Source organism: Mytilus californianus, unplaced genomic scaffold (assembly GCF_021869535.1).
Source record: "Mytilus californianus isolate M0D057914Y unplaced genomic scaffold, xbMytCali1.0.p SCAF_2, whole genome shotgun sequence".
In the NCBI taxonomy this organism is placed as follows: domain Eukaryota; kingdom Metazoa; phylum Mollusca; class Bivalvia; order Mytilida; family Mytilidae; genus Mytilus; species Mytilus californianus.
Genome location: NW_026262668.1, coordinates 63,237,348 through 63,491,191, shown reverse-complemented (window position 1 = coordinate 63,491,191; position 253,844 = coordinate 63,237,348). Strand labels below are relative to the sequence as shown.

The window sequence follows — 253,844 nt, the reverse complement described above, 5'->3', positions numbered from 1 at the left end:
TATATGTCCCCGTACAGCATACAATGTTATGTAGTAAAAGTTTCCTGAATCGCAAATGATCTTTTTCAAACCACTTAAAAATAAATGTAGAACCATATATAAATAGTTTTGTTGAATATATCTAACAGACATTTAATAGATAATTTATATTTTCTACATTTTTTGTTACAACCCAAACATTGCTTTTGCAGCTTTTTCTTGTAAGTATTTTCTTGTATTGACAAATTCTTAAAATATGTTCATTAATAGTTATGCAAAAGACATGGTTTTGTACAATTTATCATCGAAGGACACAGAGAACCAAATTTACAGCAGTTTGTCGCAAAAACTTAAAGTTCTTCCGTCGGATAACCAGACAGAAAGACTAACTTAGTACTTTTTTAATGTTGGTCGGTTTGGAAAGAATGGACGAGTTTCTTTGGTGTGGAATTCAATGACAGAGGTTTCGTCGAGCCGGAGAAGGGGGTTGCATTTAACTTATTATTATTAAAGTTCTATCTGCAATTTTCCAAAAAAATAGTAAATGTTAATGTAGGCGTGTTTTACGATTTCTAAGGATTGATATGCTAACGTTATACAGGTTCTTGTGATTTTATAACAACTAAATTTGTCGACGCTGATAAAAATAAAAAGGATAGATTAACTGATATCAATGAACTGATACGAGTTGATACTTTTATTGAAATTGTTGATAATGTAAGTAATGTTTTGTTAATAATATATTTTACGATACTTATACATATATTAAATGGTTCATCAATATTTAATTTGTACTTCATTTTTCTACTTTGCCAAAGAAATAATTAAATCACAGTCACTAAGATCAGCATATACATGATCGGTAATAATAAATAGATGTTTTACAATTCTTACTAAATAATTTGTACTTAACTTATAAGTATTTCTATATTTTCCATGAAACTCATTTTGCATTTGTTTCATGTCTTATCAAAACGTATGTTGGATCAGCATTATAAACTATGTAATCAGATACTAGTATACAAAAGTGAAGCAAATTGTATGATCTTTTATGATATAATCAGATAGCAAATTGCAATAAATCTTTATGATGTGTTACATAAAGTCCTGCGAGAAACGATACATGAAGAGAGAAATGATACTGGAACTAATTCTGTGCAAATGCGGAAGTCTTGGAGAAAAGTTAAAGATGTTGGATCCATTCATATATATTTTATATATTGAGTTTTCTACTGTTATTGAGAAATTCTTTTTCGCATACATTTCCTCTAAAGACTGAAGGACAAAGTGCATGATATATGATAATAGTAAATTTTTATTTACAGACTTTTAAACATATTTTTTAGCAATAACAAGAAGGAAGATAGAATTAACCAGTGATTAAATAAACAGAGCTAATAACTAGTAGATTAATAATGTTAAAACAAATAACTATATTTCTATAGTCATATTTTCATATGAAGTATTGTTGATAGAATAGAGAATGGAAACGGGGAATGTGACAAAGAGGCAACAACCCAACCAAAGAGCAGAAAACAGACCAAGGCTACCAGTTGTTCTTCAACGCAACGAGAAAATCCAGCACCCGTAGGCGGGATTCAACCGGCCCCTAAACAATAATGTATACTAGTTCAGCGAAATGGACGCCACATTAAACTCCGAAACATACAAATGATACAAAATTTAAAAAAAAAACCACAAGACTATCAAAGACTAGAGGTTCCAGAATAGGGACAGACACAAAATGCGGCTTATATGTGGGATATCGTAAAACTAAATATTAATTTCAATCACCCATGACAATAGGAAACGGGGAGAAATATGTAAAAACTTAAATAGTGTTGTGGGGAAGACACTACCAATCACTGAGTAGACAAAAAAGTAAATGATGAATACTTAGAAAAGTGTATACTAGTATGAATCTGTATGTGAAAAGCTTTCAGGGACAGTTACATCTCGAGGAAAGTATTAAAAAAGGTTTGGTGCAAAACAGAACAAAATGAAAATAATTCAAATTTTCCAGTTTGGAAAAACCTATTGTTTGTACTGAAAGTTTTTAACAATTTTGACTTGTTTCTACGACTAATTTGAATTGCTCCTATTTAATTTTGCCATTAGAGTCCCTATTGATAGTATGGCACAATATGAGATGCCTAATGTGTATTTTTCTTCTTTGATATTGTCTCTTTTGTAGGAGCGAAAGCGTTAATCATTCTGATAGAGCTTCAAAATAGTATAATCGTCTGCATAACGCTGTATTCTTCTACAGAAACACACCGTTATCACGTTTTCGCTGAAACTACATATATATATGTTAAACAATTTGCTACGTTCCCGTATTTTTTAGTTCAAAGTAAGATGTCATCTTTTGCATGTAATTCTCAGTCCGTCTAAGGACAGAGTCGGTATTACCTCCAGTGCGATTGCAATGTAATTGGCTTGATCTGTTTGTTGTCAAATGCTCAGTCCTCAAGATGTGGTGTCCTGGTGTGCTGTCGTAAATTCATGGGAGATGTCCGTTGTTATTCTGCGGTTTACATGTTGTAATGTACTATTATATTATTTATTTATGTATTTCTCCGTGCTGAGTGTTCTTGCGTTTGTTTGAACTGTATTCCTGTCACGTAGTGTTGTCATTTTAGCGATATTTTTAACATTGCCATACCAGCGGGAGGTTTGGCTAGCCATAAAACCAGGTTCAACCCACCATTTTTTCTTAAAATGTCCTGTACCAAGTCAGGAATATGGCAGTTGTTTTCAGACAGTCCGTTTTTATATATGTTGGCGTTTGCTTTTGTTCTAGTTCAGTGTTTCTGTTGTTCCGTTGTTTTCCTCTTATAGTTGATGTGTTTCCCTCGGTTTTAGTTTGTTTCCCGGATTTGTTTTTTCTTAAACGAATTGTCTATTGAACAGCGGTATAGTACTGTTGCCTTTATTTATCTACTCGTACACTTGCCACTTTTATGTTAATTTCTTGATATCATGTCATTGTATATTTGTTTATTAAATCCATTATAGCATGTATGGTGAGAGATTGTCGTTATAACATCGACCTGTCCATTGAAACTAATAGAAGCATTTTATGGTGTTGTCTCCAACCCAAATACTTAACACTTCAGGCGGGATTGTATTTAAATAGTATTCTGATTTGCATTTCCAAAGCATGAGGGGCCAATGGTCTCTATTCTCCCTTCAATTAAGATATTCTTGTCAATTCCAGGATAAATTATTAAACAATCTCGTAAATCAATACTTCCTGCTATGGAACAGTTTCCTCGACTACTCTCAATTTGTGATGGATAGGTTTCTCCTGCCAGTGCAACAAGTCTATCTTTCAATATAATGTCTTTGTTGGCGAATAGTCTGAAATAACTTTTACTTCATACAGGGTTACTTGATAAAATGATATTTCTGTAAACCGTAAAATATTTGTTTCCAATTTTGATGCTGGAGACAAGTTGACATTACCATCAATGATTATCTCGTGTGTTGCATGGATATGTAACAGACAGTTAATTTTACTGTTGTTTAATGTCTTTAACCACAACTGGGTAGATGAACAATCAGCACAAGAGAGATAATTTTTCACCGACAGGGTGCTGTTAAAAATCACGTATAAATATACATTGAATTATCGTTCAGAATTATACGAACATTTTGAAGAATATCAAGCAAATCATTTTCAGATTTTCTAACGTTTTCCTTCCCATGGACTACCAGGTCATGTATGCTATTCGTCCTTTCCATTGCAGTAATATCGTCTCGTTTCGGTTCATTTCTGATTATAAAGAGTGTGACAAATGTATTAATGTTCATATCACTAAGAGTTTAACATCCAGTTTTACACTCAATCTCTACAATTTTCACCACCATTAGGATATTTGAACAATAAACCAAAATTTGATAAGATAAATGTATCCTCAATACACTCAGCACTACAGCCACATTCGAATGAAAAAACTGTCGTATCGACTATGACTATCATTATTTGCTTCTGAGCAATATGTTGGTGTTTTCGATTGATTGATTTGTTTATAGTCTTTTGGTAAAGCATTTCAATTTTCGATGTATCACTAAACATTATTCTTCGATTGTGAATATTTCATTCAAAAACTCTGATGTCATCGGAAGCAGAAATTCTCAAATTGTTTTTAAGGTCATGATGTGAAAACCTTCAAAATGACCATGATTTTCAAAGCTGCAGATCCACATGCTTTAGCTATGTATTCTAATAAACTGAGTATGAATGTTGGGGATTACAACAATCTCTGAGTTGGCCCAATTATATAGGGTTCCTACTTCAAATACACAAGGCATTTAAGATTGTATTTATCTGGTAAAATTGTTATTCCAGATGTTTATGTCGACTTAATTGAAGCCGGTTTAGCTTTCATTCCTCTTGTTATGATAGAACCATAAATAATCACATATTCCTTAATTGTATGACAAGAAAACTGTGGCTTCTTAAAGATAAATCTTTCCATTATCGTTACAGATCTGTCATGACAAAATGTTTGTACCTTCTATGGGGATCATCCTCGATGCTAGTATTTTGCTAAACTTTATGATATCCGCTTTTAAGTTGAACTTATAACTCTTTTTTCAAACAAAGTATTCTTAGTTTTATCTGGTCTATGCTTAGATCTTATTCTGTCGTCTCCCTGACATTTAATGCTGATCTGTAGATTATTATTTGCTTTCGCTTTTACCATTTTTGCCTGAAATTACAATAAAAGGAAATGGCATTTTTAACACAAGATTGGAAGAAAATTATGTTTTTCCAAACAAATCTCAATACTAGTAATAAACTTGCTTTTATTTAATAATATTATCTTTATTTGATTGTTTGTAATAAATCTAATGAAAGTGTTCAATGACATATACTAACTATAACTTCAATTTTAAAATACTGTTACAGAACTGTATGGAATACCTTAAAAAAGCCTTATCGATCAAGTCCATGTGATATTAAACCCATGATGTAGTGGGCAAAATAGTCAGTACAAAGATTGTTGTAGCCAATGCATTCAAATTCGGTGAAAATGGATAATATATATATATATATGCTCACCATGCCCAACTTTTTCACATTTAACCGACTTACACTTCAACCTGGTAATGAAGTGAACAGACTCCAAATCCTTCCTACCATCAAAATGCTCGTGCCAACATTGAATGGTGTTTGCTTGCTTAAAGTGCAGCGGGTAATATTTCATGTATATTCAGGAATACATTAAAGTAAGTTTCTAACAAAAGGATTAATCAGAATAAGAGGAATTTGACTGCCAATGAAAATGAGACTATGTTGGATAGTGGCTGACATTTTGCCTTGCAGCATGCAACTTGTTTGTCCCTCAACAAGAGGAGAGAATAAAACTTTAAAAGCTGGCACGTCCGAAGGACTTGTATAGATTTACCTTTGCCAGGGCCGCTCAAACCCAATAAACCTCTAAGCCTATGAATTAAAAAAATATTAAAATAATTCAAGAACTACATGGAAGAACCATTACTAGATTTCATATTAGTTGTGATTAGATACGGGTATAGACAAGAATATATACTCAGTCATTTACCATTTTGGAAAACAGAATCTCTGACAAATGTAATATTAATAAAATAGAAGATGCAATCCATGTTTTACAGAATGTTTAAAGTTTAATAGATGTAAGACTAACATGTATATTTACGAAATTAGTCAGGAGAATAAGTTTTGTAAACTTGTCACCCTTTTATAGTATACACAATGGTGTCTTAGTCGGAAAATTCTAATCTGTGGAATAAATAGTTCCGACTGAAATGTTATATAATTCAATATTATTATACCGAAATAATATCTATCTTTTTATCTCTTAATATGTTACCATTCATATACATGTACCTTGACTTAATCAGATTATTATATGTATGATCTAACATTTACCCTTTTAGAAAGTCAAGGCTGATATATAAGTACATTTTGTACATGTAAAATTGTATCGTATTTCAATCATTACCGTTGTTTTGTCTTTAGTCCCTTTGTGGGCTCTTGATTGCCTACTAAACTTGTATTCCTGTATCCTAAAATAATATGATGAAAATTGTGTGGTACAAATAAGGCAAGATCTTAATTTGCAGATTTGTCATCATATTTGGAAACAAAATTTGTGTAATGTTTGGTACAGTAACATATAAAAGTAATTCAATTGAGAACAGTAACGAATTACCTGTAACAGATTCATTAACCGATCGTAAGACGTGCAAAACCAGAAGTGGACCTAGAACAGGTGGGTTGAACACTGGAATAATATCAGGCGCAATGTACTGTTGTCAAAACTCTTGATATGGCAAGCTAAGGCAACTGTATGCGATAAGAGAGGCTGTGTCCTAGAATATATTGTAAGTGATGCACCTGTCGTGAGTGTATTGTTGCCAAGCAATTGTGGTCGTCTCAACAATGCTGAAACTCCATAAAATTAAATTAAATAATATTAAAAAATGGGATTTAAAAAAACAACAAAAAACAAAAATTCATACCCATCTAGGAGCCAACTAATAGTCATCAACAATATGTTTGTGTCTAGTTATAAATCGTCCCTATATATTAAAATTGTAAACAGAATCAAAGCGTATGGTCATACTCATTAAAACCATATTGAGAGCAGAGAATAATATTCGTGTATTAGTATTTGATTTTTATAGTTATGTATTTCATTATTATGAATGACGAACATGTATCTGTAACTACTTAATTATACATGTATCTTCTCTTTATGTATTTATTGTTATATACTTTACATTTAAATCAATACTTCTGATTTAAGAATATTTTACTTGCTGTACGTTCCAAAGACTTAGAGCCATTGCATCAAAGCTCCAGCATGCAAGCGCATACGCATTTTTACTGTAAATAATTTTAATAGATAAATGAACACAAAATTTCGAGTAAAATAAATATTAAAATAATTGCAATTTAATTGTTCACGAAAATATCATACCATGTCAATATGCAACTAAAGTGAGCGATGAAAAGTGGCCTATCATGTGCTCCACAATTATCAAGTTACTCGAAATAATATACCGCAAGAAAGGCTAAATTGTACTGAACGAATCGAAACACAATACCACTGTTGTGTTATGATATTGACAAATACCACCAAATATCAATTATTCACTTGAATGGCAAATAATTAAAATCGACAAACGAAATATAAAAGGCATACGTCACAAAATGCTACCTCAATACACATTACGTCATCAACATTAATAAATGAGTCGAATCTTAAACATAGTACACACCAACATGGAATACGTCCCTTGCGATAACTGAATTCAAGTATAATAACTTGAATTATATTGTAATTGGGAACGAGGCTTTGATATTTAACAGTGTGTTCATAGTATCAAATGGTAAAAAGTTGTATTCAAGTTAAACTTATCTTCTTGGTTTCACTTAACTTCTAGTGTAAAATCAATGTTTACAGTCAAAATTACGTTAAATTTCAAAATTCATAGAACTAGATTGCACTTTTATCACAGTGACTAAGTTGTCCTGTGAGAGAAGGTTCTTATTATTCAAAACCATACTGTGCAAGTGTTTTTTTTTTTATTATCTTAAAACGGCAATAAAACAACCATTATGTTGATTTCTTTTTCACAAATATCTTATCCATACTTAATGAATTATATTCCAACGATTATTTATTGCATAAATCGTGCAAATTCGCTAAAGAAATTATCCTGATAATATGCCGGTAATAAGAAAAAATGCCCTGGTTCTGTTCACCTATGTCCTGTTACTGTGCTCTTTTTATTTGAATAAAACGTGACAAATATAAAACATTTGGTGCAGAAAATTTGTATAATGATAAAGACTTCTAGCATGCATTTGGTAGCCGCATTATGTAAGATAATAGATATAAGAAGATGTGATATGAGTGCCAATGAGACAACTCTCCATCCAAGTCAAAATGTATAAAAGTAAACCATCATAGGTCAAAGTACGGCCTTCAACACGGAGTCTTGGCTCACACCGAACAGCAAGCTATAAAGGGCCCCAAAAATTACTATTGTAAAACCATTTAAACGGGAAAACCAACGGTCTAATCTATATAAAAAACGAGAAACACTTATGAACCACATCAACAAACGACAACTACTGAATATTAGATTCCATATAGTACATTTTCGACTTTTTTTTATTAAGAAAATAGACCAAAAATCAAATTTAAATCACTTCACAACCTGAGAATCTCGCTTTTATATGATATTTCAAATATAAAATTATAATTGGCTTCTTGTGATACTTACCTAATAAAATGTCCAAAGTTCAAAAAGGTGTCGGAAATCCGATTGAGTACAATTGTTGCCCAAATCTATTGATTCTGCAACGTTTGATTTGAAATAAAATTAAGTTTTTGTTAAAATCATCAGCACAAACTAGCACACACAAGCGCATAATCAGGACAGGTTTAAACTGTAAAAATTCACCTTTTTAAGACATTGTTATGGTTTTTCCACTCAATGATTATGTTGTGTGGAATCAGACATAGTAAGTGGATTCTGAAGTGTTTTTGTTTTTTTTTTCGTTCGATGTGTTCAACAATTAACACTTTTCTATTACGTTTACTGAAGCAGTAGATATGACCATTTTTATTTGCTAGCTTTTGGACCATGATGAAACCCAATTAAAACATCTACTTTATAATAATCTTTTTATCATTTTTGTCTTTGTTGACATTTTTTAACGATAACCACTAACAATCAGGACTAAATCACCAGCACAGAACATTCCCTAGCAGGACAGCCTAACTTTCCGTGTTTATAACTCTCATCGACCAAACAACTGTCATATCAGTATAAGTAACATTACCGATTGTATGTAAAAAAAAAAAAAAAGAAGAAAGACAATTTACACAACGTTGCCATGCCTGCTTCCAAAATTTATCTGTTCAAAACTGGTACTCAAAAAATAAATTAAAACACCAAATGCTTTACGTACGCCATTTTTGTTAATTTACTTGTAAACAAAACTTTGAAAAGAACCTACTGGTATAAAATTTCTGGATTGCTATCTTGTATGTTTTATTACTAAAATAAATTTCTTACCTTAATTATAATTAAATTTTTATTTCGCAAAATTTTCCGTCTTTGATATTTTGAAGCCTATCGCAGGATGTAACTATAGAAGTTTCAAAAGTTGTTTTGATTTTCTGTTTGAAATTTTCTACCTATAATCTGAAATTAAAACAACATGTCATCCTTGAATTGCTTATTAATTACGCGATCATGTAAAAAAATGAAAATTACGAACAAAAAATATTAATATATAACAAATTTCTAAAATTCTGAAATATCTTACCATATATATATTAATAAAAATCTTACAGTTTAGTTTCAAATGTATCATGTCAACACCTATGTTCAAAATACAATTATACTAATTAATCATCACTCTATACAGCATATTTTATTCTTAGTCGAAGTGCGCAATAGGTTATATTTGACCGAGAACCATATATAACTTGAGATTACCGCACTTGTCTCTTGACATTTACTAAAACATTTGATTTATGGTTTTTATATCATATGAAAGCATAACCATATGTAAAATCAAGTCGTGAAAGATAGAAGAAAACAAACATTAAAATGTACGAACAGTTTTTAAAACTAGGTCAGGTTAAAGAATAGTACAAGGAAAATAAACAGAAAAATGCACGGACACTCTATGATAATACAGTGATAGTTTATTTTTCATGACAATACATTTATGTACATACACGTAGAAATAAGGAGATGTTGTATGATTGCCAATGCATGTTGGTGACAGCTCTTTTGAAGCAAAGGAACCCCAAAGGTTGAGTGGTTTATTGAACTATGGTCATCCCTTGGTGTCTTCTTCCGTTCGGCAGGAAAACCTTTCCAAAGTGGAACATCCGTTTGGATGCGCGCGGTGTGTAAATTTGCAGCCACGTCTGTTCCGAATGGGGAAGTTAACCCTTTCTTTCATAATGACACCTTTTGACGCCACCCCCTTTATTCCATAATGACGCCTTTTGACGCCTCTGTGTAGTACATCAGTTGAAACGCTTTGCCTACGAAAAGTCTGTATCCAATGTAAAAAGGATATTCCTGGGAATATCTGACTCGAATTTCTTAATTTGTTTTCGCAATGCATTTATAGTTTAAACGTGCTGACTTTTTTAAATAGCCGTCGCAATTTTTTCGAAGTTCTTGTTGACAAACAAGTTTCAGAACACTGACATTGTCACGTTAACGACATTTATTGTTGATTATTAATTCCAATTGGTTATTAAATACCTAATATCTAATTTGCACGATACAGTTTGCGAAAAATGAAAAAACTTTATGTAGAAAATCCGAGTGTTCACTCCCGCTTTGGAGTCGTAGAATATTGCAACAAAAGCAAGTTTATTTTTAAACGTTCGAAATATCAGAAATTTAATGAACAACGCGGAGATATGCAGTCGACTCCATACAATTTTTTCTGACCCCATTATGGACAAAATTATAGCAACTTGCAAAATGTAAACATTTGCTTGGGGAATCCCATCATACGACTTCCGGTGAGTAATAAAGTGGGCGGGAATATACAAATTTTAATGACCAGAAAAAATCACATTCAACGTACAATCTTTCAATGTTTTTGCTTATAGAAAGTGAGATTTAAGTTTCAATCATAATTATTTTTTGTGTTTCAATTAAATTAATGAGAATAGCGAATTATTCAAAATTATCCGTAAGTTGTGATTCTAAGCCCCGCCCACCGATCGGATTTACCGTTTTTTACAGTGATGTTTACACAAATAAAAGATGATAAATATTTTTTCCGTGATCTTTATTTGAACAACCATAAAAACATATGGTTCCGTGAACGACTATGCTTAAGAAGTAGCAATCTGACTAAAAAATTACTTTGCGGTTCACTTACAGAGCCTTAACTTTGCGGTTCACTTCCCATTTACAAAATATGTCAGATTGAAAGAATAGACATACGTGCATTTCTCCCTTCACGATTTTCGCTGTTTTCGGGTTTCAGATAATCAAAAATGCGAGATGGAAGTAAAAATATAGTAACTGATTTTATCCAAAGCTAAGTAAATTTAAACAACTCATCAGTACATGTAATGAAGACTTTTCAGCAGAGGAACAAGAGGGATATTAAAATTCTAAAACTTTGATAAAGAACATGTCATGTTCATATTTTGCTATTTTTTTCAACTCGATTTTAGAAGAAAAAGAACGTTTGTTTTCTAAATTCACTAGCTGTTACTGATTAACATGTTGTTAGTCAGGGAGAAAACATCAATATTTATTACTAGTAGTTGTAGTTGGCTTTCAACTAGCATTCAGTAACTGTGATTACTCTTAGATCAATACTGTTTTGTCTTTTTATTTTTTTTATTTGTGCTTCTTGCCCTTCTCATGAGTCAAGCCAATAACTAAGAACATTCATTTTCGGTTTGGATTAATGCGAAGCACTCCTATCTACATTGAGTCAAGCCATTCACAGCAAACTTTTCCATTTTATACCTCTTTTCCAGTTGCATAATTGCTCAAGGTTTTGTTGCTCAGTCTTTAGTTTTCTATGTTGTGTTTTGTGTACTGTTGTTTGTCTTTTTGTCTTTTTCTTTTTTTGTCATGTTGATGTCAGTTTATTTTAACTTATGATTTTTAATGTCCCTTTGGTATCTTTCGCCTCTCTTTCGAGAGTAATGTGCACTCATCATCATAATTAATACAACCACATCATATATGTGCCTATAATTCAGTGGATGTTGTTGGTTGCTGTCTGTCATATTTGATTTTTGTTTATCCTTTTAACATAAATCAGGCTGTTGGTTTTTCTAGTTTGGATTGCTTCACATTTTGTCATGTCGTGACTTTTTTTGCAGACTTCTTTACACAGAATGGGTTTTGCTCACTTTTGAAGACTGTTCTGTTACCAATAGTTTCTTAGGCATAGACCTTTTAATATTTATTATAGGGAGGGGGTGTCATATTTTTTTATGGGAACAAATAATTTTTTTGGACTAACATTATAGTCAAACAATTTTTTATCAACATACATGCAGGAACATTGAATTATTTTGATAACTCAGTGGATTTGTTTTTTCCCTTATGTTCAATAGAAGCAACTTTTTTACTTCTGAAACCAGAATTTTCAAGAAATAATGGCCAACAATCTTATTTGAAAAATACACTCATAAGCCCCCTTTATCACACACATAAAATATGAATGGTCATTGCCTGTCTTACATCTACATCATTTGGACTGTTGAAAAGTTGTCACATTGTCAATCTTACCACATCTTATCATTGTATGCAAAACAGTCTTCAGAAACAACTTTAGAAGACCAGCATTGAGAAAAGGTAAACATTCTAGGATTTATAAGGATCTCCTCCTGAATATGCAAGAAATGTTTGCCACTGGACTTAAAACAAACAACCAATCAATTTTATGACTATCTATTGCAGATTTTGAAATATGTGTATGATTCATGTTTTAAAAATGGAACCTATCCTTTTTTAATCTCACCACTTTTCTTTCAAATCTTCTGTGGACCTAGGAGAAGGAATAAGATGTAAAAAAATACCTAAACCTGAAGGAGGGGTTAACTAATTTTTTTTCAGTTAATGTCTATGATTTTTGGGAGGGGAAGGGGGTTGTCTTTATAGGAATATACCTTAAAGGAAATGATGTTTTCTTTTAAAAATTCAAATTGTGATGAATGGCACAGCAGGATATCAACATAGGAAAAAGTTTAATACCCTTCTAGATTTCAAAAAATCGAGAAACAGGCATATGCATAATCAGCTAGTTAAAAATGTCCATGTCCATTGAACACAACTGAAACCAAATTTATATGGTGTACAAAAATGTGATAAAAGGAAACTAAACCACATGCTAATATTTTCATATTGCCTTTGTAAACTGTGATATTTATCTACTAGTATGCAAAAGGGTCTATGTTAAAAAAATATCACAAACATCATAGATTTTCTCTTAGAAACAAGATCTGATAACTAAACTTATCATGCATTTACTAATTTGTTGGCCTAAGCACCTTCTTTTTAGTCTGTTGCTTAAGGACTATTTGGAAGCTAGGAGCAAACATATGTCAAGTCTTTTTTTAAGAGCAATGTTGTGATATATAGTTTCCTTTAGTTATCATACCAAAATAGTTAACCGTCAACTGTTCATTTACATTATATACAGGATTTCAGTTGGTTGCTATGAACAGAAACTGTTGCTAGGAAAAAATAATGTATAACATAATTTTCCATAATATTTTCCAATATATCAGTCATCTCATTTAACCTGTAAAAAACTAGTTTTTTCAAATTCAATCACAATTCTCTGTGGTTGCTATGAGGAAAAAGTTTGACAATTTTATGAAGAAAATAAAGTTTCCATTCAGATTATTCATAGACAGTCAATTATCTCATTGTTTCCTTAAAAATAAATTGAAATTACAAGATTCAACCCAAAATTTAACAATTTTCATTAAATTTGGATAAATCCTTTACCATGGCCAAAATTTAAAAAAATAATATGGGTAAATTTTAAAGATCTGACTTAGATGTATAACTGACAAAAATTTCAAATGTCTAACTGGTCTATGTAAGGTACAGTTAATATTCCATTAAAATAAGCGCATTTTCAGCATTTTATCGAAAAATCCTATGCGAATCAGGTATGTAAAAAAATCCATGGAGGAAAGGGTTAATGATTCATGTAGGTAGAGTGCCACAGTATCTGCACATAAGGAACCCTTGCAACAACTCTTTAAGGGGTCCGTGGGGTCTGCAAGCCTAAATTTCTGTCCCTACTCATTGTACCCGCATTTTCAAAAAGTCCTGTCCATCATCGACCTCTATTGCAGGACCTACCTTTTGTATTTATTGCTAGTTTGTTCTCGTCCTGAAAATGCATGACATTTTTTACACTGGACGTAAAACAAACAACAATCCATCAATCATTTTGAAGCAACAGTATAATTTTATTCACAACTTGACTACATTCAGGCCTAAAACCTGGCACCTGTCTATTGTTGAAGATCAATGGTGACTTCTGGGGTTTTTGTTTTTGTTTTATTGTGATGTTGGTTTGCTGTCATATTTTCATAAAACTTACAAATCCTTTTTTCGGTTTCATGTTAGAACTAGTATGTTAAGACAACTTGAGACGCAAATATATATCATATGCTAGTACATATTTTTCTCTAATTTTGAAAATGTATCATACAAGGAGACTAATATGTCCATCTTCAAACGTCATACTTGAGAAATTATTATCAGAAACAGTGCTGTTATTACTTCATGTATTATACACAAATATATTGCTATACTGGTAATAACACTTATGGGCCTCCATATTTTTATTATGTCATAAAATCACGCTTTTCTCAAACTGCTGATGACGTCTTTACACTTAATCCGTTGGAAGTGCATTGATTGACATTTGGTCATGAGAAGTAAAAATCAGTTTATACGTCATATTCGGTATTGTCATCATTGAGGAAAAGAGAACGGAATTGTGTCTATGACAAACGGTATGGTCATGGATATGCGACACAGACATCTGTAAAACAGAAAATCCATAACGGTCAACCAACTCGTGATGGCGTCCTTAAAATTTTCGAAAGGATGCAATTATTATTCTGGTATCGGTAAGTAAAACAACATATATTATCTATCAAAATGAAAATGTTCCTCTCTTCATCCTTTAACAAATTAATTAATTATTCTATTAATCTTCAAATTAAAACAAAAATCCTTAAAAAGTGTTGAAATACAGATACAAATATTTGGAGTTCTGTCTGAGCAGCATATATTGTTTATATGTGAAAGTCAATGTTAGTTGCTTATGATGATATTCAACAGAGGACACAGAAGTTAGAAAAATCTTTAGTAGGGTCGACCAAATTTATACATTATAATCAATTCAGATCCTCTTTTACTCTAAAATGTGTACTGAAAAAAGTAAATTACACATACCCTTTAATCGTAATAATTTGTAATGTATAAAAAAAACTTACAAATAATGAAGTGTGCTCAAATGTAAAAAAAATGTTACTATGGTCGCGATTGGTCATTGAAGTATAAATAGAGATTATGATAACACTTTACCTCAGTAGTCAGTGCTTTGCAACTGACATGCATTGTAACATATAATACTTCTTGAATGTTTACGTTGATAGATTTAGATAAAGTTTTAGGAAACTAACATTCAAACTCCTCTGGCAAAGTTGTCCTTAGACAGTTATATTTTAATGTCATTTTACTTTTGGTCATATACTATAGCTCCTTAAGTGTCCTTACATCTTTGGCTTTCAAATTTGGTTTAGAGCGTCAATGATGAAGTTAAATCCTGAAAAGAACTTCGGAAGCCACATTTTTTTAAAGTGTTATTTCACTTTTTTTCTCATCACTCATATCCAAATAATAATCATCATCACATTTCAAACAACAACGGGAGCAACAACAAAAATTTAAGAAAGAGCAGAAATTTTCAGCAACAATTTCTATACTTACTGTGATTATCAATATTAAGTTTACAAACCATTTGCCTTATTCATACTGCAACGCTGTTACAAATTTCATAATTGTATTATTAATGTGTCTTATTTTTAGAACCCTAGGTAATGTACCTTAAAATATCCTTATACATTACGTAATATTTTTTTCATATTTTAATGATTGTAATTGATTTGTGTTAATTCAAGTAGAGTTCTGTATCATTGTGAAACTTTAAGCACTGACTATCCAAGACATCCGGAAATGCACCGGAAAATGATCAGTAATGATTATATAGTCCATTTACACCAATTTAACAACTACTGGAATTAGATTTTGAAAATTTCAACTATAATTATTCAAGATTTATAACAAATGCAAACATGAAATTAATGTGACTTATCAAATTCAAATTTTTATCACCAACTCATTCAACCGATCGTTATAGAGATAAATTGGCTTACACATTACACGTTATTGGTTAATTTGTAATTCGCAGCGTTTGCCCGAAATAACTATATTGAGACGAAAACATTATATTCAAAAATAAAAGAAGAAGGTTTTTGATCAAAATAGACAAAACGTCAATTACTATTATTAAAAATGTTATTGAAGATATTATGACATATACACAGATAATATTCAACACTTAAAATATAAGTTAAAGCATAAAACAGTCTAAGTTTTTACAACACAGATCAAATTCAAATGCCATTAAAATGAAACAATTGTATTGCTTGTACGTATATGATATTTATCGAAAATATCATTTACGTTGAAATGTGATTTCCAAATATCAATAAAATCAATAAGTTCGAGTAAGACATTTTCAATCATATATCTAGGATGTTTTATTACTTTCGAGTGTAATATTAGTATTAACAATTCAGTATCTAGAGACAACACTGAGGGTTTAAATATTTCCAGTTATTAAAGCTTTGACAGATTTATGGTTTAATTTCATATAACATATTATTTGACATTTCTAATCGTATAAAATGATTTTTTTATGATTGTCTAGTGTAGTCTTAGTAATGATTTAGAATTCCATTATCTAGAAACAATACTGACGTTTCATATATTTCGAATTATTTATCGCTTTAACAGAAATATGGCTCTTGCATGTTTTCATAAAATACAAATTAAGGTAGACTTTGTGTAAACTTATTGGTTCTTTGTATAAAATTCTTCAAATTTCTCAATTAAGTATTGCAGTAAGATATTTTAATATAGTTTATATCGGTACTAACATTGGTTTTACTTTTTTGTGGTTTAGTACATAACTTATTATGCATTGTTCGTGTTGTTGCTGATTATTAATATTATCCATTTATTAACACTTATAGTCCAAAATGGAGAGAAACAAACATTTTATGATAGAGTCTAGTTTAAAGTCGCCCATCTGGGTCAATATCGAGAAAAATATCAAGATATGAAGCAGACCTTCTAGTTTCGATAGTATCTTTAATCTCTAGCTCTCTGTGATATATGACTTACAAACACTAACTCAAATTGTGGGTTATTGAGTGATAGGACATCACATTGACTGAGAAGGTAACGTAAGAATTCTGCTTCATTTTATTACCAAAGAAGTCGTCCAGTAGGGTTGTACAACACATTCCCATTGGAATAACGAATAGACTGTCTGTTGAAATAATAAATCACAAAAATCAGATCGACTTCGTCGTTTCATTAAACAGTTTTTCCATAAAAATGGGAGTTGTAGATAGAAATTACTCGAAAAAAATCTTACTTTGTAAAGAACCACACGGATTCAATGAAATACACCGAAAAGATATCATAAAAATGCTTTTTGACAACATATTTGTAAAAACGATCTTCCAATGGAAAAGTAGAGTAGAGCGTAGAAAAATCAAACATTCTTATATAACTGTAAAATTCTAAAGACTAATCGACGATTTTGAAGTACATCTATAAGGTTTTTAAGATTCAGCATGATATTGTCACTACTGGTGGAATATACCTCGTCACAATATTTCTGAAGTCCAACTTTTACTGTAGAATGAATGGTTTGTAGTTTTTTTGAAGTTTAGCTATCTAGTATAAAGACGGGAGATTTCCATTGTACCAAAGGAGTAAAGGATGAATAAGTGAGTTTTATAACTGCTTTCACAGATACAATTATAATTTTAAAGTAAGGCAATTAATTACCAACACTTCTCTCAAAGTGACTGAAATTTAACTAGGATCCATTTTTGGTCTTCCAGTCCCTCTATAAAATGCTCAGCATTAAAACATCAGCATTTAGATTTCTTTCACCTAATTAACAAAGAACCTATTCGGACATGCGCAATTTAAATTTATATTTCAAATAACGACTATGTCAGTTGAAATGTGTTTAACCTTATACCAACTTAAAAATACTGTTACGGTTTATTTATATATATCTTTTAACCCCTAAGAAAAAATAAGTGGTTAATTGTGTTGGTTTGCTATTTTATTGGGGTTTTTTTTAATGACTTTATTTTGTTAACACGACATGTTGAGTAGAATTTACATACACTTCCGGGGCATTTGAGATCATCCCCTGTTTTGGAAGGGTTGATGTTGCTAAAATTTTAGTTTTTTAAGTAGTTTTTCAGATTGTTGTTTTTCTTTTCTTCGTTTTTTGTCTTTTGTCATGGTTGTGCCGGTCCATCTTCGAATTATGAGCTTTTATTCTCTCTTTGGTATCTTCCGCCGCTTTTTCCGTGACTAATGCATTATTTTCCAAGATAACACCATTTATTATTATCAATCATGGCTATTTTCAAACTTAATTTTGAAATATTATTACTGCACAATTTTAAAGATAAAACGAAGGAAGCATATTTCGTTGGTTAATTCTTGTTCTTGTTCTTGTATCGAATTGGTCCTTTTACTCACTTTTGCCTTTTTATAAGTGATATGGAAGACGGAACTTTGAAGAGTAAAATTTGAGTTATTCTGGGGTACCTGTATATGATACTACTTACGTTTTGGAAGAGAACGAAATGTCCAATCGTTATTTTTTTATGCGTGTGTTAAATCTGAGCTTTTAAATGGAGTATAATTTCCTCAACTGGACATTCGACCGACGCTTCAGCTAGATTTGTATGCTTTTAATTATCACCATTTTATGTTTATGTCGCAATAAATTCTTTATACATGGAATTCAAATGATTTTAGCTTTGTAATCAATTTGTTCTTTAATTTTTAATCGGTTTGAAATAAAGGCAACAGTAGAATACCGCTGTTCAATAGTCATAATTCGACTAAGCAAAAACAAATCCGGGTAACAAACTAACACCGAGGGAAACAAATTAACTATAAGAGGAAAACAACTGAACAACAGAAACACTGAACTACAACAAAAACAAACGCCAACATACATAGAAACGGACTGTAGATAACAACTGCCATATTCCTGACTTGGTACAGGACATTTGAGGCGGTTAAAGCCAAACGAATTTCTTTTAGATATAACGTTAAGAAAATTATTAAACCAATGGATGTGGATCATAAGTGTTTCTCGTTTCTCGTTTTTTATATAGATAAGACCGTTGGTTTTCCCGTTTGAATGGTTTTACACTAGTAATTGTTGGGGCCCTTTATAGCTTACTGTTCGGTGTGAGCCAAGGCTCCGTGTTGAAGACCGTTCTGTGACCTATAATGGTTTACTTTTATAAAGGAGTAGGTCCGGTAAGAGCCGATTTTGGCCTTAAATTTCAGGTTTATCCGATGAAATATTTTGTACACTTTTTAAACACTTAAGTGTTAATTTCAGTCGATTCAATTATTTTATGTTAAAGATTTGAACTGATTTAGTCATTTAAGACGCTCAAATGCAAGCTGAAATATGAAAAATCTATCAAATATGCCATAATATGTCACTTTTCAGATGGTTTTAGTCAAAAATGAAGGTGGCCGCACCCGTGTTCACTCTCAACCTTTATATATATAATGTATCATCATGAAATACAACTTACATTTAAATATTAAGAATGAACACAAATGCGGCCACTTCCATTTAAGACGGAAACCGTCTAACATTTAACTGAAATGCTAAAATTATGAAGATTTCAGTAATTAAGCATGACTTTAGGATGCTAGTACCCGATATATGTACATTGTATTGTCAAAAACAGCCGATATTTATGTAGCAGAAGTATTCTACTTTCCAATAAATAGATAAACGTTTACATTTTAACAATTTTGTAAAACTGCTATATTTTGGGGCCAAAAAGGGGTCTTACTGAACCTACTCCTTTTGACTTGGATAGAGAGTTGTCTCATTGGCACTCATACCACATCTTCTTATATCTATATATACTCAACTAGTCCTATATGAACGTTTTTTTACATTTTTTACGAACCTGTAACGTATAATCGACAAAAATATTTCATCCAGTGATTTTTTATCGCACACTTATTAATTTTCGGTTTGTTGCCGAAGTTTACCGGACAACCTTAATAAACATTAAACGCAGAATCATGGGGCACTTAAAAATAAGTGAGTTGTTAGAACGATGTTATTTCTATTTATTGTCCATGCTTTTGCATTTGTGAGTTTAACTTTGCCATTACAGTCAATGATTTTGGTGTATTTATTATTTTTTCAGAATCAATTAACACTATTTACCTTCCAGTGAATGTTTTTTTACATTCTTTTAATTACGGTGTTTCCTTTGAATTTGCGTTTTCTGGTTGCCGAAGTTCTAATGAGAGGTCGTGTGGTTAAATTCACTGCATCCGGAAAAGTTATCGGCGAATAAGAGTACGGGAAGACAATAATTCAACAGCAGTACATTTCTGAAAATTTATGGGAAAACTTAGCAATTCAAGTATATAAAACATACTCATTTTTTTTTTTTTTAATTTGAAGTTTCATTTGACTTTAAATACAAACGAATTAAACGATTGACCATTTACTGTTCAAATTATTATTAACTAGTAATGGGCGGTTCGATTCACAACCCTCTAAAATGAAAGAAACAATGAATAATTTTCATCTATAGAATAAATTGAATTGAACTGAACGTGCTATTAAATACAAATCATTAGGCATTTATGTTTGGTAATATCTTTTCAATATACTTTACTGAGGTTTTGTTTTACTTCTAAAAGAAATAAGCAGTAATAATGACAGTTATGACTGTAAAATGTGTTCATTTGAAATTGAACAATATGCAAAATTCAGTCATAGATCTGGATCACCATCATTCAATAAGTCAGATTCTCGGGACCGACTGTGCAGTGCGTCAGGTCTCTTACGATAGTAGTTTAGACCTAGGTTTAGGATATTTCCCGTTCTGAAAAGAAAATAGTTTGCATTGTTAAGATTGTTCTGTAGATTTACCACACATTTTATACAGATTGTAATAAGAATAACTAATGCAAAAAAGTGGTAAATACTACGGGTAGTTCAATAATAAAACATTTCAATAGCACTAAGTAATTAAAAGGATCGACAGGTGTTTCAATAATAAATTAATAGTTGGTTTGTATATAGATTATGATCCTCTAATAAAAAAGAGGGATATATCAAGGGGCATTCAACTAACATCAATCAAAAAAAGACAGACAACACGACAGCACCATGACCAAAAGTAACACATACATTAGATAATTATATAAACAGCAGACCATAAAACACTGCACATGAAATTGATGATTGGGCTGAAAGCTATTTTCTTAATTTGCATTAAACCATGTTACATTCCACTCCATTTGATCTGGACATATTCTGAATGACAGAAGAGGAAATGTTAGATAGAATCACCTCTTTTTCACCATTTCAGGTGTTGTAATTTGAACTCCTGTCAGTCAGGGATGCTATGTACCTTTATTGTTTATTTTCCTCTCAGTTTTTCATCTAACGGAAGTCACGCTTTTCTAAGTGTTACTTGTAAAACAGTTTGACGTTCATCTTTTTACTTAGTCTGCTGCTCATGAAATTTCCTGAAAAATAAATCAAAGACTCAAATGACATGTTTGCAACGAATGCTTCTTAAACAATGGAGAATGCTCTATTCTGAACATTTAATTATTTGAAATATGAAATGTAGAAATTCCTCAAACAGTTCCATAATAGCAGGTGCATAATTTTAACATAAGTGCAATCTTTCTGTGGAGTTTCAGGGATCTGGGTTAAAAACTGTAGGATGTTCTATTAACAAAAAACTTGTACCCTCTTTCAAAATATGACTTATTTTCAAATCTGGAAAAATGAAATAAAAATCCTCAAACAATTCCATAATAGCAGGTCATAACATCCGCATATGTGCAATCTTGCTGCTGCCCACCAATCCGCCCAACATCTTCATACTACAAGTGAAAACCAAAAATGATGTTCAAGTTTTTAAGCCAAACAGGGCAATACGTGTCCTTGTTGAAACTTGGGTTTCAAGAATTTTACTGTGGATACCTTATGAAAGATCAATCTAGACAAACACGTAATAGCTTTATTTTAAATTATTGATAACTGTATTTTAACAAAATATAAACAGATACTCGAACGAAGTATATACGGTTTTATTTCTAAGGTTTTTTTTGTCAAACCAAATTCGTATCTGCTATGTTCGAAGATCCCTTGATTTTTTAAGTCAACTAATATAACTAATTTAAAAGCTCAAGAAATATGAATGAAAACAGTTTATTTGTATATATATTTTTATGTAAGTTTTCGAAAGCAATAAATTAGCGGTAACTCTAATTTCATTTAAATCGCATACAGAGTTCCAATATGTTTATATATAAACATACCAAATTCCATGCTTCCATGATTCCTTTTTTCTTCCTTACTCTCTCAATACAGTCTCTATATATATCTACAAAATAATGTGTAGAACACAAACTAATCATGACGGTTCTCTTTTGTGGCTTAATCAAATAAATGATACCAGGCTTATAAATTGGTACATCATAAAACAGGAAATTTTAAATACAGAAAATTGTTCATTAATACAAATGACAAGAAACAATCACCAAGGCTTTCTGTCTCATTAACATTTCTAATTCCTGTTTTCTCTTTGATATATCCATCAAATTGAAATACAATTTCTTTTAATTATTTCCTCTCTAATGCTAAAACATCACTGAAAATCATTTCACGAAAATACTTATTTAATGCATTACAAAATTCAAACCAGAGTGGTAATTATGAAAAACCATACTTGCTTTTGTTATTTTCTAAAGTATCATCCTTTAGCTGACTAAGTGTTAACATTGTCAAAGCTAAAAGAGCTAAGATTGTAAAGTTGTTCATGGTTTTGGTCTTTCTGTCAAAATGCCTGCGTTTCCTTTGCTTCAATGCTATTTCTAATTATATTATGAATCTTTAATGATGTTCATTGATTTTAGTATTGAATTGCTTTGTAGGGATAACGTACTGTGTCAGGAAAATACTGGTTGTTCACTTCAAATGTCATGTGTTTATAAATAAAGAAAACTTTCACTGAAGATTTTTCATATTTTTACCCTTTCTCATAAAAATTTAGAAAATAATATTCAAGTTTAAGGCGGAAGTTCTGCACAAATCTATATTGTTCCAGCTTTGTATGCGAAAGAATTGCTTAGGAAACATTTGTCCTATGATAAACGTGTGTCTTTGTTTTGATGCATTTCTAATCAATTAATGACACTTTGGTGACTTTCATGAACTTATCAAGAAATTAGGCATAAATTACTTTCTTTTTGTATCGAGTTTCATGATTAAATGTTTCAATACAAGACAAATTTTTTTCTGAAATAGTAATTTGCATCAAGAAAAAATGGTCACTGAAAATCATTCACATTTTTATCATTCAGAATAAATTTCATTTGAATTTTAGGCGGACGTACTTCACACGTCTGATATTCATAGAATAAACATTTGCCGCATAACAAATGCATCAATGTGTTTCTATGCATTTTTTTTATATTGCATGAGCTTTGGATAACAGCCATTGATTTATGTAAGTAAATATAGTACTATGTAGGCATATATGCTCTATTGTATCATATGACACGATTAAATGAATCAACAAAATACATGTTTTTCACTGACATTGTGATGTGTATTAATAGAAAAAAACGTTACTTGAATTTCTTTTTTATCAATCTTAATCAGAATATATGAATTCTGGTTGACGAACTTCACAAATCTTTTTTTTTCGGCTTGTTAGTATAGTCCAACATTGATTTTGTCAGTTTGTATGGACTTCCCCCCTTTTTGAATTTACCTCGGAGTTCGGTATTGTTGTTAATACTTTTTATATGCGAAAGAAGTGCATAATAACATTTGTCTTAGGAAATTTTTTAGGAAAATATGTTTATCGTTGTATAGAAATGTCAATGTTGCTTCGTCTACGGGAACGTTTAATTGTTCTGTTATACATAATATACACCAATGTCTATGCATAATATACATCTCTTGTGTCACTCTTTGTGCTGGAATCGGTCATTTTACTGTTAAAATAAAGGAGTACAAATAATCTGATGAAATATATATAATGCATGTCAACACAGTTTTTTGTAACTTTAATGTTATCAAAATTTTTTATGAAATTATTAAACCAATGCATGCATGTATATACTAAATTAAGTCATATCTGCACGTTTTTATATTTATTACGAATCTATAACGTGTTATTGACAAACCATATTTCATTCAGTGATTGTTAATCGCAAGCTAATTAACGTTCGCGTTTGTTGTCAAAGTTTACCGGATCGTGGCATTGGTGAACAATCAACACAGAGCATACGGAGCACGTGACAAATAAGAAAATTGATAGAGCCCTGATATTTTCTAAATTTTTCCATGCGTTCCCAATTATTATCTAAACTTTTCCTTAACAGTTGTTAAATAATTAGTTGTATTATATTTGTTCTTTAAGATAGTTATTAAAGGTACCAGGAATCAGTTATTACTATGTTTACCTTCCAGTGCACGTTTGTTTACATTCTTTCATCACGGTTTTCCCCTCACACTTGCGCTGTGCCGTGGCCGAAGTTCTAACGAGAGGTCTCGTAGTTCAGGTCACTGCATACAGGAGAATATCGGCGAATTGGTGGACAGGAAGACAATAATTCAATAGCAGTACATTTATGAAAATTTGATAATATAAATGATTTTCTTTAACAAGAAAGTTCACGTACACTTGTTTTAAAGTAAAATTCAAGTATAAAAACATATTCAACTTTTTTTATATTTGAAGTTTCATATGACTTTAATTTATAAGATTAAAAGTAATTAATCTTTACTGAAATTCACTGTGTTACAGCATTATCTGTGCAGAAAACCATACCTGATTAAATCAAAGATAAAACTACACCTCATTTGATATACATACTCCAAAACATATTGCTTCCAAGATTTTCAACCACAAGAGGGTAATATAGACCTTAACCCTTAGGGATGTAAAATTTAAACCTCCCGATTGCTCATGTGCATCGACCATATACAAATATAGTTCCCCTGGTTATGTTATAACAAGATACCTTAGCCTCGTAAACAATGAACAACTTAGAGAGTTGTTAGACAAAGGACAGATAATCAAATTCTCCAGCCTATCAACTGAATGAATAGTCTTAGGTTACTGATGGATGCAGTTGAGGACTGTGCCAGAAAATGGGTTTAGCGCAAGCAAGATGAACCAAACCTAGACACTTTATTTGAATGGAACTGGAACAAAGCTGTTAGGTAATAAATTTAAAAGCGTATTCAAAATCTACTATGAACAATGACTCACTGGTTTCTGACAATTTCAAGAATCCTGATGTTGAGGATGCTTTATCCTCTCTTCACGACAAATATGTTGTTGTTCAAGCAGACAAGCCTAAAACAATGGTGTTTTATATGCAAAAACCATTATCTGGAATGTCTCACTAATGAACTTCATCAAAGATACCAGGGATTAGTGTCACGAAACCCTATATCAAACTTTGCTTAAGAGAAACTTTACGAATTGGCTTCGCCAGAAGCGAGTTTCGACTACATATAGACTCATCAGTGGTATTCATTGATCTTTAAGTTGCCAACGTGAAGTCTTCTATATACTGAATATATATGGACTTTTCCTTCACGTTCTTCCAATGTAGACCATAAGTCAACGCGTTGGTCACCGATAAGAAACTGGACTATTCTGAAATGAGAAATCACCCAGAAAGTAGGAAATTCCTGTACATTCAATTTCCCTTACTTTGATAGAAAAGCATTATTTTGTTTACATTTAACAAAGCGTCATATCATTTTAAAACTATTGGTTGGAAAAAAATTAATAAAACAATCAGTTATCCAGCTATTAATATTAACATTTGATTCTCGCCACTTTAATGAAATAACAGATTATAAACGTAATTGGGCTTAAAGATATGGTGTAGTACAATACAAACATGAAATATGAATACGTAAATAAAAAGAGTAATGCAATTTGACATTAAAGAACTTCATCATAGTAAAACACATTTGCTATTCTAGTTTCAATAATGCAAGTAAAAATTGTAATATACTTCCATACTTCAAGTAATAAGGTAGACATAAAAAATAAATGCAGATATACAATGAAAGATCTAGCACTAGATAAACGATATTTCTATATTCTATTTTAACAGCTGCGTATAATCAAGCTAAGCTAATATACAAAAAAACATGTAAAAATGAATATCTAATAAACAAGTATTAATAAAATAACAAAATGTTAATAATAGCTGACATTATCTAAATTGTCTATTGTTTTGTCAATTATTAAAGGTAAACAAAAACAACTTCGAAATAAGAATAGAATTCTTAGGCATTGCAAATATCCAATAATTAATCTCTGCCTATTTTTTTAATTCATAACCCTTTCTGCAATCGCATTTATATACTGTAATCAAGTCTCAATTTACATGTATTTGAATTCCTAAACTATTTGTTGCTTAGAGAGTATAACTTACCACATGATTGAGTGATATTTGAATGTGTATCTAAATGAAAAAAGCTAAACTAAAAACATTGGGTTTTTATTATAACGAAAATATTAGTAATTAGCAATATTTTCTCCGATAACGAGACAGGGGTAAGAACTTTTATTTCTTGAATACTTTCATGTATAAATGGAGATGTGGGATATGCGCAAATGGAACAGTCATCGAACGACATGATATACTGTTGGGAAAAGAACAAATAAAAAACGCTTTGCACACACCAGAGGAATAGGGCCAATTTCCACTGAATTTGCTTCACTCACAGGGTTAACATTTAAAAGTTGTTAAATCATACAGCAAATTGAATATTAGAGAGTTTATATCACTTAAAATACTGTTTCACAAATTTACACATTTCCATCAAATCAAAAACTGAGTATTAAAACACTACATGTTGCTGTTGGAGGCCTTTTGATACATAGTGCAAATTTTACATGTTTTGTTCAAATTTTGAATCGTAGAACATTGCTAATGAATTAGTGTGTATCCGACAGACAATACATAGCTTTACTTCAAGCATAATTTTGTTTATGGTTAGCAATGTCCATCTTATACATATTTGGGATATATACTCAAAATTTACAAAAATCTCTAAAGTCGTGGTTTGGGACATTTTTCAGGCGTTTATCATTTTACGACATTTTTGGAAATATGCCAAAATATTGTTAAAACTTATGAGTACACACATTTGGTTGTATTACTATGCATTTACATAAAGATTGGAAAACTGTTTGAAATCGCCCCGGTGTGAAATGAATACAGGAGAAATTTACCCTACTCGTACAGTGTAATTTTCGTTTTATGTACGCAAAACTGTACCTCGCCAGTATAATTTATATAGTATAATGCAAATGTTGAAATTAATAAGACAGCACTTTATACCTATCAGTAAACTTGGCAAAATATAAAGATGTATATCCAAAGTACAGAACAATGAAGGAAAACTAAGTATAATAATAATGTACAAGTATCTCCTTTGAAAAAACATGTGCTAGAAACAACATATAGTTACAAATATAAAAATGATCTATTCAATAACATTTTAACTAAACTATGTAAAAGTTTCAAAGCTATGGACCATGACTGAGTATCGATACCAATGATTTCCATGAAAATCAAATGTGCCACTGCCGGCTAATGCAACTGCATACAATATATCATTAATCAAACATTACTGGTTTATCTTAAACTGACCGTAATTAACTTTTAAAAATGTGACACCGCCGACACCTGAAACAGCACGCGTAAGTTCAGCTTCCAGGACTGACGAGACAAAAACAAAAATACATATAGAGACCAACATAAGATCAACAATATACACGTGTCTAAGCACTATTTCAAACTCACAATGGTATAAATATTTAATAGACCCTTGGCTAATTATTGAAACTATGTAGGACCTGATTTTGTCGAAATTCTGTCATTTTGATATAAACTGATATTCTTAGAAAGTCTAGATGTTTATAAGTTTCAAAAACTGAGATCATACTAGAAGAACCGTGAGCTAAGCTCACAAAATGACACACTTGCCCCACATAAAGTAATAACAAAGTGTATTATTTGGAACACTTTCTTATTGACGTATGATAAACATATTAATTTGATATTTTAGCAATATATTTCTCATAAATGATGATGTATATTAAAAAACGTGTATCGAAAAAAAATTATTTCAAATTGTAAAATTGAAATTGGAGAGGATCGGGATTGTGACCATGTTTCGATACTTGGTAAATGTAATGGTAGACTGCAAAAACGGTGTTCCTGAAAGTGAAGATAATTTATGTATTGCTATTTATTTATAAAAACTTATGGTCCTACATCCTGTTAATAGCATATACTTGAATTTGGTATTGCACAAGGTTGTGCTTTTCTAAGACTTTTAATGACTTTTTTACAATTATCCGTTGGATGTCTACTGATTGATACTTTAGCCTAGGGGACATGATTTATTCATTAATCGTTTTTAGCTTTGAACAAGCTTTCAGTGACTGCGATACTCTCAAATCATTACTTTGTGATTTTGCCTTTCTGTTATTTGTGAGTTTGTTTGTGCTTCGTGTCGATTTGACGAGTCAAGCCATTTCCAACTAATTTTACAATTTTCTCTTATATTGTGTTGTTACCCTACTGTCCAAGGCTAGCGGTTGGGGATGATCGCACACAAACATGTTTAACTCCATATCATTGTAGAAGGCCATTCGGTAACCTATAGTTGATTGAATTCGCTTCATTTGGACTCTGTTGGGTAGTTGTCCCATTGACAATCATGCCACATATCCTTTTTTATATATTTTTAAAACTGTTGCTGTACTGGGTACATGTAAATAGAAAACGAATTATTTAAATTTACCTGATAAATGATATACAACGACATTAACGTCCACTACATCTGACGATTCACTTTGTTGTCCAGATCCCCAAATACCACCGATATATACAAGATGTCCCTTTTCTGCCTTTGGGCTCCAAAACATTATACTGTCTGTTTTATATGCATAAACCAGTCCACCGTATGGATTTAATCCAGACGCCATTGAAGATCCTACAGCATTAAATACCATGCCACTGTTTTTGTTTTTTCCTATCGGAATCCCTACCTACAAAATATTTCTGGGCGCTTATTCTCAAATTTCTCATTTCATTCAACAGTCTGAGTAGTTTGATAGTTATAAGAAATGAATAGAATATATCAATTCTGAGCACTCTTTATATGATATGTGCTCAGTTTGTATCGTGAATTTGTTTTTTGGGTTTTTTTTTATGATATTAACCAAATTTGTAACAGGCAATGTCTTCTGATAATATCGTAAATTGGTATAATTTCCTTTTTGAACATCTAAGGATTATAATTTTGTCAAATATCAATTAATCGGAATAAACGCAAACTCGATCATTAGGTCATCTTTATACACTAATGTAGAAAACATGTGCAGACAAAACTTAAAAAAATACAGACAACTGTATAATTTTATTATAGTTGAAGGACGGACATGGGCAACATATCAATCCCCAGGTACTTAGTGGCATAGGCTTAAACATCCGTTTCATTCTACTCGCAAAATTTTAAAACTGAAGGGAGTAATATTGTTATCCTTTTAAAGCCATGTAATCTATACCATGGTTTCCGACGTTCCATGTCTGCTGTCAAGAGATACATAAATGTGTGGCCTTGTTGGACATTGTTATGCATATCCAAGAAAATCAAGTCCGCAAAGGACAAAATCACTGGCACATAAAATGCTTTTTTCATCCTCAATAAAATTCATTATCAAAAAGTTTGACGATCGCCATTAAGAATTAAGGATTATCTTCAGATGAATGTTTCACAAATAGACATATTTCCCTTGAGCCTAGTTTTTTTGTAGATATAGCTCTTGAAAAATTTCACTATTTGTCAGCTTTGGTCTCTAGACAGCTTAATAAATGAAAAAGGAAAATACTCATCCATTCAGATCACGCTTTTTGGGACTCTGGTTGTCCGAGTCTTATTTGTTTGGTTTGAAATCGTTTCCACTTGTTTGCATTATTGCATTACTATCTTATTCAGTTTGTACATGTGTTCGACGCGTTTTAAGATTTTGCTCTGTCCGAGGCTATTTTTTTTGGTTCAACATCGTTTCATCTTATTTACATTGTTGTATTTTCCTCTTATTTAGAATTGAGAATGGAAATGGGTAATGTGTCAAAGAGACAACAACCCGACCATAGAGCAGATATCAGCCGAAGGCCACCAATGGGTCTTCAATGCAGCCAGAAACTCCCGCACCCGGAGGCGTCTTTCAGCTGGCCCCTAAACAAATATGTATACTAGTTCAGTGATAATGGACGTCATACTAAACTCCAAATTATACACAAGAAGAAACTAAAATTGATACAAGACTAACAAAGGCCAAAGGCTCCTGACTTAGTACAGGCGCACAAATGCGGCGGGGTTAAACATGTTTTTTGAGGCCTCAACCCTCCCCCTATACCTCTAGCCAATGTAGAAAAAACAAACGTACAACAGTACGCACAGTAAAACTTGCATTGTTGTATTTTCCTCTTATTTGCATTGTTGTATTTTCCTCTTATTTGCATTGTTGTATTTTCCTCTTATTCAGTTTTTCCAATGTGTCCGATGCTTAAGAAAAAGTTCTAAGATTACCATATATTTCTATGTGGTTTATACCTTTACTGAAATAAAATAGTTGTTTAGATCTAAAGCTTCTTGAAACTGTAAACATGACGGTGTACTACTGTTTTTCATGACTGTAAAAACTTTCTGGAATGACCGATGAAAATTGTCCATTGTCCATGCAAGGATTTCCACAGTACCGTTGATAGACCAGTCTGTTGATCCTCCCCATCCATCATTTAAGGAAAATGTTCCGTGTTCAGAACCTGTAAATGAATCCGAAAACAAGCTTAATTACACTTGATATACTAGTACTGTCTATGATTACTCAAAACAACTAATACCTTGAAGTGAGAAGGATTGTCATAAAAAATCTAAAATTTTCTACAAGTGCTCTATTTTAAAAAGCTACAAAGGGCTACACTAGGCGAAGCTAGTCAAAACCGCATCGGTAATCAGCGATGAGTTAATCAATGGTATTCAATAGTAAAGTTCTGTTATACTGACAGGTTTACTTACTAGAATTAAAAATCTTATAAGTCAATATTACAATTTTTCTGGACATGCGCTGACATAAAAAAAGGCTTCAACGTCTTGTTTGACCATTATTACAATATTGTTCGTAATGTCAAGATTTTATATCATCAAAATATAAAAATTTCTATTGGTACTAACTGCTCATCTCCATTTGCAGACATTTTTCGTTAATGTTGTGTATGAATCTTCTTCCATGGAAAAACTTCGAAAAGGGAAAATTAAAAATTCTGTCAAATTAATCGACATGTGATTAAGAAAATATCTTGAGGATGAGCTTACTGCTGAAAATCCCTAGTTTATCAAAAAGAAAGAGAAGATACCAGGATGTAATCAAAAAGCATGTCCGATAAAGATAGACAACATCATGGCCAAATAGAAAATTGTAAACATTACACAATAAACTTAACACCAGTTAACATGACAAATAATTATAAACATAAGAGGATTTGGTATGATTGCCAATGAGACAACTCTCCATCAGAGACCAAATGACATAGAAGTTAACAACTATAGGTCACCGTACGGCCTTCAACAATAAGCAAAACCCATACCGCATAGTCAATTATAAAAAGCCCCGAAACGTCAAATGTTAAACAATTCCAACGAGAAAACTAACGAACCTGATTTATGTACAAAACAATGAAGGAAAACAAATATGATATACATCAACGAATTACTGGTTCCTGGCTTGGAACAGGTATATACAGAATGTGGTGAAGCTAAAGAAGTTTCCAAGCTCCCAACCCACCCCTAGCCTGGGACAGTGGTGTAACAGCACAACATGTGACAAACTATAAAAATCAGTTGAAAAGGGCTGTCCATATTTAGAAATAAATGAACTGGTACAAAATTGCATTTAAATCTTGTTTGTCTTCATGCTTTTCGTTTTCTTTGTACAGTTTATATGTATATTGTTTTGTATACAGCATAGCATGCATAGCTCAGTGAGTTAAAATTCTTATTCATTAAGAATTATGCGAAATTCATTACTTAATAAAAATCAGAATTTGTGATGGAATTGCATACAAGATAACTATCTACCAAAGACCAAATGACGAGAACGTAAATAATGAAAGGACGCAACATTCAATTGAACTAAACATTTACCGTATAGTAAGATCTAATCCGTTTTGGGATTCTGGGTCCAGAGCGATTTTTTAATTTGGCCGTCCCAGAATCCCTGATCAAGCCACATTAACTCTATTCGGGAAAATTTTTACCGACTACCTCAACTCGAACCTGTGCATTTAATGCTTATATCACCATTCAGTATATCTTAACCAAGTAAAAATCGAAAGAAGAAATATCTGACATGTGGTTCGAAAATCATTATAATATAAATTTTTCTTTTATTAATCCCGTTTCGACATTTTCTAATTGGTCGATTTAAGAACATACTCATAAAGAGAGAGAATCTGCTAAGTATTGGGCTGGAATGGTTAATATAAATAATCCAATACCTTGTGTTAGCTCAACATAATAATGTTTTTCTTATTGTTATGTTTGATATATCAATTAGTCTTGTACTTACCGGTTGCAACCCACAAGCGTATCTTTTCATGGTCGTACCCATATATAACGCCTCCCATATGACAAGAACATGACTCCAATACGGATCCTATTTTAGAAAATTCAAATAATAGATACGTGTATACATGCCATTTTTGGTCATAGCATACTAGTCATTGTTTTTAACATGAAAAATGTATATCAGTCGGTACTTATTATACGGGAAAAAAGTAGAAGCCACTATACGAAAGACTAATTACTATACAATCAAACTGAAAAGTTAAGATAAAAAAGGTAGATAATCGACTATTCAAAGCATGCATTTTCAGATAGTTTATAATTCTGAATAACAAGTGAGAGGTTTAGCTAGCTATAAAACCAGGTTTAATCCACCATTTTTCACATAGGTGAATGTCTGTATCAAGGAATATGACAGCTGTTTTCCATTAGTTTGATGTGTTTGAGCTTTTGATTTTTCCATTTGATAAGGGACTTTCCGATTTGAATTTTCCTTGGAGTTCGATATTTTTGATATTTTACTTTTTATTGGTTAATAAAGTTGTAGTTTCTAAGAAGGAAATATAAAAACCAACATACCTTGTGCGTCAGATACATATCCATTACCAAGGTGAGTTCTGACTGATACAATATCTGGATAAAAGCCCAGTGAATGGTTAATTTCCTTATAGCTGTTAGCAGCGTCTGTATAAATATTGTTCAGTATTAGAGTTAAAAAGGAAAATGTTATCAAAGTAAGCATTCATCATAATTAAAACTTAGTTTGGCCAAACTTTTGGTTCTAGACCGTATCGGATAAAGTTTAATTCAGAAAGACGTGTTGTAGCCACGGGAATGATATCATACGCCTCTTACTATACCGTGGGTCAGTACCTCTGACATTTGACTTTCAGTACCATCCCCCTTGTAACCAGTGCTTCGATATAAAATTGAGAATGGAAATGGGTAATGTGTCAAAGAGACAACAACCCGACCAAAGAGCAGAAAACAGCCCAAGGCCACCAATGGCCCCTAAACAAAGATGTGTAATAGTTCAGTGAAAATGAACGTAACACTAAACTCCGAAACATATAAATGAACTAAAATTAAAAAAACATACAAGACTAACAAAGGTCAGATGCTCCTGACTTGGGACAGGCGCAAGAATGCAGTGGAGTTAAACATGTTTTGTGAGATCTCAACCCTCCCCCTATACCTCTAGCCAATGTAGAATAAACAAACACACAGCAATACGCACAGTAAAACTCAGTTTAAAAGAAGCCCGAGTCCGATGTCAGAATAGGTAACAGAAAAAACTTGGCAAAATGACAATGATATATAGATTAACAAAGGACTACTAGCAGTAACTGACATGCCAACTCCAGACCTCAATTAAACTGATGGAAAGATTATGTCTTTATCATATGAAAATCAAGCACAATCCCTCCCGTTAGGGGTTTAGTATCATACCATATTAAAGTATATGAGAAGAACATAGCCCGTATCATGCCAACAACTGGTTTTAGAATAAATGTGTTTATTTCCGATGCAAAGACAGTATGAGTGAAACAATATTCTAATTCCATAATATGCCATCTTTAATGACCTGACAACAGTATCGTAACTATATCTCTTCTGAATAAGTCTGTTTAAAGGTATGGTTAGCTTTTGAGGTGAGTGACGACGTTTTTGTGCTTTGTGTAGAATATTACCATAAAAGATTGGATGTGAAATACCTGAACGTATAAGATGTCTGCATGTTGAATTATATTTACGAATGATGTCCTTATACCAATGATAAAATTTAATAAATGTTTTGACTAGTTTGTGATATGGAAAATCCTGAAGTCATCTCTTTTATCGTAAATTTTGGTATTAAGCTTCCCGTTAAAGATATAGATATCAAGATCCAGGAAAGGGCAGTGTTCATTGTTAGTATTAGCTTTATTTAAAGTCAGTTCAGCAGGATAAATCTCTTTATTGTACATACTGAATTCGTCATTATTGAGAGCCAATATATCATCCAAATATCTAAAAGTGTTATTAAATTTTTGTATCAGATGTTGTTTCGATGGGTCTTTGCTGATTGTAGTCATAAATTGTAACTCATAATAATGCATAAACACATCCGCAATAAGTGGTGCACAGTTAGTCCCCATTGGAATTCCGATAAACTGATAATATACGGAATCCCCATAGCAAACAAAAATGTTATCTAGTAAATTTTAAAGTTCAAGTGCAGTTATCGTATCAAAGCAGGTCCAACTGACATAGTTCTTTTGTTTGTTGTTACTAAAATATGACCTAAAAGAGTTTGAACATATATATTCGCTTTCTGACTTTTTAAATGCCCATTTAATTAGGTGTGTGAATTTTTTCTTAATGAGATATGAGGCAAAGTGGTATACAGGGTAGAAAAATCAAAACTTTAAACAGATTCAAAATCACCAATATAAGCATTAGTGGCGAATCCGAGGGGGGGAGGGGGTCCGGGGGTTGGACCCCCCTTTTTTTTTGACGATCAATGCATTTGAATGGGGACATATGGTTGGAACCCCCCCCCCCCCCCCCCCCCCCTTTTAAAAAGGCCTTATTTGAACAATTTATGCATGATTCAAATGATTAGTTTTGTAGAGAAATCCCTCAGGTAATGTTGACATTCGGTAGATTTTCTTCTTTTTTGGATTCTTTTTGTTTTTACGATCTTAAATTTTAAGTTTTAGCTTTCAAAGTTTTGGTCTCGAGCCTTACCGGTGATGTTTTCATCCAGAATGTGTTATCATATATATTATTATAAAATAAAAAAATGTGGTATGATTGCCAATGAGACAACTCTCCACAAGAGGCCAAATGATGAAGAAGTTACCAACTATATGTCACCGTACGGCCATTAATAATGATTCTGAATATCTGCTAATAATTTCAAACATTTACCCCTAAAGTTCTGTCTAAGATAGCAAAACATATTGCATTCCTCTCATTACTCCACATTCTGGTATAAACAGTGGAACTGGGACTACTTATCCTTCGGAGCTCCAGAGTTCGTCCCCGATGATTCAAGGGGTTCCCGTTCCTCGGTCGTTACCCATATATGTTCTATATTACCTATTCCTTCAGCGAATGACACCAGTGTACATTCAAAAATATTGAAAAGTTGGAAACGCCTTAAATAAATTAATTTTATTTCTAATACTCACTATCGACATAAACTGAAAAATTGAGTAGAGGTTTTGGCATGTCTGAGTCTCGCCAAGCTCTGACCTTAACCATTCCTTTCATATATGGTCCTTCTAGTTCTGATGGACCATTGTATAATTTATGTGAACCTTAAAAATGGAAACTCATAGCTGTTACTGTATTTCTATTTTTCTAAATGTAAATTTGAATTATACCAAGTATGTACATTTAATAGAAGTTTTTGTTTTAATGCAGCTGTTACCGTTTCGTTTCTTTATTTCACAAGTAAATTGTTTTAAATTACAACCATGTTGAAAAGTGCCCTCGTAACTACGACTTTTTTAATGAAAAACAGACTTCAGAAATACTAGTCATTTATCAATTATACCTGTATACGCAAGGCCTCCTGTTCCAAAATTGTTGTTCTTCAGCGGGAATGTAAGAAAAATATCAGTTTTATTGTAAATGTACACAGTTCCTCCGTAAGAATTGTTTGCGTCGTCATCTCTATGTGCTGATCCAATACCGGTAAAAATAAAGTCCTTCCCATTTTTCTGTATTTTTATTTGCACATCAACTAACACTGGATATTCTCCAAGATTATGTCTTATGATGAGATTTTTATGTGCCGTATTCTGTGCTTCAATATTGTACCATGGGCTTTCAAAGCTTGGAATTGTAAGAGATGTTGGATTAGTTCCTAAAAAAGACTGAGTCAGCTATACTAAAATGACGTTTTCGCTGTTTTATTTGAAAAAAAATAGTTTTGTTTTGCCTTCGAAATTAGAATTCTTTTCTTGGAACAATGTACTGCAGGAACGTGCACATGAGACACAATGCCATAGTAGGGATAGTGGTCTATCGGGTGCGGGATTTTCTCGCTGTGTTGAAGACTCATTGGTGGCTTTTGGCTGTTTTCTGCTCTTTCGTCGGGTTGTTGTCTCTTTGACATATTCCCCATTTCCATTCTCAATTTTATTAGTTCCAATTATTTGTTTTCCAAACTGGATATTTGAAATACAAGTGCATATTATTTTTCGTTTAATAAACAACTCTTTCTCCTCTTTGAAAAAACTAATAACTATACTTGTTTCCACCTCATACATGTACATAACATAAGAAAAATGTATATGAATAAAATATAGAGACGTGGTGTCCGTCTGATGATGACAGTATTTCCAGTTAAAACGTGTCCCTTATTTTGACAACTATGGGCGTGACTTTAGAATTGTTTGGCGAGTGATGTATAATACATAAAAGGGGACAGCGTAGCAAGAGATGCGTACCATGTGAAGTACATTGTCTCTCTATTTATATCATGTGATTTCGATTTGTTTTCACTCACATTTTTTTCTGTATTATACCTTGACTTGTAAGATTAACTGAACATCAATATACTATCTTTATATCCGACATTCAACCTTTTTCATCAAAGACATTTAAAAGACGGATATCTAATACTTCCTTGTTTGACATTCAAGTTTTCCCTTATTATCTTTTTTTTCGAACTCAAATCTTTTATTGATAACAATTATCAACTGAAATTAGATAACAGGCAAATTTCCTCCTTATTTGGTGTCTGTTGGAAAGTTGTCTCATTGGCATTTATATCACATCTCCTTATTTTAAAAAAAACAATAAACATCAAACACAATAACAAGATTGAACATATAGATATTTACAAACCGTTAGTCAATATTTAAGAAAGTAGTAATAGTTCCTTCTTTAACATAATTGACTACCAATTTCTTCCCTCGTCGAAAATTTTGTAACACCAATTACTTTCCTTTTGGGCTGAGTTGATTATGCAGGTCATCTTTGTTTTTTTTTATTAAAACAGAAGATGGACTCGTTGTTAATAAAGGAAAAGCTAACAATATTAATTTTACACGGATTTGTTTTTTTATTTTGGGAAATATCACTAAATTTGAATACATTCAATACAAGGTCATTATTATCTAAAAAAGCAATGTGGTCATTTTAAAGTAATCATTCGGACAGTTTGCCAGGATTTTTGTTTCTAAATTTGTAAAATACTAGTATTTATAAATTTCATTGAATTTCAACAAGAGAGATCAAAAGGTGCCACATATGAATGCAATTCTTACTTTTACATGTAGCACTCGAATTTATCCATTTTTTTTTATCTTTAATTTTCTTTTCCTCTTGTCCTATATATGCAAGAAGTATTTATATGAAATATATATGAAAAATCGTGTATGAATAGCGAATTTAAACTAAAACTTGAGTCGGAATAAAATTTCCGTCAAAATTGAGAGTGATATTAGGTACTGTGGAATGTTAAGTTAAACAAATCAAACAAAAGTTTTTAATAATAAGATTTCGAATACCATATAGTTTTGTTTTAAAAATATTTTATCATGAGGATTGATTTAAATTTTAGTTTAATTTTCCAGCATCAGATAAAAAAATAATACTCACCATAAACATAAGTCACTAAAAAAAGACAAAAAACCTGAACGACACAGCTATAAAGGTTCATATCTTTTTCCATTGCGAAAGTACCTTTTCTTTAGCATTTAGTTTTCTTTCTACTTTATCTATAGTGGAATGCATTAAATCAATAGATAACGTATGTTTTCATATACAAAATAATATAAGTAATCGGACTATTTAATTTTGATAACTTTTACCATGATCTTACACTTCAAAGTGAAGTAGATTGTCATATCTTTGACAGAAAGATTCCTAATGACCGTAAATGGCGTTCGAAACACTGAAAAAAAGTCATATTATAAAAGTATAATGGGGGCATCTTTTATTGCGTTTCAATCAATAACTTTTTGACAATACTACATTTTAATAGTATCAGAAAACGGTGAAAACATTCCTGAAGACCGATGAAAACGGGGGGAAATACTATATTGCATAGGGAGTATCCCCTTTCGACTTCTATATCTTACGATTCTGAAATCATAAATATTATGTGTTGTGATTTAAGTATAAGATAACACTACATTTAGATAGTACCGGATTTCTGGCGAAACCATTCTTATAGTTTAGAATTTGATAATAGTCCTATTCTGTAATGACTTTTGTGGTGAGCGAGAATCCTTTTGTATCATAAAACTACAACTGCTTCAATACTTTTTTTCTTCTAGAGCACAAATCTTTTAAGCTGGAGTGCGAGAATTTGCATTTTCAGTTCTAGACTTTACATCTTAGCGCTAGAACTAACCTTCGGCGCTAGGCTTTACATTTTCAGTATTGGGCTTTAAAGCGGACAACTCTTTATATTGATGAACCCAACAGGGCTCCATATTCAGTATGCATTGAACCGTAATATTGTGTACTATTCTGTGTTTTGTATAATGTATAATATTTCTTTTTATTCATTAATGCTGTGAATTGTGCGAGTATATCTTCTTATCTTTTTAATCTATGATTTTACACATGTATCGATAAAACTAATATTTGTATAATTGTTAATATCGACAAATTTACTAGGCGTGCTATATATAATTCCCGTCACACTCCATATCCTGATATTACTTCAAAATGGACGTAAAACCAGAAATGTATCCCGGGTATACAAATGAGGCTCATCCAGAATGCTTCAATAAAGAGGCGATGCCACAACAACCGTCGGTAAAGAAACCAGGTCAATTACCGGAATCAATGATCAAACAGTATTTTGAAAAGGTCAGTCATAATGTTAATTATTCTACCTATAAGTACGCAGTTGTCACTGATGTGTTTATTAATAAACCACTGTGGGGTTAAATTGTAGGACAAATACTGTTATTTATATAATTGTACAACACGTACTACTTCAGAACTATTTATGTCGCTCAATTTTAAGTGAAAAAGAAAAATTAAGAACTAACATGTAAAAGAAATTTATTGAGATCGTGGTGAATAAGTTTTTTTTTAGAAAGTCTTCCCTTTAATAGCAAACTGAAAATTGTTTTTGAAAATTATGGCACAAGAGAGATAAACAATGGAAAATCCAATTAATTTACAGTTACCTTCCGTATTCAGGAATTATTGCAATGCATTGCAATAACGTTAATAAGGATATGAATATAAAATAAAGCTCTATGTTTTATATCAGTAAAAAGATAGGACATGCGTTTTTAGACGTGTACAACAACGACATCTAGTTGTTTCACCTTTGTTTCTCGTGTCCAATATTGCTTGACCGTAATTTATAGGATCTAATGTGATATTAAGAAAAAAGGTACATTTGCTTAGAAGATAGCTATAGGATAGCATAACGTATGTTGCTAACAATTCCAAAAAGCTTGTCAAAATAACACAAACATTGGATTTAGATAATGATAGCTAATATATATTTTTTTTAATCCTGTAGATCTAAAAGATTTTTCAGAAAACTAGACGAAAAAATTACTAGTGTGTGAGGCTAGCCGGTGAATAAATTCTATACTATTAAAACAACAATTGAAAAATAAATAACCAATGAATATTAACAAAACAAGATACAAAAAATATTCCTTGAAGAAGTGAAGTATACATAAGTGAGACAGCAACGAAACCACAACACAGACAAAAATAATGATGATGATGAATGTGTGTTTAACGTCCAGGTGCAAACATTATTCGTGTTATATCAGGACGAGAACATGTCATCTGAACCTTGCTTTGTAAAAGACAGATACGCTAAGTCGGATTTTTATTAGTTCACAAGAAACTTGTTATTCTACCTGGACCAATAATTCTTACTATGAGCCTACCTGTCTTTCCTCCGATTTCTGATTTTGCCTGCTTAGCGGAGAAGCAGCAAATACCAATTTTCAATTCTATGATTTTATCCGAATAGGGATCAAACTTTATAAACGGACAATTTAAGAAAAGTGTGTTATAAATCAATCAGGTCAGTACCGAATATTGACTACTGAGTTGATGATACCATCTGGGACTGATGGTACCCTCTGGGACTGATGATACCCTCTGGGACTGATGATACCCTCTGGGACTGGTGGTCCACCCATACCAGTGCTGAAAAAAATGAAAATAACACTTTATAAATTTCATGCGTCCGAAGCGTTTTTCTGGATTTACCTTCATCAGGAACGCTCAAAACCGAATATTTGAGAGCCAATGATGTATAAGAACCGAAAGAGTTGAAGAGCTATATAACGTATGTGGCAAAGATATGTTGTAAACGGCCCTAAACTGGCTTTATTCTGATATAATTGATTGGTATAACCATTATATTATTCTAATCTATAGGGTTATATCATTGTGGAGAATTTTTTCAAACCGAAGGAACTGGAGCCCTGTAAACGTGACATAGAAAAACTGGTGGACGAAGTGGCACAAAAACTATACACGGCTGGTAAAATTAAAGGTCAGTGAGTGAATGTTTAGTCACAGGATAGGCTAACGTTTTTTTTTTTTTATATATCGCTGTACAATATATTTTTGTATGCTAATATTTATAGTATTTTTCAAACTTCTGAATAAAGGTTCTATAGTTAAAAAATAAGATAATTATCCAGACATTGTATCAAAATTTGACCGAGAGTATTTATATGATGTAAGAAGGGAAATTTTCCTATTTGACTAAATACTTGGCTAATTTTGGATAGATTAAAATAGGGAATACGAGTCGCCTAAAACGTGTTTGCTAGTGAATAAAAGTTACAAAATATACTTTCTCTGTTATTATTTTTATTTTTTGGTATTCTATATCATATCTCGGTATAAAGGAAACAAACGGTCATGTGCTGTTACGCTACTGTTCCATGTTAGGGTAGAGGGTTCAGCACCAACAACCACATATAACCTCATCACACTCATTATGTGCCAGTGCCAAGGCATGAGTCTGCTATTCGGTGATATTCGTGTGTATACTTTCTGTCATATTTGTTTTAAGCATAAGCAAGGCTTTCTTTTGATAATTTTTCACACGTTGTCATCCCGGGGCCTTTTCATAGCAACCGTGGCTATACCCATTCTGTGATCGACTAACAGTTGTGTACATCCTCGTACTTTGGTCTCTAATAGATAGTTGTCTCATTGGTAATCATACCAATCTCATGTCATGTCCGTATAGTACGTTTACATTAAAGCAACATTTTATTGAAGTACACAGATACAATATTACATTTTCAAAAATTACGAAAATTCCGAATTAAGGGCCAACATTGTTCTCTCAATTTCTACTATGACGTTGCGCACGATGTTGGTACTACTTAGCGTTACACGACGTTCCTCATAATGAAGCAATTTCGACGATTTCAAAGAACGTTTCACTAAAGCGTTCAAGCTTATAATTAATGAGGTCAATTTACTGTTGTGAATATGGTAACCGATTTCGGTTTGTCTGAAAATGTATAGTTTTACAAATAAAACTCAAAGTGGTCGTACACATATTTATTTTTTTTATGAATATTCATTTATAGTTGTCAGTCTTTCCAGGCGATAATTGATAATTTTACTTTTGGCAGCAGTTCGCATTAATGAATCATACATTAATTTCCAAATTTATACAGATTTCTTTTTAATATAAATTAGATTTTGAACTTATTTTCCCTTTTTATTGCATGTTTATACATACTCCTTTTGTTGCATTTCTTTCCGTTTCCATTTCCTTTCTATATTTTATCATTTCCCGATGCTTTCTTTGTTGCAACATTTCTAGGTAGTTAAACATTTTGGATTCATGTTTTTCTCATTTCCGTATTTTTGTGGCATTATGCATATCCTTTGTTTTGTTATAATTGCCAGCAATGGTTTTTCTCTATTTTATTTTATTAACAAAAAAATTATGCATTTTGATTTTAATGATATAAAACTTGCAGATAGACAACGTTCCTTGAAAAAAAACAAATGTCATGAATGTGCTAAAAAAAAAACTAAGATCCCGATATTTTTTATATCAATCTCATTTGGTCAACATTTGAATTTAAACTTAAACTTTTCCTTTATCATACATTGGTTATATTATAACTTATATTTTTATTTTCATTCGAATTAAACTGGATACAAATAATTATGATATAAAATTGAAAACCCGAGCATTACTGTACATCAATTACGTTTTGCGAACGTTGGGACAAAACGGCTATACTTTTTGAAACAATCTAAAAATCTTGTTGCCTATCGAAAAAATGTTAAACACTATATTGTTGAAAAAGAAAAAGAAAAAAAAATTTACCGCCTAGTTTTATTTTCTATGATCTAACTATGCTTATTTAATATACAGCCGGTAAAAACCTCAAGTGTAAAGAAAATACAGCGTTTTTTTCGTTGGGACAAGATGGCTATACTTTTTGAAGTCATTGCAATAGAAACTATACGCATGGTTTCGACAAAAAAATATCATGAACCAGGAGAAAAATAAAAAAAATTTCAAAATATCATGAATATTTTTCCTCTCAGCTTTTCCAATTACACGGTATAGATGCGCAAACCCGATATATGCTTACCTTGCATATGCTTGGACATTTTTCAGACCGTTTTCAAAAAATAACATTTTCCGGTCTACGGTTTCAGTGATATTGATTTTGCTTTAACAAGCAATTAACAATAACAATAGCAATACTCTTGTGAACTTAAACTTTGACTGTGAAGTTTTACGATGATCAGAAAAAAATACCGTAGAAAAGAAACGGAACTCCGATCTTTTGCACACAAAATGTTACGTTGGACATTACGTTTTTGCGTAAAAATGTGATAATTAGGTGTTATAATTCTTGATATTTAAAATTTCGGTTCCTTTTTTTCTCAATTTTCAAGTCTTATGTAATAAATTCAACCAGAAATCACTATATTTTTATCGAACTGACCAGTCTTACGTATTTATTTTCATGCTAATCTATAGCAAAATGGAATTCGTACCAACATCGTGCGCAACGTCTATCTTAAACAAAATGATGTATACTATTGAATCAAGTGATGATTACCGAGCAGACGTAAATGCAGAGCAATTGAAAACACTTTAACTTAGCTAAAAAATAAATGTAGAGTCCAAACTGGAGAAGACTAGGCCTGCAATGACTATCGTATTTCCCAATTGAATTTTGATATTGTAAAGGAAGCCTTATTGTATGAGTAGTGTTAGAAATGTTAAGGCCAATAATAGAGTAGTCATAAATGATGATTACTGAACTGTCTATCATGAAGTCAGAGTGAGGTGAATAAGGGGATGTCAAGATGTCTACAATTAGATCTACAGCAAGACAAACATGAAAATAAATAACGAAGGGAAGATGAAATATTCTTTTAGGCATAGCAGAATTAACATACCATGTATACTTTTGATAAAAGAGGCAACTACTAATATTTTAACCAGTAGTTATTTGTGTTAGTCGATAGTCTTGGACAGCAAGTCATTTGACATTACAGAGAGCCACCCACGTTTATATTAGGTTTAAAATATCGTTATTGTGTATTTTTCATGGACTACAATTCATTTCTACATGCAATGTTTTATATATTAGAGAATTTTATTCAACTTTGTAAAAGTAGGTGTGAATGTAATATTTCAGGCTTATTTAAAGAATATGGACTTTACGAAAGATTAACAAAGTTAGAGGCAGAATTTCCAGGATCAACAATTCTAATACTGAAACAAGGTTATATGCCAAAGGTACAATAAGGGATTATAATTACTCTTAGTATGAATTAGAATAATTGTATAGTCAACATTCTTTGTTGGAACTTATAATGTTGCTTAGGCAATAATCGGCCTTTGAGACAATGAGATATATTTCTTAATTAAAAGTAAAATGAGAACTAAAATCTATAATCATGTTTATATTGGAAAAAAATATCGTAGATTTATTCATCCCTTGAAAACTCTTCTTATAATATAAGTTATTTGGCCATGACGCGGTTATTGTGTTATTAAAATTGGAAAAGTATAAATAAAAAAAAGCATTGATTCAGTTGAAAAGGCCATGCATATACCACATATAACCTATACAAATTCTTATAACTACAGTTAAAGTAATCAATGATTGTATGGATGAGAGCAAGATCACCTAAAATATGGTAAATACGTTTAAATATTACGTTGATTTTTTAAAATAAAGAATCTTAAACACCAAAAAAAGGGGCTCCATGCGCTAAGCGCTTGTGATTAACAGCACCAGTTCTTAGTTGGCATCTGCATATATTAATATTTTGTTCGAGTGAAATAAAATGCATTAAATTGAATTGCAGGCATTTCAACAGTTATGGTCAAATGAACGTTTGTTAAATGTAGTAGAACAACTTATTGGTCCAGATATTGTAGGCCATCCAGTGTGGAATCTACGCTCCAAAGTACCTAAAAATGAAGCCACTATAGTTCCATGGCACCAAGGTATTTACGGTGTATTCACACGTACATTCCCAATCCCCTCCCCCCCCCCCCCCCCACCAAGGGTGACTGGGGAATAGAAGTATGGTCACCATTGGTCTTCCTCCGACCGGCAGTAAAACCCGTGCTAAAGTGGGGCGTCCGTTTGGCTGTGCGGGATGTACAAATTTGCAGCCACGTCCGGTCAGAATGGGGACGTTAAATCCGATGCCTCGTGTAAAGAGAGTGCCACGCTCTTTGCACGTTAAGAACCCTTGCAACAACTCTTTGAGGGGTCCGTAGGTGACATGTTGCAAGGCTGAATTTCTGTCCCTATCCAATATACCCTCATTACCCGTGGCAGTCTAAATTTCTCCGACCTTAATCCCGGAAGCCCCTATTACAGAACCTACCTATTGTATTTATTGTTAACTTGTTCTCGTCCTGAATATGCATGAAATATTTGCCACTGGACGTTAAGCAACCAACAATCAATCAATCAATCACGTACATTCCATAAAAGATTTCCTTTGCACATGCATGCAGAATGATTGACTGTCTGAAATGCTTATGTGCTGAAAATTTTTTTTTTATACATGTGTGCAATACTACAATGATATTAAGTATATTTGCATTTGTATATACATGCATGTATAATTATGGATGATACATGTAATAGTATAATCCAAGGGCAAGAACTAAACTGTTGAAAACAATTTTGTCATTTGTGTTCACATCGGGTCCTATGTGAATTAGATAATAAATTTCATTTTACAAAGTCTCAACTTATAATGTTAAAACTGTTTTCATAGGTTTTTTTTTTTTAAGGAAATATAACAGTATCACTTTATAAAAGTAAGGTAAGACTAGGTGGTTTTAACAAAATTCGATTGCATTACTGATAATATATATGTATAATATGTATATTTCGTCAACTGTCGGCATTAACCCCACAGAAAAAAATAAAAGAAATCCGACAAAACTAAATGTAGATAAAATGCTAGTCACTTGTAAAAATGAATCAACCTTTATGATCAGAATGGAAATAGTTCTATTATATAGTAAACAAGCGCAAAGTTTACAGATGGATAGTAGAAGTATTGGAACGTTAATGTATCATTCTATATTGAAGATGCGGGATACCTCGACAACGACTCGTACAAAGTTATGCAGCCTACAGCATGGATTCCATTGATAGATGCAAATGAAAAAAATGGATGCTTGCAGGTAAAGTTAGTCTTCGTTCATGATATAGATCTCAGGATCTGTAATAATTTTTTTTAAATTTAAATATTTTAACTCGGGCATTTCATTATTTTTAAATTTCTTTAAAAAAAATAGCCCAGTACTTTTCTCATTTGTTGTAGGATCTGCTCTAAATGAGCTCATGCCAAATGTTTAGAATATGAATAAAAGGGAGGCGTGGGGTATACCTCATTGAGTGCAACATATAGTCTCCACCAATTGACAGCTAAGTGTCTATACAATTTTTTAAGCTCTATATTTCACGAGTCTATGAATGTTTGTCCTTTTATGAATTTTAACAGATTGCATCAAGAGGTCATAAAACTGGTAAAATAGGTCAACATCAATGCTGTTGGGGAGGTACATGGTATGTTATGTTGGAGGAGGAGGAGATGAAAAATAAACTAGGTAATAGAACAAATCAAAGAGGGATGCACAAATGCACTGCAATGTCCGATGATTGTGCAAGTTCAGTACAAACCGTATACAAGGCTGTCAGCACACAAAACCCATGACAATATATCTTGCTAAAAATAAGTGTGTCTGTCTTCACAAGCAGTCATACGGGTTTGATTTTTGAAGGTTAGTCTTCCTCATGTGTTTCAAAGTGGAAACTTATTTACCTTATTATTAAATGTATTTTATTCATTTGTTCTCGTCCTTAACTAACCTAAAGTATTTGCCACTGAACAACATTAGGTAAACATCAATCAATGAATCGATCGTATACCCTTATATTTATATCATGCAAAATTGTACCGTCTACTCAGTACCAAGTCTAACAGTACTGTGCCAGTCAATTACCCTTTGCGTCAATGATAACCATTTGAAAAGATAATTCCACGGGGAAATGACTATATATAGCATATATTGGTATTGCTTTTTGGTGTATACCTTGGACTTTAGTGGACTTTAATTATTCCCGATATTTTTAGTTTGTCTCATTTTTCCATCTATCAGTTTTCATTTGACTATCTCAATGACAAGCTTTTTTTTCTTTTCTAAATTTTCATACAGAGCCCAAATACATATATCTTAAAGGGTTAATTTTTATAAAATTCAAAAGAGACATATTTCAAGATGAAAATGTACATTTACCAAAACAAATTCTCCATTTGTTAATCACATCGCACATGTAAAGCATAATTCGAATAATCATATAGCAATTAAACGTACCAAACAAACCAAACCTGTAATTTAAGCAGCATCTACAAGATCATTTTTATTATTTATAGAAATTGATATAGACAAGGATCTAGAGATATGTCCTGTGCCTTTTGGTGGTATGGTTCTATTCAACAATGTTATTCCACACAGAAGGTATGATAATTACTGTTCGATTTGTGTAGGGCTTTTTTATGCATACACTTGAGGGCTGCGATAGAAAGATGATGTTGATTCGATAATGTTTTATTTTACTTCAATATAAAGAGTGTTTGCATACTATTGACGAAAGGTGATGTTGCGTAAACTCAGACAAAAACCAAACAAATCGTTTTTTTTTTGTTATGGGAATGTGGCGAGAAAAAGCATTATTTTGATGAAAAAAAAGAATATTACATGATCAAAATATTTCTAGATTGAATAATCAGGATTTCACAATAAAGTTGAATCTGTTCTAATCTTTTTAAAAACAGAAAATCGGTGTATAACTTGGCATTAAGGCCTCATAAATAATCCTTGCGTATATTAATTTCAGATCCAGGATTTTGAAAAAGGGGGCCAGGGCCCCAAAGCAAGCAGTGATAAGTGGGACATTTAAAAAGTCTATGCATTAACCATATATGTAGCTCCATAAAGGGACCAGAGCCCCCTGCCCCCCTTTATACCCGCTTCTGGACTATAGAACAGAACGTTAACACGTCTTCTAATTTACCATGAACTAAACTAATTGAATAATTCAATCCTTACTTTTAGAAATAATTGAGTTAGCCTGCTTCATACTGAAACGTTTTTATTTACTACATGAATCTAATTTTCATGAATTAAGAGTTTAAAAATATAATGCTATTATAGTTTGCCAAATGTTTCAAAAGACATACGATGGAGTTTGGATCTTCGATGGCAGAGGCCGACAGAACCATTTGGATTCTACAATTTAAAAGACGGAGTTTTGATGCGGTCGTCAAAGGATCCCAATCTTCAGATTGACTGGGAGACATTTAATAAACTTGATCGACATCAAGAACAACGTAAAGCTATGGATGTGAGTAAACTATCTGACACAAGAACGAGTTTGTTCTTTCTTGACAATTTCTTTGTCGCAATATTCTGTGTACATAAAATATCGTAATCGATTTCATTGTGTTCGCATCTCTTTAGGGGTTAACCTTTAACGGGAATGCTGAGAGCCATAACATTTGAAAAGTGAAAATAATAAGTAAAACATTTTAGTCAATATTTCAAAATATGTCCGTCCTAGTTGTGAGTGATCACGTCAGAGACAATACACTATTGGACGGATAATACTAAAAAAAATAAAGATTTATACTTTCACTGAAAACAGAATGTCTTGAAAAGGATTTATTCAATAATGGTTATTAATGTGCAATGGCAAATATTTCAGGTACATCGAGGACGATCGTTGTAATGAAGATGATGTCTTTGTATATTTTTTTACCTTACCGGAAATGTATATGTTTTATACCGTAATCAGGCAACGTTTGGTTGCCTTGGTAAGATTTAATTCAAACGTTGATCAATTTTAGATGTGGATCGAAACTATAATGCATAGAATAAAAAGTTTTGAAAAATAGAAAGATGTTTTGATTGGTATTACATTTATTGCATATAATCAACTCCCCAAAATACTGAAATCTGGAAGTAAAACATGAATTTATTTTTAAAGCTGGTTACTAGCTTTTCGCGAATTTATTTTCAGGTAACTAAGGCAACAGCATGATAATTTTTTTCAGATAGTTGGCAGTGTATAAATAGATATTCTAGCATATTATGAAATTGTAGAAAGTATCTGTCTAAAGGTTGTTAAATTAAATAGTCTGTCCTGAATATTATAAAATTTGTATGTATAAGAACACAATTAATAAAGAAAACAATTACTTTTAAAAAATCAATGATAAGACACATGTCTTAGATGTGATGCAAATGGTCGAGCCTTGTGAAAGAATAGATGTTTTTTCGTTTGTCCTTTATTAGGAAATAAATATTTGTAGCAGTTGATACATGAGTAAAATATTTTAAAAACATACCTACTGACGTTTCATCAGCTCTTCACCTTTTCTAATTCAAATGTTCACTCCCATTTTATTAATATATCGTAATATCTAATAAAAGACCAAAATTATTAACAGGTTGAACCTGCAGAAGAAAGTGAATTTGATTTGACAATGCCTGGACCATGGATGAAAAAATGGGAAATGGTTCACATGAATATGCATACTGACAGACAAAAGGAATTAGATACAAAAGCATAACAAAGTAATACTCCTAAAAAAAAGCAAGACAGTTATAGGATGCAATGCAGCAATGTAATTCCTAAGCAATATTGTAGATCATCATTCATTACATATAGTTCATTTTATTTGACTTATAATATATTCACTCGTACAAATAAAATTATTTGACTGTGATGGCTTTCAAGATATTAGACCATTACCTGCAGTTTATCCTTTTAAGCTATTTTTAGCAATCGTGGCAATGCTGGTTTGATTAGAGAGTCATTGGACATAAAATTGTAAAGTAGAGTCCGTAAAGAAGGTTCAGATTAAATATGGTCACAGTTGGCCCAGTGGTTGTAGAGAAGAAGATTTTTTAAGTTTATGCAGGACAACGGACGCTAAAAAAATTAAACAACACTTTATAAATTTCATGCGTCCGAAACGCTTTTCTTGATTTACCTTCACCAGGAACACTCAAAGCCGAATATTTGAAGGCCAATGATGTATAAGAACCGAAACAATTGAAGAGCTATATGACCAAAATGGACTTATACATATATATATAGCCAAATCCATCTGAGAGAATGAGTTGAAAACTTAGTTTCTTTATAATTTATAAATTTATAAACGAACAATTGATAAGAGAAAAACCTCACACTAGCCCTTCGGACATGTTAGCTAAAAATGAACAAGAGTAAGACTATCTGCTATGAGAGGGCAAACAGTTTTGATTTATTAGAGACTTAATTTATTCCCTCCATCTATTCATGAGATGACAATTGTATGAGATGACCATTGTATGAGATGACCATTGTATGAGATGACCATTGTATGAGATGACAATTGTATGAGATGACCATTGTATGAGATGACATTTGTTTATAAATGTTATATATAATTCTCTTGATGTACATGTGAAATGTAAATATTAAAGGTTTTTTTATCAATGTTCCATCATCATGATTTAACCAATTCTTCACGGTAAATGCTTCATTGCTGTTGGTTTCGAAATTTATTTTTCTGATCCACGACACGAAGTACAGTAGTTACTGACATCAAAGTGCCCAATAGCACTTCCAGAAAGATTTAAGGTAAAGCTATGCATAGTGTTTTGAAAAGACGAACCCTTAGAATATTTCATTCAATTATGATAATTAATTGTGAATACCAAATGATATAAAGATATATCTTCTTAATAAGCGAACAACACAAAGTAGACTAAGTATGGTATAGCGAAAAGTGAAATAAATTTAGGATGTTTACAACAGAATTTTGCAATAGAGATTAAGTTTACGCCAAAGGGGTTCCTAATATCTTTTTGATAGTCATGGAATAGTTGAAGACCATAATATTATGTTTGTTTCAATATATACATATTGGCATGTCCTCGTGTTTACTATTAGAAAACCTATCAAGAGTTAACTTCAACTAAAACAAGACAGTCAGATCTACTTCTGCTGTTCAGTAAAATAATCTTACTGCTGTGTACAAGCTCTAACGAATCTATTCTGATATGGGAACTCTTACGGTTTTAGATGTCAAAAAGATGACTACATTCATAAATAAAGATTACATAAACTCATCATAGATACCAGGATTAAAATTTTGTGCGCTAGACGCGCGTTTCATCTACAAAGACTCATCAGTGACGCTCGAATCAAAAAAATTGAAACAAAAAAATCGTTAGGGGTTCCACGGAACTCTGTGTCTCGCCTATGATTGCTGTTGTCTGTGTTAAGTGTAATGTTGACTTAATTAAAAAGTGAATCCATTTATCAGTAAAATAAAAAATTCAAAACAAAATCAAACTTTTTCTCTAGATGCTATTTTTTTGGTCTTGAAGATAAGCTTCTGTCCAAGTTTCATAACAATCCATCAAGGTTTACAAATTTATCATGTAAAAAAATTTTAATCCCAGACTGCCAGTAAATGTAAACTGTACACAACTAAGTCCATCTATCAGAGAAATACTGAAAATGAAAATATATTTCAAAAGTTTGCTTCAGATATTATCTCTTAATCATAAAAAGGCTTCTGCCAAAGTTTCATAAAATTCTATGAAGGTTTGACAAAGTAATTGATGTAATTTGAGGGCAGTAATTCTTTTAAGGTGTCAACTGAAGATTTCGATCGTAATACTTATTTGTATGTCTTAATTTGCTTATCATTTTTACTTTTACAGTTTCTTCATCTGTTAAAAATTTCAGGAAACAAAATAAGAATGGAAAAAAAAAATCATAACTCCTTCGAGGAGTCGACTGACTTGATTTTATATCTTGTCCAGCAGATCATGTTTGTTATTAATAGTTGCTCTTCGTCTCATGTCCCTGTCAGAAACTCAAAAATGGGTAAAAAGTCATTCAAGTGCAACAATTCCTACAACGAATTGACTGACGATTTCCGCCATGTTGACTTATTTGTAGATCTTGTCCTTCGTGTCCTTTTTGTCAATCACTGTTTCTATTCATCTCTTATATCCAAAATTGCAATAAAATGTAAAAATCGTCTTAAAAAGAGAAAGAACATTAGACTTAATGTGCATGACAAATCCATCCTTTGTCAACAGAATTGAGACCCTCCCACCTATAGGAGGAAGTGACCATGACATTGTCTTCTGTGAGATAAATTTTGCTTTACCATCACCAAAACAACACCCACATACAGTACTTATGTACAAAAAAGCAAACTGGGAGAACATAATGAAAGAGCTCATAATAACAAACGATTATTTAAAAGTGAACAAAAAAATATGACTGTCGATGATCTGTGGATTACCTTTTAAACCAAAACGACAGAAACCATCAACAAAAACAAACCAATCAAAGAAATAGGAAAAAAATCTAAATTACCATGGGTAAACAAAGACCTAAAAAGACTCATTAGAAAGAAAAAACAAATTTTACAAAAAGAAAAATCATGACTCATCTTACAACAGCAAATACAAAGAGATAAAGACTAAACTCCAAAAAGAAATGAGAAAATAAAATTGAGAATGGAAATGGGGAATGTGTCAAAGAGACAACAACCCGACCATAGAGCAGACAACAGCCGAAGGCTACCAATGGGTCTTCAACACAGCGAGAAACTCCCGCACCCGGAGGCGTCCTTCAGCTGGCATACTGGGCATACATTGAAAATATGATCTTTGACATCGACATAAAAGAACCAGACCAACAATGTTTCATTAAGCATACCAAATAGCTATACTTATACACCAAAATCCAAAGAAATGAGAACACCGGCATTGCATCCTTACGAAGTGAAGGTACCCTTCGTACAAACCTCTCTGAAAAAGCTAACATCCTTAATAAGCAATTCCAATCAGCTTTCACATCAGAAATAAATATAGATATACCAACGAAAGAACCTAGTTCACACCCTAAAATGGAAAAAGTAAACATCGGCCGTGAAGGAGTATATAAACTAATAAAAAATATAAACACCAACAAAGCTACAGGACCAGATACTATTGCTGGCAAAATACTGAAGGAAAACATCGAAATAACTTCAGGTATTCTTACTATCATCTTCAGCAAATCTCTAAAGACAGGCAAAGTACCTTCAGACTGGAACCATGCTAACATTACACTAGTATTTAAAAAAGGAGACAAACATCATCCTGGAAATTACAGACCGATATCACTTACCTGCATCTCGTGCAAATGTCTTGAACATATACTAGCTAGTAACATGATGAAACACCTAGAAACAAATAAAATATTGTATGAACTACAACATGGATTCAGAGCTAAAAGATCATGTGAATCACAAGTAATTTTCTCGTACACCAACTTGCTCAAAACAACGATAAAAACATACAAACTGACCTAGTAATCATGGATTTTGCCAAAGCATTTGATAAAGTGCCACACAAACGCCTACTTTACAAATTACAACACTATGGCATCTCGGATCAGGCAACTCATTGGATCGAATCATTCCTCTCCAACAGAACCCAAACAGTCCTTCTCGAAAACACAACTTCTGAAATAATTCCAGTAACATCATGTGTTTCCTCAGGGCAATATACTAGGACCAATACTCTTTCTCATATATATTAACGACCTACCGGACTATCTAAAACACAGCCAAATAAGACTCTCTGCAGACGACAGCATAATCTATCGGCCTATAACCTGCCAAAATGATTGCATTAAGCTTCAAGAAGACATCGAAGCAGCTATAAAATAGGAGAAAGACTGGCTCATGTAATTCCACACGGACAAATGTAACATCCTTAGAGTGTCAACAAAGAAAAAACAAATACATTTCTATTACAACATGCATGGTCATATCCTAGAACAAGTTCAACCAGCAAAATATCTAGGCATTACACTTTCTTCAGATCTCAAATGGAACATTCAACAATCAGCAGCAAAAGCAAATCAATCATTATCATTCATCAGACGAAATCTAAAAATTAATTCAAAATTAGTAAAGGAAAGAGCCTACCAAACTATAGTTAGACCAAAATTATAATACTGCTGCACAGTTTGGGATCCACACACCTCAGAAAATATATATAAATTGTAACAAGTACAAAGAAGAGCTGCACGATATACTTGCAACAGATATCACAATACCAGCAGTGTATCTGAAATGCAAGAAAATCTAAATTCATTATTGGCAAACCTTACAAGAACGCAGGATAAAAACCAGACTCCAAATGTTCCACAAAGTCATCAACAATAAAATTGTAATACCATCGCAAGATATACTCATAAAAAGCCAGTCAAAAACAAAATCTACCCATCAACAAACATACAGACAATTATGTATCATTGTCATTTTGCTTATTTTCTTTTGTTACCTATTCTGACAATTGTTGAGTTGTTTGACAATTTTTGTCAAAATGGACAAAATTTATATCTTCACGTTCTTAACTTTTTGGTCCATGCAAGATTTTCTCGTTGGGGGTAATAGACAGTACTTGAATTCGATCACTTTGTTATAACTACAGCGTTCAATGAGGTTGGCTGGAAGGTTAATCAGACGCACTGTTTAAACTAGGTATTCTTATGATTATTGTGGCCGAATTTAGGGTGTAATTGGCCTGGTAGTTTCAGAGTAGATTTTTAAACGTTTACTGGTGGCGATAGACTTCGAACAACATATGAATACTTTGTATCTCATAAGACCTTTGATCTGGGTGGGGTAAACATGGATAAAATTCGTCATTTGAGGGAAATAACCTCTATGAGGTCAATTGATAATTTTGATCTTGCGATACTCACTCAGTCGCATTTTTCGCAATAATTTCAGAATTATAACTGTTGTTAGAATCAGTGTGGTAAAGATTTTTTGTTGGTCAAAAACAGATTAATGAGAAGATTTAGTTGATTCTTTAATTGGGCATTTGCATTTGTAGAAATTATCTTGCTGATCATGTTTGCTGTTTACAGTTTCTGTCTAAATATTATAGATTCTAACATACTAGTAGTAAATAAATTCCTAAAAATCGTCACTTTAGAGCAATAAAGCTTATTTTAAAGAAGTTACTTGGTTATGCTTACTTATTTGTAGATCTTATCTTACCGTTTTTTTTTTGTCGAGCCTGCGACTTTTGTCGCAGAAAGCTTGACATAGGGATAGTGATCCGGCGGCGGCGGCGGCGGCGGCGGAGTGAACTAACTTCCTAAAAGCTTATTATTTCCGAAGGTAGAAGACATGGATGCTTCATACTTTGTATATAGATGCCTTATGATATGAAGTTTCCTTCTGTCATATGTCCATTGTCCTTGACCTCATTTTCATGGTTCAGTGACTACTTGAAAAAAAAGTTTTGTTAAGATTTTTTGTAATGTTAATTTCTCTCTTCTTATGAGTAATAGGATAACTATATTGGTATGTGCGTACCTTGCAAGGTCCTCGTGCCTGTCAGACAGTTCACTTGACCTCGACCTCATTTCATGGAGCAGTGAACAAGGTTAAGTTTTCGTTGTCAAGTCCATATCTCAGATACTATAAGCAATATATCTACTATATTTGGTATAATATGGAATGAATGTAAGGTGAACATGGCCAACTGGCAGGTGTCATCTGACCTTGACCTCATTTTCATGGTTCAGTGGTAATATTTTAGTTTTTGTGTTCTGGTCTTTTTTGCTAATACTGTATGCAGTAGGTCAACTATGTTTGGTGAATGGAAATATTTTACGATGTACATGTCAGTCTGGCAGGTTTTATTTGACCTTGACCTCATTTTCATGGTTCGTTACTCAATGTTAAATTTTGTGTTTTGGTCTGTTTTTCTAATAATGTATGCAGTAGGTCAACTATATTTGGTGTATGGAAATATTAAATATGTACATGTCAGTCTGGCAGGTTTTATTTGACCTTGACCTCATTTTCACGATTCACTGCTCAATGTTAGTTTTTGTGTTTTGGTCTGTTTTTCAAATACTCTATGTAATAGGTCAACTATATTTGGTGTATGGTAATATTTTACGATGTACATGTCAGTCTGACAGGTTTTATTTGACCTTGACCTCATTTTTATGGTTCATTGTTCAATGTTAAGTTTTTGTGTTTTTGTCTGTTTTCTAATAATGTATGCAGTAGGTCAACTATATTTGGTGTATGGAAATATTTTACGATGTACATGTCAGTCTGGCAGGTTTTATTTGACATTGACCTCATTTTCACGGTACATTGCTCAATGCTAATTTTTTGTGTTTTAGTCTGTTTTTCTAATGCTGTATGCTATAGGTCAACTATATTTGGTGTATGGAAATATTTTACGATATACATGTCAGTCTGGCAGGTTTTTTTTTACCTAGAACTCATTTTCATAGTTCATGGCTCAATGTTAAGTTTTTGTGTTTTTGGTCTGTTTTTCTTAAACTTTAAGTAGTAGGTCAACTATATTTGGTATATGGAATGATTGTAAGGTGTATGTGTCATATCTGGCAGGTATCATCTGACCTTCACCTCATTTTCATGGTTCATTGGTCAATGTTCAGTTTTCCTGGTTAAAATTGTTTCTTAGATACTATAAGCAATAGGTCAACTATATTTGATGCATGGAATGATTTTAAGGTGTACATGTCTGTCTGGCAGGGTTCATCTGACCTTTCATTTTCATGGTTCATTGGTCAATATAGAATTTCCATGGTTTGGTCTGTTTCTTTTATACTATAAGCAATAGGTCATCTATATTCTGTGTATGGAAATGATTATATTAAAGGTGTACATGTATTTTCGTCTAGGTTTATCTGACCTTGACTTCATTTTCTTGGATCATAAATGTTGTTGTGATACTTGTAGTAAAACTTTATATGTAGGACTATCAACATAAAATCAATGGTCAGTATAGAAGGCGAGACATTTCAGCGTGTGCACTCTTGTTTTTTTTGTTTTTTTTTGCGGGTTAGTTTCTCTATAATAGTTTTCAAGAAAAAAGCTACTCATACGGAGTCGGTAAACAGTTTACGTCATTTTTGCACAGTCAGGTTTTCTTTATTGTTGATCTCAATATGTTAAACAGTTACTTACTATTTACCCTTATGTTATATTTCTAACCATGGTTTACTTAGTTGATTAGCACGAACAAATATGACAAACTCTTTACAAGTTGCCATAAGGATCATTAATTTATGCCCAAGTTTGGCTGAAATTGGATGTGTTTAAAGAGGAGACGTTATCAAGTTCATTACAATAAAATGCTTCACCGAGCGCAGCCTTATACGACCGCAGAGGGTGAACCCTGAACAGTTGGGGCAAGTTTGGACACAATATTCAAGCTTGATACTGTCTGAATTTGGATTGTGATAAAATTTTTGACATAATATAGGTTTCAGACACAAAATAAATGTGGTCAGATCTTAAAAATTTGAAATGGGACATTTAATTTACCTAGTGTGGTCTGATATCCAAAATCTAACAACATGGTTAGATTCAGCATGTAAAACAAGAATGTGTCCACAGTACATGGATGCCCCACTCGCACTATCATTTTCTATGTACTGTGGACCGTGAAATTGGGGTCAAACCTCTAATTTGGCATTAGAAAGATCATATCATAGGGAACATGTGTACTAATTTTCAAGTTGATCAGACTTCAACTTCATCAAAAACTACCTTGACCAAAAACTTTAACCTGAAGCGGGACAGACGGACGAACGTACGAACGCACATACCGAAAAACATAATGGAGCATAAAAACACCAAAAATTTAATTTTAAGTTGAAATCAAACAAACTTTAATTTTGGACTCTTCAAACCTTAATATGGACTAATTTGAAAACAGAGCCGCAATAATTCAGTTTTTGATGAAATCAAACAAAGTTTAATTTTGGACCCTTTGGACCTCAATGTAGACCAATTTAAAAATGGTGCCCAATGTCCAAAACAGTAATACAAGGTTAGAACCCCATAAATTAAAAAAGTGTTGAAGATTATTTTCTTTTCATGAAAAAAGTACAATTTCAGAGAGTTCCATAAACTTAAACACAAGTTAATGTCTGGAAACTAGAAAAATGCTTTTTTGGCCCCTTTTTGGCCCCTAATTTCTAAACGTTTGAGGCAATTACCCCCAAACTCAATCCCAGTCTTCCCTTCGTGATATGGAGCCTTTTGGTACAATTTCAGAGAGATCCATACACTTACACACAAGTTATTGTCCGGAAACTACAAAAATGCTTGTTTTGGCCCCTAATTCCTAAACTGTTAGTACCATAATCCCCAAAATCAATCCAATTGTGGTATTGAACCTTCTGGTAAAATTGGAGATCCATTCACTTAAACTAAAGTTGTTGTCCGGAAACCAAATGTGTCTTCGGACAACTACGACAATGACGCCACCGACGACGACATGAACGGATGCAAATTTTTTGCGGTCGTATTAAAACAGACCTTAGGTGATGGCAATAGCTCACATGGCCCGAAAGACATAAAAAAAGAGAGCTATAAATGGGATTCAAGCTCTACCAACTGGATTATATTGAGGCAAGATAAACTAAGACTGGAACTCTGTGGTGCCTACAAATCTTGTTCATGGTGTGACCTTGAACTTAAACCTCAAGTTATTGTCATGAATATTTGACAATGGTCTATAATGATTCTATGTATCACTGAAGATCTAGTCTACAAACTTTGATCTCGTTCATATTTTGACCATAACCTTAAAATTATAGATTCAAGTTCTCTCCTCTTTACAAAAGTTCCATGAAGATTAAATCAATTATTAGATACTAGTATCTACAATACCATAAATCTTTATTCTAAGTAATGATCGACCTAACCTTTGACCTTAACATTATTTAAGATTCCAACACTATACATGATAGAAGAAGTTTGAAGAAGATTAGATGCCAGACCAGACCTTTGAGATGTCTACAAGTATTGCAGACTTACTGACACACCACAACATTACTTCATCCTTTCCAAAACTTCACTAAGAGGGGATAAATTGAAGAATCAAGCTAGCATGCAAAGTTTACTTCTCTTTGATATTTTGTAACGTTTGTAATTGAATGGTTCATGAATTTTAATATCAAAAGACATTCTTGCTTTCTAAATGATCTAGTATAGTTGTATCATGTATCTTGAGTAATTGGGAGCATTTAAAAGTATCATGTTATCTTGATTAATCAACATCATATAGTTTAATGGGGTATTAAAATTCCACAGTCCACCAGTCTGTACTAGGGGGAGCCACCATTTTGAATTTCAGAATTAATTGGTATGCGATTTCTTCAATAATAAACCAAATAGGCAGATGTCTGACCTGAAATTATCCTTTTTGTCAAATTTTATTTTATTCTGATTCGTACATAAGCCAACAAATGTCTGGTGTTTATGTTAAAGCCAGAATTATGGATGGCATCATCCTTGTTAAGTTCAAAAGACAAGTGGAATTTTCAATTTGTGATTTTTTTCATTAGAATTGAGATATCTGTATTGTATCTTAAGCTTGGCCTACATATAATTTGGTTTTACTGTTGTAAATATCTTTTTACCTAGCTCCTATAAGTGTCAGTAGGTAAACTCAATTTGTGGCAGTAAAACCTGTTTTACGTAGACCAAGCTTTATATACAATACTGTTATCTCCAAAGTTTATGAAGACAGACTTGTTTTTCATAGAATGTCCTATTTTTATTTCATCCATTGCATACTCAGCAGTTTTCATGAAAACAGAATCTAAACATATTTTACAAGATGATATCATACAAAATGTCATACAGCTGAAACAATTGTAAGGTAAATCTTTTTAAAGTTTATTACTAAAACTGGTTGAAAGAGCCAAACATCCATCAAATAATGGCAGTTGCTGACCTGGTCTCAGCCACTAAATAAAGAGCTGCGCCATGAGCGCATGATACGCCCGTTGCCCTTTTTGTTAGTCTTTATGCTTTAAATGATTTTACATGATCAACTAGAAATACTGTTAACATTGTTCAAATAGACCCCCCCCCCCCCACCCCTCAAAAAAAAAAAAAAAAAAAACCAACATGCTTACACAGTGTTACCCATTGACACAAAACATAAATAATTTGGCACTATTTAGGCTAACTTTTAAGTTTAATTTTGTGGCCACAATTGTTGAATGAATAAGAAAATATCAAGTCAATATCTTCAAGCATGACTAAAAACAGTGAGGAAAACTGATTAAATGAATGAATTTTTCAAGTCCAAGGACCATAACTCTGCACAAAATTATCAGACCGAAACAAAATTTCGAACTTGATCTGTGTAACTTGTCATGATTAAACTGTATACCAATTATCAATCAATATCTTCAAGCATGATGAAAAAAAGTGTGGAAAACACTTTAACATTAGATATAATTAATAGTTCTCGAAGATTAGATATGATGTAATACAGTGTATATCTATTTTCAAATTATAATCAAATATAATTAATAGTTCCAAATATTTTTTCTTTTCTTTTGTCACAAACTAATATAGATTTGTAACTTATCTATAAAATGTCAACAATTTTTATCTACACAATGTAATGTAATATATACATTAATAAAAATAGATTATTATCTAAATAAAGGATTTCACTTCATAATTTTTTTTATATATATAGCATTCAGAAAATTAGTTTATACAAAATAACATACAAACCTGCCAAAAAATTCTTCAAATAATTTACAAAAGAATGTCTTTTAAAAAATGAGTTATCTCCCTTTGTACAGAAATATGGTTTAACATAGTACTCTAACATTAGATATGGTCCAGAGTTATGGTCCATAACTCTGGACTATATCATCAGACTGGAACAAAATTCGAACTTGATCTATAACTTGTCATGGGAATACTATATACCAAATATCAAATCGATATCTTCAAGAACGAAGAAAAAAAGTGTGGAAAGCTGATTTGCCGGACTGACGGATGGACAGACGGACAGACAGACGGACAGAGTGCAAACCAAAGTCCCCTTCGACTTCGTCGGTAGGGGACTAATAAAATTCTATAACAGTGGAAAGTGTAAGAAATGGATAGTTTTCTACAATTTTTCAAAGATTAAATTTAAATAACTCTGCAATGTCAAACTGCTCAAAGCTTTTTTAAGTTATTATCTGAAAACTGGAATTTTCCCCTTTTATATGAATAAAGTCCCAATACTCCAAAACATAAAATCAGAAGTTTTTAAAATCATAAACAATTAACCAAAGTTTCATGAAAATTGTTCAAAGCATTTTTGAGTTATAGTCAGAAAACTGGAAAATCACCCATTTTTTTTATAAACAAAATTCCACAACTCTGGTAACATAAAATCTAAAATTTGTAAAAATCAAAAGGGAGCTAACATCAATAGATATAATCATTTCACCAAAGTTTCATGAAACTGTTGAGAGCTTTTTTGAGTTATTGTCCAAAGTGTTGACAACAGACGGAAAGATGGTCAAAGGTATACCATAATACTTCCCATAAACTGGTGTATAAAAAGTAAAGATAGATGTATATAAAAATCATTTATTCTGACATTTTAAAACAAGTTTTCTTCACTGTGCACATATCATCATGACTGGTTAAAAATGAAAATGAAATTTTCCCACATTTTCAGTTTTCTAAAAACATTAAAATACTATAAACAATATTGGATGATAGAATAGCTAAAACAATAAAATATTTTTTTTATGACCCAATTGACTATAAGTGGATGAGATATGATCATAATTCGAACTTTCTATAAAGAAAAATTTGTACAATGTAGTAGGCTGTGGCAGGCATACATAAAGTTTTTCTTGACTGTTGGTCTGTGTTTATCAAGTCCACTTCTCAGAAAATAATAACAAATAGACAACCTATTAAAGAGGTATATCAAAGTTGCTTGACAAATGTCATAAACAACAGTAAATGACAGTAAATGACAATTTAAACGATAAAGACCTGAATTTAAACATTTGATTGGCTCCTATCAAAATTCTGCATTTACGTCCAAATGGTTCTTTGAACATGTTGAAGGCAAAGGATCTGAGACTTATGGAAGAATAAGTAAAATATTTCAAGTTTCTCATTGTCTACTTGTCTTCTTCAGTAATGGACATTTACACAATAACAGGCACTTTGAACTAAAACAACACCAATTTACCAGTTTGACATTCTTTTTAATCTGCTACCTTAAACAAAATCGGATAATAGAAAAATCCTATAGTATCTCTAAGAGTCCTTTGCATTAACAAACCAAAGTTAATGCTGGAAGATTAGGGTTTTTTTCTTCATTTCTTTCATTCAAGTAACCTAACTTCTAAAACTGCTTTACCTGAATAATGTATTGTGATTAGTAATAATCAAATTAAGCCAAAGTCCAGTTTCATCAGAAAGACACAACTTCATAAAGTAATTAGAGTATCTATCATTTTTACAGATTATCTTTAAAGAAAAAATCCCTTATACAAAGCAGCCACTAGACTATAAAAAATTTACATGGACTTGCACCTGATGGTTTTTGTAATAACATAAAAGTCAGATATTTATCAGACCTGGTCGATTGGATCATTTATAGTGTTATCTGAAGATATAAGGATGCACAACCATCAGATTACATACATTCAACAAGACATGTTTTATTTCAATGCAGTTAAAAAAAGACAAGATCTATGCATTTAAGAGATCTCATAAAAAGGCTGTATGGAGATGTTTAATTGCAGTTTTCTTCAATCTAATTACTCATTAAATTTTCATGAACAGTATTTCCTATTAAAAGTTATTTTGATCTCAACTACCCATACCTACATGTGTTAGTACAAAAATATCTCAGTAATTAGCTTTAAAAACCCCAATGCAACTTTTTAGGCTCGAGATACAGATCAAATTCTGATGAACAGTTCAACACAGACTTTTCCCAATCTATAATGGACAAGATGTTTATATTATCACAATCCCTTTATGACTTAACTTGTGTTTAACAAAATATTTCAAATGTCCTACTTCATTAAAAAAACATTCACTGACTGACAAAATGATGACCCAAAGACAGTTTTATTTTCTGGTTTTTTTTTGCACTATTTTCACTTAACACAGAGTCACAATTAAAGAACCTGTCAAAGTTAGGCTATATCTTCAAATATTAAATCATGCATCATAATCCAAGGTATATTTTGGAAAGGTTTTACATATCATGATTCAGTCCTGTCTTTTCAAATAATTAAACAACAAATGATAATGATAATGAGGTCTAAATATAATTTCATCTATCATGTTTTCTTTCTGATGAATGTCTTGAATGTTTATCATGTGAACTTTTATGGTGGTGTTTTCTATCAGGAGATCTTGATTTTCTTCTCCTCTCTCTACTCTGTGACCTAGATCTTGATCTTCGACGAATGACAGGAGACCGTGACCTTCTCTCTTTCTCTCTTCTCTGTCTAGCCTTTTCCCTTTCTAGTTCTCTTGCAAAGTCATCAACTTGTGGGCGTCTTGGAGGAGACCTGGGACGATATATTCTGTGAGGTGAACGACGCCGGTATGGTGGAGACCTAGGTCTTCTAGGAGGTGATCTTCTTGGTGATCTACGTCGTGGAGATCTAGATCTAGACCTGGCTTTTGATGAACGTTTTTTAATATGTGGTGATCTAGATCTAGACCTGGCTTTTGAAGGACGTTTAACAGGTGGTGATCCTCTCCTTGTAGGTGGTGGACTGGAAAAAAATATATTAAAGTCAAGCAAAAGCACTGGTGATCAACCCGGCAGCATTTCAATAATTTAACAATGTTAGACTGATTAAGAATGAGATATGAACTGTCCAAAGGGTATTAAAAATGTATAACCTCTTTCTATATAAAGATAAAGTAGTAAGTACAAAGAAATAACATGTAAAACATATAAAAGCAAAACACTTGGAGATCCTTAGCAATATGCAGTTAAACACGTCTATGTACATTTTTGAAATTGTTATATAGTATTTTCAATTTCATATTTTTTCATTTTTGGCAGAACAACTTCTGAATATGACTTCTCTAAGCCATATCCAATTGATATTCATTAGCAACATTCCATTTTCTTTGTTCTTTCTGTGGTGATATTATTGTATTTATCCCTTGAGATGTTTTGGAATAAATTTTCATCATATCTGCAATTTTTTTTAAGTCATTTTAATTTTTTTTATGTCCCTGTCGTCACCGGAGGGAGCATTAAGTGTTACCCTTGTCCATTCGTACCAAAATTGGTTTCTATTTTCTAACTTTAGTTTGCCTCGAATTTGGGTGGTCACACTCCTACCGTTCTGGAGTTATGCCCCTTTATATATGGAATAAAATGCTTCGCTGGGGCGCAGCTTGATACGACCGCAGAGGTCGAACCCTGAACAGTTGGGGCAAGTATGGACACAACATTCAAGCTTGATACAGCTCTGAATTTGGATTGTTATTAAATATTTGACACAGCATAGGTTTCTGACACAGAAAGAATGTGGTCTAAAAACTTGAATTTTTTTAATTTACCTATTATGGTCCAATGTCCAAAATCAAAATACATGGTTAGATTCAGCATATCAAAGAACCCCATATATTCAATTTTTGTTAAAATCAAACAAAGTTTAATTTTGGACCCCAACTTGGACAAACTTGAAAACTGGGCCCATAATCAAAAATCTAAACACATGTTTAGATTCAGCATATCAAAGAACCCCAAGAATTCAATTTTTGCTAAAATCAAACTATGTTTAATTTTGGACCCTTTGGACCTTAATGTAGACCAATTTAAAAAACGGGACTTAAATTAAAAATCTAAATACACGGTTAGATTTGGAATATCAAAGAACCCCAATAATTCAATTTTTGATGAAATCAAACAAAGTTTAATTTTGGACCCTTTTGACCTCAATATGAACCAATTTGATAGCGGGGCCCACAAATAAAAAATCTAAATTCATGGTTAGATTCAGCATATCAAAGAACCCCATATATTCAATTTTTGTTGAAATCAAAAAAAGTTTAATTTTGGACCCAAACTTGGACCAACTTGAAAACTGGGCCCATAATCAAAAATCTAAACACATGTTTAGATTCAGCATATCAAAGAACCCCAAGAATTCAATTTTTGTTAAAATCAAACTAAGTTTAATTTTGGACCCTTTGGACCTCAATGAAGACCAATTTAAAAAAAACGGGACCCAAATTAAAAATCTAAAAACACGGTTAGATTTGGCATATCAAAGAACCCCAATAATTCAATTTTTGATGAAATCAAACAAAGTTTAATTTTGGACCCCAATTTGGACCAACTTGAAAACTGGGCCCATAATCAAAAATCTAAATACATGTTTAGATTCAGCATATCAAAGAACCCCATATATTCAATTTTTGTTGAAATCAAACAAAGTTTAAATACTGGACCCTATCTTGGACCAACTTGAAAACTGGGCCCATTATCAAAAATCTAAACACATGTTTAGATTCAGCATATCAAAGAACCCCAAGAATTCAATTTTTGTAAAAATCAAACTAAGTTTAATTTTGGACCCTTTGGACCTTAATGTAGACCAATTTAAAAAACGACCCAAAATTAAAAATCTAAATACACGGTTAGATTTGGAATATCAAAGAACCCTAATAATTCAATTTTAGATGAAATCAAACAAAGTTTAATTTTGGACCCTTTTGACCTCAATATGAACCAATTTGATAACGGGGTCCACAAATAAAAAATCTAAATACATGGTTAGATTCAGCATATCAAAGAACCCCATATATTCAATTTTTGTTGAAATCAAACAAAATTTAATTTTGGACCCCAATTTGGACCAACTTGAAAACTGGTCCAAAAATCAAAAATCTAAATACATGTTTAGATTCAGCATATCAAAGAACCTCATTTATTCAATTTTTGCTAAAATCAAACAAAGTTTAATTTTGGACCCTTTGGACCTTAATGTAGACCAATTTGAAAACTGGACCCAAAATTAAAAATCTAAATACACTGTTAGATTCGGCATAACAAATAAATAAATGTGATCAAAGATTTTACAAATCTAATGCGCCATACTGTGCAATTAAAGATTACTTCTTGAAATTTTTCAATATTTGAAATTTGAAAAAAAAAAAATATTTGAAGAATAATTCTTTTTAATTTCTGAAATCTGAAATGAGAAAAAATTGACCCCCCACAATTTCTTTTTATCCCCCCCCTTTTTTCCCCAAAAAAATTCTTTCCCTCAAGATATGGTCAAAATCTGAATTCAAATTTCCAATGGAGTTGGCAACCATAATTACCCATTTAAATTTACCATAGTGCTAACTTAATCTATTTTATAATAGAATTAAAAATATAGTGTCAAATCTTTCATATGGATTTTTTTGTAAAAAAAAAGATGCAACATTTGCAGATATTTTTACTGGTCTTCCTTTATAAATATGCATTTCTTTAAACATAATTTAAAAGCAGTGTAAGGGAAGTAACCAAAACGTTGTATTTGGATTACCTCCCTTACACTGTTTTAAATTATCTTTATTGTTCATTAACCATTACTTTATACATAATTTAAAAGCAGTGTAAGGGAGATAATTTCAATGATGTATTTGATTTATCTCCCTTACACTGCTTTAAATTATGTTTTGTACTAAAGTATTTGTCCATTAACCAGGACAACCTTGTTTTTCCCCCTTTTTTGCCCCTAATTCCTAAACGGTTTGAGCCATAACCCCCCAAAGCAAATCCTAACCATCCCTTTGTGGTATGGAAACTTGTAGTATAATTTCAGAGAGATCCATACACCGTTCCACAGTTATTGTCTGGAAACTAGAAAATGCTTATTTTTGGCCCCTTTTTGGCCCCTAATTCCTTAACTGTTGGTACCATAACCCCCAAAATCAATCCCAACCTTCCTTTTGTGGTATTTAACCTTATGGTCAAATTTCAAAAAGATCCATTCACTTAAACTAAAGTTAGAGTGCGAAAACCAATGTGTATTCGGACGACGACGACGACGCCAACGTCATACCAATATACGACCACAAAATTTTTTTGCGGTCGTATAAAAACTGCTGAATTTTCCGCTTCCGTTCTCTAACTTTAGTTTGCTTCAACCAAATGTTATGAAACTTATACACAATGCTTATTACCACAAAACTCAGATCAAGTTCGAATTTGGGTGGTGTCACTTATATCATTCTGGAGTTATGCCTCATTGTAAAGTTATATGCAAGCTGGGGCATCATCTGTGTCCCATGGACACATTCTCAATTTTATTTACAAAATTATTTTTCAGTGACACTTTTTAAAAATTATTGAATTACCTGGGACGTCTCTGAGCATGTTTTTCAGCTTCTCCAAATGATAATTCACCATCAGGTATATGTTTAGGGGATCCTTTCCTTGAACTGTGTTCTTCTTCCTCCTGTTTGGGTGGGTTTTCCTTTATTTTCTCCATTATACTTTTCTGAACAGGCACAGGAATTCTGGGAAATAGAGTACTGTACCATTCTAGTTTAACTAGACATTGTCGTACCATATGACCAATGGTTATTTTATGTCCGCCTCCAGCCTTAACATCAATTTCCTGTAAAAGACATTGATATGGTCAATACCAGAAAAACATAACAAGTACCTTGGGTTTTGCTCTAGCTACCTGTGGTAAGAATTGAAAGTAAACCAAGCCCTGTATACATTCAATTTCAACAAAACATTTTTTTCCAAAACAGATACTTCCATGAACTCACTGAAAACCATCTTCAATAAATTTCATACTTCAAATTATCACTAAGTGATCATTTTGTTTCCGCCACAAAAGATAATGTTCTAGCTGGTTCCATTGTTTAGCAGTGAGTCAAGGGAACACAAATGGATGTTGGTACTTATTGTCATGAAGCAACATTTTTTAGTTACGGAGAACAAAGCAAAAAAACGTAATTTTATACTTGTTTGAGGATATCTAGCAAAATTATATTCACCTGAAAATTGATTCATAAACAATTTTAGTTTACTACCAATGTTTGATGTTGGTATATTAACACAAATATTCCCTACATTTTTCACTGTTTTGCTGTTAGCTCCAGGTTTTTAACGATATTCTTTTTAGTTTTAGCAATGAGACGTGTGTTGTCAAAATATCACATTATTTGTTATCGACAAATTATGTTCTGTCTTGTTTGTTTGCTTTAAATAGTTGTTTATAACTTACTTTTTTTTTGTTAGAGATAAACATATCATTTAATGCATCATTTATGTACCAGTATATGAACTTTATGAAAAAAAATTAAAATCAATCAACCAAATGAAACTATTACTATACTGTACAAGTTCTAAAAAGATATATATATAAATAACTGTTTTTGGGCTCATATTATAACCTCTAGTTGAGGTCCAGCAGCCTTTCTCTGTCAGAGCTAACCACTTGTTGGCAACTAGAGCAACTCCCCTGAAAACACACTATAATACATTCTACAAAAGAAAAAGTTCTTTTAATATTAAGATAATTGTTAAACCCACTTCACAAACTTTAAAGAGAAAGTTTTAGCCAAATTCATAAGTTTCTTATTTTAACCAGCTGCTAAATATTAGATTGCTTTTATATGATTTTTTCAAAATATTTCAAAATATTCTGTGGCATACATGAAAATTAGTATAGAGTACAATTTCATGGAAATGTCTTGAACACCGTGATACATTATACATACATAATGCATAATTAAATGGCTTTTTTTACTTTTACAGATATTGTTATTAGATGTTATTTCCTTGACCATTCTCCCTATCCCAACTAAAAAAAATGTAATTTAAGTCAAGGATACTGTAATAAAATTCTGAATACATATAAATTTAATCTCAATTTGAATTTTTTTAAACTATATCCACTTCCTCCCAAAATAACCTTGACAATAGAGTAACTCCCTCCACTCCCCCTTTCCCAAAGGAAGAAAAAACTTAAAGTTACAGTATACTCACCACTAAATAATGCTGGACTCTGACATTCCATTTTTATGTTTGTGTGTGTGATTTTAGTGTATGAATGTTAACCTGCAGTTCATTTTGGACTTATATAACTAAATTTCACAAATATTTGTAATTAAGTGAACTGCAAGTAATTGCCTAGTACATTTGTACCTCTGTTTAAAATTACATTTAATTGATCTACGTTTTCACTTTTTTTTTCATCTTCAGTATACCACATTTGTACTCTACAATTTCCCAACACATTGTAATTTTTTAAATACTACATAGAATCACATTCTTAAACAAAACTCTATAAATATTTGTACAACAGAATTGATTTTAGAACTGCAGGATTTTCTTATTGAATGTCTGACATTTTTGTTGGTGTGTTTTGACTCACCTCTTCATCATCTAAATAATCCTCAAACCAATCCCATAGTTCTTTGGGATCTTGTGTATACCTGAGAATAGATTTATAAACTTATTAATGATACTCTTCTTCAATGCTATATCATTGGAATCTCAAAATCAAATTTTTATTCCATATCTACCAGACTTCTGTTTAAAAAGTTTTATTTCTCTTTCTGTACAGTACTGCAGGTAAACATGTATAAATTATATTCATTAATTTCAAAATATACATTTAATTTTGAAAATAAATAACTTATCCTAAGTTAGAGATACCCAAGTACTGTTGACTAAGAATGTAATGCAAACACTTTTAAAGGATGTTCAATATACAGTAAAAAATCTCACAATTTTATGTAAATTATAAATTTTTATTACTGTAAACAGGGAAATTTTCCAGCAGTTTTATTTTCGCTTTATTCGCGGTAAGAGTTGCAACGCGAAAATAAAACGATTGCGAATATTTCAAGGAAATCCAGACACAAACAGGAAGACCATACATGATCGTTTGTCAATAGGATATGTAGATTACTAATTGAAAAGATCGGTTTTAAAGACGACATATTTATACCGCAAATTATAACTTTGCTTTTAAAGAAAAGATAATGTTTATCTCATGTAGCAAAAGGACATTACAGATATTGCTGAATAATCAACTATTGTTGCATTTATGTAAATGACACCTGTCAATTATTTTTAAAATGATTATCTTTTATATCTGTTGCACAGATCAATTAGATCAAAAGATTTACTAATTACCAGTAATTCTGTCAGCATTTAATTCACTCTTAATTAGGTCATATCTCACTGTTTATCGTGAATGTGTTTTTAAAAGCAAACATAATATTTGAAGCAGGCTAATATATTTAAATCTGAACAGACAAAAAGGATTTCTGATTGGTTTTATCTATTGATTTAAATACATGTATTAAAACTGTACATTATCCAAATCATTTCTAAAAAAAATTATGTAGGACACCGATACATCGCGAATTCTAAACGGCGCGAATCTAGGTTTTGTCGGAAAATCACGAAAAAAAGATGGCGCGAAAATTCCAAGATTACAGTACTTCATGGTATTAATGCCTTAATTTGGATGTTTGTCAGGAATCAACAATAGTTGCTTGCATTAATTTCCCCATTTTATAGTACAGGTCCATGTGTTTGATGTGTGCTATGAAAAAGAACCTTTTACCAAAAATTTCAGTCAGGTCTTTTAGTGGCTTATTGTCAGGCAAAATTTATGCTTTAAACCAATATTTACTTTTTCCACCAGAGTTGAAATTATGTCAAACTTTACATTCGAATAACTATCCTGAACCTGCCAGTAAGTTGTGTATAGCATGGAGAATCTATGACAATAAAATCCTAGCTCTGCATATTGAAAGCAAAATCTGAAATTCTAGGGCAAGAATTTGGCTATCTTTGCCTGGTGTGCTGATCCCCAATAAAGGAATAGGCCCTAATCTTTTCATTTCAAGTCTTTAGGCCTATACGGCTTCCTGCAAAGTTTGGGACATGCAAACTCTACATAAGTCACATGTATTGGAGAGAGAAAATTGTTATCCTTATTAATAATTGCTGTCATGCATTAAGCCACCGCATTTCTGTATTTTTTTACTCAAAAATGAATTCTTACCATTTGTATAATATTCTTGGAGACCCTTGGATTTTATATAAGACATTGCGTTTGTAGCCGATCTTACTTACCGTATGTACATAAACCCAAGACCTCTAATATAAGGTGAATCTGAGTGTGCTATCAATCCATTGACTTGTTTTCTGGTTAGTCTCAGGGTGAATAATTTGTATAATAAACAATAAGCACTAGAAACAATTCCTCCTGCTCCAACTCCCCTGACCTAAACATACAACAGAAAATACAATGTATATAATTTCTTTTTTTGTACAAATTTTTCACTTTTACAGTCTTTTTCTCAAAATCGAAGCTTGAATGGTCATTCCTGTGGAATTTGCAATTCCTGCAGAATTTGCAATTTTGAATCATTTCAATTTTAAACCGTTGCATGCAGCAAATCAATTTACTTATTTCATGTCAGGGCCTTTTGAAGCCGACTATACATTTATGGTGTTTTCTCATTGTTTAAGGCGAAACAAATTTGCGGAAATAAATTTTATTAATTGTTCTGCTAGAGTAAAAATTGCACTTTATGGTTTCTTTTCTTTGCTACAATATTCTATTTCTTGTTATACTAGGAAAAATAGTTTATTTTTGAAATATAAAATTAAACATATTGATTTGCTAACTTTTTTTAACTCAGTAAGCAGCAATATCATGTTCCCTTATTTAATTATCTAAACACATACCCCACCACACATGCCTGTTTGTCCTGCAGTTTTCCTGCTGCCCTTCTCCCATGGTTCTAAATGATCAACCTGAAAACAATAAATTTCTTTAATATTATACATAAATGGAGTTGTGGGGTGAATACTATCACCACAAATTACAAGGCAAATTTTCTTAATAACATTAACGCTACCAAATATACTGCACCAGATGCGCAATTTGACAATAAATGTCTCTTCAGAGATGCTCGAGGCCAAACTATATCAAAGTCCAAAATCTATTCCAAAAAATGAAGAGCTTATAAAACAAAAAGAGTAAAAGTATAGCCAAAGCAGGGCAAGGAATCACTGTACATACATGTATTATCAAATCCTTAAATCAAAGACATACATTGTGTCCAAATTACAAGACTGTGTGTCAGACAACCTCTAAAATTACATTTATCTGGTTTAAAATACATACTGTTTGACTAACAATATAATTAACAACAGTTTTGCAATCATTTCTTTAGTCAAGATATTTCTTTGATAACATGCAAGAGCCTGTCTAGCGGGCCAAATTTTGCCTTGCATGTCAGAAGGCCAGATAGATTTCAAGAACTATCACATCATCCTTTCTTACAAAGTCACCTTTACTATGGATAAACTCATCCCAGGTGGTATTGATGGTGGTATAAATATATTACATATTTGGATATGAGGTCTGCAAAGTCTATGACTGGAATAAATTTGTAAGACAGGGAAACTGTGCATTTATAGAGTACTTATACTTGAATTTTACTTATTTCACAAAATATCACAGATAAAATCTTTTCTTGCAATTAAACTGTCACTTTCAGTGACTTTCAGCTAGTAAAGTAGTTTGTTTAGGAGAAACAAATAGAGAACAAAGTGAATCAGTTTGTTTTTATGACATGAGAACAAGTCTTAAAATGAAGACATTCAAAATGCAACATATATGTACATTAAACTAGTGAGAGACTCAACAGATTATAAAAGTGGTTTTTAGCACTGAAGCTAAAGATTCAAGATTGCTTTCATGCAATGTGAACTTAAATTAAACATTGAATTTCAATGGAACACATTTAGAAAATATTTTTAATTTAAGTTATCTTCCTTTGTCTATAAATGTAGTTGAATTTTACCATCTATTTTTTTAAGAACAGATCAATAAGATTCATATGCCATGCACAACTTGTAATTGCTGATAAAATAATTTTAATTCTTGACAAAAGTTTATAGGTATATGCATCAGCATTATTTTATAACTTTAGTATTTGAGTAATATTATTAATCATTGATTGACATGGTCATGGCCGTGATAAAAAAAAATTCACCCAACTGCACTAAAGTTGATTGATATATACTGAGTAAAAAAAGTTAAGCAACAAACTATTTTAATTTAATATTTCATATTTCAAAAACAAACAATACTTCTATTCATAACAATAAACCATAAGGTGCATTTTTTACTCAACAAAAGCTTGGTTATAAAGGATTTTAACTTTGGAAATTTATTATTTAAATTTTTTAGTTAAAATATATGTTGCTGAACTTGCTTTACTCACTATAGCTATCAAGCCAGTTATATACAGGTTTTGTCGGCATTGTCTGCAATCTTTACCAAAAGAAGTTGAGTTATTCATGCATGTCAATATTGACAGACAAGTGCAATATATACTACAGCATATACTTACTCTATAATATATTTCGTCTATAACTTCATGGTACGTCTTCAGTTCATATAAATTTACTTTAAAGTAAGGTGATGACTGTATGTTAGTTAAAATTAATGGATTTAAATTCATTGTCTTTTCATTACCCCATATTGGTAATGGGTTGTTTGGTGCCATAATCACTGATTGTTAACTCTGCAAATCAGGTCATCTAAAAAGATAAAACAAAATGTGCACGAACTAACATTCAAAGAACTTGAAAATTTTAATTTAAACTATCTTCATGATCTTGGCCAGCACTGAACATATCAAAACTGTGTTGATCAAATTCAAAATAAATTGTAATCTAAACTTGTTGAATTGGTCATCTGCAAAAATATTTGTTTACTGATTTTCTTTCTGTTTCAATCATATACACAAGTTCAAGGCATCAGTTTAGAATAAGTTACATTTATCATGTCAAATATATAAAATCCAGGGGTTAGATTGACATAAAGCAAAAAGAGAAATGTCTGCAGGAAGAGGCACAAAAAATAGGTGAGGAGTCTTGGGAGTGCTTAAGACAATCAGCATGCTAAGCATGCTTAGGGCATGATTTGATTAGGAAATGACAGATCATGAAATTTGTGGTTTCAAAAAAGAAGAAATCTAAACAATAGACACATACAAATGTTATGTAGGCATCAGCTTCTAAGATCTTGTCCAGCAATTTTGTTGATATCAATCATGATATCTTTGTGAATTTGTAACAAATGTTTTTTGCTTTATCAGCAAACAAGAACTGAAATCATATAATTTATAATAATTTATTATTGAAGTCTCAATTATAAAAGAGAACAAGTAAATGACATCAAATTTAGATTAATTTTAAACTTATGCTATAAAATGATATCTTGGCTCAACGGATACAACATTTAACAATTTGATGCATCATTGGACTCACAGGTTTGAAAATAATGAGTCCAGGCCTCATGTACTAGCCTTAGTAATAACCATGTTTATAGTTAGTTTCTGTCACAAGGGTTTTTTCCCTTGTATTACCCACGGTAAAATTTAACCATAATTTGGCATAAAGCAGAAATTCAAATTATTTCTGTTCCTTGGTTTCTTTCTGTCCATTTAAACATTCAATGCCAGAAGTTTATACTGATGAGCATAATCTGTGTCAATACATATTTTGATTCAGATAATGCTAGACCAGCAAGCAGCTCCAGTGTTGTAAGAAATAAGGAAATGACAGAAAAATAACAATAACTTTAAGAGCTGAAAATTCACACTTTCTATGTACGTCAAGTAGGGAGGCGTCAGTTTTCTTAATTTCTATCACGAAGTGCGGCATTAGATGTGAGAATGCACCAATCTCAAAGTTCGTCTGCCATAGAAGGTAACAAAACATCCCCCTCCCCCACATGTCAATTGTCATTGCACATATCATTAGGTCAATCGCCACAAAAATGAGACCAGTCAGCGGAGTTAAACTCCTTAAATTGAAATTAATGCATCAACTACATGTCCTTAATATTAATGAGCAAACATCAAAGCTGGAGATGAAATTAGCAAAAACAACATGCAAATTTCATTTAAAGAATTTAAAAAAAAAATCTTGAAGATTTATCAAGAAATGCACTTTGGACACACACAATTAATGTTTATACATTATGAAGAAAATAACATATATATTAATTTGTTATTCCAGTATATCAAATGACAGATTACTATGCTGGCAGGTTGGTCCTTTCATTGAACAATATGTTAATGTAATGAATGGAATACCAGACAATTGAAATTAACAGAATTGTGTGTATATGTGAATTGAGGTACATGTAATATCCACCTATTAAATGGCTATTCCAGACTATATAGAAATCTATTAAATATTAAAAAGAATGCTTTGTAAAGTTACAAAATTAGACACTGCTACCATTTAAATCATTCTCAATTATTTAATTTCAATCCTGTAAAAATGCTGGTGTAAACATGGCCATTTTTTACATTTTTTTAGTCTGGTAAGTCTGTTCCCTTAACTTATGTTAAAAAAAGGAACAGACATTCTGACAAATGAAATAAGTTATCAGACTTAGGTGTAGCCTGTATATAATTTCATTCTTTTAAACATGAACCTAAGTCTAAGATTGAATATATTTAATTGCAATAAAATGATCAAAGGATTGATACTGCAGAATCGATCTTTTTCATCTAACAAAGCCGATCTATAAGTAATTTCACTTTTGGTTTGTCTACGTCAAGGATTTGTAGAGTGAGACTATACAAATCCTTGGTCTACATGTACAAAATGTATGCATAAAGGTCCTATTGATAATTTGATTGTTAGAAATTTTGACACAGTTGCAAGTTCGATTTGATTTGAACATCATTAGAGTATCGAGGAGACTTTCTGAAATTGTTTTGTTTTAAAATAATAAGATGAGACAAAGGACTTTTTGATTGGGCAATACCTATGAAATGTTTGAGGTATAAACTCTCCACAAAGTAACGAGTCAGTTATAAATTTTCACGCTTGTTCGTCGTATTCTGTGGATAAACAGGAAACGATTAAAAAGCGCCATCTGAATCAATCTTGAATAAAGGATAGATTATATACACACGATCCATCTCGTTGTCCTTTTTGTGTTTAATATTGTAAAAACAAAGTGATTAATATTGTAAAAATAAAGTGAGAGTAATCTAATGAAAACATTACTTATAAACTTTTACCATGGCGATTCAAAATGATTGTTGACCGACAATTTGTATAATAATTGAAACGCTAAATAAGATAGTTTTGAATCCTTTCCAGATAAAAGTCGTGTACAATATGCAATCATTTTTTAATTAGTTTGATAACTAGTTGAACAGGGTAAATGCCAAGTTCAACATAAATCATATAAATTGGAGTGGATAAAGTTCAACTTTACAAAATCGTAATTGTACCCTTTCGATGCATTGAATATTTTTACAAAATCCCAATACATCTGAGCCATACAAAAGAATTGGCTTTACCATTTTATTTAACAGTTCTACTTGACATTCGATTGATAAATTATGAATGCGCCCTCTTTTTAAAACCTCATACATTGCTTTTGTTGCCTTCTCTGCTTGCTTTTTAATTGCTTTACTGAAATTGCCGGTCCTGCTTAATAGTATTTCAAAGATAGTTAAATTCATGAGCTATATCTATATATATCTGTCCCATGCATTTAAAGAAAACTTCAAATCTGCACTAGCCCTTCCCCTTGAAAATACCATGACTTTGGTTTTATTAACATTTACCTTTAATCTTCATATATTACAGTACTCTCCAAATTTGTTTAATATTTTTTTGTAAGTCTTCTTTTGATTCTAAGATTGAACGCGTTCGTCCAGCAATCGTATTCAAACCCCATATCTATATTAACGTGCTATTACACATATAAGTATAACGAAATCGGAGATATATATTTTAATTAGTTTGGTTCGTCCAATTTAGTATTTTATTCTGAAGTTAATTTACTAGCTTAATTCTTTAATAAAGGATTTGAAAAATGTGCTAAATGAAGGTCTGGGAAATCTCAATGAGACCATAACATGCATATCTTCTTATATCTATATCCAAATAATGTTCCCTGAAGTCACAAACACATTCTCTCACTTGAAGATCTATTTCCACTACTTATGCAATATTGTATTTATCAAAAATAATATAAATAGAAATTGTATGCATGTAAATTAAAAACGATCCGGGTAAACTTATCAATCATTTAAAAAAACTTATTTTAAAAGGTTACCAATTGCACACTGTTATCATATCTTTGAATATTGTTTTTTATTGGTATAAATATTGATTTTGTTATCAATAAATTAAAATCATACTTAATATAATTGTTATACACATCAAGGTACTATACAATCTGTTGATACCTATATTTTGGCATTGCACAATTGCAAGGTCATGTCTTTTCTGACTGTTAAATGACGTCTTTACACATAATCTATTAGATGTTCGGTGTGTACTGATTGATATTTTAGTCTCAGATAAATTATTTTTTTATTAGTTGTTATTGGATTTGAACTAGCTGTCAGAAACTGCGATTACTCTCAGATCTGTACTTTGTGTCCTTTTTTGTTTCTTAAGGATGTATAAATACCCTGCCACGTCCGGTCTGTGTTTTTGTTAGATGTTTTCTGTTTTGTATCGATCTGATGAGCTAAGCCCTTTTCAACTGATTTTTATTATTTGTTCTTATTTTGTGCTGTAACAAAACTGTCCCAGGTTAGGAGAGGGTTGAGCGCTAACAAACATGTTTAACACCGCCACATACTGTATGTGCCTGTCCCAAGTCAGGAGCCTGTAGTTCAGTGGTTGTAGTTGGTTGATGTCTGTCATATTTGTTTTTCGTAAACTACTGTGTTATTTTTTCTCAATAAAATTGTTTCATATTTTTCTTGTTAGGGCCTTTTATAGCCAACTATACCGTATGGGTTTTTCTCATTGTTGAAGGTCGTACGGTTGCCTACAATTGCTTACAACCACTTCATTTGGACTTTGGTGGATAGTTGTCTCATTGGCAATCATACCACCTCTCTTTATTTTTGTTATAAAGAATAAATGTATTGAAAAATATTGAGGGGATTGAAATTTTTATGTCTTAGGAAGGGTGTCTTGAAAATTTTTCCTCCCTCAACATGTTCAAGGCAGAGACTTGAAAAAAAGAGAAATTCCAATGTTTCCTCCCATGTCAACCAATTTTAATTGGATATTTGACATTTTGCTGTGCCCTTGGATTAGTGTTTAGAGCCAACCAGAGCTGACTGCCTGTTGGTGGGTAATTCCTGTCAGTTGAAGACCATGTGGTAAGCTCTGGATGTCTTTTAGTGTGTTGCATATGGGTGATTTGGTGATGTCTTCATGCCATTGTCCCATTACTTTATATAGACAGCTTATCAGTCAACCTGATCTATCAAAGACGACAAATGATGGCCAAAGCTCTCCTGGCCTTTTGAATAGTCAGGCGAGAAACAAGATATAAACTGACTTGGCTTGGTATATACATGATTATTTAGTGAACTCGTATAAATTCAAGTTAAATTAATATTTTAAAACAACATAAAACTATAAAAGTGTAAAAAAAATGTTTTAATAAATGTTGAAAATATAATTGTGTTTGTGAGTGGCCACGAATAAAGGCATGTTTTCTGGTCTGTTTAAAAAAAGGATGGACTTGGGGTACAAATACCTGCCCCATCCGAGAGACTCAAATGGTTGCTCCCTTAGGAACAATAGAGCTTGAAGATGTTGAGAATGAAGATCAGATACAATTATACTTACATCAGAATTGTACACAACAGTTTTCCATCAGCAAAAGATGCATGCAGGTGATTCTGTTTCACCCGAGGAGATGGATGAGGAAGAAGAGCTTCCTAAAAAAAATTGATAGAAGAAGTAAACGAGCAATTTAAGACATGCCAGAGAAGACCAAGAGTTGAAGCTTTTTTGTTATTAAACATTTTAAATTAAATTATATTATTAAATGATTACCAAGCTTTTAGTTCATGATTATTTGATTACTAAAGAAAATCATTTTCTGATTACCAAATTCGGGGAAAAATGGTGATTATGTGATTAGTGGGACCCCCTATGAGGGCCTCTCTAGTTCATACTCTAAACCGACTAACTTTCATAGAAATAGAGACATATATTTAGATAAAAATAATATAATTTTGTGAAATATATACTATTCATTTCTTATAAGTTATGTGTATTATGTTATATTTTATATTCCATAAAATATTTTAATGTTCAAAGCACAATGATGGTGCATGACATTAATTTGCCATATATGTCATATATATACTTTGTCTACCAACGTGAGGATGAAGGTTGAGACCCTCATCCTAAAATTATATTCTAATTATTTGGTTAGAAAATATTTTAAAAAAAAATGCTTATTTTTATTTATTCAGATATAGTTTAAACCTAGTGCCCTTTACTTCTTTCTGTGCATATTTGAATATGCCACTCTATAACAACTCCTAATTATTAATGTTTTATACTAACAAATTCCTAATTTTGTTGCTTATTTACTTGTTTATTTATTTGCCTGACAGATGGCTGGTTTGCCTGACAGATAACCAGTTTGCCTGACAGATGACTGGTTTGCCTGACAGATGACTGGTTTGCTTGACCTGAGATTACTATTTTGCCTGTCGGTGTTCTTAAAACGGCATTGCTACATTGTAACAGAAACATTCAATATAAAAGAATCTTTGAATAAAATTGAGAATGGAAATGGGGAATGTGTCAAAGAGACAACAACCCGACCATAGAACAGACAACAGCAGAAGGTCACCAACAGGTCTTCAATGCAGCGAGAAATTCCCGCACCCGGAGGCGTCCTTCAGCTGGCCCCTAAACAAATATATATACTAGTTCAGTGATAATGAACGCCATACTAAACTCCAAATTGTACACAAGAAACTAAAATTAAAAATAATACAAGACTAACAAAGGCTAGAGGCTCCTGACTTGGGACAGGCGCAAAAATGCGGCGGGGTTAAACATGTTTATGAGATCTCAACCCTCCCCCTATACCTCTAGCCAATGTAGAAAAGTAAACACATAACAATACGCACATTAAAATTCAGTTCAAGAGAAGTCCGAGTCTGATGTCAGAAGATGTAACCAAAGAAAATAAACAAAATGACAATAATACATAAATAACAACAGACTACTAGCAGTTAACTGACATGCCAGCTCCAGACTTCAATTAAACTGATTGAAAGATTATGTCTTCATCATATGAATATCAGGCACAATCCTTCCCGTTAGGGGTTTAGTATCATACCATCATAACATATATGAGAAGAACATAACCCGTGTCATGCCAACAACTGGTTTTTAAATAAATGTGTTTAGTGCCGATGCAAAGACCCTATAAGTGAATCAATATTAACGCCAAAATATGCAATCTTTAATGACCTGACAACAGTATCGTAACTATATCCCTTCTTGATAAGTCTATTTAAAGGTTTTGTTAGTTTCAGAGGTGAATACTGACATTTTTGTGCTTTATAAAGAATATTTCCATAAAAAATTGGATGTGAAATACCTGAACGTATAAGAAGTCTGCATGTTGAGCTATATTTACGAATGATGTCCTTATACCGATGATAAAATTTAGTAAATGTTTTGACTAGTTTGTGATATCGAAAACCCTGGTGTAATAATTTTTCAGTAATACATAAATTTCTCTCGTTAAAATCTAAAACATTGTTACATACACGAGCGAATCGTACAAGTTGAGATATATAAACACCGTAAGATGGTGACAAGGGAACGTCACCATCTAAAAATGGATAATTAACGATAGGAAATGAAAAATCATCTCTTTTATCATATATTTTAGTATTAAGCTTTCCGTTAATGATATAGATATCAAGATCGAGGAAAGGGCAGTGGTCATTGTTAGTATTAGCTTTATTTAAAGTAAGTTCAACAGGATAAATTTCTTTAGTATACGTACTGAAGTCGTCATTATTGAGAGCCAAAATATCATCCAAATATCTAAAAGTATTATTAAATTTGTGTATCAGATGTTGTTTCGATGGGTCTTTACTGATTTTTGTCATAAATTGTAACTCATAGCAATACAAAAAAAGGTCCGCAATAAGTGGTGCACAGTTAGTCCCCATTGGAATTCCGATAACCTGACGATATACGGAATCTCCAAAGCGAACAAAAATGTTATCTAGTAAAAATTCAAGGGCATATATAGTATCAAAGCATGTCCAATTGACATAGTTTTTTTGTTTATTGCTACTAAAAAATGACCTAAAAGAGTTTGAACATATATATTCACATTCTGACTTTTTAAATGCCCATTTAATTAGGTGTGTGAATTTTTTCTTAATGAGAATGTGAGGCAATGTGGTATATAGGGTAGAAAAATCAAAACTTTGAACAGATTCAAAATCACCAATATATGCATGCAATTTATCAAGTACTTCCAACGAGTTCTTGACACTCCAAAAGTAATTAATTCCACTATTTTCGAAGGCCTTATTTGAACAATTTATTATCAGGTTTTTGATTGTACCAAGTGTACTGGTAAGAAGAATAGACAATTTAGTAGTGGAACAATGGCTTGAAGACGAAATGAATCTATATTTGTAAGGTATTTTGTGTAGCTTCGGAAGCCAATACATAGTTGGGACTTTCATTGTATTTGGTTCTGCTTGTAAAGCGGTAGCTAAAAGTTTATGTTTGTTACAGATGTCGTTTTCTGAAAATGGAGTCAGTTGGAATGTTGGTGAATTGGTGATTTCTTTTTTCAGAACCTCAATGTAAAATTTACGTCAAACAATAATAATATTATTAGCAGCTTTATCGGCCGGGACAAAAACAAATTCCTTGGCTAGTTCTTTTAGTTTATGTTTGATACGAGAAATAGGTTTATTGTGGTTATTGTTAAGAGTAAAATGTTCTTTAAAATGTTGAATACGTATATCAACTATGTTCATTACTGATTTAAAAAAAGAGTCCAAAGATTTTTTGTCAGCTTTTTCCCGTTTTATCCATTTCAAACAGTAAGTATGGAGTGAGTCGTGGATGATATTACGACACTCATTCCAATTAATAATTGACGGGGGACGATATTTAGGTCCTTTACTGAGGAATGATTTTAACTCTCGGTCTTGAACGATGTTAAGATCTCCTGTTATAACATGGGAAATGGGTCCATAAATGTATTCGGAATTACTGCAATTACATGAAGTAGGTGTATTTTCACTGATATTAACATCTTTACACAATTGGCTATAATTAAACACAAATTTCCGGGTAGATTTCTTGTAAATATAACAAATAAGAGGGAGCTCAGTATTATCAAAATATCCCGGAATTTGTTCTTTAACAGAATGGTCGTTAAAAATACCGGCAATATTTACAAAATCAAAACCTTTATTGACATACTTAATTTTAATAAACTGTTTTTTATGATCTTCAGGGCGATCAATTTTAGGAAACAGTTTAGAATAACAATATGCCATTATAATTTGAATGATTTCATACTTAGGACTGCTATATGAAATTGTGTTGCAATCCTCTAAAATTTTATTTAACTTATTAACCGGTAATGAACAGAGCTTTGTTAACAGATAATGTCTGCCGTTGTTTTTTGAAATAGAAATTAGGTCCGAAATATTGGTATGATTGGTCCGAAATTTTCTTTGATTGCGATTTTTTCTACGACCATGAGAACGGTTTTTACGAACAGTTTTAGAAACTATATCCAAAATGTTAACAGAATCGGTTCTTGATATATTACCAATTCCCATGATATTATCATTAAGACCGAGAGGGTAGACTGTCTGTAATTTTTTAATCCAATTTAATTCAATTATTTTCCGCGATCGTACAAACTTTGAATGAGATTCACCAGGCTGCTTATTTACTACTTCTAAAGGTTGAACTGCTAAATATTTAAAAGGATGATTGTGCTTCTTAAGGTGTTGATAAATGATACTTTTGAATTTATTTGGTCTTTTAAAACGATACAGATGTTCTTGAGTGCGTTTAGATAAATATCGTCCAGTTTCACCTACGTACTGAATACCGCATCCCGGTTTGTTTCATGTGAGTAAATAAATTATACTGTTCGTTTTTCAAGTTATATCAGTTTCAAAATTTAAAGAAAATGTGCGACCATTAAACGTGGACCTTACCGTATTGTTGGTGGAAAGACGGGGACATGTAAGTCATTTTTTGGCATGACACTTATCGATAGAAGGGTAACCACGATTTTTATTGTTAAAAATGTTAGCGATGGTAGTATTTTTAGATAAGCGATTTTGAAGATTGAGACGTGTAGATACCCTTTGAACGAGTTTAGTATTTAATATTTTTCCATTTCTAAGCTTCATATTTGTTTTTTGTTTGTGAATTATATTAGAAAGGAGCAAAGACTGGCGTCCAGAATATGAACCAGCATACAATGAATTAAATTATGTAAAAATGATAAATCTGTTCGGCTAAAGATGTCAAACGCTATCTGTATTAATTACCCGAAAAAGAAAGGGTATATTAGGGTAGCGACTGACGTCTGACTAAATAGTAGAATGGGGCTGAATATTGAAATACTACTTTTTGATAAATATTCCTAAAGTAATGAACTAGAGAAGTTCTCGCTCGGACACACACTCCATAATCTAGTATATTATAAGAGCATAAACCTGAAGCACGGGGAGGCATATTTGAAGCATATTTGATAAAATTACCTTTCAATGAATATGGATATGACCGGCTATATCTGTAAGGGTCATTGCACGTTACTAAACAAAAACATGAAAAGAAGAAGCAAAGAAAATTGAAAGACAATACTCGCTTTAATTCTTTCTTCACTTGAGAAGTCATTATTCTCCGCTGGTTCCGACCATTATAAGTTAAATGGTTCGCTACTGACCCCCTACGGATCCATAGAGGGTGAGTAAAATCCATAGGGGGTGAGGCCGAAGGCCGAATCTCCTATGGATTTTATTCACCCTCTATGGTCCGTAGGGGGTCAGTAGTTAACCGTATAACGAATTTATCGCCCGCGAGACTTTTTTCCGCTGTGTTTTGTAGAGAAATAAACCGGCAATTAAACACAACAACATTAATAGATGACGTCACTATTAACAGTAGACGTGACGTCATGAACCCCCTATGAAATTTACTAACCCCCTACGGATCCATAGGGGGTCACCACGTGACGGCGTGGTGCGATAATAGTATATAAAACAAGAGGATGTGGTATGATTGCCAATGAGACAAATCTCCATCAGAGATCAAAATGAAGTAAGCAAATATAAGTCACCTGACGGCCTTCAACAACACGAAAAACCCATACCGCATACTAAGCTATACTGAAAGGCACTGGAATTAAAAATGTAAAACAATTAAAGCGAGAAAAGGAGCGAACTGATTTATGTACAAAACAACAAACGAAAATTAATATGATATACATAAACAAACAACAACCACTGAATAACAGGCTCCCAACTTGGAATATGCACATACAGAATCAAGGTGGCGGGATCAAACATGTTTGCGGGCACCCAACCCTCCTCTAACCTAGGACAGTGATGTAACAGCACAACATCAAAATAAGTAATAAAAACAGTTGCATGAAAAGGGCTTAACTAAGAACGATAAAAGAACAAAAACATGCAATTAACAAAGACACTAAAGTAAAAAATTAACAGATCTTAGAGTACTCGCAGTTACTGAAAGCTAGCCCAAAGCCAATAACAACTTTACAAAAATCATGTATCTAGAACTAAAATATCAATCAGTTCACATCCAACATCCAATGGATTTAGTAAAAGACGTCATTGTATAGTAACAGTCAGAGATAGAATTGAAAATGGAAACGGGGAATGTGTCAAAGAGACAACAACCCGACTAAAGAGCAGAAAACTGCCCAAGGCCACCGATTGGTCTTCAACGCACCTAGAAAATCACGCATCGGAGGCGGGTTTCAGCTGGCCCTTAAAGTAAACAAAATTGTATACTAGTTCAGCGAAATGGAGACTTTATAAAACGATTACTGCTAGTATGCCACAAAAAAAAAAGAGATAACACACAAAATGAAATTGCCATGGATCACAAATAACAATACTAAACGCCTGCATAATAGGTCAAAGAAGTATGCACATTGGCACTCATACCACATCTTCTTATATCTAACAACTCAAAACCAGGGTCTGAAAACACACTTGCTAACATGTCCAAATACATTTGCCCTTGGTCTCTTTTCCATTCTAGTGACTTGAATTATTTATTCCTTCAACTTACTTTTCTGGATAAGAAACAAGGTGGACCTCTTTGAGAAAACTATATGATAAAATGATTACATTATTTGTATTATCACTGTGGCATGGCAGTAAAATCAAAGATATGAAACTTTGAAAGAACTAAACTATAATTCATAAAAAAATGATAACTATAATTACAAGTTTTATGTTGTGATAATTTAAATAATCATATTTATGATATATAGTCTATGGTAATCTAATCCACTTTATATGAATTTTAATTTTATCTCCATTTATATGTTTATGTGTTATGAATGAGAATGCATTGTGTATTATTGTCATTATGTCCCGTCAGGGGCCCTTGATTGGAAAATAAAAAACTTTGAACTTTATATAAACGATTTCCCATAAAATACAGGTTTCAAAAAGGGGCGCGGGGCCTGGCAAGCCAACGCTTTGAGTGATACTTGTAACAAGTCTGTGCATTCATCATAGATGAAGCTCCATGAGGGAAAATCATTCATTCATCAAAATAGCAACAATAATGACTGCTTTCATATTCTAACCAAATCGTATCATTAGTTTCATTTGTCTGACTTAATAATTCCAAAAAAAATTAATAACATTATAGAATCCGCGATACCAGCTCTGTTTCAGCCTATGTTTTAACACCTACAGTGGACTGCACTACAAATGAGACGCACACAAGCAGTATAGGTTCGTGGTATTTTATAAAATCATACATCAACAACTGGCAATTTATCCAAACGATCTTTCTATAATTACATCAGAGTGTTGCAGAACAAGACAACATATATAAACTGTACACATGATGGTTGCGTACAAATGGAAAATAATGCTGAAAAGAGCCATACATAGATACTGGTCAAATATATGGAAAGAGGAATGCCGAGTCAACAAAAACAACGATTAAATACCTGTAAATCCTAGAAAACCCTACTGAAAACTCACACAATATTTGGAAATCAATAAAAAAAAAATAGAACAAGATTCGAAAAGCAGAGGTCAAAAGAAGACTAATAACTGTAACATACATGCTCCAATCTTCTTAAGCAAAATTTAGCAAAAACCAAACCTCTGGAATATGTGAACTCTGCAGCAAAGCCGACTAATATATTAGACATTTCTGCTGGAATTTGAATCTCTGGAAAGTGTGAAACAAAAACACATGAACAAACTTCTATCTATAAGCGTACTGAATGGGAGAGGTGGTAAAGCTAATTGTAAAAAGGACGAGAGGCTTCAAATCATAATGGAGTGTTCAATATTGTCAGCAACTAAACTATCTCATTTAACAGCAGATGATCTTAATGTAGACATAGAAAAACCGGCATTCCCAAAATGTTTGTCATCGGCTGCATAAGAAAAACAGCGATATTAATCAGAGGCTATATTGAAACTGTTGTAACATCTAAGTGCTTTTCTTCGAGACTTTCAACAATGTGACTTTACATTTAAATAGCACCAATATTACTGTATCCTATAGCAATAGTACAACTAATGCCTATGTCTATTTTCATGTTTGGCCTTTTATAGTCGAGTATACGGTATGGTTTTTTCTCATTATTGAAGGCCTTACGGCTGTTGACTAAAGTGCTTCCATCCACTTCATTTGAAATTTGGTTAATAGTTGTCTCATTGGCAATCATATCACATCTCCTTATTGTTATATTAGATACTAACACAATGCATATGCACAATAGGAAAGATCATCGGGACCAAGCAGTCTGCATGGAATGTCAATCTAAAGTAAACGGCTCCCAACTATAAATGATAGCTGCTCACATCTACGCTTGCATTTCATTATATGCTTAGACCTTGGCAGGGGTCACCATTTTCCCCCTTTCACGACATATATTACATTAATATTTTAGATTTGGTTATCTTGTCATAAGCTGATAGTTTAAAGATTATTTAAAGTCTAGTATTCTTAAATTTATAGTTACAACTTTAAATGATGTTAATAGCACACAAATTTAAATATTTGCTTTAAAATTCACAGTTCTCATCCGTTGAATCACACATATTTAAAACTTGTAAATCGTAGTATCCCTTCACACTATGTAAATATCCTTGTAAATATTTGAACATTTAAGTCGGTTAAACCTCTATCGCAAGTGGGAGTGCTCCGATATATAACTGAGGAACATACCTGTACATAACAGAACTCACAGATCTAGGTTACATCGTCACGCGTAAAACTGATTTTTATAAGTCAGATACCTCATTTTGGATCCTTTTTTTTAAATTTTTTTTTTACATCTTTAGTGTTTCTCTTCTATTTGGAATTCGATATTTATAATACTTGCAAAAAGAAGTCTTTCTTATCCTCGCTATTTTCGCTTTCACATTGAAGCGCATGCGCCTATGAATTTGTTCAAGATGGCGGACTTTACAAAAATTTGAGTTTTGACAAATGGAACAAACAAACAATTCTCATATAGATTGACAAATTATGGATTCAACATGTGCTTATGATCCAACCTTGCTAGTGGATTTAGAAGGAAGGTGAACAGATAAACATCCTTTACATCTTGAACTTTTTTGTGATTGGTGATCTCCCTGACACAATGACAATGTCAATGTTTTGTCTTTTGAATAATATGAGACAGATGTTGATCAGGTTTTCGGTACATTAATGTAAAATGATGATTTACAGACAGTGTTTACGTTTTATTTTGGTTTACCGAAATTTTGCAGAATTTTGGCCATTTGACTTACACAATTACAACTAAACTTGGTTTGATTTATGCCCAAATAGTGAAATACACCCAAATTATCTCGAGTTGTTTGTTTATGAAGGAGTTGTAGGGGTAAATGTCGTCAACATGCATGTACATGTACCTATTAACTGATCTGAATTTTGTTGGTCACACTAAGTAAAGCAAGTAAGAGCTCGCCCAAGATTTTTCAATACCCGCCAGAGTCATACAATAACCTGGGAGTTCAGCATATCATCGCCATATGACTTTACCACTAACGTTCCTTGCCATGAAACTTCTGATGTCTTTAACATGTTAAATGCAAGATAAAATTTAACCACTGCTAAACCAAGGCTTCCAAAACGGTCATATATTCTGGACATTTGTATAATGTCCGGTAAAAGTCCGGCTGGGCAAAGCATGAAACGGTCATCTACTTTTTAGTTTTCAAGGCTTTGTTAAGAGACGGTCATTTTTACATAATTCGCGATCTTTTTGACCCAACCTTTTGCCTTAACAGCCACACATTTCCGGTCATAAAAGTGACATGATCATTAAGTATTATCAAAACAACCCCTACTTTAATACCTTCTCATTTTAATCAAGGCTAATTAGTTATCGAACAGCTGAAATTTACCTGTTCAGGTGACAGGTAAACTATTTTGAACCGGACATTGATCGGTCTATACAAAGTTATTTTCTTACATCTCAGCAGTTTGCATCTAATTAATTTAGTCAAAAAGATTTAAATTATCAGAAATACGCTTACAAATATGATTTGAGGAAAAAATGAAAAATCGTCATTAACCACGTTGTTTGAACAAGAGACATGTCTCTGTTTGAACTAGTACACATGTGCGCAGGTGTGAAATTTAATATGCATCCCAGTAATTTCTTCAAAAAATGCTGAAATTGTCATTGATACCTTTATCTCACGTTTATTTCGAATATTTTCTTGAAGAAATAACGTAGAAAGAGCTACGTACACTCATTTATGCTTTGCAAACGTACACGGAATTTACGTATCCGTCTCTGGTCCATGTTTTACCATTGTCAGGATAACATCCGGTTTAAGATTTAAAAACAAAACTGAAGTTTTTGACGTTATTTTGCACAAATAAAGAGTCTAAGGCAGATATAAGTACGCTTATGTTGCACACTTCGAATGATGCACTGCCAATTTAACAGTTTACGTCAGAACTTCGAATTTGAATCAAAGAAAGTTTAAGGTGGTACCCAACACCTTCACTAAAATTAATTTGGCTCGTTTAATTTTCATAAAATTTTGACAAAGTATTTACTTTGACCCTTTGACAAAAATATAAAAATTTCAAAAAATTTGAACCAACCAATTTATCAGAAAAATTAGACTGGTTATATAGCAGTTTGACAAACACTAACTTTGATCATTCAGAAGCTTAATATTCCCTTAACAATACAACGTAATTAAAACGTTAAGCTGATTTTTACAGAGTTATCTCCCTGTAGTGTTAGGTACCACCTTAATATCGTTTTTTTTTTTAATATCAATAATTGGGATGGCCAACTCGGCAACTGAATACCATAATTACCTTTTGTTTATTTAGTCTTAAGGGATTAAAATCGGGATAATACATGTATACATATAAAATGTCCGGCTGGCTAAAAATAATTTTGGAAGCCCTGTGCTAAACTGCAAATTCAAAATTTTTCATGAATAGGAAGTTTGATAATTTGCTCTCTATTGAATGATTTACAGCTATCAAAACATCATTTTGACAATCCTTTGACAAAATGTTTGATTGAAAGGTAACAAATTTGCTACTTATCAGGGTTTCAGCTTTGATTTTGACGGCTTTAGTCACTTTTGCGCGAGATGAAAAACAACCTTTTTTTGGGGTAAAAGCAGTGGACCAAAGATATGTATTACTACATGTAGCTATACGTCTTTGAAGGACTTAGGCATGCTCAGGCAGTTATTGCATAATTTGATAGATGTGGTGCTTAAATATGAAGATTATAATAAGATTTAATAAGGATCTGGATTTCTAGTTTATAATTTCACTTCAGTTATTTTCAGGGGACATAAATATTCCTGATCAACTAAAGTTGGGTTCCTTTTTAGCTGACCTGGCCCAAAGGGCCAAGTGAGCTTTTCTCATCACTTGGCGTCCGTCGTCCGTTAACTTTTACAAAAATCTTCTCTTCTGAAACCACTGGGCCAAATTTAACCAAACTTGGCCACAATCATCATTGGGATTTTTAGTTTAAAAATGTGTCCGGTGACCCGGCCAACCAACCAAGATGGCCACCATGGCTAAAACTAGATTATAGTGGTAAAATGTAGATTTTGGCTTATATCTCTGAAACCAAAGCATTTAGAGCAAATCTGACATGGGGGTAAAATTGTTTATCAGGTCAAGATCTATCTGCTCTGAAATTTTCAGATGAATGGGACAACTTGTTATTGGGTTGCTGCCCCTGAATTGGTAATTTTAAGGAAATTTTGCCGTTTTTGGTTATTACATGTATCTTGAATATTATTATAGATAGAGATAAACTGTAAACAGCAATAATGTTCTGCAAAGTAAGATCTACAAATAAGTCATCATGACCAAAATTGTCAGTCGACCCCTTTAGGAGTTATTGCCCTTTATAGTCAATTTTAACAATTTTTGTAAATTTTTGTAATCTTTTACAAAAATCTTCTTCTCTGAAACTACTGAGACAAATTTAACCATACTTGGCCATAATCATTATTTGGGTATTTAGTTTAAAAAATTTGGCCAATGACCCCGCCTTCCAACCTTCATGGCCGACATGGTTCAAAATAGAACATAGGGGTAAAATGCAGTTTTTGGTTTATATCTCTGAAACTAAAGCATTTAGAGCAAATCTGTGGGTGGCAAAAATGTTCATCAGATTTAGATTTATCTGCCCTGAAATTTTCAGACGAATCCGACAACCTGTTGTTGGGTTGCTGCCCCTGAGTTAGTAATTTAAAAGAAATTTTGCAGTTTTTTGTTATTATGTTAAATATCATTATAATTTCTAATATCTAATACTATAATTATGATTTTAACCTTATTTTACATGATTTCCAAAGCATCAGTAAAAAGAGGTGAGCGACACAGGCTCTTGAGAGCTTCTAGTTTTTTAAACCAGGAATTACAGCATAAATGAACCTGTATACATGTATAAACAACTTATTTCACTGCATAATCATTACCCTTGTAAAAACAATTAAATTGATATTTGGAATTCATTTCTATAAACTTGGAACCAAGGATTTGTACACATCTTTGTTGGAACGATTCTAATGACTGTATATTGTAAATTTCACGTTTTTGATTTTAAACGAAATGAAAACGGGAAGTGACTGCAGGAGGATAATAAATTCCGAATGAGTACGGATTCATCTATGGATTGGTTCATTTTAAACAAAAGGCAGGAAATGATCATATTTCTAAATCAAGTTGCTTAGTAAGAAATATATTTGTCTCCTGCGTTTATTTTGATACTAAATGATTTTGTATTTTACTTTTTAATGTCTAATTAATAAGAATACTTTCACGCATGCGCAGTACGTAGTAAGGAAGCACTTGTTTGACTGGTGGAAATATTTCTGAACGTTTTGAATAAAGTTCTTTCTCTTTAATCTAAATCGTTGAAAGTTTTTGATGAAAAGTTATATGAAATATGATGAAAATTCGTTCATATGACGAAACTACGACAAATGTACTGCAAATAGTGATCGATCGAGAAATATTGAAATTAAAATGCAAACTGGCTGCGGGGAAAAACATTTTGTTCAAATGACGAAACTGTAATAAACGAACTGCAAATTGTGGTCGTTTGAGAAATATTGAAATTGAAATGCTGACTGACCGGTTTTACAGGGAAAAATCATTATTAGGGTTAATAATTCATGAGTTTTATTAATTAATGGATTAGTGACCCATCAAATGGCGATAAACGGATTACCTGTAATCACAACTTATAACACCTGTGGTATACATTAATTAGATGAGGGTCATAAACTTGTCAAAAACATGAAGAATTATAGTATTTTCATGCGAAAATATTTTTACACTTTTCAAATTTAAGTGACGAAATTGATTTGAAAACCTTTTTCGTAAATGACGAAAATGTCTAGCACTGGCAAAATAACTGCTTATCCTGATTATTGTACCCAAGAAAGGTTGAACCAATCAAAGCTTGACATATAATTTTATGTTAGGATTTATAAAATTTGTTGTTTGCAAATATCAGTTAACTTGTATGTTTATTAATAAGGCGAAAGTGCATGAATTTGAAAGTTGTCTACGACAATGGAGTGAGAAACCTAACCCCTACTTATTTTAGGGTTCAAAGGTCAAGGTAACAGCAGCTATTGATTTACTGGCAAAATTTGGGTTTCTGATGTTATTTTTTGAACCATAATATACAGTATATCCAACTTTTAGCAAACTTGGTTCAATAATGCCCCATTGAGTGACAAATACTCTTACTGTTTTTTTGGATCAATAGATTGAATGTTAAGGTCACTGCAGTTATGCATATGCTGGGTTGATTTTGGTCTCCAGTATATACATGTAAAATGTACATGTACCACTATTATGCTAAAATAACTTCAACAACATGACAGAAAATTGCATTCTGGTTTTTTTTTGGGGTTGGTGGGGGGATTTTTGGTAAAACATTTTAAAGAAGCATTTATATCACATAATTTCTTGATTACACCAATAGGAACATGTTATTTCCCATATATTTGTAGGTATGATTACCGAAAAAAGGCGAAATATATGATATTATGAAAAGTAAATCAAACATGCACCAAAAACCTTCAGGATGCTCATTAGGTAGCACCTGACTCATATTAGTTCTAGTTTCAATTGTTTAATGTAAACACTATTTATTCAGAAAAGAATTGTCTATACATTAAATGTTGACTCAGATTAACATCCAGTCTCAAATTACTGTCCCTTCCTCAAATCTGAGTTCAATTTGAAGTCATGATAAAGTAAGATTCCTAATTGAAAGCCAAGTCTGATATAGTTTCATTGGTGGCCTTCGGCTGTTTTCTGCTCTTTGGTCGGTGTCTCTCTGATGCTTTCCCCGTTTCCATTCTCAATTGTATCATATCATTATCTAAGTCCCTTTTAATTCTCATCAACAACATCTTTATGTTCGTATTTCAATTACATCATACATTGTAATAGATACAAACACAAGTTAAAATATAAACTCAATAGGAATGATAACCAGCCTCACAACTGTTCAAAAGAATTCACTTGTGACAAATTAAGAAGACTTATATTTAATATATTCAATTAGAACTACAGTTATGTCTAATAATTTCAACAACCAGTTAATGTTATCAATTTTGCTTTTTGCTGACTTTTTAGGAGTTTACAATATGAAAAAAATAGGAATTAAAAAGTATCTAAAGTATGCAGTCAGTCTGCACCAAAATCTTTCCCAGCTACATGTACCGGTACCAGTCCAAAGACTAATATTCCGATTTTTGTCGAGCCTGCGACTTTTGTCGCAGAAAGCTCGACATAGGGATAGTGATCCGGCAGCGGCAGCGTTAGCTAACTTCTTAAAAGCTTTATATTTTAGAAGCTAGAAGACATGGATGCTTCATACATTTTTTGTACTTTACATATAGATGCCTTATGTGACAAAGTTTCCATCTGTCGTATGTCCATTGTCCTTGACCTCATTTTCATGGTTCAGTGACTACTTGAAAAAAAAAGTCAACATTTTTTGTCGAGCCTGCGACTTTTGTCGCAGAAAGCTCGACATAGGGATAGTGATCCGGCGGCGGCGGCGTTAGCTAACTTCTTAAAAGCTTTATATTTTAGAAGATGGAAGACCTGGATGCTTCATACTTTGTATATGGATGCCTCATGTTACGAAGTTTCCGTCAGTCACATGTCCAATGTCCTTGACCTCATTTTCATGGTTCAGTGACTACTTGAAAAAAAAGTTCAGATTTTTTGTAATGTTAAATTCTCTCTTATTATAAGTAATAGGATAACTATATTTGGTATGTGTGTACCTTGCAAGGTCCTCATGCCCGTCAGACAGTTTTCACTTGACCTCGACTTCATTTCATGGATCAGTGAACAAGGTTAAGTTTTCGTGGTCAAGTCCATATCTCAGATACTATAAGCAATAGGTCTAGTATATTCGGTGTATGGAAGGACTGTAAGGTGTACATGTCCAACTGGCAGGTGTCATCTGACCTTGACCTCATTTTCATGGTTCAGTGGTTATAGTTAAGTTTTTGTGTTTTGGTCTGTTTTTCTTATACTGTATGCAATAGGTCTACTATATTTGGTGTATGGAATGATTGTAAGGTGTACATGTCTAGCTGGCAGGTGTCATTTGACCTTGACCTCATTTTCATGGTTCAGTGGTCAAAGTTAAGTTTTTGAGTTTTGGTCTTTTTTTCTAATACTGCATGCAATAGGTCAGCTATATTTGGTGTATGGAATGATTGTAAGGTGTACATGTCTAGCTGGCAGGTGTCATCTTACCTTGACCTCATTTTCATGGTTCAGTGGTCAAAGTTAAGTTTTTGAGTTTTGGTCTTTTTTTCTAATACTATATGCAATAGTTCAACTATATTTGGTGTATGGAAATATTTTATGATCTATATGTCAGTCACGCAGGTTTTATTTGACCTTGACCTCATTTTCAAGGTTCATTGCTCAGTGTTAAGTTTTTGTGTTTTCGTCTGTTTTTCTTAAACTATAAGCAATAGGTCAACTATATTTGTTGTATGGAAGAATTGTTAGCTGTACATGCCTGCCTAGCATGGTTCATCTGACCTTGACCTCATTTTCATGGTTCATTGGTCAATGTTTAGTTTACTTGGTTAATGTTAAGTTTATGTGACAGTTGTAATAAAGCTTTATATTTAGGACTATCAACATAATATCAATGATTAGTAAAGAAGGCGAGACATTTCAGCGTGTGCACTCTTGTTGTAATGTTAATTTCTTTGTTATTATGAGTAATAGGATAACTATATTTAGTATGTGCGTACTTCAAGGTCCTCATGCCTGTCAGACAATTTTCATTTGACCTCGACCTCATTTCATGGATCAGTGAACAAGGTTAAGTTTTCGTGGTCAAGTCCATATATCAGATACTATAAGCAGTAGGTCTACTATATTTGGTATATGGAATGATTGTAAGTTGACATGTCCAACTGGTAGGTGTCATCTGACCTTGACTTAATTTTCATGGTTCGGTGGTCAAAGTTAAGTTTTTGAGTTTTGGTCTTTTTTTCTAATACTATATGCAATAGGTCAACTATAAATGGTGTATGGAAATATTTTATGATGTACATGTCAGTCTCACAGGTTTTATTTGACCTTGACCTCATTTTCACGGTTCATTTCTCAGTGTAAAGTTTTTGTGTTTTGGTCTGTTTTTCTTCAACTGTAAGCATTAGACCAACTTTATTTGATGTATGGAAGGATTGTAAGGTGTATATGTCTGCCTGGCAGGTATCATCTGACCTTGACCTCATTTTCATGGTTCATTGGTCAATGTTAAGTTTTTATGGTTAAGTTTGTTTCTTAGATACTATAAGCAATAGGTCAACTATATTTAATTTCTAAATTGATTGTAAAGTGTACATGTCTGTCTGGCATGGTTCATCTGACCTTGACCTCATTTTCATGGTTCATTGGTCAATGTTAAGTTTTCTTGTTTAAGACTGTTTCTTAGAAACAATAAGCAATAGGTCAACTATGTTTGGTTTATTGAATGATTGTAAGGTGTACATGTATTTCTCGTTTGGTTTATCTGACCTTGACCTCATTTTCTTGGATCATGTTAAGTTTAAGTGTTACTTGTAGTAAAGCTTTGTATTGAGGACTATCAACATAAAATCAATGGTTAGTAAAGAAGGCGAGACATTTCAGCGTGTGCACTCTTGTTTTCTTTATAAGTGTTAAAACAAAATTATGTAAATACTTACCAGTCTGTAATCTGTATAAAGTTTATCTAGTTTGGGGCATCGGACTAGTGGCTAACGGTACAGACTGTGGAATATCATCACCTCTAGAACCATATTTGTAATTATTCATCTTTATAAACTGAATCATGCAAAAGTTTTAAAGTTAAATAATTCCCCCAACCTACCCATGTTTAATTGAAATAAATATATAGTAATATGACTGGATTGTCTGTTAAAAGAACATTGAAATTTCAATTGACCAGTATTTGACCGGGGCGGTAAATACCACTGGTAGTTACTGGAGGTGGATTACGACCCAAACTTGATGATACCCTAGTATAATAATGTTTATCACAAGACTATGCTACATGCATGTACAATACTATAACGGCATAACACACAACTAAACCAATTTTCATAGGCATATATATACATGTTGTGGTTTACAAATATTTTTAACTTAACAAAGTTTTGTACAATCAATAGTTTTTGCAATTTTCAATATCATGTATATTAGTATTCCCATATAGCATTCAGATTTTCTAATGTATTGCTATTTAATGACAACATTTACCAATTTTTTAGTGTTTTTGTATATTACATTGTATCTTGAAGACTACAATATATAGATAGACACTTTAAATACCAAAAATGCTTAGCTAGACTGTAGACACAATCTACAAATAAGTCTGAATAGTTGAAATCATAAGTCGACTCTTTATTGGAGTTCCTGCTCTTTAATGATCAATGCTTTTTTTTCCCCGCTTTTGCCTATTATCTTGAAAACTATAGATAAGATACACACTTTAATGGCAGAAATACTCAGAGAGAGAAGATCTATCAATAAGTTTGATTTTGCTTAAATCCTTAGTAAACACTTGTCCTTACATGACAATTTTTGTTTTACCCTTTCTGGTGATTTGGGTAAAAACTAAAGATAGAGAGAAGTACAGGTAGCCATTTGAACACAACTTATCAAGTCAAAATAGTACATCTAATCTATATAATACAAAAGGAACAAAGGAGTAGGTCCGGTAAGGGCCGATTTTGGCCTCAAAATTCAGGTTCATCTAATGAAATATTTTGGACACTTTTTAAACACTTAAGTGTCTACTTCAGTCGATTCAATTAGTTTATGTGAAAGATTTGTACTGATTTAGTCATTTAAGACGCTCAAGTTCAAGCTTAAATATGAAAAATCTATCAAATATGCCATAATATGTGAATTTTCAGATGGTTTTTGTCAAAAATGAAAGTGGCCGCATCCGTGTTCATTCTCAACCTTTATATATGTTATGCAATATTATCAAATACAACTTAAATTTGAATATTAAGAATGAACACAAATGCGGCCACTTCCATTTCAGACGGAAACCGTCTAAAAATTAACCAAAATGCTAAAATTTCGAAGATTTCAGTAATTTAGCATGACTTAATGATGCTAGTACCCGATACATGTGCATTGTATTGTCAAAAACAGCCCATATTTATGTAACAGAAGTATTCTTCTTTCCAATAAATAGCTAAAAATTTACATTTTAACAATTTTGTAAAACTGCTATATTTTGGGGCCAAAAAGGGGTCTTACTGGGCCTACTCCTTTGCAGAACTTTCAGGAAAATGTTTGGCCCTACTTGAAGGAGATAAAGTTGAGATTCTGCAGGTTATTTTGCATTATAATTGCATGTGAACTCTTACTTTTGGACATAAACCTTTTTTGTGTTTATTTACACATGCATTTTGTATGATTTTTTGAAAATTAAATTCTCCAAACCATAGAATTTTCTAGAACTCACAATTTTCATACTGGGTACTTTATTAGATGTAAAGATGTATCAAGTTGTGTTTTACTGTTGTTAAAATCATCAATAGTTACTGAATTTAACAAATTCAGGTTTTTTTTATACCTTATATTATTAGTGTTGTCTCTGTTTGTATCACCCAGTTTGACAAATATTATAGAATGATGGAAAAATGACATTTTCATTCTACCAATGTTATTTGATGCAATCTGATGATACAATGTAGTTGTTTGAATCATGAGAATATTTGTAAACTGGTAAATTCTTTTAATCTGGACAGCAAAATTAAAGAATGATTTTGCTGTTTCCAAATATACATGTATACATGTCTATTTATTTTAAAGTTTCCTTCATGAGGGTATGGATATTTTTTATTTAAGAAAGAATGGCATAAGTTTGATAGACTAGAGAATAGTGGGGTGTTGAAATATAAAGAATAGAGAATTATGGAGGGAAAAAAAATATAGAAAAATACAGAAATGGATACCCCATCCAGACCCAGCTCCTTCAATTCCACTATTGCACCGGTTTCTTTCTATTAATAATATAAACAAGATGTATCATAAATGACATTTAATCTGAATTTAGTTTAAAAGTTGAAAATTATTGAATTTGATCATTAAAAAATCACCTGTTTTAGGTTTTTTTTTCTGTAAAATTGCTGTATTTGATTTACAATTTTGTAAAAATGGAAGACAAGATGATTTATTTTATTATGGTCATTATAATTGTACAAAAATGTAGAGATTGAGACTCAAATGGCCAGTATGTTATTATATGTAGGATCTTTTAAAATTAAATCTAAAATACTTTACTCAAAGCAAAGACAAGTTAGTAACCCGCTCCAGGATCACTCAATCCAAATTGATAAATGAATGTACATGGAAATATATGACTATTCCAGACTTTGTACATATTAATAGTCAATGCTGTACCACTGATAAAATTAGGATATTTTTTTTAACAAAAGTATGTTTAAATTGGCTTTTTTAGAATTGTGAATATAAACTATTGATATAACATGTTTTTTAAAATAATTTTGAAAAATGTTTGTACTTTTGTTCGATAATATTATAAATAAGATTTAACAAAGTGGTAACTTCCTCCAAAATACAGGAAATACCAGCAAGCACGTTTATATGTTATGAGATGTTCCCTAACACCCCATCATCAACATTTGACTTCCTGTTATTTGAGACAATGGAAGGATTTTGAACAGTGATGTAAATACACAACCAAATTACCAATGGATTGGAAACCATTTGTTTTGGGTCAAAACAAGTAAATATAATCAATATCAATTTTGTTATTTACTGGAACAAACAGTGATTGGTATAATTATGTATTTATCAGTTGATTATATTTTGACTGTTGTCAATTTTTTGGCAGGAACTGAAAGTGATGTACATGTAAGTAAGGGATTAGGAATAATTATCTTGAAGAAATATTAACTTGATTTCAGAGAAATACTTGTTTGAGACTGTGTTAAAAAGAATTTAGATAAATATTTTCTTCGTAAGAATTGTGGTACATTGTTGTTACATGTAATTTTGTTGGCATGCTTCCACTACAATAACAAATTTGAAGATACATTGTACACTTATTTTATAGATATTTGCAATCAATTTGTCCAAAATTAATCAGTCACTGGTGAAAATGTATATTCTTATTTTTTTTATAAAGATTCTATAATTTCAAATTATAACTTTTTAGTCTTTTGCTTCAATGTTTGAAAGTAATGATTGTTTTTAATCAGAAATATACTCTCAAAAATTATAAATAAAATAAGTTTATTCCAAAATATTCTACTGAAGTAGAAATATCTATCATCAATGTCATAAACCTTTGAAAGGATAAATAATCATCTTTAAGATTATTGATTTAATATAATGTAGACAAAATCTTGAAACATGATGAAGTGCCATAAAAAATTTTGACAGCTGTTTATAGCTGACCTCCCACTTTTATCTCCCTTGTGTATCAGTACACTAATACATGTCTAATTATTGTACTAATTGATTAATTAGACATGGGGGCAGTACATGCACAGTACAATCTTATGCTCATGTGTAGTATTTGTGTCTGTAAAAAATTTAAATTCTTAGAACTGGCTTTTAGAACAAAATATATATATATATATATATGTATCTTGAATTGTTTGAAAAAAAGTAACTTGCTACTATGTATGTGCACTGATACAAAGGAAAAAAGATGAGCAATGTTTTCATTGTATTGCATATAACACATTGTACCAGAGAGGATACATTTCCATTTACGGGATTACATTTCAATTGGAAATTCATTTTTGATTTTATAAATATAGGAATCTGACAAAGGCTTTTGTGTTGATGATCTACAGGAAAATAGTGTTCTTAATTTAAATTATACAATGTACACATCGGGATATTGAGTCATTAATTTTGGAAATAGTACAGGATCCATAAGTTCAGACTAATATGTATCATCAGTAAGTATGATTTTGTTGACTATATATATATAGAGACTGTGCATCTCAATTTAGAAAAAAAAATTTTTATGAAAAGCAAACATTATTTGGGATAGAAATTGAACAGAAGTACACACCATCAAAGAATTAAGCAATTGCATATACTTGTATGGTGACAGCATCATGTGTTTGTGTCAAATTTATCTGAGAAAAATAGTGTTTAAAAAAATCCTTTTAGACAGTTTTGAGTTATTAAAGTTATGAATATACAGAGCTCTCAAAGAAAGGTATAAAATAGAAAAAATTATCATGTAAATGAATGACACACTATATACATGTAAGCATATATTTATTTGCTCTGATTTAGTATAATGTAGTATTTTACACATATACAGGAACAGCTTGACTGACAAGATAGTAATGTTAATAAAGGGGGTATATATCTCATTACCAAAATATCTTTAAATAGGCCGTTTAAAATTCTTGACTTTGCAATTCCACATACAGTAAAATCCGAAGTTTTTGGATCCATGTTGTTCCCGTCGCATGATTTATGAATTCTTGTTTCTTCATAAACATAGGTTTAATTATATTTGCAAAAAAGGATTTCTGAGGAAAAGTTGCAGGAACTTAAAAAGACTGACAACTATATTGTTAAAGTACAGTCATTGTTAGGTTACACTGTTCCTTTTAAAGACAGTGAAAGTGCTGTGTGTTGACTTAGTTTAATTTAAAGCTATTGTCTGTGCCCATTGTTTCCACCATGTGTATTGGTAATTTAATAGTAGGTATGTCTTACACACCCGATTAAGCCTGGATCAATACCTAATAATTATATCAGATTGTCATCTTTTGATTGCACACTGCCACAAATTAAATGGTTCAGCAATACTTTGTCCTGACTGATTGACTTATGGCTGCTTAGTTTGTACCTTTTCCAAAATTTTTGTCAATAGGGATTTTCACATCATGATCAACTGATTGGGGCACGCGGGTAAGAAGTTTTGATTTTTAGATTACAATGATTTTAATCTCTTTAGTTTTAAGTCATTAATTAGGTTAGTTTGATATTTTAAAATTTTGAAAAATAGAAACTTTGTAGAACTGTGTGTAAAGATTTTTATATAAATGTTGATTTGGTTGAGATAAAAGGTCAATGAAAGTTGTTTAATTTATTGTTAATATTGAAATTTAAAAATATGGTCAGAATTATTCTAATCAAAATTAAACTGCATCATATCAGAAATTATGTCATGGATATGTTATAACTTTCAAATTTGCTGGAATGTTTTTATAACCAATTTTCTGAAGTTAATAGTATCTGTGTTTTGATATGCATCCAGCATGTTAATCACTAACTTTGAAGAGATGTACATAATGTATGTTTATTGCTTACATGCCATCTGCTTGTTCAGTATTGACAAAGTTGGCGTTTTTTAACCGATTAGACAATGGATAATTTCATTACATAATTGTAAGTGAGCAGATGTTTTACTGGTCTTTGAATAAATCTGAATGATTTACATGAACTGTGTATTGATTTTGCAAACTGTGAATATTCCAGTTGAGTTTGTAACTATTGAGACTCAGAGTTGTTATATTACTATGTTAGATAATTTGTATTAACAGAGAATTACTAAAAAAAGTATAAAGTTTTACTGCTACAAGTGTTTGAATGGATCAGTCATTATGAGATGTACTGATCTAAAAAAGCAGCCTTGAAATATAAATATTACATGTACAATTAAAGATGTTTGTCTAAAATAATAGTAATATAGATATATATTGCTAGAAATTCAGTCTAGTGTTTTTATGTATAAGGAAAGGACATTTAATACAGTCTATGGTTTTGAAATGTTGAAATTATAAGGTTTTATCAGCTGCTTGAAGTCATTATTAGCCTTTTTGATGTCTTGAAATAAACATGAGATTTTTTGGACATATGACTTCAATTTCTCTATTGCCTTGAGCAGGAGATCATGGGTTTGACCCCCACCAGAATAAACTGGAGAATTGAAAAAATAAGTATTTTCTGCTTTTCTGCTAAGATCAGAGCATTAAGAAGTAAGACCAAAGACTGGTCCTCACCTACTCCAAGTCAGAATAATGTGTACAGGTAAGGTGATTTGTCTTTCTGCAGACTTGTGAATGAACACATTCAAAATCTGGCTCAAGTCTAGGACAAACCAGGGTTTATATATATATACTACTAAAATAACGAGGTCCAATTTGTTAGCCGGCATGATGTAAAAGCAATGAATCAAAGAATTCAACTTTATATATAACTAATATAGGGCAATAGTGTTGTTTAAAAATTACACCATTCCAGGCTCTTTAAAGTTTTGTTTTATACATAATTAATATTTATACCAATAATTAACAAGTTCTGGAACGAATCTGAATCCGATACCGATACCAACAGTATATGTCACATGTAGTTTCCGGTTGTAGGTACCTGTTACCTTGTGTAAATCCCTCCTCTATCAGGAGAACCTGGAATTCTTCCAGTAGTTGTTTATATCTGTTACACTATAGTAAGTTACTATAGTAGTATACTGTGGATTCACTTATTCGTGGATATTTAATTTCGTGGTTTTGTCGAAGTTTGCATACAAGCCTATTGGAAATTTGTTATTCGTTGAACATTTAATTTCGTGGTTCACCTTGACCAACGAAATCCACGAAAATTGGTATACAACGAATAATAATGAATCCACAGTACTATTTAACAAATCTGCTTTCTTCCACCTCAAAACCACTTTTAATTTTGGTTGTTTAGTTATAAAATTAAATTTAGTTAATAGCAAGTCTATTGTAGTAAGAAAACCAAGACGAGTTCAAACAGAAAGATTTTGAAAGCAGAGAAAACTGTGCACCTTACAATCAGCATGACTTTATCAGATAACAATACGAATACTAAAAATCCAGACTAAAAATAAGGCATAGGTACTTTAATTCATTCACAGACCCACTATGTCACGGGTGTGTCCTTGTTCATATAAACAAAATATGTTTTTGTCCATGATATGCATGTAATATTTGCCACTGGAATTAAACACCTATTCATCCTCATCAATGTCCTACATTATGAACCTGAGAATAGCTGTGTTGCAGAGATACTAGGGCCTCTTCCTCCCACTGACAGTATGGTCCTGACTTAGTCCTGAAGGGTGCAGATGATTAGGGTTGTATTGATATGTAAACAAGTTGGGTAAGACTGTTGATGTTAAATTGATAATTTTATTTTGGAAGAATGATACATATGAAACTCTTTAAAGATACCTGAAACTATCTAGTTTTCCCTCATTTTTAAATTGAAATAATTATAAAATCAAAAGCATGAATCTTTTCGGGCAAACTGAAAGAAACTCATATTTTCCACTTATCTTTTCCAAAGGCTTGTTCAAATTTGTACACATAAATTCAAAACTCTGCAAACTACATAAATACAAGTACTTTAACAGTAATGTTTTTGTAGCTACCAATTGTAATATGTGTTATAAAACCTGAAAGCATATTTTCTTTAACAGTTGAACAGGGAGAAATGTAAATTTTTCAAGGATAGCATTACAATTTTCTTAGTGATCTGGACACTAATATTTATTACATGTAGTTTGATTATGGTAAATAAATTTTCTGCATATATACTAGGCATATAAATATTTCAAGTTTTTTTATTGAATTAGATGCAATATGGACTGAATAGAATTTTCTATACACAAACTTGACAGCAAAAAGGTTTTTTCCCCCAGCAGTTACTACTATGTATTGAGCATTTATTTTTCAGATAATTAAGGCACTTGCAAATAATCAATACTGCTTCAGAAAAAAAAAATAATTTCTATATAATTTTCTTCTATTAGAAGAAATGATTACTGTGGAACTGATATTCTGTTAAATAAATCACAACCAGTATTATGTTACAATTGTTATTAAGAATAATTAGAATAACTTAAACACATAATCAAGTTTTATATGATTGGTCATAAAAATGTAAAATGTTATAATGTTCTGTTTTGCGGTACATGTAAAACATGTAGAGATGTCAATCAAGTAGCGGCTGTTTTCCACAAGTACTTGCAGAGTTGTTTTATGAGAATTGAAAAAAAAAGATGATGACCATTTATTATGCTTGAATTTTGAAGATTTTCAGGCATATATGTTGATCAGGAAATTCTCTAGGGTGTGTGGATAGATGGTTCAATTCTTATTATAATAATTATGGTTTTTTAAATCCCAAAAAGGTGGCTTCAAACCAAGCAATTGCTTTAATGGGGATTGGGGTTCATTTTTGTGAGCTTTGCCTGCACTAATGCAGAACTTACCCAGTTTAACCTTTAAACTTTCTAAAATGTGAACAAATATTGTGATATGATATTTTCATCATAAGTATTTCATCTTGCATTTCAGCACCAATGCCAATGTATTACATGAGGTAACCTTTGGGACACACATGGAGTACCCAGACGGCTCAGTTCCAAGTAAGTCAGATTTGATCATGCCTATCACAAATGTATCATGCCTATCCAAAAATGAAAATTTATATATAGATTTTCAATACAATATATCTGCAACAATTTGGTTGTTACTAAATGACTTATGACCTACATTCTGCTCTTTAGCAATTTAAATGAAACTTGCCTTATTAATCTGTGCCACTTTTACTATGAAGTTTCTTAAAAAAATTATTCTAGAATGGATGCACTACTATTTTTTTCAAAGGTCAAAACATAGGGCTATGTGGCATATTCTCAACATCTATATGCCCAGATATTATACTAAAATTCTGTACTACCCTCCCTTCACTTTGGGTCTTCCTCAAAATTCAATATGGTCGCTATCCATGTGTATTTATACTGGTAACATTCCCAAGTTATTTCTCTATTGAGATGAAACATAGAAATCGTATCTGGGAACCAGTACGTAAACAAAACAAAGTATCTATAAATATTATATATCTCCCCAAAAGAGGTGTGGTTTGTAAAACAGCTGTATTTACAAAGTGCAACCTGTATAAGTATGGGACATTAATGAATGGATAAGGATACTCGGCAATTAAATGTATTTTCAGGTCTTGTGAAATCTTATTGTGAGATACCTCAAGTTCTGACCTGCAACATTATCATACAAGTATAGGAGATCTCATAGATAATGTCATAGCTGTATATACTCATTTTCCTGACACATGAACATGTATTTACAAATTTCTAGGAACCAAGCTATTTGTAGACAGTGCTCCAGTTAGAAATCAAAAGGGGCAGGGCACTTTTTTATAAAAGGAAAAGGCACTGCTCATTTCTTTTGTCTACGTTTCTGTGTGTATCACGAGTTCACATTCTTTTTTTTTTACTGCATATGTTGTTAATAAAGGTGCATAAGTTGTTGTTTTGATTATTTATTCTATAAAATTTGCATTAGAAAATGTAATTCATACGATATGTTCATAAAACATGTCAATACACATTCATACATCACATCACTATAAACCAATAGAGGCAAATTAACTTACTATTCTTCCCCCCTCCCTTTTCCAAATAAAAACAACATAAACTAAACATCTCATAGTTTAGCATACATGTGACAGAGTTGTCTTCAAAATTTGCAGCTAGAGTTTGGCACTCAAAACTTTTTTTCATTGTTTGTGTTAAGGAATTATTTAGTAAAGCTTTATCAGGTTGATGTCATGACAGTTTAACTTCACACTACCCATTTTTGTAGGATTGCAGCTTAACATCATCATAACAATTGAACCTATAAATTTCTTAATTGACAATGTATAGAACATGGATTGCTAAAAGTATGATTATCAAAAATAAATTGCAATATATGTTCAAAGACATTTAATATCCTTAAGGTAACAGTCTTATATAATTTTGTATTCAATTGGTAATTTATTCCCATTTTTAGTACTAGATAATATTTTAGGAGCACAAATTTGTAATAAGCTAAAACAGGGGAAGTAACTCCAAAATTAATTTCTAACACGTTTACTGTTTGCTTGTCGCTTACAAGTTGAGATGGACGGCGTTTCTGTGAAGGCATGGTTGTATTTTGATGACTTAAATTCTATTCTAAAGTCATGAAAGTCTTCATTTATACACTCTTCTTGGAGATCGAAAATGCAGACCCAAGCTAAAAAGACTCGCTGACACATTCATCAAATTTATGACAAAAAGGTACATTGTCTTAATTAAATTACCTAGTTATTATCACATTTGAAGTCTTATCCACTGTAATTGATTGTAATGACATGATTAACCTGGGGGCAATCACCTGGTGTTATATATGTAATTTAACTTTGTGATAAGAAAGCGATGAAACAAAAGGCAATTTTACCAAAACGGCACAAGGGTTTTTGGGAAAAAGGCGTCAGGGCAGAAGGGCGCGGATGAAGGCACTCAGGGCACGGTTGAGGGCACCCAGGGCGCAGTACCCTTCTATTTTGGGCTAATGAGACCACTGGTAGAGATACTAGATGAAATTTGTTTTCTTTTTGCAGACTTGCCAATTTCAATCAAGTATTGCTATATCTCCATGATGAAAAAAGACACATGTATACATGTACAGATTGTATTTTAAACACGAAAAAAACATGAAAATTTCATTCATTAATATATTGTACCTACATATTACATGTATTAATTAATGTAGCACGTAATATATATATATATATATATATATATATATCACTGAAGAGACATTAATTGTTGAAATCCGGATATGGTGTACAAATTTTTGCACCTCATGTTTGCGGCATATCATCTTTTCCGCAAGTAAATTTTTTTCTGTTTGGTATTAAATAAATAATTAAGATCCATTTTGTTACATCTGGTGATCCGTTTATTTGGCAATTACCATGCTAGTCAGCAGAGTTTTAAGAACATCTGTTGTTTAACCTGCTAGTCAAATGCTTTTGTTAAAATATACTTTTTCACTTTTTTGGTCTTTTGGAAAATGTTGTTTGTGCTTTATTTAGATCCCTCTTTCAAGAATTTTGTTTTGCATGCACTCATATAAAAATTGTGGTTTTTGTCGAGCCTGCGAGTCTTGTCGCAAAAGCGAGACATAGCGATCCTACATTCCGTTGGCGTCCACAAATATTCACTCTGTGGTTCAAGTTTTTGAAATTTTAATAACTTTCTTAAACTTTCCTGGATTTCTACCAAACTTGGACAGAAGCTTGTTTATGATCATAAGAAAGTATCCAGAAGTAAATTTTGTAAAAAAAAAAATCCTGTTTATCTGTATTTTACTTATAAATGGACTTAGTTTTTCTGCCAGTTAACATTACATTCACTCTGTGGTTAAAGTTTTCAAAATTTTAATAACTTTCTTAAACTATCCTGGATTTGTAGCAAACTTGGACAGAAGCTTGTTTATGATCATAAGATAGTATCTAGAAGTAAATTTTGTAAAAAAAAAAAATCCCGTTTATTTGTATTTTACTTATATATGGACTTAGTTTTTCTGCCAGTCAACATTACATTCACTCTGTGGTTCAAGTTTTCAAAATTTTAATAACTTTCTTAAACTATCCTGGATTTGTACCAAACTTGGACAGAAGCTTGTTTATGATCAAAAGCTAGTATCTAGTAGGAAATTTTGTAAAAACTTATTTCCTGTTTTTCTGTATATTACATATAAATGGACTTAGTTTTTCTTCCACCTAACATTACATACAGTTAAAGTTGAAGTTTTTAAAACATTTATTAGATTCGTAAACCATCCTGGATTTTTATTTCATTAACTGTAAATCTATTATGTACATTCCCCTATCACACTGAAAACATAGACAACTGCAAAAGTAGGCGAGACACTGGGTTCTGCTGAACCCTTACGCATTTTTATCCAACGCAATCATAGGTTTGAAATTTGTTTAAGAAATAATTCTTTCATGCCATGCTTTATGCTCATTTTAACATGGGTAGGCATTATATTTGTCAATTTCTTTAAACCGAGAGTTAGCGAGGTGTAAAATATTGACAAATTATGCCTACCCATGTTAAAATGAGCATAAAGCATGGCATGATAGAATTATTTCGATTCTGATAGGAATATTTACAGCTTTTGTACGTTGAAGCGGACCTATAGTACACATTCAAAAGGCAGCCATTTTGATTTGATGAACCAAAAACATTATAGAAAATCAACAGTTGAACGATAAAAAAATTACATATATACGTAAACCTACTTTTAGAATGATTTTATTAATTTCCTAGCGAGCAACACCAACAAAACTGTCCATTTCGACCTCTGGCATTGTTCAAAATATAAGTGACGTTGCAATATCAATTGTGACGTCAATCACGTGCAGCCCATGTTTTATTGTAATTAGAACATGGCTTTTTTTCCAAAGTGAAAGAAGGACGTCATATTAGAATTTCAATTTAGACTTATATATATATATGTATATATATTTCTTTTGCAGTGGTTGCCAAGAACAACAGTGGGAGGATGTCCCCTGTGAGAGGCAGAACAATGAAGGAGTATGATCAGGTATTGATGGTCTAAGTAATAGCTAAACATTTTGTAATCTTCAATTCAGTGTTGCATTGCTATTTTGATAGCTAAAAGACGCCTTGTATAGAATTAGGTCATTTGTGATCTCAATTTAAAATGGACATAGATCTTAAATGACAGGATAAATTTTTTTTTTTTTCCAAAACATGATAGAATGCATGTACCATGTGTACATGTGTAAATTATATTTCAATGTTGCATAACAATCCTACGAACATTATTTATTAGAATGAGTTTTGGAGTTTCAAATAGCAAAGTATAGACTACCATTTTAAGGTATTGCTTATAGTAACCAAATACTTTTAAAGACTGTATGTAATAAGGGCCTTATATAGTTATATAATTATTGCTTTGAAGTACAAGTCAAATTTTGAAGGCCTAATTTTAAACTATATTTTATCCCCTTGCAGTCAGATGCTTCATGACTTTATTACTTCAAAGATCATGAATAATTTCTGTATTCATATAAATCAAATATTATCCTTGAATCAACAGGGATTTAATACAAGTTATCTACGTTCATATCCGTAGATATGGATATTTTAACACCCTGAAGTATCCAAGTACACCCTGAGGCGAAGCCGAAGGGTGTACAGGGTACTGAAGGGTGTTAAAATATTCATATCTACGGATATGAACGTAGATAACGAATTTATCCCCGGTCTTAGTCCAAATCTTGCGATTTTTAGAGAAATTCAACCACAAAATGTAATGTGAAAGCAACGTTTTTTTTTTTCATTTTTTAAAAATCTTTTATTGAAATTTGGGAATTTGACATATTTTTAAAGGGGTGTAGGGTACTACCTTTGATAGAACCCTACAGGTAGTCAAATATAAGACGTTTTTAATCCAGAGACAGAGAAACAGGAATGGGTCAAATTTGGCGCTCAATGTTGTGAGAGTTACATCATAGACGATGTGACGTCAACGTGGGTCATTTGCATAGCTAGGTCAGTAGTCCCATTCATTGACATTGTGGCAGCCAAGTAATGCATTTACTAAAATGAGTGCAAATGATCGACATAATAAGATAAAATCGTTAGTTGATTAAATATTTAATTACAGACATCATGAATAATCTACAGAATTCGATATTTCACAAGGAACAACCATGAAACTAAGGAAATCGTGCGTGAAGTTCCCTGATGTAATGGGTAGCAACGTCCGGGGATATGGGTTAGCAACACCCAGGGGCTATGGGTTTCGTAACGACGTGCGTTAACCAATCAAAATCCTAGAAATATACTAAGCCGGGGATAAAACTGCTTATTGTTGACTTAGTTGAGATTAATTGCTTAGAATTGGTTCTACTATCCGACAACTGAAATAACCTGTTTAAGATTATAGTTTTTGAGGAAAATTTATAGACATTAATGTAATTATCATTTGGAATATAAATTTGATACCTTCTTTTTTTGTTTGAATTTATATTTCATAAATTTAAAAAGTTATTAATAAGATTTTAAAATATTTTATATATTTTGTTGAAATGATATACAGGTAAATGTTATTGCAACGTTAACTGTGCAATTGAAAAAGAGTAACAAATATACTTTCATGATGTAGGAATATTTTTATTTGTGGTATGTGAGGTTTTACATCTACAAATCCACATCTACCCTATAGCCTTTCTTTACCATGAAAACATATTGTCAGAATAAAAATAAATTTTTAGCAGTATGCACCAAGGTATAATTTGGATTATTATTTACATTTTCTGTAGCAATTGACAGAGTTGAAAAAAGAAAACTTTAGTTTAAAGTTGAGGATATACTTCCTTGAAGAGCGGATGCAACAGAAATTTGGCGACAGTGATGTTTTTAAAACAGTATGTATAGTTTAATATATGTTATAAAAAAGGTATGTTCCAACAAATTTTAAGTTTTAAAGTTGAAAAAATTATATGCAAAATACAAATGATCTCATTCAAGATTGATACAGTCTTAATCTGTAAAAACTCAACTTGTTTATCAGGACATGCAGTGAATATTCATAAGTATTGATTTATCAAATGGGTTTTTTTCATGATAGAAAAACATTTTTTTTCATTGTTGTTTAAAACCAGCAAACCGAGGAGGACTTGATAAGTTTTGGACAAAATTATCAATGTCATTTTAAACATGACTTTGGTGATAAGTCCTTGTCAAGTATATACTTGAATTCACAAAGCCATCATATACAATTTTATGTAGAGCTGAGCAAAGTGATATAGGCAGAGGAAAGACCGATAAATGCTCGTTACTGAGAAAAATGATTCAAAAGCTTAATTTGATCACTAGAGACTAAAAATGAGATGGAGGTTGTCAAACAGAAATGTTCTCCAAACATCAAAGCCACCAAATAATGTTGACCTGTCATGCACTGTTTCTAAGAAACAAGCATATCATGTCAGAAGGAAATACAATTCATATGGCAACTTTACAATATATTTTGATCATCAATATTGTCTTCTTTGTGAGACCCACAGCTCCTCCAGAAACTTCATTAAGTATGGCCAGGAAACTACAAATGGTTTAAATACAAGATCTTGCAACAAACCACCTCCATACAAATTGTGGTTGACCTAGGTCTCACTGCTTTAAAAATCTTACATATGATTGCCTCCCTTGACTTGTCACATACAAAATAGACAAAATTAATATATGATTTATGATGGACAGTGAGACAACTTGATATGTAGCTTGGATAGTATAAATTATATATATTCCTATTTAACTACCATATGGTGTGAAGACAAAATTTATTAAATATGAATAATTTGTTTTTCATTACAGAATATAGAACTGAAGGTTGAATTAGAGAGTGTTAAAAATGAATATTCAGACAAACAAGAGTTGTTAAAGAAAGCTTCGTAAGTTTGTACAATATGCTACATAGATTGTGAAATACATTTCAAGCAGCCTAGTTCTCTTCTGCTTTCAGAAGCCTTCCTTCAGTGTAATGTATATTTTCCCAGAGGGCCTTGGTGGCCGAGTGGTCTAAGTAGTTGAACTACTGTATCACTAGCCTTGCGCTGGACTCCAATCTCAATTGACTAGGATTTTAGGTTGGTAGTTCTCTCAAGGCACTCAAACTTCCTCCACCGATAAAAACTGACTGCCACAAAATAGCACAATAGTGCTGAAAGTTGCGTTTAACACCTATCAATCAATCAATCAATGTTCATTTGCCAAAGAAGAGCTAGAAGGTAGTCATGTTACTAAACCTTGTCAAATTTTGTTGCTGGTAATAAAATTTTCTGTGAGATAGTTTTTCGTCCTTTTCATCCGATCAAAATATTTAAAATAACATATACTTTGCCATTTCAGAAATGCAATGGAAGCAATGTCAAAGCAGCATGAGTTAGAACTCAATGGAATCAGGGACCAGATTGAAAAGGAACATCAGAAAAATGTCAAACAATTGCTGGATGAAATCAATCAAAAACAACAGGTATAGTATCTTTCTCAACTGTAGTTGTTGCAAAAGTTTGCAGGGAAATTTTAATTTTGGATCATCTGCATAGTTAGCCCAAACTGTAGAAATGACTTATCTCAGCATTACAGTTTTAAAATCTGCATTTCCTTTGAGAATACATTCTCTATACTTGTTGAAATTGAATTGGACTTTTTAATGCACATCTTTTTATGCTAGATTTTCTAGAAACCATAATCAGACCCTGACTATAAAGTAATTACTGTGAGGTATGATTAGCTGAGACATTGTCTGATTCCAGTTTAAAACAGATTGATTCTAGATATAAAATGAACTTTTAGATGGTCCTTTTTCTAAATCTTGTATATGTGCTTGATGACAGCTTTCATAACCTCTGATAAGCAATGCCTTTCTTATAAATTAAAAAGATCCTCAATATAGGATTGAATGGATACTTATATTCACAATGTTCCACAATTCTGAGTTATATTGTGCTGATATTTGGTATGAAATTAATAATGAGTAATTGCATGTACTCATTTCATATAAGTTGTTATTCGTGCAAATATCATATAATTAAAGTTAGGGCTATTCCATTAAAATGTATGTGGGAGGGTAGGAAGGGACTTTCAAAATATCCCTACAACCAAGAACCATTTTTTAGATAATTTTGCATAATGGTAATAGACCCATACTGAAAAAAGACCCATGACCCACATTCAATAATAAAACTTCCCTTCCTACCCTCCCGCATACATTTTAATGGAATAGCCCTTATAAGTAATTCACCAAACGAATGGCGAAAAACGCATGATCCAAAAGAACAAGTGAGGATTATAATTTTCTTTCATTGTGAAGACTCTATTGGTTACAAGATACATACTTTTTTAACTTTAATATTGACCTCTGAAAATACATGAAGTGAGTATAAAAAATGAAAAGTACTTGCATAAAAGAATGCCAAGATCTGGCTCTATTTTTCTATCATTTCTTTTACAGGAATTGGGTCAAGCAAACAAGATACTTGAAAAGACGGACAGGGAAGTTAAAAATTTACAGGAGCAGATTGTTCAATCACAGACTCAATATGCTGAATCTGGTCATAAGACACAGATACAAATTCAGGTTAGAGATTAAACGATATGAGCTGAATTAGGTCAATAATACCAATTTATGTATGGAATGTTTGATTTCAACTTTTTGTTAGTTCACGAATCAAGATTAAAAGGGGGAGAGTGTGATAACAACAAATTTGTTATACCCTGCCAAATGTTCATGTGCCTGTCACAAGTAAGGGGTCTTTTAAGTATTCACTTCTGCACAAAACCTTGTATTCTATTTATATGTTAGTAATTTTCTACATACATTTATATGCTTTGGTGCAATTTATCACATTTTCATCAGAAATTGGATATCAATTTTAAATGTATTTTTGTTACTCTCTCATATATGTCTTGTTTATTCTGTAGGATCTTAGAGATGCACTTGCAGCTAAAGAAAGGTAAGTTATAGTATTATTTGTTAAACTAGATCCTTCACATGTTATTTGTTTTGGTCACCTGGTCAAAATGGTGTGTAAGCTATAACAGCATCTCTTATTCTTAGCTGATTTATACTTTTCCTGACATGTTGATTATTATTTTTATGCCCCCACTGTCACCGGAGGGAACATTAAGTGTTTCCCTTGTCCGTACGTACGTCCTAAAAGTGGTTTCCGTTCTATAGCTTTAATAACAACCAAATGTTATGAAACTTGTTCACAATACTTATTACCACAAAACACATCTCAAGTTAGAATTTGGGTGGCGTCACTTTTACTGTTCTCGAGTTATGCCCCTTTATAACATTATTATATGCAAAAGGGGACATCAACTGTGTCTCATGGACACATTCTCCATTTATTTAATTAATATGTGGTTCGTTTTATCGCAGTTCTTCATTGGTCAGAATTGAATCATGACGTCAAATTTGCTTGCTTTCCTCTGTGGCATCACAAAAAAGGCGAACATGCTTGATGACATCACATAGAAAGAACACATCTTTTTTGCAGATCATTGGAAAAGGAGGATTAAGTTTGTCTGCTTATCTTCTTAAAATCATTAAGAGAAATATCCACTACCAAATCTCATGCACTACTATATTTCTCCTCTCTTGACAGTTAAATATTAGATATTTAATACGCACTGCGAGCCTAAAATTTTGAATTTGAAAATTCAAGTGGAGAAATATTGTATCACAGTCGATGCAGTGGTAGAATCTATATATATCAAACAATCTCACCGTAAAATCCATCGTCTATCTAAATATGGCCAATATAATTCTGATTGAATAAATCATTTGCTAAAAAAATAAGCATGTCTCCTAATCCCAAAAATATGAATACATATTTTTTTACTGTATCAGCATGGAAGGATAAATGTTTTGATGCTGAGTATTTTCCTGATTATTTAAAAATAAAAATCATAATTACTTCCTCTATATGGTATAAATTTTTCACATCTTAATGCATCAAACAGTAAAACTTACAAACCAAGAAAGCATTTGCGACCAAGTTCATCTTTGAGAAAAACAAAACAGTATACTATAAAAGTTAACAACTCTTTTATTTTCAAACCCTGAAAAGTATTGAAAAAAGATCTGGCTATTACTGTACAAATACAATTGACATATGTGCCCTAAATATTGTTAATTCATTGTGACTAATAATTTAAACATCATACTTCTGGAAAACATTATGGAAACAACATTTTTGGTTGATAGCGGCCCTAAAAAGTTGGATGTACTCATAATTCTTTTAAGTTTGCCACAGTCTTTTCTCAGGCACTTGTATCATAAATTGACTGCTTATTCGGCCTTAATGGTTGTTGTAAAGTTTAAAATGTTGGGTCAGGAATGTAAAAAATTATCTTTCAAATGAAAAACTGTTGCTGATGCACTTAAAAATGACCCCTTGTAAATTTTGCTTTTATAACCACAATTTCACATACTTTCTAATTAAGCTGTATGAAAAGAAAATATGAAATTAGATATGAAATTTAAATGGAAATAGATTTTGATATCTGTTTCAATACAACTTTCAGGAAAACACTATTTATAGAATTATGTCTTTGAATAGTTCATCACTGAAATATTTATATGTGAATTTACTGTCAATTCTACTACTTATTCCATTTCCAAAATTTTTGAGTCACATCATATCTCAGCTGATGTATTTGTATTCCATCTGGGATTTTGATTGTTGTATTATTATGATTTCAGTTTGATTGGAGAACTTCAGAAGGACACAGCACATTATAATGAAAATATGCAAAAACTTCAACAGGCTAATTATGAATTGAGTGACAAAATGGAAAATATGGAAAAAGAAGTCAACAGGAAAGACAGAGATATTGAGGTATGCTACCAGAAATTTGAATGCAATGTTTAGTTTTCTTACGTTTACTTAGCATTGTTCAAATTTCATAGAATGTAGAATGACAGCATGTATGCATTTTCAGTATTTTCTTTAAATGGATTCATATAAAGACTTGAGTTAAATTTGTCAGCTATTCTTGCATTTACAACTTATATTATATATAATCCTAGAACAAATTTATTCTTTCTACTTCATTCTTCTCAACCTTTGAGTTCATTTTTTTAAATGTCTGTCCTAACTTCTGTCAATTTGTTTTGCAAGTCATGTATTAAAAATGTTTTTATATTATTGTTTATTTCATCAGCAATTAACATCAGTTGTCCATGAAAAGACTTTTGTTGATGGAGAGTCTATCTTAGTCAATAATCATCTACAGGTTTGTCTCCCTTAATCTTGGTGGAAGCTTTTAATATCTCTTAATATAAATTGGGCATTTTAGGGTGGTGACCAACAATTTAAAGAATTTTTAGTATTTTCAAAGTTTCTTAGCTGTTCATTAGCTTATTTGTCCTTAAGATCCAGTATGAGCCATTGTTAAGACTTTCCATCTTAACTTTAATATAAAAATTTGACAAACAAATCCTTAAAAAATCTAAAAACTTATAGAAAACCAATTGCTACCAACATTTTAAGCAATTTTACATCCACCTAGAATTATTGGTAATGACCACATAGCCATCAAACATGGCTGCTGCCTTAACTTATGATAGTGAATTTGCCAACCCTCTCCAAAAAAAAACAACTGAATTTTTTTGTCTAGGTACATCTGCTACCAGACTTTGAGGGAATAATTTTTTTTATAATTGTTAAGCATTGTAGATGGTGCTGAATTGAATGCAAAAGATGTCCCTGGGAAAATATCAGATTCTTTGTTTCATAGATTCATAATTAAATTGAACAAAATAGGAGAATTGTATTTGTTACAAAGGAATCTTCAAGGGAAAAGATACAATTTAACTGAATCCATATAATATCCAATTGCTTACAAGTAGATGTAATTGGCTTTGATTTAATGTCACTAAGATGTTTCAAATATTTAAAACACTGCATCTAAAATGCTGTTGTTTTTATCTTAAATAAGAGTTATCTGCCTTTAGTGTTATGCACCTCCATATCTTTTTAAATTACAAAACTAAACTTAGGAGTATTCTGGTATTTCAATTATATTAATCCTCTTGATTCTTTTCACTGGTGATAGGCCAATGCCTTTCAGGGTGGTTTATTTTCATTCAATTTAGCACTTGACTAGCTGGAAAGTGCTGGTTGCATACAATACCCATTTATTGAGGCCTGTTCTAGAAAAAAATATCTTGGGTTCTTTGTAGGCACTTGAAGGCATATACATTTCAATGGTTGTTTAGGTCTAAACCATAGCTTTGCTTGAACTATATAATTAAAAAGTTGTCTTCAGACACCCAATTCCTTTTTTTGCAAACAGTCTTGAGAGCTTATCCAGAAAAAAATAAAAAATATTTTGCAAGAGAAAGTGATTTCAAAGGAGTATCAGCTTGTATTTGGCCATAGAATTAGTGCAAATATTAAAGTTACTATGCATGAACTTAATTTTCTCTTGACCTATTTGAGATAACAGGTGTTCAGAAATTAATAACTAATTAAATACTAGTATTTGACCAGTTAACATGGGAACAAACTATGACGAAATTTGTATACTTTTAAAATGTCTTAATTTTCCACATTTTGTTTCACCTTTTTTTAATATATTTGGGATTGGTAAAGTATACATGTGCACATCCAAGAAACAACTTTTAATTTAGTGAAAATATGTAAAAAGCTATAAAAATTAGTGGCAATAGAAAGGTTGCTTAAATTATTTTGTTGTTTCTTGGCTGTGCACAATGTTTCCATAATGGAAATATGAATAGAAATCAATATTTTTGTTTATTATAACATTGAAAATCTTGTCTGACTAATTTATATTTCTTGATATTATGCATTTCCCTATATTATTTGCAAATTTGAAGAAGATGATCTTAAAAAAATCATTTTTCTTGGGCCAAAAAAAAAGGCCTTAATGCCTCAACTCCTGTATGCTTCTTATGTTGGTATAAACGACTTATATTTATTTATATAATGATACAAGTGTTAATTTAGAAAATTGATAAGAAGCCTTTAATATTTTAATAAAAAGCTCTAGCATGGATATTGCAATAATTGTACTTTCATTTTAATGTTTTCTTTAATTATACCACCGTTCCAAAGGAGGGGTTACCTCTGTCTGTCTGTCCCATGAAATTCTGTCATATGTTTCTCAGAATCTGCAAATCAGACCTTCCTGAAATATTTGATCAGTTTCATGTGAACATGCTATGCAGTGTGATGCGTTTCAAGATTCATTACTCATCAACTTCCTGTTTACCGATTTCCTTAACGCAGGGGTATCATTTGTGAGCAGTAGCTCACAGTTTTAACTGTAACATTTTCACCAATTACCTGAACTTAATTTCTTATTATTGGTTTAATACAGATTAACACATTATTATCTGAATTTACAGTATACTTTCTCTTGGTTATAAGTTTATACTGTAAAGTGGTCTATTTCATGATTTCAAGCAACACATTTTTTTGCTAGGTTAAATTGTGTGTTTTTTCTTGATCAAATTTTTTTAGGGAATAATTTCGAGATTTTATTTTAATGAAGAATTTAGTGAAAATTGACCACATAGCAGTATTTACCACCTTTACATCAGTACTTATATGTACCATTCTTAGACTTCCTACATGTCCCTTCCTATTTTTTTTTTTTCAATTTTACCCTTGAACAATTTTACTGCTATAACTAAGATTTTTCCATTATACTGACACCTGCAGAGGAAGGCAATCAGTATAGTGGCAGTTTTCAGTAAACATATAAATTAGTAAGAAAGAAACAGAAGAAAGGGAATTGTAGCAAGTCTAGTACCATTCTATAGAACCTATAATTTCCTTCTGCAATGTTATATTGGTGATGGTTTTAATATAATCATATATTTATGATATCTAACAAGTTAGCTGAAATGGTCCATAAACTTGCATTCTTAAACATTTTAAAAGGTTTACTTTAAAAGTTTTATGGTTTAATACTTTATGTTTGTAGAATTTCTTTTGCAGTCTGAGGAGTCATAAAGAAAATATAGAATATAGACACTTTTTCTTACCAACCTATGTATTTTTAATCAGCAGAGGTCAAATTTATATTAATAAATATATATTGTGGAAGCAACATAATTTCTGTAACAGGAGAAGTCCTTTTAGCTTGCTTTCCGAAATATGAATCATTCTCATATACAGTATTTTTTGTAGAATTGTAATTTGTACTAGTGTTTTTGTTGTCTTTTGTACCAGTAAAAGAGAGTTTAACCTCTAGATGTCTTAAATGTTTTTTGTTTTGTCTGTTTATTTTTCATTAATATGAAATATACTCCATATCTTTTATTCATATTCATTATAAACATTCATTTCAGCAGTTTAATATTGTTTTATAGGATGTAGTAGACGATCAGACTGAGACTTTGAAGAAAGTGAAACTAGAGAATGAACGATATAAACAAGATCTCACACAAAAGAACAGGATGATAGGGGTATATATATATATATATATATATATTGTTAACAAGTCTAAATTGAAAACAACGTTCAAACCTATGATTGCGTTGGATAAAAACCGCAATTTTTATATGTGTGCAGGCAAAACAAATTTCTTTGTAGAGGGGTCTAAATACAGCACAAACAACATTTTCCAAAAGACCAAAAAAGTGAAAAAGTATATTTTAACAAAACGCATTTGACTAGCAGGTCGAACAACGGATGTTCTTAAACCCTGCTGACTGCCATGGCGATTGCCAAATAAACGGATCACAGATGTAACACAATGGATCTTAATTATATTAATTTAATACCAAACAGATATATTGTTACATATACATGAATTAAGGTAGCTGGGGTGTCTAAATGTTCAACAATAGATTTTTCTTAAACTTCTGTGAAAGACTTCTGTGTCACTGTACTTTCAAATTTCAATATAAAAACTGGGAGTCGAGGACCTTGTTTTTTTCGTTAAAATACATTGAAGTTGATAACGAAATCACAGTTATTTTATATAGGTTATACAGGGGAAACTTTATTTTTCTTTATTGAGGAGTCATTAAACGATAGAATAGGTTAAAATTCAATGAAAGAAATGCTTTTCATAAATACATCTGAAATATCGAGTAAAAATAAAGGGTCAAGGGCCTTATTTTCTTGAAACAATTAAAGAACACAAATTGTCCTATCAAATTCAATATAATTATCTGCCCTTGATTTTAAAAGGATTTTTTTCTGAAAATTTAAAATACAATTAACGACCCTTGATTTTTTTTTATATTTTAACCTCTAACTTTCAAGTTTTAGATGTTTCTGTTTTATATTGTATGGTACTTCGAAAAATTTTGTAAACCAAAAAAGTATTTTTACAATATGCCCATAAGAGGGTCGTAATGGGGGGGTACCTTCATGAAGAATAACGGTAAAAATTCTTGCCAAATGACATTAACGGTAATTTTTGGTGCATGATGATAAAATGCACACTTTCTTTTAGAAGAGAAAAGAATCGACTGATTTTGACAAATCACGCTAAATTTTTTCCAAAAATAACGGTAACGATAATTATTTGAGACCTCTGACGAATCACGTTAAGGATATTTTGACGATTCACGGTAAAATTTTAACCAATTTGACGCTAACTGTAGCCGAAAATGACCGTTTGACGCCTGACGGTAAAGGGCATTCCTACCCTCCCATAAGGGATGCTTCAAGTAGACACCAGACCTACCTTAACAGCTAAATAGAGCACTGCTATACATGATTTAAATTTATTTACTATAAGGGTGTATCTTATTGTCATCATTAGAGAAGCTAGTAGTTGTGGCAGGAAATATGATGATGTACAATTTTTTAAGTGATTATTTATCATGTAATTACACTTATAATGGTCATCTTCTTTATTCACGCTTAAGCATAGGCCCTGCAACTCATTTCACAATGAAAAAATACTCTTAAGGTGGATCATCTGTATTTTCCTTAGATACAATTTTCTATAAGTATTTTGCCACAATGTAGATTTTACCATGCTTTTTTTTTAAATAATGATAAAAAGTATGGGTCACTGTGCTATTTTTCAAACTACAGGTCGTGCAAAATTGCCCAAAATTGCATAGATTATTCATGCAAAAACACTTATTTGTGACTAAAAAGAAATCTATGAAATAGAATTTTAAAATAAACTAGGGCTATTCCAGAAATAAATGTAGGGATGCCCATGACCCATACAAATAGATTTTTTCAGCGACCCATAACCCATATAATTAAATAGAGGTTTGATACCACCACCCATCTAATTAAAAAAAAATGAAAGTCAATACAGCAGTGTACAATGATCTACTTAAAAACTATTATATCTTTTAGGTATATAATGACTTTCAACACAACTATTGTAGAATTAGAATACAAAGCTTGAAAAATTTCATTCAGACTTCAGATCTCCTTTTGTACTTTTATATAATTTATATCAAAATATAAAAGGAAGATTCCAACTGGGGTATGGCTGTTCCAACTTTGTGAAAAGGGTCAGGAGTCAATTCCAATAAAAAATATGGGTATAATAAACCTGTTTTTTTTACTATTTTGTTAATTTTTCCTTTATCTTCAACAATCTCACTCTGCTAGTGTGAGATATGGGCTCATCTCAGCTCGCTGTAAAGGGTGCACATGCATTGTCAACTAAAATGTCATTGATGCCATACGCAAAACAGTGATAAGACCAACAATAATCTATGAATGTTATATTATACTTTATATTGAATGTACATTGTATGGATTGACCCAGAGGTACATGTAGTAGTGTTCTGGCTAGAAACTGTGGGTAGATGGGCACATTCCTATAAAAAGGGCACTTTCTATAGAGGCTCTCATTTTTACAACAGATTTTTCTTTTGAATTGACAAATATAGATAGCCCCTTTATTCTCAAAATGACTTCCTTTAGGCAGAGATGTGTGAGGTTTCCTATGCCTTATATTAAAATCCATTTGTTGCCTTCACCAAGATGTAGTCAAATAGAGGTATACAGAAATTATTAAAAGGAACTACATTTACTGGCACTTAAGGTGGATTTACAAGTGAGAGCCTATATCTGTTACTGTTAATAATTATCTTTAAAGCTTTAAAAACCTAGAAGACAAAAGTATTCATTTGACAAGGGGGGGTTTGGGGGTTTAACGACCTTGACTACCCATGAGGGTCTTACATGGTTGTTACTATTCATTAAGTAAGTTGAATTGAACATAATTACAAAATTCTAATCTAAAAATAATGGTCTACTAAGAAATTCTTTTTTTATGCCCCACCTATGATAGAAGAGGGGCATTATGATTTTCGGTCGATTGCGAGTGGGGCATCCATGTACTATGGACACATTCTTGTTTCCAATAAAATGTACTTTTTTAAAACAAAAATAATCAAAGCTGTACTTCTTTTCATTAAAATGACATTCTCTTGCAGTTGAAAAGTAAAATAAATTGCTGTGTATTTCAGTTATCAGTAAAAACGTGTTTTAAAGAAAATCCACTTTAAGGGGAAATGAATAAATCCACATTATAAAATAAAAAAAACATAAAAATTGTCAGGGATTCATTCCTGTTTTATCACCTTTTGTAAAGTCATATTTTATGTTATTTATATACAAAAGCTTCTATATCTTAATAAGTTATTGTACAACCACCCATCCAATTAAATTGTGGAGAAGAACAACTAATTACATTTGCTCCAACCTCCACAACCCATGCAAAAAAAGATCAACTGCCATCCAACCCTCCAATACATTTATTTCTGGAATAGCCCCTATGAAAATATAGGTTTTATAATTTGCTTTATGAAAATAGAGATAAAAATTGTGTCTGACACTGAACTTGTTTTCTTGCTACAAGTAAAAAATGAAAATTTCTTTAACATTCCTTTATAATATTTTGCTATTTGAGTTATCTCCCCTTCAATGGCTAAGTTGAAAAATTGTTTTGAACAACCACAAATATTTAAATATGTTAAAATAGTCTATACAATGCAATTAATCACTTATTTTTATGCCCCACCTACAATAATAGAGGGGCAATTTTTTTTTTTTGGTCTTTGCGTCCGTTCATGTGTCTGTCCGTCTGTCCCGCTTCAGGTTAAAGTTTTTGGTCAAGGTAGTTTTTGATGAAGTTGAAGTCCAGTCAACTTGAAACTTGTTCCCTATGATATGATCTTTCTAATTTTAATGCCAAATTAGAGTTTTGACACCAATTTCACAGTCCACTGAACATAGAAAATGATAGTGCGAGTGGGGGCATCCGTGTACTATGGACACATTCTTGTTCTTTATTCAAATAAACAGTCTTACACATTAATTGCCAATCTATCTTTAAATTTTCAGATTTAAATAAAGAACTAGACTGATTGTGTACTGCTATTTTACAATCCAAGATGGCGATATACAGTTAATCTACCTTTAGTCATGAACATTTCAGTATAACTACAATCAATTTTTTTATGCTCCTGCTGTCACCAGAGGGGGCATTAAGTGTTACCCTTGTCTGTCCATACTTGTAACCAAATGTTATGAAACTTATACACAAATGCTTATTACCACAAAACACAGATCAAGCTCGAGTTATGCCCCTTTATAATGTTACATGCAAGCCGGGGCATCATCTGTGTCCCATGGACACATTCTCCTTTTATTTTGTAAGATTTTTTGTGAAAAGAGCCCCAGGCTTGTAAAAATCATCTATTCAGACCAATGGAATCTTAAATAAAATTTTCGTAAAATTTAACTTTGGGCCAGTGAATTCTTGAATTAATCTTGAAGCGTGCATCTCATCTTCATGCTTGTCAGAAGTCTAGTTATAACTTTGGAGAATTTTTCAATAGTGTCCATTCTTTACATAAAAGACACTTCACCCTGTTATCAAGTATAATCAAAACATTAAAATGAAACAAATACATCTTTCATAATTTTGATTTCAGAAATTAGAGGATTTAATGAAAACAGCAGCACAGGACAAAAAGGTAAAATTGTTTACAATAAGAGATAAATGGACTAATTTCTAAACATTACAATCATTGTATCTGTCATTTAAAAGTAATTGTCATGTTTGAAATACAAGTGTTTTTGGTACATTGAAAAAACTATCCTCACACATGTTTTTTTACAGAGCCATTTTATTTGCTTATGATTAAATGCCTTCGAAATATCCCATTTTATTCTTGTTGTAATTTCAATATGCACAATAAGGGCACTCTTGGCTCTTAGTTCACATAACAAGCATTTGAGAAATAAATTTCCATTAAAATGAAAATAATTTTCCTAAAAGCAGTTCTGAGAAGAAGGCTTATCAATATTTAATTTATCCTTTTTCATCATAGATTTTCCTCATTACATATCAGGCGGTGAGATTTTGTTTCATGCATAATTATGGGGGAACACTTTGCAAACGGCTCATTTAGTTTATTGATTGATTTTGTCAGATTTGCTGTAATAAGTGCTTGTGTAGTATTTTCTACCAAATTATGAATGAGTAATTATAATATATTGGATATTGTAAAAACATGTTCCATTGAAAAGAAAATTGTATGTAACGATTGAAAAAGAACCTTGATATAATCATAATGTATCTGAATTGTACAAGATGATGTCCTGAGAAAATGATTTGTTTGTTGACTATCAGTATTTTGAATTATTATTTACTTACTGTTTGAATATAAATAATTTAGGCATTGATGCTTATAACAGCAAATACCTGACCACATAAAAATTGACATTTATGCTTTTGGAAGCAAATATTAAAAGAAAATTGTCCATTCGTTTGATGTGTTTGTGCTTTTGATTTTGCCATTTGATTAGGGACTTTCCGTTTTGAATTTTCCTCGGGAGTTCAGTATTTTTGTGATTTAACTTTTTTTTGCAAAGTTTTTGTTTTCACTTTTAATACATGGATCCCGAAACTTTACATTATTGAAGGTTATTCAGTTTTTAAAATAGAATAGAGAGGCACATTGACGTGAATTGAATTTATGCACTTTGTTTCTGGGGTTACTGAGGTTTTTATACGACCGCAAAAATTGAAAATTTTTTGGTCGTATATTGGTATGACGTTGGCGTCGTCGTCGTCGTCGTCGTCGTCGTCCGAAGACGCATTGGTTTTCGCACTCTAACTTTAGTTTAAGTGAATGGATCTCCATGAAATTTTACCATAAGGTTCAATACCATAAAAGGAAGGTTGGGATTGATTTTGGGGGTTATGGTACCAACAGTTAAGGAATTAGGGGCCAAAAAGGGGCCAACAATAAGCATTTTTGTAACTTCCAGACAATAACTTGTGTGTAAGTGTATGGATCTCTCTGACATTGTACCACAAGGTTCCATATCACAAAGGGAAGGCTGTAATTGATTTTGGGGGTAATTGCCTCAAAATGTTAGGAATTAGGGGCCAAAAAAGGGGCAAAAAACAAGCATTTTTCTAGTTTCATGACAATAACTTGTGTGTAAGTGTTTGGATATTTCTGAAATTGTACTACAAGGTTCCATATCACAAAGGGAAAGCTGGAATTGAGTTTGGGGGTAATTGCCCGAAACATTTAGGAATTGGGGGCCAAAAAGGGGCCAAAAAGGGGCCAAAAATAAGCATTTTTCTAGTTTCCAGACAATAACTTGTGTTCAAGTGTATGGATCTCTCTGAAATTGTACTGCAAGGTACCATACCACAAAGGGAAGGCTGAGATTGAGTTTGGGGGTGATGAATCATAAGGGGGTTCAAAAAATTTTGGGGGGGGATTTTTTTTTTTCTTTTTTTTTTCTTTTTTTCCTTTTTTTTTTCTTTTAAAATTTTCCATTTTAAGTTGGTTATTTCTGATTTATATTTAAAAGCAAATAATAATGATATGGTAGGAGATACACACCAAACAGGATGTGTAAATTATTATATAATAAGTATTGTGCAATAGCAAGAAATTTTCAATTGCACAGTATTGCACAATAGCAAGAAATCTTCAATTGCACAGTATTGCGCAATAGCAAGAAATCTTCAATTGCACAGTATTGCGCAATAGCAAGAAATATCCAATAGCACAATATTGCGCAATAGCAAGAAATTGTCAATTGTACAGTATTGCGCAATAGCAAGAAATAATCAATTGCACAGTATTGTGCAAAAGAAGATACTTCGTATAAATTGCTTATTTCTTGATCAATTTCAATGGGGTTTTATTCTTGAATTCTTGGGGTTCTTTAATATGCTGAATCTAACCGTGTATTAAGTTTTTGGATTTTGGGCCCCGTTTTTAAATTGGTCCACATTGAGGTCCAAAGGGTCCAAAATTGAACTTTGTTTGATTTCATCAAAAATTGAATTATTGGGGTTCTTTGATATGCCGAATCTAACCGTGTATTTAGATTCTTAATTTTTGGTTCTGTTTTCAAATTGGTCTACATAAAGGTCCAAAGGGTCCAAAATTAAACTTAGTTTGATTTCAACAAAAATTGAATATATGGGGTTCTTTGATATGCTGAATCTAACCATGTATTTAGATTTTTGATTATGGGCCCAGTTTTCAAGTTGGTCCAAATCGGGGTCTAAAATTAAACTTTGTTTGATTTCAACAAAAATTGAATAAATGGGGTTCTTTGATATGCTGAATCTAACCATGTATTTAGATTTTTGATTATGGGCCCAGTTTTCAAGTTGGTCCAAATCGGGGTCTAAAATTAAACTTTGTTTGATTTCAACAAAAATTGAATAAATGGGGTTCTTTGATATGCTGAATCTAACCATGTATTTAGATTTTTGATTATGGGCCCAGTTTTCAAGTTGGTCCAAATCGGGGTCCAAAATTAAACTTTGTTTGATTTCAACAAAAATTGAATATATGGGGTTCTTTGATATGCTGAATCTAACCATGTATTTAGATTTTTGATTGTTGGGCCCCGTTATCAACTTTGTCCACATTGAGATCAAAAGGGTCCAAAATTAAACTTTGTTTGATTTCATCAAAAATTGAATATATGGGGTTCTTTGATATGCTGATTCTAACCATGTATTTAGATTTTTGATTATGGGCCCAGTTTTCAAGTTGGTCCAAATCGGGGTCCAAAATTAAACTTTGTTTGATTTCAACAAAAATTGAATATATGGGGTTCTTTGATATGCTGAATCTAACCATGTATTTAGATTTTTGATTATGGGCCCAGTTTTCAAGTTGGTCCAAATCGGGGTCCAAAATTAAACTTTGTTTGATTTCAACAAAAATTGAATATATGGGGTTCTGTAATATGCTGAATCTAACCGTGTATTAAGTTTTTGGATTTTGGGCCCCGTTTTTAAATTGGTCCACATTGAAGTCCAAAGGGTCCAAAATTTAACTTTGTTTGATTTCATCAAAAATTGAATTATTGGGGTTCTTTGATATGCTGAATCTAACCGTGTATTTAGATTCTTAATTTTTGGTTCCGTTTTCAAATTGGTCTACATAAAGGTCCAAAGGGTCCAAAATTAAACTTAGTTTGATTTTAACAAAAATTGAATTTTTAGGGTTCTGTGATATGCTGAATCTAAACATGTATTTAGATTTTTGATTATGGGCCCAGTTTTCAAGTTGGTCCAAATCGGGGTCCAAAATTAAACTTTGTTTGATTTCAACAAAAATTGAATATATGGGGTTCTTTGATATGCTGAATCTAACCATGTATTTAGATTTTTGATTTTTGGGCCCTGTTATCATTTTTGTCCACATTGAGATCAAAAGGGTCCAAAATTAAACTTTGTTTGATTTCATCAAAAATTGAATTCTTGGGGTTCTTTGATATGCTGAATCTAACCATGTATTTAGATTTTGGATATTGGACCATAATAGGTGAATGTCCAATTTAAAATTTTTAAGTTCTTAGACCACATTCATTCTGTGTCAGAAACCTATGCTGTGTCAAATATTTAATCACAATCCAAATTCAGAGCTGTATCAAGCTTGAATGTTGTGTCCATACTTGCCCCAACTGTTCAGGGTTCGACCTCTGCGGTCGTATCAAGCTGCGCCCTGCGGAGCATTTTATTACTTTTAAACGGACGATGTACATTGCTGCTAACAGGCCAGGAATGTCGCTGTGTTGACGGATTTTCATATATGTAAAATCATGTGCTTTCTATGCAAGAATACTTCTACAAAGCTTACCTTGAGAAATTTCTGTTCTGTAAGAATGTTACCGTTGTCTATTTTTATATGCAAGTAGGGCAAACCACATTTGAAATTATACAAGCAATTTATATTAAATGTTTCACACAAGAAATGATGAACTTAGATAAAAATGTTTTAACTTAGAAAGGATAAATACATATAAAATGTTTCAACTAAGAAATGATGAATATGTATAAAATGTTTCACCCCAAAAATGATGAATAAGATTAAAATTTGAATTGGAAATCTTTCATTATTGATAATTGCAAACATTTAAAGTAATAACTTCTGTTAGTCTTCCCTAACCTGTCTTGCCATGTGACTGTTAAATCCTCGATTGGACTTTATGTTTTATATGTTGGTATCATTAGGACTTAGAAAACAAAGTGAAAGAACTGGAGTCTGTCCTGGATGAAAAGCAGAAAAGCATCCAGAAAAGAGATAAAGCTGTAATGGGAATGAGAACTCTTATTGTGGAGAAGACCAAGGAGGTAATTATTAACCAATAGTTAAGTATAGTTCTGTTGAGTTGGATTTTGTAATTCACCTTTATATTTGATTCAAATTAGCTACCAATTTCATGCTTGATGACCTTCAGTATTTAGAAGAAATTATTTGACCTTATCATGTCATCCTGTTGATTCTTTTATTGAATGGACCAATTCAGATATAGTGTTGTATTATGGGACATCACTGTTTGCATTTTCAAATCTCTTTTTTGTGGAAACTGACACTGCGCAATGTGATCATTAGGAAAAAATAGTTTCTGAATTGGTTAATTGCTATAGCATCAATGCACCTCAGTTTCATAAAAGTTGTAAGACATCACTTAATCAGTGAAACCAGCTACTTAGATGTTTCGGATTTGATATTCAAACAGATATTGTTTAGGCAATACAAACTATAACGTGGATATCAACTTACATAAAAATTGATAGCCAAATAAACAAAAATAATCCCTGGACGGAAATTTTCATGTATACAGTAATTGTGTTGCTGAATTTGCTATCTTTTTTAGCTCACCTGGCCTGAAGGGCCAAGTGAGCTTTTCTCATCACTTGGCGTCCGTCGTCGTTAACTTTTTACATTTTGAACTTCTTCTAGAGAACTACTGAATGGAATTAAACCAAACATGGCATGAATGTTCCTTGTGAGGTGCTGACCAAGTGTTGTTACTTTGAAGCTGATCCATCATCAAAGATGGCCGCCAGCGGGGGACTTAGTTTAACATAGGACCCTATGGGAAATACATACAAATGTCTTCTTTTAGAGAACCACTGAATGGAATGAAACCAAACATGGCATGAATGTTCCTTAGGAGGTGCTGACCAAGTGTTGTTACTTTGAAGCCAATCCATCATCCAAGATGGCCGCCAGCGGTTGACTTAGTTTAACATAGGACCCTATGGGAAATACATACAAATGTCTTCTTTTAGAGAACCACTGAATGGAATGAAACCAAACATGGCATGAATGTTCCTTATGAGGTGCTGACCAAGTGTTGTTACTTTGAAGCCGATCCATCATCCAAGATGGCCGCCTGCGGTTGACTTAGTTTAACATAGGACCCTATGAGACATATTTACAAATGTCTTCTTTTAGAGAACCACTGAATGGAATGAAACCAAACATGGCATGAATGTTCCTTATGAGGTGCTGACCAAGTGTTGTTACTTTGAAGCCAATCCATCATCCAAGATGGCCGCCTGCGGTTGACTTAGTTTAACATAGGACCCTATGAGACATATTTACAAATGTCTTCTTTTAGAGAACCACTAAATGGAATGAAACCAAACATGGCATGAATGTTCCTTATGAGGTGCTGACCAAGTGTTTTTACTTTGAAGCCGATCCATCATCCAAGATGGCCGCCAGCGGGGGCTTAGTTTAACATAGGACCCTACGGGAAATACATACAAATGTATTCTTTTAAAGAACCACTTTATACAAAGTCCTCAGAAATGGTCCTGATTATTTTTAACTGTAATTTGTTCCATGTTTGACTACGAGTACAGATTCTGGATTGTAGATATACTAAAGGTCCATTCATAATTAGTTGTAATGTTGTACTTAATATTTAAGTGTCTGTTGTTTATACTGTACATATTTCTCCTTTGGTCAGTGGATGTGCGTTTTGTAATAATGAACAGTATATAACGCCTGAGTAAACATCCAGAAAAACAGTTACCTCCTTGCAAAAATCTTTTGACCTGACATTAAAAACCTGTCTGAGTATAAGTCTAACTTGCCGAAATGTATGCCCAATGAACAAAATCCTCAAAGTCACACATAATGAGTTCTTAAGACAATTAATTTAAGCAACATTTTAATTATCCTGATTTGCTTCAGAACTCTCCATTTGAACTCATGATATGTAAAATTAAGCATTTAATACTCATATCAACAATATAATCAACCTAATTCAAAATCCTGCTCTATCCCATTATAAATAAACTTCTGTGTAAATACATGTATTGTGTAGCAGTGCCAGTTGTATCCAGGTTTGAATGAAACATAAAACATAAATGAACTATAACTTTTATTATTTTATATTCATCACTTAATTTTGGCCCTTGGGGAATCTACTCAGCTAAAATTAAATTTTTTGTTCCATGCCTAAGCCAAGAGCCTATGTGCGTACTGAAAAGTAGCAAAGTAAAGACCCCTGGCTTGACATCACACCAATCCAATGGAACTATGGTTCCAAATAAATGCGTGAGGCTATCAGGAAGCATATGAGGCTATCAGGAAGCCTATGAGGCTATGTCTGAGGAAGCCTATGAGGCTATGAGGAAGCCTAGTATGTGGCTATGAGGAAGCCAAGTAGTGTTGATGTTGAATTGGTGTTGGAATGAAATCGTATGAAATTTGACAGTTTATCCCCAGAAATTCTTGGGGGATGAGTGAAATTTTTGAAACAACCAGTGATAAAATTTCATAAATGTCCATAACACAGATGGTTACAGCTGAGTGTCCCCAAGGATTTGTGATGTGAGAGAGGGGATACCTTCAATAAAGCCATGAGAATACACACAAAACATTAAAGAAAAGATAAGAATAATCACATAATGATAAACATAAAAAACAAACTTTAGTCACAGAACAATACTGAAACTACTTTGAAAACATTCATGCATATTTCTTCTTATTTTTATATAATTTATGAAGAACTTGAGAAATAACATTTTCTTAAAGCTACCTAACCTACTTTGAAAATTTTTTATAGATACTGTTGTTACTAAATACATCTACATGTACTGTATATATCTGAAGACCAGCTTGATCTTCTATTTGTCTTTCCAGCTCTAGAAGCTGTCCCTATTCTAAAGCTTAATGATCTGAGTAACATATAAGTAAATATTGTCTTTCTAAAATTTCTTATCAATGGTTAAGAAAAGTGGGTCAGTTGGATGGATAGGAGTTAATTCCTACAACTGTATAAATTCTAATAAAATCTTGTATGGGCAGATAAGTATTAATTAAATTAAGCCATAATTTATGTAGCTGAATGCTTATGCCCTTTCTAAACAGAACAGTTTTTGATATTTTTTTAATTTAAAAACTACTAAGTGGAGTAAAATGCAGCATATATAATGCATAGATTTACAGCTGGATCAAATGTACATGAGGCCTTGAAAATGTAAACTTGCCACTCTTTAAAAAAAAAATCCATAAAAGCTACAAAGCATGCAGTTCTTAACATCAAATCAGTAAACTTGAAAAAAAAACCTTTTTGCAGACAATTACCATTTTCTCTAAAATCAAAATTATGGTAATCTGATATATCTTGGTTTTTGCAGTATATTTACAGAATTTAAGACATGTTCAAGCCTAGTTACGGTGTATTACTTTCTGACAGCAAAGGATAATTTTTATTACCTTGCAGATACCTTTACCTTATTCTACATAAATACAAATTAAAGGTAGAGTATAGTAAACTCAGAATTTAAAGCAATATTATAAAATCCTCAGAAACAGCAGGTAAACTAGTAATTATAATCCATTCAATAACATAAAGGTCTCAAACTTCTGAACCCAGTCTCATAAACAGTTCCTGCAGTATTTATAAGCATGTTACTATTCCAAAGATCATCAACTGCTGATTTAGGACCACATACATCTGAGCTGCATGGGCACTTCATTGAAAGTTGTGCTGCACTGGGTCTGGTTTGTGAAATCTGTCTATCTAGGTGCATGTTGAAATGAGGATGCTCTAGTATCTAATGTTTGTATGGTTGAATATGGATAATGTATCCTGTTTAAAACATGGGAACATGAACTCTGATTAATATGACCAGTTGCTGAACATTATGCATTTACTACAGATGAAGTTGAATCCACAACTAAAAGTATTAGTCCCTTTAATCTAGTTTACTTAATCCAGGTTTAAAACATCCCATTACATAACAGTAAAACATCTAGAGCACTGAGATTTAACATTAAAGTCTCTTGGGTATGTACCCTGGAGATCTGAACTGCTTGGTACTGAATTCTCTGTCATTATCCAAGAGTATTGAACAGTTTATAACATGATATGAATACCATCAATGTTCAAGTGTATAATGTATATATGACTGAGCAGCAATGATAAATATAAAGCTTAACAATTAAATCTGTGAAGTTGTTGATCCAACTAGCATTAAATAATATAGTCAAGCTGTTGCCACAGCTATGCAGAAAAAGAAGCATGACAAACTGGTAGAGTTCAAAGCTTGTGATTGTCCATCTGATGTTCCCAATGTGCATACAGGAGGTGCAATGTCTTGTTTCCCTCAGTGTATAAATATGCAAATAAAAGAAATGAAGAAAGGTGTCAGTTTTCACAATATATCAAATGCTGTTATAAAATATAAAATTGTTTGTTATGTAAGTATCTATCTGTAAAGCTAGCATAGTAACGATTTAACCCATATCACGGTATTCTAGAACTATTAACATTTAGATAAAATGTTTATACTTATATGTTCACAAGTTATTTGTTCTTAATTCATTTTTTCGCCATGATATCGCCTTTATGTGCTGAGGCGGCGTAAATCAACCACAAATCAAATCAATCAATCTAAATACTCCATTTACCAATTGTGTTTACCAAAAAAACCAATTTTGATTGACTTTAATTATGGAGATGCCATATAACTGTAACAACATAATTGTTTCTCTTTGTACATAATGCAAGGAAATATATGGTAAATAGATCATGAAATTAATTTGGCAGTAAGTGGAGTATATGTTATAAAAATAGATATTATACTAAAGAAATAAATCAAAATTATCCCATGAAGATGAAGAAATGAAAACAAATTATTATATCTGACATATATATGCTATTGTCAATAACCAAGTTAGCTTATGTGAATACCAGTGCATAAATATTCAGTGTCTAATTCACAAATAATACAGATGGTCTTGAGTTATAGCTTCTGTAGGTACTGAAGTTGTGTATCTTTTAATTACTTTACAGTTTTTGTCGAGCCTTCGACTTTTGTCGAAAAAGCGAGACATAGCGATCCTACATTCCGTCGGCGTCGTCGTCGTCGGTGGCGGCGTCCACAAATATTCACTCTGTGGTTAAAGTTTTTGAAATTTTAATAACTTTCGTAAACTATCCTGGATTTCTACCAAACTTGGAAAGAAGCTTGTTTATGATCATAAGATAGTATCCGAAGTAAATTTTGTAAAAAAAAAAATCCATTTTTTCCGTATTTTACTTATAAATGGACTTAGTTTTTCTGCCAGGAAACATTACATTCACTCTGTGGTTAAAGTTTTTAAAATTTTAATAACTTTCTTAAACTATCCTGGATTTCTACCAAACTTCGAAAGAAGCTTGTTTATGATCATAAGATAGTATCCAGAAGTAAATTTTGTAAAAAAAAAAATTCCATTTTTTCCGTATTTTACTTATAAATGGACTTAGTTTTTCTGCCAGTTAACATTACATTCACTCTGTGGTTAAAGTTTTTAAAATTTTAACAACTTTCTTAAACTATCCTGGATTTGTACCACACTTGGACAGAAGCTTGTTTATGATCAAAAGCTAGTATCTAGAAGGAAATTTTGATAAAATTTTGTTCCATTTTTTCCGTATTTTACTTATAAATGGACTTAGTTTTTCTTCCAGTCAACATTACATACAGTCTGCAGTTTAAGTATTTAAAACATTTATTAGATTCATAAATTATCCTGGATTTTTACCAAACTTGGACAGAAGCTACTTACAATCAAAAGATAGTATAGAGAGGAATATTCTTATTTATTTTTTTCCACATTTTTGTTGAGCCTGCGATTAACAGTAAAAGTAGGCGAGACACTGGGTTCCGCGGAACCCTTACGAATTTTATTCCTTTATTAGTCTTTGTGCTTATAATTATGTTCCTTTGGTTGTATGACTCATGACGTGACTTGGTATTTGTTCATCAGCTATCCAGGTTTTTAGCGGTTCCTGTTGCAGGTGGGTCAAGAGGTGCAATTATGATGCAAGAGGTTTTTAAAGTGTTGTTTTCACTTGATACTGTTGTCTTTATATTTTACTTGATTTGTACTTTATTGAGAAAGTGTAAACTATATGCTGTATGTACTATCAACTACAAAAACTTTTTGTTGCTGTCTTTGAAAATTTACTATCAACTACAAAAAAAAAAGTTGGCAACTATGTAGATTTATTTGTATGTAAATGTTTGAGTTTTTAGTCAGATTTGTATGTTGGTGATGTTTACACAGTTTTGCTGCTGGATCCTAATTATTGTCACATTAACCTATTATATCTCTGTTTGGGTTGCTCACCCAATTGTACATGTAGTAAAAAGATACTTGCCTAGAACATTTGTAGGTAAATCCAGTTCATAAACATGGATGGAAATATCTCTGCATGGTCACAACAAACATATGGATCTGATGCTGTTAAAATCGGCTATATCAAATATAATTCACTCTCTAATAAAGGCGCAGTTTATATTGGTCGTCCAAAATTCAGATAACATCAAAAATGTAAAATTATGCACAACACAAATATTGCCAGCATAAATACTCAGCTTTGTAGGGATAATTCATAATCCAAAAATGAAAAAGTTTAGAAGTAATATATACAAAATATGTTACTGCTTCATTACTATCCTATATAAAATTGCTTTAACACTAGTTTTGACATTTGATAAGATGTCCTAATTCCTTTTTTGTCTTTCAGCTTGTAATATTCCAGTTAAATGGATTATTATAGTCCAATGGTTCTCATAAGGAGAAATATTTAATACTCCTCCTACACACACCTTTCCATTTGCCAGACATTTTCATACTAGTTATTCCAAAATAAATGTGTATTTAGTCTGAATCAAAATTTAAATAGTTCAAAATCTGTATAACCTGCTTTGGTAAAGTATTAATCCAAATCACTGAAACATTAAGAAGTTTTTAGCTAAGCTACTTTTTGAGCAAAAATTATTCTTTTAACTGCTTAATCTGCATTGAAAAAACTGGACACTAAAGGCAGCATGTACTGGTTTTCAATATACAACTACTTAATGGGATATTCCTAAATGGGAGGAGCTAAACTACACCCAAGTTTATGTGCAAACAAACAAAGGATAAAGGAAAGCCAGATGCCACAAGTGGTCACTAATTAACAAAACATGTACATTTGTAATGGAACTGATGTAATTAAACCCCCTGCTAAGAACACCTGATAAACTCACATGTAGCTGATTAAGATATGATAATAAATCTGTTTCTTCTCAATAGTAAAGAAAACAAAAAATCCTGGGAAAATCATAAAATAATGACTACTGAGTGTAATGGAAATCAAACTATGTATAAACATAATTTATATAACATATAAGTAACTATTAATGGAATGAAACCAAACATGGCATGAATGTTCCTTTTGAGGTGCTGACCAAGTGTTGTTACTTTGAAGCTGATCCTTCATCCACGATGGCTGCCAGCAGGGGGACTTTCTTTAACATAAGACCCTATTGGAAATACATACAAATTGTTCTTCTAGAGGTGCACTGAATGGAATGAAACCAAACATGGCATAAATGTTTCTTATGAGGTGCTGATGAAGTGTTGCTCATTTGGCCTCACTCATTATTAGGGTATCTGTTATGATTTTAATCTATTTTAACATGATTTCCAAAACCAAAGTAGAATCAGGTGAGCGACACAGGCTCTTGAGAGCCTCTAGTTTCAATAAACTACTAATGTAAGGCTTAGCCAGTACTTCCTGTGAATGGTCAGTCCTCATTTTAGTCTGACCTACAGAAAGAATGGTGTCAGTAGACTCAATATTAGTTCTAGTTTTTCACTATCCCATTTAATTGAACAAATTTGAAAAGACTAATACAGACTGTTATGAATAATATTTACAGGCAGAAGACTTTACAAAGAAGCTAGAGGACAAAGAGGGAGAACTGAGAGCATTACAGAAGGAATATCAAGATATGAAGTTAGGAAAGAGCAAAGTAAGTCAATTTATGGTCAAACTGCATGCTTTTTGTAATCCTTTGATTTGCAGTGAGTTTTGAATGCCTTTTATTCATGTGAATTCATTTTTGACTCAATTTATTATGTGAAAAGTAATATCTTCTGTGTTGTGATGTTTCATTCATTCTTGGTGTTATAAAAAAGTGTCAATAGTTTTTGCAACACCTACATGTATTTTTTATTTAATAAAAGTTCAAACCAAAAGATCTTATTTGAAAGTTAATCTTGAAGAGTTCTTGGAATGGTTAATTATATTCTGTGTATAGAATGGCTGTAAGCTTTACATGTCTGTCTGACAGGGTTCATTTGACCTTGCCCTATTTTTATGCCCCCGCCGTAGCGGAGGGTGCATTAAGTTTTACCCTTGTCCGTACGTCCCAAAATTGGTTTCCGTTCTCTAACTTGAGTTTGCCTCAACCAAATGTTATGAAACTTATACACAATGCTTATTACCACAAAATACAGATCAAGTGTGAATTTTGATAGCTTTACTCTAACTGTTCTAGAGTTATGCCCCTTTATAAATGGAAAAATTACCAAATTTTTAGTTTCCTTTCTCTAACTTAAGTTTGCCTCAACCAAATGTTATGAAACTTATACACAATGCTTATTACCACAAAACACAGATCAAGTTTGAATTTTAGTGACGTTACTTTAACTGTTCTAGAGTTATGCCCCTTTATCAATGGAAAAATTACCAATTTTTTAGTTTCTGTTCTCTTACTTAAGTTTGCCTCAACCAAATGTTATGAAACTTATACACAATGCTTATTACCACAAAACACAGATCCAATTTGAATTTTGGTGGCGTCACTTAAATCGTTCTTGAGTTATGCCCCTTTATAAATGGAAAAATTGCAAAATTTTTAGTTTCCGTTCTCTAACTTAAGTTTGCCTCAACCAAATGTTATGAAACTTATACACAATGCTTATTACCACAAAATAAAGATCAAGTTTGAATTTTGGTGGGGTCAATTTAACCATTCTCGAGTTATGCCCCTTTATAAATGGAAAAAAATGCAAAATTTTAGTTTCCGTTCTTCAATTAAAGTTGCCTCAACCAAATGTTATGAAACTTATACACAATGCTTTTTACCACAAAAAACAGATCAAGTTGAATTTTGGTTGCGCCACTTTAATCATTATCGAGTTATGCCCCTTTATAAATCGAAAAATTGCAAAATTTGGTGTTAAGTTTGCCCCAACCAAACATTATGAAACCTTTACACAATACTTATTACCACAAAACTCAGATCAAGTACAAATTTGGGTAGCATCACTTTTATTGTTCTTGAGTTATGTCCCTTTATAATGTTGTATGCAAGAGGGGGCATTATATTGGGTTTATAAAAGCTTCTTTTGCAAACACAAGTATTTCAATTTCTCATCATTGTAGAACTTAATCAAAAGAGGTTCTTTTAAGCACTGAATAATTTATTTTTACGTAAATAATTTTGATGGAAATGCAAAGAAACTGCCAAAAACGTGACAACTGTTCAAATAATTTTTAGATCTCCAATATCAGAATGAAATATAAATCATTGAAATTATTTTTGTCGTATCTAGATCCCAATGACGTGACACAGATTGAGTAATCAGTATTATTATACTTCATGTTAAAATGTCAGATTTTGATTTGTTAATAAGAGAGAGATAAATTTACTTTATCCCATAGCTTATACTCTATAACCCCTGATGGAGAAGGTTGATCAATTGTGCACTTTATTAGATACGGATTGTTGTTATGTATAAGACGCCATAGTTTATTACTTTCAATTAAAAATTTAAAACACAGTAATAACAAAACATTCAGTATAATAAATTAAACAACACATAGCTGAGAGGGTAAAAGAGCAGATTGTTACCCCTCAAAAAAAATTTATAAACCTTGGCTTTGCCTCAGTTGACAATGTTTTCTCAGGGTAACAATCTGATCTATCAACCTCTCAGCTGTGGGCTATTTATATATTAATATACTGCAGCTGTACTATTTGAGCAGTCAAATTGCATTGACTGTATATTCATTTGTCATATACAGTCACTGACCGTATATCGACTTGTTTATGATGTTGACAATGCGTTTCCGTAGAGTTTTATTTATGACGTCAATAAACAATACAGGTTCACGGAAATTTTACATCGTCTGCTCCAAATTAAAGAAATGATGGTTTTTACCCTAAATATCTCATTTGGAACAGTTAAAGGAGTTGTAGTATATAAATTGTCTCGAAATATAAATTGTATATGTACTCAGCTCAAAACAGGTAGAAATGCTCTGCAAAGCCTCGCTTTCTATCTGTTTCTAAGCCTTGTACAAATAAAATTTATATTTCGAGACAATGTATGGTTATTCTATATTTCCATTTTATTACAGAAATTGAATTCAGTGTCATAAAAAAAACCCTCATTTGATCAATGAATTTAAACAATATGATTGCAAAAAAAGAAAAGTTGGACAACTTTGGCCTACAACTATAAATAATTATACGGATCACAAAATAAAACCTCACTTTATTGCTGGGTCCTTCAATTGCAATAACAAGTGCAGACAATAATTTCTGAATTTATAGTATGTGTTCAGATGACAGGGTTCTTCTGGCATTGACCTCATTTTCATGGGTCATTGGGCATCTTAAAGTTTTCATGAGTATGTTCCTTTCTTAGATAGTATAAGCAATAGATCAAATTTGACAGGGTTGATCTGACCTTGACCTTATTATCATGATTCATTGGTCAGCAATGGTGGCAACAGCTGTGTTTGCTCTTTGAATTTAGGGTCATGTTCAGGCGGAAAAGAGTTGGATAATCCATATTTTGTATACAGAAGCCTTACAATCTGATGGTTCGGTCTGGATAATATGTCTGTTATGCTTTACCTGATTTATACGGTTTAATGACCCCTTTAAAAAAGTGCATAGTTTTTGTATTGCCTCAACAAAGTTGTGGAGGCATGATTCTTGCTAAGCAGCATAACATTTATTGAAGTTTTACAATTAGGTCAGTTTAATGGGAACCACTGATGGTACGTCAATAATATTCATCATATTTGATTTGCATTCGTATCAGCATCGACACCTCTTATTTTCATGAATTTGAAGATGATTTGCATAGTTAACATGGTAAGCGTTGCTTTTTAAATTTCAACATTTCTTGATCTATTTTCTATGTAAATTACACACAGACAGACATATCTCAGTGTTGGTTTATTTTATGACATTATTCTGTTCCGATATTATGAGTAACTGTATTTGATTAGTCAGGGGACTTACTTAAATGAGTGATTTTCTAAATCACTGATTCAAGTAACATTATGTCCACAAAGGTTGGAAGTAAGAGTTGTCTTTCTTAAATAATCACCTTTCTCTTTCATGGTTGATTGGTCAACAATAAGTTTTAATGATTAGATCTGTTTCTCAGATACTATAATTGATATGTCAACTATATTGGGTGTATAGAATGATTGCAAGGTGCACATGTTTCATGTTAGCCTGACTGCTTTCATCTAACCTTAAACTCATTTTCCTGGATCATTACTCACTTTAATTTTCGTAATAAATCTGTTTCTAGGATACTATTAGTAATAGGTCAACTTACTACTATATTTGATATGTAGAATGATTTTAAGGATTACATGTCCATCTGACAGGGTTTATCTGACCTTGACCTTATTTTTATGGACAGACTATTATTGTAGCTGCTTCAAAAGATAGACCTTGTCCACTTTCTGGCTTCTAAAATATGACGCAATAATTAAAACTATACAATTAAAAAAGATGACTTATTTTAGATCTGCTTAAGATCAACATAAAGCTTTTGTAAGATTATAAGTATAATGTATTTCTAACATGATTACAATTTGGAAAAACAAGACCATTTTTAAGCAGCCATTTACCAATCAAATTTTAGATTGATAACTTATGTTAATTAGGGTATTCCCGTATTGATTGTAAATAAGATAGTTAACCAAAGGTTTCATACTTCTGTTAAATGGAATTAAAGTTACTTAAGTTTGGTGGATAGGATTCTAAAATTGTATTAACAAGGTGAATAAAATCCACTTTTAGCTGCACTCATCTATTTGAAAGGTTTAAACAAGTTTAAAGTCATGCTGGTTTCTTTTATTTTTAAATGCCTCATGTAGATTTGATTTCACATGGTTCAATGGGCAATGCATTATTTTAGTTTTATTTGAATGTCAATGTTGCATTTAACTTAAATCTTCAAAAAACTATTGTAGTATTGCACTTTTTGTCTCGCCCTTGACAGAGTCAAAAAGCGAGACATAGGTATGCTATTTCCGGCGGCAGCGGCGGCATCGTCCTCTGCGTCGTCAACAATGTATTAGTTTGTGATTAGGTCTAGTTCATGGTGAACCACTAGTGGTAGGTCAATGATATTTGGCATGCAGTTGTTTTGGCATTGGCACATTTCATTACCATGGAGATTATTTGGCCCCGCCCCCTCAGCCAACTCAAGGTCTATTGACTTTGAAACTTTGCTTAGTTTACATGTATTAGTTTGTGATTAGGTCAGTTTATGGGGAACCACTTATGGTAGGTCAATGATATTTGGTATGCAGTTGTATAAGCATTGGCATATCTCATTTCCATGGAGATTATTTGGCCCGCCCCCTCATTCATGGTCTATTGACTTTGAAACTTTTGCTTAGATTTCATGTATTAGTTTGTGATTAGGTCAGTTTAAGGGAAACTGTTAGTGCCCAATAGTGGTAGGTCAATGATAATTGATATGCAGTTGTATAAGCATTAGCACATCTCATTTCAATGGAGAATATTTGGTCCTTACCCCTCAGTCATGGTCTATTGACTTTGAAACTTTTGCTTAGTTTACATGTATTAGTTTGTGATTAGGTCAGTTTTAAGATGAACCACTAATGTTTAGTCAATGATATTCGGTCAATGCATTTGCAAGTTTCATTTCCATGGAGATTATATAACCCCACCCCCTAATTATGGTTCATTGACTTTGAAGTTTTTACATAGTTTACAAGTTAATGTTTGTGTTTAGGTTTGTTTAAAGGGAACGACTTATGAAAAGTCAATGGTATTTGGTTTGCAGTTGTATTAGCATTGGCACATCTCATTTCCATGAAGATTGTTTAGCCCGGTACCTTCAGTCATGGTTCATTGACTTTGAATATTTGCATAACTTACATGTTAAAGTATTGCTATTTTAATTTCAACATTTGCATTATCAAAATAATAAATAGGCGAGACATATCTCTGTGTTAACAGTTAATTTTTTTTATAGTTCCTCCTTTGTAAAACATAATAGTTCTGCTGATTTGGGTCACTGTAATGCATATTTATTATTTTACGCTCATATGAGTTATTGCCATCACTAGGCATCCCTCCTCTGTTGCTGATGTTACCTTTTTATAACCCCCCTCAACTGAGTATCCATCTGTTCATGACTGACTTTTCATCCTCTACACGTTTGGTTTACATTTGATTAATAGAGAACAGGTATTTGAAATTAATGTAATTTTGTTGGAATGTTTATTTTCTATAAAGATAAGTTAAAAAATCGATTTTCATTGATTTCAATTTAACCATTCCAGATTTATGGTACCTGATTATTGGAAAAAATCACAATTTCTTGGTTTCTAGATGATAAATAAAGAACTGCTTTTTGAAATTAATGTAAATTTTAATGGAATGGGTTGTACCAATAAAGACAGGTGAAATTTGATTTTCATTGATTTCCATAATACCATTCCAGAGTTACTGTACCATATTGTTGGAAAAAAATCACTATTTTTGGGGTTTCTAGATGATAAATAGAAAACAGCTTTTTGAAATTAATTGAAATTTTAAAGGAATGATTTGGACCATTAAAAACAGATTAAATTAGACTTTTGTAGTTTTCACTTTTACCGTTCTAGTGTTATGGTACTTGATTGTATGAAAAATTCAATTTTTAGTTTACATATTACAGAAAGAGAAATGCTCTTCTTGAAATGAATGGAAATTTAAATGGAATGTTTTTGACCACAAAATTATAGAAAACTTCATTGGCTCTAACTCAAAATATAAATAATTTTATGTTAAGGGGGTCTTGAAATCTTTTGACAGCTTCCGAAATGCTAATTTTTAACCTTTTCCAGCTGGACCAAATCACTACTTTATTTTAAAATTCATGAATCAAATTTTTTTACAGTGTAATTTTATCCCCCTACTTGCTATTTGAGGCATAAAACATGAAGAAATAAATTTGAAAGGGGTATAAAAAAAAATGGCAAGTAACACACTGTCCACACTAGGGACTATATTTGTGGACAACGAAAATCAAAGGACGATAACTGTGTACTCGGACCACTAAAGACCGGTTGAGTGTAATTTTCTTTGTTTTAACTTTTTCCGTTCTAGAGTAATGGTACTTTTTCCGTTCTAGAGTAATGGTACTTGATTATTGGAAAAAGTCAAATATTTGTGGTGTTTGTATAATAAATGGAGAACCTCTTCTTGAATTATTAATGGAATGGTTTGGACCATTAAACAAAATCATGATCTCTTAGATGCTGCATCAATAGATCACCTCACTAGTTGAAAATCTTCTCTAAAAACATGGACAGGATTTGAACAAAACTGTGTGAAAATTCCTATGGGTATCTAGTTTATAAATTTTATCAGAATTCTACAAAACTATAGTAGCTAGAAGAAAATTAATATTGCAAAAAGGATCAGTAAAACAAGATTTATCTTCATTGAAATTTCATAAAAAAAATTGCCACCCATTTTGCAGTTGTTTACTTTTTCAAAAATAATTCTCCCTGAAACAGCTGAACTTGAACAGATTTAAACCAAACTTTGTGTAAATGTTCCTTTGGAAAATAGTTTTGAAAATGATTTCTGTGATTTTAGCTTATACTTCATGAGCTTCAGGTCAGTTTCCATTTTTATAAAAAAAAAAAAATCATCTGTCCAATAAAGGGTAAACTGCTCCCTCAAGGGGACATTATATTTCATATGCAATACCCTCAGAATACTTGTTGAATTAAAGTTAATGGCCTTTAACTCATTCGACCCCAAGAGATTTCTGGAAAATAAGGCATTTTCCAAAATTTGCAAACTTATGCAAATTAGTAGACTCTTGATGCTGTAACTGGTGCTGATCTATTAAATTGTGTATTGGGATTTGGGGGCGGATGACATGGGTGGGAGGTGGGTGGGAGGTGATATATTTTCTGGTGAGTTTGAACCCACCCCTAATGAAAAATTGTCATTTTCAGTCTATTTTTCAATTTTAATACGACCTTGAGAGGTGAACATTGACTAAACTGTGTTTCTTTGTCATTCAAGTATTACCTTACAGTTACAGCAGTCTATCCATACTGACTGGAAGTTAATGTGACTTGAGAATCTTGCTGGGGAATTATTATTGGCTAGCCAAGTATGCCTAAATGTCCGTTTCTACCGATTTCTGACAAAACGGTGACCTAAATTTTACAGACCACATTTCTTTTAGACATATTATACCTCCTTGTGTTCCTGTACCATGTATGCATGTATTTATGATAATAGTGTATACCTACAGCCCATACCAGTAACGAAGCGGCCATAAAAAGACTCCCACCCCCACCTGATTTTGGCTACTTTTCACGTTTTTTTCGATTTTGAACTCTAAAAAGGCCATTAAAGTTGCCATATTTTCATAATCACACATCTGAGAAGAGTTTATGGACCATGAATTGCATGGTTGAAGTCCCTGCTGTAAAGACAGTTGAGCTGGGGCAGTTCTAAAAAAGTATGGAGGGTCATACAGGCCATCAAAGAATGGTGGTCGCCATCACGACTACAGGCGGGATTGGGGGCGAAGGGGTTAAGCATTAAAAGGACTGTTATTGACATCAATTGCATTGGCAAATACCATTATTGTAATAGGACTAGAAGAATAACTGGGATATATGTAAATGGGAAAGCAACAAGGCCACACAAAAAATTCAAAAAGTCATCTAAATTTGCCTTGCAAATGCAAAGGCTATTTTGAATAGATGTTAGTGGAGTCATTCAATTATTACTTTTTGGATTATGTCTTTTGATAGATTAGTATCAAGTTCCTTAAAAGGTACCAAGTGAGAAATACAGGTTTCTTTGACTTGGAGGGTTCAGTTTATTGAAATGGATCTCTTGGAGATTGGTCAAACTTAAAATCAATTGCTATGAAAATTTGTGATAAAGTATAAAGTCCTGTATTGCAATACATTAATTTATAACATTGGAAAAAAACACGTTCTGAAAGAAAGATATCATTTTGATAAATTATTTGAGATTAGTTAAAATGACCATTAGCTATATGAACAAGTATGCTAAGTGGCTGTCATACTAAATATTTATGTGTTCTATAGGATTATGAAATCTTCAAGTCTTTTTATTTGTGTACAAAACACTTGTTACTTATACAATATGAATTTGTGTTGACAAATTTTAAAGTTAAATAAAACGACACATTAAAATTTGTTTTAGAATAGAATAGTTTGATTATATTTTGTTTGTTCTTTTAAGTTACTAATACTTTATATAACATCATTTTAAACTTCATGAATTCTAATAAATGTTAATGCATGAGCTTTATAAGAACAGAGAGCTGTCCTTATAGTAGATAAACAAATGTTTATCTTAGGAATTTTATTAGAGACTCTACAATTACAAATTATTAATAAATTTAAATAGAATTATCATATGAAATATATAGGAATTTAGTGAGTAAAATGGTTTGACAACTTTGGATTACAGAAAGGATGCATTCATTTATTTAAAGTAAAAGGTAAAATAAAACATTGTTTCCTTTGGATTTTTTAAAATTATTTTTACTGTTTTTTTTTTAAATGCAACAATGTAATTTTTATCAAATTTTAAAGTTAAAGAGTATATCTACTTATTATTTGAAACATAATGAAGTCCAAGTAATTATACACAAATTATGTCTCCACTGTATATCTGTCTGTCTGTCCATCCCTCAATCATAAAAGTTTGTCAATCCTTGGTCGCCTTCAGTTTTCATAGAAATGGAAGGAAACTTGACAGAATTACTTTGTATCATGTGTACTTGTGCTCCGACACATTTTTTTTTATTAGATTGATATTTGGTGTTCATGGACTTTGCATTTGTACATTTGTGGAATTTTGTCAATGCAACATATTTTTTTATAGCTTTCAATCATTGAATGAATGGAAACTTCACAAGTTTGCTTCATCACAATGTGAAGTTTTGTCCATTCTAGTGCTAATTGAATATATACCAATCATTCTCTGAAGGGATATGGCAGAGGACCATTATTTTTATGCCCCTGCCGTAGCGGAGGGGGCATTAAGTTTTACCCTTGTCGGTCTGTACGTCCGCCCGTATGTCCGAAAGTTGGTTTCCTTTCTCTAACTTTAGTTTGCCTCAACCAAATGTTATGAAACTTATACAAAATGCTTATAACTGTGGGTTCATTATTATTCGTTGGATACCAATTTTCGTGGATTTCATGGGTAAAGGTAAACCACAAATTTAAGTGAACAACGAATCACAAACTCTCTATAGGCTTGTATGCAGACTTTTGCTAAACCCTGAAATCAAATATCCACGAAAATAAATGAATCCACAGTACCACAAAACACAGATCAAGTTTGAATTTTGGTGGTGTCACTTTAACTGTTCTAGAGTTATGCCCTTTACAAATGGAAAAATTGCTGAATTTTTCGTTTCGGTTCTCTAACTTAAGTTTGCCTCAACTAAATGTTATGAAACTTATACACAATACTTATTACCACAAAACGCAGATCAAGTACAAATTTGGGTAGCGTCACTTTTACCATTCTTCAGTTATGTCCCTTTATAACTTTATATGATATGCAAGCGGGGGCATCATTTGTGTCCCATGGACATGTTCCCCATTTATTTATACCCCATTTTATGAAGTAAGGATGGGTATATATTTTTTTTTTTTAGTTGTCAATTTGTCAGTCATTTTGATTTTCTTGATGATAAATCAGATACTTAATATCAGATTGCAACGTTACTTAGATATAAGTTCCGAAATAATGAGAGCAAGGTCTCTATGAATTTTGGCATGGCTAAATCTTAGGTCAAGGTCAAGGTCAAGGTAACTAAAAATATACTAGAAATTGGTGTTGAAAAGAAGTTTCAGGATTGTAACTTCAGAACCTTGCATGGATTGGAACAAAACTTAAACATATGGTTGTACATAATGAATGGAAGAATCCTGTTAATTATGAAATCATAGTGATCAAGGTCATAGTTACTGAAAAAGAGTATGAAATAAGTGTAGAAAAGGAGTTTCCAGATAATAACTCTAGAACCTTGCATGGGATCAGAACAAATATGGAAATATGGTAAAATAGAAGGAAATGGGTACCCTATTGGTTTTTAGCTGAATGAATTTAATGTTAAAAGAAATTGAGTGAAATTTGTGAACAATAAGGACATTACCATACAGTGACAGAAAGATTTCTATCACAAGGACAGTAATTCCTTACATGCTTTCCTTCCATGTAAGATGGAAATTTGATTTTCATAATTAATCTCTTTTTTGGGGGGAACATCATACCAAGATTTTTATTGCTAGAGATTAGTATAATTTTGGGTAAGGGGGTTTTTTGGACTTGCTCAAAGATTCTGTAATATTTTCATGTCCAATATTAAAAATTTGAACCAAAAATTATTTGAATTTCAAACAATCTGTCTGTTTTAGAGTTCATTTGACTGCTGTGCAGCATGATTTTGCTCAATGAATGATTATAGTTTTGTTAAATTAGTGCATGCCTTTAAACAGCTCTCTATTCTTATGTGTGTGTTGTTTGATTGTGTTTATTTAGGCTTTAGAACAAAAGCATGAAGAAGTTAATTATTTAGAAGAGAAAGCATTATCTACACAAGCATACTTGCAACAACAAGAAACTGAACTGGAGGTATGTAATTATTTTACTTGATTCAGTTTTATGAAAAAAAATTCAAATTCTTAATCTATTTTTCCCTTAACCAATGATGGCTTTAATACATTATCAAGTCAGGAATATGACAGTTGTTTTCCATTCATTTGATGTGTTTGAGCTTTTGATTTTGCCATTTGATAAGGGACTTTCCAATTTGAATTTTCCTTGGAGTTCGGTATTTTTGTCATTTTACTTTTTATTTATTTTTTTAAGCTGAGTAGGAGTTATTGCCCTTGAAAGACATATATTACTCATTTTTGTCGAGCCTTCGACTTTTGTCGAAAAAGCGAGACATAGCGATCCTACATTCCGTCGGCGTCGTAGTCGTCGGCGGCGTCCACAAATATTCACTCTGTGGTTAAAGTTTTTGAAATTTTAATAACTTTCTTAAACTATCCTGGATTTCTACCAAACTTGGACAGAAGCTTGTTTATGATCATAAGATAATATTCAAAAGTAAATTTTGTAAAAAAAAAATTCCATTTTTTCTGTATTTTACTTATAAATGGACTTAGTTTTTCTGCCAAGAAACATTACATTCACTCTGTGGTTAAAGTTTTTGAAATTTTAATAACTTTCTTAAACTATCCTGGATTTCTACCAAACTTGGAAAGAAGCTTGTTTATGATTAAAAGATAGTATCCAGAAGTAAATTTTGTAAAAAAAAAATTCCATTTTTTCCGTATTTTACTTATAAATGGACTTAATTTTTTCTGCCAGTTAACATTACATTCACTCTGTGGTTAAAGTTTTTAAAATTTTAGCAACTTTCTTAAACTATCCTGGATTTGTTCCAAACTTGGACAGAAGCTTGTTTATGATTAGAAGCTAGTATCTAGAAGGAAATTTTGTTCAAATTTTGTTCAATTTTTTCCGTATTTTACTTATAAATGGACTTAGTTTTTCTTCCAGTTAACATTACATACAGTCTGCAGTTTAAGTTTTTAAAACATTTATTAGATTCATAAACTATCCTGGATTTGTACCAAACTTGGACAGAAGCTACTAACAATCAAAAGATGGTATAGAAAGGAATTTTTAATAATTTTTTTCCTCATTTTTGTTGAGCCTGCGATTAACAGCAAAAGTAGGCAAGACACTGGGTTCCGCGGAACCCTTACGAATTTTTTGTGTATTTGCAGAAACTATAATAGATAGAAGAGAGAAATTGTAATAAGCTAAAGTGTTCAGCAAAATAAAATCTCCGAATAAGTTAACTTGGCCGAAATTGCCAATTGGCCGCTAATAGAAGTTAGTTCTCTTGAAAGTTGATTGGTTTAATATCAATATATAATTGATTGCAATGAAGAAGAAAAATAAATATCAAAATGGCATATTTTTTACCAGGTGAGCTATAAAGCCTTTTATTTAACTATGGGACAAACATTATTCAATAATGCATAAATGCCAGTTGATTTATACAGATTCCTAGGAAATTCTAGTTTCCAATCATGAAAAGAAATTTGTTATCCCAATAAGCATACATATTGAATAAATATCCCCCCAAACATTCATTTCCTTTTGGTATACATTGGGAAAATATAAGATCTAAAATCCTGTTAATAGACAGTCTTTCTTGTCTATAAGAATTTGTACAGGTGTCCATTTATAATTTACTTAAGCTTAATCTAAATCAACAAATGCAAGATAAATTATTACAATATTTACAGAATAAGCATGAAGTACATAGGAATATTTCACTATGATATGTTTGATAAAGAGTTTTATCATTAAATTTTGACGAGTTTTGTTTGTAAATTAACAAAGAATACTGATCCCACTTAATCCTAGGGGATTACTTTGTTTTAGGTGTCTATACAAATTACTAATCCCTCTATAATTTTATTTTCATCTATGTTTGTTTTTTAATTCAATTATTTTAATGAAGTAGTTTTTAGGCAAGCTTTCAGATTTAATTGAAAAGATGGAAAAAGTTTGAAATGGACAAATATTAACATTTCCCATAGTTTTATGAAAATACTGCATATTGACTATCTAAATGTGAAATCTCTTGTTAGTGGTTGTACTAAGAAATGGACAGGAGTCACAAAAACTGGACTTTAATGATTTAAATCTAATCAAGTAGTTACAAATTGCAATTAAGGTTGTATTAAAAGCAAGGATTACAGTTCAAGAGTTCTTAAAAGGATTTATTAGTTCAATAGAAGACCAGGCAGTCAAATGTACTAATATATTATGTATATTAGTTTTTATTTTTGTGCAACATTAATTGGGAAAGCTCTAGCCTTGAAATTTTGTATAAAAGCAGGATTGAAACTATCTATTCCTCAGATTGGTAAAATTTTTCAATGACGAAAGCTATTGATCAGCTGTGCATTCTGTCAAATGTATTTAAAGAGTCATGTATAATATAAAAGTAAAAATTCTACAGCAAACTAACTGTTTTTAAAGATTGATCTAAACAATAAATGACTTCATGGAATCTTTTTGGGAGGATTCGTTGGAAGAAGAAGCAAATGTTTTACGAAGCTTTGATAGTGATACATCTTTGCATTCCAATATAAACAATTACAGCTGCAATGGTATGTCTTCCTCCCTATCATACAGAAATGACTTTAACTGTTATGATATGTATCCACAGAAACTGATGAGAACTCTTGGGAAGAAGGAAGGAGAATTAGAAAGCTTTAAAGATCTTCTGACAAAAGCTGAGAATGCCCTGATACAGAGTGAAGATGCTGTAGATGTAAGTTATTCCATTCATAATACTTTAAATTCATTATTTTTTCGTGGTGTACCATTTTTTGGTGGATTTTGTGGCTATAAGTAAATCATGAATTTTTATGTTCAACGAAGAACAAATTTTCTTTTGACTTTTGAAAGCTGACTTTTGCAAGAATACCAAATCAAATATCCATGAAAAATACAATTTTTCCCCCTCAATCCACGAAAATTGTAACACTAAAAAGTTAATGAATCTACGGAAGTATATTTTTTGCTGTGAAGTTTGTAAATAGTTATTTATTGTACCATATCATAATTTATCACACTTTTTTATTATTGCATATTTTTGTCTGTGGTGGCTAACTTTTTATATGTCTAACAATCAGAATGAATAAAACAGAACAAAGGTCATTTTAGTACTGAAAGTGATGTTTTTGACTATTTTTCTGTACAAAGATGCACACCTTATTTTGTATTACCAACATTAACAACAAACACTTAAATGAGTGAATTGACAATGTTTCAAATAAGTATCCATTTATGCCACAGCTTTGGCAGATGGTACACGTTATAATGTGAATGTTTTTTTTCAATACATGTTACATGTACATGTATGTTTAGATTATAATTTAAACTGTTAAGTTTTGCTTCATTGTATGATAATATGAAATAAAAAAAACGAAGATACCAATTCTGTATGTGGCTGTCCCAAGTCAGGAGCCTGTAATTCCGTGGTTGTTGTTTGTTGCTGTATATCATATTTGTTTTTCTTTTATTATATTGTACATAAGTAATTCAGGCGTTATTCTTATGGAGTTTGCTATTAGCTCAGAAATGTCAAAATAAATATGCTTTATATTGTTCAATTTTATAAGTACATTTTTTTGTAGCCACAGCACAATACCAGGTCATTTACACTGAACTGATCAAGAACAGAGCCATACAATATCTTAGACTAGATGATCACATTTAAGTGCCTTTTCTGTCACCTACCACCCTTTTGCCCTGAGATTCACACATTTTCCTGTTTTAAATATGATTATTTGTTGTTTTGTGATATCCATATAGTGTTTGGAGGACATTTTTGTTTAAATTTTATTGCAGACATGACCAAAAGAAAAGATTAAGAACAGCCTATTTGTTACATATTAGTTCAATTAATTTTATTTAAAACCAATGACTCAGTTTACACCTTTTAATATAATTAATCTGAAAACAAAATCTGTTGGTAAACAACTGCTTATCACATATTACACAAGGTGTAAACAACTGCTTATCACATAACACAAGGGACTAACAATAGAAATTGTGTTCTCCTTATAAACCTATAAGATATTCTGTGAACGATAATTCTTATTAATAGTTCAAAAATGATTAAGATGTAGTATAACTAATCGCCATATTTGAATATAAGAAATTAAGATGGAATGACCCATGAATTAAACAAGTGCACAATATGAATTTGATCTATAGCTACGTTCTATCACAAATGGTTTTGTTTTTTATATTTTCTGAATGTAGTTAGGTTCTTTGCAACTTTGTCAATTTTATTAAGGTCTTAAACTCATCTACCAGTAACACCGTTTCCCTAAATTTATCATTGTTTCTCTCATATTTGGTTAAACTTCGGAACAATTTCTTTTTTGAAGGGAATTTACGAAAGTTGTTGATCTAGCACAATTCAATGTTGTTTTGGTAGACACATGATATAGAACTGTATACGCCAGCGGCCTGCTCATTTTTAAGGTCATATGAATATGGCAAGGTTTGCAAAGGAGTTTTTGTCGGACGGATGAAAATTAAAATACATTTCTTTCGTACTTCAAATAAAAAATAAATCATATTCTTGAAAAACAGAAGTCAGGGAAATGAAATGAATTCAGTTTGAATATTGAAGTGAAATTAAAGCTATTTATACTAAATTTCATAATTACATTGTGCTTTAAGAAGGTCTTAAGTATACATTCTTGCATAATTAATGAGCTCTGGTCTAACAGATGATGAAAAGGATTGGGTTGTTGCTTAAAACTATGTTAAATAGTTTCCTGGAAATATATTTTCTCATTGATTTCTATAAAATTATCGCATTTTTTTGAGATTTCAGCTTTCACTTCAAAACACATCATTGGTAGATACTGTCTCTTTAAATTCACTGTGTAAAAATTTATTTGTGGGTCCCAATTTTCAAAATGGCCATCATAATACATAGAATTTCTAAATTTTTGATTTTTAAAAAAATGATAACTTTGCAGAATTTGATATCATAAATTGATCTCTGATGTCAAAAGTTATTTGTCAGCTCCCAATTTCTTAATATACATTGGTCAACATCTACAAAAAAAAACCAGTCATAATTTTGAGAAACAATATAACTAAGATAAGATGATATTTCTTGATGTTACATTGTTTCTAAAGAACTAGGATAAAATTTTGCAAACTTTTTTTTTGCACAAAAATATACAAGCTTAGCCATGCATCAGTTTTTCTAGTTATATTTTCTTTAAATCAATAATGGTTAAAGAGAAACTATAAACCTCAAAAATTGATAGACAAGCAAATTGAGATCTACAAAACATTTGTCTTCAATATTATGTTTACTGCTTAGTGGACACCATTTGATTTGAGGAGTTGGGGCTGGGAAGTTTTATCATAGGTTTCTTTCATTCTGATTTTTTCGTATTAAATAACATGATCAAGTTTGGCAGTTGGTTTTGATTTCAATGGAATGATCACTAAAAGCCAAATTTCAAAATAATCTTCAAAATGGTAAGTTTTTGCTGAGTGAGCAATGCCGGCTCTTTAATATGAGTCTCTAGTTTAGTTGCACTTGATTTATCTATTGAACATATTTTTTATCCGTTTAAGAAAACGAGGATTAATGATTAATATGGTTAGCATTTAACTTTACTTAAATTACATAAGGATTCCTAATTAGGAGTAGGTGTGAATTAAGAAGCAAATAACTTATTTGTTGTTTATAGTTATTTTTTTCTTTGTTTAAACTTTCGGTTTTGGTTTGGACATACGTTGGTACAATGATGAATCTTTGAAAATTGTAAGTTTTGTGAGACTAAGAGTGCATCCCTTTCTGTTATTGACTTTCAGCAGGATACCAGTTACAGAACAATAAATTTGTTTTTCAGGGATTACAGAAACAGTTGAAAAAAGAATCAGGACTGGATAGTCATACTCGACACTATCAGGTAAAATACGTTTGGATTAACCAGAATCTCTAAGGAATAGATTTGTAAATGATGTATTGTATGTTAACATCTGAACAAGTAAACATATTGTTTAAAAAAAAATGTCCTGTAATATCAAGCTTTTAAATATTTAAGGAAACTTTTCAGTAATATATCAAGCTTTAAAAGATTTAAGGAAACTGTCCTGTAATATCAAGCTTTAAAAGATTTAAGGAAACTGTCCTGTAATATCAAGCTTTAAAAGATTCAAGGAAAATGTCCTGTAATATCAAGCTTTATAATATTTAAGGAAACTCCTGTAATATCAAGCTTCAAAACATTAAAGGAAATAGTGCTGTAATATATCGAGCTTCAAAAATATCTAGTCCTAATGGTTGATCTAATATTTGCAGAGTAAACTCTGACAGAATATTTGTATTGGATATTAGATACACCTTTATCAATATTACATGGTTGATTGGTCCATTAACAGTTTGTTCTTGGCTTGAGTGTATGATTTTTTACACATCTTAATGATGTTTCTGATAGCTTTATAAGTAGGACCTAGGTTTAAACAAAGATCAAGTTTTGGTACTTTTATGCAAGTCACCCTTAAATTGACAACTTGATACCTGGAGATTGTTATCTTGGTATTTAATTATTGCTGTTATTATTAAAAGATGGCTAACTATTGTCATTAAGGCCATAATAAAATCATTTTTATTTTAAAGATTCCAAATTCAAAATTTGCAAATTGTAATATTAACAATCATTTTCACTGGAAAATATTCTTTAGAAAATTGGTTAGTTAAATTTTAATTGAAGTTTTTTTTTTTAATATTTATATATCTTATTAAAGAATGAACTATGCTGAATTAATATTTTATGATTTTGGGGAGTAAATTATTTTTACTGGCCTAATTTTTAAAGTACATTAAGAACAATAGTTAGTTATAATCATGTCATATGGAAATTTGGCCAGTTAATATTATTATTATATTTGGTCAGTGATGAAGCATTTATTCTGTTTCAAAATTTTGAGAGTGTTTAGAGATTTGGAGGAAAATTAGAAGATATGATATGAGGTTAGTTAAGAAGTTTTAATGGACTGAAATTACCACTAACTAATTAAATATATTTTATTTAGTTGATCTTGAAGGTAGACTATAAGTTTTAATGCATATACAATGTTATGTAATACAAATTTATTCAGATAAGGGTCAAAATTTTGAAATTTTAATATACCAACCTGAGGTCTGTTAATACTTGCATAGCAATTTAGTTTTTAAAAATTTTGTTTATTGATGACTTAATTATTCAAATCTAATTGTGTAAAAAATTGTCAAATATCATTTTTTAATTTTGCAGACAGAGAACTTTCCTTTATTACAAAAAGGACTATTATTACAGCTCATTTATTCCTTGTCTGAAATACTGTAAATTCAGAAATTATTGTGTGCATTTATTACCGCTATTGTTGGACAATTGAGACAAATGCATGTTTAATTACTGCAATTTTAGAATGTGCTGCATACAAATAATACAATCAAAATTCAAAATGCAAGTTCTTATTTCTACGACATTTATCTCGTCTAGATTTTCCCAATGATAAAAAAAAATACCAAAAATTTCTGAATTTACAGTATACATGGTATATGTAACCAATTTTCATTATTTCAGAAAACCTTGCACTAATTGCCATGCCCACTTAGAATATGTTCTGGCACACATACATGAGTGTATGTATTTACTTTATTTTGTAGACACTGTTTGAAGATGCTCAGAAACAAGTTGAAGGAAAAGATCAGTTGGTGAAAAATCTGACCGAAAGTTTACAGGACAAAGATAGACAGATCCAGTATTGTATGGAAATATTCAGACCAACGAAGGTACGAAGTGCACTGATATCAAAGAAAGGTTATTTGTGCCACTGGAGAATTTTCTCATTTATATTAATATTTATGTTAGAGTGGGTACTTCTGACTAAAGATTAAGACAGAAAACTTTTTAGTGGAAAATTCAAAGGTATTGATGGACATGTTAGCACTGACATTATTGTCTGTTTCAACACTCATTGTAGTATTTGATTGATAATTCACTTGTGCTTTTTACACAGGTTATTAGTTCCCTACCGACGAAGTCGAAGGGACTTTAGGTTTGCACTCTGTCCGTCTGTCCATCCTTCAGTCAGGCAAATCAGTATTCCACACTTTTTTTCTTCGTTCTTGAAGATATTGATTTGATATTTGGTATATAGTTTTGCCATGACAAGTTATAGATCAAGTTCGAATTTTGTTCCGGTCTGATGATTTAGTCCAGAGTTATGGACCATAACTCTGGACCATATCTAATGTTAGAGTACTCTGTTAAACCATATTTCTGTACAAAGGGAGATAACTCATTTTTTAAAAGACATTCATTGGTAAATTATTTGAAGAATTTTTTGGCAGGTTTGTTTGTTATTTTGTATAAACTAATTTTCTGAATGCTATATATATATAAAAAAAAATAATGAAGTGAAATTCTTTAATTAGATAATAATATATTTTTATTAATGTATATATTACATTAGATGGTGTAGATAAAAATTGTTGACATTTAATAGATAACTTACAAATCTATATTAGTTTGTGACAAATAAAAGAAAAATATTTGGAACTATTAATTATATTTGATTATAATTTGAAAATAGATAACCACTGTATTACATCATATCTAATTTTAGAGAACTATTAATCATATCTAATGTTAAAGTGTTTTCCACACTTTTTTTCATCATGCTTGAAGATATTGATTGATAATTGGTATATAGTTTTATCATGACAAGTTATACAGATCAAGTTCGAAATTTTGTTTCGGTCTGATAATTTTGTGCAGAGTTATGGTCCTTGGACTTGAAAAATTCACTCATTTAATCAGTTTTCCACACTGTTTTTAGTCATGCTTGAAGATATTGACTTGATATTTTCTTTTTGTTTACACCATGACAAGTTATAGAACAAGTTAGCTTTTTGTTCCAGTATACTGAATTTTTACCCGGTAGGGGACTATGTATTGCCATGCAATACTCTCAGAATGCTTGTTATAGCAAAAATTTAGACCTTCAAAAATATCTTTTCCAATAGCCTCTTTATCAATTATTACTATACTACAAATCAGGTGAACAGAAAAATTGTCAATTAAATAAAAATTTTGTTCTTTGTTGAAAGTTTCAATGTGTGGTTCACCTATACCCACGAAATCCTCGAAAATTGGTAGCCAACGAATAATAATGAATTCATAGTAAGTTGCTCACTTCCTTTGTCCAATAATGACCATGAATTGTGTTCACTACAAATCTTGAATACCAATTGGAGTTTATTGATTGTACTTGGTTTTAGTGTACAGAGAAAGTGTGCCAGGGAAGAAAAAACATTTGCATTCTCAAACTAAGTCAAGAAGTATAGAGTATCAGGTCTTCTACTCATTGATATTGTAAAGTATCAGCTTCAAGTCATAATATGAATCTTTCTGGCGAGTGAACACAGCAAACAAGCAAAAAACTTCACACTATGTTGAGCACCTGATAATCTGTTGATCTTACCATTTCTTCTATTTTTTCCCTTCCTTTGAGAGTTTTATGCTTGGTTGTCCTAACAAAAGTAAGTTGTACTGAGAATTTATTTGTTTTTTCAAATGCAAAAATATATAATTAGGATAAACAGCATGTTTGTCTTTTATATTCAATGTTGGCATATGGCCAATTATACTATATGGGTTTTTCTCATTGTTGAAGGGTGTACAGTTGCCTATAATCGCTTACATCCTCTTCATTTGAACTTTGGTGGATAGTTGTCTCATTGGCAATCATACCACATGTCCTTAGTTTTATATGATTCTTTCAGGAAGAAGAGAAGAAATCAATGGATGGTTGGATGAAAGACTTACAAGACAAATTAAGGGAGAAGAATAAAGCTCTGGAGGTATTTCTTAAGCACACATGTCATGGCTTATATTCTAAACCAATATTTACCTAAATCATTCTAATGGTGTCTTATTTCTAAAAATGCATCTGATGCTTTTACTCTTTACAAACATAGTTGCACTTATTAAGAAATGACAGTAGGAATGAAATCATCAAACATATCAATATTTAGTAGAAATGTGTGTTGGGTCAGTTTTTACCAAACTTTCTAGATTGAGTGTTTGTTGTTTTCTCAATGATCAGTAGCAAATATTCATGAAAATTCAAAGCAAAAACAAATTAAAGAATGAATTTTTTGGGTAGGCTCTGCAAAATGGGCGTACTGGGACAAAGAATGGGAAATAAAGATTGCCAATGGTAAAAGTGGATATGAAAAAAATTGTGTAGGAGCTGAAATTTTGATGTGCAGTAGGCAATATAGAGACCCCTCAAAGAGTTATTGTAAGGGTATGTGTATGTGCTGAAAGGGTGGCACTCTCCCACAAGGGATTATCATATTAAATGCTTCTATTCTAACCTGAGATTAGATGATTTTAGGACAAATTTATGAACGTTTTTCACTAATTTTATGTCCTCCGTATACAAATGTTCATTTTATGGATTTTCGGTTATTGTTCAATGAGCAAAAGTTGTAAAATTTTACCAAAATTTGGTGCATTTAAAGTACCTAGACTGTAACTTGTAAATTATAAGTGCCCTTTCTTTAATCCAGATTTACTATTTTTACAGTTCTAAGTACAAATGTACTCCATAATTGCCTTTTCTTCAATCCAGATTAACTATTTTTACAGTTCAAAGCTCAAATGTACTATTTTCATAATTCTTTTTTTTAAATATATACGTTTGCAGCTTATTATAGATAATCTCTATTTTATAATGTTTGTTACTTATAAGATGTAATTAGCTCTTATAATTGAATTAATATGAAACTACAAAAATAGTGACATCATTTGATTATCCTAATTAGAAGTATATTTAAAGCTTGTATACATTTGACCACATTTCACACCCAGATTAATACTAGCATTCAAGATCAAGCTCACAAACTGGTGTCAACTTTACAGACTCCATATCGATATAAAAAAAGTAACGTCTAGTCCATTTCAGAAATTTATATGCTTAGATGAATATAATGATACTTAGGCCATGTTAAACAAATTTTCTTGTTCTCAAATGCCACTGTGTTAGCTGGCTCGTACTAATTATTGCCAATTAAAAATAAATGGAACATGTTAAAAAAAAATCCTTTTGGAAATAAAATCATAGATACCAGGATTAAAATTTTGTATGCCGGACGCATGTTTCGTAAATTATACTGCCTTCAAACCTGTCAAAGAATTTTAACTGATTGTATAAAGCTTAAGGTAGTATGGGGGTATAAACAAAAAATGAAAACATTCAGATTTGTTTGCTAATTAGGAGGCTACTGGAGAAAAGTATAGAATTTTGGACGAAAAAGATGGAGAGATTAGAAAGCTTAAACAACAGATCAGAGAGAAGGAGCGTGATTTGGAGAAGGCAAACCAGACATTGATAAGTACAGAAGAGACAATAGATGTATGTTCAAGGGTTATTTTATAAAACAGTGGATTAATTAATATATATAGGATATCAATTTTAGTAGAGTTTATGGGTAGGGAAAAACCCCAAATTTAGATACTTAACTAAATACAAATCTTCAGTTACTATAATAGGAGCAAATGATGAATCTAAGTACCTTGGAAAATTTTCCCTCATCATGAAAATTTATATTATACAATGACAATTAAGGTTCAACATTTTATAAAAAGCAATTGAAAGTTTTATCAGCACATTCTGCAAAACTTTTGAGTTGTCCTTATTGGTTAAAGTCAAAATTGTATCTTATAATGAATTTTAAAATGGAACTTCCAAGTAATATCTCTGAATAGTACCAAGAATAGAGAGATTTTCGTCATCCGAAATCCTATAAATGACTACATACTGAATATCTCATAATCATAATCAGAAAAACTTATGAAGTGAAACATACACATTGTATGCATGTTTGCAACCTATGTATGCATGGTTGCAACCTATTTATTTTATTTTCTATGTTAAAGGGTCTAGAACAAGAATGTAGCGATAAAGAACTGAACATGAAACAGCTTGTTACCTCCCTGAAATCAGCTCAGAGATCATTTGAGGTATTTTTCATTGCTCAATTATGTATTTTGCTAATCTTTCTGCTTTTAATTAAAAAAGGATTAGATTTAATTATTGTTAGTCACTTTTAAATAAAGAAGGACATAGTCATTGATTTATTTGAATATTCAGTGTCATAGTATGCCAGAGAGTTGAATTATTGTCAGCATTACAGATTATCAAATTGTTTGGAGTGTACATTCAGTGTCAGAGAATACCAGTTAGTGTATTTATTGTCAGTTTTATATTAGAGTTTTTCAGTAAATAGAAAATCTTATACATTCACCTTATGTAAAATGAAAGAATATGTACATTTCAATATTTGAGCAAAAATGTGAATACTGTTACATTTCAATATTTGAGCAAAAATGTGGATACTGTTACATTTCAATATTTGAACAAAAATGTGAATACTGTTACATTTCAATATTTGAGCAAAAATGTAAATTACTGTTGTTTCACATCTAGGATGCTTTAGACAACCATGCCAGAGTTCTGAGGGAGAAAGATAGCATTATTAAAAGACTTCAGAATAGTTTGGCAGAGAAAGAGAGAAACCTTGAGGTAATTGTTCATATGCCATGCAATGAATAGTAAGAAAAGATTATTAGTTCCCATACCGATGAAGTCGAAGGGGACTTTAGGTTTGCACTCTGTCTGTCTGTCTGTCTGTCTGTCTGTCTGTCCATCCGTCAGTCCGGGAAATCAGTTTTCCGCACTTTTTTTCTTCATGCTTTGAAGATATTGATTTGATACTTGGTATATAGTTTTATCATGACAAGTTACAGATCTTAGTAAATTCACTCAAATAATCAGTTTTCCATATTTTTTTTCATCATGCTTGAAGATATTGACTTGATATTTGTTATATAGTTTACACCATGACAAGTTAAAGATCAAGTTAGCATTTTGTTCCATTACAATAAATTCTTAACCAGTAGGGGACTATGTATTGCCATGCAATACTCTCAGAATGCTTATTGTTTTTTATGTTCCATGTAAGGTTTTTTTATATACTCAAATGCAGCCATTGAAGTAATGCAATTATTTATTTTAATGTTGTATTTCATCGTTCATTTACCATGTTAACAATCATGCCTGTTTTTAATCTGCTGATTTTCATTTTGATTGTTATTCAATTTATCTCAGTACTTGAAGGCCATTGAATATTTATTACTAAACACCAAAAACATATGAGATGTTACTTTGTTATTTAGACTTCACAGTGGAGTGGCAATTCCAGTAATGAAGAGTTAAATAGATTAAAGAAACAGTTGAAAGAGAAAGACGATTTACTGCAGGTAACATAGTTACCCATAATCCATTATGGTGTAAAGTGGTAAAAATCAAAAAGGATAGAATTTATTTTTTATATTGTAGAAAAATAATTTATTTCATGCTATTTCCTGCATTGTAATAGATCTACATGCTGAGTCTTAATTTTTGAACAAGCAAGGTCCAAGGTAACAGTCAGCATGGACACATGTGAACTTATCAGGACTTACTATTTTGACTTCAAGTTAACTACAGTCTTTACTCTTCCTCAATAATTTTGCATTCTTAAAGGAAAATTATCTAATACCAAATGGAAAGTCTTTGGTTTGCCCTGCCATGATATTTACCCATAAGTTGTCCTGCTCTCAGGTACATGCAACCTCAGGACTACAAAAACTTTGTATTTCAGTAAAAATTGAAGCACACAATACAACTTTCAAGATAGTTTCAATAAGTTTAATTTTGAACATAAAAACTCTTATATGGCATGAAAATAAGCAGATAAAGTTTAATAATGCTATTAAATATATTAATTCCTCGATAGAATTTTGAAGGTAAACATTTTGTAAGTTTCTTCTGGTGTTACACAGAAAGTTAGTTTGTGCTTATTTTCTTATACAGGATGTCATGTCTGAACAGTCTAAGGCAACAGCAGCTAATGCTGAGGCTCTGAATAATCTACTAAAGAAACTGAAGTCTAAAGATGAAGACATACGAGAGTTAATGGACAGATCAAATAAAGAAATGTCAGATCTGCAGAACAAACTTCAACAGTTACAAGCAGAACTTAATAGAAAACAACTAAGTTCAAAAGTAGGTCAAGTAGATGATCTTAATGAATAGTTAACAAATTTAATCCAGCTGTATGTTAATATGTCAGTCCAAAGCCATTTTATAGTTTTGTTCATGTCTGAGAATTTTTTTTTTTTAAAGAATTTGGTATTGTCAAATGGCAGAACTGTTGTAATCTGTGCTAAATTTATTCACATCTTGTCAAGGCTGGCTGATTTAGAGCCTGGCATATGGTATAATTCTTTATGAAGGATGACTGAATTCAGAAAAAAGAAACTATTGTAGCAACTCAGATTTATATTTTATGAATGAATGCATGGTTAGATAGAGATGTGAGCTACAAAAATGTCATCTGAAGTTAGTCACATTCTTGTACTAATAAAACATTGAATTAATTCTAACTGTTTTTTTTTTATATTTAGAGTTCAGAAAACCAACTAATTGATATTGAACAGGATCACAGACAGGCCATAGACAAACTTGCTGGAGCACTAAAGGATAAGGACAAAACAATTGAGGTAAGAGGGAGAATGTAACCTAGCTTTTTATAATTGTATAAACAATTCAAGTTCAAAAGTCATTTTCATTTCTGTTGTTCCCTTTTTAGTCCCCTACCGACGAAGTCGAAGGGGACTTTAGGTTTGCACTCCGTCCGTCTGTCCATCCGTCAGTCCGGCAAATCAGCTTTCCACACTTTTTTTCTTCGTTCTTGAAGATATTGATTTGATATTTGGTATATAGTTTTATCATGACAAGTTATAGGTCAAGTTCGAATTTTGTTCCGGTCTGATGATTTAGTCCATATCTAATGTTAGAGTACTATGTTAAACCATATTTCTGTACAAAGGGAGATAACTCATTTTTTAAAAGACATTCTTTGTTAAATTATTTGAAGAATTTTTTGGCAGGTTTGGTTGTTATTTAGTATAAACTAATTTTCTGACTGCTATATATATAAAAAAAAATTATGAAGAGAAATCCTTTAATTAGATAATAATCTATTTTTATTAATGTATATATTTCAATACATTACATTGTGTAGATAAAAGTTGTTGACATTTTATATATAAGTTACAAATCTATATCAGTTTGTGACAAATGAAAGAAAAAATATTTGGAACTATTAATTATATTTGATTATAATTTGAAAATAGATATACACTATATTACATCATATCTAATTTTAGAGAACTATTAATCATATCTAATATTTTTTCACTCATATAATCAGTTTTCCACACTGTTTTTAGTCATGCTTGAAGATATTGACATGATATTTACTTTTTGTTTACACCATGACAAGTTATAGAACAAGTAAGCATTTTGTTCCAGTAAAATGAATTTTTACCCGGTAGGGGACTATGTATTACCATGCAATACTCTCAGAATGCTTGTTGTTCTCCGTCATAAAAATGTTTTACTCAAAAACTCTGATTCGCAAATAAATTGGCTTAATGATTAAAAGTTGCAATATGTTGTTGATATTTTACCATACCAGTTCATTTCTATGAAAATTGATGAAAATATATGGGTTGTGTGTTAGATTACAAGGGTGGGTTATATGAAAATACTTGAAAATATACGGAATGTGTTAATATTTAAGTGTTGGCTTTAGAAAAAAAATTCTCTGTGGCTTTAAACATAGATTGAATATGTCTTTAATTTGTGTTGCTTGTTTATTTATGCAAGAAAAGAAAGAGATTTGATAACAATTTCACAGGCAATTGTATCTAATGACAAAAATTGACTGTAGATCTGAATTGTTTTATTCAGACCTTAGTTGAGAGTGGACAGGAAAAAGACAAACTAATCCAAAGATTACAGCAGGTACATGCAGCATCACGTGGAACTATGATGGATAATAACAGACTTAGAGATGAGGCTGATGAACTTAGGAATCAGTTAGCTAAGAAAAAAGGTATTCACAATATAGTCTTCGTCTTTTTGTTTATTTCAAAACAAAACTATGTCAAAAATGTATATAGTCTTTGTCTTCTTGTTAATTTCTATATATATGAACTATATAAAAAAATGTATTTCTGAATATTACTTTGTTTTACAATAAGAAATCATTGAAAATCAGTTGCCAATTTTGTACCTCAAAAAAAAGAAAAAGAATGTTATACAGTTGAATGTCTTTTCTTAAAATGTTATCTTTGATAGTAACTTAATGAGATAATGTTGATTCACAGATGAAATTGGTGAATTAAAGCTTCAGTTAGACAGAGATGGATCAAGGAGTCCTAAAGCAGGTTTTCATGTAGCCTTAGAGGAACTGAAACTTCAGTTAGCTGTAAAAACAGAGGCTCTTAAAGCTGCTAAACAAACAGAAGAAGACTTCAGGGAACAAATTGTAAGTAAATCTGTAGAAATTTTTGGAAACAAATGAAGAGCTTTCATTTCTTGATGTCATACTTTTCTAACTTTAACCACCTCTGACATGTCTTTACTTTACATTTGTATATGTCTCTATAGCATTGCACTTTGGTTTTAACATGAGAATGAAGATATATTTAACTAAAACTGATAATTTTTTAAGATTATTTATATGAACTTTATTAGCAAAATTATTTTATTTTTGTTTCATTTCTATAGAATTCTTTACGAAAACAACTTGAATCAGCTCACCAAAGTATGAAAGAAATCCACACAACAGAAAAACAAGTGTATTACATGAGAGACAACTCTGATGGAAATAATGATCAGGTAAAAATTATCTCCCTTGGATTTTTTTTTTTTCATTGAATAGATCTTAATAAATATTAATATATATATAATTTTAAATTTGATGAGCAGCTTTAAGAAATTATTCAGGATGTCAAAATATATGATGGGATTTATAAAAAAACAAAACTTTGCATTCCCAAACAACTTTCTTTGAAATATTAAATGTGTTTGAACTATAAAGATAAAACAGGTTGATCTTGCATGATTTGTGTTTTCTATTTCACAGTACCAGGACTTTATACAAAGAGAATTGAATGAGCTGCACAGGATTCAGGAAGCTGAGAAACAAATTCTGCTGGATCTAAAGGAAAAATCAATGTTGTGAGTACTTCAGTATTTTATTGTTTCCAGACCTGTCTACAATGTAAATGTTACATATAGGAGCCCATATAAGCCAACTGTTTAACTGAGAAATTTATGATTACCTTATTCCAAGACACACAAGCAGATAAAAAATACATTTATGGTTAAAGATTTAACAACTTTAAAAAAGCCAATAATATGTTTCTGACAATATTTAATATTATAATCCTTAATCCTTTATGTCAATAAAATAGTAAAATAAGATTACTTTTTGTCTAAAGGAACAAATATTTTGCATTCAGTCCATGTAAAGAAGATTAATTATTGTTGATATTTAATTGAATATTGTCATTTGAATTATAATTTTGAAATAAATATTTAATATATTTTAATTAAAAACTAATTCAGCTTTGTAGCAGTCAATTCACAAGTGAGAGAAATAAATTAACTGGTTTAATTAAATTATACAATCAAAACAAAAACTGTGTATAACAAAATGTTCACAGTTACATGTGGATTAGATATGTCATACATAAAGGGAAAGTGAATTTGTCTATTCATAAATATAAACTATTGTACTAGAATTGTTTTTAAATGTATCAATGCAGAAAAATTAATTAATAAAAAGAAATCAAAAAATGAAAACTGTGTAGATTTTAAAAATTTCAATGATATTTTCTATAATCGATATTTTTTTGAATCCTTTAGAAACCCCTAAGGATTTATATATGAGAAAAAAAAATCAAAATATGATATTAAGCCAAATATGTGGGGAATTGACCATTTGCCTAATAGATTTGTTCCAATTTTCTGTCAGTTTTTCTGTAGTGTGTCAGAAAAAAAAACCATTTTGGTAAATTCCCAATTATTTCTGATTGAAATTTTTTCTCAACAGCTGGTATATTTTTAGAGAAATGTATTATTTTTCAGTGAGAAATCACACAATCTAGAGGCTGAAGTAGCTGCAATACAAACCCTGAAACGAGAACTAGAAGCTGGCATTCAAAGGAATAACAAACTACAGCAGCAGTTAGAACAACAGAAATCCAGATCGCCAAGCAAAGGTATCTCTTCATTTCTGATGCAATTCTTGATTGAAAAAAAAAGTACAATATATAACAAAATGAGATATTTTCATTAACAATTCATTCAAATAGCTTAAATGATATTTATTTTTTTGTGATTATTGAATTGGTTTAAATGTTGCAGACTGAAATTGATTTGTTGTTTGATGTTGACATGGTTAAGATTCACATTTCCATATCTTTGCTTGCTTTTATATCCTTCCATGAAATTTTAATGTTTTTTTTTAATTTGCATTATGGAAACATTAGAATATTTTCTGTATCAATGATTTCAGGATCCAAGGATAGTTCACAGGATGAACACTTTGACATGGAAAGAAGATTCAGTGACCAGTCAACCTGTAGTGATACTGCTGGTACATCTGACTCCAGACGGTCAAGTGACACCACACCACGTAATCAAGATATTGAAGTACCACAACATTCCTACTCTTGGCCTTTGGTCCAAAATAAAAAGCCACAGCTTCTGAAAACCTGGTCCCCATCATCAACTGATTCTGATATTCCATTGAATCGTCAGAGCTTGTCAGAAATGTCTGCACCCATGTTGAGAAAGTTTATTCGTCAAATGAAAAATCAGTTTGACAAAGCTGGAAAGGAAAATGATGAATTACGCCGTAAAGTTGATGGTTTTGATAGTCGAGAGATTCCAGGAAGAAATGACAGTGATGTTAGTAGTTTACCAGTGATGCATTTAGAAATAGAAAGACTGACACAGGAATTAAGTGTTAAGAATGAAGAGATCAGGAAACTGAAATCAAGCATAGGCTTTGCTGTCGATACTATGGACTTGAAAGATGTACCAAATTTAACAGACTTACAAAATGAAAACTTAAAATTGAAAGTACAACTTGGTAATCTTGAAGAATTGAATATGCTTCTTAAAAAGCAGATTGCTTTAAATTCACAAAGTGCTAACACAGAAGGTTTCAATCCTGAGCTTATAGTGCAAATGGCAAATGAAATTAGAAATCTTAAGACACAGTTGGACAATGTTGGTGCAAGACATGACAAATCCAATGTTTCATGCCAAACTGCACCTTGGAGTGATGCAATCATAACAAATGGTCAGATTGAAAACAAAAGTCAGAAGAGGAATTCTAAAATTCCCCAAATACAAAAACCTGCTCCAATGAGATCTAATTCTTCTGATAGAGATAGTCCAGATGTTCTTAAAAGTCTTTTGATGGAAGCTCGCGGTAGAATGCAAGCCTTAGAGGGCAAACTGGAAGCCACTGAGGGGACTGTAAGACTTCAGACCAAAAAGATGAAATATTATCGTAACTTATTAGAGGAAAATGGACTATCATTTAAGAGTCCTCTAGGAAGCCGTTCAAACAGTGAATCAAACATTGTCATGGCTCTTGGAGGTAGAAACTTGTGTAGGAACAACAGGACTCTTTCTTACGATAACATTCCTGAATTATTGGTGGACTCACAAACTGAATCTTCAGAGTCAGATTTTTCAGAAAAATACAAAAGTTATGGAAATACAGATAATGTTTCTGAGTTGAAGGAACAGGTCAGACAACTTAAGACAGTCATGGAGAAATATAAAGCTGTAATAAAGTCACAGATGTCACAGGTAAAAATAGTTGTTAGTCATTTGATAATGAAACAGGTATTGCTTGAAGTAAATGGCACTGTGCCATGGTTTTTTATCATCCAATTGTATATTTTTAAAAGATTTATGTTTCCAGAAATTTCAGAAAGTAGTTTCAGATTAAAATTTAAAAGAGAAGTTTATTTTGTTTGTGGTAACTTGCCTGGATAACTTCATAAATACTTTAGGAACTCTAGCATAAATTGTGAAGAACACAGGCTGCTGAAGATACTTTTGAGTGGGGAGAGGAATCAAAATACCTTTTAGGGATATTAACTGGTTCTATGTTTAAACAGCATTGCTAAGATATTTGTTACTGTAAATTTTCAAGATTGTTTTTGTCGAGCCTTCGACTTTAGTCGAAAAAGCGAGACATAGCGATCCTACATTCCGTCTTCGTTGTCGTCGGCGGCGTCCACAAATATTCACTCTGTGGTTAAAGTTTTTGAAATTTTAATAACTTTCTTAAACTATCCTGGATTTGTACCAAACTTGGACAGAAGCTTGTTTATGATCATAAGATAGTTGTTAGTCATTTGATAATGAAACAGGTATTGCTTGAAGTAAATGGCACTGTGCCATGGTTTTTTATCATCCAATTGTATATTTTTAAAAGATTTATGTTCCCAGAAATTTCAGAAAGTAGTTTCAGATTAAAATTTAAAAGAGAAGTTTATTTTGTTTGTGGTAACTTGCCTGGATAACTTCATAAATACTTTAGGAACTCTAGCATAAATTGTGAAGAACACAGGCTGCTGAAGATACTTTTGAGTGGGGAGAGGAATCAAAATACCTTTTAGGGATATTAACTGGTTCTATGTTTAAACAGCATTGCTAAGATATTTGTTACTGTAAATTTTCAAGATTGTTTTTGTCGAGCCTTCGACTTTAGTCGAAAAAGCGAGACATAGCGATCCTACATTCCGTCTTCGTTGTCGTCGGCGGCGTCCACAAATATTCACTCTGTGGTTAAAGTTTTTGAAATTTTAATAACTTTCTTAAACTATCCTGGATTTGTACCAAACTTGGACAGAAGCTTGTTTATGATCATAAGATAGTTGTTAGTCATTTGATAATGAAACAGGTATTGCTTGAAGTAAATGGCACTGTGCCATGGTTTTTTATCATCCAATTGTATATTTTTAAAAGATTTATGTTCCCAGAAATTTCAGAAAGTAGTTTCAGATTAAAATTTAAAAGAGAAGTTTATTTTGTTTGTGGTAACTTGCCTGGATAACTTCATAAATACTTTAGGAACTCTAGCATAAATTGTGAAGAACACAGGCTGCTGAAGATACTTTTGAGTGGGGAGAGGAATCAAAATACCTTTTAGGGATATTAACTGGTTCTATGTTTAAACAGCATTGCTAAGATATTTGTTACTGTAAATTTTCAAGATTGTTTTTGTCGAGCCTTCGACTTTAGTCGAAAAAGCGAGACATAGCGATCCTACATTCCGTCTTCGTTGTCGTCGGCGCGGCGTCCACAAATATTCACTCTGTGGTTAAAGTTTTTGAAATTTTAATAACTTTCTTAAACTATCCTGGATTTGTACCAAACTTGGACAGAAGCTTGTTTATGATCATAAGATAGTATCCAGAAGTAAATTTTGTATACAAAATAAAATTCCATTTTTTCCGTATATTGTATATTACTTATAAATGGACTTAGTTTTTCTGCCAGGAAATATTACATTCACTCTGTGGTTAAACTTTTTAATAGCTTTCTTAAACTATCCTGGGTTTATACCAAACTTGGACAGAAGCTTGTTTATGATCATAAGATAGTATCTAGAAGTAAATTTTGTAAAAAAATAAATCCATTTTTTCCTTATTTTACTTTTAAATGGACTTAGATTTTCTGCCAGGAAACAACACATTCACTCTGTAGTTAAAGTTTTTTAAATTTTAATGACTTTCTTATACTATTTTGGATTTGTACCAAACTTGGACAGAAGCTTGTTTATGATCATAAGATAGTATCTAGAAGGAAATTTTGAAAAAAAATAAATCCAATTTTTCCGTATATTGTATATTACTTATAAATGGACTTAGTTTTTCTGCCGGGAAATATTACATTCACTCTGTGGTTAAAGTTTTTAAAATTTTAATAACTTTCTTAAACTATCCTGGGTTTGTACCAAACTTGGACAGAAGCTTGTTTATGATCATAAGATAGTATCTAGAAGTAAATTTTGTAAAAAAATAAATCCAATTTTTCCGTATTTTACTTTTAAATGGACCCAGATTTTCTGCCAGGAAACAACATATTCACTCTGTGGTTAAAGTTTTTAAAATTTTAATAACTTTCTTATACTATTTTGGATTTGTACCAAACTTGGACAGAAGCTTGTTTATGATCAAATGCTAGTATCTAGAAGGAAATTTTGTTTTCTTCCAGTTAACATTACATTCAGTCTGCAGTTAAAGTTTTTAAACATTTATTAGATTCATAAACTATCCTGGATTTTTACCAAACTTGGACAGAAGCTTCTTTCAATCAAAAGATAGTATCAAGAGGAATATTTTTATTGATTTACTTCCTCATTTGTTGAATACTTATGGTGCATGATTACCAGTTTGCTTGCAAGTGGGACAAACGTTTTTATTATTTTTTATTTTATTCAATTAGGAGGACACTACTTTACATTCTTAATACTTAAAATAAATATCAGACGATGCATTGAAATAAGTTATGAATTCAAAATAAGACATTTTTTATCAATAGATCTACACCAATAATCTCCCAACTGGTTGTCAGGTATACTTACTTCTGAAAAATAAGCAAGAGCATAAATTTCTAGATTTCTTTATTACATGTTGTGTTTCAGAGAGATGCAAGTATGGGTCAGAGAGACACAAGTATGGGTGGAATGTCAACGCAAACGCATCATGATATGGATGACACATTTATCCCTCGTCAGTCTTTGCGTGACTTACAGTGTAAATTGTCTGCCTCAGAAGAAAATAACCTCTACCTAAGACAGAAAATATCAGGACTTGAAAACAGTTTATCTGATTTGAAATTAGAATTGAAGAGATATCAAAATCAAGATCAGTTGGATGGTCATAATATTTCTCAGGGATCACCCTCAAAACAGATCATTGAAACACACAAAACTGAAATTCTTTTCCTACGCAAAAAATTAGCCGAAACTCAGAATTCATGTGTTCAATTAGAAGGATGGCTAAATGAATTGAGTGAATTTTTAAGTGAATTGATGCATGTTGACGAAGATGGTCGCCATGGTAACATGAGAGGAATTAAACAGAAAGTAGACAAATCACGTCATATGATTCAGTCCATGTCATCAACTTTATTAGGTAGCTCTTTTTGTGACATTTTTTTTTACTTTTCTTATCAAAAGTAAATATAAGTTCATATATTGCTTAAAAATGTAGAGCTTTAAATAAGGGTTAGATCTAGCAACTTTTGAAAGATCAAAAAGGGTTCTTAATGATATATCTAGAGAGAAAAAAGATGTTCCAATCTTGCTTTTGTTGTTTTTATGTGTTTTTTAAAATTTAAATCAAAAGGGGATTTGACCTCAGATCTTTTATGTTTTAAAACATTACCTCTTTATTAATGCAAAATGACAGAAATTGATGGGTCAACTTGAATATAATGTAAACTGGATCTTATAAATACATTTATATTATGAATATTTTTAAGTTCTAATTAACTTTTTTTATGATGCATAATCTTTTGAACATTTCCAGAACAAGATTTCACAGAGGGTTCATTTTCAGTAAATGAGGACAGCACATTTTTTAACGGCAACGATAGCATCAGACAGAATATACAAACGTAAGTATACCTATAGTCAGAGGTCAAAAGTGTTTCATTATTTGAAAATTATGATATACATTATGAGGTACTAATGGGTAAAGATGCTGTTTGTTCTTTTAACTGAAATTTTCAATTGTTCCATTGAAATCAGTACCACTTCATAATAAGGAGAATGTTGTGCATATTTGTGACACTTTTCTACATTTCAAACATGAAAATTTTGGCACCGGATGGACAGAGAATAATTAATCACCTTAGAATGAATACAACAAGATATGAACTATTCAGAATATACATCTGATGGATGGTATGACCTTAATTTCATGGTTCATTGATCACGGTTGTTTTCAATGTAAGGTATTTTAATATGAAGCAGATTAAATTTCAAAATTTATTTATGCCAAGATTATACATAACTATAGTATAGACCATTATAATGGTTCAGTGATCACCTTTGATATGCTAAATGTTTTATTTTTGAGTATTAGGCTGAACTTAGTGGTGTAGCACTGTTTCCATGGGCACAGACTTATGTTCAATATGTTTTGTTGAACAAATGTAAAATGCACACGAGAGAATAAATGATTATGTAATCATGATAGTTATCCTAATGTATTTGTAGTTTAACAGAGGAATTGAGCAAGAAGAATTTGGAAGTTGAAAAATTGACTGAAGAAGTAATCAGAAAAAACTCGAGAATAAGTCAATTAGATCAAAGTTTACTGGTTACCCAAAATAAACTGTTACTGGTACAGGGTAGTCAAGGTTCAGTAACTACAAATGGACATAATTCCAGTAGATCTTCGGATCATATGGGGACTAGTCATACAAGGAACACTGTCTCACCAATAAGATCACCAACATCAACGACATCAGACACCAGAAGATTCAGCGACATGTCAAATTTTAATCAAAATGAAAAATCCACAGAAAGGTTACGTCATGCAACAGGAACTTCTGATGGAAGTACTGCGCCATTTGGGCATTCAGTTAATGATGTGAACTTTACCCAAGAAACTATGGACTCGAGTATGAGATCAGCAGGGACCCAAGATAGTACTTCCAGGTCATTCATGAAAAGTCATCAGAATGGAGTTTCAGACTACACATGTACAAGCATGTTGGGTTCTGAAGAACGTATGATGGACAATCGTCATGACTTTTATGATGCATCTCATACACCTTCTTATCTCCATAATGGAAACGATGTCACTTTTCCTAGTCTCCATTTTGAAAACTCGCACAGAGAAAATGACAATTCAAGACATGTGACGTTTTCTGATGCAACAGGACGTGAAAGCCCTGTTAACAATGTCAGTGTTTTGACCACCCGTCTTAATGCATTAGAAGATTTAAATAGAACTTTAAAAGATGAGGTAAACCTGTATGAAAAGATGTGCACATCTATGGGGACACAAATATCACCAAGGAAATCACCTAGTAAGTCAGCAGGGGATCTGGATAAAGACCTTCTACTTGAACATTTACAAGAAATACGTGCCCTACGTACAAAACTAGAAAAGTCATTGGAAGATAGTGACAGACTTAGAGAGGCACTTGAGAGGGACATGAAGAAAGATAATGTTGAAACAGATTTTTCCTCAGATGTATATCTGTATAGTCAACATCAGTCAGTTGTCAGAGAGTTACAGTTCACTATACAGAAACTGGAACAAGAACTAGCGGATAAAGATGACCTAATCAACAGTGTACATCTCCGTGCTGAAAGAGAAAATATGGTATCTCATAACAGGTCAAGTTTTGCTGAATCATCACATTTTCATGACATGACACAAACTGTAGAAAAGTTGAAACAGTTGTTAAGGGAAAGAGAAGAAAAAGTTACTGAATTAAATAGGTCAGTAACAAAACATGAAAATGACATGCAACAAATGTGTCATTGTAATAAAGAAAAAGAAACTGTGATTCACAAATTAGAGCAAAGACTTTCACAGGCCGAAACGGCAGCTGAAAAAAAGTCAAAAGATCATCACATGTTGGTTCAAACCTTAGAAAAAAGTATTTTCGAAAAAGAGAAAGTGATTAAAGAAAAGTTGTCAGTTATAAGAGAAACAGAAAAAATTATTGAGGAAAAAGTTGTAACTATTCGTGAGAAGGATGAACAATCTGTCGAAAATAAGAAAACATTGGTGCTTCAGCAAAGAAAAATTGAGGAATTTGATAAGACAATGATTCAAATGAAGAAGAAACTTGACCTCCAGGAACAAAGTCTGCATCAACAAGAACAGAAATTAAAGGAACAATATGATATCATAAAACAACAGGATGATCAAAATAGACAGTATATTGAGGCTATACAACAGAGAGATGATCAAATCAAACAGTATGAGATTGCTATCAGCAGGTACTGTTATTATCTTGTGTAGATGTAAAGAAACTTTTTCATAACATAGCTTACAAAGCCCTTTTTTTAAAGGGGAAGAATTAATCTGGAATAGATAGTTTACACTATGTATTTTGATTAGAAGTTCCCCCTGTTTATTGAGATTAAGATTGAGGTATTTTTTTTTTTATCAATTTCATAATGAGTTTTTAAAATGCCATTAGGTCTTTAGTTTAAAAGAGAGAGAGAAACAGTCATTAAATACATTGATTGATTGATAGATATTTGCTTTACACTGCATAGCACAATAAGGCTATATTGCAGAGAGATAAGCATCATTAATTACAAAGAACTCAGTGAATTAAAAAATGTACATCAAAAGAAATACATTCTGTAAAATTTATAATGTAAATTCAGAAATGTTTTCGTGCATTTATTTTTTGTGATTGTTGAACAATTGACAAAAATGTGAGTTTAATTATAAGGGCTATTCCATTAAAATGTATGTGGGAGGGTAGGAAGGGACTTTCAAAATATCCCTACAACCAAGAACCATTTTTTACATAATTTTGCATAATGGTAATAGACGCATACTGAGTTTGGGAAACCTGCAATAATAAAACATTGCAAAAAAATTCTGAATTTACTGAAGGTTTAAGAATGTATGTAGTTTGATGAACACTATTTTTAATATAGAAGAGAAGAAAAGATAAAACAACTAGAACTTACAATCAGGTCTGTAGAAGATGAAAGACAGTCTCTAGAAACTTCAAGTCGAAGACGAGAGGAAATTTGTCAACAGAGAGAGGACAAACTGAAAATTCATGAGGAACAAAGAAAAACTGAAATAGAAAAAGCCAAGAAGAACGAATTGAATCTCAGAAAAGCTGCTAGAGAAATAAAAAGGTATTCAAAATTTCTGCGGTATTAAATAAAATCCAGCAGTAGTCCAGCACATCCTAAGCATGGAGTCTATAAAAGATTTTAGATATAATATTATGGAAGAATATAAGAAAAACTAGAATTTAACTTTGTATTATATAACTGTATTAAAAGTAATGTCCATATCAAATTAAAATATTTTGATAAAATTTGCACCGAAAGCATTTAAAAAAGTTAAAAGGGAATAAAATTGTTATTTGAGTTTTTTCTGTGCACTACATGTAATTAAATGTTACAATATTGACACGAAGTTCTGATCTTTAACACTGAATATTTTAGGGTTGTTTTTTTTATTGTAGACTCAACACAGAAGTAAAGACTCTACAGGAACAAGTCCAGGAAAATAAAGACCTCAATCAAACAATGAAATTAGAACTTAGTGTGTATGAAAAATTAGAAAAACAAGGTAAACTTGAATTCATATTGTTAAAGACACCTGACCAGATATTATGTAATGCATCTAACTCAATGGAGATGTTGGGGTATAGGTTAATGAGATTTATTGATTGAGTGCATAACATCCAGTGGCAAATATTTCATGCATATTCCGGACAATAGGTCAATGCAACTTCAACAAAACCACAACAAAGAGGTGAAAAAGTACACCTGGAAGTCAACATATAAAATTCTTCAATGATAGACTTGGAATATTTGTTAATCCACAGTTTTTACTAAAAATGGCCATTTTACTTTCACTTTTTGTTAAATTATTTTTCGATTTCAGAAAAATTAGCCTAAAAAAATATATATACCATAATGTGAGTTATTATTACCATATGCGCCCAGTCTCATTATTATTATTGATAAAAACCTTGCATACAGTTTTTGTCTATTTACTAGTGTAATCCATTTTTTCTTTGATTTTTAGAAGGTGATTATGATACAATGGGTGGATTTGACATTAGAGATTTGTTGACAGAAATAAGACATTTAAGAGTTCAATTAGAGAGATGTATTGAGACCAACAATGCTCTCAGACAGAAACTGGAGGAACACTTATTACATCAACATAGTCCAAGGTCACACCCAAGTAATGCTAAAAGTCAAAGTCCTGCAAGATCAGGTAGGTTTGTCTAAATTTGTAGATCATGCTGATATGCAACAGAAAACTTCAAATGATAATGATGATTTAACTTTAAAATGAAAATTAAAAAAAGAACAGTTGTAGAGGTTGAGGATTGTATGAATCAGAATTTTTGAAGTTCATGCTGTGATCTTAAAATGTATAAGACTGATTTTCTTGAATTACTATACTGTGGATTCATTATTATTCGTTGGATACCAATTTTCGTGGATTTCGTGGGTACAGGTGAACCTCGAAATTAAATGTTCAACGAATAACAAATTTTCCATAGGCTTGTATGCAGACTTCGTCAAAACCACGAAATTAAATATCAACGAACATGTAAGTTTTCCTTAATCCACGAAAATTGGTACCCACGAAAATAAATGAATCCACAGTATATATATATATATATATATATATAATATTTGAATGCAAATCTAAATGATATTAAATAGGCACTACCACTGGAACTGATGCAACAGATGGTCAGCCCAGTCCTGAGAAACCAAGAGTTCAGCATGAAAACTCACAGAGCAGTCAACTAAGTAGTGTTGCCAGTCTCTCACAGAGCTCTAGTGTTAGTGAGGATCATTTTGGTAAGGATGTACATGTTTTAATAGTTTAATACTTTGTTTAATATATTAAGACAAAAGTTTTTCTTAAATCATTGCTTTTTGGTAATTATTTGCTTATTTTTTTTTTAAATTTAAAACTTCATAAAGTGTGAGCCATAAGAAAAATGCACTGATAATATTGCACATAATGGTGGCTTTTCTCTAAAACTATAATCTAACTTTTGAAACTTACTCTTACTACAATGTATAATAAAGTGTGTGCTATATAACCAAGCTGATATGATTGTATGGTTGATCTTTTATGGATGGGACTTGAAATATAAATGCTTATTGTCCTATTGAATTTAGTTGAATGCCAATTTCATGAGAGAGAAAAAACTTGACAAATATTTAGATATGCAAAAGTGATCAACCTTACAAGCATTTTGCTTTTAATAATTTTGTAATTGTGTGATTTAACCAACAGCTGCACAAAGTCTTGACATCCACACATGGCCAGGTACTTCATTTGACAGAAAACATGATACCGTTACATCAACTCATTCCCTGCCTATAGGTCCTTTACATAGGTCACTCACTGAAATAATACACAAGGAAAGGAAACCAGAAGGAAACCTGTCATATTATGTTGATGACCCTCCAAGTAAATTAGCAGGTAAAGTTGTGCAGTTGAAGAATCAAAATTGACAGTGTTATTTTCGGTATTCAATAGTAATTCAAAAGCATGACTGCGAAATTAGTTTTCCTGTCTCTTTTTTTATTGTCAAATTTTAAGGGAAATATGCCAAAAAGTGTAACTACTTTTGTAGGAGGTCATTTATTGACTGGATTTTTCCAGGTTATGTATACAATGTATAGAACTGCTTTTGAAGCAATTTTTCATATATTTGTTTTTATGTCAATTCTTTTATAATGATAGATCACCACTAGATTGTTTTGTCAACCAAAATAAATTAAATAACATTTTTACATCATGGATAAAAAAAAAAGAATTAAAGTTGTCAGTTTGTGATATTCCAACCATTTATCTTTACTTTCAGATTTCACCTTCCAACAAACAGTAGACTCTGATTTGAGAAATCTGTTTGCTGTAGGCAAGCTTGATGATTATGAAAAACTTAAGAAAGAAAATTATGAAAGTTTAATAGTGCTGAATGGTGTTGAAGCAAGAATTCAAGAAAGATTAAAGATGTTTAAAACTGCTCCTGTATCAGAGGTATGTCATAAACATGAGTCTGTATTGTTACAGTTTATTTGATATTTAAAAAAGCAGCTGCCTAGAAATTTATAGTTTCAAAAAATGTAAAAACTCATCTCTTTATATAACAAATGGTGTAAGTCAGGTTTATTGTTGAGGTCAAAATTTTAGACACTTCAAACCATAGAGGAATTAAATTTTGTGAGTTTACATATCTCTTGGATTAAAAAAAAAATGGTGCATACAAAAATTGGGTCTTAGCTGTCTTTATTTTATGTGGAATGTCTGGTTAAGTTTTATGGCAAGGTCTGGATCGAAGCTTATTAGTTATAATGGAGTGCACACAATTTTGATATTTAAGAAGGTCAATGCTGAAATCGGGTCACATGAAATTATATTTTATGACTCGTGTAAGGATTTGTTTCAAGATAAAAAAAAATTAGGATTTTTAAAAAATTCCATGAAAAAAGCCACCCTCAAGTACATTTTACACATGAATGACTGCTTAAGTTCTATATCTGTTCAAAGCAACTATAAGTTCAAGGAGTGTTTTTTCAGTGGACACATCTTAGATGGTTACAAGGGTGACTGGGGGAAAGAAGTATGGTCACCATTGGTCTTCCTCCGACCGGCAGTAAAACCCTTGCTAAAGTGGGGCGTCCGTTTGGCTGTGCGGGATGTACAAATTTGCAGCCACGTCCGGTCAGAATGGGGACGTTAAATCCGATGCCATGTGTATAGAGTGTGCCACGCTCTTTGCACGTTAAGAACCCTTGCAACAACTCTTTGAGGGGTCTGTAGGTGACCTGTTGCAAGGCTAAATTTCTGTCCCTATCCAATATACCCTAATTTCCTGTGGCAGTCTAATTTTCTCCGACCTTAATCCTGGACGCCCCAATTACAGAACCTACCTATTGTATTTATTGTTAATTTGTTCTGGTCCTGAATATGCATGAAATATTTGCCACTGGATGTTAAGCAACCAACAATCAATCAATCAATCTTAGATGGTTATAAAGGCCTATGCGAAAATTGGGTGGTCTCAACCAACATTTTCCGCATATCAAACAATAACAAATCATAAGGGGAATGGCATTTTGTCCTGGTGCTGTTCTTGGATATTAAAGCAAAAGCACTCTTGTATTTTTTATAAGTATTGAATCAATTAACATTTTCATGGAATCTGATATCTTACATTTGCAATGTACTTATTATTTCAAAGTGGTAAAGAAAAAATAAGAAATTTATATTTTTCCATACTCACTCGAAATCATATTTTGAATTTTTAAAACTATAATTTCATAATAAATCATCAACACATTATATTATTGAAAACATGACAATATTTAGTCAAAATACTATTTATGATATATTCTTGCTTTTTCAAAAAAATAGTGCATAGAAAGCTTTTAATCATTGGAAAATATTATGTTTAATTTCCAGATCATAAAGGTAGAATTATATATATTTGCATGTTAATATTATACATTTAGATAATTAATGTCAATATGGTATCTTGCTTCCTTGCATGTTGTATGAGTCTTATATTTTGGTATACAGTCAAGTATGGTATATTTTGGTTCGCCTTGTATGTCTGTTTATTTCATTTAATTAAAACTAAATGAATAGACTAGTCGGAATAAATGAGTTGTTGTTAAGCTTTATATCCCTTTATGGTATGAGACCCTGAAATATTTTGGCAATGGCCTGTCTCCTTATTAGACCATTGAAAATTTACTGTTTCATTTCCTTAACAAAATAATCAGGTTATACAATTGTTATATACTGATCTATCTCCATATATTTATGTATGTTTCATTTCCAATTTTTTTTTAAGCGTTTTTATAAAAAAATAGATTTTATATCAATTGAAAGAAATTCTGTTTAATTACTGTAATATAAAGCATACATAGGAAAGTTGAGAAAATTAAATGAAATTTTTTTTATGATAATATCTTCTAACATATGAAACTATGATAAATTATTCAAAAACTGAGATTTTTTTTTTTAATTGTATGTGAAATGATACAAAATATATTTTTATTACAAAAAATTAATTCATAGAATTTTAACAAGATAATTTTGGCAAGAGATTTTTAATACAATTTCTGAAGATTATTTGAAAAGATATAAAACAGTATGAGGTTTATATGACAATGTAAAAAAAAACTGTTTCAACAATGTTTGTGAGACCTTGAATGGAAGTTTGCATGTTTGATGATATTTGCCTCCTAAGTATCCCCTTAATTAGAGTTCTAGGGAAAAAAATCAGAATGATTAGATTTTGAGTTGAATAAAACAAGCTTTTAATAGTACATTATTGAATTACTTGGGAATGGCTGTAAAATTATCTGATACTGATGGTGGTAACTAATGCATGATATGAATATAGTGGTATTATATATGTAGGACTCTAAAGTGCGATGGTACTCTAAAGTGCGATGGTCACGCTAAAGTGCGATGGTCTACGCTAAAGTACGATGGTGTCTTACGCTAAAGTGCGATGGTTGTTTGTTTGCTAAAGTACAATGGTATTTCACGCTAAAGTGCGATGGAACAATAGGGTAAGGTTCGAGGGCTTAAAACATTCAGTAAAGTGCATGGATGTTAAAAACAAGTCTTTTTGCAAAAGCTAGTATGCTAAGGTATAACATATGTAATAGGCTTTATGATTGACCGGTAGGCTATAAAGTGATTGTTTCTAAATTTAGAAGACCGACCACGTAATCATTGCTAAAAAAGTAATTTATGTGTCACAAAATACTGTATTTCTTGTTAAATGATTTTTTAACAATTTCTTTGGTATAAAATATTTGGATAATTGGTGTAGCTTGTCGCTGAATGATGCTTTTATGAATCTTTTATTAGGTAGATCTACATTGTAAGTCATTATAAATTACAAATACAAAATGCTTTCATTGTCGGAATAAGTAAGTTAGCATTTATTGATACAAGACTTCAAGCTTAAATGCGAGAAAAATGCGATATTCGCCGAGCTTTCTCCTTTTTTTCACAAATACATGTCATATTTTCCTACACTGAACAAGCTATGTTTTAGCCGACAATTTATAATTTACGCTTAAAAAACATATACCTTTATTTTACCGACGTTACTTTTCAATAAAATCGACTGACAATATTTTAATGGGGACAGCAAGGTAAACTGCAACGTAAACAAATCATATGATTTAAATGTATCCGTTCGCTTCCAATAGAAGCAGGATACAGGATACCTATGCGTATACTATTTTGTATCTATATAGTAAAATGGTCGACTGCAGGACACAAGGCCTTCTTACCCCAAAAAACACATTTGCTTCAGCCGACAAAGCACGGTTAGGTCTGAAATTAAGTCATGGACATATGATTTAAAAGTTGTTAATCAAATATTCTTAATTTATCTTCCGGCATATTCATTTTTGGTTTGTATAAACGACTGTTAACGTCATAATCCAACTACGTTTCTTACGTCTATACTTTCGCGGACCATCGGACTTTAGCGTACAGAGGCATCGCACTTTAGCGCAGACCATCGCACTTTAGCGTGACCATCGCACTTTAGCGTCCCCATCGCACTTAAGAGTCCTACATATATGTACCTATGTAGCATGATTGGTGGATGTATAAGTTAAGCTATATATACATGGTGCAATCTACAAGTTTGTACGTTTGATTGCTGGTTCAACAGAAGTGCTAGTTTATGCTAATATATTATGGAAATTGAAAGTTATTCTTCTCTGTAATTTTTTTAAGAATATACCTATAGCAAAGAAATTTTCAATTAAGAATATAATCACATGAATTATTGCAGTTTGTTTTTCTGCAAATTAGGAAAAATGACAGGAAAAGAAGAAATAGCAAAAAGGACATGAATGAAAAATAGAAAAGCCACACTTCTGATTTCTATATGAAAAAAATGATTTTCTCTGCAGATATGAAATCATTATTCATTATAATATAAAATAAGTAATATACATGTACCACAAAGGACAATTGATATTGATATTAAGGACTATATTTGGCTCAAAATATAGCTAAAGTACAGAAATAAGAAAATGCCATGCAATATTAAAGGACAAGGTTCACTTTAGGCCAAATATGACCTTGAATTTCAACTTTATCATAAAATTTCAAAATGGCCATAATTTGGTTCTTAAATGGATCTATTTCAAAAGCCTGACTTCTAGGTTAAACAAATCTCTTCATTAGAGTACATTCTTGTCTTCATATTAAGCACATTTTGGACATTTTGTCAATAAACAATGATTTTGTGCATTTTTCGGAACTCAAAGCTTTTAGGAAACTCTTGGCTGCAATCTAGGATCCAAAATGATCTGTAGCCAAAAGTTGCCAATGTTTATATTGAATCCCTAGACACTAAAATTATCTGGATCAGGAGTGAAAATTGAAAATTTGACCAAAATGATGTTACGAAACAAATAATGCATACTTGAGGGGTCATTTCTTCGTCATTTTTGATGTGAGGTGACAAAAAGTATTTATTTTGTATTAAAAGTTGTATCACAACTATTCTATGTGAAATTTGTAGTATTAAAGCCTGATTAAAAAAAGTATTATTAAAATTTTAACCCTTCTTTATCTTACTGCTTTGGAAATAACAAGAAAACATTCACATTCAAGTTTTCTTAGTGAAAAAGGATTGAAATTTATTTCTTTCAAAAATACCAAAATTTTTATATTCTCCTCATTTACATAAATGTTGGATTGCACATGAAAATCCAACTCTTTATTTGGTATTACCTTATCATCTTAAAGATTGATTTATTTAGAATGTTCCCTTATTTGAGCTAAACAATGCCCTCAATACCATCTTGTTCTTTGCCAGCATTTGCTTAGAAGATAGTTTGTTTATAATACTGCATAGTATTCAGGGAAGGTTGTTAAAGTAATAGTATTTTGTGTACAAAATTTGACTGTTAAATGAGATCATGTTGTTTTTTTTTCTTTCAGAGTATAGAATACAGTACCCTTAAGGAATTGTCACTTAGTGTAGAGAACATGAAGATTTGTTTGAATGAGGAGAAGTCATTGATAACATGTTTCTGGACTACTACATTACCAAAAGGGGATACATCTGGACAGAAGCTTATGACTGAGGTACTTGTAATCTCTTTTTAAAGTAATGTAAATGCTGAAGGGTCCACCCAAATTTGATCTTAAAGTAGGGTTTTATTATTGTTGAAAAAAAGCTAAGGTTTTTTGTATCAGATTGTTACCCTAAGTATAAAACTTGCTGTTTTTTTTTGTTTTATACTTTAGTAAGAGAGTTTTCCCAGGTTTAAAACATTGGTAACAATAAACAAAATTGCTCAGTAATAAATACAGGAAATATTTGAAAATGAATTTAACATGTCTTTTTAAAATAAAGATGGATATCCAGTTGACTTCATAATGTTGGAACTTAGCCCTAGCTTTGGATAATTCTAACAAATGTGTGGTACAAGATTTTAAAATTCTGTTAATTTGTAAAAGAGCAATGTTAGAAATAGGGATTAACTATTTAAACTTTACATTTGTGTACTTTAATTTTTGAAGTAAGTCAACTATTGTTTGAGAAACATTATTTTTTTTATTCTTTTAGAATGATGCCTTAAGAAATGAATTGTATGCTACTAGAACCAAGTATGAGCTGATGTCGAAACTTGTTCATGATGCTGAAGAAAGACTTCATGCCTCCAATAGACAGAAGCAGACTATGGAGGATATTATATATAAACAATGTAAGTACACCATTACTGTGCAATGCATATGCAATCTTACTTTAGGGTAATAAAATTAAAAAAAGGAAAGATAGATTTTCTTTTCAACATTAAAATGTAGGTTTTGTAAGGAATTAGTATGATTTAAAATTCTGCAAATACATTTTGAAATATTGCATTTTTCTAGGATGTATATGATAAAATCTTTTATTTTAAGCAATATTTTCTGTAATTTGAATAATGATGCATGTTGTTGATTTTTGTATCTCTTTCATGTATGAATGAAATTTGTTATTGATGGAATCTTCCTTTCCAGATGACAAAATACTAAATGGTCTGATTGTTAGTGGACAGTACAACAATATGTTTGCATGGTTGGTTCATCCACAAAAAATCTTGAAAAACCACTCCACAAGAAATCTTTTTCCTTTAAATGTACACTTTTCTTCTCTCTATCTTTTCTCTGTAAAACCTATAACTTAAACACTTTATTTCAGTTTATCACAATGTGTAAGTCATTTTCACTTGCTGAAACCTATTATTTCTAACATTGATGTGATTTTTTTAGTTTGCTTATCCAGATAAATGAAAGAAGAATTGCTTAATAGATTTTCAATCTTACATATATATATTTATATACTTAGAATATGAGAGATATCTATAGATTCCTTCATGATAGATAGTTTATGCTGATTTCAAATAAAGTGTTGTGTCCAAAACAAAGGAAGTGCTTCTAATAAATGATATTTAAAGCTGAAACAGCTATCAATGATAATTTAAGAATAGATATAATATTAGGGACAGCTAGAGATTTTAGTACAAAATTAATTTCCGAGAAAAATTACACAATCTAAGCAGTTCCAAAGTAAACTAAAATCTACAATGAATTCTTTTTCAATCAAGAGTGCATGATCTTGACAATTTTATTCCATGTTACTTCTTCTGTTTTGAACAGGATCATTTCAAAGATAAATAAGTTGATCAAATTGCCATGCTTGTTGTTTTAAAAAAATAATGATTTTCCTTTGTAACAGCTAAGATCTAACTAGGTGTAACCCTGTATTCCCTTTAATACAAAGGAATCAAATTGACTAAAGTTGTTTATTTCTTACCCATTGTAATAGACCTGTAGCTGAAATACATTTTGGAAACAATTTTACCTTATGACTGGATATGCTGTAACAAAAAAGTGTGAATTTAACATTAATTTGAATCAGATTTACTCTTCTGTGTGTCTTCTTTCTAATATTTAACTATTTTTCCAAGCTTGTAACAGTACTTTAGATAGATTATATGATTTAAAAATGGCTTTATTAAGGAAATTGATCCAAGATAAGCTGCCTTAATTTTGAATTTTCCTTTAAATATTTATATATACTTCTATTCATTTTTTGTGTGTTTATTTATGAAAAAATGTAAGGGAAAGGTTTTTAGTTGTCCCAAATGATGACAATTTATTTATTAAGTTGCAAAACTATCTATTGGTCCATGGACACAGTTATCGTCCTTTGATTTTGTTGTCTACAAATATAGTCCCTAGCGTGGACAGTGTAAAACTTGCAAATTTTCTTCATACACATTCCAAATTTATTATTTTATATTTTATGCATAAAATATTTCTACATGTAAAAAAATTTGGGGCATGAATTTTAAGGTAAAGTAGTGATTTGGCCCAGTTTGAAAATGTCAAAAATTAGTATGCCTGAAGCACTGCTTACCTGCCAACTTTTCAATATCTCCATAGGGGATTTTAAGTGCCATAGGACCTAATGCTCCTCTTGTATTGTCATAAGTTTTTTTAATCAAATACTATATTGTTTGAATGAGTATGTATGTGCTTAAATACCCTTTTAACCCATTTGAATGCCTGTTTTGAGGTGTTCAGTTTATATAATAAAGAATTTGAAAATTCATGTCAACACCTCTCATGGGGATATCCCCATAAATCGGGATAGTTGGCAGGTCTGAAGCAATCAAACTGAATTATATCCTTAACTTGAAATTGTCCATATTTTGAGTTAAAGCAAATAGACCTGTCTATAATTTGAATATAATTTGTCCCAAAAGTAGTACACTACACTGTAAAAATCTTATTAGGACAGAGCAGGTGCAATTTTTTAATTGCATTTATCGTCTAAAAGAAATTCACTTCGAAATAACTGTTCTCCTGCCTATTCCTTACTTTACATAAGATTATGAGTCATGGGCATCTGATCAAAATTTGTATTCCTTTTTTTTTGTAGTGAAAAGGACAACAAAGGTGATGGCAAAAGCAAGGACAAATTTTGAAAAAGTTTCAGAGTTTCAACAGGAGAAAGAAAACCTATTGAAAAATGTGAATATAGATGTTGATGATATCGAATCAAGCATTGACAACTTTTCCTCACGGTGACACCGATACACACAATAGATACTATTTTTCTCTATTTATTGATGAAATCAACAATTTATTGTTACAGTGATATTATTAATCTTACAATATATATGTCATGACAGAGTATGTACTATTAAAAATTGTTACATAAAAGTACAAACAAGTTAACATTAGCCCAGTCAGGGACTTTAATTGACAGCAAATTGTTACAGACCCAGAGAATTTTCATGACAAACATTTATATGATGTAACCACTGAATGTCATAATTACTTAAAGAAAAATTATGTCTGCCTTGACAAGACTCATGATTTACGAGAAGAAGCATAATCTAAATATTCCTCAAATACTGACTAGATATAGTTGTTTTTTATTCAACTGTAGAGGAAAAATAAGCCTTCTTTCTTCAGTATTAAACTTTGTTATGACTTGATATGTTATTTGTAAGTTATTTGTTCACATGCCTTTATAGTAGTGTGCTTAAAAGATTTCTTCAGTGCTGATGATTTTGTATTATAGTAGTGTTAGGTACTGGAGGACCAATATTTTTGCAATATATACGATTGACAAACAATACTGTCTCTGTACATAGATCCTGTCTTCCTTCACATAATGTTGTTACATCAATTAATATTGTGCCAAATGAAACAAAACAAGCTGTTTAAATCAAATATTTTTATATATATTGTTTTTGTATACACAGTATTGAAACTCATCACATTTTGTAATAAACATTTGTATTGTTAGTAATTAAACCACAAAGCCACAAAGGGTAAGTTTATTTTTTTCCCCACATAATGAAATAGAAATACTTGTATACTTCTGTTTACAAGCATATTTTAAATGAGTGCTCTTATATTACCTCATGTTTTGTCTAGTAATTGAGTTGGTGCTGAAATTTTTTATTTTACTATTAACTATTGGGTAAGTTGCAGAACATGTGTTACCAATTTGACCTTTTGTTTGTAATCATTAATATTCAAATATCAAAAATCAGTGGGAAACATTTAATCTCAATCAGCAATATCTTTTGGTTAATTATTAATAAATTTTGTGTATTTTTGTTTTGTCCTTGATTTAATCTTACAGTTTAATTCCATCCCTTTTATTTTTCTTCTACCTTATTTCGTAACATATAGACTGTGAGGCTGTGAGAAAATAATGAGTAACCTCCCAACAGCAGAATGAATTCAGGGGAGAAATCTTTTTGCATCAAAAATGTATCCTTTTGTGCCAGAACTCATTTGCACCAATGCTATGTGTGTGTCACTAGTTTGCAAAATATCGAGTATCATATGTGTCACTTCTTATATAAAATCTTATTGTCATTGAAAACATTGAGCCTCAACACACTATAAGGACGGACAGTTTACACTTGCTTGAAGACTGATTTTTGTAACTTTTTTTCAACCAACTTTTTCCTGAATTGCAGCTGTTACTTTTGTACTGTGTGATTTAATTAAAGTACTATAAAGTACACAACCGTGGGAAAACCTTAGACAGTCCCCTCCATTAAAATTGGACAAAACCTAGCAAATGATCATTGATGGTCTCTTGGAAACCATTTATTGTGACCTTGTATTCTTTTGTTTTTCAACATCACCTTATTTCTCCATTCGTCTTTATGCGATAATAGTCCTGTTAATTCCATATTCTATTTTGTATAAGCTATCATGATTTATTCGGGACTTTTTTTATATATAAGAGTTAAAGGTAGGTAAGTTGATTGACAAATACTCATACAGGTAATTTGGTGCATATGAATTCTGAAATTCTGATGCAATTGATACCTTTGAAAAATATAATTTGGTGCAAATGATATACTCATAAATAGGAATTGTCACAAAAGAACTGAATTCAGCTAGGTTTATTCTGAATTTTTAAGCACAGGCTTAAAACTTAATTTAGAACAGGTATATACATATTTATTAGTGTAATATAAGTTCTATATGTATATATTTCGTATGCCTAAACATCAGTCCGCAAAGTCCAGTTTTGAAAATTTGAAAATGAAGATTACTTTTTTCAAAATTGGTGAACACAAGTAAGAGACAGCAAAGGGGAAGAAGAAAGTTTAACATATTTAGAAAGGGATTCTGGGAAAAGAACTTCAACAAACAAATACAAAAAGACTGTCAAATGATTACACATAATACATTTGTAATTATCTTAATGCAATTGAATCTTAATAGAAATTAAAAATGTGAGGTAATATATGGATATCTTAAAGCTCAAGTTATTTCAGTATTATGTTAAAACAGACTTATGTTATATAACAATCATAATACATATGCATGAGGGACCAAATCATACTCCATTTTATCATTGAAGAAACATTTAACTCTTCTTTATCATTGTTTATATTGAAGAATACAGCTATTTCAAAACACATTATTTAAACATTATCTTGAAATGTTTTGAGCATGAAAAACCTTCATGTAGACTGTTCTTGCCATACTGGTTCATTTCTGTAATTTATTTTTCATGTACAGTATTGATTTTTACACTACACTGTATTTATCTTCTGATATTTATTTCTCATATAATTTTGCTGACTGAACAATTAATATTTTGTTATCATTTTGTTGTGCTTAGTTAATAAATTATCTTATACTTGAGCAATATTGTTTTGTTTTACATCCTCTATTTATTTCATGTATGAGACAGTATGTTAATTTTGCATATTATTCTTTCTTTGTTTCCATCTCTAAGATAATATAATTGTAATCTATAACTTACTCATTGGCTGAAGTTACAATCATTCATTCAAAAATATCAAAGTTGGCTGTACCAGGATGTGTAAATATCCTGATCAATTACATCTATTGTGAAATTTTCTTTGACATTTTACACTTGAATAGAAAGAATAGAAATCATTATCTGAGTAAACATCAGTGTGAGAACTTGTTTAATATTATGTAAATACCTATTAACCTACTTTATTTATTTATTCTGTGTAACTTATTCTGCAATACTATTATTCATCATGTACATTATCTTCATTTCAAATATGTATGGCAACTCTAGCAGAAAATAAAAATAATTGAATACCATGGATAGTTTTGTTAGATTATCTGGCAACTCCTGTGGACTAAAATAGCTGCCTTTTGATTCTGCTATCAAATGCATTTGGAATGCCATCTTGGTTATGTTTAAAATCGAAGTACACATTCCAGGTGCTGATGGAGGAATTTATATTTCAAATATTAAAAGATATTATGATTTCCTAATCAAAAGTAATTACTTACTTTACTGATTTTGGAATCTAAAGGTTTGATATTAGGTTTTTTTGTTCAGTGTTAAATTTTTTTGACAGGATTACTTGTGAGTATGCAGTGCATTATTGTTGGTCCCTTACCTTTCTATAAAGATGGATCTGCCTGCACCAACCCTGTACTGTTATGGTCCATTGACATTGGGATTTTGAAAAAAAGATGGGAAGGATACTAAAGGGACATTCAAACTCATTAGTCGAAAATAAAGTGACAACGTCATGGCTAAAAAGGAAAGGACAAACAGACAAACATCAGTACACAGTACACAAAACATAACATAGAAAACCAAAGACTAAGTAACACGAAACCCACCAAAAATTGGGGGTGATCTCAGGTGCTCCCGAAGGGTAAGCAGATCCTGCTCCACATGGGCATGTGTTGTTCATGTTAGTACAAACCTGGTGATAAGTCCAATTCAGTAGGTCATATTTGGGGAAAAGGGGACAGGATTGTAGTTACAACAATTGGAATAATCTGTTGTCATCTGTAAAACGGATACTCTATTACAGTCAACCAACTGGTGATGGCGTTTGTAAAATTTATGAAGGGATGATTTCAACTTCACCACTTGAAACTCTTGGTTTAATAGCTTCCTTGTGAGCAGCAACCCTCTATCAAGGAATGATAATGCAAGCCCTGGAATATCGTATCAACTGTGAGATATAAACTCTGTATGCAGGCGCTGCTTGAATGTTGCTATATAGAAATGGAAAGTTCACAATTGGGAAGCTGAAAACATCTCTTTTGTCGTAAAGTTTTGTTTTCAACCGACCTTCATTGTCAATTTCTAGATGTAAGATGATGCTTGATGAAGTTTGTGAGATACTTATAATTTCTTATTTTTAATTTGCTGTAAACAGGACATTATTATGTTGGTGCCATCAGTAATTTTAATTGGATATCTAATTTCTAATATCTAAAAGCAAAATGAGGATGTTAAATTTGATGTATGCCTTTTTGTGCTTCTTTGTTACATTTGTTTGTTTTTATAGTGATTAAGATGATTACACAATGTTGACTGCTGTACCCCTATTTTTGACATTTTTACCTATTGTGTCTTTTTGTTTTGTTCATGCATCGTTGTCAATATAATGGAATTTGATGCGACTGTCATACAAGTGAGAGGTTTAGCTAGCTATAAAACCAGGTTCAATCCACCATTTTCTACATAAGAAAATGCCTGTACCAAGTCAAGAATATGACAGTTGTTATCCATTCGTTTGATGTGTTTGAGCTTTTGATATTGCCATTAGATTAGGGACTTTCCTTTTTGAATTTTCCTCGGTGTTCAGTATTTTTGTGATTTTACTTTTTCCTTCCAACCTATATTTACTACCTGTTAGCATTCTCATTAATGAGTTCGATTAGTCTTTCTGTCTACTGACCAACTATTGCAACTATTTCAAAATTTACTGTTTATACTTCTCTTAAACCAAAATGAAACTTAACTTATCAGATGAATACTAGGAGTACTGTGTGGTAAACCACAATGAGATAAGCTCAACCATAGAAAAGTTATCTGAATTAACTTTTTTTTAGCAATTATCAATATGGTTGTTCCGTATGAAAAGCTCTAAATCAACCCAGAGTTTTGAATTAAATTTGCAGAGAATACCAACATCAAGTTCTTTAAAGAACAAATTCACTAAGATATGAACAAGGACAACCATTTATTAGTTTATTGACTTGTTATCAGGCATTAATTCAACTGTTTTTCACCAATATTTAGCAAACCCATGTCTCATTTAATCAGTGCAATAAAAAAAAAATACAAAAAAGAGTGTTCCATAAAAATCAGTTATAAAAAGCACTCAACTTTAAATATTAGTATTACACAATTACAAAATAAAACCCACTGGAACAAGTAAAGCAACACTAAAAAATTACAGAAGCACCTTGGATGCATAAACAAAGTTGCAAACTTCATTGAATTGTAGTAGAAGAAGCATATTTTTGTGTCGAGTACGATTAAACCTTAAATCTGCTGACAACTTGTATTAAATGTTTGGAAGCAAAACTTTATCCAGATTTCAAGTCTATTAATTGCTGCTGTAACCGTTCATTTTGGTCAATGACTTAACTATCAATTGGGGTCTTTGTCACCCGAAAGCCCATTACCCACCAATGATAGGCAAAGACCTGATTTATTGCTAAAAAAAATTGCTTTAAAAACAAAATATTTTCAAAATTTCACTCTGTTAGCATTATGACCTTGATTCGGCCTACTGACCCAAAAACTCAATAAGGTCGTTCTTTCCAAGGGGAATTTTCCAGCCAAGTTTGGTAAAGGTTAAACATATGCATACAAACCAAATCTTTGTCCCAATTTATTTCCATCAGTGACTGCTGTAATTTTGACTTTGACCAAGTGACCTTAAAATCAACAGATATCTTTATCGTCTTAATGGACATAATTAACATTACATTGACCTCATGTTTGAACGATATGATTTATCGTATAACAGCCTCCAAGACAGAAAGTTTGTGCTTCTTACCTTTTTGCATTCTTCATTGATATTGCTTAAGTCTTAATTTTCAACGTTGTGACCTCACTTGATAACCTGATATAAATTTGTACACGCGAGCAAGACTTTCTTTCATGTCCAAGTTTAACCCCTCGTGCAGTTTTCAAATGACTGTTACCTTGTTTTAGATGTGAAATTTTACAAAGAAAATTAGTCCCTTTTAAAGGGGAAATATGCAACTGGGAGAATAGCAATAACATTAATCAGGTCTAAATTAATGAACTAAATGAATCCAAGTGTTGAACCACTTCAAAGTTATGTTAGGCAGTATTTGGCCACAACAATAACTATCTTAAATATATCATATAACAATACCATATTCCCTACCGACATCTGATTGTAAGTATATTAGCTATAACATGGATATATTTTATTTTTGAATATCTTGAATTACTGTAACACATAACATGTCTAGTTTTAAAAGATTCGCCAAAACACGACGCGATCAACGTCTTGCATATGGTGAATTGTGCTAAAATGCTTTAAGAATGGCCAACGTCATCTTTACTAAAAATCATTTGTTGCCGAATCGTAAGCCCTATACCAATATAATGTAACTAGTAGTCCATTTGTTCTTTGCTTGAATATCAGAATTTCGTAGCACTATTTACCTCAGCATACTCGTTTTCTTTCTGATAGTTTATCACTTTAACTCTTCCATCATTAAAGCCCACCCAAACATTAGATGAGCGATCTACAGCACAACAGACTGGTGGTGCGTCGTGCTTGTCTCTTTGGATGACCAGTCCATTAAGATCTATAAAAAGTTGTTCAGAGTTACCCCGATCTGAAATAGTGATGTGGTTCTTTATCAACCCAAATCCAACAAAGTCAATGTCTTTGTCTGATGTCTTCGATGGATATTTAAGTTTCTTTTCATAGCATTTATTGAGAATTATTATCCATGATTTTTTTCCTCCTGGTCGACATAATATGAAAATTTCGCCATCAGGGTTCTGACAAATTTGTGTTGGATTTTCCAATCCAATATCAGACGTCAGAAATATTTCTTGTTTCTTTGGCTTTCCCTTCAAATACCAGCGAAGTATATAATTTTCGGTAGCAGGTTTGTCTTGGAAACATGCGATTTGTTCATCGTCAGTTGTTGCTGACGTACAAAAACAAGCAAGTATGCTTTTACCAGAACTAATGCTGATTCCAGTATTTAAGCTGTAAGATTTTCGTTTTGACTTTTGAGTGACCTGTAACTGTTTTATTGACGATTTGTTCTGAAACCCAATCAACAACTCGTTGTTTTTGTTTGTACATGATGATATCGGTGTTTGGTCTAACGTTTTTACAGGTGTTAGAATAATCTCTGTATCTTGTCTAGTGCAATCTACCTCTGTGACACTTTCTTCCAGAATCACCCAAGCTTCAAGTCCCTGTCCTTTAGGAACAATATACGATATTTTGTTTTTGTTTTTCGTTTCAAATGATCTTAGCACTTTAAACTCTTGTTTTCTTTTCACTTCATCGTACGAATCCGATAAGGGCAAAGTCTTTGGCTTTAAATATCCCCTGTAATCTTCAGGTAAATTTGGCTTTGGTTTTGCTGGAGCTCTTGGTGGTAAATCAAGTGGAAGTTCCTCATATTGACTACTTTCCACATGTTCGATGCAGCCGATAAATTTCTGAAGTTTTTCCTTCTTGACATTTTCTTCAGCAAAAATGTATTGGGGTGGTTTCGGGCTTGGCATCGTGTCTTTATATGGATCAAATTTGACAAGATTTTCAAGTGCCACGTCATATTTAGCAATTTCTGTGTCTGGTATATCATTTCCTTTTGATTCGATTTCGTCAACTAGTTGTTGTATTCTGTCGACTTTAAATTCTTGGTTTTGGATAAAAATATCATATAGCTGCCTTGTCTCTTGGTCGGCCTTATTTAGGTTATCAATTAGTTCCGTTTGTAAAACGTCCAGTATAGTATCAATTAACTTCCGTTTTGATTTGATAGATTCAGTTTCGTCCATTATGGTATCACTGTATTTGCTTTTACTCTCTGAAGCCTCGCTTATAATTTTCTGAATATTTGGAATCGTGGTGTTACCTGCAACCGATGGATATTTTAGAATTTGGTCGCGCCGCGAACGGCCGTATTCTTTTGATTTCATAGTTATGTGATTTTTATGACTACCAACTATACAGTCATCACAGATCAAACTCTTGCAGTCCTTACAATAAAATCTTACTTCCTCTGACTCATGTTGTTCGCAAAATGACCAAGATCTTGATACTGACGCCATGTTTAGTTTTCCTGGAAATATAGAAATAAACACATAGTAACAGAAACATATTTTAACAAATTAATCAATTAACCATCGTTTACTATAACCATAAATTAATTGTACGGTATCAGTGTATGAAGGTGTTGTAGACCAAGCTTAAATTTCGGTCACGTGGTTTGTTAAAACAAATGGGTTGATCTGAGACTGGATATATATTGTTAGTTGCCCTTTTCCCAGGGTTGATGTTACAGACAAGGTACACATGTCAAAATACGTTTGTGGCTTTCTTTCCTAATGACAATAGTTATAAATTAGGTAATTAGGTTTCTCGTTTGAATTGTTTCACATTTTTCATGACGGGGCCTTTTATAGCCGACTATACGGTATGGGTATTTTCTCATTGTTTAAGGCTGCACAATGGACTATATTTGCCTACTATGTATACCACTTCATTTCAACTCTGGATACAAATCCTTGCTCTGGTGCATAGTTGTCTCATTGGCAATGATACCACATCTCTTCAGTTCTATACCAAATCCGGACAAGGAATCAGAGCTTTGCATGAGGGAGATATATTCCTTAACTTAGTTTAGAATGATTTCTAAATTTTTTTAACAGCAAATATTAATCAAAACAATATCCGTATAGTACTGTCTACTAGGCTGATGATACACTCGGGGACAAATCGTCCACCAGCAGAGGTATCGACCCAGTGGTGGTCATAATATAAACGGTACCAATTTTAATGCACCAGATGCGCATTTAGACAATTTCTTCCGGACCTAATGTATAAATTCAAATTCAGATTCAAATTCAAATTCTTTATTTTACTAATTACAGGGCCCTTTCAGGCATTATAAAATTTAACACGATCATTCACACTTTCATACCAATCTTTCTCACTCCGCTCGCTCTGATTGTGTTAATTAGATACAGTACATTAGAACATACACAAAAGTCATTGATCATTTGAGTATAAATCATACAAGTCCAGAAAGTGAATAAAGAGAGATAACTCTGATTGTTGAAATAAACATTTTCTTTTTGCCAGGTAGATGGTTATTATGATTGAGCACAATTATGCTGTTTTCTTTCTGCAAAGTTAAGCTTTGAAAATTCACACTATAAAGATAAAAATGTGTTGTCTTCGTTTATCATTATCCATAAAAACAGGTTATTAGTATTTATATATTTTACATTGGGGAATTTGTTATCAATCTGAGATAGTAAAGTTACTCTCCTATGGTTATAATATAGTATGTAATATGTATTTACAAAATTTAACATTTAACTTTTCATGTTCCCAGTCTTTGAAAATTTCATATAGTGAAAGGTTTTCCCTTTTTTTAGTTATATTTATTACACCCCGATTTTCGCATCCATATGGGATTATGGGTTTAATAGTATGGTCAAATATACGAAGAAGACTACTAACTGATGGTGATGATGATTTTAGATCTCGATATGATTTAAAGCTAGCTTTAAGTCCCTTTTCATAAAGATCTTTTCTGGCTTCATTAAATTTTCCAGTATTACTAATTGTTAATCCTAAGTATTTATAAAATTTAACACAATCTATATCATTATGACCAATTCTAAAGTTTTCTTTTAGTAACCTACCAGTTTTATTAAAAATTATCACTTTTGTTTTTTTCACATTTATCTGTAGGCACCATTTTTCACAATATTTATAAAGAATGTTTAGTTTGTTTTGGAGACTCTCTTTTGTATCTGAGATTAAAACCAAGTCACCAGCATTTTTTGTTATTCAGTTTAAGACATTCAGTTTTTTCTTCTAATAAAGAGGATATTTCGTTTATAAACACATTAAATAGGTTGGGACTGAGTACATCCCCTTGTCTTACACCGACTTCAGATGTGAACAGCCTGGTCATTTTCTGATCTATCTTGATACATAATTTATCAGATTTATACATAGAATTCAATATATTGTAATAATAGCCATTCACATTATATTTCAATAACAAAAACATAATACCAGCATGTATAACAGTGTCAAATGCCTTACGAAAATCTATGAAGCAGGCATATATTTTTTTGTGACCCAACTTTAGGTATTTATTAATTATATATTTAAGAACAAAAATGTATAGCCAAATCCGGACAAGGAATCAGAGCTTTGCATTAGGGTGATATATTCCATAGTTTAAAATGATTTTCAAAATGTTATAACAGGAAAATTAGGGTGATATATTCCATATATATATATATATATATCTGTGTAGGTCTCGGAGGTGCGATGGGGACGCTGAAGTGCGATGGTCACGCTGAAGTGCGATGGTCTTCGCAGAAGTGTGATGGTCTGTTCGCTGAAGTGCGATGGTCTATAAATGTCATTAGTTACAGTTTCATGCTAAATGAAAGATCGTTCTCTTTAAATTTGCTGCATGGGGACATTATTCTGCTTTTACAGTTTATCTTAACGTAATCTCAGCTCTCATGCAGCACTCATGAGTTCCACCTTTTTCCATAATATCACGTAAAGTCTCTCTGCGGACCCATATGTAGTTAGAGAATTCGAAGCTTCATAGTACGTAAAAAATGAAACTTCTGTAGATTTCGAAAAAGTATTTAAATTATCTAAATTTCCCCTGTCTATACTAATTATTTTCCTTTTCTGGTAGTAGTAAAATCTGTTTACAAGTTGTATTCATGTCAAATACTAGAATGCAAAAACATTCCATATTTTCTCCAATTGCAGTAAAAACCACTGACGGTGATGAGTTTATAAGGCCCTTATTATATTGCATATTAAACAGCTATCGCATTTTCAGTCATTGAAATTATCACTGGTTTTTATAGAAAATAACCTTTGTATGTAGCGTCTTGAATAATTGTATGAACGTTGGCTTATTTTGGTCCAAAGTAAACTTCAACGCTACATTAGGACTGGACATATTTATGACTGTGTTTAATTAAACGGGTTAATATTCTTGATGATTTATTTAATAAACATGAAAAGCTGCTTTGAACACACAAATTGACTTTTTCATCGACGTCGAAAATATAGTTTATGTAATCCATCGCACTTCAGCGTATCCACCATCGCACTTCGGCGTAGTTACAAACAAGATAGCGTCACAATGCGACCATCGCACTTCAGCGTGATCAAACACGCACTTTAGCGTCAAACAATCGCATTTAAGCGTGATAATCGCGGTTCGGAGTACCACCGCGGTTCCGAGTCCTACATATATATTTTTAGTTTAAAATGATTTCTAAAATTTTATAACATGAAATTTCAATTAAAACTATAACCGTATTTTCATGCCAGTGGTGAAGTAGTGTCTACTGGGCTGGTGACACCCTATCGATAAGATATTAATTGAACAAATTGAGTCAAGGTATCTACATCATACCAGAGATGAGGGATTGGGTGGGGTTTTACTGATTTTATAATGGTATTGGAAGGTAGTCAATTATAATTTTTATTCGATTCAAATGAGTTAGATGCACTCAATCGTTTATCTGAAAAATCCTGACCGGATACTTATAGAATAGTGAATAAAATAATGTTTCACGATTACTCTCGTGTCCATTCTTACGTCATAGTTGATATTCAAGAAAATATATAGGTTATTAACTATTACCATAAGTATTACTGCGTAAAAAATACTGTATATTGTCTACACATTAAATATAATAATGACTTTTGTGGTTTTATAATGTATATTCATTTTTAAACAGATAACATACCTTCGATTTAGAAATTAACCGAGTTCTTTTTAAAATGCCTGATATAAACCTGTTACACAGGTAGTTCTAAAAGATCTGGATCATATATGAACAATCTATATTACCAAATATTGGATGTTCCCCTTGACTGAAATTGTGAAGTACAGATATGATTTCTTCATAATTCTCTTATGAATGATGGCATTTAAATTTTCCCCTTTGAACTACCGCGTACTTACATTTAGATTCAAACTTTTAAGATGTCACCACCATTAACCCATAACGTGATGGGTTTTAAAAGAAATTTCAATGCACAAAAATGTTGTTTGTAATATCTCCCCTAAAAAGATATACAAAATTAAAAAAAAATACCTAGACAAGCACACAAATACACGGAAGGTTCATAACCATCCGAGTTAAGATAGTATTCAACCTGGGAACAGTATATCTATCAATATATATGTTCCTGATTCAACTAAGAATCAAGAAAAGACTTGTTATTTTTTTCTGTCATCTTTTAAATTTATCTTTTTTGTGTCGCCTACGAATGTACACTCTGTACCCTTTTCGATTCATTTGTTATGTTATGTAAAAAGTTTATAATTGAGTTCACGTAAACATTTTTTTTTACATTTCCATGAAAATACAGAAGCATTGAATGACTAATATTTTCGACCAAATCCTCTTTAACAAGTGGTTCAAATGAGCCCTTTTCTCTCAACTCAGTCAATAAGAAAGAAAATGTAAACTAAAAATTATCAAAGGTACCATCATTCTGCGAAAAAAAGGTTTCGTCCAATTCTTATGAGATTCTAAAAAGACTAGTTTCTGTGCTAAACAATCAGATTCTCCATTTGTTCTGTAATATATGATTGAACCTGGGGTTATCAAGCAAAATTCCAATATAGGCAAAGGAAAATAAATTCATCCCATCCCTTTAGATCAATAGCATTATTTTTTTAAAGAATCGTTTTTTCTATGTACTGTTTCTAAACAATTAACCCATTTTATTTTTGATTGATTTTTAATAAAAAGAACATCGTACACTTAAAGTTTAGAAGCAAAAGACCAAGCGCAGTATTTTCTTCTTGAATTGTTTGTCAAATACTATTATTTCTAATTCTTATTTGTGCACTGATACATTACAATTAAGATTGAAATATGTAAAGATTAATACTTGAACAATTAGAATTAAAACTTGTAACTCGTTCTCTGCCATATCTATCATTGACTTACGTGTTTACTGTAACAGCTCTGGTCTAGGTACAGTAAAATTAAGTTGTATCTTACAGCTTACATAACTAAAATCTTGAACCAAAAACAAAATCAGTTACCAGTCCCAGTCACGATTTTTACTGCCGTCCTTGATAGGAATATTTCCGATCAAAATTTGTCAAAAGTCTGATCAAGTTCCGGTGAATCGCGGCTGGAAATTCAAACTGTAATTAAAATTTGTAACATTTATCTAATTACGACAAAAATCAGATATTGTTCAAGAAGCGTCCAAATTCATCCGTTTCCAACCGGATTATCCCGTTCTCAATCGGATTCTAATTCAATTTGTATCTTTCATTTGGTAAAACACGACCGAATATGTCCCGACAGCGTCCCGATTCTGCCAAATGCGATCCGACAGAAATCAGACAGTGACCAGACAGTAAACCGACGTTGACGGAAGATATCCGTTAGAAAACTGTTTAATGTGATAGTCCCGTCTTTTAAAAAAATCGCCATATTCGGAATGATCAGGTACTACCGGAACGCAATCTTATCACAGTCTGCTGTACCGCAAGGCAAACGGCTTTGTCTGTATCGTGTTCTGTAATTGTCGGGGCTCCGACGTGGGTATAATTGCCGAATTTCGTATTAATAACGTCACTGTTCCGGAACAAAGACGGTTCGCATTCGCCAAGATCTGGATGAAATCTGGACCTAATCGGCCAAAAAACAGCAATGACAAATTTCTCCAGATCATGCCCGTTCCACAGGATACCGTCCAGAAAACACAGAACTTTGTTTCTATTTTGATCCGATACAGCAAAATCTGTCACGACATAGTCACGATTGTAATCCGACTAGACAAAATCGGCTGAGTTTCCCCGAATGTTACGGGATGCACCTAATTGTCGGGGTGCTTGGCCGACCTCTACGGACCATTCCCGATCCGTAGGAATCTGTTACGAACGTATACGACTGCGTTATTATCTTGAATATTATTGAATATTATAAGATAAAGATAAACTGTAAACAGCGAAAATGTTCAGCAAATTAAGATCTACACAAAAGTTAATATGACCAAAATTGTCAATTGACCCCTTAAGGAGTTATTGCCCTTTAAAGACACTTTTACACAATTTGTTCATCATGTTTGCTAACATTTAAAAATCTTCTCCTCTGAAACTACTGGGCCTAACATTTCTAAACTTTAACTGACTGTTCCTTAGGGTAACTGGTTTATAAATTGCATGCGAAGTTTTGATTCATTAACAAACATGGCCGCCATGGCTATAAATAGTACATAGGGGTCAAATGCAGATTTTAGCTTTTATCTCAAAAACTATAGCAGTTAGAGCAAAAGTGACATGGAGTTGAAGTGGTGAATAAGTCAAAATCTATCTGCTATGAAATTTTCAGACCAATTGGACCCCCCATTGTAGGGTTACTGTCCGAAATAATTTATCTTTATGAAATTTTACTGTTTTTGGTTATTATCTTTTATATTATAATAGATAGAGAGAAAGTGTAAATGACAAAAATGTTAAGCTAAGAAGGATATTAGTTTTAGAGATAAACATTGTAATCGATATGTTACCATTGTGTTACAGTGACATATTTTGTTGAGAAAATGCGCGAAAAGTGTTGTCTCCCCAAACAAGGATATGTACGATTCAGCTCCGCGGGTCCCAGTGAGGACATTGTAAATTGTATGTGTCATTTGTATATATACATCACATCTTTAGAACTATGGAAAAGAGCTGCTAGTTTCAGTTTTGATCAATACTGACTACCGTTTATGTATAATGATGGCTAGATGACTGTGGAAACACTTTTAACAAATTTTACGAAATAGTCCCACATCAACATTATAAAAAAGATAGGTAATATTTTTTATACAGTTGTAGCAATAGCGTGATTATTTTAATCTGTATTGAATTATTTGTACGAAAAGATACATTGTTATTTACACAATAGAAATCAGATTGTTGTTTTTTTTTTCGTCTTCGTATTTTGACTTCTTTTCTTTTTTGTATATCTTCTTCAACAAAATAACACCGAAAATTAATGTTTGGGTCATGTTTGAAGGAAATTACTGAGGCGGGCATATGCCCATTAACAGGTATAAGATACTAAAAGTTAAGGGCAATTATTCTAAACATCAAATTCTGGGAATTTCTGCTTTTATTCATCAACTGAATTCTTGAAAAGAATGAAATTAAACATGCATTTTTTTTATACTGCGATTTCTAACAGTTGTTGCTTGACACAATACTAAACGGAGATAGTTTTATAATATTTAGATATTGCATTCTTTATATGGATGTGTATGCAAGTATGGCATTTTTGTTTATATCCTGAAACATACTTTCTGCAGATTTGACCATCACAATGTTTATCCAGTCATCATTCAGTTTCTTTTGAATATATTTTAAAATGTAATATTTGCCACTGTGCGTGGTGTTATTATTGATTCATTTAAATTTTTGGAAACCTACATATTATCAATGTGAAAGAAATCATTATAAATAGAATAAGAATTTAGTTTTTAACATTTGAGAGAAGATTTTTTAAAGAATTACTTCGAAACAATCGAAGAGGTATTTGTAGGAATTAGAATGGAACCAAATAGATTTGACGAAGTACATTTGTAGACCTTTGTTTTAAGTCGTTACTTTGTGTAAGTTTATTTGAAAGTTTTAAATATGTTAACTCGTCTTCCACCGATATAACCGCATTCTGGATATATAAAAATGCATTTTTTAATAAACAAAAAGATGTTGCCAATACGCTAAAGATATCAAAATTTCTTGATATTTATCGCGCAACCAGTTTTTAACGATGTACGAAACAAACCTCTAAAATTGTAAGTTTTGCAAAATTTGAATATATATATAAACAAAAATCGTAAGGGTTCCGCGGAACACAGTGTCTCGCCTACTCTTGCTGTTAGTTGAAGGCTCAACAAAAAATGGGGAAAAATTATTAAAAATTTTCCTCTAGATACTATCTTTTGATTGTAAGAAGTTCTGTTCAAGTTTGGTAAAAATCCAAGAAGGTTTATGAATCTAATAAATGTTTTTAAAACTTTAACTGCAGACTGTACGTAATGTTAACTTGAATAAAACTAAGTCCATTTATAAGTAATATACGGAAAAACAGGAAATAAATTTTTACAAAATTTCCTTCTAGATACAAACTTTTGATCATAAACAACCTTCTGTCCAAGTGTGGTACAAATCCAGGATAGTTTAAAAAATTTGAAAAACTTTAACCACAGAGTGAATGTAATGTTAACTGGCAGAAAAACTAAGTCCATATATGAGTAAAATACGGATAATCATGATTTTTTTTTACAAAATTTTCTTCTGGATACTATCTTATGATTATAAACAAGCTTCTGTCCAAGTTTGGTACACATCTAGGATAGTTTAAGAAAGTTATTAAAATTTGAAAAACTTTAACCACATAGTGAATGTAATGTTAACTGGCAGAGAAACTAAGTCCGATTATGAGTAAAATACGGATAAACAGGATTTTTTTTTTCACAAAATTTACTTCTGGATACTATCTTATGATCATAAACAAGCTTCTGTCCAAGTTTGGTTGAAATGCAGGATAGTTTAAGAAAGTTATAAAAATTTGAAAAACTTTAACCACAGAGTGAATATTTGTGGACGCCGCCGACGACGACGCCGACGGAATGTAGGATCGCGATGTCTCGCTTTTGCGACAAAAGTCGCAGGCTCGACAAAAACGAAAAACTTTTCTCAAATAAAAAGGAAAGAAATAATATAAGGTGCCAATTGAATTATCAACAACTTTAAATAGGTGCCGATTTGAATAAATGCCGATTTGACCAGGTGCTGATTTAACTTTTTCTATGGTGCCGATTTGACTTGAACCCATTATCTGTAGTTGTATTGCAAAACATCTTGAAACCCACGACATCCTAAACGAGGTTCAACATGGATTTAAAAAGAAACCCTGTTCATGTGAGTCACAAATGTGATCCTTACAAAACAGGACTTGGCTAAGAACTTAGAATGAACAAATTGACCTTATCTTGCTTGATGTTTCGAAGTCATTCGATAAAGTCCCTGATGACAGATTTCTCTATAAAACGCAGTACTGTGGTATCAGCGGGCCAACACTTGAGTGGATCAGGGACTTTCTAAGCTCCAGAAAGCAGAGTCGTTGTCGACGGTAAAACATCTCACACTGCACCTTTCCAATCAGGAGCACAACACGGCACTGCATGTTCCTACTGTTTATCAAGGATTTGTATACTATACAAATCCTTGTGTTTATCAACGAACTACCGAAATACGTACCATGAGTTATCAACGGTTCGTTTATTTGCAGATGATTGGGTACTGTAACGTGAGAAGGATTCAAAATGGTGGCGACTCTTCTCCAAGAAGGCATGAACAACTTGCACAGATGGGAATCTGATTGGCAAATGGAATTCCATTCCAGCAAATGCCAACCGAAGTTCTACGCGTGACCAACAAGCGCAAACCACATCCAAAAAGTTTTAACATCCATGGGCATAATTTAGAATTGGTTGATTCAATAACCTAGGTGTAACAATCCATATCACCATTAATTGGAACACACATACAGAAAGCATAGCTAAAAAGGCAAATTCAACTAGGGCCTTCATCCACAGAAACCTGCACCACTGTCCACAACAAACAAAAGATGTATGCTACACAACGCTAGTAAGACCATTGCTTGAGTATGCATGCCCAGTTTGGGACCCGTTTGCCAACCTCAACATACAGAAACTGAAAATTGTGCAATGAAGATCAGCCCGGTTTGTACTAAACGACTATCAACAAACCAACAATGTAACATCAATCCAAAAAACTCAATAGTGGCAACCACTAGCCGAGAGGAAGGTCAGATGTAAATCCGTGATGATGTACAGAATAGTACATGGCCTCGTAGCAATAGCAACGCTAGAGCTGCATACTACGTCATCAATAGCTAGCTATAGAGGATACACAACGCGATTTCTTGTACCATATGCCAGAACATCAACATACAGACATTCCTTCTTCCCAGACAGTATACGGATATGGAACAGCATTCCACAACCTGGTGGGTAGTACCTCACTAGATGCTTTTAAGCAGTGGGTACTGAGCAGCAGCATCCCTTAATAGCACCATCAGACTGTTTTTAACTTGCACCTGTAAATATGTTCTTCCACCTTTGTTGTCACATCCAGCATGGGCAATAGAGCGATAATACTCAATAAGAGGATTGCACTGTATCGGAAGAAAGAATGATCCTCGGTTTTTGTCGTAATGATATTGCATTCAAAAATTTGGAGACAGCAATTTGATTGACTGATATAACAATTACCAGAACAAAATATAAAACCAAGTATTTTCAGATCCTTGTGAGCCGAGCATGGACACTTGTATCTGTATTTTAATCAGATTAAAAAATACTTAATAGAACATTTTGTTAAAAAACAACAAAACACACTTAAGCCCGTCAGATTTCAGAATTTATGATCATTTGTTTTTGAATTTTGCCTTGTGTTTGTGCTGTATGCTTTAAAACTTCTTGCTTTAAAGAAAAAGCTGCAATATCTGTCAAAATAGACTAATTTTAAGATCTGAACATTAATTTTAAGAAATGAACAACAGTCTTACCAAAAAGATATTTTTTTATAAGATGTCTGAAACAAAGATGTTGGTGAGAGTTTAATATCATTATGCAAGGGCTAGAGTATGTGGCATACAGAAACACTTACTATCGCACCACAATGTTTTGATTCTAAAACTCCAGGTGCTAAAAGTATATATAAAGTTAAATGTCTATTGTGAGAAAATGGTAAGTGAAGAGTATCAGAAGTTTAACTGTGCAATGTGTCTTTTGACCTACTACCTTTTGTTAGCTATTATTCGTGTGTTTCTTTGTCCTATATGTTCTCCCATTTATTTGTATTGTAGTCATGTCATGTAATGTTGTCATTTTAATGTTATATTTAACATTGCCATAAAAGCGGGAGGTTTGGCATGCCACAAAACCAGGTTCAACCCACCATTTTTTTCTTAAAATGTCCTGTACCAAGTCAGGAAAATGGCCATTGTTATATAACAGTTCGTTTCTGTGTGTGTTACATTTTAATGTTGTGTTTTTGTTGTGTTGTTGTTCTCTTATATTTGATGCGTTTCCCTCAGTTTTAGTTTGTAACCCGGATTTGTTTTTATCTCTATCGATTTATGAGTTTTGAACAGCGGTATATTACTGTTGCCTTTATTGATGTATTGTTTCGATTTGAAATTTCACATATTTTGCTTATTATTTATTATTAAAAGAGGAGGAAGTCATCAATTGGACATTAAAAACTCGTAAGTCAAATTTTGCCAAAAACGGCTCAAATTATACCTCCTCATTTAGCGGCTTCAATAAAGAACAAGAAACCAAAAAGTAAAATAACAAAAATACCGATCTCCAAGGAATATTCAAAATGGGAAGTCCCATATCAAATGGCAAAATCAAAAGCTCAAACACATCATACGAATGGAAAACAACTGTCATATTCCTGACTTGGTAGCATTTCCTTATGTAGAAAATGGTGGATTCAACCTGGTTTTATAGCTAGCTAAACCTCTCACTTGTATGACAGTCGCATAAAAAACAAGTTTTGATCTTTAGTTTTGGTGTAGAATAATACGCAGAAAGGGATGAGAGGAATCACAAAAAATACCACACAGCACAAAAGACCAAATAAACAACCAATTCCTATGAAGAAAAAAAACAGACATCTTCTTATATCTATATACAAACAACAACCAAAAACCCATGGTCCAGATAGCCACATATTGGTACAAAGCATGGTAGATGCATTTTGAACATAAGCAGATATAACTTACCTAGATTAACTCAATTTTCAGTCAATCTATAGATCTTGCAGATTCAAAAGACAGAAGTATTTATCCTGTATTTAGGTAATAAGTATCAACCAATTAACAATGCATGGTTAAATTGTGGTGGTTGTCTTGCTATTTCATTTTCTGAAATAACTGTTTAATTCATATTAACATTTGTTGGTGTACCTTGGCTTCCTCCACCAATTATACAAGCCACATGATACAGCCAAGGATTTCAAGAGTGGTGTAAAATAACAACAAAAAACAAACAAATATAACCCTGTACTTTGAGAATCCTCAGGAACAGGCATCAACTATTGTTAGGACTTTACATTTCTAATCATGTTTCAATAGCAAATCAATATATCTCATTCTGTGTAAACAAAAGACATTGCTAAGTGCCAAATATTCATAAAAAAAACCAATAAACAAGTTTTCTATCACAGATTTATTATGGTATAAAATGGTAAAAAAAAATTCTGTATGTTTTCTTAATTCTACAATAAGAAAAAAAACCAAACATAAATCAACAAATCAACAAATTTAAATAAACTTAAAATGTTAATCAAAAGTAACAAATATGTTTGAAAAAAAAATAATATAATATCAACATTCAACCAACAGTTTAGTCCATTATTTAACAATTTCAAAAAGTGCATTAGACACTAATTTTGTTATTTTTTACTTAAAATTCTACATAGGTGCAATGAGAAAAGTTTTTCTTATTGCAAATATATTTTAAACAAGAGTGCACACACTGAAATGTCTCACCTACTTTACTACCATTGATTTTATGTTGATAGTTCTAAATATAAAGTTTTACTTCAAGTATCACATTAACTTCTCATGATCCAACAAAATGAGGTCAAGGTCAGATAAACCATGCCAGAAATACATGATCACCTTACAATCAGTCCATACATTGAATATAGTTGACCTATTGCTTATAGTATACACGAAACGGAGCAAACCATGAAACTTTTATATTGACCAATGAACCATAAATATGAGGTCAAGGTCAGATGAACCCTGCCAGACAGACATGTACACTTTACAATCATTCCTTGGATCAAATATAGTTGAGGTATCAAATATAGTATCTAAGAAACAAACTTATCATTAACCAATGAACCATGAAAATGAGATCAAGGTCAGATGATTCCTGCAGGACAGACATATAAACATATTTTACCTCTTTGTCAGTCTATAAACACAAGAGAATCAAAAGAGTACATTGACCAATTGCTGGCTCATAAAAGTCCTAACAATTTTTTGTAAATGCATGTGCCACAGCAGTATTTTGCGAAAAAGGTAAAACCAAGAAATCACAAATTGCGGCACTTGAAATTAGAAAAGCATAATTCCTAGCATCTTTCAGTTAGATAACATCAACATACAGAAAGAAAAGACAAGAAAGTCAATTCTATGGAGTAAATAAATATCATTACATGAAAAAAAAACCTACAATATATATTACAGTCTATTTCAACTTTGAAATTAGTTTTATGCCATTGAAATGATGAAATGACTTGAAAAGACCATAGTTTTTTTTAACATGTGTGATGAAAACTAAATGTTTTACACATAAGAATTGTTAAATAATATTTAGTTACTGTAAATTTAGAAATTATTGTCAGGTTTAATTAATGCTAATAATGTGACTGGATGAGTATCGCAATAATAAGCAGTAGCATTCTATAATCTGACATGTATATTTGTATGCAGCTTTTCCTGTAATTGCAATAATAATTCTCAAATTTATTTTGTCATGTCGAAATGGCAATAATAAATGCATGCAAAAACTCTCACAAAAAGATATTTCACAACATTTATCTTATAAATGAAATTTGACCTCAACCAAGTTAAAAATAAGTTTTGTCACATTGGCAGTTTTCCTATTGCTATTGATATGTTATATAAGTTCAAAATTTCTACAAAAACACACTTTCTATGAGAAACAATTCATAACAGAGGCATGTGAAAAAACAACTTAATATATACTTTAAATATATTGGTTAATTTGCTTAATGAAAAACCTCAGTTATAAATTAAAACTGTTACCACTATCACAGATCTGCAGCATAATAATTTATACATAAGATATTTCATGTTTGTAAAATTGAGCAATGAACAGTTTACAAGTAAAGAAATTCATACTGACTTTTTAGTGTTCTTGGCTTGCTGTCTCAATGGAAAATAAACTCCACATTTCATTTTATTCATATTCATACCACTTAAAACTGTGGTACCTAGTCTAGCTTAGCAAAAAATAATAAATTCAGTTCTACAGTTGTGGTCATAAGTATTCATCACTTGGGATTTTTCACTATATATTTCTTGAAAACTATATTTAAAAAAAAAAATTATTTTGGGGTAATTTCTATTTGTATTTTAAGCAACTTGGTACCAATAGAAGCAGAGTTTGTTGGTTTATGCTTTTGTTTTGAAGTGTTTTCCTTTTCTGATTAGACAAACACAAGTATTATTATTTTTTGTTAAGAAATTTGCTATAAATTTTAACCAAATAAACTGTAAAAAATTATTATATGTGTTCCCATCAGGAGAAAACAAAAACAACTGAAGACAAAACTATGACCAAATAAACTAATATTCTTAAGACAATTCTGTGTCTTTCAACACCTGATTTGTAAAAATCAAACTATAAATGCATTCAAAATATTTTTTTATAAAAATGTGTTTTTATCAAAAAATATAAAACAAAAAATTGTAGGTGATGATTAGTTTTGGCCATTACTATCATAATGTAACAATACAATGATCTTAAAAATGTAATCTCTAATTGTAGCTAATAAATAATGCTATATAGTCCAAACTGAGTTATTTTACCACAGGTATTTTTATTCACCACATGTAAAAAAATCACCTCTGCAGATATAGTGAAAAAAAAACCCAGACAACTTACATTTTTCCTAAATTCTCTAAGTTCATGGGCTGAAATTCCATTAAAATTCAGTTATCCATAGTAAAATGCAAACTTGTAACTCACAACTTTTTATTTATAAACCAAAATCTTCTAAAGACCTATAGGCATTCCAATTATGCCTGGACTACTGTTGGATTTCAGAATTACAGAATAGCAGATGTTGGTACCAGGACATGCTTTTATCAATGAACCATGATCATGATGAGTGAAAAAGAACAAAGAACAAAAAACATCTTTAAAAATCAGAAATCTTTCTTGCAGAGTTTTATTTCAAATAAATAAGAAATACTCAGCTAACTCTACTTTTGAGGTATTCTTATGTTTCTATTGGGTTTGATTTTAATCTTTCTAATTTTAATTCATTTTTCAGCCCCTCCTACATCTGCAAACATGACAAAAACATTGGAAACACTATTCATTCCTTAGGAACATCTACGAAGCTTTTTATGGCATTTCTTCAAATGACAATGAAAAACTTAATGAGTTCTGGTTTGATTTATTTTTCCAAAACTAAAAATATACAAGAAATGATTGTAACAGGATGCTGTTACGAAGTCTCCCAAACGAAGCTCCCATAATTCGTAATTCCCAGGGTCGCCTGACATTGGACAAAGTCCTGTGAAAATTGGTTTGGTCCAGTAAAGTTATATGCATTAGTGATGCCTGGGGACTAACCCTGTATATCATTGAAATCATCTTGGCATGACAAACCAGAATATATATGGTTTAGGGGTGGGGATCTCGACCATTTACAAGATACAAGAACATTGGGGGTGGGGGGAACCCCTGGGGACTGACCCTAAACGTCATTCAAATGTTAGAGACATGACGAACAGGAATATATATGGTTTAGGGGTGGGGATCACGACCATTTACAAGATATTAGAACATTGGGGGTGGGGGGAACCCCTGGGGACTGACCATATACGTCATTCAAATGTTCTAGACATGATTAACAGGAATATATATGGTTTATAAGTGGGGATCTCGACCATTTACAAGATATTAGAACTTTCTTAAATAGCAGGGGGTGGGGGTGACCCCTGGGGACTAACCCTGTATATCATTCAAACCATCTTCACATGACAAACCAGAATATATATGGTTTAGGGGTGGGGATCTTGACCACTTACAAGATATTAGAACTTTCTTAAATGGCAGGGGGTGGGGGTGACCCCTGGGGACTAACCCTGTATTTCATTTGATTTGCTTTATCATGACAAACCAGAATGTATATGGTTTAGGGGTGGGGATCTCTACCATTTACAAGATATTAGAACTTTCTTAAATGGCAGGGGGTGGGGGTGACCCCTGGGGACTAACCCTGTATTTCATTTGATGTGCTTTATCATGACAAACCAGAATGTATATGGTTTAGGGGTGGGGATCTTGACCATTTACAAGATATTAGAACTTTCTCAAACGGCAGGGGGTGGGGGTGACCCCTGGGGACTAACCCTGTATTTCATTTGATGTGCTTTATCAAGACAAACCAGAATGTATATGGTTTAAGGGTGGGGATCTCTACCATTTACAAGATATTAGAACTTTCTCAAATGGCAGGGGGGTCGGGATGACCCCTGGGGACTAACCCTGTATATCATTCAAACCATCTTAGCATGACAAACCAGAATATATATGGTTTAGGGGTGGGGATCTTGACCACTTACAAGTTATTAGAACTTTCTTAAATGGCAGGGGGTGGGGGTGACCCCTGGGGACTAACCCTGTATTTCATTTAATGTGCTTTATCATTTAGAACATTTTCAATTAAAAAGATTGTGTCTATCACAAACGGTTTTCAATTTATAATCATTTGAAAATTTAAAAAAATAAAATCCCATAGGGTTCTATAGTAAAACCCTCCTTTCTTTTTGCCCCTCAAAGTACCCCTTTATAAACCCCATTGCACAAACAAAACCCTGATTGCACCACTAGACATGTTAGTCTAACATATTGTGAAACCCTAAGTTAATCTGACAAGCGGTTTTGGAGAACGGGTGCGGACAAGTTCAAATTTAAAAGTGGCGGAAGAAGAAGAAGAAGAAGAATAATAATAATAATAAGAACTGAGCAAAAACAATAAGTCTTCCCAAACTTCGTTTGGGAGACTTAATTAAACTGCCATTTTGATTTTGATTTGCAATACCTTTATATGTAATTAATAAATCTATATAATGAAAAATAAAAAAGCATTTTTTTCTGCTTTTATACAAAACCCCTTGTTTTCTCAGTAATAAACTTCACAAAACGTTCTGAGTATACATCAGGTGGAACAGTCGAATGATCAGTCGAACGATATTTCAAAGTTTTAAGAACTCGTCCTAATTGCTGTCTACATTCGTATTGCGTAAAAAAGTCAACTATACCTAAATAATACCTATATTCTGATCCATTTATCACATGCAATGGATTTTTACAGTTCAACAACAACCTACGGTTAGATGTTTGTTGAAAATTATCATTCCCAGGGTCCTTTAAAAAGTCAGGCACTGTATAAATACTTTTTCGCACTTGATTGCCTGTTTTTTGATGAGTCATTTCTATCTGCATGGTTGACCTATTTCCAGGGTTATCTTTGTCACTTTCCACAGGTAAATCAGCACTTAAATTTTTCAAAGTATGTTTTGGTAGCCCACCTGTTATGGCATAAGACCTGAAAAATAATAATAGAATGATGATTATCAAGATAGTATTTTTTTATTTAAAATTATTCTATGTTTGATTAAAAATATTTACTGCATGTATATACATTTTTATGATTTAACCTATGACTCATTTTGAGATCATGTCTTTAAAATTTAGACAAGAACAAAAGCTGAAATCAAAAATATATTTTGATACAAGATGTCTTAGGAACAGGTATAAGGAATTGACATCAAGCAAATAATTCATTCCATTTAAATAAGTACCAGCATCATCTTGATCTGATAAAGAGGTCTTAACTTTTGCTCTGTGTGTTTTGACTCTGAGATGAAAAACAGCAAAAAGAGTGCTGTTCCTTTGCTTTCGATTTTATCAGTGCATATGGGTATTTTGTGTCATGAATAACTACACAATATCCCTTATCAAAATGACAAATTTTTTATATCTTTAAGTCTGTATGCAAATGGAAATTGTTATGCAGTTCATTTAAACTTTGACTAAGTCATGCATTATTTCCTTCCAAGTTATTAAACAAATATCTTGATGTGCCCTGTTGTTGTCTGAATGTCTGTATTGCTTCTGTATTTTACACTGATATTGTCAAGCAAATTATGACAGTACCTTTGAACTCTAATAAAAACATCACTGACTGAATCTTTAACTTCTGAACTTGAGATTTTATGTCTACCAATCAATAAACTGTAATCCTGAACACCAACTTGACGTAGAAAATCTGCATCTATCTGTAGCTGTCGTAGAAACCATCCTTTCTGTACACCTTTAGAGTAAATGCAAATGTAACAATTTGTAAATTAATAAACAACTCAATAATTCTATATCCTTTCAAGAGAAAAGAAAAAAATCTTTAAAAATTCACAGATTTAAAAAAAAATAAAAATTAAAGAACTAAAACAGGTTGCTTTCAAGTAATTAAGCTTTAAACTAATACTTTCAGTACTGAATACATGTATATGTAAAAATAAAATACATAGTGTCAGAAATATAAAAACAAGAGTGCTTACATTGAATGAAATATCTAGCCTACCAAACAGTCATGTTCACTTTAAAATAATACCATACATCAATTACAGTTGACCTACTGCTTATATGATCTGAGATCAAACCTTACAAAGAAAATTTAATGATCTGAAATCAAGAAATGGCATCAAGCGCCAATATAGTGTTTTTTTTATATCATTTATGCTATTATTTAAGTGTTAAGTGCTTTACCGATTCTGATTTTAATTGCATGTTCCATGTATGCACCTTTTGCTAGCCCTCGGATCAAGATTGCAGAAGGGAAGGTTGAGATTTCAAAAGCTAGTTTAAACCTCCACCCCACATATTCATAAGTCTAAGACTAGTGATCTAAGTAGTTCAACTACTATATCACGAACCTATCAACACTGAGGTTGTGATTTCGAACCCTGTATGTGACAGATGTGTTCAACTCCAATCTTAATTGACTGGGATTTCAAGTTTTCCTGCCAAAGGCTGTAGTTCTCTGCGAGCACTTTGGCTTCTTCCACCAAGAAAATTAAAACTCGCTGCCATGATATAGCTAATATTCCTGAAACAAGTGTTAAACACCAACAAATCAATCAATCAAAAGCAATAAACAGTTTTAGATATTAACACTTACCAAGATCAATAGATTCATGAAGAAAATTCACATCTTTTAATATTGTTAAAATATTTCTTTCGGAAGAGTTGGGCTGTAACAAAAGTCAAAGCATTTAAATAACTACATTTTAGTATATAACAATAAATAATTTTGTCCCACACAAGTATCCATATCTATAAACATCATGGGAGATTTCAGGGGAGATAACCACCAAGTTATGCTTCTTCAGAAAAGATTTTGCAAGACTACCTGTGTCAGGCATAATCACTGTTATTATATTTGTTACTACTGAACAAATATAAAATATGAAAAAAAAAGAATTTGCTTGTTGTGAAGTGCAGTTATCCACTATAATGTTGGCATGTTATGAAATACAAATATAAGGCGAATAAAGGAAAAATAAATTGTAATGAGTGCATTTCTATTCTAACTATTGGATTATTTTTTATTTAAAGTCTTTATAATAATGAACAGGTGTATTAATTTCCAGTTGATGGTAGTTGCTTGAAACTCTTCATTTTAGTTCATTTATCTAAATTTGAAAATTTTGCAATTTAATCAACTTACAAACTATGTGTCAATCATTGCAATATACTATACCTTTTGATATCTATTTTTCGTACACCCTTTGATATCGAATCTTGTTTCAATTCTTTGAGGAGGGTAAAATATATTCTGCATAGCTAAAAAATGTGTCTGAAATTTAGAAAAATAATATAATCAAAAATAATTTAAGAACAATTAGTTGCTTGTCACTTTACACTTTAGTACATTTCTCTAAATTTGAAAATTTTGAAGTACAGTACATGTACTATGAAAGAAACTAAGTAAGCCATTTATTTTAAAAATATCTTATTTGCAAAACCATAGCAAAAGGATACATCACAATTAAATCAATTGGGAACATCTTCTCCTTGTATGCAGTATATTACCATTGATTGTTGCTTGTTTAATGTCCAGTAGCAAATATTTCATGCATATTTAGGAAGAGAACAAATTAACAATTAATACAATATGTATGTTCTGCAAGGTTGGTAAACCAGGATTAAAGGGGCATTAGCTGTCAAATTCATGTTCACCCATTTGAATTAAATTCTCATATTTGATTTATAACATACTAAAACGTATATTCAATTTACAATAAGTCTGAAATAAATAATTTACAAAGCATGGATTTGATAATATATATCAGCATTACGTGTGTATTTTAGTCTAGACGCCATCGAATTAACCATCGAGATGATCTCTGAAGACTGCCGATGGTCACATAACCCGATATAAACATAAACATAAATATAAATAGATAGGGACCTCGTGCAATTGGACTTTTCTAGATCTGTTTGATTTCATGTTATAGGTTAAAAAAAATAACTTAATCATCGTTTTTACCTGTATAAGAATGATTTTTATTGATCAAATCAGTCAACGAAATGGTTCACCTTTGTTTCACTTTCAATGTTGACATTCTTTTCCTTTTAATGGCTGAACACGACTAATACAAGCGTAACCAATCTCTAGCTTATGGGTTAAATTGAAGGTCACATGAATACGGATTCAATGAGGTCGAATTATTCACTTGCAAGTGAATAATTCATCAGCAATGTTTCTTAGTTTATTTTGACAAAATTGAACTAAACTAGCTGATAAAAGCGAATAATTATTTCACCATTCACTTTCCTTATAAATGATTGAACAAGAAAAAAAAAATCATATGTTAATTTTTTTTATATCTTGTAGCTTATGCCCATTTAAGGGCAGAAAATTTAATATATTCAAAAACTTTTCTTATTTTTTCTTTGATTTTTAGATCCAATTTACATTCTGATAGTGATCCAACTTTACATTGTGATTATCAATGGAATTCACTCCTATGTGAGAAGACGGCTAGATGTCTTTTGGACTTTTGTGTAGTTTAGTTGCTGTGACATTGATGTATACCCCACCTCTCTTTTCATTCATACTTTAATTATTAACTAACCTTTGGAAAACCAGGGCCTTCTAATGAGTAAACTCCAAGAAATTTGACAATGAGTGAATGGGGATACAGCTGAAAATGGTCTAAATATTCTCTAAAATACAAGAAATAATTTATAAAAGACTTCCTTTGATATTGATGTAATAAGTACTACAAGTACCACATACTTTAAATTAGAATAACTATTACAAAATAAAAAGGCAAATATGGTCGATTAACCTTAAGTATTATTTTCTTGTTATGTACTTTCACAGAAGGGTAAATTCTGTGTTTACTAAATAAAATTTATACATGTGTTGTGTTACATCAGATTTGAATATTAAAAGTCACTAAATGCTAACATCTGACCGGTTAAAGCTGATTATACAGTATGGGGTTTGCTCCTTGCTGAAGGCTACACAGTAACCTATAGTTGCTTAAATCCACTTTATTTAGACTCTGGTGCATAGAAGTCTCATTGGCAATCATACCAAATCTCCTTATTTTATATCTGGTATCATTTTGCATTGAAATTCTTGTTTTGATCATTCAGTGGATACCATGTGAATACCAAAAGATTATCTTTACATTAAAATACTTTTTTAATTGATCAACCTTATGACCAAGGTTACTGTTATACCAAAACTATCTGACCACATACCTAATTTGTTATGTTTCTGGTTAGCCCTCTATTATTTGATATCATAAATAAAACAAAATATTAAGCAGTTATATATAAGAACATGATTCTGCTTAAGTACATACTTACGACAAAAATGATTTAAAAATATCTATATTATGTGTCTTGTCTGTTTTCAGTATATATTCCTGGTCATTGCTGAAAAGATTGATTTAAAACATACAAAAATAAAATGCTCCGCAGGGCGCAGCTTGATACGACCGCAGAGGTCGAACCCTGAACAGTTGGGCCAAGTATGGACACAACATTCAAGCTTGATACAGCTTTGCATTTGGATTGTGATTAAATATTTGACACAGCATAGGTTTCTTACACAGAATGAATGTGGTCTAAGAACTTAAAAATTTTAAATTGGACATTCACCTATTATGGTCCAATATCCAAAATCTAAATACATGGTTAGATTCAGCATATCAAAGAACCCCAAGAATTCAATTTTTGATGAAATCAAACAAAGTTTAATTTTGGACCCTTTTGACCTCAATGTGGACAAAGTTGATAATGGGGCCCAAAAATCAAAAATCTAAATACATGGTTAGATTCAGCATATCAAACAACCCCATATATTCAATTTTTGTTGAAATCAAACAAAGTTTAATTTTGGACCCCGATTTGGACCAACTTGAAAACTGGGCCCATAATCAAAAATCTAAATACATGTTTAGATTCAGCATATCAAAGAACCCTAAGAATTCAATTTTTGTTAAAATCAAACTAAGTTTAATTTTGGACCCTTTGGACCTTAATGTAGACCAATTTGAAAATGGAACCAAAAATTAAGAATCTAAATACACGGTTAGATTCGGCATATCAAAGAACCCCAATAATTCAATTTTTGATGAAATCAAACAAAGTTTAATTTTGGACCCTTTGGACCTCAATGTGGACCAATTTAAAAACGGGGCCCAAAATCCAAAAACTAAATACACGGTTAGATTCAGCATATTATAGAACCCCAAGAATTCAAGAATAAAACCCCATTGAAATTGGTCAAGAAATAAGCAATTATATGAAGTTCTTTTGCACAATACTGTGCAATTAAATATTTCTTGCTATTGCGCAATACTGTACAATTGACAATTTCTTGCTATTGCGCAATATTGTGCTATTGAATATTTCTTGCTATTGCGCAATACTGTGCAATTGAAAATTTCTTGCTATTGCGCAATACTGTGCAATTGAAGATTTCTTGCTATTGTGCAATACTGTGCAATTGAAAATTTCTTGCTATTGCACAATACTTACTATATAATAATTTACACATCCTGTTTGGTGTGTATCTCCTACCATATTATTATTATTTGCTTTTAAATATAAATCAGAAATAACCAACTTTAAAGGAAAATTTTAAAAGAAAAAAAAAAGGAAAAACAGAAAAAAAAGGAAAAAAAAAAAATCCCCCCCCCCAAATTTTTTGAACCCCCTTATGATTCATCACCCCCAAACTCAATCCCAGCCTTCCCTTTGTGGTATGGTACCTTGCAGTACAATTTCAGAGAGATCCATACACTTGAACACAAGTTATTGTCTGGAATTTAGAAAAATGTGTTTTTTGGGCCCTTTTTGGCCCCAAATTCCTAAACATTTAGGGCAATTACCCCCAAACTCAAACCCAGCTTTCCCTTTGTGATATGGAACCTTGCAGTACAATTTCAGAAAGATCCATACACTTACACACAAGTTATTGTCCTGAAACTAGAAAAATGCTTATTTTTGGCCCCTTTTTGGCCCCCAATTCCTAAACGTTTCGGCAATTACCCCCAAACTCAATTCCAGCTTTCCTTTTGTGATATGGAACCTTGTAGTACAATTTCAGAAAGATCCATATACTTACACACAAGTTATTGTCATGAAACTAGAAAAATGCTTGTTTTTTTACCCTTTTTTGGCCCCTAATTCCTAAAATGTTGAGGCAATTACCCCCAAAATCAATCCCAGCATTCCTTTTGTGATATGGAACCTTGTGGTACAATGTCAGAGAGATCCATACACTAACACACAAGTTATGTCTGGAAGTTACAAAAATGCTTATTTTTGGCCCCTTTTTGGCCCCTAATTCCTTTACTGTTAGTACCATAACCCCCAAAATCAATCCCAACCTTCCTTTTGTGGTAAAATTTCATAGAGATCCATTCACTTAAACTAAAGTTAGAGTGCGAAAACCAATGTGTCTTCGGACGACGCCGGACGACGCCAGACGACGACGACGACGATGACGCCGGACGACGACGCCGGACGACGCCAACGTCATACCAATATACGACCACAAAAATTTTTTTGCAGTCGTATAAAAAACTAAACATAATATTTCTATGCAGGTGACATGTTAAAAGTATTACCAAAATCAGAAACATTAACAGCTATATAAGGTCAGTTATTGATGATTAAAAGAAATAAATACATGTAGTGTCTTTAGTTTTCTATGTTGTGTTTTGTTTACTGTTGCTTTTCTTTTGGTCGTTTTTTGTTTTTTGCAATGGCATTGTCAGTTTGTTTTTGACTTATGAGTTTGAATATCCCTATGGTATCTTTCGCTTCTCTTGTGTACTGAACTCCATATGTCATAGAGGCATTTTGAGTTATTTTGACCTTCAGCATTTTGTATAGATTTGGACTAGTTCTAATTATTTGTGGTGTCATAAATTTTGAGAAATCCTCATGTGACAAGTTCAAGTTGAGTTAATTATGTGTTATGTAATTAATTGGACATTCTCATTAGCATCAGTATTATTATATTAATTAGTTGACATAATTGTAATTATGAATTTGTACTAATTAGAGTGAATTCGTTTACTCAAAACTTGTCATGATAAAATAGTATATATGTTGTGAATTCAATAAGTAAGAACAGAGTAGGATAGTAACAACAATAGAATTGTATTATTACTGTAGGAGTCATATTATATAGACATTTACCATTGTATGTGATTTTGGTTTGGAATTAAATTAAGAAAATCTTACTGTGAGTTTGGTATTAGTTCAGTGCCAGAGCTAAGTTTACGTCTTCAGCATCTCTAGCTGACCTCAACGTTTTTTCTAATGATTTTACGTATAAAATTATGACCCCGTAACAAGGAAGCCAGCAGCCTCTTTGTTACATATGGTGGAGGACCCTGAGGCATATTGACTTAGTAGTTCAATACTGATCCAGATACCAGTTCAGAGTGAGTTTTCTTATCCAGTATATATACATCAAGCAGAATGGATTACAATCTTCGACCACAGTGGCAGTACTGGAACTTTAACACAAGCCAAAGACATTTATGTGGAAAGTGTGGTTTATATCATAGACAAGGTACTTGTTATGCTTGTAAGAAGATGTGTTATCAATGTGGCAGAAAGGGACATTATGCAAGGATGTGTTTCACCAAATTTCAAGCTGCCAGACCAACAGGTTCAAAGCAAGTAACATATCACAAGAGAAAATCAAATCGAAAACAAGAACGAGATCATGAAAGAATGGACAAATTCAAACAGAAACGCAAAGTATTACAGGAAATGCCGTTTTCAAGTATAAGAAATGGAGCTTTTATTAACTCTATAGACACAACACAATGCTTGAAAACTGAGCTACAGAAAATGAAAGAAAAACTTAACCAGGAAAAGACAAAAAGTGATAAAGAAATGAAAGAGCTGAAAGAAAAATTAATATGTAAGGAAGAAGAAACATTTCAATATAAAGAAGTGACAAAAACTTTTCAGGAACAAGTTGAAATATGTGAATCAATTAATAGACAATTAAAACAAAAATTAGAAAAGAATCCAACAACTTATGACTTTGAAATTGTTAAGGGCCAGCGCAATCAAGTTCTGAAAGAAAATAAAAGACTTTTAAAGGAATTAAGTGCTGCAAAACAGAGATTAAATGTAGGTCATGTAGGTCTAACACAACCAAACAGAGGAAGTAATCTGAGATATAGAAACAATCAACTGAACCATCATCAACCAATGCATAGCAGACGAAATGTGTATTCATCAGCAGATATCAAAGACAAAATGAAAGATGTAGTACAACAAACATTAGGTGAATTCAGGGATGACATAAAAAACAGACTTTCAACATTGAATATTTCTGATAGGCATCAACTTTTTAAAATTGAAAACACGAGGACGTGTTTTATCCGGGGAGGAGCCAATCTGTCATAGAGGCATTTTGAGTTATTTTGACCTTCAGCATTTTGTATAGATTTGGACTAGTTCTAATTATTTGTGGTGTCATAAATTTTGAGAAATCATCATGTGACAAGTTCAAGTTGAGTTAATTATGTGTTATGTAATTAATTGGACATTCTCATTAGCATCAGTATTATTATATTAATTAGTTGACATAATTGTAATTATGAATTTGTACTAATTAGAGTGAATTCGTTTACTCAAAACTTGTCATGATAAAATAGTATATATGTTGTGAATTCAATAAGTAAGAACAGAGTAGGATAGTAACAACAATAGAATTGTATTATTACTGTAGGAGTCATATTATATAGACATTTACCATTGTATGTGATTTTGGTTTGGAATTAAATTAAGAAAATCTTAAAAAAAAACAAACTTTCAACATTGAATATTTCTGATAGGCATTAACTTTTTAAAATTGAAAACACGAGGACGTGTTTTATCCGGGGAGGAGCCAATCTGTCATAGAGGCATTTTGAGTTATTTTGACCTTCAGCATTTTGTATAGATTTGGACTAGTTCTAATTATTTGTGGTGTCATAAATTTTGAGAAATCCTCATGTGACAAGTTCAAGTTGAGTTAATTATGTGTTATGTAATTAATTGGACATTCTCATTAGCATCAGTATTATTATATTAATTAGTTGACATAATTGTAATTATGAATTTGTACTAATTAGAGTGAATTCATTTACTCAAAACTTGTCATGATAAAATAGTATATATGTTGTGAATTCAATAAGTAAGAACAGAGTAGGATAGTAACAACAATAGAATCGTCATCGAACAAACCATATTCTGATGCTGTCAAAGATGGTTGCGACATAGCAAGTGATAAAACTCCCCTACATAAACGTAAATCATTAAGTGCGAAGAGAGTTGATAAAAATAAAGAAAAAGACAAAACAAAAATTTCGGAAAGAGAAAAGGACCAGGAAAAAAAGAGAAACAGAGATAGACTAAGCATTGAGAGTTCTGTTCAAACAGGGAAAGATCAAAAACTGGCAAAGACTCAGACGCAAAAAAGCAGTAATACTAGTCCTGCAAATCCTTAACCCCCTCCCATATAACTATTAAAATGTCTAATCATAACAATCACTCTCATATATTGATATTTTGTTTACTCTTTTTTTTCATATATAATTACATTAATATGCTACTCTTTACATTGAACATTAGAAATGGTTTTGAAAACAAAATTTATGAAATATTAGATGACAATAGAAATATAGACATTATCTGTTTACAAGAAACTGGTTATATGTCACCAGATGTTATACATGATATAAAACAGAAATTTAATAAAAATGTAGACTTCTCAAATGGTGCAAGTAGATCTACAGGTGTCATAACAATAATAAGTAAAGATTTAAAACTGTTTAAATCTCATAGGGTTCCAACACCGTTAAAAGGTAGACTCATCCATAATAGTTACGTTTATAATGATACTGTCATAAATCTTCTAAACCTTTATGCACCACAATGTGGTTTGAGGGAGGAACAACGATTATTCTATGACATTCCGCTAAACTATGTCTCAAATCTAGAACAATATAGTACAAAAAATAAGTATATATTGACTGGAGATTTTAATTTCATAGAAGACAAAATAGATTCAAATAACATGAATTGCAGACTTAACAAATATATACTAGATAAATTTAAAAGTATTAAAGATGCTTTAAGAATTAAAGATGTTTTTAGAGAAATACATAACGACAAGGCAAATTTTACGTGCTACAACATCTCTGGTACTCGTACTAGAATTGACAGGTTCTACGCAGATAATGAATTTATTGATAAAATTAAAGAAATTAAACATATTCCGTATAAAAAGTCAGATCATAAAATTGTTCAGATTAGCATACAATATAAGCGGCAAAAATGGGGTCGTGGTTTTTGGAAAATGAATAATAGCTTACTTGAAAATGAAAACTATACCATATTAATATCAAATATTATTAAACAATGGCGAGAAGATAAACTGAAATATGACCCTCTAAAAGGTTGGGATATCCTAAAAAAACAAATAAAAGAAACAACAATTAATTTCTCAAGGGTCCAAACAAAAATTAGTAAATCTAAGTTGAATAAGTTATATGACTCTCTAATAGTTGAAGAAGCAAAACCCTCTCAAAATTGCACTATAATAAATACAATTAAGGACGAAATAATAGCAATTGAAACAAAAGAGAAAATGGGAACATTAATCAGATCACGAGAGTGTTTTTATAAAGAAGATATCGAAAATATTGAAATCTTTAAAATAGCAGAAGAAAAAAGAGGCACAAAGAAGGAAATAAAATCACTATTTGATAAAAACAATAAACCCACTGACGAAAAAAATTCAATAATACAAATAATTCTAAATTTTTATTCCGAGCTATATACTTCTGATGGCTTTAATGATCAAGAGGTTGATGAATATCTAGGGAAAATAGAATTAAATAAACTAAACGAGGAAGATTGGTCAGTTTTAAACCAATTTATAAGCAAAGAAGAATGTCTAAATAATATTAACGATTTCGAAAACAATAAATCACCAGGTATAGATGGCTTAGGTAAAGAATTTTATCTAAAATTTTGGAATATGATTGGAGATGAAGTAGTTGAAATTGTAAATAATATATATTTAAAAGGGGAATTAACCGAAACAATGAAAATGGGTATAATCACGCTAAATTATAAAAATAAAGGGGATAAAAAAGACCTAAAACAATGGAGACCTATAAGCTTATTATGCTTTGATTATAAATTAATCACTAAAACTTTAGCTAAAAGATTATCTAAAGTAATAAATAAACTAGTTGATATAAAACAAACAGGAGCCGGTGAAGAAAAGAATATTTTTGATAATATTATTTCAATTTCAGACATTTACGACTATATGAATTTGAACGATATAAAAGGTTTCTTAATAAATTTTGACCAAGAAAAAGCATTTGATAAGATTAAACATGAATTTCTTATTAAAGTTTTAAAGAAAATGAACCTTCCAGTAGAATTTATTAGATGGATTAAGATACTATATAAAGATATAAAAAGTAAAATTCAAGTCAATGGTCAGTTAACAGAAGAAATTTTAATTACAAGATCAGTTAGACAAGGCTGCCCGCTCTCCATGAATTTATATGCTTTAGCTATTGAAACACTGGCAAGTTCAATAAGAACAAATAAAAAAATAAAAGGTATTAACATTCCAAATTTAAAAGATCCCATAAAACTTTTTCAACATGCGGATGACTGTACAACAATTACAACAGATATTAAAGATTATTACTTGTTTATGAATGAATTCGAAAAATTTGGTAAAGCATCAGGAGCAAAAATAAATAAAAACAAAACGGAAATACTAAGTATTTGTAATGCCCCAGAAGAAGACACTTGTTTAAAGCTTTTAACTAAGGAGAGCGTTAAAACACTAGGAATTTGGTTTGGTAAGGAAAGTAAAAGTAAAAGTTGGCTACCAATTATCCATAGTATAAAAAATACAGTAAATAAATGGGAAAATAGAAAGCTAAATTTTAAACATAAACTCATTGTTATACTTATATCATTAGTAAAATCTTATTTGTTGCTAGAGTTGTGTCCCCTTTACCTGAATAACTCACACAAATAAATAGATATATTTATACTTTATTTTGGGGAAGGCGTAATTCGGAATATATAAATAGAAAGTCTTTATCACAAATGTATAATAGAGGTGGACAACAAATACCAAATATAAATCTGAAAATAGATGCCATGCTTCTTCAAAGAGTAACAATTTTCTTACAAGGAAATAAATCTGTTTGGACATGCTTTATGATATATTACTTAGGTTATACATTAAGGGAAATTAATTCAGAATTAGGAAATAATAATTACCAACACACGATGATCTTGCCAAGAGTTTACACAAAATTAAAAGTTCTCTTAATGAATTATAAGAATAAAATTGACCTACAAAGTTTCAACCCCAAAAATATTTATAAGAAAATTCTCGAAATAGATAATCATAAACATAAAATTGAAATAAAGTACAGCTATGTCGATTTCACAAATATATGGTGTAATATTAGAAATATCACAAGCAATTACCAGCAAGATTTTATTTATAGAGTTGTGCATAATGCTCTTCCTACTAAAGATAATAAAAAAAGAAGAAATTATAGTAACGTTTCTCCGAAATGCTATTTCTGTAACTCGGAAAATGAAACCTTAAAGCATTTACTGCTACATTGTAACAAATTAAGACTATTTCGAAAATATATAAATGACTTCATTAGAATAGAAATAAATGATGAAACTTTTGTTTTAAATGAATTAAACTGTTTGTTATTTAAGATACCATGGGAACTTTTCCCATCAATATATGCATATGTTTATTCAGTTTATCAAATTAGTTATATTATCAATTCCGGTGGTTTAATTCATACTCTTAACACTACATTTCATAGAAATAGAGATATATTCTTAGATAAAAATAATTTAATTTAGTGAAGTACGATACTTATTTATTATAATTTGTGTGTATATGTTATATTTTTTCAATAAAATACTCTTAATGTTCGGAGCACAATGATGACATAATTTGGCCACATATACCTCTTCCACCAACATGAGAAGGAAGGTTGAGGCCTGTATCCTAATAATATTTTGAATACATTATTTCTAATTATTTGGTTAAAACATAGCTAATGGTAACTCTCTGGAAATCCGGTAATAAGTTAAGCCCAAACCCAGCTTCTTTCTTTGCATATATGTTCAACACTCTATAACAACTCTTAATTATTAATATTCTATACTAATTATTACTTTTGTAATTATAACTTAAGTCATATTGTGATTATTGTGTTAAAATTAATTTCTAAACCCTTCAGTCTGAGTGCTCATTTAAAAAGAAAAAAAGAAAAAAAAAAAAAAAAAAAAAAAAAAAAAAAAAAAAAAAAGAATTGTATTATTACTGTAGGAGTCATATTATATAGACATTTACCATTGTATGTGATTTTGGTTTGGAATTAAATTAAGAAAATCTTACTGTGAGTTTGGTATTAGTTCAGTGCCAGAGCTAAGTTTACGTCTTCAGCATCTCTAGCTGACCTCAACGTTTTTCTAATGATTTTACGTATAAAATTATGACCCCGTAACAAGGAAGCCAGCAGCCTCTTTGTTACACATATATGAATAAACCTGTTCAAGTGTGTTACCACTGACTTCATTATACACACCTGAGATAAAAGTCCTGTCCACTACGAGAATTACTCATAAATTCCATGTAAGGTAAATCATGTGGTGCTATTGCATTGAGGTAATGATCTTCTGTTACACTGACTGCCTGACGTAGAGAGGCAAATACAGCACTTGAGTGACTTGTAAATGTAAATTTCTAAAATAAAGATGGTTTTATACAATACAAATATCAATTATTGTAATAAAACCTCAGCTATTGCTTCAAATTATCTAACTGTCTATGTTATTTGAAACTAAAGTTAACATGATATTCCGATACAAAAATTTAATGTGAACAAGACTGAATGTTTAGCAACCAGCAATCAATCAATTAATAAAAAAAAACTGCACATACATGTCCAAAATTGAGATGACCTATTCTTAATAATGGAATAGATGGAAATTAAAATTGTTAAATCTTTAAACGATTTAAAATTTTCTTAAGTTATTCCCCTTTTTTTAAAAACCTGAACAAATATAACTTTCAAATTGTTATATTCCCACTAAGACAATATTTTTATATTGAAAGGTCCTGTGAAAATGTTCAAAAACTTACATGTGGAAAACTGGTTGATTTCAAGAAACTGCATTTGCTAAGGACTATGTAGAAAAAGTAGTGTATTGAAAGATCGTTAGATTTTGCATACATATACAAGATTTTTCTAGTTTTTTAGAACAATATGCATCAAAGCATTTTAAAAATAACTGTGTAGCAAGCTTCTAATGCAACTATCTTCATAAGTAATGAAAACAAGACAATATGCATTTAAATGTATATTTCAAATAACTGAATGACTTTTTATAATGATTGTTGTTTGGAAATAACTTTTCATCAGTATGGTTACCAACAAAAACAAACTATTGATTTTGTTATGGTTATCATAAGAAGTTGATTTTGTTGCTCCTGCATCACTAGTTTAAACACTGATACAGAGCTTAGCAACAGAAGCAAATATAAAGAAAGTATGACTTCTTCATACAGAGGAAATCACTAGTGTTTCTATTACTGTTTATTTTGTAAAAGCTTGATGGGAAGTGTACTGTTATCTATATACATAACCTTCCTTATATATCTGTGTAGAAATCATTGTTTCCTTGGAAAGAAAAATGAGTTACACAATTCTTAATGGAGAATGGAAATGGGGAATGTGTCAAAGAGACAACAACCCGACCATAGAGCAGAAAACAGCTGAAGGCCACCAATGGGTCTTCAACACAGCGAGAAAATCCCGCACCCTGTGCTTGTTTTTCAATAACATGCTTGTGGTTATTTCAAAAGAGTAAACAATGGTGTGCATTAGTTCCTTTTTACACAAAGTCAGATCACAGGAATATATCTTTTATTTTATTCTAACATACAAACCCTTCCACTTTTTGTTTCCAATTCTTTAATGAATAAATGATGGTAATCTTCTTGTGCAAGTTCTCTCTACAATATAAAAAGAAACTATTTCATTCATTTCAGCAAAAAATAAGAAAAGCTAAGAAAAAATAAAAAAATAAAACTAATAATACTGTGAACACATTTTTTTATCCTGGTTTAAATTTTTGTGTATTTAGGATGAAATGTAGTTTTATGAATACTTGACTTGATGGTTTTGACACATACAAACTGATAGGAAATGGGACTTTTTGGGGTTCATCTATACCCATGAAATCCTCAAAATCATCTCATGTGTACTAATTGGAACATATTTGATAGAGTTGGCGAAGCCATAACTGACATACTCAATATGAATTTAAAGAAACAGTATTTGTATATAAGGGTGTTACTGGTGTTCTTAAGGATAGGATAAAGTAAGTCAGTTAAAGGAAATGTATTTGATTAGAATACACTAATGTATCAAAAAATCACTTCCAAACTGACCAGCATGGTAAGAAAATGTCCAGACAAGTACATGTTCATGATATTTTTCTTAGTTTAAGCCACTCCATTAACATGATTAAGGCCATAATTCTATAAAATGATCAACAGGAGCAAAAAGGAAATTTATTCTATATCTATAAGTCACTGATATACAAAAAAGGAAGTTCAAGATCAGCCAGCATTACAAAAACAAGAGTGCACACGCTGAAATGTCTCGCCTGCTTTACTTATGATTGAATTTAGGTTGAAAGACTGTAATATGAAAGTTTTACTACAAGTATCACTTAAACTTAACATTATTAATGAACCATAAAAATGAGGTCAAGGTAATAGAAACCCTGCCAGACAGACATGTACACCTTACAATCAGTCCATACACCAAATATTGTTTACCTATTGCTTATAGTAACTGGTTACATGACATAACCATGAAAATGGGGTGAAGGTCATATGAAACCGGCGAGACAAATATGTACACCTTACAATCATTCCATACACCAACTATAGTTGACCTATTGCTTATAGTAACTGATAAACTGACATAACCACAAAAATCTATCATTGACCAATGAACCATGAAAATAAGGTCAAGATCATATGAAACCTGCCAGACAGACATGTACACCTTACAATTATTCCATACACCAAATATACTTGACCTATTAGTTGTATTAAGCGAGAAATAGACCATACCACAAAAACTAAAAATTGTCCATGTACACCTTACAATCATCTATACACCACATATAGTTGACCTGCTGCTTATAGTATATGAGATACGTATACAGATAAAATTGAGAATGGAAATGGGGAATGTGTCAAAGAGACAACAATCCGACCATAGAGCAGACAACAGCCGAAGGCCACCAATGGGTCTTCAATGTAGCGAGAAACTCCCGCACCCGGAGGCGTCCTTCAGCTGGCCCCTAAACAAATATGTATACTAGTTCAGTGATAATGGACGTCATACTAAACTCCAAATTATACACAAGAAACTAAAATTAAAAATGACACAAGACTAACAAAGGCCAGAGGCTCCTGACTTGGGACAGGCGCAAAAATGTTTTTTGAGATCTCAACCCTCCCCCTCAGAGTTGATCACATAACTTTAACCTTGATAACTGATCCATGGAATGAGGTCGAGGTCATGTGAACCCAACCTGACGTACATGTAGACATTGCAAAGAACCCATATACCAAATATTATTACCCTTTTACTCATAATAAGGGAGTATTTCACTTTTCAAAAAACCTGTAATTTAAAGCAGTAACTGAACCATGAAAATGAGGACGTTTGAGGAAACTTAGTTACAAGGTATGAAGCATCCAGGTCTTCTAGCTTCTGAATTTAAATATAAATCTTTATTCAAATAGTTTATGCTGCAAGCAGTCAGATTGTAAGGCGAGACAAAAATTGAGATAAGTAAAATTTTAAGTGAGACCAAGGGACATAATTCAACTGGAAAGAAATACAAATTCAATCTTTAAGTTTTAATAAAAAAAAAAACAAACAATCTAATGTACAATAATGCAGATAAATATATATATATATACTGAAAATAAGTCGAGATAACTATTGGATTACAAAAAAAGGGAATTTGGTAACACTATATGCCCAGGCCACTTAGTGAGGCTGAAAAAGTATTGTCACATAACAATTCAATGACTCCATTCTTAAAGGTGAATTAACCACTAAATTAAACAGATTTCAACTTTGACATCTGACTGCTTTACCCTTCACCCTGCTGTTGTTGATTCCAACTACAGGTATGTCTAACTTTCTGACATACATGTATAAATTTTCATGTGACTGGTGTGCTTAGAAAATGAGATCAGATCCAGAGAAACAGACAGACTCAAAGTAAATTATATTATAAAATTCTTATCCTCTTGTACAAATCTTTTTCATAGTGATCACTGTCAAGATCAATATTCCAACTCTTGTGAAACATTTTTTTAAACAAAAAAGTCCCTATCAAATGGGTACCTTGGGTGTGGCATCATAAACACAAATACAGCATGAAGTCAAGGGAATGTAAAACAAGATGTATATTAAAAGGAAGTGTGGACACAGAGTAATATGCTGAGCACAGACTGTGATAAATTTTAAAACCAAATAACCAATCAAAGTACTGTAAATTCAGAATTTATTGCACGGTTTTTAATGCGTATAATGGGATTGGGTAAGTTTCGCAATAATAGGAACTCCCATTCTAATATCTGATACATATATCTGTATGGAGATTTTCATGAAATCGCAATAATTAATCTCACATTTTTGTTCATTTTTTAAAAATCACAATAATAAATGCATGCAATAATTTGCAAATTTACAGTATTAGAGCATAGTAAAATAACATGTTTTATTCTAAATGATTTCAAATTGTTATGCTTTATAAAGTTGAAAATAGATTTAAGATATTTAAGATGTATGCTTAAGGGTTTTTTACTGTAACATCTTAAACATATAAAGGTACAACGATTACTTATTTTTGTTGTTGTTGGTGTATACATTTACATATAAAAAGCTGTACCTTAGGTCCAAGTTCTTTATGGTTTAGCATAAGATCTTGTATGCCTTTCCTGAGCATGTTGAGCATTTTGTATCTATGATGGTCCATATCAACCTCAACCACTCCTTTTCTGTTAAAATGTTTACGTAGTCTAACCCAGGCATTGCTACGTCTTGGTTTCCCTTCTGATGAACCAACTTTTTTCCCTCCCGATGGACCAACTTTTGACATAACATTGGATAGCTTATAATAGTACTGGATAACTTTGAAATTACAAATGCAATATCATCTTATCTGAAAAAGACAATATAAAATTGATAAATATAGAAATATCTACACACATATAATAAGTATGAAGAAAACAAATTACTGGTACACATAAAAAAAAATGACAGTAAAATTATTACAATGTATATATATTATATACATGAATATAATGAGTTTAGGTTATAAAATGGCTACCACCACAAGACCCTAAATACTTTGTATCTGTTTTTCCTTATTTTCATATTATCCTCATGATCATCCAATTGGAAAATAGTGGGCCACCTAAACCAAACTTAGAAGGAATTTAGGAAAGGTCACTTATACATTTTTATTCTTGTTTCAAAATTTTCTAAAGACAATACAATCAGAGACAACTCTTTATTATGACTTGAATCATTAAATTTCTTCTCCAATGAAAGTACATGAAGACTAAAAGTTTTCAAACTTTATATAGAAATTTCTGTAAAGGGATTCCTGTTCAGGTGCTGATTAGGAGACAAGCCTGCTGGTGGAAATGTCCATGCATAGGTTACAACTGAACTCTACTGGGAATAACAATTTAATGAAACAACTACTACCAGGCAAATCTGGAATAGCGTATGGATTCTAGAAAAAAACCATGAAAACGCCCTCATTTTATTCTGAACCACAAAAATAACCAGATTGATACAAGAGCATGAAGAGATGATCTTGAATTTAAAATTAGTCAGTAGCCTGATCTGAACACATTTTTACATCCAATTCCAATATAGGGCTTTGTTATATATATTTACATACAATTTGGACTTTTATAATTACCTGTAAGAAGAAAATAATAAAGAATACCAAAAAACAATTTAAATTTTAAGTATAAAATTATATCTGTCTTCTAAACAAAATTAATTTCTAATAAAGGTGATGGTAATTTACAGATAGAGGTTCCATATTGTATATATGCAATTGCTGGCATAGTGTATCAATCAAAATTGAAAAGTAATAATAATCTTACCAATAAGTCAAACATTCAGAATATTTATCAGGTTCAAATAAAGGTTATATTTATAAATTTATATTTATCAATAATTTATCACAAATGACCTAAATGACCAGTTCATTTATCACTTAAATAAACATTAATAACCATTACATATTATCAATTCAAATCAAGCAATATTTTTCTGCTGACCATATACATACTGATAATAAATGGATATACAGTGTGCATCATCTGAGAATTGGTTTCCTTAAGTGAGTTACATGTTTAGGGCCAGATCCAGGCTTTTGAAAGGGGAGGCGTAATTCCCAAAAACTGAATAAAAAAAACTTTTGGACAATTTTATACTAAAAAATTATATATATTTTTCAATCAAAGGAGGGTGAACTTCCTTTATGCCCACAGCACCCCCACCTGAATCTACCACATCGTAGCTAAAGTTGAAAAGGTTTCTTATATTAAAATATGTAAATTCATTAATATTAAAGAGGTTAGACTCTTTTGGCAAAATTTGATGACAGCTTTACATGTCTCATGAAAATAATAAGTCAAACTCAGAATTGCCATGGTATTGCATCAATGACAGAGTAGACTTTTAATGTCAAAGTCATTAACTGACTAACACCACAAAATGTACTTGGAGCAGAAAAAAACCCTGTGCACCTGGAATAGTTTTAAGGTTTATGTACGGCTAGACCTAGATAAACAAGCATTCTGTGAGCATTGCATGGCAATACATAGTCCCCTACCGGTAAAAAGTTCATTGCATTGGAACAAAATTATAACTTGATCTATAACTTGTCATGGTGTAAACTATATAACAAATATCAAGTCAATATCTTTAAGCATGACAAAAAAAGTGCGGAAAACTGATTATTTTAGTGATTTTTCTAAGTCAAAGGACCATAACTCTGCACAAAATCATCAGACCGGAACAAAATTTGAACTTAACCTGTATCTTGTCATGATTAAATAAGACATTAAAAATCAAATCAATATTTTCAAGCATGAAGAAAAAAAGTGTGGAAAACTGATTTGCTGGACTGACGGATGGACAGATAGACGGACAGAGTGCAAACCTAAAGTCCCCTTCGACTTCGTCAGTAGGGGACTAATAAAAGTTTTGTGCATTGTGCGTTTCAGAAATTTATTAGTTTTGGGAATTTTGATATTCATTTTTTTTTAGCCCATACACATGATACAAGGAGTTGGTAAATTAACAAACACATCAATTTCTGAATACGGTCCACTCAGTTACACATTTGAAACCACCTATTTTTTTGCATATATATACTATCCCTCTAGTATTGTCCATTTGAATCAATACAATTCACTACAATTTTTACACCAGGAGATTAAAAAATTTTCCAACTATTACAAATGAAAAAAAGGAATCTCAAAATCAAGGTACATGTAAGTTTCATTTTCTGAAACATAAAATGCATTTAAAATTTATTTATCTAGTTTCTGTCATGCCTTAATTTTTCAGGTTTTAATGTATGTCTGTACTTAGAGTAAATTTTGTGGTGATAACACAGCCATATTTTTCAATTCCTTGTCAGATGAGGTTAACACTAATAATGTCCTGACGGATATGAAAATGCTAAATACTTTTTTATTATTTGAATGATTGACTTCAAATTTGGAATCATGCAAAATGGCAACATTTATTTAATAAATACAAGAAAAAATATTTTACAAAATAATTTCAAGAGTTAAAAACTTGACCTGACCAATGTCAACTTCGTACTAGGAACAACAAAATTATTTATTTTGTAAAAAATATTTCCGTACTCCATGTATACCTTACAACAAAATTATTTTTATTTACCTGTGTACGTTATTTTATTTGGTGGCATTTTGTCCAAGGTTATGGTTGTCTTTCTGATATTGTTAAACATCTAACCCCCTTGTTTTATTAATTTTGTATTTACATTGTGTCAGATAGATCAAATTTATTCGTTCAGTGTATGTTCACTTGTTTTTGTTAATATGTCTTTTGATTGAGTTAAGCCATTTCAATTGATATTTTATAGTGTGTCTTCTATGTTGTGATGTTACACTATTGTTTCAGGTAGGGTGAAGGTTGGCGCCTATTAAAACGTTTAAACCCACTGCATTTGTTTGCACCTGTCCTAAGTCTGGAACCTGATGTCGTTTGTTGATGTGGTTCATAAGTGTTTCTCGTTTTTTTATATAGATTAGACCGTTGGTTTTCCTGTTTGAATGGTTTAACATTAGTAATTTTTTGGGCACTTTATAGCTTGCTGTTCAGTGTGAGCCAAGGCTCTGTGTTGAAGGCCCGTACTTTGATCTATAATGGTTTACTTTTACATATTGTGACTTGGATGGAGAGTTGTCTCATTAGCATTCATACCACATCTTCTTATATCTATTTGCTCTGACTAATGTTCTGACCAATATGGCTAAATTTCTTTTTTATTATGAGTAGGCATTGACTTAAAAATTTAAACCAAGCAAGTTGAAGAGCATAATACTCATTTTATAAATATCAGAAAAAATATTGGAAAAAAATATATTAAGGGTAAAAAAAACTTTACATGACTGACATTGGCTCTGTCCTGACAATGTTGTGATGGTTGGAAAATGGAACTAACTTTTTTTATTTCTTATATAAATTTCTTCAAGTTTTTTTTTGCATATCAAGATTTATTTATTGTTTAAACGAATATCATAAAAAAATTGAAAAAAAATATTAACATGATTAAAGGGTAAACAAACTTGACCTTAATTGTGGTGAACCTATACAATTGATGTATCACTGCTGAAATTATTAACCTTCAAACTAAAAAGCATGATTTATGTGTACTTTTAGTATCAATTTTATGACAAGTTACATAAATACCAGAATATATATATATTCAACATGTTGAAATGCCTGCCGCCTGGAAACATGTAAACAGGAAGTTCTGTTCGTATTTTTAATCTGATTGAAAAAGTATAGTAAGTTCCGAATGGCGATAGGAAAGTGAAAGTAGAGAAATAGGAAACTACATGTGAGTTGAGTTTGCTGAATGTACAGTAACATACCGATTCATAGACCCTTTAAACAAAAATATAGACAAAGAAAATCAGTTGACCCATTTTTTGCAAGACACAATGTGAGGCCATAAGTATTCGTCACTTGAGATTTTTCTTTAGCAATAAATCCCCAAATGAGTTACAATACCTTAATTGAAAAATTTTACTAAAGATGGCACAAATATATAAAAAATGGAACCATTTTTCTGAAAGAACCATATTTTTTTTGGAGGGAGCAGACCTGCCAACTTTTGAAAATCTCCATGGGGGATTTAGTGCGCGACCAGATTTTTAAAGGTTACAATTTTTGCGGCGTTTCTGTGTGCACTGTTTTTTACTCTTGAAATAGTCTCATATCTCTTCTTTTTTTCTTTTGGTATACTGATGATGAGCTAATAAGCCTTGATTTCTTTTATTTGCATGATTCTTGTACTTATTAATTGGCAATATAACTTAATAGAGAAAAATGACCTAAAAAAAATAAAGGATACAAAGTGAAGACCCCCCAGACCCCCCTTTTCCCCCTCCAAAGACCTTCTTATCTTTGCACCATGACTCTAAAGACCTAAACCTTAATGTTCTAAAGTAGGAAGGATGAAGACAGATTTTGAGTTAGTCTATCAGTATTAATGAGAAAATGGATAAAATTTGAGTTATCTCCCTTTGTGATCAGAGGTGCTCTTACCGGCGGAGGCTTATACACAATAGAGGTGAACACAAAATGGTGTCGATTTTAAATCAGAACTGGACAGAAACACCTCTGATTTCAAAATTTTTAACGGATTTCAAGATAAACGCTGTTTTCTTATGAGTTCATTACAGTTTTCGTCTTTCAGTTAATTACGATTTTGTTATGAAACTACGGTAAACGTTGCAAATTGTGATGGTATGATAAATTGTTTAGAATTGAAATGCCGACTGACCGATTCTGTTTACAAATTAATTAATTTTGACGATTGTTATGACCCATCAGGTAAGCAGATAACATGTAACAACAAATTATGACACCTGATGTGACCGTTTATTAGCATAGGGTCGTAAACTTGTCATAAATATGTTGCCAAGTCAAATTATAAATTTATAGAAATTGATCAGAAAAACTTCAAAATCTGTAACCAATAATTTTTTCGGGTATATTTTATGAAAATCAAGATTTTGACTTGTTTTACGATCCTGATATCGGGATTCGGGTTGAGGCATGAAAATTGGGATGATACAGCCAAAATCGGGATAGTTGGCAGGTCTGAGGGGGGGTTAAAAATCAGTAGCTTTTAAAATTTTCTTGTAGCTTTTCATTAAATCAGTTTACAACTATTTATCTTTAGGAAAGCTTGTTGCATTTTTCATGAATATGTGCTATTTCAAACATAAAATTAGGTTAATAGAAAAAAAAGATTTTTTATACTAGAAAAGTTTTCCACATTTGAGGGATAGTTTTACATTTGGGGGACCCTTCCCCATTTGGTTGGTTGTCCACAACTTGTTAACATTACTTCACTTCAGTTATTCCCATTACATAAACATAAAACTCCACTTTAAAGAAACCATAACTCCCCTTTGCTCTGCATAGAGCCATGACATTCTTGAGGGAGCTGTATAAACCCCCAAAACTGTAATTACAGGAATCCAACTCTGTCTTTAGCAAATTCTATATACCATAAAATTTGTATAGAGTTTGGGACTTCAACTAAGACCAATAAAAAGTTAAGTTTGTTTCCCCTGGCCCCTGCATGCTGGATCTCATTAATGCTCCACTGTAAAAAAAAAATTTTGCCTCAGCAAAGACAACCTAAATATGTTAAATGGATTAAATCTATGTAAATGGTTTTCTTTGCTGAGGCAATTCTGTACTTGATTCTTCTTCACCAGTATGCTGGTGATGCAGTTTTATACTGAATGCTTAGCACTTGTTGAAAGCAGAAATTGCATGCACATTAAAACTGCATGTCACTTTGCACCAATTTCTTAAATGGATGAGAGAGACACCAATGGCTGACCCAATTATTTCAAGTTCCAACTTACACAAGAAATTCTACTCGTATCATATCTTTTCCCTTTAGAGTTTGATAAAAATAATCAAAAAGGTTTATGTCAATTTTGTTTTAAAGGTGTGCTTTATAAAATTATCTTTTAAGCTCATAATTCAAAGAGAAATTCATGTTTCAGACTTGATATAATTGCTTAGTTAAACTCATTTTCTTTCTTTGAGAAATATATGCTCACTTATTTTGTTTTTGCAACTTTACTTAAATGTATGTCAAACATCTTCACTTGTGAAAACAGATCTATAACAATTTTTTTTTTTCTTGGATACCATGGATACTGTAGTTGAAAGTAGTGTGATGTTTAATTCAATATATATTCTATTCCAATACCTATTTTAATTTTTGTTCCATATAAAAATTTCTTCATTCAGTTAAATATTATATTTTTTGTCAGTTTTCCTTGATTTATTTTTTGCTTGTCAATTGACAGACAGAGGTTTTATTCAGAATCAAGTTCCCCTAATATTTTGTTACAAAAAGTAAAATTACAAAAATACTGAACTCCAAGGAAAATTCAAAAAGGAAAGTCCCTAATCAAATGGCAAAATCATACAACAGGAACATACAACTGGTGCCCAAGAAACAATTTGACTAGTTAAACATATAATTTTTATAATACTGTGTGAATGCAGTATTATTAGTGGGATATCAGATTTCATGGCTTTCGTGGGTATAAGTGAACCACAAATTTAAATGTTCATCAAAGTACAAGTACAAATTTTCTTTTTGCTACATGTAATTTGCAAACTATGGCAACACCAAGAAATCAAATATCCACGGAAATGCAGTTTTTTCTCATTCCAAGTAAATTGGTACCACTGAAAATAAATGAATTCACAGTATTGGGAAGGGCTGTTCCATATTAAATGTGTAGTCAGATTGGTATTATATTTTTATAACCTCAGCCACCCACAAATTGTAACAATGTATTTTATTTCAATTCTATGTGATTCTTAAAACTGTTTGTTGCTGTTGTAAAAAATACATAACATTTGATTAAATATCAATTTACAGATTGTATGTTAAGAAAACTTAGTAAATATGGCTGATAATGATTGTACCAGTCCAAGATTTTCCACTGAAGAACACTCTGAGATTGGTGATTTGAAATACATTACTGCATCCCCAACAGAAAAGTCACCCCTTGATGAAAAGACTTCTGATAGAAGTGAAAATGAGAACTGTCTTGGAGGACCTTCATTTTATCCCCCTTTATACATACAGAGATACACCTTTGTGAAAGAAATCCTTGACACATTGCAACCAGAAAGTGTAAGTGATTTTGATATCAGTATAAAATTTCTAGAATGACAGTATATATGTTAGACTCAGATCAATGTATGGTCTGTAATGGATGTCTATCCCTCAAATAGGAATCCAATCTGACGTCACAGTCTCAAATCGAGGTCCAAATTTTTTTATCCTGTAATCTGCAGCCAACTTGACATTGCCAAACTGATGTCTGATTGCAGTCTCATAATTGAAGCCTAATATGCCCGATTCATTTATTCACGGTTTGCTTAATATTTCTGTTATTTTTGGTTGTCTCAATTGATATTTCTGTCATCTTTAGTTATTTCTGTTATCTTTAGTTGTCTTGATTTATATTTTTGTTATCTTTAGTTGCCTTGTTTGATATTTCTGTTACCTTCAGTTGTGTCTATTAGTATTTCTGTTTCCTTTATTTGTCTCCATTGATATTACTCATTTCTGTTAATTTTAGCTGTCTCGATTGATATTTCTGTTATCTTAAGTTATCTCAATTGATATTTCTGTTATCTTAAGTTGTCTCAATTGATATTTCTGTTATCTCTAGTTGCGATTGATATTTCTGTTATCTTTAGTTGTCTCAATTGATATTTCTGTTATCTTTAGTTGTCTCAATTGATATTTCTGTTATCTCTAGTTGCTATTGATATAGTTGTCTCAATTGATATTTCTGTTATCTCTAGTTGCGATTGATATTTCTGTTATCTTTAGTTGTCTCAATTGATATTTCTGTTATCTTTAGTTGTCTCAATTGATATTTCTGTTATCTCTAGTTGTGATTGATATTTCTGTTATCTTTAGTTGTCTCAATTGATATTTCTGTTATCTCTAGTTGATATTTTATCTTTATATTATTCTGTCTTAATAGAATTCATTACAAATCATAAAGTCATCATGGTATGACTAAATAAAATTATGAAAAAGAATGTAAAAGGACACAGCATCCCATCTGAAAAGAAACAGCTCAAAACAAAAATTAGGAAGGATATGGGTAAATGATGCTGATACAACCACCAATTACAGATTTAATGGGCATTGATGTTGTCTGCTCTTTGGTCGGGTTGTTGTCTCTTAGACATATTCCCCATTTCCATTCTCAACTTTATTGATATTTTGTTCACAGAAAATGTTGATTCCATAAAATCCATTCAATCTATTTTATTTTTCCATTTATGTCTTTAAAAGAATCTAAAGTTTCTTCTGCATTTTTTATTCATTTTCACATATTCTTCTTTGAAATGTACAGTTGAGGTGCATTTTGTTAGATTATTACAGTCATCATGTGCTATTAAATCAGATATAAAACAAAAACACACCAACAAACAATTACTAATTATATATTTTGTAAAAAAAGATAACATTTTATTTGTGTTTAGGTTGTGGATTTTGGATGTTCTGAATGTGGAATATTTCGACACTTGAAAGAAGTCATTACTCTTTTAAGAATAAGTCTTGTTGATATTGACTTGTCTACACTTGAGGTCAACAAACGTCGTATTAGACCTCATTGTTATGACTACCTCCAGAAGAGGAAGAACCCATTACATGTACAAATCTTTGATGGTAGTGCAACCAAATTTGATGCCAGATTTAGGGACTATGAGGCAGTCACTATGGTTGAATTGTAAGTTTCCTTTACTTTTAATTAACAGGTAAACAGATCAAGTAAGCTTATATCAAATTAACCATCATCCATCTTTTGATAAAGAAGAGTTAGAAATTGGGAAAATGATTATCAAATTTATGTTTCAAAGATAACATAACAGAAGATGCATATAAAAATTTCTAAGTTTAAACAAATTTAGATAGTTTATGATAAAATACTAAAATGACTAAGAAGCTAATACTGTAAAGAAAGACTTCCGATATATGTTGGACAATTATCAAGAAATCACTGTGTCCATTTTGATACCAAATTATCCATACAGTCAAACTTCATTTTTCTTGACAATGGTAACTTGATTGCAATAGATGACAAAGCTAACGATAACTGTAAACATGAAATATCTTTACATTTTGTACAAAATACAGAAGTCCATCAACTTTAACCATTTCAGATATGAGCATTTTCGGCAGTCAACACTTTAGTACATACCTATTGTACAAGGCTTATTTTCTGATTGACAGCTATTGATCATCACTGCTCACTATAATTTAACTGGCTGCAGAAATAAGTATTCCCTCACTTTACCTTCCTTCAGTATTTTAATATGGATGCATCCATGTTCTACAGGACTGGGCACTTCTGTTTCTTCGACCAATAAAAACTGGCCACTATGAAATAGCCAATAGTACTGAAAGTGGCATTAAAACAACAAAAATCAATCAATCAATGTTCTTCAAGATGCTTCTTTGAACTTTCATTATTTACAATTTAATATAGGAAAGCTAGCAATTTTCATACCCTACCTACGATAGTAGAGGGGCATTGTGTTTTTCAGTCTGTGCGTCCCTTCAATCATTTGTTCATCCGTCTGTCCATACGTCCGTCTGTCCCGCTTCAGGTTAAAGTTTTTGATCAAGGTAGTTTTTGATGAAGTTGAATACCAATCAACTTGACACTTAGTACACCTGTTCCCTATGATATGATCTTTCTAATTTTAGTGCCAAATTAGAGTTTTGACCCCAATTTCACGGTTCACTGAACACATAAAATGATAGTGCGAGTGGGGCATTCGTGTACTATGGACACATTTTTGTTTTTTATAAAATATTAAATAGTCATTAATAATTTTCTTGAAAGTTGAAAAATATGAAGAAATTTTCAGTTACATTTCAAATTACTGGAAAGAACTAGTGAAAAATCATGTTTTAAGATATCCATCCTTTTTGAATTATTTTTACCAAGTTTTCTAACATTGTCTATTTCAGCATCGAACATTTGTATGATAGGGATTTAAAAGAAGTCATCACAATGGTATTTGAATGTATATGTCCAAAGTTTGTTATCATGACAACTCCAAATTTTGAATTTAATGAACTGTTTCCAGGACCACGGAAATTTCGTCATTATGATCACAAATTTGAATGGACAAGGTCACAATTTCAGACATGGTTAGTTTAATTTACATTCTAAACACTGAATTTTATCTTACAGTAATAGGTCAAAGTGCGAAAAACTCATTAACATTTTTTACGGTCTGTCTAGAAGGTTTTTACTATTAGTTTTACTTTTTCTGGCACAAATTGCTATAATTGAATTGGCCACACTTGATATTTGTTTTTCTATTATTCTTTCATCATAGAATTTAACTTTTGCTCATGACTTAAAATGCAGGTGTGTTTCAATTTTTATACGCCCGTCAAAATTTTGACGGGAAGTATTATGGTATACAAATGTCGTCTATCCGTCTGTCCGGCGTAAACATGTCACACCGTAACTTGAGAACGACTTATCCAAATTTCATGAAACTTAACATAGATGTTTCTTATGATGGTCAAACGATCTGTATACTTTTTGGTGAAAATAAGATTAAAACTTTTTGAGTTACGGGACTTAGTAACTAAAACAGGTTTGTGTTTTTTTTTCACATGTTGCGCCGTATCTCAAAAACAATTTATGAATATGGCTTAAAACTTTACACACTTCTCAGTTATATTAATCTTAAGATCTGTATACTTTTTGGTGATGATTCAAAATTTTATTTTAGAGATATTGAGTATTTTGTTAAAAAAGGGGGAGGGGTTTTTCACATGTCGCGCCGTATCTCAAAAACAGTTTATGATTATTGCTTAAAACTTTACACACTTCTTAGTTATATAAATCTTAAGATCTGTATACTTTTTGGTGATGATTCAAAATTTTATTTTTGAGTTATTGAGTATTTTGTAGAAAAAGGGGGAGGGGTTTTTCACATGTCGCGCCGTAACTCAAAAACGATTTATGATTATTGCTTAAAATTTTACACACTCCTTAGTTATATTAATATAAAGATCTGTATACTTTTTGGTTTTGATTCAAAATTTTATTTTTGAGATATTGATTTTTTTTTTTTAAAAAGGGGGTTTTCACATGTCGGGCCTTATCTCAAAAACAATTTATGATTATTGCTTAAAATTTTACACACTTCTTAGTTATAATAATCTAAAGATCTGTATACTTTTTGGTTTTGATTCAAAATTTTATTTTAGAGATATTGAGTTTTTTGTAAAAAAAGGGGTTTTCGCATGTCAGGCCGTGTGTCAGAAACTATTTATGATTATTGCATAAAAATTCACACACAAGACGACGGGCATATCATGTGCTCATGGCGCAGCTGTTTATTTGTCATGGACTGCAAGACAATTTTTGTATTTTCTATTCCCTGAACCTACAGATGTTTTTAAATTTATTTAAAGACCACTTGAATTTTCTATAACCAGAGTGAAACATTGCCATTTATGATTTTTTTATCATAAGTGGAACTCTATAAAGTAAATCACATTATGGTCAAGTTAGCTGCTACATCAATTCTAGTTAGGGGAGAGGGGGAGGGGGGTCAGGAGGATTTTTAAAAGTAATATCCTTGGCTGGTAAGAGCTGAAGATAAGTAACCTTGCATAAGACAGGATTAAAATGAACATTTTGCAACACAATATGCAGATAACCAGAGAAACAAAAGTGAAAATAATTTGTTCCACAGCATAGCAACTGGGAAAAAAATAAGCATGCATAGCCACAGATATAAATGAAGAGTCGATCAATTAGAGAAAATGCTGCATAAAAATAATGCTATAAAACATAATTGTGAGTTTTTATTTTTGCAACTCCTATCCCGTCTCAAGTATTGCATTAATAAAAACATTGCACAAATTTCTCAATTTACATTATGAATGCTATATGAATGTTTCAGGTGTAATGATATATGTGGTAAATACAGATATGACAGTAAGTTTTATGGTATAGGAGAAGGACCGGCTGATTCACATTCTCTAGGTAGCTGTTCCCAAGCAGCTGTATTCACCAGAATAGGAGACAAACAACAGATCAACTCGAATGTAGAACAAGATACATATTCATTGGTAAATCCTAGATACATTTTAAATGCTTAAAAGTACTTCTTTCAACATATTTTTGTATTCTTTTTCTTTTAAAAGCTTTGAGAACAATATGTAATTTTATCTGTGTATGATTCTTTTTATTTCTTAAACATTACAAGCATCAAATTCTGCATGAACATTATTTGAAATTTAGATTTTTCACATGAAAAAAATTTTGATTCCAGCTTTTTAGAAATTGCATCTGAAATTCCTGTAATTTTAAACTAAGAATCTTTAACCAGTGAAAATTACCCAAATTTTATTATTGAATGGTTCTTTTACAATTTGATATCAAAATACTTATATTTTGACATATATAGACTGACAAATTTTATATATAAATCATGAATATTTTTATTTCAAAATTCATTTGCATTTTTTAGTGTTTTTTCATTGATATGCATAAGCATGAGTTCTAGCACATTAAATCATATAAATTTTCTATAAATCCAGATTTCTTTTTGAAGGGAAGACTATACATGAATAATTTAATTTTGGATGTAACACGTCTTCTGATTAGCTGACGTTGTTTTGTTTATCAGCTCATAGACATAATTTTGTCATATGACCGCGACGTCATCAACATTTTTTCAAGGTTTACTTCGATTTAAAATGGAATTTAGAATTAAATTATAAGAAATGACTGTAATATTTTTTCTGTCTATTTGAAATAACATAAAAAATGTGGTGCACACTTTAAAATAACCCGCTACACGTGTTATTCAGTGTGCACCACATTTTTGATGTTATTTCTTCATAGACACAAAAAATATTACAGTCATTCCTTTTAAGAATAAAAAAAATAATGCCTTTTTAGTTCATTGCAAAACAAAATATGAATGATTGTAATAGTAAATTCACTCTCATTATTCTGTTTATTTATTTCATAGGTACAGCTGCAGATTTAATATCATATCTAAATTATGAAATGTGAATTAACAGAATTATCTCAAGTTTAAAGAAAAACTTACAGAACCAAAACGGAATAAGAAATAAAGGTTAAAAAGTTTAATTGAGTTCCCTTAGTTTATTTGTTTTGTTTAATTACAAAACCCTGCAATAGTGTAAATTATTGTTAATTCTGTTCCAAAACTGCATTAACATTTTCAATTTCAGGTAGCAGAAAGCATTTATCCTCATCAGGATATTGAACAGAGAGACCCAGAGGAAGTTTTAGCATCAGAAATAGATTATGCATTGTCTTTCATGTCCAAGTGTTCAGACTTTTATGATGAAGAAGAAACCTCAGCTTTTATACCTATTGATAAATTGATATCTTTTAAGTCAATTAAAAGTTTATGTGATTCTGATCAATTAAGGTAAGTTGATATACTATTTTCAGGCTGTAAAACATTTTTAATTTCATAATTTCTATTTTATAGAAAAGCAGAACTGTGTTACTATGTATAAAAAAATAAAGAAACTACCTAAAATTGAGAAATAATTGACTTTATTAAAATAAAGAATTAGCTTTTGTTTATTTAAATTGTATGATTAAATTGAGATGTGGGGTAACCATCTATGATACAGGAACCCAATGACAAAAATAAATAAAAGACAACTAGAAGTCAATAAATAGTCATCTACATTAGACTGATGATTATATAATATGTCAAGCTCTTTATGGTTCCTATTTAATAAAAGTTGTTAATAAATTTTGAATAACAAAGGACGATTAAATTTTGTGAAAAATGTCTATATTTAAATAGAATGTGTGTGAAAAGCTTTGAAAAATATGTAGTTTTCACTTTAAATTTCATATTCCAGAATCATGTATCAGTCAGGATTCTACTTTGTCAAAATTATCTCCCCATTACGCCACATAATTTTTTTAATTGTGAAAATGGAGGCCATTGTAGGGATGATACGCTGTCAATTAAGATCTTCAAAACAGATAAATTTATTCACATAACATCATTACCATCCTTTAATGACAGTTATATTTTAAAAGACAAATGTATCTACTAGTTATTCAGCATCATTTAGTATACTTTTATGTCTTTTGTCAACTAAAAACTATTGTCTGGTCGGTTGTCGGGGGGGATTTTCAAAAGTTTAAATAACATAATAAATTTTTTTTAATTAAATGTTTTGTGAAAGGGCAGACTAAAGGTTGAAGACTAATTACCTTAAATACCACACACAAAAAATGAAATTTATTTTGTAGATATGCCTAAAAAAGATTCACAAGTAAAGTCTGTTGTCAAATGCATTTAGTAAAAATGTGTTGTTCAAACACACCTACTCTGTTGTATGACTCAGAAAGGTATTTCACTTGACCCATATTTTCATTTCTTGGTAATTTGAAATTTTAATGTTATTATATCAACAAGTAGCCTAAATATATAAGGATAATGGAATCTAAAGTGAGATACTGTATCCAATATTTTTGCTTTATATGTTTTCAAGACAAAACAGTCAACTCAAACACACCTGAACATAAAAAGGTTTACTCAACTTTCCCTTTTCAATTAGAATGTTGCCCATTTTGAGGATTTTTTTACAAAAAACTGTAACAGGGGGCAGAGATGCAAATTAAAGCTTTAAAAAGACCAATCTTTTATCTTTCTGTGCATTTTTTTCCCGTGGAATTTATGCTTATGCACAAAAAAAATCCACATGTATATGCACCTACCTAAATTACCTGTTTTGTGAAAATTTTAATTTAATTTAAAAGTTTTCAAATATCTTGAAGCTCCATACTACAATTTAAGTATACCCACATATATAAGATGCAAAACATTATAAATAATGCACCTACATTAAACTTTTAAAGCCCATAGAAACAGATGTAAACAATTCAAATATACCGACTTTACCATTTTTACCTTCTCTAATAAAGAGTTCCATTTCTTTTGTTTAGTTTCAAATAGATATCAGCCTGGTATCATACATCCAAAATCTTATGTCTCCACTGTTGGGCTTTATATGTGCTCATTAGGCTAATGTATAAATCCATGTACTATATACCAGTACATGTCTACCTTTTTAAATGCTGCAAATATCAGTAGTGATATATCAGTACACACCAGATATGTCATATAGTAATTTTAAATTGTTCATTTTTAATAGTGAAGTTATGTCTTGTAACCTAATAAAGGTTTTTAACAAGTGGTGCATTCAAGATTTCTGAATAATGACTAAATGTATTTAAGGTCAAGGTGCAGTTAATGGGCTATGCCACAGATTTTGGTAAAATTTTGCATACAACTTTGGCTGGTTTAACTTTAACTGAAACTTACAAAAAACGATAAGCATTTAAATCTTGTTTTTTGGGAAATATTACAGAATAAATTCTTTCAAAATAGGTAAACATTTGTGTAGAAATCACATTGAATTGGTGAAAAATCTTCTTAAATTTGTCTTAAAATCATAAAATCACCAATTACAAACTAGATTTTTCTTTAAAATTGATATGTTGATGTATTTTTCACTTTGAATTATAAAATTATATGTTATTGCACTAAACATTTACATTTTAAAGTATGTAAATTTAAGGTGATTACCTGTATATTTTTTTCAGTAGAAATCTATTTGTCTCAATTTGTTGTGTGAAAAAAGAGTCAAACATCAAAATAATCCAAACATCATAATGGCGTCTAACTGCAAATTCTTATTTTTTATGTTCTTTTAAACATCACTTATAATTAAAATGATTTACACTGCAGAAATGAATCAAGAGACTCCCTAAATTTTTTCTTGTGGTTGAAATGGAAATGTTACAGCAATTGAATATGATTTTTTGTTTTAAATCTGTGAACAGATTTTTGATAAAACACAATTCAGAATGAAAAATGGTGAGGCGAGGTTGACCAAATCTATAATAGGACTGGTCCGAAAAAGTCTAGTTCTTTCAAAATAGGTGAACATTTGTATAGAAAGAACATAAAATCTGTGAAAAATCTTCTTAAATTTGTCTTAAAATCCTGAAATTGCCAACTACAAATCCATAGATTTTTCTTTTAAATTGATATGTTGTTGAGACATAAATTGCCATTTCAATGATGTAAAATAATAATAGGGACACCAACTTCCTTTTTACATCATTAAAACAGAAATAAATGTCTCATCAACATATCAATTTTTAAGAAAAATCAATAAGTTTGTAACTGTAGATTTGATGATTTAAAGACAAATGTCAGAACAATTTTCACCAATTATATGTGCTTTATATACAAGTGTTCACCTATTTTGAAAGAATTGATTCAGTAATATTTCAGAAAAGATAAGAGATAAATGCATTATTTTTTTGGAATTTCAGTTCAAGTTCAACAATTGAAAATTGTATGCAATATTTTACCAAAATCTGTGACATAACCAATTAACTGCTACTTTTCCTTAATCATTTGTTCAATAACAAGGCATGTTGATATTGCTTTTTGTTAAAATTCTTTTGATTATGTTTTGTGATTATTGCAAAATTAAATCCACAAAAATTAATATCAGCAGATCATACGTAGGCCTATTACCAAAAAATGTTTGATAGTACAACAGTCCACACCTTCATTATACAACGTCATTTTAAATCTATTTACTTTAAACTACCATAAGTAATTGTCAGGGTCCTTTTACTTAATATTGTGCTATTTGAAGATAAAAATATAACTATTGTTTTGCAGAGAATTTCTCTCAAAGAAGAATTATGACTTATCAAAGAACGACAAAGATGAGGATTGTGTTTGTGTAGAACTATCTTCTGAGGATACGAGAGGTATATGGTATGGCGATGATGAGGATGAACTCATTGATGAAGCTAGGAATACAATGTCAGAATCTCACAGTGAGGAAATAGAAATTATACATAAACTTGAGGAGGAAATGTGGGATTGACATTCTGAGATATTTTGGTTTTCAAGGTTTTCTCAGGGAAAAACTTAGTACAATTTGTATTTATATACCTCTTATTTTACCATACAATTAATGTTGATGAATACAATATCTTCTTTTTGGCTATTTTAAAACAGTTGCAACCAGAAACAATACTCTCATGATAAAAGGAGTATATGTATTTAGTATTTATATGACCCAAGTTAAGTTACAAAATTTAAATGCTTTGTGAAATTTGTTATGACTTAATAATCCCTTTGATTGAGATTTAATTTATTTTTTATATACTAGTACATTTCTATGAAGTATGCAGTCCTAATTTGATTTCATATTGTTACATTACTTGGTATTGTTTTGTTGTTGAAATCCATCTGTCCGTAAAATTTATGTAAATACATAAATGTAATTATATTAAAAGAAATAATTATTACCTTCTGAATATTTATTTTTTGAGAAGATTATGAAGCCTAACTTTTAAGAAATACTCCACTGAAATTCAGGTACTTGCATAGGTTAGTCTTAAGTATTTTAGGGCCTTGATGGGATATATGCACTTTGCATGTATGTGTACATAATTTGCTAGAAATAGCCTTTTTTGATTTGGATGCAAATCATGTAAAACATACCTGAATATGAACGGTTTTACTGTTACATGTATGTTAATTAATGAACCATAATAAAGTCTGTTTAGATATTTTTTCTGTGAATTTGCTTATTAAAAAGATTTAACTGTATTTTTTAATTGTTTAGTTAGTTTTAAGAACAGCAAGTTCTATGTATATCATAAATTGTATTATTTTGTTATTTAGTAAGTTGTTATAGTATAGAAAATAAATTGATATAAAAACTTTTAATATTTATTTGACTTTTGTAGAACACTATTTGTCCAAATACCAACAACAAAATACTAAATGTAACATTGATTGTATCAGTTTTATATGAAGGATTAGAAATTATGATAGATCATTTTTAACCGGATTTCCGAAAGGAAAAACTTGGTTATTGATTTGGGGACGTACGGCGGGCGGGCGTGGGGCTGCCAAACAGCGTCCGTTCATTAACATCAAAAAGCTTTGACGAAATTTTTTCAAATTTAGATATGTTGTTTCCATTGATTAAATAAAGGTCAAGTTCAATTTTCAGGATTTTAGCTTTTCTTGTTGTTGAGTTATATCCCTTTCCAATAGTCAAAAGTGGTACTTATTATGTGATTGAGTTATTTCCCTTTGAACAGAAATGGTTAATTATATATGTAAAGTTTGATTACACTTACAGATAAGTTTTATAGATATTTAAAAGACATTGTATTAATGATGAATGACATTTTGGATTTTTTTTCTTTTCTTTGGTAAATTGTTTGAGGAATTTTGTGTTTGTTATTCTGTATAAACTAATTTTCTGAATGCTATATATATAATTTTTTTTTGATGAAGTGAACTCCTTTAAAAACTAAACTTATATTGTCTATTAATAAACATATACTTAGATTTCTGATTTTGGTTTAATTTCATCAAAAATTGAATTCTTGGGGTTTTTTGATATGCTGATTCTTACAATGTTTTAGTGGTTAAATCATATCTAACTTTATTGATTATAATTTGAAAATATATAACATCATATCTAATTTTAGAAAACTATTTTTTAATGGTTAAATCATATCTAATTTTAGAGAACTATTTATTTATCATTTATTCAGTTTGAGTTATTTTAGAGATAACTGTATTGTATTTGAAGCTTTGCGGACGTCCATCTGTAGTTTTACTGTCGCAAATGTAGTTTACCTGGCGACGCGTAGCGGAGACAGGTAAACTGTGTTTCATTTCAACATAAATTAAATATATATAGGGTTCTTTCAAATGTTGAATCTAAACCTGTATTTAAATATTGGATTTTTGGGCCTAGTTTTGAAGTTGGTCCAAATCAGGGTCCAAAATTAAACTTTGTTTGATTTCAACAAAAAATGAATTTATGGGTTTTTTTGAAATGCTGAATCTAACCATGTATTTAGAGATTTTGGATTTTGGGCTCCTTTATCAAATTGGTCCACATTGAGGTCCAAAGAGTCTTAAATTAAACTTTTGTTTAATTTCATTAAAAATTGATATCTTGGGATGCTTTGATATGCTGACTCTAACAATGTACTTAGATTTTGGATATTTGACCATAATAGGTAAATGTCCAATTTCAAATTTTTCAGTTCTTTGACCACATTCGTTTTGTGTCACAAACCTATGCTGTGTCAAATATTCAATCACAATCCAAATTCAGAGCTGTTTTAAGATTAAATGTAGTGTCCATACTTGCTCAACTGTTAAGGGTTCGACCTCTGCAGGAAATACGGTTTGCTGTCACTGTGACAGCCTCTTGTTATCCTTCAAATAAGTTGTTAGAGTATGTTTTGGGGGAAATCTTAATCATCAATTTGATATTATTATCTCTTTTATCATGTTTGTGTCTTTGTTTCTTCCTACAGTGCTTGAGGGGACGGTTGAATTCTATCAGGGATGTTGCACCCAGAGATGCTTACCCTGTTGATGCACCCAATCTCACTTTGATTTGAGTTATGCAGTTGTAACAGTTTTTACCCAATGTGTGTTTAAACATTGACTTTGGTACACTACCTTCATAATCACAGGATTTGAAAATTAAGATTTTTGCATTTAGCACACATTATTGAATAATACAAATAACCCAACCTAAGATGCATTCCTCCCCATAAGATGTATTTTGTTTTTGATTTATTAACTGATACAGTAGCTATTAATTCATGTTTTGAAACAGTTAACTTCTTAAGTAATACCTTGACATTAATATAGAAATAAGAAGATGTGGTATGATTGGCAATGAGACAACTCTCCACCAGAGACCAAATGACATAGAAGTTAACAACTATAGGTCAATTCATATAATAAAAATATGAACCAATTGTTCAACCCCTTCAGGAACCTCATCCATCATATCTTAATGTTTTTTTTTTGTAATTTTGATTGCTTGATTGCTGTTGTGTGATTAAAGTCTAGTTGCAAGCATTTAATACATATACAAAGATGAGAACAAATTAACAATAAATCCAAAAGGTAGTTTCTGGAAAGTGTATGTTGGATAGGGGCTGGAAAGTTGCCTTGCACTCTCTACACCAGGCATTAAATCTACCGCCAAAGGGCCAAAAGGCCAAGCGAGCTATTTTTGGGCAAAATCCTTGTAGGTACAGAGAAACTAAACAGAAAAAGATCAGCATTTCAAGATCGACATAAAACATGTAAAAGAGATTTGATTCATGATTTATATTTAAGTCTACATTGTTGGAAAGATCAAGGTGAGTGACACAGGCTCTTTAAAGTCTATAGTCAATTCACCCTGCACAACCAAATGGACGCCCCTCTTAAGCGTCAGTGATTTCCAGATATGTCCATATTTTTATACTCCCGTCAACCATTGGTGTTTTGTCATTGGGTGAATTGGTGTCTTGTCATTCGGTGATATTAGTGATAACTGCAGATCTTTGATAGTCTATGCTCAATTTATTCACTTTTGTTTAAGACTCTGTGCAATTTAGAGTTTGTCAAATGATATGTTTACACATTTGTTATTCATGTTTATTGTTGAAGATTGTTGGTTGACCTCTTGGTGTTTTTGGATATTTGGTTATTTGGGTTTTTTGGTTTTTTAATTCATACTCTCAAATTGTAGGTTATTCCAATTGTTATGTAGAAATTTGATTTGTACTTCTGCTAGCTATAGTCTGTGGTTAGATATTTCAACCAGGATGTGCAGATAAAACTATCGGAAACAATTTCAGATGGCAGTACAAACATTGTTTCTGTATTCATGAGTATTACTTGTAATATTAAGAGTCAAACGTTCGTAAATCTATGGATGTATAAAAACATAAAGAGAGCTTTATGACAAAAAAAAAACGGAACATAAAAGAATAGCCAAAATCGTCTGGTGGCGGAGGGATTTTAACTATTTTAAAGCTGTATTAGGTATCATTTAAATCATGCCTGTACCTACAAACTGTCGCTGGTAGATTCAGAGATGCATTATGTCTCTTGTTGATTATATACACAAGTTTTGAACAGGTTAACTGAGATGATGTGTCTATGTATCAACTCACTGCGACATATTTTCGCGGTTTAAGCCGAACATTTGCAGGCCAAGGATGTAAAAGTACCGAAAAAGTTGTAGAGCTATATTACCAAAAAGGGCATTAACTAATAACAAAATTTATCTTAGCTCAACCTTTGCCTGAGGGAGTTGAAACCGCATTTTCTTAATAATTTGGAAATTTGTAAACGAAACAAAAAAGGCACTGACTACGATTACGTACGTTAACAAAAAAGTTATTGTTACGTTGAACACTAATTGCCGGAATGCTAGGTTGGGTTAGGAACCGATTAATTACGAACGTAACAATAATATTTGTGTCTACGGTTACGTTGCGTTGGTGTTACGTTAGATTTATAAAACTTTAAACAGACTTTTAGTTTAGTTGATGAATTCTCCGATATGCTTGATAATTATTATCGTCGTTGGATTGCCCAGAAGAACAAATAGAGTCTTGCCGTTTCTCAAACGACGACCTAAGGAAAAAGATTGATTGATTGATCGTTGGTTGCTTCACGTCAAGTGGCAAATATGTCATGCATGTTCAGTTAGTTTTCTATGGTGTGTCATCTGTACTATTATTTGTCTGTTTGTCTTTTTATTTTTGGCCATGGCGTTGTCAGTTTGTTTTCGATCTATGAGTTTGACTGTTTCAGGACGAGAACAAATTAACAATAAATACAATAGGTAGGTCTTGCAATAGAAGCTGTTCTGGATGAAAATCGGGAAACTGTTACTGCCACTGGAAAATGAGGGTATATTTGATAGGGGCCTAAATTTAGCCTTGCAACAGGTCACATACGGATCCCTCGAAGAGTTGTTGAAAGGATTCGTAACATGCAGAGAGCGTAGCACTCTCTCTACACGAGGCATCGGATTTAACGTCCCCACTCTAACCGGACGTGGCGGCGTACTTGATACATCCCGCACAGCCAAATGGACGCCCCACTTTGGCGAGGGTTTTATTGCCGGTCGGAAAAAGACCAAGGTGACCATATTTCTATTATCCAGTCACCCTTGGGTGTTAAAGGGGGAAAAAGGGGGAAGGTAAGCTACTTGATAACAACAATTTTAGGCAGTATATATTGATGCTAGCCGACAAAAATAATAATAATGAATCAATACTAGTAACAGAATGAAAAAAAATGTATTTTGAATGCACTGAAAATGAATAAGCTGTTGAAACCGTAAGTTTCTTGATAATTTTATAAACAGTTCAAAAGAGCATGTACTATCGCCAATGAGAACGAAATTACGGTCACAAAACATCTGGACGATGAAAATGCAAATCGGTTCATCTTCATTTAAATACTGTTGACACCTCTTGACAACTGTCGGTAAATGAGAAAATCAATTGCCTACACAAAATAGTTCCCGACCCGTATTTTTATGATTTATTTTTTTCATTTCAGCCATGCTTAGTTTGATATTAAAAGCCGAGTTTGACATAATATCAATAATTGACAGAAATGAGATAATATTAAAAGACAACAAAAAACAACATCACATGTTTCCAACAAAACTTTTGGACGAAAATATAAATAGTTCAAGAATAAAAAATTAAGATCGATTCCTAATCCAACCTAACATTCCGGCAGTTTGTGTCCAACGTAACAATAATTTTTTGTTATTGTTACGTTTTCAACGTAATCGTAACCAGTGTCAACATAAACAAAGGTTTGTTATGAATCGAGTCAATACCGAAGAACTACTGAGCTGATGATATCCTCTGGGACTTATAGTCCACCAGCACTGACTGGTATCGACCAAGTGCTGTAATAAATTAAAACAATACTTTATAAATTGTATACGAAGCGCTTCTCTGGGTTTACCTTCACCCGGAACGCTTAAAGCCGAATATTTGAAAGCCAAAGATGTATAAGAACCGAAAAAGTTGTAGAGCTACATGATAAAAAAGGACATACTATAATACCCAAATCCATCTTATGTCAACTTTGCCTGAAGGAGTTGAAACCTAAGTTTATTATATATATTGATTGATTAGTTGATTAAATGATTGGTTGATTGATTGATTGATTGTTAGTTACTTAACGTCCAGTTAATATATAAATATTTAGATATTTAGGTAACAAAATACTAGTAGTCTACATTGTAAATTTACCGATTGTGTCCCATTCCCGATTACGACATTTGACTAAGTAAGGATTCGCATGGCGAGTGATGCAAGCATAGTATGATATGCTCACCCTTCCGACTCACCCGATATAGTTTCTTCTTTTGGAGTTCATTCGATTCCTTCAGATTTTTGTTTTAACCTGGTTTGTTCCTTCTAAAAAGATTATGAGATTTGAACATCGGTGAACTACTTTTGCCTCATAATATATCATCGATCGATGTCAGGGTAACCAACCGATAGGAAATATATATGTGCGTGTATTCCACAGAGAAGTTTCAAGATAATATAGGCAGATGAAACCCGCAAGTTGTCAAAAGTTACCCATTTCACGTCCAGGGTGAAGTTGACTTTTGCAACCGTGTCCTTAGGTTTTCTTATAATTTAAATTGTCGAATTATTCGAAACACTTGGTTTTAAAAGAATATAATAAAATACCGAACTTCAAAGTAAATTTTTAAAAAGGGAAAGTTTATAAAAACTGACAATAAAACGTTTTCAATCAAAGAAACGAGTGGAAAGCAACTGTCATATTCCTGACTTGGTACAGACATTTCAGAAGGAAATGGTGGGTTAAACCTGGTTTTATAGCTAGCTAAACCCCGCACGTGTATGACAGTTGTTTATAGTTCCGTTATATTGATCAGAATTGAGTGAGCAATCAAGCAGACATAATAGGTTAATATGACAATTATTGGGATCCAGCAGTCAATACATACATCACAGACAAATAGCACAACTGACTAAAAATATTAAAAAATAAAACATACAAATGAATCTACAAAGACGCCAATAAAAAAAGTTGTAAGAGTGGCATTTTTTATGAATCTTCACAACCACTGAATTGATGCCTATGCTGTTTGATGTTTCTTCCGGAATTGGTGGGTTCGTGTTGCTCAGTCTTTGGTTATTCCATGTTTGGTTTTGTGGACAGTTGTTTGTCTTTTCGGTTGTCAGTTTGTTTTTGAATAATGAGTTTGCCTATCCCTTTAGTATCTTGCGCCTCTCTTTCCACATGGAATATATTGATAGGTCATTTTCTATTAATATGAGACTACTATAACGGTCTCAGTATAAATTTACTGCTTACAAAATGTTTATATATTTATAACATTAAGGTTTATTTATCCCAGAAATACGTGGCCTAGAAACAACGTTTTGGAATTTTTGGTTAAATCGAGCACCATAGAACTCCAGCTACTGATGAATCTTAGGTAGAAGAAGCACGCGTTTGCCGATATGAATTATAGCCAAAAGTCTTTGTTGAGTATTTATTAAGATTAAGTTTCTGAGATATCGCAGAGTTTGAATGCCTTAAAAAAACGTAAAGACTTTATTAGAATATTATCTATTGATATGATGTTTCATTTAAAACAAAATCATAAATATAACTGATGCATTGAAAAATAATATATCTAAACTCGGGATTGAACAGAATTATATGCGTATTCTGTTGAAATCGTTCTTTCTCCAGATGGTCCGGGAATTTTGAATACCTACTTACCTCTTACAAATACTGAATATTTCAATTAAATGCTATCAGGAAACCTCGTGAAAAGTTTCAGGCATGATATTTCTTTTTTACTTAAGTGGCAATAAACTTAATTAATATTCCTGTAGTAACGACCATATTTGACTCTGCTTTTCAAATTATGTAATACTGGTTTAGCTCATAGCATGTTGTGCTTCGATCACCTCAGGCTATCTAGACCATGTGTTGTCGTTGTTTGTCTTTTTTTGTAAATTAATTTTCTTGGAAAGGCCATTTGATTAAAATACATTTCCTATGAT

General features: G+C 31.6%; 7 protein-coding genes across 12 annotated transcripts; 3 read left to right on the top strand and 4 right to left on the bottom strand.

Moving 5' to 3' along the window:
* Window positions 1–33,152: 33,152 nt before the first annotated feature.
* On the bottom strand, window positions 33,153–38,769 carry LOC127729018 (uncharacterized). The gene is made up of 3 exons (XM_052236590.1): window positions 38,750–38,769; window positions 36,147–36,427; window positions 33,153–33,286 (listed from the first exon to the last, which is right to left on the bottom strand). Exons 1-3 carry the CDS (start codon window positions 38,767–38,769, stop codon window positions 33,153–33,155), a joined length of 435 nt encoding a protein of 144 aa, XP_052092550.1.
* A 361-nt stretch (window positions 38,770–39,130) lies between these two features.
* Window positions 39,131–50,620, top strand: LOC127730216 (uncharacterized). The gene is made up of 9 exons (XM_052238502.1): window positions 39,131–39,421; window positions 40,973–41,090; window positions 44,236–44,336; window positions 44,912–45,053; window positions 46,162–46,256; window positions 46,577–46,682; window positions 47,510–47,594; window positions 48,291–48,480; window positions 49,586–50,620. The coding sequence occupies exons 1-9, from the start codon at window positions 39,278–39,280 to the stop codon at window positions 49,706–49,708; spliced, it is 1,104 nt and encodes a 367-aa protein (XP_052094462.1). The 5' UTR covers window positions 39,131–39,277; the 3' UTR covers window positions 49,709–50,620.
* Window positions 50,621–61,586: 10,966 nt separating this feature from the next.
* On the bottom strand, window positions 61,587–75,972 carry LOC127730215 (pre-mRNA-splicing factor 38B-like). The gene is made up of 7 exons (XM_052238501.1): window positions 75,847–75,972; window positions 73,412–73,601; window positions 71,736–71,804; window positions 71,118–71,269; window positions 69,400–69,460; window positions 67,364–67,626; window positions 61,587–63,768 (listed from the first exon to the last, which is right to left on the bottom strand). Exons 2-7 carry the CDS (start codon window positions 73,565–73,567, stop codon window positions 63,318–63,320), a joined length of 1,152 nt encoding a protein of 383 aa, XP_052094461.1. The 5' UTR covers window positions 73,568–73,601; window positions 75,847–75,972; the 3' UTR covers window positions 61,587–63,317.
* Window positions 75,973–87,554: 11,582 nt separating this feature from the next.
* Window positions 87,555–187,955, top strand: LOC127730213 (myomegalin-like). Of its 6 annotated transcripts, none has more exons than XM_052238495.1 (44): window positions 87,555–87,688; window positions 104,501–104,571; window positions 108,519–108,586; window positions 110,334–110,438; window positions 111,385–111,461; window positions 111,919–112,042; window positions 113,024–113,149; window positions 113,494–113,525; window positions 115,283–115,418; window positions 115,744–115,815; window positions 118,922–119,017; window positions 123,479–123,520; window positions 123,878–123,901; window positions 128,050–128,169; window positions 136,042–136,134; window positions 147,001–147,093; window positions 149,720–149,824; window positions 152,946–153,005; window positions 154,748–154,873; window positions 156,869–156,946; window positions 158,368–158,505; window positions 159,030–159,113; window positions 159,580–159,675; window positions 160,329–160,412; window positions 161,008–161,199; window positions 161,601–161,696; window positions 162,952–163,096; window positions 163,371–163,531; window positions 163,774–163,884; window positions 164,132–164,226; window positions 165,139–165,272; window positions 165,569–166,878; window positions 169,727–170,219; window positions 170,616–170,703; window positions 171,308–173,050; window positions 173,726–173,935; window positions 174,271–174,377; window positions 174,840–175,034; window positions 175,493–175,633; window positions 176,079–176,267; window positions 176,653–176,828; window positions 181,782–181,928; window positions 182,413–182,551; window positions 184,774–187,955. In XM_052238495.1, the coding sequence occupies exons 1-44, from the start codon at window positions 87,636–87,638 to the stop codon at window positions 184,920–184,922; spliced, it is 8,124 nt and encodes a 2,707-aa protein (XP_052094455.1). In that variant the 5' UTR covers window positions 87,555–87,635; the 3' UTR covers window positions 184,923–187,955. The 6 variants fall into 6 exon arrangements, with proteins under 6 accessions (XP_052094455.1, XP_052094457.1, XP_052094456.1 ...); XM_052238498.1 differs by lacking the exon at window positions 87,555–87,688 and adding an exon at window positions 101,028–101,084; XM_052238497.1 differs by lacking the exon at window positions 115,744–115,815.
* Window positions 187,956–189,830: 1,875 nt separating this feature from the next.
* LOC127730212 (uncharacterized) lies at window positions 189,831–196,785 on the bottom strand. Its single transcript, XM_052238494.1, has 2 exons — window positions 196,651–196,785; window positions 189,831–192,962 (listed from the first exon to the last, which is right to left on the bottom strand). Exon 2 carries the CDS (start codon window positions 192,949–192,951, stop codon window positions 191,290–191,292), a length of 1,662 nt encoding a protein of 553 aa, XP_052094454.1. The 5' UTR covers window positions 192,952–192,962; window positions 196,651–196,785; the 3' UTR covers window positions 189,831–191,289.
* Window positions 196,786–209,800: 13,015 nt separating this feature from the next.
* On the bottom strand, window positions 209,801–228,663 carry LOC127730191 (phosphatidylinositol 4-phosphate 5-kinase-like protein 1). Its single transcript, XM_052238467.1, has 9 exons — window positions 228,392–228,663; window positions 225,354–225,419; window positions 223,990–224,147; window positions 214,673–214,741; window positions 213,928–214,018; window positions 212,550–212,645; window positions 211,968–212,040; window positions 210,947–211,103; window positions 209,801–210,335 (listed from the first exon to the last, which is right to left on the bottom strand). The coding sequence occupies exons 1-9, from the start codon at window positions 228,599–228,601 to the stop codon at window positions 209,888–209,890; spliced, it is 1,368 nt and encodes a 455-aa protein (XP_052094427.1). The 5' UTR covers window positions 228,602–228,663; the 3' UTR covers window positions 209,801–209,887.
* A 3,931-nt stretch (window positions 228,664–232,594) lies between these two features.
* On the top strand, window positions 232,595–246,661 carry LOC127730194 (small RNA 2'-O-methyltransferase-like). The gene is made up of 7 exons (XM_052238470.1): window positions 232,595–232,732; window positions 235,712–235,969; window positions 237,343–237,590; window positions 238,838–239,020; window positions 240,799–240,967; window positions 242,102–242,304; window positions 245,605–246,661. The coding sequence occupies exons 2-7, from the start codon at window positions 235,739–235,741 to the stop codon at window positions 245,813–245,815; spliced, it is 1,245 nt and encodes a 414-aa protein (XP_052094430.1). The 5' UTR covers window positions 232,595–232,732; window positions 235,712–235,738; the 3' UTR covers window positions 245,816–246,661.
* Window positions 246,662–253,844: the final 7,183 nt, after the last annotated feature.

Excerpts from the sequence above, each read along its gene's own strand:
- LOC127730212 (XM_052238494.1), bottom strand. The coding sequence starts at position 192,951 with ATGGCGTCAGTATCAAGATCTTGGTCATTTTGCGAACAACATGAGTCA.
- LOC127730213 (XM_052238495.1), top strand. The coding sequence starts at position 87,636 with ATGGATTCAACATGTGCTTATGATCCAACCTTGCTAGTGGATTTAGAA. Across the intron at positions 147,094-149,719 it reads AACAAGAAACTGAACTGGAG|AAACTGATGAGAACTCTTGG; the intron begins GTATGTAATTAT and ends ATGTATCCACAG. Across the intron at positions 161,697-162,951 it reads ATAAGGACAAAACAATTGAG|ACCTTAGTTGAGAGTGGACA; the intron begins GTAAGAGGGAGA and ends TGTTTTATTCAG.
- LOC127730215 (XM_052238501.1), bottom strand. The coding sequence starts at position 73,567 with ATGGCACCAAACAACCCATTACCAATATGGGGTAATGAAAAGACAATG. Across the intron at positions 69,461-71,117 it reads CTTGGGTTTATGTACATACG|GTATACACAAGATCCCAAAG; the intron begins GTAAGTAAGATC and ends ATCTATTCTCAG. Across the intron at positions 67,627-69,399 it reads ATTATTTAGATGATGAAGAG|GAAATTGATGTTAAGGCTGG; the intron begins GTGAGTCAAAAC and ends TGTCTTTTACAG.
- LOC127730194 (XM_052238470.1), top strand. The coding sequence starts at position 235,739 with ATGGCTGATAATGATTGTACCAGTCCAAGATTTTCCACTGAAGAACAC. Across the intron at positions 235,970-237,342 it reads ACACATTGCAACCAGAAAGT|GTTGTGGATTTTGGATGTTC; the intron begins GTAAGTGATTTT and ends ATTTGTGTTTAG. Across the intron at positions 237,591-238,837 it reads GCAGTCACTATGGTTGAATT|CATCGAACATTTGTATGATA; the intron begins GTAAGTTTCCTT and ends TGTCTATTTCAG.
- LOC127730216 (XM_052238502.1), top strand. The coding sequence starts at position 39,278 with ATGGACGTAAAACCAGAAATGTATCCCGGGTATACAAATGAGGCTCAT. Across the intron at positions 45,054-46,161 it reads TATAGTTCCATGGCACCAAG|ATGCGGGATACCTCGACAAC; the intron begins GTATTTACGGTG and ends TCTATATTGAAG. Across the intron at positions 48,481-49,585 it reads AACAACGTAAAGCTATGGAT|GTTGAACCTGCAGAAGAAAG; the intron begins GTGAGTAAACTA and ends AATTATTAACAG.
- LOC127730191 (XM_052238467.1), bottom strand. The coding sequence starts at position 228,601 with ATGTCAAAAGTTGGTCCATCGGGAGGGAAAAAAGTTGGTTCATCAGAA. Across the intron at positions 224,148-225,353 it reads TGGAAACAAAAAGTGGAAGG|AAATTTACATTTACAAGTCA; the intron begins GTTTGTATGTTA and ends TCTTTATTTTAG. Across the intron at positions 214,742-223,989 it reads GGACAGGACTTTTATCTCAG|CAATGACCAGGAATATATAC; the intron begins GTGTGTATAATG and ends CAATCTTTTCAG.
- LOC127729018 (XM_052236590.1), bottom strand. The coding sequence starts at position 38,769 with ATGGTTTCGCCAGAAATCCG. Across the intron at positions 36,428-38,749 it reads ATGGTTTCGCCAGAAATCCG|CTTTGAAAGCCCATGGTACA; the intron begins GTACTATCTAAA and ends TACAATTCCAAG. Across the intron at positions 33,287-36,146 it reads AGGAGGCCTTGCGTATACAG|ACGCTGCTAACAGCTATAAG; the intron begins GTATAATTGATA and ends ATATTTATACAG.